Below are 288,358 nucleotides of genomic sequence, written 5' to 3' on the forward strand. Positions count from 1 at the left end.
AAGTCTTATTAAAAAGCCTATTTACTTTATCACTTTGGACAGATTGATGTAATCAACAAAACCGTCAAAGAGGTCAGATACCTGTATAAAGGTGATTTATTTTATTATAGAAATAAAAAAAGGCCCATTTCTTGCAAGGGACCTCCCACACTGTCTAAAACCTCAAAATGAAGCATATTGACTGTGTCTTTTTAGAGTAAAATGCATCCAAAGTCACCAAAATGAACTGATATTGTGATTTTTCTCAAATTCACATACCTCTAGAAAGGTGAATTCAAATAAGTAGAAAAAATGAAGGCCCATTTCTTGCAAGGGACCTCCCAAACTATCTATGAATATGAAGCACATTTACTGTGTCATTTTAGAGTAAAATGCATCCAAATTAAATTAAATGCTCAAAGAAATCTGTATTTTCTCAACTTCAGAGATATAAAGGTGAATTCAAATTAGTAGAAAAACTGAAGGCCCATTTCTTGCAAGGGACCTCCCACACTCAATGTGAAGCATATTTACTGTGTCATTTTGGGGTAAAATGCATACAAAGTCACAAAAACGCACAAATACATTGTCAGAACTCAGAAGAGAACTCAGAGACCTATAGAAAGATTAATTAATAAGGCAGGAAGAGACCTTATAATAAAAAAAGGGCTTAAATATTGTTCTGTTTCGCACCCACACCTATTATATCATTTCTGAAGACATTGATGATAAAATGATGAGAGAATTTAATTTTTGGGTGAACTATACCTTGAATCATAATAATAGACTCCCCAAAAGCCTTGTTGCTTTTACATTAACTTACCTTGTAGTTATATAAAACTACAGCAAAATCATTTATGAAAAGAAAATAAATGGGATGGAGCTCCAATATATGTGGAACCTCACCGTTAATATTAATAATTGTATAATATATTTATCTTCTTTTTCTATCCCTTTGTCATTGCAATATATATAATTATATTAATTCAAAATAGTTTTGGAAATACTGTTCATTTAGTTTATGAATTTATTTATGACATTTGAAATATTTATCTTTAATTTCCTTTTAATTATTATAGAAATCGCAAGAATAATTTATTGAACTTAAAACGTTTCGTATATGTTTGACATTTGTTTTATATGACACATGTTTTATTTAATTATTGACATATACTTTATCTACAATTTCCAAGCTTCAAACAAATTCGAACATGTAAACACCGAAGAGCACATAACTATATGTGTATAGTTAAGGTATGTGATATTATTTATCATATTACAAATAAAGAACTTTAAACATTGACTAATAAAATAGTAGCGTTCCCCGGTCTTGACCATAGTAGGATCCGTAAGTTCACTCGTACAGTCTCTTCCTTAGAGACTGCGCATGCGCAGTGCTGAGCATCAATCTCGCACGGGTATTCATGACGCTGTGGCTGCTGCTGGCATTTTCTTCAGGTAGGTGGGCGGGGGCGAGTACTGCATCTTCATCAATATAATGTTATTGATATTTGACGCTGAATGTGTGTTGCGGGGTCATGAAGAGTTGGGATAGACTATCGTTTAAAATGTTTTCTCTTCTCTCCGTTAATTAAACTACGAATGTTTTCAGACATTGTACATCCGCCTGCAATTTCAACCATGTAAAACCAGTGTAAACATGATCATGTGTTTTGGACCAACCTATGATGGACTGACTACTGTTTATCCAGAGTTAACAGCCCATTTATTGTTTATACATTTAAGGGAATGATATGTACTGCAGGATAAAATTCTGATTCCCTTGTTAGCATTACATCATAACTGCGTTTTTGTTATCCTGGGAAATGCACTGTTTATTGCATGTAAATATTATATGTAATGTGAAATAGGATCAGAACTACAGTTTATTTTTTTCAGAAGAGTACAGCAATAGGATATTGATGAAATGAATCTCGTTAAAATAAATCAGAGAAGAATGTTATGTAATTAACTCCTGCAACAGATTGCAGCATTATATGAATAGTATGTAAGCTTTTAGGTATGTGTTCAGTGCACAAAGCAGCTCAAGAGTGTCAGATTAGAGTTTTGTGGTTATTGCTTGACCTATGCAAAAGCAAAAACCCTCCCAGGAATTTAGGAATATGGACCAGTCAGGGGCGGACTGGCATAGGGAGAAACGGGACTTTTCCCTGTGGGCCGGCCAAGAAATGGGGCCGAATGGGCAGCGATAAGCTGAAACGGTCCGCCGTGTTATGCCGAAGGGGGACGCAATATTCCGATATGCCTCCACTCCCCCCATAACAACTTTTGGGCTGGTTTCTATGTAAATCCAGGGCCGAGTTCTCTTCACAGTGTACCCCTGGGACCAGCCAATAATTATATAATTATATATATATATATATTGCGTAAATGTATTTGAGCATAGTGCTTGTTGTGAAGAAAATGCCCTCATCAAGGGATATACATGTATATTGCCCTTTAACAACTTCTCTGATTCTATCAAAATGATATGATTCTTTTAAAAAAGGTTCCTTTTCAAACCATTTCAAATGTTCCCCAGGTTTCTCCCTGGCAAAATGGCTGTGGAAAAGCGCTTGGCATATTCTATTGTGCAGTTCCTCAGAGATCAGACAAACTGTGGCTCGCTGAATTCAGGTGAACAGGAGAGCCTGGAAGGTAGGTCAGGCTCATGTTTCAAACATTTAAAGCTACAGGCCTTTTTGCCGCTGAACACACTGTTTAGATTCTGATCACTGTTAAATCAAAAGGACTGTCTTAATCTCACCATATTTGTGAAATTATTATTTGTGATAGGCTGATAAATCAGTTGAGACCATCGGCATAGTTCATTTAGAAAGTTGATGGACATCCCATTTGATCCCATTACATTGTATTATATACGCAGGGTTGGGGAGAAACAAAATACATGTAACAGGATTACGTATTTAAAATACAAAATATAAGTAACTGTATTCCACTACAGTTACAATTTAAATAATTGGTAATTAGAATACAGTTACATTCAAAAAGTATGTTGATTACTGAAGAGATTTCTTTGCATTTTATTGTCATTTGTTTCATTTAATATTTAGTCCTTTCAGATGGAAAACATTTATACATATAAATGATGTGATCCAAACTGCATTTGAACAGCGGTGAAACACTTTCTTATGATGTGTTACAAAATATTATGTATTAATATATTCCAAAGAGGTAACATTTTATAATAACTACATGGTATAAATATTTGTAATAATTAGTTGATAGTTAATTGATTATTTATAAATGGTTGTTCCTACATTATTAATACATTAATAAACTACATATAATAGTATGTTATTTGTTTCTATTCACTTTAGCAAATGATTTATTATTGTTTATTAAGTTCATATATTGGCAGTAAACAACTTTAAACATACTTAACTGATATATTTTATTTGATGCAAACCTGTGGTAAAGAAGTGGTTATGAGAACATTAAGAAAGCATTAATTCATAGTTAATAAAGATATTAAATATAGATAGAGTACAAGTGCGAGAGTTTCGCCCTTACGGGCCAGTACTGCATTGTCACTAAATCTTCCGTTGATCTGTAAATGTGTCGTATATGTGTCCTAGTTTGATTATTAAACCACAGCAGCCTGCGATTTTATTTAATAAATATCCAGTTCTCTGGTGTTGCATGCTTCAAAGTGATGCGTGAAGGTGTTGACCTGAAACTAACACAAAAATCCTTCAAAATGAAAGTTAGGTTTAAATGGATGCGCAAAATTGAAGAAATTATGACAAAAAAAATATATTACTACTGCATAATAAATTGTAATATTGTATATATATATATATATATCTCTATCAATATATTCATATTATTATTATAAATATTGTTGTTATTACTATTATATCAAGAATAATTTTATTTTAGCAAATTTCACAAGCAAGTGTGCTGTTGTACTGAATGTATTGTACGTTTTTAATTTATACAGTGAATCTCTGAGTGTGCTCACGTTATTTGACAAAAACTGTTTTAGATTCAGCTGTGAAGATGTTATTGAAAACAAAGCAGAATTAGAAAAACTAGTCATATTTTTATGCCTTGCAAACTTAAACATTAGCATTTTCTAGAAATAGAAGTTGTTGCTGTATTGAATATCTAATTGTGATCATTGAAACTTGTGGTGACCAACTGGTCAAAGGGCTGATTTGGCTAAAAAGGTTTTATTTGAGAGACAAATGTGTCTTCCTGAAGTGGGCTCCTCCCGGCCTGAATCCTGAAAGCAGAATTCTTTGTTGATCAGCATTCAAATCTTAGGATGTTTTTGTCATACTGCACGAACGCTCGACCATGCCCCCCGCTGCCACAGCACTGAATTGGAAAAATATCATTTAAAGACAATAATATAACGTTACTTGCTCTTTCCTATTTCATTTTTGTTTGCCATTTCATCAGTGTCATGTGACCATGGTGACGTGCTGGCTGTTTCCTGAGCACGTGCACAGACTGTAGTGGGATTGTTGGACTTTCCTTCTGGAATCGGATTAAATTTAAATAAATATTTATAGTAGGTCCACTGGTGAAGCTGAATTACAGTATATTGAATTGGCAATAATGAGATTAATTAGAGGATATCTTTTAATAAACTGTGGATTTTCCTCACTATTATTCCTGTACTTTTGTATTGTGTCTGTTTTTTTGTTTGTTTGTTTTTTGTTAAGCTTTAGTGTCTGTTTTGAGCCTTTTGATTTAGATGCTGTGGAGATTACAGAGTAATGAATCATTAATAAATGTTTAATTAGGCATATACAGTTCTCACTTTAGATTAGGTCACGCAACATGCTTAGTTAGGAATTAGTCAATGCTTTATTATGACCTATATATTATGTAATAATTCTTTTAATAGTAAGTGGTACTAAAACAGTGACAAATACATTAATTACATTTAAATGTAAATCCAATTAATTACATATATAATTTCTTTATTTACTATGAATTCATGCCTTCTTCATGTTAAAAAACATTATCAAACTGCCTATAAATGAACTTATTAAACAATAAGAAATCTAAAGTGAATTTAAACAAATAACAAACTATTTTTATGTAGCTTATTAATGATCAATTGACTATAATCTAATGCTTTACAAATACTTTATACCGTGTAGTTATAATAAAGTGTTACCTGTTGCAGCCTAATGCTAAAACAAATTACATTATTTTATATTCACATCAACCTACACTCCATACTCTCATGATGACAAAGCAAAAAAAAACAGATTTTTGATAACTGCAAATTTATTAAAAAGAAAAAAGAAATATCACATTCAAGTATTCAGACCCTTTGCTATGACACTTGAATTTAGCTCAGGTGCATCCCATTTCTCTGGATCATCTTTGAGATATTTCTACATTTTGATTGGAGTCCACCTGTAGCAAATTCAATTGATTGGACATGATTTGGAGAGGCACACATCTGTCTATATAATGTCTCTATATAAGGTCAAATTAACTGCCTGCAGAGATCAGAGACAGGATTGTGTCGAGGCACAGATCTGGGAAAGGCTACATCAAATTTTGGCTGCATTGAATGTTCCTAAGAGCACTGTGGCCTTCATAATTCTTCAGATTAACACTTTTTTATCGATTCTTGTAAAGAATACAAAATAAAAAAATATAAATGAACAGAATCAACTATTATACATTTTTACTCCCATTAATTCCTGTAAAGTGATTAATGGGCAAGGAGGAGGTGAGAACTGACTTGGCAATATAAAGAATAGTTTTAATAATAAACTGAAGGACAAAACACACAAACATACACACAGAGCAGCTCCATGTCATTCTCTCTCTCTCGAACCGTCGTCACCGACCTCCTTTATCCCTCGCACACCCCTTCAGGCTGATTGGGGACCAGGCGTGCGTTGTTCCAGACTAGCCCCGCCCTCCTCCACTCTACACTCCTCATGGCGTTGCCTTGTGCCCCGTTTTCTCAACCTGGGAGGAGGCTGGAGGGTAAAAGCAACAATAAACAAAACAGGCGAAGGACAAATGCCAACACGGAGCGACAGAGAGAGGGAAAAAAACTTACTCACCGGTTCTCTGACGCACCGCCACGTGGTCCTCGATCACTCCTCCACCCTCTAAGGCGGACGGCAGACGCTCCTATGACCCCGCGTCGGACAGAACGCCCCTCCGCGTTCTGGTAACTCCTGGCGACACTCCTCCGCCCCTGGCAGCGGCCCTACCGCTCCAGGAAGTCTCGACCCCTCCACGTTTCTGGGGGACGGCAGGGCACTCCTCTGCCCCTGGCAGTGGCTCCATCGTTCCAGGCAGTCGGGGAGTCTAGTCCCCACTCGCCTCGTGGATGGCGGCTGTTCCCCGCATCTTGGCGGTCGGGCTACTCCGTCCCCCGGATGGCAGTGACGCTCCCCTGGGTGGACGGCAGTGTCGAGGACTCCGCGACGGGCATCCCTCCTCCCTCCCGGGTTTCGGCACCAGTGTAAAGCGGTTAATGGGCAAGGAGGAAGCGAGAACCAGCTTGGCAATATAAATGATAGTTTTAATAATAAACTGAATGAAAAACACACAAACATAAACACAGAGCAGCTCCATGTAATTCTCTCTCTCTCTCTCGAACCGTCATCACCGGCCGCCTTTATCCCTCACGCACCCCCATCAGACTGATTGAGGACCGGGTGTGCGTTGTTCCAGCCCGGCCCCACCCTCCTCCACTCTACAATTAACTTAAGCTGCATTAGCCGTGGAATCAGCTAACAAGCACATTCGGAAAGGAGATTTGCAAACTTTCACAAAATCTAAAGTGTGATACTTACATCTTCAGGATATAAAGCTGGAACACGAACAGCTGGTACTGATCCATGCTTGAGAATAAAAAAAATATAAAATCCTGATATATAGTGACACTCATTTACAAAGCAGTCTGGTTTTAAATATTTGCACAAACATACACAACTTTTTGGGGCACATTTCCTTCAAAAATAAAACTTGTCCACTGCGTCTTCAGTGGCTCTGATGCCGGTAGTACATGAAGACTCTTACAGTATGTTCACTTTTACAGCCAACAACAGAACACTTATGACGCTTACGAAGATGAGACATTATTCTTCTCACTGTATCTACTCCAGCACGGAAAAAAATGGCGGCTATGAGTAGATCACTCAGGGGATGATCTATGATAATAGGGTGGAGCCCGTCACCAGTCGTGGGCGAGGCCTGCTCTTATGTGACATCACTTTAGAGCAGAAATTAAAACCATTCATTTTGACACATTGTTTTTGATTAATAGAAATATAAGAAAGAGGAGTGGGTGGACTTTAACATTAACATTGTAGGGTGGTTGTGTACAAACACCATGTAAAAGTGAATTTTGCATAATAGGTCCCCTTTAAAATGATTTGCCTGGCGATCAGGACGCTGGTTAAGACCCAGCTCTTTATGTGTCTATTTTCAGTGTCGATGACCACTCCATCGCCCAAGATACAGAGTCTGGGGCAAAATGATACCAAGTACCTAATACATCGCACACTAGACTCTGAAACTTTAACCAAAACTCCTGGATTTCAACCCCCTCCCCCAAAAGATGGGTTATGTCTCTGTCCTCTGTCTGGCATCGCCAGCAGGTGGGTGGGAGACCAAACCTATACAATTTAGAGAGTAATCAAACCAGTGTGATTACTCTAGGCTGGGCTCTGAGGCGTATGATCAAACCGGTTTGATCTGCATTCCTGCTGCTGTTTACCAGCAAAAGAGGGACTGAAGCAGTTGTCATGATGAACCAGCTGCTCAAATAGGCTTGTCAACATCACAATATCTTTATTTTTATGGTACAAACTTTCAAACAATCACTAAATAAAAGTTTAAAGCCATTACTGTCAGAGCACACTGTTTTGATGAAGCGATGTAGCCATGTTTTCTGACATTAATGAATATACAAACTACTCAGTCCACTCGAGCCTTCTCCCAATCATCCCAATCTCATTCTAACCACTTCAGGTGCTGGGAAAGTGGAAGGGCTGGGCTTCAAGAACCTTCTTTGCTTCTAATACGAATTCTGAATCCCATGTTGCATTTCATAACCGGCAACCGCAACTTATCTATCATAAGCAGTCATTATAATCATCTAAACACCACATTATATGATTGATAATATATAATCTGTCCTTCAGTGCATCTGCTGTGAAGTGTAAGGTAAGTTTTTTTTTTGTTTTTTTATTACAGCACGCATTAAAGAACTCACGCTGGGCCTCCATTCCAAGCGTCATGTCTGGAGGAAACCAGGCATCCCAACGGTGAACATGATGGTGGTAGAATCATGCTGTGGGGGTGTTTTTTAAGGGAAAGGACTGGTCAGGGTTGAATGAAAGCTGAACACAGAAAAATACAGAGATATCCTTAATGAAAACCTGTCCCAGAGCACCCGGGACCTTAAACTGGGCCAAAGGTCCACTTTCCAACAGGACAATGACCATAAGCACACAGCCAAGACAACACAAGTGTGGCTTAGGGACAACTCTGTGAATGTCTTTGAGTGACCCAGCCAGAGCCTGGGCTTGAACCCAATTGAACATCTCTGGGGAATCTTGAAAATAGCTGTCCACTGAAGGTTCCCATCCAACCTGACAGAGCTTGAGAGGATCTGCAGAGAAGAATTGCAGATAATCCCTAAATCCAGGTGTGCAAATCTAGGTTCATGCCCATAAAAAACTTCAGGCTGTAATCACTGCCAAAGGTGCTTCAACTAAGTACTGAGTTAGGGGTCTGAATACTTATGTCAAGGTGATATTTCATTTTTTGTATTTTTAATAAATTTGCAAAGATATCAAAAATATTTTTTTTGCTTTCTCACTATGGGTAATGGAGTGTAGATTGATGTGAAAAAACAATAAAGCATGTTAACATAAATCTGCAACATAAAAAATGTGAAAAAATGAAGGGGTCTGAATACTTTCTGAATGCACTGTTCATATTTCTTTCATTTTCATTTAAAGAAAACTTATGTTTTTAGTTTGCAATACATCAGCTGGACTGAAATTCTCTCACACTGATCACAGGCCACATGGTCCATACTTACTGTTGAGCCCTGTTTGCTCACATTCATACACATTTGTAAAAAATAAAAAATGTGTATCTCATTCTGCTATTTACAGTTGCAATACAGTGTCTGGAGACCACATACAAGATCCGCTCGAGTGACTTCGATCTTGACAGCACCCAGCCACTGAGAGAGATATTCCTCAATTCCCTTCTCAAAGTACAATATTACATTTACATTTTCTGATATTATTATAACAATAACCATTGATATTATTCATTATGGATTAAAGCTGATTGTGTGTAATTTCTACAACACTATCGTCACCAAACTAAATTGCAAAAATAATCATTGTTTTCAAACTGATGTCCCACACAGTATTAGGTAAATTACTCAAAAAGTAATCCACTAGCCAGTAATCCATTATTTTTATAAAATTGTAATCAGGTTATTTTACTGATAACTTAATCGAAAAGTAATCTAATTATGAATTACTTAAGTAAATTAAGTAATCAGGTAGATCACACTTATATTAGGTGGCCTTAACTACTATGCACTAACATTAAATACATACAAGACTACATGTTGTTCTGCAAAATTCACAGATTTGCTGCTACACATTTGCTGATTGAGGTACGGGTAGGTTTAGGAGTAAGGTTAGGGTTAGGATTTGGGGTTAGAGTTATATTTTGGGGTTAGAATTGGGTTAGGGTTAAAGTTAGCAGTGTAACTACAAATGTAATTCAGTGCAAGTATTTTAAATGTAATTACAACGCAACAACATGTATGTACATAATAAGTACATTGTATCAATTGGTTAAGTGCACAGTAGTTAAGGCCACCTAATATAAAGTGTGTCCAGTAAGTTACTTTTTAACACATTACATAAAAGTTAGTTTTTTTGCCCAATGAATTCAAAATTATTGTATATTTCCTTCTAGTGTATTTTTGCATGTAAGTCATCCACTCAGCACCACGTGTTTCTTCCTTACAATTAATTATTAGGGGGTATACACACTTTAGCTGTCACTGAAACACAAAGAGAAAATATGGCTGTCAATGAATACACATTTTAAATACAATTAATTACATGGTATGCCGATGAATTAATCGAATATATCGCATATATAAATAGTTGCTGACAAATCCCCTCAAATCACAATAATTCAATAATGATTGCATATACTGTAGTTCCCTTTCTGTCATTCACTCGACGTTGTGTCGATTGTAGTGACACAAGGGGTCTCTTCTGAGAGCCTTGCATACCTCTGAACTTGAGAAAAGGCCAATCTCATGTTGGCAGACAGAATTTGCATGCCCCGCCCCCGTACATACGGGTATAAAGGGGAGGGGGCGGGCGAATGTCAGACAGATTTTTTTGCACAACCAAGTTGTGGATTGAACGTCCTTTTCAGGACACGTCTTTTTCAAGATACCCTTCCGCCTCTGTGTAGTTCCTGGATGTGGTCGAGTTCTCTCCACTTCTGACGGTCATAAAAAGCTGCCTCGTGTGCCTGAGCTGTAATTACATTTAAAACAGGCAGTGTTTTATGATTGGTTCATGTTCTCAGTGCTAGAGCATAGCCAAGGCAACATTGCGGTCGCAGCTTTCTTTTCTCACGAGAAAAAGTCACTTCAGCCGCCCACCGTGTCGTTCCTTCTTCCTATGGGATTGAGGACGACCCGACTGGCGTTGAAGGTGATTCGGGGTTGACGACGGGCTTGGTTTCGCCGGGTAAAACCCCACGAACCACCCGCATCCCGACATGCTTGCTTGTTTCCGTCCGAGCTCGGCCAGCCGGCATTCTCCTTCGAGCCCCCGGAATTGGATGACGATTTCCTCGCTTCATAGGAGAGCGTCACAGCGGCGTCTGATGCTGATGACTCGTCAGGGCTGCCACCTTCGGGTCTGCTCTCCCAGTCTGAGCCTGATGCACGGATGTCTGCTATGCTTTCTCGGGTCCGCCGCGAGTGCGAAGTGGACTGGAAACCTCCGTCCTCCCTCACGGCTACTTGATCGGTTCCTCGGGCCAGGGCGCCGCTCGTAGCCAAGCCGTCGTGTTGGCTGGCCAGGACCATCCGACTCGGCTACGCAATTCCCTGCTACTCAGAGATGCGATAGAGCCTGTAACTCCAGCCAAGATGGAGAAGGATCTCTACAGCCCTTACTTCATCGTACCCATGGTGGGTTGCGACCAATCTTGGACCTGCAAGTTCTCAACTGGACTTTACACAAACTCCCGTTCCACTCACGCAGAAACAAATTATAATCTGCATTTGCATTAGATTGGTTTGGAGCGGTAGACCTGAAGGACACGTACTTCACGTCTCCAATCTGCCTCGGTGCCGACCCTCGCTACGGCTCGTGTCCAACGGCCAGGCGTATCAGTACAAGGTCCTCCTCATCGGCCCGTCCCTGTCCCCTCACGTCTTCACCAAGGTCGCAGAGGCAGCCCTTGCCCCGCTTTGTGAAGTGGGCATCCACATACTCGATTACCTCCACAACTGGCTCATCCTAGCACACTCTCTAGAGTTACGATGCGCCCACAGGGACCAGGTGCTCGCGCACCTCAGCCGCTTGGGGCTTCAGGTAAACAAGCGAGCATGCGCAGTCAGTGCTCAGGTGCCTCACTCACTTCAAGCCAGGTACAGTGGTTCCTCTCAAACAGTTCCAGAGGCTCCTGGGATATATGGCATCCTCGCCCGCTATATTATAAGTAATATCAATAAACAAGTTCAAGTTTCCACATGATATCAAAGCTTGTTAAACAAACGCCTGCAGAAACAGTTGTATAAAACATGATAAATTAAACTCTCTTTTGATGATCATACACATGTAGCACAAATACAAGCCCTGCAGCATTGTTTATCAGAGACTTCTCTGGTAACAGTCCAACCCATGCTAAGCTAAAGGGAGTGTTGCAGTTTTGTTTCCTTAAATGCCATTTTCCGAATATCGGACGGAAGTTTTTGGAGCGTCTCACACTGGTTGCATCGAGTCATAAACATACTGTTTTTAGGTTGCTGTGTCAAGTTAAACATAGTTTGAAATTCTGAAAAACACGTCTTGAGATCCCCACTTTTGGATTTGCAGTCCAAACAGCTGTGAAAGCATGAAGATGTTCTTATCTTGTGCTGTCTGCTCCTGGTGAGTGTGGTTTGTTCTCTGTATGAGCTGCACATTGCCTATACTGCTTGGGTTTTGCTTACTGCTCCCTGGTGAAAACAGGTGGTACTTCGAGCTTAAATTGCTCCGGTGGAACGTTACGGGGAAATTATTCATTACCTACATTTTTTTTATGTTTTATATAATTAATCACACTGAATTAGCACGTTAAATTGACAGCCCTAAAAATTAATTATTCATGTTTTAAATTCTAAATAATACCATTTTAGAAATGTGTAGCCCATGTAATGTACTTAAAAGTAACTTAAAGAATATTCCTGGTACAATACATGTTAAGCTAAATCAACAGCATTTGTGGCATATTGTTCATTATCACTAAACAAAATTTTGTTCTTTAAAAATAACAAAAATGGCAAAAGAGGCACTTACAATGGAAGTGAATGGGGCCAAGTTTCAAAAGAATAGCCACAAGGCAAATAATATGCATGTTAACATGGTTTCAGTGTGATACAATTGCTAACTAACCTTTTCTTTGTAAAGGCATAGCCAATATATAACTTTGTTGTCATGATGATTGTAAATACATACGTTTTAGCAGAATAATTAATGTAAGTGCTTTTATGACATTATAAACTTCACATTTCTAAATCCTCCAAAAATTGGTTCCATTCACTTCCATTGTTAGAGCCTCAATGTAACTTCGATTTTTGCTGCTTCTTTTTTATTTTTTGGTGATCAACAGTATGCAACAGATGCTGTTGATTGAGCTTAACTTGTGTTGAATATTCCTTGGAACATTTTAAATGTAATGCATTACACTACTTTTTTATTTAAAAGTAATTAGAAAACATTAATGAATTTCTTTGCAATTAAATTACACCCAAAACTGGTCCCGAACACTCCCCCATCTGCCATTAGTTGGTTAAACAGATAGTCCCACCCCAAACTCACAGTATTTGTTGAGCCAATGTTGCTGTATCGGGATTCTCAAACAAACAAAGCAATGTTTTCATAGAACTACAATGGCACAGTGTTACACTTTTTGGTCAGATGATTTGGCTGGGATTACAAACAATTACATGCTTCAGCTTTAACAAGATTTCAAGTAGGTATACTGTATCTCCAGGCCGGAGATCTTCAAATGGGGTGGGGTTACTCCAAAAGGTATTGCACCAGCTCCAAAAGGGGGCGTCACTTCCACGCACGGTTAAGGTTAGGGAAAGGGTTAGATACGGGGCTCCGTATCTTTGCTGGCAGTTTGGAGCTCCCACCCCTTTTTGGAGCTCTGTCTGCAGCTATATCCCTCTCCAAGATTTTGCAACAGAGACACTGTACAAATGTTTCTTGTCTCATTGTTATTCACAGAATGATATCGTTCTGTTATCTGAATCGTCTCCATCCCCAGAGGACATTGAAAGAGCTGAACAGCTTAAAAATGAAGGCATGTCAAACTGTACTATTATATTTAGATTTGTTCATCTGCTGGAATTATTATACAGGATTCATTATGTATAACTAAATGTCATGTCATAAATTGTGACAATGCAAATTAAAAGAGGCTAAATAATTGATGCATCTATTAAGAATTCTCTATAAAATTTTCCCTGAGTGCTGAAAGGTTTTTGATTCTTTATCAGGGAATAACCACATGAAAGAGGAAAATTATAGCAGTGCTGTGGACTGTTATACAAAAGCCATTGAGTTGGATCAAATAAATGCTGTTTATTACTGTAACAGGTAATGGTTAAAGTTTCACACATTTAGACTGTGTTATACAGACATATGTTTTGTTTTTTTGTGTGTTGACAGCTGTGTGTGTTCTCTCAGGGCTGCAGCACACAGTAAACTTGGAAACTACACTAAGGCCACAGTCGATTGTGAACGAGCGATTGTGATTGACACCTCATACAGTAAAGCTTATGGCAGAATGGGGTGAGTTCATGTAATTATTATGGTTTAACTGTCCTTTGCTGGCTTAAGCTTAAAGGAATATTTTGGGTTCAAGTTAAGCTCAATCAAAAGCATTTGTGGCATAATGGTGATTACCACAAAAATTAATTTTGACTCATTCCTCCTTTTCTTTAAAATGCACAAAAATCGAGGTTCCAGTGAGGCACTTACAATAGAAGTGAATGGGGCCAAAAATGTTTTAACTTAAAAATATTCACTTTTTCAAAAGTATGACCACAAGAGATAAAGGATATGTGTGTAAACATGATTTTAGTGTGATAAAATCACTTACAAACCTTTTCTGTGAAGAGTTCAATCTAATTTTACAACTTTGTTACCATGACGATGTAATGTCAACAAACCCTAAAACCTTAAAACAACTGTAAAAATAATTATTTAAACCAATTTACAGCTCTGAGTTTTAACAGAAGAATTAATGTAAGTGCTTTTATAACATTATAAACTTCAAATTTCTGTGTTTAAACACTCGAAAAATTGTCTCCGTAATTGTCTCATTGGATCCTGAATTTTTTAGTCCAAATAACATTTTGTGGTAATCAATATTATGCCACAAAGGCTTTCGATTGAGCTTAACTTGTATTGAACCCGGAATAGTCATTTAAGGGAATGTCCTGTGTTCAATTCAATCTTTATGGACAGCATATGCTGTCAATTTCAACAGAACATTATGTTGACTTTTCTCTCAGTAAAAACAGATACAGTGCATCCGGAAAGTATTCACAGCACTTCAGTATTCCCACAATTTGTTATGTTACGGCCTTATTCTAAAATGTATTAAATTCATTATTTTACTCAAAATTCTACAAACAATACCCCATAATGACAACGTGAACGAAGTTTGTTTGAAGTCTTTGCAAATTTATAAAAAATAAAAAATGAAATAAATCACATGTACATAAGTATTCACAGCCTTTGCCATGACACTCAAAATTGAGCTCAGGTGCATCCTGTTTCCACTGATCATCCTTGAGATGATTGCTACAACTTGATTGGAGTCCACCTGTGGTAAATTCAGTTGATTGGACATGATTTGGAAAGGCACACACCTGTCTATATAATGTCCCACAGTTAACAGTGCATGTCAGAGCACAAACCAACCATGAAGACCAAGAAATGGTCTGTAGACCTCCGAGACAGGATTGTATCGAGGCACAGATCTAGGGAAGGGTACAGAAACATTTCTGCAGCATTGAAGGTCCCAATGAGCACAGAGGCCTCCATCATCCATGAATTGAAGAAGTTTGGAACCACAAGGACTCTTATTAGAGCTGGCGCTCGGCCAAACTGAGCAATCGGGGGAGAAGGGCCTTAATCAGGGAGGTGACCAAGAACCCAATGGTCACTCTGACAGAGCTCCAACGTTTCTCTGTGGAGAGAGGAGAACCTTCCAGAAGAACAAACATCTCTGCATCACTCCACCAATCAGGCCTGTATGGCCAGTCGGAAGCCACTCCTCAGTAAAAGGTACATGACAGCCCACCAAGAGTTTGCCAAAAGGCACCTGAAGGACTCTCAGACCATGAGAAACAAAATCCTCTGGTCTGATGAAACAAAGATTGAACTCTTTAGCCTGAATTATCTTATCACCTCTTATCACCTGACCAATACCATCCCTACAGTGAAGCATGGTGGTGGGATGTTTTTCAGCGACAGGAACTGGGAGACGAGTCAGGATCGAGGGAAAGATGAATGCAGCAATGTACAGAGACATCCTTGATGAAAACCTGCTCCAGAGCACTCTGGACCTCAGACTGGGGTGAAGGTTCATCTTCCAATAGGACAATGACCCTAAGCACACAGCCAAGATAACAAAGGAGTGGTTATGGGACAACTCTGTGAATGTCCTCGAGTGGCCCAGCCAGAGCCCAGACTTGAACTCTATTGAAGATCTCCGGAGAGATCTGAAAATGGCTGTGCACCGACACTCCCCATCCAACCTGATAGATCTTGAGAGGTCCTGCAAAGCAGAATGGGAGAAACTGTCCAAAAATAGGTGTGCCAAGCTTGTAGCATCATACACAAAAAGACTTGAGGCTGTAATTGGTGCAAAAGGTGCTTCAACAAAGTATTGAGCAAAGGCTGTGAATACTTGTGTACATGTGATTTTCATTTTTTTTTTTTTCATTTTTTTTTTTAATAAATTTGCAAAGATTTCAAACAAACTTCTTTCATTTTGTCTACTTAAAATCAGTGCACTCTTGGCCCCGCCTGCTGGTGCTTCAGTTCCTAGACTGAGAGTGAAGGACTAGTGTGTATATATAGTTAGGCCTACTGGGGCCGGAAAGCAAGATCCCATTAGCCTCGAACGCCGAACTCTTTTTTTTTTTTTTTTTTTAACCCTTTGCCTAGATTTTGCAGACATGTACTCTTGACATTTTCACCCTTGGATGCTTTTTAAATAGTACTGAATGTGTTCCCATCTATGTTGGGCACTTATTATTTAGTCCATCCAAAAAATTTTTATAACATTTTAGTTTTATAATTAAATAAATTAATAAGGTGGCACAATTCTATTTTTGTCTGCAAAACTAATTTCAAACATTTAAGCATATGCCTTCAGACAAAAAGATTTTTAAGATCACGAGAAACATTTCGGTCAAGTGTTTCAAAATGGTAATGTATAGCAAAATTATTGTGAAAGAGTGTTTCTTTAAAAAAAATAAAAACTGTTATTGCAGTGATCATATATAGGCCAATATGTTTTTTGTTTGTTTATTTTAAAAGATTCTCACTTTTACAAGTAGGCCATATACTGCTGCAGAATGTACCACAGAAAGTGTCACAAAAGCTAGTTTACTAAATTATACAACAGATTTTCTTGTATATATAATGCTGGAATACAATAAGCTTGTTTTTGTTAACATTAGTTAATGCATTAAGTATCATGAACTAACAATGAACTATATTTTTACAGCATTTATCGATCTTGGTAAATGTTAATTTGTACATACCAATATATTCAAATATAATAAAATACATTAAAAGTTGGATTATGAACTAGCATGAAAAATTTTTAAAAATAGTATATTTATATATAAACATGAATAATAAATGTTGTTAAAACATACAGTATTGTTCAATGTTAGTTCATGATATTTGATGCATTAACTATTTTATGAATATTGTTTAACTATTCAAATGAAACCGTATTGTAAAGTGTTACCAGGATGCTTGTTTGTTAATTAATCTAGTTTATTCTAAATGGACTAACATTTATTATATATGTCTATTAATTTATAAAATTGCATTACTTTATCTTTGTGATTGTAGATTGGCTCTAACGTCTATGAGCAAGTATCCAGAGGCAATATCTTATTTTCAAAAAGCACTGGTGTTAGATCCTGAAAATGACACCTACAAATCAAACCTAAAGATTGCAGAGCAAAGACAAAAAGAAGCATCCAGCCCTGTAAGTAGATGAAATCAGGAATCACAGATTATATATTTGAAATTTCAATTTTATACATACTTTAAAGAAATGTAGTCCAAGTTAGTTCAATATGTATCTAAAAAATATATATTTATTTTTTAGTCATAGAAGAAATATTTCATGTTTATTTCAAGATCTAAATTAGATTCTGAATCCCAGATTTTCAGACTATAAATTCTCACTGTACAGTGTATTGAAATGCCAGTATAGTTATTAAATACAAGCAATAGCCAATAATATGAATTAGTAGTGAAGTCATTTTTCCAAACATTTGTGTCTACTTGTGTTCTGACAGACGGCCGCAGGACTGGGGTTTGACATGGCCAGTCTCATTAATAACCCTGCTTTCATTAGCATGGTAAGATCAAGTGGATGGTTTCACATTGCTCTGTTATAGTATTTATGAAATTGCATATCAATTGACCCTCCGACCCCTTCCATCCATCTGTAATGCTGCTAAGCCAGTGTTAAAGGGGCAGTCAGTTAAATTACGCTCAGACAGAGAGCCTGAGGGTGAGAGTATAGTTTTATAGCACACCACTGCATTCTAGATATAGGTAGAAAAATTGGGACACATTCATAAAAGAAACACACGACTTTAAAAGAGGACTCTGTATTAAATGGAAGGCAGGGTATGAACGCTTTGGTATTGGTTTAGTTCTTGTTACACATTCAGTACAAGAAGATCTCAGTTATAGTCACTTATTATATTACTTAAAGACCCCTTAAAATGGTTTAACAACACAATTTTCTTTCATGTGTAGATGCATTTCCTATTCAAACAGGAAGTGGGCTAGAGACATATCAAGCCAGTAGGCTTGAAGTTTTAACTTTGGTCTTTTCATCCATTCAAACACTTTCTTTTTGCCTCTTTTGCACTACAGGCCGCCAGCGTGATGCAAAACCAGCAAGTTCAACAACTGTAAGTTTATTTAGATTTGCTTTCCATGCATGTTTGAGGTATTCCTTATGAGTTATAAATAGTTTTAGTAAATTTACATTTATTTCAACACATTTTAAGTGTTTATGTAATCTTTAAATTAGGGCTGTAAATCGGTTAAAATGTTTTAATTGAAAGGACATGAGATGCAGATTGATCAGTCAAATTAATCACATACATATTCATGTTTGCTGGGAAAGACGCCCAAATAAAGAATTCAATATATAATAATACAAATATTAAATATATTGGCTAATACAACCGGAGACAGGTCAGGACTGCAGGTTGGCCAATCCAGCACCCGCACTCTCTGCTTACACAGTCATGCACTTGATATCTGGGCAGTATGTGGGTTGAAGTTGTCCTGCTGGAAAATGCAGGGACGTCCCTGGAAAAGATTGTGCTGGATGGCAGTATATGTTGCTCCAAAATGTGTACGTATCTGTCTGCATTAATGGTGCCCTCACAGGTGTGCAAGCTACCCATGCCATGGGCACTGGCACACTCCTGGCCCATGCAGACACTGGCTTTTGGACCTGATGCTAATAACAGCTTGAATGGTCCTTTTCCTCTTTGGCCTGGAGAACTAGACGGCTGTTGTTGACATATTGAAATGTGGACTCTTCAGGCCAAATAACACAGTTCCACTGTTCTACTTTCCATCTAAGATGAGACAGAGACCAGAGAATTCGGCAGCGCTTCTGGACAGTGTTGATGTAGGGCTTCTGCTTTGCTTAGTAAAGTCTTAACTTGTAACTGCAGCGGTGAATGGTGTTGACTAACAAAGGTTTAGTGAGTAATCCTAAACCCATGTTCATGATATCCATTACAGATGAATGACGTTTTTAAGACAGTGACGTCTGAGGGATCGGAGATCACGCGCATTCAGGAATGGTTTTCGTCTTGCCCTTTACGCATCGAGATTTGACCAGATTCCTTGAATCTTTTAACGATATTGTGAACGGTAGCGTGTGAAATGGCCAAAATCCTTCCAATTTGTCTTTGGGGAAGATTATTTGCTGAGGCATCTGTTGGCAAATTGACAAGTCTTGAATGATCCTTGCTCTTGAAAGACTAGGCTGTTTTTTAAAGGCTCCTTATATACTGACACAATTGCCTGTTGAACATCCCCTGTTTCACATCGCCTTATTATTTCAACTCGTCCAATTGTTATTAGTCTTAAATTGCCCTTGTCTCAACTTTTTTGGAGTTGCAATCATCTGATTTAAACTTACTGTACATTTTCAAGGTAAAACATCATATTATGTGTAGTTGTGGTGCTTTCAATATAGCAAAGGGTGAATCTAATTTACAATTCACACATTTTTGTTTTAATTAGCATTTTTTATACTGTCCCAACTTTTTCGGAATTGGGGTTGTATAATATTATAAATATATATTTTTTATAAATATATTTAGATTTTAGACTGATAATACTAAGACATTATATTATTGTTTGTTTTAATCCCATATCATTGAACATAAGAACATAAGACAGTGTTCTACAGCAATCCATTTTACATTTGGGCCGGTCAATCTCTTCGAGGTAGACCAGACTGTTCTCTCAGGGGTTTTTGTGTCTATTTTTGTGTACACGTGTCAGACGGACGCTTGAAGCTGACTTGAATCTTCTCACTGTGGTTGTGTCATGTTAATTGCAGTTTGAAACTTCTAAAAATGCATCTGGAGACGGCTGCATTCAGAGTTGTGCTGTTTTGTAAGCGCAGTTTGTTGGCTGTACAGCTGAAGCTGCGCTGACTGCCCTCTTCTGACTGAATCGACATATGGCATAATTGTTTACACATTATGTTTTTCTTTATAATTAATGTGTTAAATCGACAGCCTTAATTTAAATGTATTCTAATATAAACAGTACTGTATAACTTGGCTTTGGTCGAACTATAGCTGTGTCCCAAACAACACACTATGCACTTAGAATATACAAAGTGTTGCATCGTCTCAAATGGAACACTTAAAGTTTTTTTTACTACACAGAAGTATTTGCGGTTTAACCGCTGACAGAAGTGACCTTTCAAGCGCATGTGGAGTGTTGCAGCTAGCTTTAGCGCATTAGCAAACCTCAGTTAAACGCGTGTATCTTAAACTACATATTCACACAGCTTGGGGTGACGGTAAAGTATTCAACTCACATTAGTAAGATGCTTTATCCACTGAAATTTCACTAGCTGCTACGTTATTTATAAGTTACTTACAACCGTTTTGTCAGACCAGCAGCGCAGCCAGGTAACTCCGCCCCTTCCACTATGTACGGCAAGCTGAGTCCACATGAAGTGTCCAGTGTTCCACACTGTTGACTGTTGAAAAAGTACATCATTCGGGTATTGAAGTACACTTCTTTTGCTGCATTTTCAGTGTTAACATACTACACTACTTACACTACAAAATGGCGTAGAATAGTGCAGAAGTGTGCGGTTTGGGGTGCACCTAGTTTTCAAAAAAATACGCCATCATGAAATGTTTGTGAATAAATAAAAAATCTGAGCCCTATTCTTTGTTAAACCAGTATGTCAGGCATGATGTCCAACGCAGCTGGTGTTGGAGGATTATCTGACATATCCAGTCTCATTGAAGCGTGAGTGTCTTCTATTTATAATTGAATCACATCTTTTATATACTTCAGCACTTTAGTATTAATTATTCAGGTTCAGCACAAGTTAAGCTCTATAAACAGAATCTGTTTGTCAACTCCCTCAGTTTGTAAACAGAAACAAAATGTGCATTTACAGTAATGTACGTACAATATAAGTCTACGGGTGCTGCACTGGGATAAACGCTCAAATACATCGACAGTTTAGAACTTACAAGAAAGTTTATGGCTGCATTTATGTAAACATGTTTGTTTGTATTTAAGACATCATATTTTATAATATTTTAACCCTTAAAGTTAAGATCAATCAACAGGATTTGTGGCATAATGTTGATTATCACAAAAAATAATTTGACTTTCCCCTCGTCTACTACAAAAAACACGTCACAGTGATGCACTTACAAAGGGACTAAAATACACATACTGTAGTTTCAAATGTATGGCCACAAGATGTAAACATTATACATACTAATATGATTTTAGTGTGATAAAATGACTTCCTAACCTTATCTGTGTAAAGTTATATCCAATACCAGAATTACAGGGTTTCGTTGTCATGACAACACATTTGTAATACTGAATATAACTTAATAGCACACTAAAACCATGTTAATATGCCTGATATTTTTTTACGTCTTGTGGATATATTTTTTGAATAGTGTTTTAATGTCAATGAGCTGGCCCCATTCACTTCCATGGAAGTGTATCAACCACGATTTTGGCTTTTTTATTTTATTTATAAAGATTGGACAAGTCAAAAATTCACAAATGCTGTCACTTGAGCTTAACTTACATCGAACACGAAATATTCCTTTAAAATTGTATGTAACGTACGGACAGCTACATGTCTATAAAATGTTTTGGCATGGTATGTAACCTTTAGGGCACACTGACATGCTATATAAAGCAGAATGTGTGATATTTGTCTCTTTCTCAGCGGGCAGCAGTTTGCTCAGCAGATCCAGCAGCAGAACCCAGAGCTGATCGAGCAGCTGAGGAATCACATCCGGAGCCGCTCCTTCAGCGGCAGTGCAGAGGAACACTCCTGATCCATGCAGGTCTGACACTAACACACGCATCCTGATTCAAATTAGAAATGGGAATTTAACAATTGCATTTTGAGTCAATCGTTTGTAAATCACACTACACTGGTCATGCTGTAGGTTCATGTTGGATACAATCAGTGAAGACAATGCAATCGAACTATGTTTTGCGGCACTCAGCATTTCTTTAATGACATGTCTGACTATAAGCTCACAGCTTAGCTGAAACAATTTATTTTGACATGGTGCTGTAGGTTCAGTAACAGCGGAGCACCAATTATTGTACTAGTGTTTCATTGGCGTCGGCAGGAGAATGCACCCTTAAAGGGATAGCTCACCCAAAAATAAAATTCTCTGATAATTTACTCAACCTCATGCCACCTGAAATGTGTATGACTTTAAGATCTGTAGAAAAAGATCCAGACTCAGCATGTCCTTAGAAGCTGGAGATAGGATGGATTAATTTTATGCTGACTGTCTGTGCTTTTTGGACCTACAAATATCAAATCCCCTCCCATTCTAAGGACCTGCTGAGCCTGGATCTTTTTCTACAAATCTTCAAAAGTCTTCTGCAGTAGAAAGAAAGTCATACACATCTCAGATGGCATTAGGGTGAGTAAACTATCAGAGATATTTCGTTTTTAAAAATGAAATGGAGCCCCCAGGGGAAAGAAGATAACCACTAACCTGTGCCCACGATTTTGTGATCTGTACTCGGTTTATAAACTGTAGTCACAGATTTGTAAACTGTGCCCAAAATTTTTGAAACCATTCTTATTTATTGCTCCTAATTTGGAATGCCCAATTCCCAATGTGCTCCAAGTCCTCGTGGTGGTGTAGCGACTCGCCTCAATCCAGGTGGCGGAGATCAAATCTCAACTACCTCCGCGTCTGAGACCGTCAATCCGCGCATCTTATCACGTGGCTCGTTGAGCGCATTACCACGGAGACATAGCATTGAAGGAGGCTTCACGCCATCCACCGCAGCATCTATGCACAAGTCACCACGTGCCCCGCCGAGAGCGAACCACATTATAGTGACCACGAGGAGGTTACCCTCCCTAGCAACCGGGCCATTTTGGTTGCTTAGAAGACCTGACTGGAGTCACTCAGCACGCCCTGAGATTCGAACTCACGAAATCCAGGGGTGTTAGCCAGCGTCTTTACCACTGAGCGAGGTAAATTGCCCCTACCTGCAATTTCTTAATCCGTCCGCACATATTCAGAAAACCTTATCCGCATTTCGCAATTGTATAAACGGACCCACAATTTTGCGTTCCGTACACACAGGTTCATAAAAACATACTGCAATTTCGCAATCTGTACCCCCAGAATCACGAAACGCTACCGCAGTTTGTGCACGTGCTTCGACACATTGAGTCAGGGTGCTTATGTGGGCAGCAAGAGTTTGAATCCAGCTTGCAACATTTCACCCACCTTCTCCCATTATTACCTGTCCTCTTGCAACTGTCCATTGACACATAAGTGCTTCGTTTAGCTTGACTAAATAAAGATAAAGGATAATCCTTATATAATAAAACTATTAATCTCTCTTTGCAGGTGTATATAGGGTTAAGAAGCAAGGGATGGCAGGCAGAAGGGAAGAGTTGTGAGTGTAATCATTACATTCTTCAATTCAGCAGCACCAGACATGGTCAACGTGGCACTTTATATAGATGCATCAGGGAAGAAAAGGAAAAACACATTAACAATCGATGTTAAGACCTGACTGAGGTTTCTTTGTGTTTGTCTGTTGTTTTATGAATGTAGCTGGCAATGACACACCAGAGTTGTGTTTATTTTAAATACTAAATGACCAGACATAATGTTGTGCCTATTAATCTTAGATGTGGGGGAATGGTCATTAATATCAAAGAAAATGTAACAGGATAGTTCACCCATGAAGAACATTTCAGTCAACACTTACTGTTCATCTTGTTCTAACTTTTCCTTGCATGGAACAAAAAAGAACAACAACACGAGAGTGAGTAAATGATGACAGAAATTTCATTTTTAGGTTAACTATACTTTTAACACATTATCTACACATTACATATACTGTTCGTTTTAGGAACAAGAGACATCAATGTGTGATAAATAACCACTATATTTGCTGCGTCACCAGTCCTGTTTAAGTTGTTTATTCATCATTAATGACTATGAAATAATGTTGCTGTAATAGCATATTCATAATCTCAGCATTTGCATTTTATTTTGCATGCTCATAATCTGATATTTGCAGTCAGATGTGTGATTTAATCTTATGAGAATATGCTTGTAAAACATGTCAATAAAGGTGTCTTGAAAGTATTCGTGAACAGATATCAGTGTGCTTTATTATCTATTAAAATATTTTTTTTTAATTATCATTATTATTGATCAGTTATGCATCTCAGAACTTTGATATATCCTACTAACCCCAATACTGTGCAGCAAACCTTTTTTTTATCACAATACAGAATGCTTTTGAGTTTTTATTTAACTGTTTTATTCACATTGACAGACACTTAAAATCATGATTAAGGGCTTTAAAAATGACATTTTAAAACAGCCACCTTAAAGGATTAGAACAAAAGGGCAGACAGACATGAGATGTGGTTCCACAGAGTTTTTAGCTTTCTGGACTTGTGTAAGGACACACCACACAGACCTGTGCAATGTCGTCATATTCATATGTTCTTTTCAGGAAGACATCTGTGAGTCTCAATCCTGATATGCTCTGAAGGAAACAACAGACAAGACAAATATGTTATAATGCATATTCCCATTTCTAGAAACAACTTAATTATACTACATAAACATTTCAGTCCTTGAAATGTCTCTTATAATGTGTCACCAGCACGTTTTGATGCATGACTTATTCAGTGATATTTAAGTGGGGAAAAACTAATTAAGCAAATTTTGGAATATAATTCTAATTTTGGTCATATTTAGGTGAAAATTTTAATTTGTGAATTTTTTGAATTCCCTATTATAATTCAATTCAACAGTTATACTTGAGAAATTGTAAATTTTGAAAATCAATATAATTTGAGTTGTTAATATTTAATTAAATTTTTTTATTGTATTTAAATTTGAATATAATAGGAATTTTGGTCATATTTAAAAGAAAAAAATAATTCAGTTAAGTTTTGAATTTTCAAAATTAAAATTCAATTAATAAACTACGAAACATTTAAGAGAAATTGTTTTTGTGAATATTCAAAATTAAATTAATTCAATTCAACAATTACATTTGAATTAACAATAAAACAAAAATCAATTTATCAAATATAATGAGAAATTTGTTCATTTATGAGGGAGAAAATCGAATTCCATTTAATTAAAAAAAATTTATTCAAATATAATTCAAATTTTGAAAATATTAAAGTGAAAACAAAATTTAGTGAATTTTCCAAATTTGATGAATTAAATTCATCAATTACATTTCAATTTAACGTGAAAAAATTATTGAATTTTTAAGTGATTATTCTAATTTAGTGATTATTTTTTCATTTAAATAAAAAATCTAATTTAGTTCCTTTTTGAATTTTCAAAATTCAAATATAATTCGCATTTTGGAGATATTTAATTAATACAAATTATTTCAGTTAATTTTTGAATATAAAATATATTTTTTATTCTGAACATCAAATTTTTATGAATATGTAGGTCAAACAAAAAAATATTTAGTGACTTTTTGACATTTCAATATAATTTGGTTATATTCGAATTACAAATAAAAAAAAACATATGTGGAAAATCTAATTTAGTGAATTTTCCATATTCTAATACAATTAATATAATTCAATTCAAATTTGAAATTTTGATAATACATTTTTGAAAAAAATTCTTATTGAGCCTCTTAAGCACAGTTTGGGGTGGCTAAATCTGAAATAGATTACAACACAATTTAACTCAATCAGGGTCAGTGTGCAGTCCATCTGAGGTGGAGACTAGTCAATATACCAAAGAATGAGCCCCAGTGACTTTATATTATTCATCATATGTTGACAGTATTGTTTAAAGTGTGTCCTACCTGTAAACCCTGAACGGATGACAAGAGTTTGAGAGGTATGGAGAGAGAGGCACTGGGGCTGAGTTTACCCAGCTGTCTGCCTGAAACCCCACACCAGTGTATGGAGCGAGTGTTACACATCTCCAGTAGCAGATCCATAATCCTCTCACTGACAACAAAAACACCAGCAGTTCAAGCACTAGAGAATGAATCTATGATCTGAAAGCTTCACAGTGCTGCTCTTACCTGCAGTTTGTGATTTTACAGGTGATGTCAAAGGGTTCCTCTAGATTGACAGTGTCTGGGATGAGCTCCAGAGAAAGCCTGACATCGCCGTAACCAGGAGCCTAGAACAAAGCAGGTTAATGTAGTGTAGTATTAACAGTAGGAAGAAAAAGTATGTGAATCCTTTGGAATCATCAGATTTTCTGCATTAATTGGTCATAAAATGTGATCTCATCTATATCAAAGTCACAAGTATAGACAAATGTAATGTGCTTAAGCTAACAACACACAAACAGTTATAATCATTCATGTCTTCATTCAGATCAGACAAAGATGGCACAGCTCACGAACACCAGTCATCCCATTCACATTTATTAAATAGTCCAAAGAAGGTTTCAGGGGAGGTGAAGAACTTTACAAATTACGTGGAAGTTTTGCAGGTGCAGATTTCATGTGGGATTGCTGATGAGTATGGTTAGCATTAGTGAAATGAATTAGGACTTTTATTTTCCGCTGTCCACTTGATAGGTTTTGTTGCTTTTATCTATTCTAAACGTCAACGTACCATTCTCTGTAGTTGACTGGTCTGTAGTCGTCCCCTCTCCCCAAGGTTGGTTTTCCACACAATGTCTAGTTTGCCAATTACTGTCACCCCCTTTATGACGCCAGCCTTCTCAGCAAACTCTGGCTTTGGCTTCAGGCAGTACAAATACTGCCTTGTGTCTAAGGGCTGTAGATAAGACATCTTCCCAAACGTAGACTCGCTGAAGAAACAAGAAAAGCTATTAGTTGCACACCAGTTTAGTGATGCAGACAAGTGTGTTGCTGTACAACTTAACTCTGAATTACGCAAAACTATAACAAAAGTCAGAAACAACAATAATGCAACTATTAAAGCACTTAAGCTCTATGGAATTTAAGTGGCATGCTGTCAGTTACAACAGAATATCAGTTTATGCAAACAAATACATTAACACTAAGTAAGGCACTTACAATGGAAGTGAATGGAGCCAGTCCATAAACATTAAAATACTCACGGTTTCAACAGTATAACCACAAGACCTAAACATCATACATGTTAACGTGATTATAGTGTGATCATCTCAGGGATTCACAGACGTTTAGCAGGTTCCTGCGTTTATCTGCGCTACGTGGTCATGACAACAAAGTTGTAATACTGGATATAGCTTTGCACATATTAGATTAGTAAACTGATATTATCACACAGAAATCACAAGATTACGTCTTGTGGCTCTACTTTCGAAGCTCTACTTTTTTTGTTTATCTGGTATAATGCCTCACCCAACAGACTTCAATAGTAAGTGCAATACTGTAATAAATTATTTTCTGTGGTAAACTGCATGTGACAGATCCTTTAATTCCCCATAATCACAAATACACTCACTGAGCAGTTTATTAGCAACACCTGTACACCGACTTATTCATGCGATTATCTAATCAGCCAATCGTGTGCAGCAGTGTAATGTATAAAATCATGCAGATATGGGTCAGGAGCTTCAGATCATTTTCACATCAACCATTAGAATGAGGAAATTTGTGATCTCAGTGATTTCGACAGTGGCATGTTTGTTGATCCCAGACAGGCTGGTTTGAGTATTTCTGTAACGCACAACAAATCTCTAGAATTTACTCAGAATGGTGCATCCAGTGAGCGGCAGTTCTGTGGACGGAAAGCCTTGTTGATGAGAGGTCAACGGAGAACGGCCAGACTGGTTCGAGCTGACAGAAAGGCTATGGTAACTCAGATAACCCCTCTGTATAATTGTAGTGAACAGAATAGCATCTCAGAATGAACAAGATGTTGAACCTTGAGGCGGATGGGCTACAACAGCAGAAGACCACATCAGCACTTTATTAAGACCACTGTGTTCCTAATAAAGTGCACAGTGAGTGTATATGCACAGAATGAGTTCAACAGTGCATGTAGATTTCACCTATCATCTGCAGAGGTCACATTGTTGAGCTCAGTGACGTTGTACATCATAGAAGGTTCCAGAGACACTTTTTCCATGAACATTGGTGACGTGGTGATGTTCTGGATCTGTGCTTCTAAAAACACCTCATCTGTCTATAGGGTTAAAGGTTAAAACCATCAAACTGGCCAGAGATCCAATCAAAATAATTTATTCAGACTCTGTAAAATTCCTCACAGTTTCATTATCTTATACACATTATCCTGTCACTTTAGTGACACTTTATATGAAGGGCTATGCATGTGTTTAAATGAATTACATTTACAACTACAGATAAACTCACAATGAGGTCACATCTATCTGAACTGTGATTCCATTACAAATTAAGAACAATAATGTTTAGTCTTTAAATGTGGCTCCTCAAATCAAGTTCTTTAGAAAGTTTTATTGTAATGTATTGATTTTTTTGCTGAGCGCCAAATCAGGACGCAGTTTGCCCAGTTGATCTGAGAGCAGTTGATTAGTGTTACTTTGAGTTTGTATTAAAAGTGAAAGTTAGTTCATGCCTGCAGTTCAACAGCACCTTTTGACAGAAGTCTAGTTATTTTTACAGCAGAAAGCATCCCATGCCAAGCCTGATTAATTCAATAGTCAATAAAATAACATTTTGCAATGGATTGATTTAAATATAGACTTGAGATACAACATGTAACTCTATACAGGAATTTAAAATCTTTAAAGAATGTTCTGAGTTCAATACAAGTTAAGCTTAATCGACAGCATTTGTTGCATAATGTTGATTACCACAAAATTAATTTCAACTCGTCCCTCATTTATATATATATATATATATATAAAAAATGCAACAATTGTTGTTACTATAAGGCACTTACAATGAAAGTGAATGGGGCCAGTCCATAAATATTAAAATATACATTGTTTCAAAATTACTGACACAGGACTTAAACATTATACATATTAACATGCTTTTAATGTGATATAATCATTTACTAACCTTGTCTGTGTAAAGTTATATCCAAAACCAGGATATCAGGGTTTCAATGTCATGACAACAATGTTGTAAAATCAGATATAACTACACAGATAAGCTATTGAAGCAATTTTATCACACTAAAATCATGTTAATATGTATAATGTTTACACTGTGTGGTTCAACTCTCAAAATTAGGGACATTTGTGGACTGGCCCCATTCACTTCCATTGTAAGTGCCTCACTGTAACCGTGATTACAGTGGAAAGGATAAATCGAAATAATTTTCTGTGGTAATCCACATTATTCCACAAATACTGTCGATTGAGTTTAACTTGTAATAAACCCGGAACATTCTTTTAAACATATCAAACTATTATTATTTTAACGACTACCTGTATGACAACATGCTGGCATCTGAAATAACATTTTTGGCATTTATAGATGAAATGGATTTAAATCAATTTAAGAAAGCACCCATTGGGATAATAGATCGATAAAAATAAGCATCAATCTCTCCCAGTCAAAAAACATTAGGAACTATCAGTATTTTTCAGACAAAGTGTGTAATTAATTTAGTAGTAAACCCATTAGTTTGCACTGGTACGGTGAGTCGGCAAGAAAGGAAAGGCATTGAGAGAAAACAAGTGAGGGAAAACAGAAAAAAAGCATTTCCTTCAGCTAACTTTCAGTTTCTAATGTCAGAAATCAAATAATGTAATCATTAGTCTTAAGTCACCATTCACTTTCATTGTATAGTGTTATGACCTCAGTGCCTTCTTCAGCCTGGGAGTGACCAATGTCAGTATTGAGGGAGGTGACTGGGAAAAAAGAAAAGTGAAATTCTGCAACGAAAGCGAATGGTGACTGAGGCTATCATCTCGATTTGTGGAAGAAAGTCGTCCGAGTTTGGATGACATGCGAGTGAGTAAATGATGATAGAATTTTCACTATTGAGTGAAATTCTTGGGGAAAACTCTCAGAGCCCTAAAATGATACTTTTCCTTCACTGCAGGTATATTTTTGTAGGTACCACTATGCATTCAATAAATATCAGAATACTTTATCAATGTTTTCCCCTTACTTGTTTCAGAGGCGCAAAAGAGTAAAAGGAACAAGGTTATGCTGGAAAAAAAGAAGTTGCAATGAGAGGAAAACAATTACCACTGAACTGAGGTCACTCTAATGAAGGAATAAAACACAAAAATAAACATTAGAGAAGTGAATGTTACATGCACCAGAAAATGACAATGTCAGTTCTCACCATCAGGCAGCGTAAATGTGAACAAAACTGCTAAGTATGAATCAAACACAGAAACTAAATTACAAAATGATATCAAATGAAACAAATGAATATGTATAAAATGAGAACTCTAAAGTGTAGCCTCACTATAAATGATTTCAAAAGCTGAGAGGCAATGCATAAGGGCAGGTTAAATAAGATTATGGAACAAAAGAACAGACAACAGGCGAGTACTTTTCAATATTGTCTTTACACTGTTTTAATACAGCAGGATCCAAAAGTTTGAGACCACTAGTCAGGGTTCCCACTCCTTCTGAAAATTGTAACCCTTGTGCAATGTTCGGTCATTTTTGGCCAAAATAAAAAATAAAAATGTCTTTAATGAAAATGGTAGTTTTTTCACCCAAAAAATTAAGATAACTTTAGGCGGAGTGACAAAAAGTAACACGGTTGTTCGCGGCCAAATTTGACTGACAATAGGGAATGAATAGGGGAGACTATAACACGGAGCAATTTTTTTTTAAACGTAGGGGACGAGATTATAACACATCCACAATGCAGAACACATGTGTACAACATACATCAACACACATGTGTGTGGGGGGAACAATGCAGAATGCACAAACACACACAAATTCATCTGGTTACAACCAGAAATCAATAAGTAGATCTCTGCAGCCATCTACTGGTTATTCTTGTGATGACATGATTTTTAAATAATGCAATGGTTCTTATTTATACCACACAACAGCAATCTGCACCAATACATGATACAGTGTCATATTTTCTTTGTTTCAACATATATTACTTTAGTAATATTAACATAAATGTGGAATTTACAAATGAATTATATAATTGATCAATTTAAAGGTACATAAGGTCTAAATAGCATAAAATCCCCCCACAAATTCACAAGTGTTTTTATTTAATAAAATTTGTGTTATTACATTTCTTTCATAAAAATATAACATGTTCATTGTTTTAAGTAGATTTTGGCCACAAACAATACATGTGTGAATCTAAAACGAACAGTACACAAGGGTTAAATAATTTATTTTATAATTTTATAGAGAGCGAACTCTCAAAAAATCTAGGCAATGCAATATTTCACAGCTCAACATAACTAGAAAAAAAACGCATTAATAAACAAAGTAATATATTAATAACACTTTACAAAAATATTGTATTTGTAACTACACTAGTTAACATGAACTAACATTTAAAAAGACTTTTAAAGCTCTTATTAATCTTGGTTCATGTTATTCCAACATACACTAATACATTTTTAACATTAAAAGGTATATGTTAACTTTAGTTAATGCATTACGAACTGACATGAACTAACAATAAATATTTATATTTTCATAAACTAACATGAACCAAGATTAATAAAAGTTGTTAATAACCATTTTTCATTGTTATTTCGTCATTCCTACAGTAATGCATTGACTAATATTAATAAAATAGAACCTTATTGTATAGTGTTACCGAATTATGTTCACTATTAAAATTTCCATGACTTTTCCAGGCGAAAATAACAGTTTTAAAATTCCCTGATAAATCCAGGTTTTCCATGCCAGGGAAGTGAAAATGTAATAAGTTTTATTTATTTATTATTTTTCTTTTTTTATAAATACTTTTTTTTTTTCATTACAATTTTCAATATGGTCTCACAGTTTTGAACCCCATTGTATGCATTTTCTCTTAATATCATAAATAAACATATTTAAAAGCTCTAAGTGTTCAATGTAAACTTACCTCAGCATTGTAGAATTTGGTTTTTACGTCAAGAGGCTTGAGAACCTGGTTTAAAATAGAGTTAAAACTAAAGTTTGAGCTCCAGTTTGATTCCCCCTCCACAGAATCCATGTTAAACTCAAGTTACAACAAAAAAATAAACCAGATTTTTTCTTCAGTACATTACTACTGCTACTGGATCTGTCAAACAGCATGAGATCTCATGCTGGAGCTCAAATATAAAGCTTAAGTGTGAATTAAAAGTCTCAACTCTCTGCAAAATGGTTGTGTGAGTAATGGCACAGAGTTGACATCCAATCACAGAGCAGAATGAATCAGATGAAAAGGAAATGAGCTCACCTGAAACTTAAAAAATTTCCTAAAGTACAGTTTCTCTCCAGACTGAGTGGTGTAGCTGACTGCACAGACCAAGCTGCAATCAGAGGATACACAAAAATGGTGAGCAGAACAGTGTTTTGATATGTTCATTTATTTGATGTTTTTTAAAAACTCAGGTGAAAGTGTGTGAATATAATATTGCACAGACAAGGTTAGTAAGTGAAATCTAATCTAACTAAAGGCACTGAAGGCATTGAGTGTTTTGTCCATGACAAGCTCTCCTACATGTGTGTTCCGATTTCCTTGACTTCATGATGGATCACATCATCAATGCAACACTCTGGATTGAGTTCTGAAACTGCAGAGTTTGAAGCAGATAAATTTAACCTCTGGGAGCTCGTTTGCAGATCCGCCTGTCCAGAGACACAATCATTGGATACTGGTGAGACAAAGAAAAAAACTTGCAAGCTGCCACAACTACTGCAGATAGCTTTGTGCGAGCCGTTACCTTTACGAGAATGTCTTTGACCACTTGAATGCTGTCGTTGTGCACACTAATGTAACTGGAGAAGGTCTCGCCAAGGAAAATATTTCTGTACAGGAATAAAGAGAATGCGTGTGTCGGATCACTGGAGCGCTCAGAGATTCAAACAGGCCTCTCATTAATAAATCCAAAAGACACTTTCCACAAACAGGGTACAAAATAGTTCTTGAACCTCTTATAATAAAAACTTCTTTTTTTTTTTTTTTACCTTCTTACCTGTATCTGCATTTTCACTAGTGGAATTTCACAATGGTCTGTCATTCACTCGTGTTCAAAACGCAATTACAGATATCTTTCACATATCAGCAATGCACTTTTTACTGGTAGAAATTTGATTTTCTTTTTTATCAATAACTACATTGTTACTAGTGCGATGTCCATTCTTGATATCAACAATTTAATTACATATAATAAAAATGCTAATTTTCAATATCAGTATTTGGGTTCTCACTAGTGACGATGCTAATTTTCAATATCAGTATTTGGGTTCTCACTAGTGACGATGCTAATTTCAGATATCTTTAATGTGATTGTAACTAGTAAGAAAGCTTATAAAAATACCAGATATCTAAAATACAAATCTTACATGTTAAAATTAATTTACAGATATCAAAAGTTAGCATTTTCACTAGTTGCAATAAATAACATTATATCAAGAATGGGCATTTTAACTAGTAACAATGCAATTATTTATAGATGTCCTGATACTGATCTCAAAATTGTGTCTCATGTACTCATGCTCTTAAAAATGCTCCGATACCAAAAAACGATACGCTATCATGTACAAATTTCATTCCGTAAACATTCAGCATAAATTAAAATCACGTTATGTCCTGGTGTGATTATTAAACTGCAAAGGCTGCAATTTAATTAGATAAACATATTGTTTGCATGTGCTGCACACTTCAAACTAAATAGATCTTGTTTTAACAATGTACGAATGCAAATGTGAAGCTCTAAAACACCATCATGAGCATTGCACGCTCTGTTTGTATCAGATGACAGTGAGCAGCACGCTACTTCACTACACAGCACACAATACATACAGACTACATATGTAAGTGAGGAGCTGACGTCAAAAACACACACAAATGGAAAGAGCTTGACTCCAAAAATGAAAGCTCAATTTACATGGAAAAAATTATGACAGAAATACAGTATCTCACAAAAGTGAGTACACCCCTCACATTTTTGTAAATATTTGATTATATCTTTTCATGTGACAACACTGACGAAATGACACTTTGCTACAATGTAAAGTAGTGAGAGTACAGCTTGTATAACAGTGTAAATTTGCTGTCCCCTCAAAATAACTCTACACACAGCCATTAATGTCTAAACCGCTGCCAACAAAAGCGAGTACACCCCTAAGTGAAAATGTCCAAATTGGGCCCAAAGTGTCAATATTTTGTGTGGCCACCATTATTTTCCAGCACTGCTTTAACCCTCTTGGGCATGGAGTTCACCAGAGCTTCACAGGTTGCCACTGGAGTCCTCTTCCACTCCTCCATGACGACATCACGGAGCTGGTGGATGTTAGAGACCTTGTGCTCCTCCACCTTCCGTTTGAGGATGCCCCACAGATGCTCAATAGGGTTTAGGTCTGGAGACATGCTTGGCCAGTCCATCACCTTCACCCTCAGCTTCTTTAGCAAGGCAGTGGTCGTCTTGGAGGTGTGTTGGTATTCATGGTTCCCTCAATGAACTGTAGCTTCCCAGTGCAGGCAGCACTCATGCAGCCCCAGACCATGACACTGCTGCACAACATGTAGAGCAACACCATGCTTGACTGTAGGCAAGACACACTTGTCTTTGTAATCCTCACCTGGCAATCTTTTTATAGCCTAGGCCATCTTTATGTAGAGCAACAATTCTTTTTTTCAGATCCTCAGAAAGTTCTTTGCCATGAGGTGCCATGTTGAACTTCCAGTGACCAGTATGAGGGAGTGTGAGAGCGATGACACCAAATTTAACGCACCTGCTCCCCATTCACACTTGAGATCTTGTAACACAAACGAGTCACATGACACCAGGGAGGAAAAATGGCTAATTGGGCCCAATTTGGAACTTTTCACTTAGGGCTGTACACACTTTTGTTGCCAGCGGTTTAGACATTAATGGCTGTGTGTTGAGTTATATTGAGGGGACAGCAAATGTACACTGTTATACAAGCTGTACACTCACTACATTACATTGTAGCAGAGTGTCATTTCTTCAGTGTTGTCACATGAAAATATATAATCAAATATTTACAAAAATGTGAGGGGTGTACTCACTTTTGTGAGATACTGTATATCACCTCTTTATATAGTTATGTAAAATTCACTTTTATAATACTACTACTCATAATAATATTAACAAATCAATAATAATAATTGTATATTTAAGCAATATCTCACATCTCTGATGCCCTGTTGTGCAGCATTTTTTTTGAAAACATAACTCCAACGTTGTATTTTGGATTGTTCTGTGAAGTTCTGAATAGAAGTACTTAATTTTATTAAAATAATACAATATTATGATGAAAATTAAAATGTTCTATTTTTCATTTGATTACAGTTTTAATGAGTTAATTTATTTAGACACCATTTTGTTGATAAAATTTTAATAAAGTTTTGATATGAAATTCACAAAACAAAAACACAAAAAAAAAGGTATCAGCAAGTACATAAAAGGTACTTGTTCTCAAAATAAATGGTATTGGGACATCCTCCTTATTATTGATAACAAAAATGATAATTTTTAGAAGTGCATTACTGATATGTTAAATTAAAATTTCAAATAGTAAAAAATGAATTTGAGATAATAATAATAATGTTAAATTATATTATTAACATTTTACTAGTAAGAACTATTCATTCAAAAATTACTAATTAAATTATATTAGTAAAATTGCATTAGTAAGAAGCAAATGTGCAGATTTAAAAAATAAATGTGCATTTTTACTAGTTGTTATACAATGTTTGATATAAAGAATGGATTTTGTACTAGTAACATTGTAATTATTAATACATATTTAATTATATTATGTTCAATTATATTATTAACATTTTACTAGTAAGAACTAGTAACTAGTCACATTCTGAACAGAAGTAACAGACAACTGTGAAATTCTTCTCGTGAAAATGCAGTTACGGATATAAATTATGTTTTCCACAAGTTAAAATGTTGAGTATTTCTGTGAGTAATGATGTCATTTTAGATGTCAATAACTAACATTTTAACTAGTCCAAATCTAATTACTGATATAAAAAATAGCACCATTGCTGATACCAATAATTCATATCCTGCATGTGATTAAATGTCAAAAGGGTTTGTGATACAGTAAGTTTGATTTAAATACGTTACCCAAAATTCTGTGGTAGGGTGAGCATTTCCCCAAGGATTAGTGTTTCTGCCCCCTTCACAGTAGACGGATCGTCTTTCATGAGTCGTATAAACGAATCACCTGTGGACATGTCATATGCTGAGCAGTAAAACCACTTGACTGACAGCCAGTTTTACATTTAGAGCGCCATTAGACATCTAAATCAATAGATCAGTTTCTTCCTGTCTCATTTATGCATAGTCAAATTTCTTTTGAAGTCTACAGATTTGGGCCACTGGCAACAAGACTTTCATAATTTGCCAACATGTATAAATTATTTCATAGTGTAACAGCTCTGTATAACATAACATAGAATTGCATTTCAATGCATTCCAATGGCATTTGATATAATGATAATCCATTCTATAACCAAACAAACATTTTTATGAGTTGTGATTCTTCTGAATATTCAATGAATGAAAATGAAGGTGCAATATAAGATAGTGTCTAACCTATTCTATTCATTTCATATTCTGCTCATTCATGCTGATTTATAATAGAAATTATTTTAGCCCCTCATATAAATAGAAGTGCTACTCAGAACTGTCATAATGACATGTGGCGCTGTGGAGATCACATTTCAGAGTCAATGGCTCTTTGCAAAAACAAACATTGAAATTGCTGATGTATCTTAAGTCTACACCGATCAGTCAAAACATTAAAACCACCAGCCTAATAGTGTGTCGGTCACCCTCGTGCCACCAAAACTGCATCAACCTATTCTTCACCACAATTGTACAGAGCTGTTGTCTGAGTTACCGTAGACTTTGTTAGTTCAAACCAGTCTGGCCATTCTCTGTTGACCTCTATCATCAACAAGGCCTATCTGTCCACAGAGCTGCTGCTCACTGGATGTTTTTTGTTTTTGGAGTAAATTCTAGAGACTGTTGTCTGTGAAATTGCACCAACAATCATCCATGTGATTATCTAATCAGCCAATTGTGTGGCAGCAAAATCACACAGATATGGGTCAGGAGCTTCAGTTAATGTTCACATCAACCATCAGAATGGGGAAAATTTTTGATTTCAGTGATTTGGAGCGTGGCATGGCTGTTGGTGATTTTTTTCCCCTAAAATCTCAAATTCTGTATTGTGTTTAATAGAATTCTCTGATGGAAATTACATTTGTTAACATTTTTGGAATAAAACGGTCAACTTCTTTGTTTTGCTAAGACTAATTTCATAGCTGATATGTAATGAATCCTAAATACACACAAATAAATTATATATTTATATTTTTGGTGCAATTTGGCAAAATTACAGATTAATTGGAGATAAAACTTTGGTGCTCACTAGTGATATTTACCTTGATTTTCTTTTCTTTTTTATCTTCTTCAAACATAATTTCTCTATTAGCAAATAATTTCACTATTAGCATTTAGTGAAAATGCTAATCATCATTTGTGTCATATTTGTTTGGTGTGGTTTGACAGAAAATATTTCTTTATTTATTTCATTCTTTGTTTATATTATCATAGTTTTAAACATTGTGGGCAGCCTCCCATGCCAGAGTCAGCGTCGCCCCTGGCAACCATAATCACTCACACCTGGAAGAGGTAGGAGTGATGTGATTGGAAACAGCTGAAGCCGATCACCCTCATCAACGGAGTGCTATATAAACCATGTCCAGACTCTATAATTTCTCTTTCTCTCTGGTCACAGAAACAGACCAGCTACCACAGTGCTTGGGACTTCCTGCCTCACCAAGACAGAGACTGTGCACCTGATCGACGGACTACAGGAACTCACTCTCATGCCAAACACATGCCTCACCGAAACTTTGATTCTCAACCCACTACAACATGTAATAATTTGTATTTATAGAATGGATATTTTAATATTAAGTCATGGTCAGGGACAAAGCGAAAACAATACAATATTATATAATGGTACCAAAAATTAATGAAGGCCTGGTAAAATATTTCAGCTCTGTAGGTCCCATAAAATGCAAGTAAATGTTGGCCAAAACTTTGAAGCTCCAACAATCACATTAAGGCAGCATAAAATATTCCATATGAATCCTATGTCTTCTGAAGCGACTTTCAGAATGTGAAAGTTTGTGAAAGAGAAGATTTACAGTAAAAAAGGACACAAATATTGATCTGTTTCTCACCCACATCTATCATATTGCTTCAGAAGACATGGATTAAACCACTGTAGTCCTTTGAAGGAACTTCAAAGTTCTGGTCACCATTCACTTGCATTGGACCTACAGAGCTTAAATATTCTTCTAAAAATCTTTGTTTGTATTCTGCTGATGAAAGAAATTCATGCACATCTGGGATGGCATGAGGGTGAGTAAATTATGAGAACATTTTCATTTTTAGGTTAACTATCCCTTTAATAAGACATTCATATAACAAGAGAAAAAGTTGAAATCAGTTTGTGTTAATAAAAATCAACTACTGGGGCATGAAATTGCACAAAGTTGTAATTGATCTGATACGGGTCACCCACCACAGTGGCTGGTACAAAAGGCAAAATTACCATCCTGAGTAGAAACGCAGTGCAATTTTTTAAATGTTCATATTCTTCATAGTTCAAAAGCTTCCTAATTGGTTATAAAAATTTTGTTAATCAAAACACAACATGAACAAGAGATAAATAGCATAAAACAGTGGTGGATGTTTGGAGTAGATGTTCTTGAACAGCATGTTCAGTGTCATTCAATTCTACCTGGAAGATCTTGGTCCTCACACGTTACCGGCATGTTCGTGAAAAGTGTAGGTTTGGTCAGTCTCATCACTGGAGAGAAAAAACATACAGTAACACACCATTGATAATAGAGTTATTTCAGTATTAAATCAAATAGGCATGATGTAGGGCTACCTATATATTTAGCAGTTTAGTTACTTTTTAATATTTTTAAAACCACTTTCTCAAATTTTTCAAAATTCTTTGCCTTCACTAATTCATTTTAAATGGTCCTGCAGAGTGACAATTCTTTTTTTTTAAGTATATATATATATTCTGTGTAGTCTCTCAATTACCATGGGGTCCTAAAATATACATGCAAAATCTTTTTACCAGAAAAAGCTAAATGTAACCTGGAGTTAAGTGTATTGCTCAAGGACACAATGTTGGTGGCTGTGGGGATCGAACCAGCGACCTTCTGTAGAGGTCGACCGATTAATCGGCCGACCATTTAATCGGCCGATTTTTTACTTTTTTTTACATAATCGGCATCGGCCAATATCCAAGTATATCAAGCCGATTATTAGGCAGGCGCATCTGTGGGCAGCCTAGTGTTGTTGTGGAACACGTGTTCGACGCACGCTGCCCCTAGAGTCATTTTCCAGTAGAGTGAGCAGACCTCAAGGAAGGAGCTAAGTTCTTTGGAGAAAACAGTAAGGATTAAATTTGTATAACTTCTTTATATTTAATTAAAAACTTTTGATATGTTACTGCCAACTTCAAGAAAAAACGCGACAAACGCGATAGTTGACATGACGTTCGGCTACTTTGGATATTGATAGCGTAGTTGAAGTTGCATTATCACAGCAGAAGGGTTGCTATCATGTCACAATAAGCAAGCAAGAATTTTGCAATTACAGACAGTGAATCTGAGACTTTTATTTGTTCTGTTTGTGTGTCTTATATTTGAGAGGGTTGTCACTCAATGCAGAGAAATAAGTAATAAAAATATACCAACGCAGTATAGGCTATTGAAGGACTGGCTTTGGTAAGCTCGGACGTTATCGGTTCTGCTGTCGGTACTGGAGAAATTAAGAAAATACATGTATTATTGCTATAAAGAGAAAGTTATTTTCTCTCGCCAGCCATTTCTATCTATAATAATATGAAACCATTTGTCTGTGATGCAATTTAACTATTCGCAGTCAGAGAGAGAGAGATCTCGCTCACGCGGTGACACAGCGAGCACAAAACGAGCCCTGCTTAATGAGTGACAGAACTAAACATTCAGACATAGCCTGGTTTAGATCTGTGATTATTAGTCTGATTTTATTTTAGAATTCGCCTTCCAAAGATTATAAAAAGAATATTTATACATAAGCCGCATTCTGTCTAGCACAACTTCCTTCCCTTCACATCGATGCACTGACATTTCTCCCTAAAACTCAAACTTAACGTCAGAATCAGCACGATCGGTGATTGTTGTAAAATGCTACTGTTGCTAAATTGCGGGACGCGTTTAATAATAAAAAGAGCGCAAGAGACACCGTTCCCAAGGCGGCGCGCGCTCCGAAACACACCGCAAAGAGACAAGAAAACTATAGGCTATTTTGGGTTTCATGTGCGCGTCTAAACGATCAAATATACACAAAAATATGTCAAAACGACCGGCTTGGAGATTCACTTAAACACAGTTTATGTCTTAAATGGACGTAGTTATGGAAATAGTTGGGAGAAAATATGCTGCATCAGGAGCCTATTAGACTCGGTCTTAAAGGGAAGCATCCTAATAAACATGCTGACGATTGAGCCATTACTGCGAATCAAACAACAAAAGGCAAAGAGAAAATCACTTACAGCTCTTGAATGAATAACTTCTGCATTAATAACCATTAATCTATCTATGATAAACTATGCAGTGTTATTTTACAATTGATTACTTGATTATTAGATTTCTTTTTAGACCACACCTGAACAGTAATGTTAGTAGACCTTACTGAAATTAAATCACTGTGCCTATATAACGTTTATATTTGTGTAATATATATATACAGGTGAAACTCGAAAAATTAGAATATCGTGCAAAAGTTCATTAATTTCAGTAATTCAACTTAAAAGGTGAAACTAATATATTATATAGACTCATTACAAGCAAAGTAAGATATTTCAAGCCTTTATGTGATATAATTTTTATGATTATGGCTTACATCTTATGAAAACCCCAAATTCAGAATCTCAGAAAATTAGAATATTGTGAAAAGGTTCAGTATTGTAGGCTCAAAGTGTCACACTCTAATCAGCTAATTAATCCAAAACACCTGCAAAGGGTTCCTGAGCCTTTAAATGGTCTCTCAGTCTGGTTCAGTTGAATTCACAATCATGGGGAAGACTGCTGACCTGACAGTTGTGCAGAAAACCATCATTGACACCCTCCACAAGGAGAGAAAGCCTCAAAAGGTAATTGCAAAAGAAGTTGGATGTTCTCAAAGTGCTGTATCAAAGCACATTAATAGAAAGTTAAGTGGAAGGGAAAAGTGTGGAAGAAAAAGGTGCACAAGCAGCAGGGATGACCGTAGCCTGGAGAGGATTGTCAGGAAAAGGCCATTCAAATGTGTGGGGAGCTTCACAAGGAGTGGACTGAGGCTGGAGTTACTGCATCAAGAGCCACCACACACAGACGGGTCCTGGACATGGGCTTCAAATGTCAAACGTCTTACCTGGGCTAAAGAAAATAAGAACTGGTCTGTTGCTCAGTGGTCCAAAGTCCTCTTTTCTGATGAGAGCAAATTTTGCATCTCATTTGGAAACCAAGGTCCCAGAGTCTGGAGGAAGAATGGAGAGGCACACAATCCAAGATGCTTGAAGTCCAGTGTGAAGTTTCCACAGTCTGTGTTGGTTTGGGGAGCCATGTCATCGGCTGGTGTTGGTCCACTGTGCTTTATTAAGTCCAGAGTCAACGCAGCCGTCTACCGGGACATTCTTCAGCACCCAAGCTTTATGGAGATGCTGACTTCATTTTCCAGCAGGACTTGGCACCTGCCCACACTGCCAAAAGTACCAAAACCTGGTTCAATGACCATGGTACTACTGTGCTTGATTGGCCAGCAAACTCGCCTGACCTGAACCCCATAGAGAATCTATGGGGCATTGCCAAGAGAAAGATGAGAGACATGAGACCAAACAATGCAGAAGAGCTGAAGGCCGCTATTGAAGCATCTTGGTCTTCCATAACACCTCAGCAGTGCCACAGGCTGATAGCATCCATGCCACGCCGCATTGAGGCAGTAATTAATGCAAAAGTGGCCCAAACCAAGTACTGAGTACATATGCATGATTATACTTTTCTGAGGGCCGACATTTCTGTATTTAAAATCCTTTTTTTTGATTGATTTCATGTAATATTCTAATTTTCTGAGATTCTGAATTTGGGGTTTTCATAAGCTGTAAGCCATAATCATCAAAATTATATCAAATAAAAGCTTGAAATATCTTACTTTGATTGTAATGAGTCTATATAATATATTAGTTTCACCTTTTAAGTTGAATTACTGAAATTAATGAACTTTTGCACGATACTCTAATTTTTCGAGTTTCACCTGTGTATATATATATATATATAACAAAAAGAACCGTTAAGAATACCGTTAAAGTACCGGATCGATAAACAGTATCGGTAAGATTGTAATACCATTAAAACCTTAACGATACCCATCCCTAGTTATGCCTGTGCTTCTCTTGGATGCTCTGAATATTGGATTACGTGTCTGGATTGCCCATTAATTAAAGCTGCATTTGGATCTCAACCTTCGTGTCTCAGAGCAGTTCGTAACACCTGCTTTGTTTATTTAATATATTTGTTATACATTATTTATAAAATATGTTTTTACATTATACATTTTTAATTTAAGTGTACAAGTGCAGATTGGTCAAGTGTTCAATAAATGTATTTGTTGAGAAATTTTGTCCATCTTAAGTAATTATTTGTGTTACATTTTATCTTTCAAATAAAAGGTTCAAATAAGAGGTTAAAAACAAGCACATATCGGCCAAAATATATCGGCAGCAATAATCGGCCATCAGCCAGCCCGGATTTCAAAAGATCGGCATCGGCCTGAAAAAAACAATATCGGTCGACCTCTAACCTTCTGATTAACAGTCATGCGCTTTAGACCACTACGCCACCATCACTCGCATGTCACACCACATGACATCAACTTTTCATATACAGTCCCAATAGAAAATCAACATATCCCTTTGGAAGTCACTTTTTTTGTCTTTTGAAATCAAAACACATAAAAAAAAATGTATATATCACCTTAATTTACAAATGTTGCCTTACAACATTCAAGTAACGTGGAAAAAAGGCAACCGTTCCAAAAATGCAGAATTTGATTAATAGAGTTCAACACCCTGGATTCAATACTTTGCAGAGCTACCTTTTGCTTTAATGACAGCCATCAGTCTGTTTAGCTATGTCTCTGCTAGCTTTGCGCACCTAGATTGAGGAATATTTGCCAATTTTTCTTGGCAGATTTGTGAGCCCAGATAGACTGCTCACTTTAAGTCCATCCACAGGTTTTATTTTGGATTTAGCCACAGATGTTCCTCAAGAATTTGGGTGTACATAGCAGCATCCATTTTGCCTTCATCCATCCTGACCCATTTGCCATTTGAAGAGAAACACCCCCACAACATAATGTTGCCACTACCATACTTCACAGTAGGTATGGTACTTATGTTCTGGGTGGTGTGCTGTATTTGGTTTCCTCCAAATATAGCGCTTGGAGTTCAGTCCAAAAAGTTTTCACAAAGTGCAAACGAGTATTAGTGTGGCACTTTTTCAGAAGAGGCTTCTTTCTTGCCAGCCTGCCATACAGGCCAACTTAGTGTAGAGCATGGGGGATTGTTGTCACATGCACAGACCAATCTATCTAAACCATAAGGTCTTGTAAATCCTTCAAAGTTGCCTTTGGCCTCTCGATATCTTCCCTGATCAATATCCACCTGGCACGGTCATCCAGTTTATAATGAGGGCCAGATCTAGGCAAGGTTTTGGTGGTGCCATGCATTTTCACTTCTTAATAATCTGAACGTTACTCAGAGGAACGCTTAAAGTTGAACTCTTTTTGTACTCTTCTCCTAACCAGTGCCTTTCCAATTTTATCCTGGAGCCCTTTTGAAAGCACCTTTCTAACCATGGTAAATTCTTGAATTCATTACCATGCACTATTAGTAATGGAATCCTCATGGAACAGCCATTTTTTTAAATAAAGTAATCATGATTAATCTCATGATTTCAGAATGAAATGGTAATTATGGCTCAGCGGTTAAGGCTCTGGGTTACTGACCAGAAGGTCAGGGGTTCAAGCCCGAGCACCGCCAAGATGCCACTGTTGGGCCCTTGACCCTATCTGCTCCAGGGGCGCATATCATGGCTGAGCCTGCACTTTGACCCCAGCTTAGCTGGGATATGTGAAGGAAAAAAAATAATTTCCCTGTATATATGCAAAAAGAAAACAATATGTATAAGTGACCATAATGAAGGCTTCTATTCTAAGTGTCATTGTCAACATTTTTAAAAACTTTTTTTTTCTCTGAAATTTTTCGCAGACGCTCAAACACCCACAGACCCCAGTCTGAAAACCCATGCACTTATGTACTGCATATAGCCTACTGACTCCAAGTGAAGCCAAGTGAACTGAAATAAACAAGAAAATGTATGGAGGACAAACTCTGCAATAATAAATAAACATACAAATACATAAATAAATAAACCAACAAATTTGTGCATGAATAAATACATAATCACATTTGTGAGGAGATATACAAATCATTAAATAAATGCACCCATTAATGCCAAAATACTACAATATTAAACATAAATAAATAATTGGGGAAACGCAAAATTGAAAGTTGATTTTTAATTCTAAATTCTATTTTTTTTTTATAATTTGTTTATTTCTGTATGTAGTTTTATACACATTTTTCCTTTGCACAACATGCTCATTAATGTATTTGTTTGTATATTTCCTTGCACATTTAATTATTTAACTATTTATTTATTTATGAGAAAACACGTGGATCATGTACATATTTGTGCTTTTTTTTTCAGGTTTTGTCCTACATAAATCAACATCCCTGTAAGTTTTTGAAACAAGATTTGTAAATTTCTATCCAAAACAACATCTCATTCTGGAATGGACAACAAATAATTATGGAAGGAATCATATATGAGATTTGAATATGTGAAATATTAAAAATTTATTACTTTGTTTATTATTATTATTTTACATATGTGTATTTATATTTATTAATATATTTTTATTTCTAATACTTACATATTTATTTAATATAATATATATTAATAATATTATTCTATTTACTTATTATCTTATTTCTTTTTTTCAACAGAATACAGTGAAATGGGCAAATATGCAGAAATGTATAGAGAAAAGAGTGACAGTTCTGAACAGTCCCCTTAGAAACATAAAAGATGGTTATCTATAAACTTTCTGCCCGATTACAATGTTTCAAATAAAATGCAGTTACATGTCAACAGAGATATTTTGACTCAGGATTTCTGATTGTAAGTGAATTTCTAGCAGCATTAGAGCTTTTTTGAACCACAGAAGAGGATGACTATATATGTTTATTACAGCAATGATGCCTAAACATGCGGTATAGATTTACAGACACAGTCGTTGAGTTTTGTTGGACATAAACATTCAAATCTTAGCAGAAATGATTAGCAGCCTAGTAGTGATGGTACTCCGCTGCAGTGGACATTTTAGCAATGTTTTATGCAAAGTTTTAAATGAGTGTACATACACATGTTTTTTCGAACATTTAGCGTGTATTTCAGTACTAGAGTAAAGAGCTTAAACAGCGCAGTACCTTTTAACGCGAGCAGATGCTCTTGTTTTGCCTGATTCACATCCATCTTGTCTGCTGCACTGGCTTGACCTTTCAGCGGCATACCAGCTGATTACGGCAAGTAGACAGAGACAAACCGCGTTTCCAATTACAGCGGCTCGGGAAAGAAAATAAGATGATTGTTAGTTTCAGTATCTGTGTGAAGAATTCGTAGAACGGTATTGCATTTTCCCTGTATGTAGGCTAAATGTTTTTTTGTTTGTTTTTTTTTTTTTGTTTTTTGGTTTCATCTAAAGTCTGATCCTTACTGTTGCGTCCTAACCAAGTATGGAGGAAAAAACCTGCAAAATAATACAAAATAATAAATAAATACACAAATACTTACATAAATAAATGACATATTTGTACATAGAAAATACATGCAAATGTGCGAGGAAATATATAAATAAATAAATACATAAATAAGCATGTTGCAGGAAGGAAAAATACAAACAAAACTACATACAGAAATAAATGAACGATAAAAAAATTCAATTAAAAGTCAACGTTTAATTTTGCATTTCCTTTAACATTTTTGCATTTCCCCAATCATTTATTTGTTGTTTTATATTGTATTATTTTTCCATTAATGCGTGGATTTATTTATTTCATTATATATTTGTATATTTCGTCGCACATTTTATTATTTACACATTTATTATTTAAATTTGTAAATGTATGTGTGTGTATATTTGTATATTTTTATATACATTTATATGTGGATTTATTTATTTACACGGTTAGCCAAAAGTTTGAATAATGTACAGATTTTGCTGTTTCGGAAGGAAATTGGTACTTTAATTCACCAAAGTGGAGTTCAACTGATCACAAAATATAGTCAGGACATTACTGATGTAAAAAACAGCACCATCACTGTTTAAAAAAAAGGCTCTCTTTTTTTCCCTCCCCTTTTTCTTCCCAATTTGGAATGCCCAAATCCCAATGCACTCTTAAGTCCTCATGGTGGCATAGTGGCTCACCTCAATCCAGGTGGCGGAGGACAAATCTCAGCTGCCTCCGCGTCTGAGACCATCAATCTGCACATCTTATCATGTGGCTTGTTGAGCACGTTACCGCGGAGACATAGTGCGTGTGGAGGCTTCACGCCATCCACCGTGGCATCCACGCATTACTCACCACACGCCCCACCGAGAGCGAGAACCAAATTTTAGCGACCACATGGAGGTTACCCCATGTGACTCTACCCTCCCTAACTACTGGGCCAATTTAGTTGTTTAGGAGACCTGGCTGGAGTCACTTAGCATGCCCTGGATTCTAACTCGCGACTCCAGCAGTGGTAGTCAGTGAATTTACTCGCTGAACTACCCAGGTCCCGAAAAAATATTTTTTTATCAAATCTAGACAGGCCCCATTTCCAGCAGCCATCATTCTAACACCGTATCCTTGAGTAATCATGCTAAATTGCTAATTTGGTACTAGAAAATCACTTGCCATTATATCACACACAGCTAAAAGATATTTGGTTCATTAAATTAAGCTTAACATTGTCTTTTGTGCTTGTTTTTGTGTTGCCACAGTATGCAATAGACATGCATTTCTAGAGAAAGTTGTTTCTTTTTTTGTGTGTCATTTTTTTTTTTTTTTACTAATATTGACCTTAAGATATACCAAAGTAAATCATTGTTTTGAGGAATGAAGGCTATACAGTGCTTGAAATTGCCCCAACCACTGAAGATTTCATACAAAGGTGTACACTACAGTCTTTAAAGGCAAAGGACAACTGGCACTAACAAGGATAGAAAGAGATGTGGAAGGCCAGATGTACAACTAAACAAGAGGATAAGTATCAGTTTCATGTAGGCTACAACAGAAAGAGAAGACTCAGAGGCACAGGCCTTATGGGAAGAACTGCAAAGGAAAAGCCACTTTTGAAACTAAAAGAAAAGGTTAGAGTGGGCAAAGAAACAGACATTGGACAACAGATAATTGGAAAAGAGTGTTATGGATCTTAACCTCATTGAACTTTTGTGGGATCAGCTAGACTGTGAGGTACATGAGAAGTGCCCAAAAAGACAGTCACAGATGGCAAGTGCTACAGGAAGTGTGGGGTGAAATGTCACCTGAGTATCTGGACAAAATGACAGCTAGAATGACAAGGATCTACAAAGCTGTCATTGCTGCATGTATTGTTACTTTTAGGATTTATTAAAGTAATTCATTTATTTTCACTGTCTATGTGTTTTTCTCCGCTAAAATGCACACTGGGCGATAAGATTAACCCACCTCCAATCCTGTAGGCGGCAGTATGTAGTAACAGTTTGTTACGTTAAAATAAAGCGACACACCATCAAAGAACAAATAGAAACTTTCATGAGAAAATGGCGTCCGACGTGAGTCGTGATAGCTCTGAAAATAAACGCAAACTAGAGGAGGATGAAGACGGAGAGGAATGGGTCGGTCCTCTGCCCAGTGAGGCCACTCAAACAAAGAAAAAGAAAGGTATGTAAAACTGATTTATTTGACAAAACACGACTAGAACTACGGATCTGTCTCGAAACTTAGTGAGCTGCCTACATGCCTTAAAACCACAAACGATTAAAAGACGTCCCATTTAACCCATACACTGCTGTTTTGTAGATGTACAGTGAACGATAATCAGCCATTTCTGCAACGGAATAAAATAGGCTATATTGTGCTTTATTACACTACTTGATGTGTTTAATGATCGTGTGTATTCTTTGCAGTTCTTGAGTATGAACGAGTGTATCTGGCCAATTTACCCTCTGCCTCCATGTATGAAAGAAGTTACATGCACAGAGATGTTATTACACACATCGTTTGTTCCAAGTAAGTTTCTCCATCTTGCCACATCCGAATCTCTGGCCAGACTAATATATCATCTGTGTTACATCCGGTATAAATCAACACTTTGGCAAACTGATTTGCGTCCAGATGTATTGACTAGATCTGTTAAAATCCCAGAACAGATTTTATCATCACAGCAAGTCAAGATGGCCATGTGAAGTTCTGGAAGAAGAAGGAGGATGAGGGGATAGAGTTTGTCAAGCATTTCCGCAGCCACTTGGGTAAGTTTATTTTGGAGTCTTGTAACTATGATTACATGGTAATAATTAGTGGTGTTTGCTGAGGCAAGCATCACTGTTACTCTTAAACCCCCTAACCCTAAGTTATAAACTTAAACGCTCTGGCAACCACCCACAACGTATGGGCGTTGTGTAAGCACCATTCACATTTTGTACAGAAAATGCACAAATCTAGTTTTAAGAGTTAAAAGTGGGTAAGTCCGAGTCATACCAAACTTAGTGCGAATCAATCGGCCTATGACCATTTTGAAAAAGTAGGATGTTCAAAACAAAAAAACAAAGTGGGATGCAACTAGATAAGTTTGTTCCAAACCAGAATCTAAAAGTAGATTAAGATATTGTTTATACTTCTGTAGTTATAGGCACTCAAACTTTGGAAAAACAACACAAAAAGTGATGTTGTTTTTTCCCTCCAATTTTTGGACTTGCGCCATTGCCGTATAATGGAACGAGGGATGCTGTAGTCAACCTCTACAAAATAATGGATTACTCCGTAAATGTAACAATTTTATTTTTTATCCACTTTTCTCCCTATTTGGAAAGCCCAATTCCCACTATTTAGTAGGTCCTCGTGGTGGTGCGGTTACTATAAATCCGGGTGGCGGAGGACAAGTCTCAGTTGCCTCTGCTTCTGAGATGTCAATCCGCACATCTTATCACGTGGCTCCTTGTGCATGACACCGCATAGACTCTAAGCACGTGGAGGCTCATGCTACTCTCCGCCATCCACACACAACTTACCACACCCCATTGAGAGCGAGAACCCCTAATCGTGACCATGAGGAGGTTACCCCATGTGACTATATCCTCCCTAGCAACCGGGCCAATTTGGTTGCTTAGGAGACCTGGCTGGAGTCATTCAGCACACCCTGGATTCGAACTCGTGACTCCAGGGGTGGTAGTTAGCATCTGAACTCGCTGATCTACCCAGGCCACTGAACAATTAAATTTAATGTTGTTTCTTTCATCTTCATTTATATCTGTCTGTCTTCAGAAAAAGTATTAAAAACAACCATTTTAGCTGGGGAAGTTTCTGAAACTTGCATTGCACAGAGCAATGCCTGACTTGCCTTCATGTGAATATAATACTAAAGAACTGCATGTGTCATCTTATTAAATATCACATGCTAAAAACATCTTGATAAATATTTGACGTCTTTGTTTGATCTATGGGGCCAAACCTCTGTATTGTTCCTGGTGGATAGTCTATGAATTCATTTGTAACCAATTTGCACTCACATTTTCTGAAAATGAAGTAACCTTATCTATTGCTGTCAAGGTGTGTGCGGATCCTGGGGAAACAGGAGAACATTCGTGTTGTGCAGTATTTATTAGTAATATCTGTCTGTGTTTGTTCTCTCTGGCCTGTAGGTGTGGTGGAGTGTATTTCCGTGAGTGCGGAGGGTGCGCTTCTCTGCTCTGTGGGTGACGATCAGGCTATGAAAGTTTTTGATGTCGTTAACTTTGACATGATCAACATGCTCAAACTTGGGTAAAATCTTGCTATTCTTTGCCTGCGAAGAATCACTGTCTAGTTTTACATGTTTGTCCTGGTTCAAATTTTGCTCTTTGTGTAAATAACTTTCCAGCTTCTACCCGGGCCAGTGCGAATGGATCTATAATCCAGGAGATGCGATCTCCACAGTCGCCTGTTCCGAGAAATCAACAGGGAAGATTTTCGTTTACGATGGGCGTGGAAGTAATCAGCCCCTGCACAAGTTTGACAAGATGCACAATGCGCCATTGTCCCAGATCCGTCTGAACCCAAAGTTTCGTGTCATCGTGTCTGCCGATAAAGCAGGTATGCTGGAATACTGGACGGGGCTCCCCAGTGAATTCAGATTTCCCCGGCAGGTAGAGTGGGAGTATAAGACAGACACAGACTTGTATGAGTTTGCCAAATGCAAAACATATCCCACCAGCCTGGCATTCTCACAAGATGGCAAGAAAATGGCCACCATCGCCGTTGACCGCAAAGTGAGGATTTTTCGTTTCCTGACTGGGAAGTTGATGAGGGTGTTTGACGAATCGTTAACGGTGAGTTAGTTTTTGATATTACATTTTTGGTCATCACTGTGGCCTAATATTGACAAGTTTTATGTCAAGGGTTTGTTGACCGAATCATCCCAAAAAATTCAATTCTGTCATTTACTCTCCCCCATGTCATTCCAAACTGTAGGATTTTCTTCCATGGAACACAAAATAAATTTTGAAGAATATCCAGGACACTCTTTTACATGTAATTAAAGTGAATGAGTACTGGGGCTGTCAAGCCCCAAAGTGACACAAATAAATGTTCATAAAACCGAAGCACTAGATTTTGACCAAAATTTAAGTCGTTATTCATTGATAATCCTTCCCTCTGCAGAAGCTCTGAAATTGACTTAGTTCACCAGAATGAAAGTTCACCCATAGTTCACCCTCTAGAAGGGATAGTTCACCAAAAATGAAAATTCTCATCATTTACTCACTCTCATGCCATCCCAGATGTTTGACTTTCTTTCTTCTGCTGAACTCAAACAAAGAATGTTAGAAGTATATTTCAGGTCTGTAGGTCCATACAATGCAAGTGAATGGTGACCAAAACTTTAGCGCTCCAAAAAGGCAGCATAAAAGTAATCCATACAACTCCAGTGGTTAAATCTATATCTTCAGAAGCGAAACATGTGGGTGAGAAACAGAACAATATTTAAGTCCTTTTTTACTATAAATTCATGTCCTGCCAAGTAGGTGGCAATATGCACAAATAATGCAAATTGCCCAAAACAAAAGAAGAATGTGAAAGTAAAAGTGGAGATTTGTAGTTTAAAAAAAAAAACAAAAAAAATCCATTTTGATCTGTTTCGCACCCACACCTATATCACTTCTGAATATATAACCACTTTGATTCTGCCTTTATATGTTTTTTGGAACTTCAAATATCTGGCCAATATTCATTTGCATTGGACCTACAGAGCTGAAATATTCTTCTAAATATCTTAATTTGTGTTCAGTAGAAGAACGAAAGTCATACACATCTAGGATGGCATGAGGGTGAGTAAATGATGAGAATTACAATTTTTTGGTGAACTGTACCTTTAAAGCTTAATGAAGAATTTCTTACAATACTTCTGAACTAGTAAACTGCAATATTTTCTGAATTGTTTGTCTTTTGTGCTTTGACAGATGTTCACGGAGCTCCAGCAGATGAGGCAGCAGTTGCCCGATATGGAATTTGGTCGCAGAATGGCGGTGGAGAGAGAGCTGGAGAAGGTAGATGGCATCCGACTGACCAACATTATCTTCGATGAGACGGGACACTTTGTGCTGTACGGCACCATGCTGGGCATCAAAGTTATAAACGTGGAGACTAACAGGTAGAGTTTACCACAGCTGGGCTAGTACTGTATTGTGCAACCAAGATATGGTACAGAACATTTTTTTCATTGAATATCCTGTTTCACTCAAATGCGTCACATTTACCATTAATTGCTGTTCAGGTCATTTTTGACTGAACACACACAAAAATTTCATTCGATGAGTTGTGAAAGTTTGATCCATTATAGAAAATTGATGATTTGACTGTGGCACCATGGTCAGGTTTGATGGCATATTGGGGCATCATTGCAAAATCTGACACTTCAACACAAATGTTATAAAAATGCTATAATTTGACAAATAATTGTTTTTATGATGTGTGTATTTAATATATATAATGCATAACTTGTGATAATATCTAGAAATGAGCAAATGTATGGAGCACTGAGGCCATCTACTGGTTATAATTGTTATTTCATTCCAGCAGAGTGTAAACTAATTCTTAAATTAATTTAATCTGAAGTTAACATAAAATATGCTTATTTTATATGAAAAATGAAGTTAGTGGTAAAAAAGGTCAGAAAATACAATAAAATCGCCACCCAAAAGTGCATAACTTTAGTGTTTTTACTTTAATAGTTAGAATTATTACATTTCTTAAAAAAATATTAGTAAAACTGTAACCCTAATGAACAGTTATTAAGGGTTGAGGAAGTGAAATGTGTTGCAAATGCCATTTCATGTTGACTTAAAATCTCAGTTAGGTTGAAATTGTACAAATGTTGAAAATGAAAGCACCATAGGCTAACATTGAAATATATAGTAAGTCTAATAGCACAATAACAGCATTGGACCAGTTTTGCTGAGGAATTCAGAAAGTGTTCTACACATTAATCTGTTTAACCTTATCTATTGCTGTCAAGGTGTGTGCGGATCCTGGGGAAACAGGAGAACATTCGTGTTGTGCAGCTGAGCTTGTTTCAGGGTGTAGCAAAGGCCATGCAGGCAGCACCAACCATTGAGATGAAAGCCTCCGACAACCCCGCACTGCAGAGCTCCGAACCAGACCCCACCATCTTCTGCACCGCCTTCAAGAAGAACCGCTTTTACATGGTGTGAGGGCACTCAATCTCAGCAATTCATTTGAAAGGAATAGGAACAAAAATACTGTCATAATTAGACATTAGACACATTAGACTGTTGAATACAAGAGATGATTTGAAGAACAATTATCAGTTAATAACAACTTATGTCACTATGTTTCTCACCGAATGCTATCATAAGGCTTCAGAAGACTTGGCAAACAGCACACAAGTCGTATGGACCACAGTCCATTCATTTCTGTAATCTAATACTAGAGGCTTTAATACTGTATTGTTAAATGCTCCCACAGTTTACAAAGAGAGAGCCAGAGGACACTAAGAGTGCCGACTCTGACCGTGACGTCTTTAACGAGAAACCATCTAAAGAGGAAGTGATGGCAGCTACACAAGCAGAAGGGCCGAAGAGAGTGTCAGACAGTGCTATCATTCATACCACTATGGGCGACATCCACATCAAACTCTTTCCTGTGGAGTATGTGCTTTTGTCACATTCGATTAGCAGTTTGGCCTGAAAGGGCAAGAAGATTCCTTTAGTATTTCACCAGTTTTACAATTGTTTTCTTCTGCTCAGATGCCCCAAAACAGTGGAGAACTTCTGCGTTCACAGCAGGAACGGCTACTACAATGGCCACCTATTCCATCGTATCATCAAGGTTTGAACTTCTATAGAAGATCTGGAGAATCTATTTAAAGGGATAGTTCAACCATCATCGTTTACTCACCCTAATGTCTCTGTCATATTTAGGGCTTCATGATCCAGACCGGTGACCCGACGGGCACAGGGATGGGAGGGGAAAGCATCTGGGGTGGGGAGTTTGAGGACGAGTTCCATGCCACCCTTAGGCACGATAGACCCTACACACTCAGTATGGCCAATGCAGGCCCAGGAACCAACGGATCACAGTTCTTCATCACTGTCGTCCCAACTGTAATCCAGCTATAATATTTTTCATAAGATGTATTTGTTTTATAGCTTTAAAGAACAGGTCACCAAAAATGAAAATTCTGTAATTTATTCAACCTTGTGCTGTTCCAAATGTCGCCCCATATAGCTTTATTTATTTTGTGGAACACCAAATTTCTTGAACAATGTTGATTCTGCTATTTTCCATAGAATGAAAATTAATGGGGATGTACACTGTCCATATATAACAAAAAGCTAAATATTTATTTTGAATCTACAGTGCAAAATCTACAGCGCGATAAGTGTAGTCCAATTCCTGGACGAATGACTCTTATTAGCCAGTTCTATTTAATCTACGGCACAAAACTTACAGCATGACCAGTGTAGACCGATTCCTGAATGAATGATTCATTTGAGCTGGTTCTTTTGAATCTACAGAATGAAACATGCAGCATGACCAGTGTAGTCCGATTCCTGAATGATTCATTTGAACTGGTTCTTTTGAATCTACAGAATGAAAAATAAAGAGTGACCAGTGTAGTCCGATTCCTGAACGAATGACTCTTATTAGCCGGTTCTTTTGAATCTACAGCACAAAACATACAGCACAACCAGTATAGTCCGATTCCTGAACGAATGACTCTTATTAGCCAGTTCTTTAGAATCTACAGCACAAAACATACAGCACAACCAGTGTAGCCTGATTCCTGAACGAATCACTCTTATTAGCCAGTTCTTTAGAATCTACAGCGCAAAACATACAGCACAACCAGTGTAGCCTGATTCCTGAACGAATGACTCTTATTAGCCAGTTCTTTAGAATCTACAGCATGCCATGAAACGATACAGGCACTGAATCCAGTAATAGAGCCTGCGATTCCTGAACGAATAACTCTTATTAGCCAGTTCTTTAGAATCTACAGCACAAAACATACAGCACAACCAGTGTAGCCTGATTCCTGAACGAATCACTCTTATGAGCCAGTTCTTTTGAATCTACAGTGCAGAACATACAGCGTGACCAGTGTAGTCCGATTCATAATTGAATGACCCTTTGAGCCATGAAAATGAAAACCTTAGTGAACTGTAATGTCCAACTTGAAATGAGTAATTGCTGGATGATATGACGATGTGTGGTTAAAGACACATTGAGTTTTGCTGCAATAAGTGGTATTTTATGTAGAATATTTTCATTAAGTCTGTTAAAATCTGAAAGTTCTTTTTTTCTGAGGGCAGTAAACCAAATCTTTCTTCCTCAAAAGTTTTAAAAGAATCTTTAATGGCAGCGGAAATTTTGTACTTCAGGTGTGTAAAACAAGATGTTCAAAATAATGTGAAAATCATCTTTGTCTTATTTCCTCTACAAATAGCCCTGGCTGGACAACAAGCACACTGTCTTTGGGAGGACCACGAAAGGGATGGAGGTGGTCCAGAGGATCTCCAATGTTAAAGTCAACCCCAAAACCGACAAGTCATATGAAGATATCAGCATCATAAACATCACCGTCAAATAGATGTGGTCACAGCTCTACTCTCCCGACTGTGTAAAATAAAGTGTCTTTTTTTTAATCGTGTTTTTGTTGCACTTCATCATTCCAAACACAATGTGCAGTGTTTTTCAGCTTTGTTTTTAATAGCGTAACATTATGAATGGTTATACAAAAAGCTGTCATCAAATCAACACGAAACAAATGTTTGGATGAACTGATTTGAGGTTTCCAAAAGCCACATTAACGAAAACTTTCACAATTTGAAATGCATCACACATGCTTTTCCTAAGTACAGTTAGTCAACATTACATAGCAATGAGGAACAATGTTTCAAACAAAGGATTGTTTCTAAAAACAAACTTATGACTAACAATGGAGCTTTTAAATATGGCCACATCTGAAGTATATATAACCTAAATGCATATGATATAACAATTTTTTATTTTGTTATAGGAGGTTAAGGAATACTTAATCCAAAGCTCAAGGTTGTTTAGAGGACATTTGGCATTCTTGGCCAGATATTAAGTGGACAGATAAACTAAAGTTTACACACGTCTCACACAAAGGAAGATGAAGCAGAGGCCAAATAAAATCCTCCATTTAAATATACATAATCAGTAACCTTTTTCTTTTTTTTGCAACAAACATCCATCTCTCCACACATGGTGAAAATACACTTACATCCATGCACCAGCCTTAAGATCAAGTATATTTAAATAAATATTTACAAAGATTTCACTAAAGCTATAAAACGAAACAGCTGGGGACATCAAGGATAAGGGTGTGTTACTGGTTGAATCTTACAACAACACACATCCAGATCATATTGCACCCTAAAATAAAGAGAAGGGAAAAAATGAAATTGTACAAAATTAAGTATTTTAGGGCCATTGAGAATTTTTGCATTGTGACATTTTTTCATTACAATTAAACACAATTTTACCACAAAATAATGCATCCCAACATTTTACTAGCATGTTTGTTGTAATTGTCATAAATCATAAATAATTCTCATTACTGTAAACAATACAATATTACAGTAAAGAGAATCTAATTTAATTCGGTATTTAAATTGACACTCACCGGCCACTTTAATAAGTAGATGTACGGGTGTATCTAATAATGTGATTAATCAACCAATTGTGTGGCAGCAGTGAGTGTATAAAATCATGCTGATACGGGTCAGGAGCTTCAACTGTTCACATCAACCATCAGAATGAGGAAAAAAATATGATCGAAATGATTTGGACCATGGCATGTTTGTTGGTGCCAGATGGGCTGGTTTGAGTATTTCTGTAATTGCTGATCTCCTGAGATTTCCACATGCAACAGTCTCTAGAGTTTACTCTGAATTATGCCAAAAATCATCCAGTGAGCGGCAGTTCTGCAGATGGAAATGCCTTGTTGATGAGAGAGGTCAGCAGAGAATGGCCAGACTGGTTCAAACTGACAGTTTATTCTACAGTAACTCAGATAACAGCTCTGTACAATTGTAGTGAGAGGAATATCATCTCAGATTGCACATGTTGAACCTTGAGGCGGATGGGCTACAACAGCAGAAGAACATGTTGGGTTCCACTTCTGTCAGTCAAGAACAGAAAACGGAGGCTGGAGAGGGGCTACCATCTGTGTACCTCAGCAAAAATCCAGATTTGTCATAGCAGCCGATGTTTTTCCAATCGTCTTCTGTCCAGATTTTTGGGGAGCCTGTGCCCACTGCAGCCTCAGTTTCCTGTAAGCTGACAGTAGTGGTAACCGGAGAGGTCTTCTGATGCTGTAGCCCATCCGCCTCAATGTTCGACATGTTGCATGTTCAGAAATGCTTTTCTACATAGAATGGTCACCTTCCTGTCAGCTTGGACCAGTCTGGCCATTCTCCTCTGACCTCTATCATCAACAAGAACTGCTGCTCGCTGGATGTTTTAGTTTTTCGCACAATTATCTTTAAACTCTAGAGATTGTTGTGTGTGAAAATCCCAGGAGATGAGCAGTTACAGAAATACTCAAACCAGCCGTCTGGCACCAACAATCATGCCACGCTCAATCACTGACATCACATTTTTTCCCTATTCTGATGGTTGACGTGAACATTACCTGAAGCTCCTGACCCATATCTGCATGATTTTATGCACTGCTGCCACATGATTGGCTGATTAGATAATCACATGAATAAGTAGGTATACAGATGTATCTAATAAAGTGGATGGTGAGTGTATATTAAAAGGCAGCACAAAAAAATACTACAATGATGTATGCACGCTTTACAATTTAATGCATTTATCAAACGGTAACGAGAATTGAATTTTTCGAAATTACAGTTATGAGAATATGAGGGTAAAATGTGCTTTGTCATGAAAATAATGGCATAAAGAACATACAATTTCTCATTTCTTTTTTTGGGGTGGGGAGGGGGATTCTGACCCAGACAGTTTCTTGAGAAGTTTCACAGTTTCACCCTATTACTTTAACGCAGGTAACGTTTTGAACGATGGCAATGGTTTTGATCACACGACCTTTCACACTAGCTATTCGGATCCGTCAACAGGCACTTCACATCGAAACAGTGAATGTGGTAATGGATGTTTAGTTTTGTCCTTATCTAAGGGGCTTTGCCCATGGTTAAAACATTTACATGTAACATTATTGTAGATTTCTTGAGTGTCTGTACAAAAATGTCCAAGGGGTCTGGTCTGTTTTGCTTAAGCTTTCAGTTCATTTTCAACACCTTCCTCTAATGTATACTATGGCAGAAAATAACAAAATGAATGAACTGACTTTGAAAATAATAATAGCATGGACCAAATGTTTGATGCGAAGGACAATAAGTTTACTTAGTTTACTCATGTAAGGAATATTCTGGATTAAAGTTTGCTCTACATCATATGTGATATACTGTCAATTAATACAGGAAATAATTCGTCCCTCAGTTTGTAAAGAAAAATAATTGACAACAATACACTTAAAATGGAAGTCACAGTATCAACAGTTGACCTCCACAGCAAGTGCATTCCTGTTAACATGTTTTTTGTTCATGTTTTGACGAATTACTGTTGTCACAAATGCAGCTGTCAATAAAACTTAATCCAGAATGTTCCCTTAAAGGACTCCTATATTTCTAAGCACACACAGCAGTAAGTCTACTAATGTATGATGGTATGACATGAAAATGTGGGTTTAACATAAACAGAATGGGTGCGCAAATGGTATTACAGGCTCGAGTTTAAAGCCATTAAGAAGTCTGTTGAGTGTGGGTAAGTGTTCCTTAGGCCACATCCAAAACCCCTGCAGCCACCAGCTGGCGTGAAAGCCAGTCCAGGCCCTCGTGCAAACCCATGCCGCTACGGGCATCACAGCCTTGGATGTGCCAGCTGCGACCACAGCACAGTTTGTGTAAGCTCAGGACCTCCGTCATCTCCTCCACAGACACGGCGCCGGGGACATCCTACAGAGAAATTAATCAGATTTGAACACACTAAGGATAGCTAAGGCAAATGTCAAGATTATCAGTGGATAAAGACTTACATTTTGTTCTGTTTGACACACAAAACTGTAACTTGAAATATTATTCACAAGTCATATGCACAACACATTGTTTGGGTGATCTGTTCCTTTAAGAAAATATTTTACAGGCAGAAATCTCTTCCTCTCACCTGTTTGTTGGCAAAGATGAGCAGTAGAGCATCTCTGAGCTCTTTCTCGGTCAGCAGCTTGGCTAGCTCACTGTGAGACTCCATCAGTCTGTCTCTGTAACAGCTGTCAATCACAAACACCACCGCTAGGAGAGAGGACAAAAGAGCATAATCATGTCATTATGTCAATAAACATGATTGATAGACCGTAATTTTGTCAACATTTACAAGTACACTAGCATATACAATAGATGACCTCAAAACTAACAGAAAAGGAATGTCACAAAGCTCCAATACTGCTTTCATGGGTTCTTTAAATGTATTTATATTCGGGCTGCCAATCAATTCAACTTAATCAAATTAATCACGACATGCTGATTAACTGAGCAAACTAATCGCATGTAATCAATATTTGCTGAAATGGGCACCCAAATAAATATAAGTCAACATATAATAATCAAAATGGGCCAAACAAAATAAATAAATAAATAAATAAATAAATAAATAAATATAAATAATATATATATATATATATATATATATATATATATATAAAAATCTAATATAATAAAATTAATTTATCAATGATGTAATAATATCAAATAATACAAAGGCATTACATTTTTGTGGCAGAAGAGTAAATCATTGATTAGACAATACAAAAGGTGTCTTTAGAAATAAATATATTGTGTGTTGTTAATTTAATTTAAAATAATAAAGCTAACATTGGCCACAGCGACCAGTTTTGCATTCGAGTTAATCAGTATGTCCGAGGTAGACATGTTGTTACACAGGCGTAAGATGAACACTTTTGGTGTGTCTCACTGTGCTTGCCCTCATGTTTTATTGGTTTTCAGCGTCTCTTGCATTTTTATGAAACTGTCTCAAGGTAAATGTAATAAACATTTTTTTTAAAACAAGCACAGAGACCACTGCACTCTACTCCGCCCAGCTGTCTTTGATCAGCTGTTGGTTTGTTGACTGTAAAGCTGCGTGTTGCCAATAAACCTGGAACAACGCTTACCGCCCCCTGCTGACTTAGAATCAAAAAAGCATGGTGGTAGCACTTCAAGCTTGAATTGACTGATTAAATGCATTATTTGTAATATAATTAAATTGCACAGAATTAACGCATTAAATCGACAGCTTTTATTTATTGAAACCAGGAACAAGAAATACACAGAAACTAATACGTTTAAAAAAAACATCCCATCTTTAACACAACTAGTGATAGTCTGACATCAGTCAAGTCAAAAAATCTGTAGATATTTAGCCATTCAGCAAATATCAGCACAAGATGATGCCTACAGAAGTAATTTTTCTGCCTTATTTCAGTTTCAAACTCCACCGACAACCTTATCAATGGATAAAGCAACAAATCAACAGCGGCTCAATGGAGCAAAATGCAGGGGTCTCAAAGTGCATTTTTTGAAGTTTCAACCTGCATTTAAAATATGCAGCGTTCATGGCGTGAGACGTTAAAAAACAGTGAAACGAAATGGAACCACAGTGAGATGCACCAAAAGTATATGCTGCACATAGACTGACATAAATAACCCTGATAGATGCAAAAACAAGTAAAAAAAAAATCCCAAGTCTACCTTGGACAGATTGACAAACTCAATTAAAATGAATGTTGTTTTAAATTAAGCAATTTTGTTTATTTGCCACCAATAATTTGTACTCTACATCAATATGTTTTATATAAAACACTTCCCTCTAAATTTAGTTATATCTCTTTTCCAGGCAGTCAACCACCAAACACAACTGGCTCTTATTTTCAAACCCTTCGTTGGCATGTTACCTTGTGTGTTGAGATAATAGTGTTTCCAAAGGGGCCGGAGTTTATGCTTGCCACCCACATCCCATATGGTGAACTTCAGATTTTTGTATTCAACAGTTTCTACATTAAAACCTAAAAAAAAAGAAAGTCTTTAAATACTTAAAGGTATATTTTATATATAAAAAAGTTATTGTATTTGTGTACAATTATTGCAGTTATATGAAGATACCTATGGTCGGTATGGGCTGCATGAACTCATCTTGCTTCAGTTTGAAGAGAATAGTAGTTTTACCAGCTCCATCTAAACCCAAAGTCACAACCCGGATCTCCATCTTTGGACCAATGTGCACACGATTGTCCTGGGAGCACCAAACATATCGTTATAGGTACACAATTATTTTGCTAATTGCTTAACTTTTAAACAGACTGTAATAGTATTCTTTAATAAATGCAAGTGATCTAAAGTACCTTAGTGAAAGTAACAGGGATGCCAGCATCCAGCTGAATGTGATCAGCTAACTCTGTAAACTGCTGCTGTTGTTTCTGCAGCGTCTCTAGTAGTCGGTTTATCTCCTGTTTCGCCAAAACCACCCTGCAATCATCCTAATGGAAAAAACCCAACAGACCAAACTACAATTTCCACATCACCTGGACTCAGCATAGTCCTCTAAGGACTGAAGTGAATCAGTCTGTACCTGTTGCAGTGTCTTCTCACAGTGCAGACAGGCAGTGGACACCTGTGACAGCAGGATGGTCATGTCCTCCTGCTGCTGTCGAAACCAGATCAGCCTCTCTCGGACGTGTGCGTCCACCACGCTCAACGCCATCTCCTCCTGACGACACAGGGTCTCGTGCAGATCAGCAAAGTAGGCACGCACACAAGACCGTGCACTCTCTGCTGTGCCTGGAACCTGAGTGCAAACCATAGAGAAGTTGGTCAATCACTTGGTGGTACCTTCACATTCAGATACCAATGCATTTGATAGTTCCTAAGGCCTGTTTCACACATGTGCAAGAGGCGCTGCAGCAGCACTATACAGAAAAAATTGGTGACTATTTTTAAAATGAGCCCACACACACACAACACAATCGGAGGTATAGATCACTAGATAATCCACACGAATTATGTGCTGTGTGCAGATTAGTGCACACAGCACATAATCTGCTATCTGGCTAAAAACACGTTAGCTTTCGTGGATCAGATGACTTCGTCGGAAATTATGGAGTAGGTTGTCAAACATCATGGAACACTAAACCAATCATATTACGATTCGAACTGCTGAAACCAGAGGTGGAAGTCATCCAAATATGGGCAAAGATGATTGTTGAATGAGATCTCTTTACTCATGCCTGCCTGCTTTGGAGAGAGCGAGCCTACCTTTAGTCATTGTTGTGTTTTGCATGTGTAATTAGTAATGTTTTATTGGTTTGGAGAGGCTTTTGGACATTATGATAAATAATAATATATAAATAACTTTGGTTTGCTTTGTCGTATCAACACAAAATTCGACTCATTTACAGGCAACATGATGGAACAAAACAAAAACAGTTAAAAGAGCTACCTTATTTAAACCCGGAGATGTATACCATTAAAACAGAATTTCTTTTTTTTTTTTTCCTTCAAGAGTTTCTTTAGGCGAGTCTCAGCAGAATTTATAAAACAAATTAGGTATTCAATTTCAAAATGACACCAAACAACTGTTACTGTAACTGTTACACCAAACAACTGTTACTGTACAACTGTTTTTTTTTAGTTATAAGCCTTTAATTTTTGGCCATACATGGTGCTTACAAGTGTGGTGCGAAACTGGGGTAACAGAAATAATTTGTGCTTGTACATGTTCGGTGTGGGCCATGCCCATGCTGTCCTCCACGATTTGCTCCCCTCCTTCAATCTGCTGCACAATGCCCACCAGCTTCCTGGAGTACTCTGACACCTCCTCTGTGAATGTACGGATGCAGTGTGCCATGTCCAAGATGGAGGCTCGGATCTGGTTGGCTTCACCCTCGAGTACAGCATGCTGTTAAAAAAAATTGGTTTTCCAACTGATGAAAAAATAAGGGATTGGACTGGGCAAAAATGTACATTTTCTAAATAATCAAACTTTTCATTTGAACAATCCAGTATAACCAGTTAGAATACAAATGCGCTAATTTTCCCTACCTTGTGCCCTTGATGCTTTCCATATTCCTTGCACACACAACACATTAGCGGCCCGGGCTGGCAGCCGTCCTCCAGGCAGACAAACTCAATGGCATGCACCTGGTGCTGTGGGCACAGCATCTTCTCATGGGGCTTGTCAGCCAGGGGCACGCGCCGATGCTTGGCCAGCGTACGGGTTGAGTGGGTGAGCTGGGAGCATTCGGCACACAGGTGTGTGGCACACACTGTGCAGTACACAGAGGCAGTGTGGGTCTCATCTTCATCACAGCGGATTATGCACTAATGGAAATAAAGTGGAAAGAAAGCTTAAACCTAAAATCAACATAAAATCAGTAGTTACTTAACACTGCAGAATATGTGGTTTCAGGGATGCATTTTACAACAGTTCAGATTTTATAGTCTGTACAGTCTGTTTTTTTAATTGAAAATGCACAACTCTAACCTCTCCCATCTCACGAAGCACATCCTCTGACATGACTGACTGATTGCTGGCCCCATTCTGTAGCCGTTCAAGCAATTCCAGCAGGGCAAAGTTCTTTTTCAGGCCCCAAACACCCGAATCCCCTGCAGAGCAGAATACAAGAAAATGTGAGACAGAGACACACTTGCGCAGTGTGATCTGTTCCAATTAGCTCCAAATATTCTGATCAATTTTTAGAATCACACAGAACAGAATGAAACACATTGAATAAATGGATTAAATAAAATCAAACGTAAAAAAAAAACATTTGATTTTCATTAATCACATACATTACTCCAACAGTCCTGACAGAAATAACAGAAGGGATACTGTAGAATATGGAACTGGTAGGGCCAGTAGTCCAGATTTGTACTTGGTCTGCCCCACTACAAAAGTTATTTATTTTAGCAATGTATTTTTATCGGTGCCAGAAAAATATTGTTCATATTAATAATTATTATATTTCTTAAAAAAAAAAAACAGACCCTGAATTTGCGTTCTTCTTATTCGACAGGTAAGCTTGTATAACTACAAAGCATGTGAAATATAGTGCCATAAGGATTGAGCGGTGTCATTTTAGCTAACTTGATCTTGCCTGCTAATGCTGACGAATATATAACTTTCAAATAATTCAACAATCTTCTCTTTATACTAAATGTCAGGTATACAGAATCAATTTATGACATACAAAACATACAATAGTGCAGCGCAACAGTAAACTGTTTGGTATAGTTCGGTAGTATGCAGCTGTATGTTTGTATCAGTATGCTATGTTAGCTGATATGTAGTTTTAGTTTAATCTCAAAGTAGTAAAACAATCATAACTGTGTAAAACTGTGTTTAAGTATGCTACCTCATCGGTCAGCATGATGCCGATGGATCACGTTCAGTCTCTTTGTACGATACGTCATTGTTTTGGCCGATGCTCGCTCGCGTCCCTATGGATTGGGTGCACGAGCAACAGGTAGCTGGCTGCAGTTCACTTAACGGCCACATGTGTCATTAATAACAAGGCTTTCTGAATCTTAGATACTACACCTTTAAATATTGATCTGTTTCTCACCCACACTCACATCACTTCTGAAGACATGGATTTAACAAAGAGTCTAGATTACTTTTATGATGCCTTAATGTGCTTTTTGAAACCTTCAAAGTTCTGGCCACCAATCACTTGCACTGTATGGACCTACAGAACTTAAAAATTCTTCAAAAAATCTTTGTGTTAAGCAGAAGAAAATAAATCATACACATCTGCGATGGCAAGAGGGTGAGTAAATTATGGGAATTAATTTTTATTTTAATACAATTTACATTTAAATACTTATTTTAGGTGGAACAACTGCATGCTATATATACAGTATCTCACAAAAGTGAGTACAATCCTCACATTTTTGTAAATATTTGATTATATCTTTTCATGTGACAACACTGAAGAAATGACACTTTGCTACAACGTAATGTAGTGAGTGTACAGCTTGTATAACAGTGTAAATGTTCTGTCCCCTCAAAATAACTCAACACACAGCCATTAATGTCTAAACCGCTGGCAACAAAAGTGAGTACATTTTCCCTCCCCGGTGTCATGTGACTCGTTAGTGTTACAAGGTCTCAGGTGTGAATGGGGAGCAGGTGTGTTAAATTTGGTGTCATCGCTCTCACACTCCCTCAAACAGGTCACTGGAAGTTCAACATGGCACCTCACGGCAAAGAACTTTCTGAGGATCTAAAAAAAAAAAGAATTGTTGCTCTACATAAAGATGGCCTAGGCTATAAGAAGATTGCCAAGACCCTGACACTGAGCTGCAGAATGGTGGCCAAGACCATACCGGGGTTTAACAGGACAGGTTCCACTCAGAGCAGGCCTCGCCATGGTCGACCAAAGAAGTTGAGTGCACATGCTCAGCGTCATATCCAGAGGTTGTCTTTGGAAAATAGACGTATGAGTGCTGCCAGCATTGCTGCAGATGTTGAAGGGGTGGGGGGGAGGGTCAGCCTGTCGGTGCTCAGACCATACACCGCATCAAATTAGGGTTGCAATGGTATGAGATTTTCAAGGTATGAAAATATCACAGTATCACACAATTGCTATTATCAGTGAAAACAGAAGGGTTATTTTATTTATTTATTTATTTTTGAGCAAACACTTTATTATAATTGAAACTTGAAACCATTTATTTTATTGAAGTATGTGTCAAAAAGTCTCCCTTTTGAAAATAAAATTAGAAAAATAAGAAAGCTAACAGAATTATAAACATGATAAAAAATATAATGTAACTATAACATGTTATACAAAAGCATGTTAGTTTACATGTTAAATGAACTACTAAATGAAAAATAACATCAGCTGTGTGAGCTTTTAAAGTAAAGTCCTATGATTATTAACAGTTAACATATACTGTAGGTGCGCGACAGAATCAGACTGCTCCTGGCTGTACCTTTAACTCCGTGCTTATCAACTACGGCATTGTTCTTTCCCTGCTGTCCGCGACCCAGTCCGAATAGACCAGATGAGAAACACTGCTTTAACCCACACACAAAATCATGTCAGACCCCCTCGCCTCGCTTCTCTCAGACATTTTCTCCACTGCGCGTGCATGTCGCAAGTTGACGAGTCTGCCAGGCAGACAAGGAATAAAGGAGATGCGCACGTGAGATTCTCCGTCCGGTTGCATTTTTTTCTAAATACTGTAGATAAGCAAATGTACATGGTATGATAACCGTCAATTTTCAAACCGTGGTATACCGTGAAACCGGTATACCGCTGCAACCCTACATCAAATTGGTCATCCCAGAAAGAAGCCTCTTCTAAAGATGATGCACAAGAAAGCCCACAAACAGTTTGCTGAAGACAAGCAGACTAAGGACATAGATTACTGGAACCATGTCCTGTGGTCTGATGAGACCAAAATAAACGTATTTGGTTCAGATGGTGTCAAGCGTGTGTGGCGGAAACCAGGTGAAGAGTACAAAAGACAAGTGTGTCTTGCCTACAGTCAAGCATGGTGGTGGGAGTGTCATGGTCTGGGGCTGCATGAGTGCTGCCGGCACTGGGGAGCTACAGTTCATTGAAGGAACCATGAATGCCAACACACCTCCAAGACGACCACTGCCTTGCTAAAGAAGCTGAGGGTGAAGGTGATGGACTGGCCAAGCATGTCTCCAGACCTAAACCCTATTGAGCATCTGTGGGGCATCCTCAAACGGAAGGTGGAGGAGCACAAGGTCTCTAACATCCACCAGCTCCGTGATGTCATCATGGAGGAGTGGAAGAGGACTCCAGTGGCAACCTGTGAAGCTCTGGTGAACTCCATGCCCAAGAGGGTTAAAGCAGTGCTAGAAAATAATGGTGGCCACACAAAATATTGACACTTTGGGCACAATTTGGACATTTTCACTTGGGGTGTACTCACTTTTGTTGCCAGCAGTTTAGACATTAATGGCTGTGTGTAGAGTTATTTTGAGGGGACAGCAAATTTACACTGTTATACAAGCTGTACACTCACTACTTTACATTGCAGCAAAGTGTCATTTCTTCAGTGTTATCACATGAAAAGATATAATCAAATATTTACAAAAATGTGAGGGGTGTACTCACTTTTGTGAGATACTGTATATTTATTTTAAATTAGATATATATTTAAAATTAAAAGGAGGTATTGCCCCAAGTGAAGGAGTTCAAGTACCTCGGGGTCTTGTTCACGAGTGAGGGGACAATGGAGCGGGAGGTTGGCCGGAGAATCAGGGCAGCGGGGCGTATTGCACTCGCTCTATCGCGACTGTTAGTCACGAAAGAGAGCTGAGCCGAAAGGCAAAGCTCTCGATCTACCGGTCAATTTTTGTTCCTACCCTCACCTATGGTCATGAAGGCTGGGTCATGACCGAAAGAACTAGGTCGCGACTACAAGCGGCCGAAATGGGCTTCCTCAGAAGGGTGGTGGGCTTCTCCCTTAGAGATAGGGTGAGGAGCTCAGTCATCCGTGAGGAGCTCGGAGTAGAGCCGCTGCTCCTTTGCGTCGAAAGGAGTCAGTTGAGGTGGTTTGAGATGCCCCCTGGCCGCCTCCCTAGGGAGGTGTTTCAGGCATGTCCAGCTGGGAGGAGGCCTCGGGGAAGACCCAGGATTAGGTGGAGCGATTACATCTCCAAACTGGCCTGGGAACGCCTCGGGGTCCCCCAGCCAGAGCTGGTTAATGTGGCTCGGGATAGGGATGTTTGGGTGTCCCTGCTGGAGCAGCTGCCCCCACGACCCGACTTCGGATAAGCGGTTGAAGATGGATGGATGGATGGATATATTTTTTTTATGTAAGCTACACTTCAAAAACAAGTCGAGAACTGTTTCAGGATGACTTTATAATTGTTTTATCAGTAAATGAAGACAGTGCCTGTCCACTTCACATTGGCCCTCTTAGCAGCATGAACACCTCTATTATTAAAATTTTGAATACATTTAAAATGCACAGAAGTGAGCAACATACTTGTGATTCATTGCAATGCTCAACCTTTGCAAAAGCACATGTTAAATAGAACATTTTGTTGCAACATTTGTAAACCTACGTATGTGGACTGCTACAATTGACACTTCACAATTAATTAATTGTAATCTTGATTATTTATTCGATTAATTGTGCTGCCCTAATACACAGTAAATCAAAGAAACAATAGGTTTAAAAGGGTAAAGTAGAAGAGGATAGCTTTGTTCATTGTATCTGGAAATGTACACATATTAAAACCTACTGGGTACAGATCTGTAGCAGAATAAAGTAAAAGCATTCAGAGAAAGAAATAGTTTAATTTTGTATTTATGCCGCTTGAAAAAGCATATTTCTTAGATGGATCTCTGATAAAGCAGCTCTGGCCTGTCCTCTGTCAACTGGCTCAAAACTTTAAAACACTGAAGCCAGGCCAGCATGCCATCCTTATTGTTAAGCCATGACATTCATAGCAATAATTGATTATTGCAATAATAAAGAATAGAATGCCAGTGTTACACTCACCCAGCTCAGTGACCTGTCTGTCGAAGGGGCAGCGCACCGCCCTGCCATGAAGAGGCAGACGAGTCAAGCAGTCATGGCACACTGTATGTCCGCACAGCAACAGACGTGGTACCTTATCGCCTTGTAGTGAAAACACATCTTCACACACGCCACACTCCAGCACCTTAAAAATAACACACGTACATGTGAGGAAATTCCACTGTACACACACACACACACACACACACACACACACACACACACACACACACTTGTGGCCAAACCTATTCAAACCTATCCAACAACAAACTCAAGCATCTTCATTTTGCCAGACACTACTGGAACTTCAAATGGGACCGGGTTCTATGTTCAGAAGAAACAAAAGTTGAGCTTTTTGGCAGCAAACTGAGATGGGTGTAGCGCACACAGAGAGGTAGCCATATGGAAAAGTTTGTCATGTCCACATCAAACAATTTGATGCATGAAACAAACTGTTTTTATGACATTTAAAGCATTAAAAAGGATTCCAGGCATGTTGTATAAACATGTGCCTTTGCAGTAGGATGTCTGCAGTACACACCGTGGATCAGCTCACAACAAGTGGAGTGGTGGTGGCGTAGTGGGCCAAAGCACTAAACTGTTAAGCAGAAGGTTGTATGTTCGTTCCCAAAGCCGCCACCACCTTTGTGTCCTTGAGCAAGGCACTTAACTCCAGGTTGCTCCGGGGGGACTGCCCCTGTAATTCGCTTTGGATAAAAGCGTCTGCCAAATGCATAAATGTAAATAAGCTTGCACTGAGAAGAATTAAATGAAAAATATTCATTTATTCATCAGAATTATCCTTAAACATTTTAGAATAGCATTTACCACTGAATTTTATCCTGACTTTTGAAAAACCTCTTATGGTGTCTCTGGCATTGCCGACGGGCATGGCCCATGATGACATATATGATGCCGGTTCAAGTGTTGGTTTTTGCTGCTTTAGGTAAGACAGTGGTTACTCTTCATTACTCATATTGACTGCCATGTTGATGGAAAAACAAATCATGCATATTCATGTTATTGATTCTTTATTACAAATATGACACAAGGACCTACTTTCTAAATATCTGTTTGTTTACCATGTTGTTTTGACATGAGTGTTGTACAGTAGCTAGCATGACCTGTAATGTCTCTTGTATGCAATGCATAGCTTATTTGTATGGAATGCAAAGCATAGCAGAAGAGAAAGTGGCTGTGAGAAAAAAAGAATGCAAAAGTAACACTTTATTTTCCATTTTTAAAAAAATTAACCTGAGTAACGCAATATTCAAACAAGTTACTTTTAAAAGTAAGGTTACCCAACACTGCATGGCATCATGGACTTTATCAAATACCAACAGATAAAAAAAAAAAAATCAAAATCTGATTGCCTCTGCCAGAAAGCTTAGAAATGGGTCCCGGCTGGATCTTCAGCATGACAATGACCAAAACAAACATCAAAATCACTGACCACAAAAACATCCCAGTCCCCTGACCTGAACCACATAGAAAATCTGTGTGGTGAACTGAAGAGCATCCACCAGTGAGAACCACAGAATTTGAAGGATCTGGTTAGATTCAGTATGGAGGAAGGGTCTCTGATCACTTGTATCATTTAATATTTGTTTTTCAATAAAACTAGTGTTGTTTTTGCAATTGTTTGATTTCCATTAGAGGATACATTTTTGTAAATATATTGAATGAAAGACCAAAATGATAAACAATATGGATTTTGAATAAAAAAATAAATAAATTCACAGCCTTCTTTACTCATATTTACCAAGAGTGCCAATATTTTTGGGGCACAACTGTGTGTGTGTGTGTGTGTATATATATATATATAAGGCAAAAGTTGTGGCATGCATACAGCCGTGGCCAAAAGTATTGGCAGTGTCATAAATGTTGTGTTCTGCAAATTTTGCTGCTTATATTTTTCACATGTTTCTATGGTATTCTGGAAAACAATGATAAGCATTTCATGAGTTTTAAAGGCTTTTATTGGCAAAAACATTCAATGTATTCAAAGAGTCAATATTTACAGTGTTGACCCTTGTTCTTCATAACCTCTGCAACTCACTCTGGCATGCTGGATATCAGCTTCTGGGCCAAATCCTGACTCATGGCGATCCATTCTTGCCTTACTAGTGCTCGGAGTTGATCACAATTTGTGGGCTTCTGCTTGTCCACTCGCCTTTTTAGGACTGACCACAGATTCTCTATGGGATTAAGATCCGGGGAGTTCCCTGGCAACGGATCCAAAATTTCAATGTAATGATCTCTGAGCCACTTCATTATCACACCTGCCTTGTGACATTGTGCTCCATCATGCTGAAAAAAACATGGATCACCACCAAATTGCTCCTGGGTCATTGGGAGAAGTTGCTCTTGCAGGACGTTTTGATACTATTCTTTATTCATGGCAGTGATTTTGGGCAGAATTGTGAGAGAGCCCACTCCCTTGGATGAAAAGCAACCCCACACATGGATGGTCTCAGGATGCTTCACTGTTGGCATGACACAGGACACAGGTAGTGTTAACCTTTTCTTCTCCAGACTATCGATTTTCCAGATGTCCCAAACAGTCAGAAGGGGGCTACATCAGAGAAAATAACTTTGCTCCAGTCTTCTGCTGTCCAATCCTTGTACTTCCTGCAGAATTTCAGTCTGTCCTTGATGTTTTTCTTGGAGAGAAGTGGCTTCTTTGCTGCCCTTCTTGACACCAGGCCAATGTCCAAAAGTCTTCACCTCACTGTGTGTGCAGGTGCACTCACACCAACCTGCTGCCAATATTCAGCAAGCTCTGCACTGGTGGTGACACGATTCCGTAGCTAACTCCTCAGGAAGAGAAGGTCCTGGTGCTTGCTGGACACTCTGGGACGTCCTGAAGCCTTCTTCACTGCAGTTTAACCTCTCTCCTTGAAGTTCTTGATGATCCAGTAAATGGTTATTTTAGGTGCAATATTCTTTGCAGCAATTTCCTTGCATGTGAGGCCATTTTGATGCAAAGCGATGATGGCTGCACGTCTTTCTTTAGAGGTAACCATTGCTAACAAGAACACAATGATTGGATGATTCCCTCCTTGTATAGCAATCAGTCTGCTCTTATAATCCAATCACAATGATAGAGTGATTCACCTGACTAGTACTCATTCACACTTTCACAGGTGCTTCTGATATGATTAGTGAAATTATGTTAGCTGCTCATTTTGTGCCAGGGCCAAAAAACAGAGAAAATTGGTTTTTGTGATTAAGTAAATTTTTTTGGCCAATGAAGCTTTTTGCAATTGTTAAAATGCCCCTGATCACTCTGCACAATAATCTAGAAGCAATGTGAATCAACACCAAAACAACTGAAATGTCACTGCCAGTACTTTTGCCACAGCTGTACAGTGGCCATTAAACAATTTATATATTATTGTTTTAGTATTTAAAACCTAGCAAACACCTGATTTCTCTTTTTGTGAAATCACCTTGAAAAATATGTTTGTGCTATCTTTCTTTAAAATAAAGTCCACTTAGTGCTTTGATATATTGTTATCTATTGCGAAGACATTCATACATTTTTAAGTGTGGTTTAAGTGCCCAAATACTTATTGTAGCCAGTAGTGTCAACTACAAAAAGTGTAGCTACAATACAAATATTTTCATGAATAAATATTTTAAATAACCAATACTGAAATTAATACTTAGAGGCACTATCCTGCTGTTACACGTAGTGGATGTAGCTTGCATGAGGCTACTTCAATAAATGTAACACTTCCTTGTGGTTAAACGTTGTTATGCTTCTACATTGTGCGCATATTTTCAGAATAATTAATATTAAAAAGATCCCAAGTTAATCAGATCAGGCTATCAATTCATATCTGGATTTATATGACTACCTGTACTAAATGGGTCTCAAAACCTAGTGCGCTGCCCACCTAGACAGCATTTTTGTGTATGCAGATTTGGAGCACTGTATGATGCCCAAAATTGCTGCCTTTGAGGTCCAAAAATGATGTCTAGGTAGGCCGCTCAATAGGTTTACACCCACACACATTAAAAGGGTGATTCTCACAAAACTTATTCGTTTCCTAATTTATTAAAAAATCAAAAGAAACGAATAGTGTATTTTGCATATAATTGTATATACATTGTGACATTTTCATGAGAGTTATGCACACAACGCAATGCGAAAAATATATGGTCACTATATCACATTTTCGCTGATTTTCATTTAGAATGATTGCGTTGCTGGAAAGAGAATCATCACTGAAAAACACGGGAATAGTAAAAGTAAAGCGTCCGGGTGTATTGCGATTATGAGAACTGGGTGCTAAAATGACAAATACTGTCACAATGCGGAAAAAAACAGCATTGTTCCTAAATATAGGCTTTATCTTCTTTATGCAAAATACAATTTCATAAGCTTTTTACTGATTTGGTGTTAAAGATGACCGGGACATTTGACAGGTTTCGTGAGAATCAACCAATAGTACATTCATAGCTATAAAACAAAAACCGCACTCCATTCCAGAACAATATATTGTTTAATAATCCCAAACCACTTTTATAAGAGTGTGTAACGGTGTGTTGAATATAAAACGCAATGTTAGTTTTGAATGCTGCTATCATTAGCGTGCTAACGCCCTGCAGCTGCAGACTGAACACCACCAAGTCAAAAACAACAACAAAACATGCGCTCATGATTTTTATAAGTCAACCGTCAAATATAGAGGTTATTCATGTCATACAATTCATACCTTCACCGAATTGCCGGTGGTGCCGCGACCATGTCTGACACACGGCTCCATCGATGCTGTGGTCGACTGTTTATTAACAACGACAGCAGCGGCCATCCTCGGACTAAACCATCTGATGACAATTCAACGTCCACAAGGCATGGTGCTTTTGGCCACGTTCAAGTTCTCATTAAAAAAAAATAAAAAACTGTCGCAAAATGTCACACACATAACTTTCTGTTAATATGTATTTGTTTAATGTATGTTGCACCCTTTTCGTCAGCCATACTGCACGTCTCATTACTCCACCCCATCCTTACAATGGATGAGTCCGTCAAGTGTTTCCGGCTGTGTCTCATTTTAAAGGCTGCGTCCTGCGGAGGTCGCGTTTGTCGGCCGCATACGTCATCGAAGCTGTCTTGTTTCAGAAAAGCGAGTAGGACACCTCGAATGCGACCTTCTTTCACGGAAATACAGAGGATGCATGTTGTGTATCCTGCGTGGGCATTCACAACCCACAATTCTTTGATTCAACTGAAATGTCAACAAAAAAAACAAAAAAAAATGCCAAGTTGCCCTTAAATATGATGTTCAAACGCAAGTAATGTTAATTCCCAAGTTGACATACCTCAGTCTAATTATATTTATATATAATTAAAATAAAGTATTATAGACTAAAAGTATACCTGTAAAGAAAGTGTAGCTGTCTTGGCAACCATGATAAGTTCTGCTTCTGTTTGTCCTACAAAGGTCGTCAAGTTTAAATGAGGCTTGTTTAAAGGAGGATGCTCAGTTTACTGCAGCCTTCAAAGGACGTATCTTATCTAGCACACAGCTTTCGAAGCGAGACACAGTCTCCGTTGATTTTGTTTCAGTTCAGAATGGCATACTACCCATAATACTCTTGCTACTTCTGCCATATGTGTCAATGGCAGAAATTGTATGAGTAGTATGGTAGAAAGCAAATCCAAACTCAGCCAGGGTTTCCACAAGGAACATACATTTATGGACCAGGGTAGGGTTGCACCAAGGTCACTGTAAGGTCTCAGTTAATTTGGTTGCACCACCTCTTCTTTTTTGTGATTAACAATTTTTTTTTATTGATTCGTATATCAATTAAAGAAAAGAAAAACACATATAAACAGAATCCATATTTAACCCCCACTATTATTATTATATCACACATAAAACTCTGAACCTTCAACCAAAATTCTTGGATCTTAACACACCACCAAAAAACATGGGTTGTGTCTCCATCTTCTTATTGGCATTGCCAGCAGGTGGGTGTGTCTTTAAAGGGTAACTAAACACCTGCTCAGAGTCTGACTCCACCCACTAGAAATATTTGAAAATGCTGGAAAAGTGGGCAGACCCCGGCGGGGATAGAGGGAACGAACCACACTCCCTCCTCCAATACCAAGTTTAAATCTTTTTCCCATAATCTTTTGATATAAGTTAAAGCTTTGTCCCCCAGACTCTGAATTAGCAGGGAGTAATACACTGATGCCTCATGACCTTTTCTAAAAGCAGTATTCACCACTCCCAGAGTGTCTGCCACTTTTAGGGGGTGTATCCTACTCCCAAAAATAGTACAGAGCAGGTGGCGCAGCTGTAAATACCTTAAAAACTGAGATCTGGGAATCCCAAAATGTTGAACAAAATTTTCAAAGGATCTTAACACTCCACTCTCATATAGGTCATCGAGCATATTAACCTCCCTCACAATCCACTCTGACCAGCAGAAACAAGATTTATTAATCCATAATTCTGGGCTCCGGCCAAAGCTTCGGATTTAGACCAATTGACTCTGTCTCTCAAAAATTTAGAAAATGAATTAATAATTCTGTGGAGCCAAAGGACAGATCTAGTAGGGTTGGAGACGAATAATAAAATATCATCTGCGTAATGCAAAAGCTTGTCCGCCACACCTCCCGCCACCACCCCTGGAAAATCATCCTCCTTTCTTATCGGGGCTGCTAATGGTTCCAGGGCAAGACAGAACAGTAATTATCTAATCAACCAATCACATGGCAGTTGCTTCAATGCATTTAGGGGTGTGGTCCTGGTCAAGACAATCTCCTGAACTCCAAACTGAATGTCAGAATGGGAAAGAAAGGTGATTTAAGCAATTTTGAGCGTGGCATGGTTGTTGGTGCCAGACGGGCCGGTCTGAGTATTTCACAATCTGCTCAGTTACTGGGATTTTCACGCACAACTCTAGGGTTTACAAAGAATGGTGTGAAAAGGGAAAAACATCCAGTATGCGGCAGTCCTGTGGGCGAAAATGCCTTGTTGATGCTAGAGGTCAGAGGAGAATGGGCCGACTGATTCAAGCTGATAGAAGAGCAACTTTGCCTGAAATAACCACTCGTTACAACTGAGGTATGCAGCAAAGCATTTGTGAAGCCACAACACGCACAACCTTGAGGCGGATGGGCTACAACAGCAGAAGACCCCACCGGGTACCACTCATCTCCACTACAAATAGGAAAACGAGGCTACAATTTGCAAGAGCTCACCAAAATTGGACAGTTGAAGACTGGAAAAATGTTGCCTGGTCTGATGAGTCTCGATTTCTGTTGAGACATTCAGATGGTAGAGTCAAAATTTGGCATAAACAGAATGAGAACATGGATCTATCATGCCTTGTTACCACTGTGCAGGCTGGTGGTGGTGGTGTAATGGTGTGGGGGATGTTTTCTTGACACACTTTAGGACCCTTAGTGCCAATTGGGCATCGTTTAAACGCCACGGCCTACCTGAGCATTGTTTCTGACCATGTCCATCCCTTTATGGCCACTATGTACCCATCCTCTGATGGCTACTTCCAGCAGGATAATGCACCATGTCACAAAGCTTGAATCATTTCAAATTGGTTTCTTGAACATGACAATGAGTTCACTGTACTAAAATGGCCCCCACAGTCACCAGATCTCAACCCAATAGAGCATCTTTGGGATGTGGTGGAACGGGAGCTTCGTGCCCTGGATGTGCATCCCACAAATCTCCATCAACTGCAAGATGCTATCCTATCAATATGGGCCAACATTTCTAAAGAATGCTTTCAGCACCTTGTTGAATCAATGCCACGTAGAATTAAGGCAGTTCTGAAGGCGAAAGGGGGTCAAACACAGTATTAGTATGGTGTTCCTAATAATCCTTTAGGTGAGTGTATATGTATAAGAGATGTCATAACTTTACTTAATCGGTTAGCCAGAATTTTTGACAATATTTTTACATCTAGCAGAATCAGGAAAATTGGACGGTAAATCTTACACCTGCTTGGATCTTTGTCCTTTTTAAGAATCAGACTGATTCGGGCTTGTGTCATGGTTGGAGGAAGTTTTTAATTTTTAATCACTTCATATAAACATCTAACAAAAATGGAGCCAGTTGGCAAGGCCTTAATTACCTCACCAAGCTCCTCAAAGGTTATCTCAGTTTAGGGAGTTCTAATGGTTCCACAAAGTTTCTAATATCTTTCTGTAAAGCACCATATAAGGCAGCAGGAGAGGCCCACACTAAACACTTTGTCTACATCCACAGACCAGAGGGGCTCAGCAGCTACAGTGTTGAAGGCTCAGACAAATTATTGACCGATATTTGTTCATCACTGGTGCACAGTAGCACAAAATGTAGGTACCATGACATCAAGAATCAGTGGCATCCATATGAGAATTATAGTGACATCTATCCCAACTGACGAATCAATCCAAATTCAAGTGTAGAAGCCGCAGCCTCCTTGAAAGATATGATGACTAATTTCAATGCTCAATTTGCTGAGGAGTACAATGCAAAGCCTGCAGATTTATTCTCATCCTGGAAGGACATCACTAACGCCTAGGCAGAGGAAAGCCTAAAGTAAACATAAATTAACTAGTGCTTAACTAGTGCCCCTCTGTGCTCTGTTTAAGGTACTCTGGTCCATGCCTGTAAAAAACATTTTCTGCCTGACCCCTTAAAATTTGCATAAATGTAAAAAATGTCCTTATTAATGTATGAAATAGGGAACAGTCAATGGCTGTACATTGATAGGAGGGCCAATGATAAAAACCTTTTTCCATTTGAATAAAACAATGATGATCTCTTAAAACTGAAGTGTGTTATTAAGATTGATTAGTCAGGCTGAAGGCCATTAAGTTTTAATAGCACCAAAGTGTTAAACTTTTAGGTGAAATTAACCTAAATCTGGCTTACTTATAGTTGACTCTGTACTGTATAATACACACATCAGTTTTAAGGATGTCTGATGTAGCAATGCTATTTAGCTTGCACTTTCAATTGCCATGAAAAAGAGTTACGTGAAATTATGAAAATAGATTCCATTATTAAAATGTTGTTAAATATATTTGAGAAAATATGTGTATTTGCCTGTTGTTTATGTTTAAACCAATGTGATTCTGTTATGATTATCTAAATCTCTGATTTTATTTAGTAAAGGTATTGTGCTGTTTGAATAATCTATGTTTGTGATTTCAACTGTAAAATAATAATAAAATGGAGTGCAATTTTCAGGTAAACTTAAGTTTAAGCTTTGGTTCTGTTGAAATGCTGCATCCGAGCCGCTTTGCCATTGTCATGACTCTCAGCATGAATCTCGTGGGTTGTTTTCCGGCTCTGTTACCAATAATCAACTCTAGAAGGACCAATCACAATTCAATATGCAAATAGACGTTTGAGAAAGAATATTAATTAGAATGCATATGCAGTGTAATTTAAGTCAATGGGAGAATTTCAAACTTCAATCTTATATTTACTTTTATTAAACAAACAAAAGTACAAATTCAATACAAAGAGTAAAAGTAGAATTATCCTAACTTCTTGAGTATTAAGTTAACATAGCATACTTAAGGCTGGAATTATCTACAAAACTATTAAAGTATAAATGTCTGTATGTTGAATGGTTTAGGTATCATTTAAAAAAATTGGGTTCAATATAAGTTAAAATCAGTCGACAGAATTTGTGGCATAATGTTGATTACCACAAAACTCATTTAGATTTGTCCATCCGTTTCCTTGAAAAAAGCAAAAATTGAGGATATAGTGATGTACTTACAATGAAAGTGAATGGGGCCATTTTTTGGAGGGTTTAAAGGCAGAAATGTGAAGCTTAGGGTATTTGAATGTTTACAGATTGCCCCATTCACTTCTATTATAAGTGTTTCACTGTAACAATAAATGCTGTCGATTGAGCTTAACTTCTATTGAACATGAAATATTCCTTTAATTGCCGAAAATTGCGGAGAAGAATAAAATAGAATGTTTGAAGGGTATCTGGTCATTCCTGCAGCACAAATAGTGTAATCAATATAAAATTATCGGATTGGAGATGATCAGTTTGGACATTGCCTTTTAAAATTGGGGAGACCGGGGTGCTAGTTGTCACACAGGGAAGTTGTCACAAAGGCTATATCTCAGTAACTATAAGGTTTTGGGCTCCTCTTCCAATTACACAAATGCTTGTTTCCCCTAGCAGTGATTTTGTATGTTGGTTTTAAACTCCTAAGACAGAATTTTTTTAAAGTAATAGTTCAGCCAGAAATTACAATTCTCTCATAATTTACTCACCCTTATGCCATCCCAGATGTGTATGACTGTCTTTCTTCAGAACACAAATTAATTTTGAAGGATATCTCAGCTCTTTTGGTCCATACAATTCAAGTGAATGGGTGCAAACATTGTGAAGCTCCAAATATCACATAGTTTCGCATAAAAGTAATCCGCAAGACTCCAGTGGTGAAATCCATATCTTCAGAAGCGATATGATAGGTGTGGGTGAGAAACAGATCAATATTTAAGTCCTGTTTTCACTATAAATTCTCCTCCCTGTTCAGTCCATTTCCACTTTCACATTCTTCTTGTTTTTCAGTGATTCATATTTTTCAAGCATACACCCCCTACTGGACAGAGAGAAGAGTTTCTAGCAAAAATGGACTTAAATATTCATCTGTTTCTCACCCAAAATTATATCACTTCTGAAGACATGGATTTAACCACTTAGGTCGTATGAATTACTTTTATGCATCCTTTATTGGAGTGCTTTTTGGAGTGTCAAAATTTTGGCACCCATTCACTTGCATTATATGGACCTACAGAGCTGAGATATTTGTATAAAAAAATCTTTGTTTGAGTTCTGCAGAACAAAGAAAGTCATACACATCTGCAATGGCATGAGGGTGAGTAATTAATGTGAGAATTTTAATTTTGGTGTGAAATATTCCTTTAAATTTGAATCATTTTTGTGAATTCTATCTAAAACTAAAATGTAAATCTACATTTTTGCTGTCTTTGCTATAGCTGTTAAAAAAGTGACACCAACACAGGCAAGAGTCAAATATTATAAAAGCAGACTTTTATAATATTTGAAAACCGAAAGGTGTTCTCAGGACAAGGCAATATTTCAAAATGGCTCCTTTTGTGTTCTGCAGTAGAAATTCACAAGTTTTGGTACAACATGAGGATGCGTAAATTATGACAGAACGTTCACTTTTGGATGATCTAATGGTTAATGGAAACAAAAGTAAAAATGAAGCCTATTTATTTCTATAACTCTATAATTGTTTTCTATGACTGCTGATTTCTCAAATTACCATTCTAATTTGTCAAATTATAATTGAGACTTGTACAATTGTAAATAGCTTATAACTAATAAAAAAAAAGAAAAGAAAAGGATCTGTAACTATCTATCTACTATTTTATCATGGATAGTCAAACGAAAGCATTAAATGTTAAAATAGCTTGCCATATTTCTCCACTGGTAAATATCCCTGATTATTGTAGCACGCAGGTCATGTACTTTCAGGTGATCGTGCACTATCTGACCTCCAGGTGTAATTGTCCTTGGAGTCAGAATATTTTAACCCTCTTAAAAGGGCATTTCTATTTGGTATTCATGGTAATTACCGGAAGGGTTAGATGTGTAACCTTTTTTATGATGATAATGATACCATTTCTTCTTCCCTGAAGTAAGAACAATAAAATTATGCATTTCTTTTGGGATTTTATGCTATATTATATTATTTACATGTAAATGTCTAAATGTAATCATTAATTTGCATATACAAATAAGCAAATGTTTGGAAAAAAAAAATTGAAATCTGAAGGAAATATGAGAATGTGATATAAACTGGAGGCAGATTGTTGTCATCTGGTGAACAAAATAGAAATAACATGACTTAAACATGAAACAGCCAGTAGATGACTATAGCCACCTACTGTGTAGTCTACTATGTAGAAGCGGCAGTGGACGTAGTGGCCCTCGCGTAAAGCCCTCCTCGTGTGAAGACCTACTTGGGTAAAGACCAGCGAGTCTACCTGTGCGAGTCCACCGAGCAAGAACACAGACAAGGCACTACTCACCAAGGCACTTAAGTATTTTTCTATTCTATCTCTTTTATTATTTTACTTATACATACATGCATACATAATAACATGTCTAGTTCACTAATAACACATGCCTTCAAGCACATCCCTGTTATCTGTTGTAGACCGTTCACAAGATACAGATGCAAGACAAAACGCAACCCACACAACCTACGGCCGCTTTGCACTTCAACACCTGCTCCACTCTCGTTCTCAGTGGGACTCTGGAACTGCCAGTCTGCTGTGAACAAAGCTGCCTTCATCCCAGCTTTCGCCACACAGTCCACCCTCAGCATCCTGGCACTGACAGAGACATCTGACAAGTCCTGAGGATACAGCAACACCTGCTGCTCTCTCCAACAACTTCTCCTTCTCCCACACCCCTCGACATACTGGTAGGGGTGGGGGAACAGGTTTGCTCATTCATAATAACTGGACTTTTTCACCACAGGCTTCACTATGTAACAATACATCTTTTGAAGTCCATGCCATTACTACAATGCAACCCACAAAATTACATGTTGTTGTCATCTATCGCCCCCCCAGGTCAGCTGACAAGCTTTCTTGAGGTGCTGGATGTCCTGCTGTCCTCCTTGCCAGAGGATGGCAGTCCACTTGTGGTTCTTGGCGATTTCAACATGCACCAAGACAAGCCCCAGGCCATTGAACTGAATACTCTTCTGGCCTCATTTGACTTGGAAAGACTACACACCACAGCAACTCACAGGTCGGGCAACCAGCTGGACCTCATTTTTACACGTAACTGTACCACCTCAAATATTCTTGTTACACCTTTACATGTCTCTGATCACTACTTTGTTCAATTCAACATGATTCTCCCATCCATTGTAAAACCGACTCCACCTTTGGTTTCCTTTCGCCGTAACCTCCGTTCTCTCCCACCCTCTCGCCTTTCCACTGATGTCTCTGCCTCTCTTCCCACAATAAATGAATTTTCCATGCTTGATGTAAACACTGCCACAGACACACTTAGCTCTACATTAATCTAGACAACATCTGTCCTCTCTCCTCTAGACCAGCACATACTACACCACCCAGCCCCTGGCTGTCTGACGTCCTTCGTGAACATCGGACTGATCTCAGGGCAGCTGAGAGGAGATGGTGGAAATCTAAAGATCCAGCTGATCTAGGTAAATATCAGCTTCTGCTTGCAACTTTTTCAGATAACGTTAAAGCTGCAAAAACTTCATATTACCAGACCAAGATCAACAGCACCACAGACACGCGTAGCTTGTTTAGAACATTCAACACACTTCTCTGCCCTCTCCCTCCACCACCTGACACATCACTGACAGCAGATATATTCATTTTTTACTAATAAGGTTACAGCCATCAGCAATATATTCACTGCAGCACACCCTGTCAAACACCCTCCTCCTGTATGCAACTCTTCTTTCTCTATGTTCTCTCCTTTAACTGACACTGAGGTCTCTAAACTCCTCCTCTCCAACCACCCCACAACCTGTTCCCTTGACCCCATTCCATCACACTTTCTCCAGGCCATCTCTCCGTCCATCCTATCAGCACTTACACACATAATTAACACATCACTTCTTGCAGGCACTTTTCCCACTACATTTTAGCAGGCTTGAGTAACCCTGCTGCTGAAAAAACCTGCACTTAACCCCACGCAGATAGAACACTACAGACCAGTCTCTCTCATCCCATTCATGGCAAAAACACTTGAAAGGGCAGTTTTCAATCAGATCTGATCTCTCACAGAACAAGCTGCTGGATGACAATCAGTCAGACTTAAAAAGTGGACACTCCACTGAGACTGCCCTGCTGTCTGTCACGGAGTCGCTGAGACAGGTGAAAGCTGAATCCAGATCATCCGTTCTGATTCTGCTGGACCTTTCTGCAGCCTTTGACACAGTCAACCATCAGATCCTACTCTCCACCCTCTCTAAACTGGGCATCACTGGAACTGTGCTTGAATGGTTCAACTCCTATCTCTCAGAAAGGTCCTTTGAGGTAGCCTGGAGAGGGGAGGTACAGCCACATCAGTTACTTACTGGGGTACCTCAGGGATCAGTGCTTGGGCCACTTCTCTTCTCCATATACACAACATCACTGGGACCCATCATCCAGTCACATGGTTTCTCTTACCACTGCTACGCTGATGACACGCAACTCTACTTGTCTTTCCAGCCCAACGACACCACAGTGACCGCTCGACTCGCTGCCTGTCTGGCAGACATCTCAGCCTGGATGAAGGAACACCACCTTCAACTCAACCCAGCCAAGACCGAACTCCTTGTCTTTCCAGCCAACCCTGCTGTTGAACACAACATCACAGTGCAGCTGGGTCCAACTACCGTTTCGCCTTCCAAAATGGTCAGAAATCTAGGGGTAACCATTGATGATGAGCTAAATTTCACAGACCACATCTCAAAGACTGAAAGATCATGTAGATTTACACTCTACAAAATCAGGAAGATAAGACCCTTCCTCTCTGGACATGCCACACAACTGCTCGTTCAGTCCCTTGTCATAACTAGACTGGACTACTGTAACGCTCTCATTGCAGGCCTTCCTGCATGTGCTATTAGACCTCTGCAAATGATCCAGAATGCAGCAGCACGTCTGGTCTTTAATGAACCTAAGAGAGCACATGTTACACCACTCTTTGTCTCTCTCCACTGGCTGCCGGTTCATGCACGTACTAAATTCAAGGCCCTGATGCTGGCATACAAAACAGTCACTGGGTCTGCTCTTTCATACCTGAAAACATTTATGCAGAGCTACGTTCCCACCAGAAGCCTGCGGTCGGCTAAGGAATGTCGCCTTGTCATACCAAAACAACTGTGAATCCTCAATCTGTGAAGCTAACTCACTCTCTATCTTCAAAAAACGGCTAAAACACATCTTTTCCAAAAGCACTTAACCGGTCACAAAAAAATATATATTTATAAATCATCTTGTTGCACTTAAATCTGTTTTGTATACTATTCTGACGATAGTGAAACTTTGTAATATGGCACTTTTCGTACCACTGTCTCCTCAAGATGATTCACTTATGTTTCCTCTTTTGTAAGTCGCTTTGGATAAAAGTGTCTGCCAAATGAATAAATGTAAATGTAAATGTAAATGTAAATGTAGTCTGATGGCTTGTTATAACCTAATTTTATATTGTATCACAAGAAATGCATTTGGATATATATTTAGACATTATCAAACTATTGTTAAAGTTTAGCATTTTAAAATTGATTTGAAGTGTCAGTTTTTGCAGTTAATGTAATTTTGTTTTCAATCAAATCTGACCATGATGTTACAAAGAGAAGACACAGAATAATCATTTTTTTTTTCCCAATGATTTATTTAAAACATAAACATTTCATAACTCAAAGTAAATGCATAATTATGTAATGAAAATGTACAAAAAAAACAAATGAACTGTAAAATTCTGAAAATTCAATTAGAGAATAAAACAAAATGTGCAATTTCAAACTTTCTATAGTAACTATTTATTTAGCAAATGTGTATGTGTGTGTGAGACTGCTGTCATCAGCTGGAAAACAACAGATGACTTGTAATGCCAACAATTAAAAAACATGGTTTTAGAGCTCCACTTATTGATGCCCTGGTTCTGTGTGTGTGTTCTGCATTGGGAGTTATCGTCTCACCCCTTCATTTCGGAGTGTGTGTGTTCAGATTTTTTTTTGGACAAATGTAAAAAACAATACATAAGCTCTGTGTTATAGTCTCACCAGTTCATTCTTGTGTTTGTGTAAGTGTGTGTGTATGTTTTGCACTGAGGATGTTCTAGAGTCTCACCCTGTCATTTCTATCATTTTTTTTTTTTGTCTTTCCCATTCATCTTCAATGGTTGGGAATTGTTGACCACAAATACGAAAGATGTAAAAAAATAAATAAAATGTTATGACCATTTAGACATCGAATCAAGCCCATTTTTATTTATTTATTTTTGCATGCTCAGATGGCAAATGGAGGAAAAGTCACCGAGTATTGAACTGCTCAGATAAAGGAACCCATTTTTGTTAATTTAGAAAGTTTATTTTGGCCAAAAATGACAAAATAGCATAGGAGGGTTAATGGAATAGCAAGCTTTTTATGATGTTGACAGGCTTAATATCAAATATTTCACCATGTTTTAATTTTCATATTGTTCAATATAAGGTTGAGGTTCACTATACTGAAGGTCTTGTGTGTTTTGCAAGCACAATAAATGAAAATAAAGGTCTTCCATTGATGCTTCAGAAGATTTTAATTCTGAATGACACAAGGTACTTTAATCATGTGGATAGACATGGTGTAGAGCTTTAAGACTTTATATATGACTAAGAATTTATAGATATTACAGTTTAATTTTCTGTTATTGCATGATTTTCTGTACAGAAGCTTTGAAAAGATGTGTGTTGTGAAAAGCGCTACACAAATAAAAATGACTAGATTTTACATGGTATATTAAATAATTAAAACAAACTCAAATACCATATAAGGAGTAGTGAGGGGAAAAAGATAGGAAAATACGAATTAGATACATAAGAACATTGTAGCATTAGTCACACCAACAAAACTCATCCACCTCACAACTGAGCATGATAAACATTTATACATTAGTCATGGGGTTTACTTGAAGAACAAACACCCATCACAATTTTCAGAAAGGTACAAAGGTGTACTAATGTTTTCATTTACATTTATACAACATAACATTGGCTATGTAAAAAAGTTATGAACACTTGTAGAGTTTATCTTCATCTTCTTGGCATTCAGAGGAAGAAAAGTTGTGGATTAAAATAGTATGCCTTTTACCAACATAAATGATGCAAACCTTCAAAATAAATATAAACAACTAAAATGGATAAATCTGATTAAGTGTTTGGATGGCACATGCGAAGAACCCTGCACTGGTTACTGTTATTTTCACTACATCTCATCATACTGTATATATCTATCTATAGGAAATGAATACTTGAAGAATACACAACAAGAGCCATTCAATCAATTTTGCATTTATAAAACACATACTGAGGGCATGTATTTGTGAAGATGTGTAATGACAATAATCAAAGTGACCATTCCCAAAAAAAGCTATTGAAAGACAATAATGCAATATGAATTGGTACAGTTTGGCAGAGCTTTTCAAATTGCCAGCATTCATGCAGCTTAACAAATGCACCGGTCTTTATTATTACTATTATGAATATATTTACATACAAAATGCCCCGAGTATAGAGGTGGAGATAAAGGCATACCAACTGGCACCAACTGTTTTCCATCAAGGTCTTGAGAAAACAACCCAGTGATGTTTCAGTACAGGCACACACTAAACTGTCCTTTTAATAGTGAGATATACAAAACGTGCCGAGGGCATGAGATCACAAACCGTAACCTGTAGAGCTGAGAATTGCATGGTTTTACAACAATGTAATGGTCTGGTTTTGTGACAGTTAAAACTTGCTTTCAGCAACCAGTAAAACGTTCTGTGATGTTTTGGTTGTAAGATATGGTTGTTATAAAGTAGCCTTCTGATCTTCCTGACAAAGCTGACTAACATACATTTGATTCAAATTCTCAGATGAGGTTGGGACAGTTTCCAAGACACACACCAGTCAATAGAGTTTGCATTATTTACCCTTGGTTATACAGACTGATGAAGGAACTGACCTGTGATCAAAAGGCACTAAACGAAGTTAAATCTGAAAAATGGCTCCTGAAATAAGCATGCTGCTTGTGTCCTCTTGGTTTCTCACCATTTAATAATTCTTGAAATCTGTATCTTAACTGCAACTGATTCAAATTCACATTGTATTTTGATTGCGGTATAGAGTTTGACTATGTATTAACCATCTGCACCAACTTAACCCACAGAAAACCTTTCGTTATTTTGCTTTTAAAACTACATTCACTTGAAGTATTTGGGCCATTTGTCACACTTAAACATGAGTGTGTTTGCAGTAGATACAATCACAAACCAAGTGGCATATACATACATTTTCACATAACACATCTAGAACTTTACTTTTTCTATTGTTTTATACACTCACCGGCCACTTTATTAGAAACACACGTACACCTACTTATTCATGCGATTATCTAATCAGCCAATCATGTGGCAGCAGTGTAATAATGTATAACAGTGTATAATATCATGCTGATACGGGTCAGGAGCATCAGTAAATGTTCACATCAACCATCAGAATGGGTAAAAATGTGATCTCAGTGATTTGGACCATGGCATGATTGTTGGTGCCAGATGGGCTGGTTTGAGTATTTCTGTAACTGCTGATCATTCAGGGATTTTCATGCACAACAGTCTGTAGAGCGAATGGTGCAAAAAACCAAAAACATTGAGCTGACAGAAAGGCTACAGTAACTCAGATAACCGCTCTGTACAATTGTAGTGAGCAGAATAGCATCTCAGAATGCACAACATGTCGAATCTGGAGGCGGATGGAACAACAGCAACAGCAGAAGAACATGTTGGGTTCCACTTCTGTCAGTCAAGAACAGAAAACGGAGGCTGGAGAGGGGCTACCATCTGTGTACCTCAGCAAAAATTCAGATTTGTCATAGCAGCCGATGTTTTTCAATCTGTCCAGATTTCTGGTGAGCCTGTGCCCACTGCAGCCTCAGTTTCCTGTAAGCTGACAGTAGTGGTAACCGGAGAGGTCTTCTGATGCTGTATCCCATCCGCCTCAATGTTCGACATGTTGCATGTTCAGAAATGCTTTTCTACATAGAACTGTTTATTTGGGTTACTGTCACCTTCCTGTCAGCTTGGACCAGTCTGGCCATTCTCCTCTGACCTCTATCATTAACAAGCCATTTCGCCCACAGAACTGCCGCTCGCTGGATGTTTTTCCGCACCATTCTCTTCACACTCCTTGAATGTTGTGTGTGAAAATCTCAGCAAACCAGCCCTTCCGGCACCAACAATCATGCCACGGCCGAAATCCCTGAGATTTCATTTTTTCCCCCATTCTGATGGTTGATGTGAACATTAACTGAAACTCCTGACCCGTATCAGCATAGTATGCACTGCTGCCACACGATTGGCTGATTAGATAATCACATGAATATGTAGATGTACAGGTGTATCAAATAAAGTGGTCAGTGAGTGTGTGTGAATACTGTCTTTACGTCCAAATTTTTATGGAATCTTTGGCTTTTAATTAAATATTTAGCACTTGGTTTGATATTTTGTTATATAATAAAAAATACTTTAATTGAGCATGGGTTAAGTGTTGAGTGTTAAGACCTCATTATGCAACATATGGGGATCTCACAAAAACATGCCCAGGTCACATTTCACCCCAAAATAAAAATATTCATAAAAAAATTTGATATGACATTATTAATGAAATTTAAGCACATTTTCCCCAAATCCCATTACTGTAATGCATTTAGATGTATTACTTTTTTGTCTTTAATGTTATTGTCATTTTTGTCTGTATTATAGTAAAAAAAAAAAAATCGGATTATTTAAATAAGCATCCACATAAAGGCAGTACAACAAATGTACATACGAGGGAATTTATTTTCAGAAATAGTTTGTATTTCCTCTCAATAGTTTTGCATTCCCTCATAATAACTTTGTTTTGTTTTTACCTCAGTATTTGTAGTAAAACCACAAAATGTACCATGGTTTTACTACACTAACCATATTTTAATCATGATTTTCATTGTACAACTCTAGTAAACTTAAATTAGAAAAATTAGAAAACTATTGTAATAAAAATCCTCACCTTTCTGTTGTTTTACTGTAGTAAACTTTTTTTGGCAGAATGATTATTTAATAAAAATCATTTTGGGCGATTATGATTTATTATAATTTTGTTTTTACAATAGTTTTTGTTTCTCTGTATTATTACTATGGTTTTACTATAAATATCATGGTTCAAATATGGTTACTCTATTAAAACAATTGTTAATTTTCATAAGAGTATGATAAAAGGTACTTTTTAAGTAAAACTATTTCAGAAAACAAAATTTTCTCCCTGTCCTCAAATGGTTTCCACAATAATGAGATTTTTTTTTTTTTTGCATCACCAAAAATATGCTTAATTTAGGAAAATGTCACCATGAAAAAAGAATATTGCAAAATATGTTGGTTTTTTTCTGAGTCTGGGGTGTAACATGAACTTGTCAAGTTTTTGTCAAGTGCTTTAGCATTACGCATAGGTCAAATAGTTTACAGTAAAAGTAGACAGATATATCGGTTGATTTTTTAATCTATCGGTTATCTGCAAAAATTATCTGAAATGCTGATATTTTTTTCAGCATTTCAAAATAAGAGTCCCTGGTGTGTTTTGGGCTTGTTTATACTTAAGTCCCGTCGGTTACTGGCCTTTCCCATCACCTTACCAGTAGTTATTGGTATCAGCCAAATCCACTATCAGTTGACCTCTAGTTTACAGTTAATCCAACTCTGGGTAAGGGAAAGAAACATTTGGATCAATCAACTAAGATCTGAAACAGCTTATAATATACTTCAAATTATAATTGTCTTAAAGGGCTAGTTCACCCAAAAATAAACATTCACTCACCCTTATGTTGTTCCAAACCCATAAGACTTCACTTTATTCTGTGAACATCTCTTTAAATGCATCTTTTGTTTCTCCAAACAATGAAAGTAAATGGTGACAAGGGAAAAGAAAGTCAGTTAAGTCATAAAGGCTTGGGTGAGTGAATGACAGATTTTTATTTTCAGGCGAAATATCTCTTTAAATGGGAACAAATAACAGAGTTCAGTGAGTGAACCCCAAAAAAGCCAAACAAATCTAAAAAATAGACAATTTCCAAAATTACCAGGGTTCTTCTTATTTTATCTGAGAGAATCATAGATAGTGAAGATGAAAGTGTTGAGTGTATTCTAAACACAAGCCTTCAAAATGCTAACTTGATGATTACAAAGCTTATTTAGATTAATTTGTTTTTACATCGGTAAAGCAGTTATTTCAGTAAGATTCAAACGGATCTTCTCTCCTTTAGGTAATTTGACTCTTAAGCTTTTAAACCCAGAACACCTGAACAGAGATCAACAGTTTCAAGCTCTGTCTAAATCTTGTGCTGCCTTCTCTACCTGTTATATCCAAACTTAACCTTGCCTTACTTTTGCATGCTTGGAAACAAACCAAACAGTGCCGTTATGATGAACCATGTCTCCCGAAAGAGAACTCGATACAAGCACTAAAAAAGAGCTTTTGTAGTAGCCAAAAATATTCAACAAGCAAATAAATACAATGAAGCTACAGTATAGGCTACTTACTGTGATACAAGTCATGATTTCACAGCTAATGACATGTGCAGGGAAGTTTGTTTAGTATCTTAATATATTCTGAGGTTTTTAGCAGTAAGAATATTTTTTTATGAGGACAGACTACGACAACATGAAAATCCAGTTTTAAAAGACAAACAAATGCCATGATTATGCATTTTAAAAGTGGAAAACAAAAATAAATCTACCTTAAAATTGTTCAGATTGTTAGTTCTAAAAATAAAACCCCTTCTAGGAAAGCAAACAGTGCAAGCCCACTCACAGGAGCTGCAGTACAGCAGTCCTCCCTTTTGAATATCACATGTCCGCAGCTTGAAAGATGCCCAACAGAATTCAGAGGCCAATGGGAAGCTCTGGTTTGTCGCTCTGTATTGGATAGCCCCATGTATCCATATGAGGGGCCGGTAAAAGTGACCCCAGTGGCCCTCAAATTCAGCAAAAGGGCTTTGGCCCTGGACCGTTCCCTGCTAGGACTCTCAGTCACAGCTTTGCCAGGTTCGGCTCTAGCAGTTGATGGGGCAGTCAGTCTTGGATTTGCCAGCGAAACTGACGATTCTCCTGAGGCAGCGGCCAAACTCCTCTAAAATGAGGCGCTCTGCCATGGCCTGAGGCTGGTTGGCAAGCTCCGCCTGCTCAGCCTGCTCCAGCAAACAGTCACATGTCGCCTCGACCACTTCCTTAGTTACGAATGTGTACGGCAACCTGGCAAGACATATTTAAAGATCATATAAGAACTTGACTGAATACACAGATATCATTTTCTAAAGCTAAAATGCTATCAAGTGCAGGGATAAAACACTTTGTGACCAATGGATTTCCATGACTTCTCCACAACCTTTCCAGCTGTTTGTGATTACTGGATGTGGATTTTTAAAAATCACTCAAATGTATGATTCATTTGTGGAAAAGAACATTGCACTTTCAAATTTTACTTTACTATGACTTGCAAACAAGTTTTACTCTACACAAGACTAGGGGTGCACAATCATCTCATCTAGATAGTGGAAATATTCATATAAATAGATACAATACAATTTATGCAAATGTAATGTTTTTGATTTCTCATTCAAATCACCATACAGAATTTAATGTAGTCACAGTTCTGGTAGGGTTGGGTGTCACTAGATGATATCACTTGTTTTTCATATTGTTCGATATAGATATTTATCACAATATACATTTCATTCCATTAATGGGGCAGAACTGCATTCCACATATTTGTTATACCTCAAGAATGAATTGCACATAACTTGTTTGTTTACAAGTAAACTGCAGAAGGTTAGCTACCTTTAAAGTATATTCAGTTTAGAATTGAATCCTATATAAGATGCGTGTGACCTCTTTTTGAAGAAATTTAGCCAAATTCATCTTCAGCTGCATTGAAAGACTTTTTCGCTCCACACTCCATAAACTGGATTGCCAACTCCATAAACTTTTCCATAAGCACCATAAACTGGATTGCCAACTGACAATAAACGTCACAAGAAGAAACACTTTCTTGCCTGTGAAGTCCAGATTCCAAACCTTTAAATAACAACTACTTTGTTTCAAGTGTGTAGTTCTTAATTAGCTGGCAGCTCCAGTTTAAAGAATTAAAAGGCAAAAAGTAAAATGATTGATTATCGGTACTGGCCGCACGCAATAAGCAGTGAATTATTGGTTATTGGTACTGGCTACAAAGAGCTGTGAATTATCGGCTATCGTATCGCTACAATGAGCTGTAAACTATCAGTTATCTGTATCGCCCAAAAAGAGCTGTTAATTATCAGTTATCTGTACTGGCCACAATGAGCTGTGATTTATCGGTTATCATACCGGCCACAATGAGCAGGGAATTATCGGTTATCATACCGGCCACAATGAGCAGGGAATTATCGGTTATCATACCGGCCACAATGAGCAGGGAATTATCGGTTATTATACCGGCCACAATGAGCAGGGAATTATCGGTTATTATACCGGCCACAATGAGCAGGGAATTATCGTTTATTGGCCATAATGAGCTGTGAATTATCGGTTATCTGTACTGGCCACAATGAGCAGGGAATTATCGGTTATCATACCGGCCACAATGAGCAGGGAATTATCGGTTATTATACCGGCCACAATGAGCAGGGAATTATCGTTTATTGGCCACAATGAGCTGTGAATTATCGGTTATTGTATCGGCTACAATGAGCTGTGATTTATCGGTTATCATACCGGCCACAATGAGCAGGGAATTATCGGTTATCATACCGGCCACAATGAGCAGGGAATTATCGGTTATTATACCGGCCACAATGAGCAGGGAATTATCGTTTATTGGCCATAATGAGCTGTGATTTATCGGTTATGATACCGGCCACAATGAGCAGGGAATTATTGGTTATCATACCGGCCACAATGAGCAGGGAATTATCGGTTATCATACCGGCCACAATGAGCAGGGAATTATCGGTTATCATACCGGCCACAATGAGCAGGGAATTATCGTTTATTGGCCACAATGAGCTGTGAATTATTGGTTATTGTATCGGCCACAATAAGCTGTGAATTATCGGTTATCATACCACCCACAATGAGCAGGGAATTATCGTTTACTGGCCACAATGAGGTGTGAACTATCGGTCATCATACCGACCACAATGAGCAGGGAATTATCGGTTATCATACTGACCACAATGAGCAGGGAATAATCAGTTATTGGCCACAATAAGCTGTGAATTATCGGTTATCATACCACCCACAATGAGCAGGGAATTATCGTTTATTGGCCACAATAAGCTGTGAATTATCGGTTATCATACCTACCACAATGAGCAGGGAATTATCGGTTATCATATCGACCACAATGAGCAGGGAAGTATCGGTTATTGTATCGGCCACAATGAGCTGTGAATTATCGGTTATCATACCGACCACAATGAGCAGGGAATTATCGGTTATTGTATCGGCCACAATGAGCTGTGAATTATCGGTTATCATACCGGCCACAATGAGCAGGGAATTATCATTATTGGCCACAATGAGCTGTGAATTATCGGTTATTGGCCATAATGAGCTGTGAATTATTGGTTATTGTATCGGCCACAATGAGCTGTGAATTATCGGTTATTGTATCGGCCACCAAGAGCAGGGAATTTTTGTATCGGCCACGATGAGCTGTGAATTATCGGTATCGACCACAATGAGCTGTGGATCAGTGTTTCCTACAGGATTCAGCTCTTGCAGTGGGGGTAAATGCTCTGCCAACCACCTCCCCCACCCCAATGTTTTATATAATGATTATAATATATATTATATTAATTTGTATTTTTTTATTATATTTACATATATTAGTAACATTACAATTATTTAATAACAAAACATTTATTGCAGAAGTTCATCTATAGTTAGCTACATGCTGTCATATGAACTCTAATTCAGTGAAGGATTCATCAGAATGTGCACTTTGTAATGGGGCCCACTTTTACCTCATTACTTTTTGGAACCCAGTCAACTTGGAGGGAGGGTATAGTTACGCAGTTAGTATTTTTAAATACTAAAACATCTGATATTTTACAGCAATCTGACCTAAATATCACTTTTCTCAATGCTTACCTCCATTTTAATTCAGATAGAATGATGTTTTGAAGTATACAGTCTATATTATGGCCCTTTTCTTCAGTCACTCGTTTACCACAGGGTATATACAGCAATCCTTAAGTTAAATTTACTACTTTTTAATACCTTTTTTACTACCTTCAGAATTTTTTAAAAAACCATCACGACACTGAATTGCAAGTGTTAATCAGCGACCTTTCTATTATTTACACAGATTTTGACATATATAACATACAAAAAAGAATAGATTTAGAGACTGATGTTGACAACATATTGCACATATTTATTTCACTTAGTAAATAAAAATAAAACAAACTACATAAAATGTGCAATGGAGAGAATGGATAGTTCCAGCACACTGGCTGGCATTCACTGCAAGTTGATGCATTACAAACTGGCATCTTCTATGAACTGTTGCTGATTCACAAACTGGCATCCACTACATGAACTGGTGAACTATTGTTTGCACTTGTGCTATAGCCCTAATATGAACTTGTGGGCATAAAATCCTATGGAAAGTGCCTTAATTCCATGGCCTTTTCCTCAATAGTTTTGTCCATTTTGACCAGTTCCTCTTTTTTCTCCTTGTGTCTCCTTCTAAGTGTGTTTGATTTGGTGATTAGCTGGGCCATTTTTGACCCAGCTTTCCCTCTGCCTCCTCGGCCAATTTGTTGGCATCATTTTCAAGGATGGCACAGACTTCGATCCAGGACTCTGCGTTGCTGCTTGAGCTCCTGTAGTTAGATCCTCTCGCGGCCTTCCTTTTCTGTTTTTGAGTATCACTCTCCCTCTTTTTACGCTCTTGCTCCAGGTAGAGCCTGTACTGGGACCTTGCTGAGGCCACAGAAGCCAGCAGTTCCTTGGTTAAAGGCACCTTGAGGACACCACCACAGCTACTGACATTGTCACAGATTAACCTCAGTGCCTCCAAGGATTCACCTAGAAGGTTACAGGTTTCCACCTCCTTGTTAATGGAGGAGCCCCTCTCCACGGTGGCTTGTCCATGTGACAGAAGTAAAACGCTCTGGCAGAATCTCAACAGGATCTCAGATAGATCTCAACATTCACAAAGGTTGGTTAAGGAGAAGCATTACTGCATACACATTTGATTTCAATTAATAATTGGTAATTCAGCAATTAAATTATTTAGTGTTTTTTTTCCAACAACAAAACCTGAGCCAAATATTAAATTTCTTTATTACATGGCTTGGTAGAATTCCAATGTAGAATGCGGTCTGTTATTTCTTGATAACAGACGCTGCTTAGTATAACAGAGCGTTGCCATGAAAAACAGAGTGTTGCCATGGACGCAGTTCAGAGACGGAACGGACTATTTTCTTTAGCGGAAGCAAAACAATCGTTTTTAAATCAATATTTTGCGTCAAATTATTGATTTATTTGGTAGGTAGCCATGTAATAAGCGGGATAATGTATAGCGAGGCGGTCATTATAGCGAATACCACCCCTTCAGGCTGATTAAGATCCCTCCGCTTCGGGCTCCTAGTCATCCTGTCGGGTGGTAGCATTCGTTATAACAACCTCGCTATACATTATCCCTTACATAACTGTGATAAGTTGTTGAATTTAACAAAATACTAAAAACATAATTTTCTTGTACCTTGAGCTATACCCCACAGGTCAATAAATGCAGGTGGGCCTACATGTTTCATTCAAGTAACTGCAGGACTTTGGCCAATTTTATTATTTTGTGTAACCAACAGTAAATTAGCCAACATCATCCTATAATATACAAAATCTTTGTGAATAAATAACTCTTCAAATGAGTGATCACAGGATAGAGCGTAAGTAGGGCTATATAAAAAATAACTTACCTTTATGTGATGCAACAAATCTTCGGCCCTTCCATGTCCCAAAAACTGAGATCCAAAGTATCTGGATTGGACACGGTCATCCTCCCAGTATCGAACATGGATGTCAAGCTGTTTTTTCTTTGACGCCTGATTGAGGCTCTCATCAAACATCAACACGAATGGCCCAGCCTTGTAGATGCCATCAACAAGCTGTTTTTTGAAGAACGATGCTAATCCAAATCTGATGATGTACCCGGGTTTTGTCTTTACCACACGTGAATGACTTCGCGATGTCAGAGTCGGGAAACATTTCTTTAAACAGCTCCGAAATTCCTTCATTGGAGTTCAATGAGTGGTGTTTAACTGCAGTGTTCAGACACCACAGAGCCTCCGCGCGCAGTGTTGGTGTGGCGCCCATGGCCACCCGGAGGTCAGACGTTGCTAGAGCCGTAGCGTTGGCCAGTAGGCCAACAGTGGCACTAATTTGCGGCGGCGGTGGTGGTGCAGCCGCACAGACAGCTGAGATTGGTAGAATTAACTGCTCTCTCCGAGAACGCATTCCATTTTTATGTTTAGTGGATTGCATATGCGACCGAAGTGCGTTAGCTCCCATCCAGTTGACATTGATGTTTTTTTTTTACACACCGAACAATAAGCCTGCCTGTTATTCCCTACTACAGGCCTGAGCCAGTCCTTAAACGCTGGGTCGTTCACCCAGCTACCAGAAAACTTGCATTTGCCCATGAAGACGACGATGGTTGTCCAGTCGTTGAAGATATGCCTTGAAGCAAGTCTTAAATAAAACGTAAGCCAGCCACTTCTGTTGAGCGCGCAGTGTTCTGAGATGATGCCGAACGACCACTGAATATGACGTCAGCGTCAAACATAAATTGAGACGGAGACGAAAGATCTTTGATTATGTGCGGAGATATGCTAAAGCCCATATTTAAACGAAATAACGCGAACGTAGATATAATTTCAATCAGAATTAGGACACCTGATAGTCTGAAAAAAATAATACCTAATTTGGAAAAAATAATCCTCTGAGACCACATTTAACACTTTTAATGGCCTTAAATTTGACACTTTTGATTTATCACTTTTTAAAACCCCGCGGACACCCTGTTACCAGCAAGATGTAATGCAGTCATGTGTTGAGTTATATTTATGTTGTTGTTCTTGGAATATACCTTTATTAAATACTTTAACATAGTTAGAGGGCAGCTCCCCCAAAAATTACATTTCTGTCATTATTCACCCTCAAGTCTGTATGAATTTGCCTCTTTCGTGGAACACTAAAGTAGATATTAGGCAGTGTGTCTCAGTCACCATTCACTGTACCTGCATCTTATATGCTATAAAAGAGAATAGTAACTGAAACTAACATTCTCCCTAACATCCCCTGTTAAGTTCCATGGAAGAAAGAACATCATACAGGTTTGCAACAGCACAAAGGTGAGTAAGTGATTACAGAAATGTTATTTTTTAGTGAATTATTACTTTAAGAGTACAAGTCAATACTCAACAGGTTTATTAAAAATAAAAATTACCAAAAGAAATCCTGATATTATATAATATGTATATTAAAGAGAGATTGATGATAATATTAAAATTGTATGTATATTATTAATATTATAGTATTAACATTACTATCATTATTGTTTATGTATATTACATATTTATTAAAACTGCTCTAGAGAAAAGAGAGATGTAGCCTATTAGCCGTTTAAGTGTTTCTTTCACACTGCAGCTGAGCAGTTCTACACAAGGCAAATACATTTTTGTTGTTGCTATTTCTGCCTTTCTTGGTGCTGTATTTTTAAGATGGACACTACAGTATGGAAGGAGGCAAAATTAGATTGCTCCAACGTTGCACACTTGCTGTTAACAAAAACTTGGTGTCATAGGGTTGTTTAAAATTTCTATAGAAACTTGTATTGAACAATTAAAGTGAATTTGGAGCACTGTACATGTAATACGGTCAGTACACGTTACCAAACCGACACAACGCAACACGTCTGTTATTTTGTGCATGACATGAAATTTGTGGAGTGAGCACAGAACCGCTTCATGAGCATTGCGTGCAGACTGTTTGATTAAATCACATTACAGCCCTTTGTAGTTTAATATTCACATAAGGTCATATCTTGATTTCCACTTTATTTCGATAGATCGTTCAGCCCTACAAAATTCAATACATAGACGTGTTGTTTCTGCATTATTTCATCACATTCAATTCAGACTGCAAGTTCACAACTTCAGTTTTTTCTTTTGCTGTTGCACTGGATATTCAGTAGTGGTGAAGCGCCGTGGCTCAATAATGGTACAGGAAACACTGCTGTAAATGATCGGTTCTCGGCCACAATGAGCTGTGAATTATCGGTTATCACATCAGGCCAAAAAATTCCATATCAGTACATCACTATACAAGACCAATTTTTAGCAAATATAATATTTTAGAACAACACATATCTAGAATAATTTGAATTAACTACAGAAATATCCATGACTTATATTTTAGAACAACACATATCTAGAATAATTTGAATTAACTACAGAAATATCCATGACTTATATTTTAGAACAACACATATCTAGAATAATTTGAATTAACTACAGAAATATCCATGACTTTTTCTACAATTTTTTGTAGTTCTTTATATATAGTTCTAATTAAAAAAATTATTTATGATTTATAAAAAAAAACTATTCACGCTGACTGTTTGTCATGTTCCAAATAAAGAGAAAGTTATTTAAGAGAAAGTCGTTTTCATGTATAAAGCATTCAATTCACTGACTGGCTTATCCAAAAATAGGCATTACAATATGTTTTTTAATATATTAACCCATTTTAACCGATTCCAATGATAGGTTAAATATAAACATAACAGGAAATACAGAATCAAATTAACTTAAACCCTTCCCTCCAAACAATCTCCCCCCACACACCTCAGTGGTCTGATATTAAATGAATAATGACACATAAATAAACTCATGTGTGAAATAAAATCAACAGAATTTTTTTTTGAAGTGCTAGTTGCCCACCCCTGGTCTCTACAATAGCCTGGTCCATAGATTTGGCTCCTAAGTACAGGTCCTTCTCAAAAAATTAGCATATTGTGATAAAGTTCATTATTTTCCATAATGTAATGATAAAAATTAAACTTTCATATATTTTAGATTCATTGCACACCAACTGAAATATTTCAGGTCTTTTATTGTTTTAATACTGATGATTTTGGCATACAGCTCATGAAAACCCAAAATTCCTATCTCAAAAAATTAGCATATCATGAAAAGGGTCTCTAAACGAGCTATTAACCTAATCATCTGAATCAACTAATTAACTCTAAACACCTGCAAAAGATTCCTGAGGCTTTTAAAAACTCCCAGCCTGTTTCATTACTCAAAACCGCAATCATGGGTAAGACTGCCGACCTGACTGCTGTCCAGAAGGCCATCATTGACACCCTCAAGCAAGAGGGCAAGACACAGAAAGAAATTTCTGAACAAATAGGCTGTTCCCAGAGTGCTGTATCAAGGCACCTCAGTGGGAAGTCTGTGGGAAGGAAAAAGTGTGGCAAAAACGCTGCACAACGAGAAGAGGTGACCGGACCCTGAGGAAGATTGTGGGGAAGGACCGATTCCAGACCTTGGGGACCTGCGGAAGCAGTGGACTGAGTCTGGAGTAGAAACATCCAGAGCCACCGTGCACAGGCGTGTGCAGGAAATGGGCTACAGGTGCCGCATTCACCAGGTCAAGCCACTTTTGAACCAGTGGCTACAGAGAAGCAGCACTGGACTGTTGCTCAGTGGTCCAAAGTACTTTTTTCGGATGAAAGCAAATTTTGCATGTCATTCGAAATCAAGGTGCCAGAGCCTGGAGGAAGACTGGGGAGAAGGAAATGCCAAAATGCCTGAAGTCCAGTGTCAAGTACCCACAGTCAGTGATGGTCTGGGGTGCCATGTCAGCTGCTGGTGTTGGTCCACTGTGTTTTATCAAGGGCAGGGTCAATGCAGTTAGCTATCAGGAGATTTTGGAGCACTTCATGCTTCCATCTGCTGAAAAGCTTTATGGAGATGAAGATTTCATTTTTCAGCACGACCTGGCACCTGCTCACAGTGCCAAAACCACTGGTAAATGGTTTACTGACCATGGTATTACTGTGCTCAATTGGCCTGCCAACTCTCCTGACCTGAACCCCATAGAGAATCTGTGGGATATTGTGAAGAGAAAGTTGAGAGACGCAAGACCCAACACTCTGGATGAAGCATCCTGGGCCTCCATAACACCTCAGCAGTGCCACAGGCTGATTGCCTCCATGCCACGCCGCATTGAAGCAGTCATTTCTGCAAAAGGATTCCCGACCAAGTATTGAGTGCATAACTGAACATAATTTGAAGGTTGATTTTTTTTTTTTTGTATTAAAAACACTTCTTTTATTGGTCGGATGAAATATGCTAATTTTTTGAGATAGGAATTTTGGGTTTTCATGAGCTGTATGCCAAAATCATCAGTATTAAAACAATAAAAGACCTGAAATATTTCAGTTGGTGTGCAATGAATCTAAAATATATGAAAGTTTAATTTTTATCATTACATTATGGAAAATAATGACCTTTATCACAATATGCTAATTTTTTGAGAAGGACCTGTATGAGCAATATGGCTGTCAATGTAAAATTCAAAATGTGAATATTTGTTGGATTTAAAAAAAAAAAAAAAAAAACACCTTCGAATGCTAGAACTGTGCATTGAAATTGTATATTTGTGCCAAGAACTGACGATGACTTCAGATCGAGCGCATTCTTCTGCAAAAAATTGTCTAGAGACAGCACGACAATACAGTTTACAAGCAGGAGTCTCAATATGCTTTTTCAAGTTCTTTTTAATTAGACACAACATCTAAAAAACAGCACCCCTGCACAAGACGCTGAATAAACTAAAACAAAGTGAAAAAAAGAAATTCGTCTAGCGCATTCAACAAACCGTCTGTTTGAACTAGGGATGCACCGATCAGATACCTGGATCGGTATCAGCTCCGATACTGACGTTTTTAGACAGATCGGGTATCGGTCCGATGAGCCCGATCCAAATGCAATACTGTGTGTTAGTCATGTTCGTTACTGCCAAGATCAAGAATAAAATTCTATTCTATTCTATTGATGACTTTTAATCAGGAATTACTGTTATATTATCCAGTATACTAGTTAATAATGAAGTGTGTCTTAATAAGCGATACATTTACATGTATAGTTTGAGTGTAGTTTGAGGTTTGTGTTTCTTTACATATTAAAGAGCACACTCAATTAGTTCCACACAATAATGTAAAGCTATTCTAAACTGATTATGCAAAAAACAACACTGGTCTCAGATCGGGATCGGCCGATAATGAGATTTCCAATATCAGAATCGGAAGAGAAAAAGTGGTATCGGTGCATCCCTGGTTTGAACAGGCTCTGGCCTCGGCTCATAGTTTGAGCCACTTCAGTTAGTTAAGCTGAATACCACTGCTATCTGGGAATATTGCTACCACACATAAAACTGTAATGAAATATTTTTTTATTATGAAAGCTTGAGTCTGGGGTATTATACAGTGGCATCAGTGCAATATTGAAGCGTTTTCCACCCTCATTTTATTTTTGACTTAACATTTGAGAATATGGACTGACTAAAACGTATTTATATATTTTATGCACATTAGCTGAAAATGAAATGCTCTTTTTTTAACATCCAGGACTGTTCTTTGCAATATAGCACGGTGCTGTGTGGTTTATGTAGTCAATGCTCTCCCTTGTGGACTAAGGAAACGACGTCAGTTTAAAAATCAGCTGACTTTAAAACTCAAATTGAATTTAAATATTGAAACTATTTAAGGTAAAAATGTGAATTTAATCTGCCCAATTGGCAGACTTAATGAGCAATAGTTTAAAGAATTCATGATAAAGTTCAGGTAAGTCTTACTTTCCGCTGGTGATGGCTGGTGTGGTTCTCGTGAGCAGATCTGAGATCTGTGAGGATAGTTTGGTTTTGGCTGCGGTTTGCTGTTGGACGCGCACCTCCGCGGCATCAGCCAGGTGCATCAATGTCTTCCTCTCAGGACTCTCCTCAAAGTTCTTGCAGCCCATACATTTGCAGATTGACGAACACATGATCTTTGCCTAATGTGAACAGACAATAGACTGGATAGTTCATCCAAAAATAAAATTCTGTTATCATTTACTCACCCACGTGTTGTTCCGAACCCATTTGACTTCCTTTCTTCTATTGAACACAAAAGATGTCAGGCAGAATGTTAGCCTTAGTCACCATTCACTTTCATTGCAATTTATTTTTGAAATGAAAGTTGATGTTGACTGAGGCTAACAATCTGCTTAACATATCCTCCTGTGTTTATGCTTACCTCATAACATTCACAGTAGTTCTTCAGACAGCCAGATTTTTTACAGTTGCAGCCTTTGCTGTGTCGCCTGTCTGACTCGCCTTCTTTGCCTTTGCCGATCTTAGGCTTGAAAGCGACTGGATTTCTGTCTAAACATGCCTGAAAGAAAATGCATTACTTTGCAGTTAATAAGAGGCTGACAAACACAATATCAAACATACAGTGCAACCAAACAGCTGGACCGACTCACAAACAAATAACTATAATGAGCTGGTTCTTTCAATGAATCAGTCATAAAGAGACACAAACTCTCAGGTTGTTTAGTTGAATTACTAATTTATGAGTACTTAACCCTCTGTTCTCCACATTATTCAATTATTATTATAACAGACAGGTTGTTCATCTAATAACTATAGGCCTTGGCCTAATCGAGTAGTCAGTCTTAAGGAAACCCTATTTAATTAGGCCAGTTTAGGATCATGTCCACCAAAACCTGTTTCATAGCAATATAAATGTTAAATGACTTTTAATTACACCAACTGTCTAACTAAAATCTTCATAAACTGACTAGTTGACTATCCTGTCCCGTCCCATAGGAAGAAGGACAAAAAGTAACGACACTCTCCAAGATTAAGACAACGGAGCTCTATGGAAAAAAATGTAACTTGTTACCTTGATGGCCTTGAGTCTCTCGCTCTCGTGATCAAGGTTGTTGAAGCAATTAACACAGTTGCAGTTACTACAGAACTCCCCATTAGCAAAGCAATCACAGTACCTGTGGAGAACAGAAATTATTTAAAAACACAACACTTTAAACTTTGTCAATTACTGGCGGCAAGAAAGAAACTATAATAACTAGTTAATTGCATTAGGGATTGGTATTCTCAAGTCATTTTCTAGTCGAGTACTCTAACCCACATAAAACGAGTAATTGATTGATACTTTTAAATGTATTTGTGCCAAGAACTGATGATGACTTCAGATTGTAAATGTAAAAATAAAATATGACGTGCACATGTGAAATTTCAATTGTGTTTCATTCACAAAAGTAACTCGTTTTGACGACTTCAACAAACTTTGAATTTCTTTTGACAAAATGAAATGAAAAATATGCATTCATTTAATTCTCATTACATGCATTACAACTGATAATGCATTAATGTCTCCGTTGTAACTGCGTGATTTGGTGAGAAATTCGAGGGAAAGTACAGTATAATTCATCATTGCCGACAGGAGGCAAATAAGCAAAATAAAATACATATGCAATTTTCAAGCAGTATTTTTAATACTCCATTAGTTGGTCCTGAATGATTACTCGATTATTACCAAGATTTACTGAGTAAGGCTCCCAAATAAAGGTTTTGTTTTATTTCCATTTAATTTAACATAAACCTATAATTGACCTACTTTCCTCTATTTTTAAATGTTGGTCTGTGTACTCATGCATCAGACGGTCACTTTTGGAGTGTCTCATTTTGGTTGCGTCCCGTCTCATGAGTTTTTTTCAGCATTGTGTTTTTAGGACGATTAGTCAAGTTAAACGTAGTTTGAAACCTTTTAATACTAATCTCGAGATCCCTGTATTCTGTTGTGCTCGGTTCAGCTGTCATTGAGCGCAAATTAAGTTTGTGGGAGCAAACTTTGATGAGGTGCATTGCCTGGACAGCTGAAGCGCTGACTGGTATTTGTTTTTAATGATAAACATTTAGCAGATTTTGCAAGGGGGGTGCAAACTTCGACAATCGTTTTAACGTTAATTTAGTGTGATTAATTAAATAAAATAAAAAATGGCGTTTTAAAAAACTATTTACGCAATTAATCATTCCTGTCTCGTACATAAATGCCATAATAAAAAGTATGTATTTTTCTACCATGGGAGCAATTCAAGCTCGAAGTACATGTGTTTTACAAGCCATGTCAGTAGAAGAGTGTCAGCGTGTCTCATCAACCCTCACAAGGGTTCCGAGGCGGTCACCACAGAAAACAGAAAACAGAATACAGCAATCACGAGATGTCCCTCAAAGACCATATCCTTGATGCTCATCTTGATAAATTCAAGGTGAACATGGGAGTGTACACGGATGAGTAAGGCGAGCACTTCCATCAAGATATAGTGGACTATGAACAGCGCTACCAAGGACAGTATAACGAGAACATGATGGGAGACCACATTTGGGGGCTGATTCGTGAAAGTGATTTACAGTATAATCGTAAATCTTGAAAAACTACTCGCTTCCAAATCTTTTGTAGCCATTTTTGTATTACTTTACTATAAATACATGTTCATTTGAATTCATATGTTGTTGTTTTTCCAGACTTTATGTGAACGAAAAGACACAAATTCGGTGGTTTTCTCTTTGGAAATAGGTACATTTCTAAATATCCATGTCCTGGCCACAACAGCAAGGTTTGTGGGGAATAATAGTCATTTTCTACACATTTCAGGCATAAGCAATTAGGAAATAACACTTACTACCCAGGAAAATTCTAATAATTTGTTACACACTGTAATGAATTCACTTAAAAATGCACACTAACATAGCGGATATGAAGGCCGAACATACCAACGCTTGTCCGATGAGAATTAAAAACTGTCCATATGGGTGAATTTGACAGGAGGGGAACTGAACTGCAGGCAGATAAATTAGAGGTTGTCGTAATATCGCACTACGCTGGGATCTGGAAACTTTGTAACTGCTGAAACCAGTCACATCTTTAATGTGGGCTGTTTAAAAATTTTAGAGAATGGAAACAAAAGCTGTGATGTACATACAATTTCAGACACTGTGACCGTGTGCAGTTACAAGGTTTTCTCTGCCTTGAAGTTGCTTCAGCCGTTGCCAAACTGTAATAAAACACAAGTAAAATGAAACCAGTGGGCTAATGAATGGGTTCCATCATAAAGTGTAGAGTGGATTAGTAATAACTGAACAAATGATGTTTGTTGTGTTTGTTAAACGTACCCATTGAGGGAAAGCCGGGCTTGTGTCTGGATAGGTGTAGCTGTTGAGAAGGTGGAACTGCTGGTCAAAGTCACAAATGTAGGCTGGGAGATCTATGGCAAAAAGAAAGGTGAGACACTCACAAAACCAACCAAACATACACATCCCGTTCCATGACAAACTGACATAAAAAGGGCTCAGCAATTAAGATTTATTCAGCTGACTCAGATTTTTCAAAACCTTATATTCATTGTGTCTATAAGGAGTAAAAAAACCTAAACCATGGACCAAACCAACCAGCTCAGAGGTGAATCATAACATTACAAACTTAAAAGCAAATAAGTATTTGAAAATCAGATGAGAAGAAGAAAGTTTCAAGACTGTGTACTTAACATCTATAATGAGACAATGAACTACAATCCAATGAAGGATTGCAAATGAAGTAATCAAATTTCAAATGATGGAAACTATTGCTTTGAAGTGGTTGATTAATATTATAGAAACAATCCATTTGAACTATATTGCTAAATATTCAGATATACACAAATCTACAAGTAATTTGAGAGTGTGGAGAGTCTGACTCGATTGTGTAATTCACATGGATTGTGACCCTTTAGGATTATAGGTAATGTATTTCCTCACCAGGAATTCTGATATTAAGAATTAATGAAGACTGATGGCTTCAGCAGAAGTATTTACCATTAATTAAAAACCTCGGAGCGCACGGTATGTCTGTCTTTAAAGGTTTATAAGATATCATAAATCATCTATTGAAAAAATCTATGGGGGTTTTCCCTTCCAGAAACAGACTGCTGACCTCTATAGCTCTATCAACTGGCCAAAAGCTCTCACACACTAGTACGTGCCATCCTTATTGTCGAGTAATGGTAGACATACGGACCTGTGTAACGTATGGGGCAGGCAACACAGCGTATCCCATGTTTCCGGAGCCATGTGCTTGGGTAAGCACAGTGCCCGGGGGCAGGTTGGTGAGGTTGGGCTGGATCTGTGGCAGGTGTGTGGCTGGCATAATGAGACGCTGGGGAGTCTGAGTGGTGGTGACCACCTGGGCTGCTGAAGTTAAGGGCTTGGGTATAACCTGTTCAGAAAACCAATTGTAATAAAAAAATTATTGAAACAGAGATGTCTCAATGTACACAATTAAAACTTATTACGTCATTATTTTTAAAGACATCCTCACTATGCAACAAATTTCACAAGTGCCTAAAACTTTTGCACAGTACTGTGTGTGTGTGTGTGTGTGTGTGTGTATATATATATATATATATATATATATATATATATATATATATATATACACACACACACACACACACACATATACAGCGAGTTCGAAGAGATAAGTGGGGAACAAGTTCAACCTGTGCACCACACCGGTCTCGTGTTCTAGTGAGGAGCAGAGGGAGGTGGTGGAGGGGAGAGAGAGAAGCACGGATCTCTGTGTGTGTGTGTCTGTGTTGTAATGCTGAAAAGAAATATGTATTGGTACTGCTGAAAAGCTAGAGTTCGAGTGTTTGATGTACACTGAAAAGTGCTGCATTAAAGTGTCTAACATGGATTGTTCACCTGGCTCCAACTCCTCAGAAAAGGCAGAGGTCTGCCACAAAATATATATATATATATATAAATAATTTAATTTAATAATAATTTACAATGTTTAGCTTTTTAAATAAATGAGCGGGTTCAATAGAATATTTAAGCTGGCTTGACAAAGTCAACATACTGATATTGTACAGACTTTTTTTAGGGTTTTTCCTAAATTCAAAAAAACTAAATTTCTCACTGTAACTACTAGAGCTTTAAGCTACATCCACTTGGTGCAGACATTCAGACTGTTCAAATTTAGCATTCTGTCTTTTCTAACTAATCAAACTTTGTTTTCTTGTATCTGACCTTCAAAAAGGCCAAATATACCATAGACATATATTGATGAATCCGTCTGTCTATCTATCTGACCTTTTCTGTTGGACCTATGAAGCTTTAAAATTCAACTTTCATACAAGGCTGTCAAATTTTGTCTTGACTAACTTGTAGTTTTTGCAGTGGTATTTTCACTGGTGTTGGTATTGACTCCTGAATTGTTGGCATCTTGACAGCCCAAATCCTGATAAATTGGAACATGCTGTCATTGTATAATTGTATGTGTACAGAACTGGACTACAGCAGTGCAGAGGTTTCACCGTTTACCTGTTTGACAGTCTGTGCCGGGATGATAGGTACAGACATCCGTACTGCAGTGTTTATCATCACAGGCTTAGCTTTGAAAACACAACAGATACTACACAGGTTATCGGATTTACACATCAGTAATAATTCATATTAAGGCTAACCATTCAAAGGTATCAATGCAGTCTATACGCAAAGAAAGTAAATGTAACATCTGCAGTACGGTGTTTGTGTCATTTTTGTTAATAAATGGAGAATAAGAGGGAATGTTTAGGACAGATGAAACATACGGTCAATAAATATACCTTTACAATAATATATTGTTTGTCTATATTCAAGCAATTTCAGTTATTTTATAAATGTTTATTATTGAAAATGACCATATTCTGAATCAATTACAGGTGGCTCACTTAAAAGATGCAAAAACACAGTTTAAAAAACAAATCATCATCTATGCAACAGTGGAATAGATTAAATGTGCATGTTTGAGTGTCATTTGGGGGGGATATCCTAAGATTGAAATCCTAGTTCTGTAAATGCTGATCTTCTGGGATTTCCACACACAACAGTCTCTAGAATTTATCAGAATGGTGCCAAAAACAAAAAACATCCAGAGAGCGGTTGATGAGAGAGGTTAACAGAGAATGGCCAGACTGGTTCAAACTGACAAAGTCTACAGTAACTCAGATTGGGACCCACGGTCTACAATTGTGGTGAGAAGAATATAATCTCAGAATGCTATTTCTGAGACGCAGGTTGGAACCGTTTTGGTTGCATGAGGGGGACCTAAACAATATTAGGCAGGTGCTTTTAATGTTGTGGCTGATTGCTGTATATATTACTATCTATATAAATATTTGCAGAAGTCGAAAAAGCGATGTTGAAAATATGATATTACCTCCTGTTCATTCGTCACACAGTTCTGTGCAGTATATGTTGAATTCTGGACATTTTGGCAAATGTAGTGTATCATCCAGATATGCCATACAGAAAACTGTAATACTTGGCACACTATGACCCATTTCTACCAGTTATTAAGATGTGTTTTGAGTGATCCGATCACATGTGGTCAGCCCTAAATACAGGTCTAAACGGGGTCTAAAACGTTTTTTCGGGAACACAAAAACCACATATTCATGTGGTCAAAAACGCATGTGACCAGATCGCATTTGAGGTTTAAATGCGAATCCGTCCTGTATCCGACAGCAATGAAGTGCCACCCCTCACCTGCGCAAAAACAAAAGTTTAAACTTTGCAGGTTACGAGCGGCTTTAAAAGGAAATAACCATCCGATCTGAATTTTTTTTTAAAGACAATCACGAGAACTTCACAGATGTTCTTCAGTGTGTCTGATATCAACAGAAACACAGAACAAATGAGAAGCACGAACACCTTAAACTCCTTCAATACAGGTAATCCACTAAAATAATGGATAATTCTGTTTTACCTGTTGCGTTTGAGCTTGAATTAAATTTCAACCACATCTGGGAGAAACAGGGTCTATGCAATTGCATCCCTTCAGCCCTTATAAATCCCAAAAGATTGGCCATGTTAGTGAACTGTAGGCTCTACCTGGTTGGATGGAAGGGTTGGTGTTGGTGCCGGCACCTGTCTGCACATGGCTGCTGCCAGTGGTGGCTGTTACCAGACGCACATAATGGAAGCGGCTGCCTGGCACCTGGATCTGCTGTACATTAGGTGGTGTGGAGAGGGGGATGATGGTCTTAAACTGAGAGGTACTCACCCCTCCCACCGTAACTGTCTGCATTGGCTTTACAGCCTGGAGATTGAAAAGACAGCAGAAAAATATGTATTGGAACCCATAAACATTAATTTTTTTTTGGGTAACGGTGCTTTAAGGCAGTGAGCGTTCTCTTCACCTGTGCAGTAGACTGGCTGGATCCTGCTTTGGCTGGAGAGGTGGCAGCAGACTGTTGAACGAGGATCTGCTGGCCCAGAGCCACATTGAGTGGCAGAGTCACAGACTTCTGTGGAGAGTTTGGAGACTGACTGGCCACTGAAACAACTGTCAACTACACACACAGAATATGAGGAAGAGGCAGAGTATGACAATCAATTGAATCAACCCTTCTCTCAAATTTAATCCAACCTTGCTGGGAGACTTGAGAGGTGAGATGGCGACTTTGCTGTTGCCAGACGCGTTCTGTGCCACAGTGCTGACCGTCTCACCAATGGTAATGGTGCGTGGAGGAGTTCCCGGAGTACTCTGGGTAACAACGCGTCCTGAAGAAAGAAGGAAAGCTTTAAGACTCACCACAAGAACAGGACAAAAACATGTTAATTGGCATAAACAATCAGAATCAATTGTTTGTTCATGTTAGTATACAGAGGGCAGATTACCGGTTATGACAGGAGACACTGAAGCTGGATTGGTGAGTCCTTTATTGTTCAGGGCCTGTGTGATGATGAGCTTTGTGATCATTGGTCCAGCTGTAGACACTGGAGGCTTCTTAGTGATCTGTGAAGAGAAAAATGACACTGGCCTGTTTATTTATAATTTCAGCGGTCTGTGAATTCTGTGATTGTTAAAACCTGCATAAAACCAATTTCTTACGAACCCGGTCTAAACCCACATGCTTATTGGAATTCAGCACTGACTAACATCAGCAGTTCAAATCTGACTGGCTGGTGCCACGCAACTTCCAGGGGTAAGGCCACTCTCGAAAAAAGTTGTTTACAATATCCTGCTATCTTGTACACGGAATGCTTTAGAGGAAGACCTAATCACTAGCTAGTGTTTGACAGGTTAGTGATAAGTCTTTGAAAAATATTCAGAGATTTGTTTGAGGTGCTTGATAAACTAGATATCCATAATAGATAGATTTCCAGAACTTTGAGTAATGTCTATAAAATAATTAGTATTACTTTTGGTTAGATAAAGTCTTATCAAAGTCTAAACATTTATTTCTAAGTAGCACTGAAAGTGAAGAGACCCTATTGTTCTTCTAATGATTATTAGGGCCCAAGCACTGAAAGAGCAGAGGCATGATTGGGGGGCTCTGTAGCACATCCCTTCTGAGCTACCATAACCAATTTTTGTACACATATAGATCTCATCAAGCCGGACAACTTTCATGCTGACAGTTATAAACTCCGCTCAACAGGAAGTCAGCCATTTTGGATTGTTTGAAAAAGATCTTTGCTAAATTGCCAATTTGGTACTAGAAAAATCACTTGCCATTATATCAAACATAGTTGAATGCTATTTGGTTTGTTAAATTAAGCTTAACATTGTCTGTGTGTTTGTTTTTGAGTTGCCACAGTATAAAATAGACTGGCATGTCTTAAGGTCAATATTAGGTCAAAAATGGCAACAAAAAAAGAAAAAAACTGTTTTCACTTTAAACTTGTAAGTCAATCATTGTTTTGAGGAATGAAGGCTATACAATTCCCCAAAAAACTGAAGATTTCATACAAAGGTGTACACAAAAGTCTTCAAAGACAAAGGACAACTGGCTCTAACAAGGACAGAAAGAGATGTGGAAGGCCCGGATGTATGACTAAACAAGAGGATAAGTGATCAAAGTCTCTAGTTTGAGAAACAGACACCTCACATGTCGTCAACTTCATTGAATTCTACCTGGTCAACACCAGTTTCATGTACAACAGTAAAGCAAAGTCTATGGGAAGAACTGCAAGGAAAAGCCACTTTTGAAACAAAATCAAAAAGAAAAGGTTCGAGTGGGCAAAGAAACGCAGACATTGGACAACAGTTAATTGGAAAAGAGTGTTATGGATCTTAACCCCATTGAGAATTTGTGGGATCAGCTAGACTGTAAGGTGCATGAGAAGTGCCCGACAAGACAGCCACATCTATGGCAAGTGCTACAGGAAGTGTGGGGTGAAATGTCACCTGAGAATCTGGACAAACTGACCGCTAGAATGCCAAGAATCTGCAAAGCTGTCATTGCTGCACATGGAGGATTATTTGATGAGAACTCTTTGAAGCAGTATAACAAATTCTGAACTTTTTATTTCAAATTGTAATAGTAATTTTTCATGTTATTAATGTCCTGACTATACATTGTGATCAGTTAAATGCCACTTAGGTGAATACAAGTACCAATTTCTTTCCATTAGAGCAAAATCTGTACATTATTCCAAACTTTTGGCTGCCAGAGTAAAAAAGTACATTAATGCTCAAATATATGAACTCTAATTGTATGTGTTCATATATGGCCATATACCAGATTTCAATATCAGACAATGTAATAATGGCAACAGGCCTAATTATTGAATCCTCATTTGTGTTTTTAGTTAACAAATTTATTGTACGTCTATTTTAACATTAGATAAATTTTCTTGTATTCACTGAGGAATACAATTTTAATACAAAAATAATTAAGGGTCTTCTAATACCCACAGTTTTCACAGGGGATGCACTGAACATGATTTTTCATGGCCTATTCCGATAGCCAACTTTTTTTTTTACAAGCAAATGGGCCGATTCCAATACCGATTATTTTCTTTAAGCAACAGACAAGAAAGAGTTAATAAAAAATATGTTTATTTTAAAAATTATGTGAAATTAGAGGCAACAACTGTTTATTAAGCACTGGTGGTGAATCAGGAAATTTGAGGGCGATACGATCTCCTGTTTTTTTTAACATTAAGTTCGGCCGATACCAATTTAAAAAAAATTTGTTATATGCTGCAGAATATGTTTATGCCCCACACAGTAAAATTACAGAAACACTTTACAAAAATTGTACATTTGTAAATATTATTTAACAATATTACTTTAACATGAACTAATGATCGTAATGTTAGTTACAACATACACTATTACATTTTTAAAATAAAAATGTATATTAGTAACAATGCACTATGAACTAACAATGAACAACTGTATTTTGTTTAGCTAACATTGATTAATAAATGCTGTAAAAATATATTGTTCATTGTTTGTTCATGATACCTAATGCATTAAGTAAATTTAAAGTAATGAAACTAAAGTTTTACCAACATTACATTAATTGTGAATTGCAGTTATTAATAGTTCTGTTGTCAATATCAAAAAGGTCATTGTGACATACTGGCAACCAGTAAAAAATAAATAAATAGATCCATTACAAGTTCTAAAACTGCTCCAGTGAGAAATCATTAATATCTATGATTTGTTTACTGTCTTTGGCATCTTGTTGTAACACATCACAAATTAAGCAAATGTGTGAAGACGTGGTGTCGTTATTGAAGGTTAAACAGTTATCTCTGTTATTAATGGTTTTGTAACCAAAATTAATCTGATTTAAATTGGGATCCTCACAGAATAGTGCTGAGATCACATGAGAGCACATGTTTGATTGACACAGAGCGCTCATGTTGAAGGAAGTAACGTTAAATGCACTCATGATCGCTCAAACAGTCTCTGTCATTCCACACAACATCTGATTATCGCGACTCCATGTCATGTTTTGCATGTTTATTTGTTGTTCAATTCGTTTTTAGACTCGTTAGCAGCCTCTTTATCCTCTTCCTGCTCACTGTGCAACAAGCCAGAATTACTACCCTAACAACTCTAGAAAATGGGCAGCTTAATATTCATACATGTGTAATTCTTACACATTAAAAAAAAAAAACAGCATATTCATCTGAATTACAGCATGTCTGAAAGTTTACATTCGTGAGTGCTTAGAATTGCCAACAACTAACCCTCCAGAGGCCACACTGTCATGCATCAAGGCCTGTGCAAGTGCTCATTCAGTGTGTGTGATTTCCTGCATGCTGCAAAAAAAAGATCAGCCCTAAATCTAGGCACGATTGGCCGATCGTGGATTTAAGACAAATATCGTCCGATTCCAATCGGTGCACCCTTGGTTTTCACCTAAGTGTATGATATTTTTGTGCATATTATTTTTTTTGGTATATTATTATTCAGTAATTACGCAATAAAATATTTACATGTAATTGCATTTACAATGTAATTAACACAATTAAAGAGGTATATAATGATTATATGTGAGTTTTCATTGCAAAACAACCCCAAAAACTGCAGCAAATTGCACCACAAATTCAGTCATTTTGAAATCCCAGCTATACAAATGACATACCCATTTCCTAACTTCACCATAATGTGATGACCAAACTTTCATCGATGTAATGTAACTCAATATGTCGTGACAACCGGAAACGTTACATTCTTGGATTCGGTGCCACAGCGTAACTTTGGAATGGTATCAGTCCATCATAATGAGGTTGTGGCAATGTCACGTATTAATAATTGTTTGTTGGTAACTTTTTTTTGTAATTGTTTTTTGGCAATTTTTGCTTTTAATAATTATTCTGTGGGCGGACATGCAGTAATCTGATTTATGTCCTCATTTGCCCAACATTAATTTAGAGGCTATTTAAACATGTGTGTATGAATAACAAATGCAGACTCAAAGTTAATGCACTTCATTTATTTTGACAGTGAACAGAAGGAAATTCAACAATAAAAGAAATTGAAACCTACTGCTGCAGAATTGCAATGAAATTACAAGCCCAAATGAATTCTGTGCTCAAATTAAAATCTATTTAAGACTATCTTTACACTTAATGCCTTGAATTACATTTGTTATTTTAATTTAAAGCCATTGTAAGGATAAATAAAAATGGTAAATTACTTTTATAGTAACATAATTATAATTTTTAGATCTACATAATTTTCAATAAATAAATAATTATATTAAATAATTTTTCTTGGGGGCTAATCACATGGAACTGGCAGCAGGAACTGTGGCACTTAAAACAGACTTTGAAATATTCCGCTTACATTTAACCAAATCGCTTCAAAATTGTTTAGTGCTGATGAAAAGGTTTGAAGGGATGCTTGATAACTTTAATAGTGTTGTCAAGTTGTAGTCAAACTGGAATGGTGGCATATATACACATTATATGATTAGGGTCAAAGTTTAAAATCAACGCTGATTTGTTGCTGGGCACATCATGCATTGTTTTCTGAAAGCCACCAAGTGGAAATGGACCCATGGTGCTTGGGCCCATCATCGCTGCTTGCAGCTATATAAAACATTTTTTTTTAAGTTTCGGGGCATTTGGGGCACTTAACATGCTCAAAAACTCATACAATTTTGTACAAGCATCAGAGCCATTGGCCATTTGAACATATATAGATCTCATCAAGCTGGACAACTTTCGTGCTGACAGTCATAAGCTCCGCCCAACAGGAATTCAGTCATTTTGAATTGTTTGAAAAATGCATGCTCTGGAATTTGAAATCCTCCTCCTAAGGGATTCATGTTACAGGTACCAAATGTGGGCAACATCTTGCCAAGACACTGTCGATGCTAAATTGCGAACCAATTTTTTAATATCTTGAACAGTGTTGCAATGGCAACGTAATAAATTAACGTTAAAAAAACAAAAAAAAAAGGAAACAGGAAGTTTCCAATCTCTTCTGCATGCATCGTGTGATTTAAATCAAAACTGAGCTGTATGTTTGGCCTTGCGGGCTGATCACATTGATGTGGCTAGTGTGGGTCACGGTTGTAGCACCACCAACTGGCGGAAGGAAGTGTGGCACTTTTAATGGACTTTAAAATATCCTTCTTACATTTACCTGAATTGCTTACATTTTTTTAATAATGTCAAGACAAAGCAGATTTAAAATTCGAAAGGGATTCTTGATATCTTAAAGTGTTGCCATGGAAATGTATTAAATGTAATTTTTCCTTTTATGTATATTCACATGTTTTTGAGGTACTCGGCATGCTTGAATTTCTTGAACAATATTACACACACACACACGTCTGTGAAGAAGTTAATACACGGGCGTGGCTGGGGAGATCTGTAGCACCACCTTTTGACAAAAGTGGTGGGGTCAGTATCTTCTACAGTCACCAACCTTGCTACATGTATTGTTCTCATCAAGCAAGACAACTTTCAAAATTACAGTCATTAGCCCCGCCTAACAGGAAGTCGGCCATTTTGGACTGAATGTAAATTTTGAATGCTCCTAGGGGATTCATGTGATTGTCATAAATTTTAGACAACATTATACAAAGACATTGAAGACGCTAAACTGTAAACAGATTTTTGATATATTGAACAGTGTTGCCATGGCGAGGCATTAAAGGAATGGCCAAAAAAAAAAAAAAAAAAGGGAAACAGGAAGTGTCTCATATCTTCTACGTGCAATTTAGATCAAAATTGAGATGTATGTTTGGTAATGAGGGTTGATCACATTGATGCAGCTATTATGGGTCACGGCCAAAGCTCCACTAACTGGCAGCAGGAAGTATTGCACTTTTAATGGATTTTGAAATAGCCCTCTTGTGTTTACATGAATTGCTTCAAATTTCTTTAGAATTAAGTCAATATACCGCTGATGCAAATTTGTGAAGGGATATTTTATATATTAAATACTGTTGCCATAAAAAGCCAGACTACAGTTTGCAAGTGCACATGGGGACAAAGATCTTACTTTTTGGATTAATGTCCTCTGGTCGGATGAAACAAATCTAACTGTTTGGCCTTAATGACCATCGTTATGTTTGAAGGAAAAGGGTAAGGCTTACAAGCCAAAGATCACCATCCAAACCGTGAATCATGGGAGTGGCAGCATCATGTTGTGGGGGTGCTTTGCAGCAGGAGGGACTGGTGCACTTCACAAAATAGATGGCATCATGAGGAAGGAAAATTATGTGGCTATATTGAAGCAACATCTCAAGACATCAGCCAGGAAGTTAAACCTAGCTTGCAGATGGGCCTTCCAAATGGACAATAACCCCAAGTATACCTACAAAGTTGTGGCAAAATGGCTTAAGGACAACAAAGTCAAGGTATTGGAGTGGCCATCACAAAGCCCTGACCTCATTCCGATAGAAATATTATGGACAGAACTGAAAGAGCATGTGCGAAAATTCCAGCAACTTATTGTGGAAGGCTACCCAAAACGTTTGACCCAAGTTAAACAATTTAAAGGCAATGTTACCAAATACTAACAAAATGTATGTAAAATTCTGACACACTAGGAATATGATGAAAGTAATAAAAGCTGAAATAAATAATTCTCTCTGCTATTATTCTGACATTTCTCATTCTTAAAATAAAGATGGGATCCTAACTGACCAAAGATAGGTAATGTTTTCTAACAATTAACATTGCAGGAGCCCTGCATTCATCACGAGACACAAGCACAGAGGCAGACACACGCATTCAAGCACTGGAAAGCTGCCGGCTATAATCAAACAGCTCACGGGTAGCGAATTTAGTCAGATCAGGGAATTTACATTATTTTTACAGTTGACAGTATCACTCCTAGCTAATCATGGCTGCACCCTGCAGTCTATAAAGCACTGTGCTGGACAAACGTCTTTGGCTGTTGCATTTTAGTTATTCAGCGTCACATGAAGGAGAGCTGTGTTTTGTAGATGCCATTTCAAGTCTAAAAGATCAGCATTTAAATATGCATCTTGAAGTGAATTTCTCATTTAAATCAGCCATTTTAGTTTTTATGACTATATGGGTCATGTTCATAGCACCACCACCTGGCAAAAATAAGTGTGAATCTTACGTGTCCAACATGCATTGTATTCCTAAGTGGAAATGGACTAGTTGTGCTTGGGCCTTCATCGCTGCTTGCAGCTATTTTTCTTTTGACGTAGCAAAAAATTATGGTTGATTTAAAACTAGGTGGTATACAAAACAGAACCACCAAACTATCGGTATTATAAGGTGTTGTTGTAAATAATCGGATATTGGTATCAGCAAACAAATTTTGTATCAGTGCATCCCCAGTGTGAACCCTGAAATGAACAGAGGTTGGTTGCCTTGCAAGTGAGTCTATCTGACTACACTAGAGATTCCATAACACACAACACAGAGTGGCCTGTTGTTTCATCCCAGCAATGTTTCAATTGTATTATAAGGATGCTTAATAAACACCCACCTGAACAGTCTTGAGCTGCTGGGCCTGCAGTGGTGTGGAGGTGCCCAGCAGCTGACTGGCCGAGCTCACAGCCTGTACTCCTATCATAGGCTTCCCTACAGTGGTCACCATTTTGATCTGCGTGGGCTGGGCCTTGCCATCTCCTGTGCCCTGGGTGGTGGCGGGCTTGTTCCAAGAGTGGGGCAGGGAAAACATAATGGGCTGCCCTGTTTTACTGACCCCAGCAACCAGGAGTTTCTGGCCCTTGCCATCCACAGCAGGGGAGTTGGCCACTTTGTTGATGATGAGTTGGTGGTTGGCTGGGACAGTAACGCTGGAGATTTTGGGGAGGCTCTGGGTCACCGCAGGGCTGGTGTGTTTTGCGAGGGTGGTTGTTGTAGCACTGGTGGTGGTGGTGCCAGTAATGAGGCCGGAGGGAGCAAGGAGTTGGGCTCCAGAGCTGGTGCTGTTCTGAGCATCAGTGGATTTCGGGGTTAAATGCATATCTGATGTGGTGGTTGTACTGAGGCTGACGATTTCAGGCACCTCTGTTTCCATAGGAACCTGAGCCAGCTCTGGTTCAGATTGGGGAGTTGGAGCAAGATGCTCACCAGGGAGTTCCTCTTCCATAGCGATGGCCTCTGTATCCATGATCTCATCAGGGAGGCTGTTGAGCTCAGGTGATACCACATCCATCTTGCATGAAGTTACTGAAAACACATTGAAACAGAAGAACACAAATGTCAGAAATAGGCCTGTTGCTATTAATAATCATCATGTAATTGCGGTTATTAGACCTAATTGCGATTATTGTGCACTCCAAATTCCAATCTCCAATCACATTTTACTGTCCAAATAAGGAAATTTTAAGTGAATACATAAATTCAATGAGCATTTTTGTTTGTGTTTCTCATATTCAGATGTTATTGCATTATGTGAGCACTCAGAGCGTCTCACTTAGCTGCACCACAGACTACACTCAAGGACAGGGTATACTCTGTTTTTCAGCATTCTGGACCGCGTTGGATTTCAAAGTATACTCTTTTGATTACAAGGAAATATAAATATGTTTGGCGCTACAACTGCGTTGACACTCTTTTAGTAGTCAACGGCTGCCGCATGAGCCAACGATGCACATAGATGAGGGCTGTGTGCGTGTCGAGGAAATCTGGGCCTAGCGCGGACTGTGGTGATGATGGAATTTGCATCACGCTTATTGTGTGCAGAGCGATCAGCCACCCAGACAACAAAGGTATACTTTGGACTTTTCAAAGTATACTATTTTGACAGCTAGCAAATACGTTCGAGCTTGACACATGTGTACTAGGACTGCTTTGTGATACTCTTTTGCTACTGACAATGCACATGGAGGAGGGATGTCCATGTGTTGAGAAGATCTGGGCCACACGTGGACAGTCCGCACAGACTGTGCTGATGACAAAATCTGTGTCATGCACAATGTGCAGAATGATCACCAACGCAGTCAACCGAAGTGTACTTTGGGCATTTCAAAGTATACTATTTTGACAGCGAGCAAATACGATCGCGTTCGACGCATGCACACTTCAACTGCTTTGTGAGACTCTTTTAGTACAGTGAATGGCTGCCTCATGTGCCGACAATGCACACAGATGAGGGCTATGTGCGTATCAAGGAAATCTGGGCTACGCTCCGACTGTGCTGATGACGAAATTAGCATCACGCTTATTGTGCGTGGAGCGATCACCAGAGTAGACAACCAACGTATTCTTTGGGCTTTTCAAAGTATACTATTCTGTCTGCATTCGACACATGCGCACAACAACTGCTTTGTGAAACACTTTTAGTACAGTCAACAGCTGGCGCAAGCACTAACGATGCACACAGACGAGGACTGTCTGTACGTCCAGAAAATCTGGGCTAAACACAGACAGACTGCACAGAATGTGCTGATGATGAAATCTGCATCATACATATTGTGAGCGGAGTGATCAGCAACGCAGACAACCGAAGTATACTTTGGCCTTCAGAGCATCTCCTGAAGAGTACTGGAAGCGCAGTGATGTAACACCAAACTGATTAAAAAAAATATAAAAGCCTGGTATACTTCTTTTTTCCACATTCCAGGTCAACCGCATTGCCTTTCAAAGTACACTATTTTGATGGCAAGAAAATACAAAAAATTTGCATCATGCATACTGTGCATGGAGCAATCAGTAACGCAGACAAACAAAGTATACTTTGGCCTTCTGAGCATCTCTTGAAAAGCTTGTAGAGCTGTGATACACGCACCGTCTGTGGAAACGTGCCGAATGGGCTGCAACAAGCTCAAATGGAACGCCACGTTATGCAGAACGGACCACAAAACGGCACTGCAATATGCAGAAAAGGACAGCGAACACCCCCTCCCCAAGATTTGGGCCAGTTTCTATGTAAAATCCCAGGCCAATTTCTCTTCCCAGTCCAGCCCTTAAGTAAGGATGTTAATAGTGAACGCAAAGTGCTCTGGTTTCACTTAAATGTAACTATTGGGTAATGGCAAATGTTCGTGGTCATTGCAGGCTTGTACACACAGTGTTAACACACTTTTGTGACACACAAAAGTCTTTCAGTCTTCTTTCATGAGAAATAAGGGCTCTTGGGTTTAGTCGGAGAGCCTTAAAATAGCATGTGAAAGTGAATAACAATAATAATTTTAGAACAAAAATATTTAACTATTGCATAAAGTAATAGCTATTCAGCTTGGCTGAGTTCTAAAAACAACAGTATAAATGTAAATTGGACCAACACTAATGTTGACCAAAAAGAATATATTTTAAGTGCTTAAGTTAAAATATTAATTTTCATGACAATACATAAGAGCTAAATGTAACATTTACCATTCCCTTTCCGTTAACAATTCTGATCTTCAACTAAACATCTTTTGTGTGCCACAGAATACATACATCCAGGATTGGAACAACAGATAAGAGTGAGTAAACTATTCATATACAGATGTTAAGACACAAAAACCAAACTGAACAAAAATACAAGCACATGAGAATGGCAGCTAGTGAAACAGGGAAAGACAAGATTGATTGACCCAATTTGCATGAAACAAAATCAATTTTACAGCTTCACTGCTGTCTTTTCAAAGTAATGTGAAATAAAAACGTCATACAAGACTAAGCAGCATTTATTATTCTTATTATTACGAGAATAATATTAGAAGATGACGCCTAATTTATAGAAATGCCCATGTTAAAAGCATTGCATTATAAATGCCCTTATTTGTGGACAAATATCCAGCTGGAACACAACATGAGCGCAATACTGACTGCAGCAGTCAGGATTGAACCTACAGACCCATTAAGCACAGCTGCGACCATATTTTATGTCAAAACTGTTCCGCTACAGTGGACTGGCGGGCCATTAGAACTCCTAAAACAACTTAACACTCGGCTTGCGACGCAACCAAGGAGCGTTTTAGTGGCGACGCGTCATGCTTAGCTGCTATGAGGCTAACTAGCGCAGGAGCTAACCAGCTGATAATACACAGATATAGATTTAAACAAATGCGGTCATGTCTAACATTGGCTTTACAAATCTGATCATCAGCCATATACTGCTAGTACTCTTCGTACGGTATTTCGCAGAAAATGACACCATCACTCAAAATACACTTTTGTATTTGCCCATATTCCCCAAATACGACACAGGAAAGGCTGACTGAAACTGATCAAACCCATTAAGGTATTTTTGCACGTCTATGCAAATATTACAGTCTTGTCCTTTACCTCAACAGTTAATTCTGTGAAAAGCTAACAGGACAGTCCGTCAGTTTCCACATAAAACTGAGTTTGTTGATCCTCGACGTGCTCTCTTTCCTGTACATTCTGTTGCCATGGAAATATCTTTATAAGTCACTTTAAGCGACATTCAAGTAAATAAAAAATATGATGTTAGCTTATTTAAGTTGTGCCCTGTTAAAGTGACTTAACGCGCTGCGTGTGTATTTCAGGCCGCGCTTGGATTTCGAAAGATCCGCCATTTTCAACTCGTCATCAGTTCAAACATGAGAATCAGAAGCGTCCGAAAACACAACAGACGTCCAAGCTCAAAATTATTGTTTTGATATTTCAAACTGTTAGTCCTAAATTGTGAGGGCTGGGTATAGTAACCTATTAGGATGGAAACAAGGAACAGTGTTCTACTTGACCTACAAGACCCCTTCCAGAATAATTTTGACACACATTCATTGTTTCCATTCAATTAAATTACACAATTCGCAACCATATGTATGAAATATATCGGTGTGTGTGTATATTAATTATAAATAGTTGGTTCAAACACCAACTTGTCGTTCAAAAATAAATAATTTATTTGGATAATAGAGGATTAAGATACTTACTTTAAGTTAATTACTCGAATCAATGCATGATAATGGCTGCATAATCCAAAAATAATAGCGACGGGAGGGGTCTTTCACATCGAAACAGTTCTATTTAAACATTATTCTATTTAAACTTGCGCTAGATTTATGTTTTTAACCGTTTTTCTGAGTCTCGCGCTGAATAACGCGTCTCGAGACACATCTGCGTTCTGTACTTACGTTGCGCTGCGTTTAGCTTTTATATAGCGCAAGAACGCGTTCGGTCTCAACCCCAAAGCGTTCCACGTCATTATATGCACATTGCAAAGTATACAAATAAAAAAAAATTACACGTTGATCATGTTGACTTAGTCGAGCCTGCATGCACCTACTATTAGTATTAAACGGCAATGTGTAATATAATGAAAATGATGATCGACAGATATAGTGAGGTCAAAAAGTCTGGGATTAAAAATAGAATGCAATTTAGAATTAAACTAGGTTTTTAAAGTTTTTTGTAATTCTGTCAAATTACATTGTAGTCCTTTGTGAATTTTCATATTTCTTTGCATCCAAATTTCAAAATGTAAGCATTTTCACTGGTGGTCTCAGACTTTTGGGGGGCAGCAAGTTGCTGTCATGTACTGTCAAGTCAGTCCTGGTCCCTGGTGCTTGCTAATATGAAAGTACTGCAACAACACATCAACCCTGGAGTAACCGTCAGATCTGAATGGGTTAAGTTACAACACAACATCGTTCATTTGTGATCGCAATTGGGAATCTTAACTCCTCTTAAAGGAAAACAGAAGGCTGACCGATACACACTGTTAGCAGCTTGGCTAACTAGCTGAGATCATATTGCGGCTCGCTGAATACCCACCCGAGCTCAAAACACTCTTCTTACTCTCTGTCGAGATGTGTATCAAAACGCTGTTCTCAAATCCTCAAAGTTTTCGACTCGTTCACGCACTGCTCAGTCCAACTCGATGCTGCACCGTTCCGATCATCCGCTCTCAGACGAAGACGATTGTTTAAAATACCGCGCCGAGCGCCATTTCACCTCTAACATCCCATAATAAAGCCACGCCTTCATAGGAAACAACAAATTACGTCACTGCAGAACTTCCGCGCACGTCTCCTCTACTACAACGTGATTATTACCTCAGTTATTATTACATCAAAATATTTAGTAGTGAATGAGGAGTAATATCCCTTAAAATAATACAAATATTTAACCCAACAAAGCACTTTCTTGGAAGGTTTAAAAAAATATTAAAATTGTAATTGTTCGTTTTGTTTGTTGCAATCTTAAACTGTGGCTGTAGATTCTAGAATTATTGTTGACTAATTGTTTAGCAGTTTTAATTTGTGTTGTGAATTTTTTTTATGATAAGAGTATTGAAAATCTGGCATATTTCATTAATCTTATCATTATATTGGTTAAGTTTCACATACATTCTGTAGATGTAATTTCACCAATTAGAAGCCTCTTTTTCTGTTGCTCTTAAAAAATTGGAATTAGATAGAAACGATCTTGATCAGTACTAATAAGAAAGCTATTAAAACTGTGGATTGCACTTCTTTTAAAAAGGTCATGACATGAGGAATTACATTTTCCTTGATAATTTTCATTTAAGAGGTCATCATACAATAAAAACATACTGAACGTTTCAGAAATCAAAACGTCCTCCTCACTGTAAAAAGACCATTTGTTGAAACCTTTTGTTTTTGAGCAATGATATTGAACAATATCATGCATAAACAACATGGCAACAGTCGGACATCATTGCAATATAACAATGAGATCAGGTGCAAAAGTGCAAAAATAAAATAATAAATAACAAATAAATAAAACCTAAAAGCTAGGGGTTGTTTTTCAAATCATATTCTTCTATTATATCAAAATGTTTTTTGCATTTTTATTTTTCATCATTATAAGGACATTTGTATAAGAAAGAAACCATATTGTGAAATACAGAAAACCTGGGTTTCACTTTCAAATATTTAGATTTGTGTATATCAAATTTCCCAAGAATAAGGATCTTCTTAACCAGAAAATCATCTTTGTTGCTGTTCATAACAAGTCAATAGACAATGTGCTTATGAGAGAAGACTCCAAGAAAAGGAACATGAATATCAAGCCATAAAGCTTCTACATACATACAATGGAAAATAAATGATCAGTAGTTTCAATATTATCACAAAATACACAATTACTAGATTCAGTTCCAAATCTTTGTTGTACAAATTCACTGGAAGGAAAAACATAATTTAACATTTTGAAATGGATTTCCTTAGCTTTGGGAGTTAATGGTAATTTTAAATAATTTGTTCGTAAACTGTAAATTGTTTCTTTTGAGGAAAACTGTGAAATCAAGTTTCTATAAACTACAGTAGGGAATAAAATATCATCAAACATATTTCTGATAGTTTTGTTTGGAAATGTAGTGTCTTTGAAATCACAGCCTCCAATTAAAAGTGATGGGAGACACAGGGTGGTGGGATTAGAATTGGAAAGGAATCCTTTGATTAGACATATAATAGAGTTGGGGATATCTTTGATTATAGAATTTAATGTGTTCAGATATTACAGGTTATATCTTATTTAAGACAGAAATTCTCATATGATATAAAACATCCTCTGCTACTGACTAAATGAAGCACCAACCAGATACCTTTCTCCACCTAGTCCTTATTATACAGTGATTTGTTTCTTATTGTGATATATCTATTATTCCATATTGGGGTCTTGTGTGGCGTGACATTCTGATTGTATAAAAGCTTCTAGTACAACAAGACTTGCTGGTGAATCTGGGATATGATATGGATACGTTGGGAGTGAAATCACATAAGTAAAAATTCTATCCAACCCAATTTTAAAAAATATTCTCAAGGAATATGAAACCAAAGGTTGTTGTTATTTAGAAAAGATTTGAACCAGTTCATTTTCGGGGTACAATTTATTAAATCAAAGTGAATTATTGTAGACCTCCATTAGTCAACTTTTCTATTTTAATGTAATGAACTTTCTTTCTCCAGATATAATCAAAATTAACCTGATTCATTTTTTTAATCACTTTATTTGGAATTGCCAATGAGTATGCAGGATAGATGCACCTTGATAAACTATCTATTTTAGTTGAAAATATTCTTCTCAATAAACTAATATCCCTCAATAACCATGAGTTATGTTTAGTTTGGCATTTATCAACTACTTTCCACAGGTTCATATTTTCATGTTCAATTGAGTCTTTGGAAATATATATTCCTAAATTTTTCATTGTGGATTTTATAGGGATGTTATAGTCCTCGGTTAACTGACACTGATGAACTGACACTTGTTCAGATTTAATTTTAAGCCAGAGGCTTATTTTGGGAATTTATGACAGCTGCTTCATAAAAATGGTAGTATCATCAGCTAAATGGCTGATGATTACTGGTTGCCAAAAAGCCTCTAATAGACCTATGTTTGAATTTTTAACAAAGAATGCACAAATAATAATAAAAAAATAAAAATAGAAAGCAGCTCTTTAGTCATTATAAAGAGAAATGGTGATAAGGGGAAACCCTGTTTAACTCCACGTTTGATAGAGAATTGGGGTGATGTACCTCCTGGTAAGAAAATTTAACTATTTACATTTTCATAAAGAGATTATAATGCTTTTAAATTTCTCTCCAAAACCAAATAAACTTTAACAATGGAAAATAAATGGGTGTTCAATTGAATCAAATGCCTTAAAGAAATCGAGAAATAAAATAAAACCATCATCGCCTATAACATGTCTATAATCTAAAATATCAAGCACTAAATGCATATTATTGTGGATGGATCTTCCTTTTATAAAACCAGATTGAGAGACGCTAATAATGTTTTGTAGGTATTTTTCAGTCTGCTAGCATAGATAATAGTTAAAATGTAGTAATCAGTTTTTAATAAGGTAATGGGTCTAAAGTTATCCAATATTTTGGGGTCCTTATCCAGTTTAGGGATTAAAGTTATTACACCTTGTTTCATAGTATGGGGAATGTCATATTATCTGTTGCTTCTTTTAACATAACAGAGAAATAATCTTTTAATAAGACCCAGAAATGTTTCTAGAAATTGGCAGTAAGGCCATTGCTATCTGGATATTTAACGATAAGTTGTATACAGCTTTATCCAGCCCATCAGAGGTAATATCAGCATCACATAACAACACACACTCATCATCCATCATCTAAGGAATTAGATCTTTAATTTGGCTGAAGAAGGATTCAGCATCATCCGAGGAAAAGGCTGAGGAATATAATTGTTTATAGAGAAAGACAGCTTCCTCAAGTCTCTCTTGGCTTCGTTTTTCTAGATGACAAAAAAGAGGTGCTTCTTTCCCCTTCCTCAATCCAATTTGCCCTGGATATTATGAAGGCTCCTTCAGCTTTTCGAAGATAGATATAATACTGTGTAGATAGCAGAGTTTGTAGCTTCTGTTTATCATTATCAGTGAGTGATGTCCTGTTATATTAGTTGTTTCTATCTTTAATGATGTTAATTTCTGTTAATGTGTTGTTTCTACTGAGTGATTTTCCAAAATGAATAGAGAATTCTCTCATTTTAAATGTAAGGAATTTCCATTTAGCAATATAGGATGTTAGAGAATTGTAATGTTCTGTAACGATGTTGCTGTCACTGGCAATGACAAAGACGATGGTTAAAAGAACCTAAGTGCAAATTTATTCCAACGTGTATCCAAAAACTCTAACTACAAACATGAAGCAAACATTAACATGAACTTGGCTTGACATAGACTTAGCTTGACATAAACTTGAAACTCACAAACAAAGTTATATTCAACAATACCTGACAATGGAAAACATGAGGGTACATGAACATGGGAGAACAAATGACAAGGATAAACAATAAACACAAAGAACTCTAAACAAGATAAGAAGACAATCAACCTATCACATGACAAGGGAACCACATTAAATGAAACAGGAACTAGAATTTCTAAATAAAAGACATGAAAAACATGAACCAACAAAATACATAACATATCCCCCCACACTATGGGGAGGCTCTCGACACCCCAACACATGAACAAAACTCATTAAACATGGTATAAACCCAAAGTTCTGTAGGGAGCTGGGGGTGGGTGGGGGTGGGGGGTCTTGAAGCATGACTAGGTGAGACATGGCATGGGGCTTGGGTTGGCAGAGTCAATGGAAAGAGGGGCCATGAGAGGCTCGATGGGCGGAGCTGTGGAAAGCAAGGCAATACCAGGGAATACTCTCGGTGCCCGGAGAGCAGCCGACAGCTCAAAGGATCATGGTGGAGCGGAGAACCGAGGTAGCTCCCAAGGCTCGGAGGACAGAGGTGGAGCAGGTGGGACTGAGCTGTAGGAAAGGATGTCCCCTGTGGAGCTGCAGGCTCGGATTGACGAAGTGTAGTTGTGGGATTGGAGAGCTCAGGCGAGGGACCCCGGAGAAGCTGATTGGCTGAAGGACCACATTGGAGCCGAAGGGATATAGAACCAAGGTGAAGTCCATGGCTCAGAGGGTCTAGGCAAATTCGTAGGTTCGGAAGTTTGATCCTGAAGAAGCATCATTAGGGTGTGTACAAGGGCGGGAACCATCTCTAGGTCCAATAGCTCAGATGTAGCTATGACATGGCTTGGAACAGGCTCAGGCATGGCTGTGACGTGGCATGGAGTAGGCTCAGGCGTGGTTGTGACGTGGCATGGAGCAGCCTCAGGCATAGCTGTGATGTGGCATGGAGCAGGCTGAGGATCTGGGGCAAAAGATGGCTCTAGCTCTGCGGCCATGTCGTGGAAGTCTGGCTGGGCGGCCATTTCTTTTAAACTAGATTATTAAATCCATAAACATTTATCAGAAAAATATATTGTTCATCAAAGTTCAAAACACAAATATGACCGCTATTGCCTTTATTTCATCCTCAGGTTTTGAGTGCATTTTTTGTAACAAAATAAAATTGGCTTTTTCGCCCTTACAAAACAATAATATTGATTTTCTCTTAATGTTGTCTCTTAAGCCCCTAGCGTTAAGTGAAATACAAGAAAAAATATTATTGATAACAAAAAACAAACGTAACTGCAAGAGAATGCTAATGAGGCTACATCTACATTAATCCAGATACATTTGAGAATGGCTGTGGCAGGGCGGAGGGCGGGGACGGGTCATGATCATACACACCGGGTCCCTTATCAGGCAAATGAAGCCTCCGAGAGGGATAAAGGCCGATGACAGACGGTGGTGCGACGAGAGAGAGATAGTTTACGGACATGTCTGTCATGTGTGTGTTTGTTCAAGTTTATCATTAAAAATATTATTTATATTATCAAGCAGGTTCTCGCCTCCTCCTTCCCATTGATCCCTTTACAATGGCATTTTCGTTTCAAAACGCTCTCCGTCTACACTAGCATTTTCAAGTGTTTTCTTAATGTTGCTCGTCCAACATATAAAAACGCTTAAATCATGTCACTGCGCATACGGAAAATCCCAGTTGCAAGTACGGTCTGAAACTCAATTGTCCTCGTGTTCCATCACCGGACACCAATTCCGAGTAAACTTCCCTTCGCCTTTGAAGGAACGCAATGTGATGGTTGTACAAAGTAACATTTATTTTTAACAATGCTATCAAAGTGAGAATCAAGTACAACAGCGCCGCTATAACACGCCCGCTATCTTGATTGTTTTGGTTGGCTAGATCAAATGAATGCATCATATGACAGAAAATACATCATCATTTTCAGATATATAAATTTTCACAGTCCACACTACAATGTGAAAACTGCGTTTTCAATTGTATCCACTTTGGAGTGCATTTTCAAAAAGCTCAGTTTTTGTGGAGAAAAACGCTGTGTCAGCGTGGACAGAAGGCCAAAACGGAGAGAAAAAGATGCGTTTTCAAACGAAAACGTATTAGTGTGGACAAGGCCTGAGTCCAACTGAAAAGGCAACAAATATAGAAAGGAAGCCTGAAAAAAGGCAAAGTCCATTCATTATACAATAATTGCATATACAGTATGCCATGCATTCTGTCTAAACAAAACAAACCAAAGACCTTTTCAATACTTAACCCAACAGGCCCTCGTCAGTATACCTTACTCCTAAGTGATTCCCCAGCACCGCCTCTGTAGAACGCACATTTTCCGACTGCTCTCGCTTGTTGCATCTTTGGCCACAAAGCTGCCTGCATCTCCTTATCACCCTTACAGAGATCTTCGAGGAAGCCGATTCCAAGTTCTTTGCAGATGATGAGATCCTTGGTCATCCGCCACAACGCATCTCTGTGTATTCTCTGAGTGAATTGAATGATGACATGTCTTGTTTTGTTTTCTTTGCATCTGCCCATGTGGTGAACCGAATCCAGAATGTGGTTTATGTTTGGGGACCATGATTGGCAGATTTTCATCAGCAAATCAGCAACCATCTCACGTATATCTTTACCTTCCTTTTCTTTTAATCCACGAATCCTAAGATTCCAGCGGCACTTGTACCGTTCTAGTTCAAGACTAGTCCTTTAGCTCTGCATTGTCTTTCTTCAAAGCCAATATTTCTCGATCAGTAGTTTGTAACTGGGATTTGCAGTCTTTCATTTCTGCCATGTTGAACTAGACAGTCTTAGCTATGCTAGCTAGCATGAAGGTGTTTTTCTGTATCTGGGTGCCATATGAATCCACTTTGTCAGTTAGATGCTTTATAGCATCCAATATGGCATTCATACCTTCTTTACCCTCTGACCCATTGTCTTTTCTTTTAGTTGTTGGAGGATTCTTCATTGGTGAGAAGGGATATTTTCTTTTAGACTTTTCGGTGGAAACTTCCATCCTTACAGCATAGTCATGGCAATCAAATACCTCGTTGCAGCAGGTTACAGCAGAACTCTTTTCGACATCATGGTGCACTTTTTTTCAGTTATTTACTGCTTAAATATTAGAGGGCATATAGTCAATCAAATGGGCCAAATAATGGCAAATGGATAGCGAAACACAAATAAAAACTGAGACAAGCCAACAGAGGTCAGAACACGAGGTGCACCTGATCCACCATCTTGCCGGAACCCCATTTGTTGAAACCATTGACTGTAAAAAATATGGACGAAACCCCTTCGCTCTTTTCCATTGGTGAGAACTGAAGCCGCCAGTGTCCCGATATGGCGCTGACATCTTGGGACTTGAGTCTGCGTAGTTGCGATTTCGGGACCAGACCTGCGCAGTAGTGAGCAGGAAGTAAAGCCGCGAAATCAAGGCCCCACCCTCACTCTTGCTGAATCAATCGCAAGCACACGCCCCTGCACTTTTGACTTGTGACTTATGACGGTGTGAAATTATTAATTATAGAAATTTAGATATTAAATTTAAAGCTCCAATCTCCTCAGTCCTCCGAAGATCCTGAAAAAAAGTCAGTTGGTGCTTCAGTGACTACTTCGCTCAGAGAACCTGTCAATCACAGCTGTCAATCATGATGTCACAGCACCGTTTTTATAGCATTAAATAACTAAAAACAAACTTATTTTGAAATCAAACACTTGAAATTACATCAACGTGATAGAAACTACAGTAAATGACAGAAACTATCTTTGGAAAAAAGATATGTGAAGTGTAATTTAATAGTTTAGTTGGTCTCACGTCCCGTTGAATAACATTGGGAGGCGGGGTTTATGACCTATACTAGGACCAGTCACCGGGGGGCAATCGAGACGTTTGGCTTCACTTTTGAGGGCTTGTGCAGCACACTTGGTTGAAACCAAGCTGCCAAAATGACTCATTGTCTACTTCCTCCACATTGTGATGTCATAATGTCATAGAGTCAGGAGCCAATCATAACAGTGGGTTTACTGTCAAGTCTTACAGGAGAATCAGCACCAAAACTGCTTACAGAGGGTTAGAATGAGTGTGGAAAATTATCATGTTTTACAAATATATGACAGTTTTTTTTTTTGTTGTTGTTGTTTTTTTACTTATATTATATTATTATTATTAATTAGAGTTATATTATAAGTGAACCTCAAGGAAAATATTACAATAATAAAAAAGGCATGTCATGTCACTCATTTATTTTCTCCTGATTTCTGTGTAATAATAAGGTCACTTGCTTAAATGACTGGCGTCCTGTTGCTCTGACCCCCATCATCAGCAAATGCTTTGAGAGGTTAATCAGAGATCACATCTGCTCTGTTCTGCCCCCCTCTTTGGACCCATTGCAGTTTGCTTACCGCAACAACCGCTCCACTGATGATGCCATTGCATCTACACTACACACTGCTCTCTCCCATCTGGAAAAAAGGAACACATATGTGAGAATGCTGTTTGTAGACTACAGCTCAGCATTCAACACCATAGTGCCCTCCAAGCTTGATGTGAAACTCCGGGCTCTGGGCTTAAACAGCTCACTGTGCAGCTGGATCCTGGATTTCCTGTCAGGCAGACGTCAGGTTGTTAGAATGGGCAGCAACACCTCCTCATCACTGACCCTCAACACTGGAGCCCTGCAGGGCTGTGTTCTCAGCCCACTCCTGTATTCACTGTACACACATGACTGTGTGGCAACCCATAGCTCCAATGCCATCATTAAGTTTGCTGACGATACGACGGTGGTAGGTCTGATCACTGACAATGATGAAAGAGCCTACAGAGAGGAGGTGCACACTCTGACACACTGGTGTCAGGAGCACAACCTCTCCCTCAACGTCAGTAAAACCAAGGAGCTTGTGGTGGATTTCAGGAGGAAAGACGGAGAACACAGCCCCATCACCATCTATGGAGCACCAGTAGAGAGAGTCAGCAGTTTCAAGTTCCTCGGTGTCCACATCACTGAAGAACTCACATGGTCCGTCCACACTGAGGCCGTTGTGAAGAAGGCTCACCAGCACCTCTTCTTCCTGAGACGGCTGAGGAAGTTTGGAATGAACCACCACATCCTCACACGGTTCTACACCAGTATTGTAGAGAGCATCCTGACTGGCTGCATCACCGCCTGGTACGGCAATAGCACTGCCCACAACTGCAAAGCCCTGCAAAGGGTGGTGAGAACTGCCAGAAACATCATCGGAGGTGAGCTTCCCTCCCTCCAGGACATATACACCAGGTGGTGTGTGAAAAAAGCTCGGAGGATCATCAGAGACTCCAGCCACCCGAGTCATGGGCTGCTCTCACTGCTACCATCAGGCAGGCGGTATCGCAGCATCAGGACCTGCACCAGCCGACTACATGACAGCTTCTTTCCCCAAGCAGTCAGACTGTTGAACACTTGATCTATCACGATCAATAATTAGCACTGCACTTTATTCATCTTATATCTCACACTGGACTGTCAACATATTCTCCTCAATATACTACTTCATATATATATATTTCATATACTCCTTACTTATTGTATTGTATATTGTGTGTATTGTTTACTGTACATTGTATATAATTATTGTGTTGTGTAAGTATGTGTACATTTGATTTGTAAATTGTTTTGTGTAAGTATGATGTCTCATCACTGTCATGACTGCTATGTTGCTCGGAACTGCACACAAGAATTTCACCTATTGTTGCACTTGTGTACATGGTAGTGTGACAATAAAGTGATTTGATTTGGATTTATGTGTGTTTTGTGTGTTTTTTTATTCTCTTTATTTTTGAGTTACTAAACTAAAAAGTTTAATGGTTTCAGGAATTGTCAGTCTTGTAAGCATATTGTTTGATTGCTCTATAAATGACCATTCAATTTATGCACAAAACCCTATTATCTACTTCTATAAAAATGTGTTCTTTGAGGTCTTCTCTCTCTCTCTCTCTCTCTCTCTCTCTCTCTCTCTCTCTCTCTCTCTCTCTCTCTCTCCTCCTTGCCTATCTTAAGAACCTCGTTACAGCCTTATTTCAATAGGAAAAGTTAAAAATAAAATGTGCTCATATACATGCTGATTATCCAAAATGTACTGTATGTAGGCTAATTTAAAAAAATTATAATAAGTTATGATAGTTATTAAAATCTATCTTTAAGACTGAAAAATAAGGTTTTGTCTCCATATACTTAAAAATGTTAAAAATTCCAAACACAATACAGTTTCTAGAAAATGTAATATATCGATTGGTTGTCAACTTGACAAAAGTAAAGATGCTGTGGTCGAAATTAAATTAAATTGTTCATATTTTACTTGAGCAACAGATACATGATTAAACATTTTACATTTTATTAGTTTCCTTTGCCTTAGAATCCACTGAAAAGCTTTGTTCATTTTGGCTTTCGTTATTCTGAAAAGAAAAGCACAAAGAAGCGGGTTGTGATTGAGTGGCGCCCACTGTCTGTCACAGTTGGTTAATGTTGACTGTGTGCAGAGGAAAATGGCGACCGGCGTGAGGCAGGAGCTAGCACAGCTTATGAACTCAAGTGGATCTCATAAAGATCTAGCGGGGAAGTATGTTTATTCAAGTCTCTTAGTAATATTGTCTGTTAATATGTGTATATTGCATTGAAGTATTCTTGTTTTGGTTTTCCAGAAGGAAAGATATGCAGCAGCAAAGGATGACAAGAGGCTAATAGTAGCTAGCTTGAGGTTGTGCATTGAACAGATGAAATCAACCTGTCAACATGCAAAGATTAATAACTGTCGATCTCTCAAATAAGCTAATGTTTCGAGTGTGTTTGACATTACAGGTTTCATAAAGTGATCAGCAGTATTAGCTTTTAGCCTTTACCCCTTACAATAATTTACCATGGTAACCATAGTTTCAACCCAAATACATTACGTAGTTTCTACGGTTATATCTTCTAAAACCATGAAGTTTTTTTACATTTTTTTTATTGCAGAATGTCCAAGCTGCTACTTTCCATATAATGGAAGTGAATGGTGCTCACAGCTGTCAAGCAAGATTTTCAGTGAATAACAAAGTTTTCAGTATGTTCCTCACTCAAAGCTATTGTATGAAGACTTGGAATATAGCGGACAAGTTTACTGTCATTTTTGGAGCTTGACAGCCCCTTCCACTTTCATTTGAAGTTAGAGAGCAGCCTGGACATTCTGTTAAACTTCTTTGGTGTTTTTACAAAAGAAAGGAAGCCATACAGGTTTGGAACAACATTAGGGAGAAGTGAATGGTGGTGTTTTGTTGTGAAATTAACATCTGTTATTCATTTTGTCATGAAAACTTTGCACTGTTCTTACAGATATCGTCAAATATTAGAAAAGGCTCTTCAGTTTATCGAGGCAGAACAACTTGAGGCCCTGAAAGCATTTGTTGAAGCCAGTAAGTACACTAATATTAAAGTACACTAATCTGACACTAATCTACTTTTTCAAGGCCTTGAATCCAGAAGTATTTTCTCCCATTTTTTTAAATGATTTACAAAACAAGCTGATGAACTAAGCTATGAAAGAAAACTAACTAGTCCTGAGGTGAATAACATAATTATTAAATTTATAAAAAATTAAAAGAAATCCATATGAAAGTAGGAAGTAATGACCACTATGTACTTAATGTTTTCATGAGGCCATTAACTACAATCCAATACAATATAATGGAATCAGAAATGATGGAAGGTTATTGCAAAATATTCAGATCTATACAAATAAATCAATTGTTTAAGAGTGTACGGAGACCAGCATTGTGAATTAACATAATTCACAATGCTTCTTAGGAGTGGGCGGTTACTGCAGAGGTCTTTTGCTGCAATTTCTGTTTCTGTTGGAACAGCGATTTCTCTGATTGGTGGAGTTCTCTTCAGGATTATGGGTAGTGTAGTTTTTCATTAGGAATTCAGCTTGTTTTTAAAAACACGTAGAAAACGTGTTGAATTGTTGCGTCTAAAGAAGCATATCATCGAAAAACAACCTCAGAACTCATTGTAGGTTTTACGTTTATAAGTTATTACTAAAAATTTAGAAATAATGGTATTTTTACTTCGGGAAGCCTACTGTTGCGCTTTATATAGATTAAATAGAATCGGCTCAGTATAACATTGTACGCTTTACTCTATGGTTTTACAATGTCTATGCTAATAATCATCCTTTTTTTGCTTACTTGCACAGTGGTCAATGAGAATGTGAGCCTAGTGATTTCCAGACAGCTGTTGACAGACTTTTGCACACACCTTCTGAACCTACCAGATGGCACAGCAAAAGCTGTTTGCCACTTCACCCTGGAGAAGATTCAGCCCAGAGTTATCTCATTTGAAGAACAGGTAGATGTTCATCCAAGCAGACATATATGAAACAAAGTGAGCTATATCTTAATGGCAGTGAATAAAAAATGATAAAGCCAGTATTTACAGAAGACATTTACATGCCGAGATATGCATCATGTCACAATGTTACAACACCTAATGAATATTCATGAGCCAAGCTCTTCTCACACGCTTGCAGGTGGCGTCAATCAGACAGCATCTAGCCACAATCTATGAGAAAGAGGAGGACTGGCGGAATGCCGCCCAAGTGCTTGTGGGTATCCCTCTGGAGACGGGTCAAAAGTAAGCAGAATTTTCTTGAAGCAAATTGAAACCACTGCTGATGCTGTTTCAGTCTCAATGATTTTACTTTATTATTATTATATATAGACAGTACAACGTGGATTATAAGTTGGACACCTACCTGAAAATTGCCCGTCTGTATTTGGAGGATGATGACCCCATTCAAGCGGAGGCCTACATCAATCGCGCCTCTTTACTGCAGAATGAATCCACCAATGAACAGTTGCAGATTCACTACAAGGTGCGCCATGAATTAAATGTTTGTCTCTGTTTTATCATTTGGAATGTTTGGCTGCTTAACCCTTTTACACATATCAAAAGAGAACCCGTTCCATCTGTTTGACCCGAAACATCAAATGTTTGGTCAACACCCCCACAAGTTTTTTTAAAGAAATGTAAATACATTACATTGATATATTTCTTGTGGATTTTGTCATTTTTAACTTATTTACCTCTCAGTTAATGTTCATATAAAATAAGCACAGTTTCTGTAATCTTCAGTTTAATAAATTAATTTCAGTAAATTGAAAGATTGTCAAAACATCAAAATATGTCATGCATTGGGGGTCTCTGGTGACATCTGTTGGAATAAAAATAACAATTACATGAAATGAAATGACAGCTAATGCCAGTAGATGGCTTCAGTGTTCCATGCGTTGGATGATCTCTATAAGCCAATGTTGTAACAAACTTAATTTCTACATATTATCACAAGTTATGCATTGTTGGATATATATTTAGACATTATACAATCAATTAATTTTTTTATGTTGTAGCAAAAAAAAATTTCTTCAGACTACTTGTGATGAAGGGTGTGATTTTGCAATAATGCCACAATATGCTTTCAGTCAACCTGACCATGGTGTGCAGCTCCCACACCTAAGCATAAACATTCTCACGGTGAGGTCAGACTAAGACTTTGAGCTGACCTTGAAGTGTGTCTTTGTCTGTGTATTTTACATTGTGGCTGATTGATTTTTATTTGGCAAATAAAAAAGAAACTGATCTGTGTTATAGTCTCACCCATTCATTTCCTGAGGTGGGTCAAATTTGACCCCAACAGTACGAATGGGGGACTGTTTTATAAAACCTTTGAGACTCATTGAATCTAGTCCAAATTATTTATGTTTGTTCAGATGGCATGTTCAGGAAAAGTCACCAAGCCTTGTACCACTCAGATTAAGGAAACCATGTTTATTAAAAAACAAAAATGACCCGAACATTTATTAACAGTTAAACCAACATATCCCGCAGGTCTGCTACGCCAGAGTTCTAGACTATCGGAGGAAATTCATTGAAGCAGCTCAGCGCTACAACGAGCTTTCTTACAAATCCATTGTCCATGAGACTGAACGGCTGGAGGCACTGAAGCATGCTCTTCATTGCACTATACTGGCCTCTGCAGGTACCATTTGATTATTACACCACAAATGTGAGGCTGTTGTACTGTACACTGGTTCTTAAAGGAATAGTTCACCCAAAAATTATATTTCTGTCATTATTTACTCCACGTATGCCGTCTCAAAGTCGTATGACTTTAATTATTAACTGACACCACCTAGGCTTTTTGAAAATGTTAACCAATAGTTAAGTAGTTATTACATTGTTAAGACTGCTTAGTTGTTAAAGCTAATGCAGTCTTTTTAAAATCGTTCTAATTGTTGATACACTAATTTAATATGGGTTGACATTAGTGTAATGTAACAAAGGTTTCCTCAAAGAAATGTTGCATTACGGAATTAAAATGGGTTGCGAATGCTGTTTCATGTTGACTTAAACCAGCTTCAGCCTAATCCAAAGCAACAGTTGAAGTCAGAATTTTACATACACCTTAGCCAAATACTCTTAAACATTTAATTGTAGAAAACATTCCCTGTTATAGGTCAGTTAGGATCACTACTTTATTTTAAGAATGTGAAATGTCTTAATAATAGTAGAGAGAATGATTTATTTCAGCTTCACATTCCCAGTGGGTCAGAAGTTTACATACACGTTGTTCGTTTTTGGTAGCATTACCTTGAAATTGTTTAACTTGGTCAAATGTTTTGGGTTGCCTTCCACAATAATTTGCTGGAATTTTGGCCCATTCCTCCAGGCAGAATTGGTGTAACTGAGTCCGGTTTGTAGGCCTCCTTGCTCGCACTTGCTTTTCCAGTTCTGCCCACAAATTTTCGGATTGTGGTCAGGGCTTTGTGATGGCCACTCCAATACCTTGACTTTGTTGTCCTTTAGCCATTAATGCCACAACTTTGGAGGTATGCTTGGTGTCATTGTCCATTTGGCCCATTTGCAACCAAGCTTTAAATTCCTGGGTGATGTCTTGAGATGTTGCTTCAATATAGTCCCATCATTTTCCTTCCTCACAATGCCATCTATTTTGTGAAGTGCTCCAGTCCCTCCAGCAGCAAAGTACCTCCACAACATGATGCTGCCACCCCCATGCTTCACGGTTGGGATGGTGTTCTTCGGCTTGCAAGCCTCACCCTTTTTCCTTCAAACAGAATGATGGTCATTATGGCCAAACAGTTCAGTTTTTGTTTTATTAGACCAGAGGACATTTCTCCAAAAAGTAAGATCTTTGTCCCCATGTGTACTTGCAAACTGTAGTCTGGATTTATTATGGCTGTTTTGGAGCAGTGGCTTCTTCGTGTGGAGCAGCCTTTCAGGATATGTAGATATAGGACTCGATTTGCTGTGGATATAGATACTTGTCTACCTGTTTCCTCCAGCATCTTCACAAGGTTCTTTTCTGTTTTTCTGAGGTCTTGGCTGATTTATTTAGATTTTCCCATTTTGTCAAGCAAAGAGGCCCTGAGTTTGAAGATAGGCTTTAAAACATATCCACTATCAGATGCTAATTGTTTAAAGGCTTGACATCATTTTCTTGAATTTTCCAAGCTGCTTAAAGGCACAGTTAACTAAATGTAAACTTCTGACCCACTGGAGTTGTGATTTAGTTGATTAAAAGTGAAACAATCTGTCTGTAAACAATTGTTGTTTAAATTACTTGTGTCAGGCTCAAAGTAGATGTCCTAAATGACTTGCCAAAACTATAGTTTGCCGATATTAAGTCTGTTGAGTGGTTAAAAAATTAGTTTTAATGACTTCAACCTAAGTGTATTTAAACTTCTGACTTCACCTGCATATTCATATATGATCGCATTATCTGACTTCATCCTGTAATTCATCTTGATGAACAGGTCAGCAGCGCTCTCGTATGTTGGCTACACTGTTTAAGGATGAGCGCTGTCAGCAGCTGGCTGCATATGGCATCCTGGAGAAGATGTACCTGGATCGCATCATAAGAGGAAACCAGCTGCAGGAGTTTGCTGCAATGCTAATGCCACACCAGAAAGCCACAACAGCAGATGGTATTCACATATTACAGGGAATGGAATAATTATTACGTTAGTAGGGCAGGCCAGGGCAACTGTATCGGTACAATTTCCTTCAAAGCCCACAGACAACTGCACAGCTACCTGCCATCTTTAGGTTTGGTATAAGAAACACATGTACTGTATATAATGAGAAAGACTAGATCGTAATACTAAATTGAATTTAAGAAGTATTACAGTCGCCCCGTTACAGTGTACAACCTGTACAAACAGTGGTTGGGGGCAATTGTAACACTTGAATCCTAATCCGAATCCAAAATATTTTTTGGTCACGCATTATACACACAGTTTTTTGCATATATACAATGAAATGTTTTAGTTTTCACATATCCCATCTAAGCTGGGGTCAGAGTGCTGGGTCAGCCATGATACTGCGCCCCTGGAGCAGATAGGGTTAAGGGCCTTGCTCAAGGGCCCAACAGTGGCATCTTGGTGGTGCTGGGGCTTGAACCCCCAACCTTCTGGTTATATTTATATGTATATAATTATATGTTTAGTTCTCTAAGTGAGACCTACATTCAAATAATTTAAAACGTTTAAATTCTTTTTTATGGAAATGTGTTAATTTGCTGATGAGTCAAATAGTTTAATTTGATATTGTGATAAAATTATCTTATATGGTAGCTACCAGCATCATTGAATCTGTCATTCATATTAACCCTATAAGCTCTGATGGGCCCCTGCCGACGGGCCTGCGAGGAAAGAAATTGTCAATATATTAATAACAACAGTCTTGACCAACAAAAAATAGGTATCATTTGAAAGCTTAGAAGCTCTACTTTCCAATACATGAAGGCATTATTACCAAAACTGAACAAGTGCTTTGAAATTTGCTGACAAATAAAGAAGTGCTCCTTTTTGATCATTTATAAAAATATTTGCACTGTACATATTTTTGCAATCAGTAAAAACATCAGACTCCTCAAATAGCCATGTGTCATATATTGTTGGAAAGCTCTCGAATAGTAGAATACAACCAGCCTATTTTTATTCACAGAATAATAATATATTATTTCAAAAATATTGCGTATATTGCAATAAAGTGTATGTCTTTGGCAATTATGTTGGTGTTGCTTATATGCCATATTTTTGCTTATAACTTCATGAACAATTATGGAACATAAAATCTATACACAATATAAAATTACTTCGAGGAGCTGATTATCTTTCAAAAGAGCCCACACACAAGGTAATTGGATGCATAGATCATTAGATAATCCACATGAAGCACAAAGTGACATATGGCCACCAGAAGATGGCGCCATGTAGATGACATAAACTCTATGATGTGGACTCATCAGTGAGCACTCTCATTACTAAAATCATGTCTCCATGCTATGTAAACCTTTAGTCATTGTTGTGTTTGCATGTGTAATTACTTCTTATGTACAGTTATTATGTTTTATTTGTTTGGAGAGGCTTTTGGACACATTGAGACTTTTGTTTTTATTGCTTCGTCGTATCAACACATTTTTTTTCTCAGATACAGTTTATATGATTGGAAGCAAAAATTAAAAGCAGTTTCTCAGAGCCACCTTATTTACACCCAGATATATATAATAAAGAAATAAAAAATACATTTTTTCCAATGTTTCTTACGCTGCGTGTCTTAGAATGCATCATAATCTGTATCATTAAAAAAACGAATACGTTTTCTTTACAATGAATCAAACACTTGACCCTCGTTGTTAATTTGTCACGTTATAAGCCTTGATCTTTAAAAACCCCTTCAGAGCTTAAAGGGTTAACTCTTAATCAACAACCTACAGATACAATAAATATAATTTTATATTCAAAGACATAAAACTTTAAAACGCAGAAGAAAAATAATGCACTTCAAAAATTGAGAAAATAAATTAATCTCAAAATGCATTTTTTAGAGGGCTGGCAATCAATATTTTATATTTATATGTATATTAATGACATGATATGCCGATTAATTAATCACAATGAATTGCATTATTATATATTTGCCAAGATAATTAAACTTATAATAATTTATATAATTATAAATATACAATTCAGATAATTACATCATTGTAGTAGACGAGTAAAGCCGTTGATGCATCTCATTATGGTTGCATCACTTTTTGTAGTTTTTCAGCATCTCTAGCCATAAACAACTTATTTTTGGGATGCTGTTTGAAGTTAAATACAGTTTGTACTTGTGACTTTAAAAAACACGTCTTGAGACCCCTAAATTCTGTAATGCTCTACCCTGTTTACTTTGAACAGCTGTCACTTTGTTGCCTGCACTCAAAGTGCAAAAAATGAAAAAGTCGTTGAATTTGAGAACGTTTTACAAGCAGTTTAATGTCTTTCATTCAGATTAAGTTAGTTTCACAGAGCCAACATAATTTAGTTGGATTAGGTCAAATCAATATACTACAGAAGTTTTAACTCAACTTCATTAGGTTCATCAAAATCAATGTACTAAGGTTTTATTCAATTACTTTTCTTATGTTGGCCAAACTTAATTTATTTTAGTCATTAGTAAATGCCAGGTGAGCAATTTTACAAATTTAAATGGATAGAACACAATAAAATCAAGTTGTGACAAAATGTTCTAGAATTGTGTTGCTTTAGTTCATTTTAATTAAGTAAACTGAACAAGCTGGAAAAATCCTTTTTTGATGTGTTCAGCTGGAGCGGTGTTGACTGTCCCCTGTTGACAGCGACTACTAGAAAGTGGCCTACTTCAAGCTTGAATTGCTCCATTTAATAGGACATTTTTTATTTATAGAATTCCTTATTATGTGAGGGGTGTAATTAATTGTGTATATATATATATATATATATATATATATTTATAATTTAAAAAACACCTTAAAGGTGCTGTAAGTGATTTTTTTCATGAAAAGTTATGCAAAAAAATGTCCCACTCCCTGACAGATATTAATGAAATAAGTGTTGTGAGGTATCTCACTGATCTCTGTGACAGCTCAAGACTCTGTAAACAGCCAACAAAAATGTGTCTGTGGGCCGCGGTCTCTGCCTGTCAATTGTTTTTTGTGTTCTCATAATGTTGTAGTTGCAGTGAATTATTGTGGCTTAATGCCAATTTTATATCTTGTTGTTCATAACAGTTGTCAGTTGAGGGCGCTATTTTGCTGCTGTTGTTTATGACAACTGTTTCTGCTGACTAATGGCTCAGTTTGTGGAAATTATAGAATGGCCAAAATTGCTTACAGCACCTTTAAATCGACATCAGTATTTTTTGTTAAAAAAAATATTATTTTTTTTCTCACATTTGAACATCCAGAATATGTGTCATCGCATATTTGTGACAGAAGAAATTTAGTGTATTGCAATTGCCTCCTGTCTCCCCTACTTTAGTAGTAAGAGTGATTTTTAACTAAATAAATTCTGGTAAAGTCAATAACCAGTACTTGCATAATCTTTTCAGGTTCAAGCATCCTAGACCGAGCAGTTATTGAGCACAACCTGCTGTCTGCTAGCAAACTGTACAATAACATCACTTTTGAAGAGTTGGGAGCACTTTTGGAGATCCCCCCTGCAAAGGTACTGCTGTGTTGTCTTTGAATTTGTGATCTTGATTTACCCTTTTTTTCAGTGTTTGCTTGGCAAATTTTTTTTAAAGGTGTTTTATAATTAAGGTTAGGGATTTGAACTAACTGCTAACTGTTTAAAACATCAGTGTGTAAGTTGTCCTGCACCATTTTTGTTACGGACATGATACGTCAAATCATGTGGCTTGAGGAGAGTACAGGAATGATATATGAATGATATACTTGATTAAATTGTATCCGTTAAAGCAAGCAAAAGATAAGGAAGCTTTGATTTTGTTCTTTGCTTCTCATGTTGCTACATATATCCATGTCTCTTTACAGGCAGAAAAGATCGCCTCACAAATGATTACAGAGGGTCGCATGAATGGGTTCATTGACCAGATAGACGGCATTGTCCATTTTGAAAGTAAGTTTGGTTTTTGAATGACTATATAGACTTTGTAACTATATAACCATTTTAAGAGGCTTACAAAGTAGGACATATCTTATTTCCATCAGCGCGAGAGCCACTGCCCACATGGGACAAGCAGATTCAATCGCTGTGCTTCCAAGTGAACAACCTGCTGGAAAAGATCACTCAGGCAGCACCAGAATGGACAGCACAAGCTATCGAGGCCCAGATGACCCAATAAATACCCCTGATACCTTCTGTCTACACACTTTACTCCAAAACCTTGCCCTTTCCCTTGGTCAAAATTAGGGGCACTATAAAACTGCTACTGATTTCAGCATTGATTCAGTTTAACCTGGCACATTTATGCTAATGTCACTATTAATGGGAAATTTCACCCAAAAATGAAATTTCTGTCATAATTTACTCACACTCATGCCATCCCAGATGTGTATGACTTATATTCTTCTGCAGAACACAAACTAAGATTTTTAGAAGAATATCTCAGCTCTGTAGGTCCAAACAATGCAAGTGAATGGTTATCAGAAACTTGAAGTTCCAAAAAGCACATTAAGGAATAATAAAAGTAATTAATACGACTCCAGTGGTTTAATCCATGTCTTCAGAAGTGATATGATAAGTGTGGATGAGACAGATCAATATTTAAGTCTGTTTTTACCATAAATTCTCCTTCCTGCCCAGTAGGTGGCAATATGCACAAAGAATGTGAATTGTCAAAAACAAAAGAAGAATGTGTAAGTGAAGGTTTATAGTAAGGTTTGTACTGATCTGTTTCTCACCCACACCACATCTGCTTCTGAAGACATGGATTAAACCACTGGAGTCATATGGATTACTTTTATGATTCCTTAATGTGCTTTTTGGAACTTTACGTTTCTGATAACCATTCACTTCATTGTATGGACCTACAGAGCTGAGATATTCTTCTAAAGATCTTTGTGTTCAGCAGAAGAAAGTCATACACATCTGAGATGGCATTAGGTTGAGTATTTTCATTTTTAGGTGAACTATCCCTTTAAGGTTGACCGTCTGCGTTGTGAGGTTAATATTTTCAGAGACTTAATCTGCAAGCATCTCATGCTTAATAAACTTTGCGAAAATCTATGTGTCTTGGTTTCTGTTGTTTTTTTCACTGTTAAAAGAATAGTCATTATTTAGTCACTCTCATGTTCGTCCAAACCCATGTGACTTACTTTCTTATGCAAAAATTGAGATGTTTAATACACTGATATAAAATAATGGTGTTTTATTTCATGTTTGCTTTTGGCTGAAGTAAAAGAGGTCTGAGTTTGAAGAGGACTCATGAGTAAAATCCTACAGAGTTATCTTTCTATTGGCAGTAGACCATAGGCAAAACATCATTTTGGTAATAAGGAATCAACTTACTAAGTTGTTTTTATTTTATTATTTGTTTATAATATCGCTGTTCAAATCGCAACGTTTTTCAAAATAATTGCAATTTCTTGTCTAAATGGTGCAGTCCTAGTGCATGATTACCTTGTCTTCAGTAAACAGAGTAAAAATAACCATTTAATCATATTTATGTAGCAAAACACATGTATTAAGAAAAGAACATCAACATAATGGTAAAGCTGTCTCCATTTTATGTACAATCATGAAATAAAACTGACTGGTAACAATCTATAAAAAAAAAAACCCTGCTTGACTTGCATACATGAAAAAGTTAGACTACCACATAAAGACTCAAGTGAACAGTGATACTGCCCCTTGAATCCGTGTTTACTCCGGGTCAAGTCTTGGTAACACAGGCAGTATAAGGTTACCAAAGGAGGAATCCTGAGTAATGAAGAAGCCCGATGAGTGTGCGTGTGCATGCTGAAACCAAAACAGAGAAATACTCATGACAGATAACAGGTAAACAATGAGACTCCCAACAGGATGCTAGTGTTACCTGTAAAGCAGCTTTCTGCTGTGCTGCAATATGCTGCTGTTCTGCCTGATCCCTGAACTCTTTATTTACTGCTGGTCTGGAAAGTGGAATGCTAAGACAAAAGGAATGAACATTTTGATTATATTGCATTTGTGACGACTTCAATGCATTCATTTTGAAGTATGCTAAAGGAAAAGCTCTTGTTAATTATTGCCAGCTGAAAAGAGAAGATTTATTTAGAAAATACATATAAACAGTACCTAGCTCCTGGGTTATTCATAGACTGACTCTGAATGAGGCGTCTCTTTTCCTTATCCAACTCAGCTAGTATAGCAACCCTGTTTTTGTTTTGAAGTCCTATAAAGGCAAAAATCATATTTACAGGTATACATAATAGTTGGTGTTTTCTGTTACAATAGCAACCACTGTTAAATCGGCAACGTGCAAGAACAAACTTAAAACTATATTATTACACAATGAATGATTAAAACACAAATCCTATTGAAGGATTTTGTTTGAAAAACTGAGGATATATAACAGTATTCACCTGGTCCGGGCGGATTTGAGGCCATTTTCACATGCGATCTCCTAATCTGAATATTAATGAAGATTGTAATTACTTAAAAACAGTAATTAACTTGAAAACGCCGCATCAGAGAAATAGCTTTCTTGTCTTCTTCAGCAAGAACTTCAAGTGTTTCTAGAGTTTACAGCGCCATCTTGAGGATTGGAGCTACACGGAATCATTTTCTTTGTCAATCTCAAATTAACACTTTATGGATGTTTTTAACGCACTTTTTGAAGAGTTACTATATATTAATATAAGAGGATCCAAAACAGAATATATTCGAATAACTTTTTTTCCTTGCACAAGGGTTTACCTATTCAGGTGCATTCAAATATCAGGTCGATTTGTGTCTTTTTGGAGACGTTTAAATTTAAATTTATATTCTAACATAGTAATGAAAATCGGCCACGGCAAAAAAAAAAAATATATATATATTTATTTAAAAAAAAATGTACGGCAATATTTATAACATAAAAAACAAAAATGCATCCAATAATCACAAACGGCTGTGATTGGCCTTCCCTTAAAAGCGTAAAGAAAAGTAACAAGTACCACATGACAACGCCGTTAGCGCTCAGAAAATGAAAATAACAACAATTGCAAGAAAATCTGTAAAAATAATATGAATAAAAATTATAAAAAATAATTAAATAAATATAATATGTATTAAAATCAAAAACATATATCTAATTACAAAACAAATACAAAAATCCTTAAAAATGATAATATTTCAAGGTTTTTCAACAATCTATAGTATTTTTTCATTTGGTGCTCCGTACACCCTCCAATGTTTTAAGATACTGACAAAGCTCAAACTTTTTGGCAGGTTGAGTATATGTCGGAACTACAGAACCGTTCAGCCGTGACGAACCCAGAATTCTAATTCGCCATGGGTTCCCTCTGGAACCCTATGACTTTTTTTAATGAGGTTTTTGAATTAATGTGCAGAATAAAGTCTGTTGACGAAACGTCGACGTTTTGTTCTATATCATAAATCACAACACTGTCGTACCTCAAACATGAATTTTGAAGCTGTATTGAATTAAATACTTCAACGCAAGGCGGCTTCAAAATTCACGGTTGAGGTACGACAGTGAGTAATTTATGATGTAGAACAAAACGTCGACGTTTCGTCAAGTAATGTTTACCACAGATCTTATTTTACACATAAGTTCAAAATACCCATTAGGCAAATCCAGAAGGAACCCATGGCGAATTAGAATTCTGGGTTCGTCCGGGTTTGTGGACTAAAACATGAATAGCTCTATGACATGGGCAAATCCCTCTTTGATTTATAGATGGCCAAAATAGATTTTATGGGTTGATAGAGTTGCACATATCAAACTGTATTTAGAAACCGGCGCAGTAAATTGTTGCACTGTCATATATTTACCACTAGATGTAGCTGCAAACTAACCTACAATCTCAGCGCGCACAAAATGAAACTGAGCTAAATAAAAGCAACACCAGCTCTGGTCTTCCAAATGCTGGACTAGGTCTATTTGGGAAAATTTACAGGAAAAACACAATTTTGAAAAGACATTTTGAGGACCTATTTGAAGATATTGTGTGAATTTAGATGCAGTCTTCATCAAGCTCTCTTAAGCAGCCTGTATTCGATATTAAGACATGAACATGCACAAACTCTGCTCTGTTGTTGATTTATTGCCTTAAGCTATACTATACTATACTATACTATACTATACTATACTATACTATACTATACTATACTATAACTATAACTATAATATAATACACCATACCATACCATACTATAGTATAATATACTATACTATACTATACTATACTATACTATACTATACTATACTATACTATACTATAATATAATATAATATTTAAGCAATATCACACAAGCAAGAGTGTGATGTGGCCCTATATCAGCTCTGCTATGATTCAGTGTTATTAAAAGATATTGTGTGAATTTTGATGCAGTCTTCATCAAGCTCTCTTATGAACATGCACAAACTCTGCTCTGTTGTTGATTTATTACCTTAAGCTAACCATACTATACTATACTCTAATATACGATACTATGTTATACTATAATATAATATAATATAATATAGTATAATATAATATAATATACCATAGTATAAAATAATATAATATAGTACAATATACCACAGTTAGTTCCAGTCCTCGAATCTGATTGGACGAGAGACATTCCATAAGCACTGATGGTGTGACACCATCAGCTCTCGGACGCTTCACTGTGTATGTATCACTCCGCTTGTGTTCATATTGTTCTAAAATAAAGTGTAGGAGTAGTGCATATGTGTTAAGAGTTACTGTCTTTATTTTTGAAATTACATATGTTAGTCAGCAGGTGGAGGCAAAAGATCATTTTTGTGTGTAATATGAGCCAGTTGGTGACGCAAAGTGAATTTGTTAGTCATTGTTTGAGAACAGTGCTCCGGGATCACTCGTATTACTACTACATTACCAAAGCTAGAAAATAGCTTTAAACGGCTTTAAACGGACAACTTCAGGATTAAGGCTCATGCTGAGAGACACAACAGACTGATTTATTACAGAACTCAAGTACTTACCTTTTATCAGAGTTTCCACATTGGATATATACTGTATAAAATGGAGGAGGACATCGCTGTTTCTATAGTGAATGACTCTTGCGCACTGCTACAGCGAAATAGAGAGGATTACCCTGCTATTTTCCACTGAAAAAGCTGACAGCATCTCTGATTGGGTGTGGCAACAGGTGATCGCACATACTCTCTCTCTCTCTCTCTCTCTCACACACACACACACACACACACACACGTTGTGTTTCCATGTTTTATGGGGACTTTCCATAGACATAATGGTTTTTATACTGTACAAACTTTATATTCTATCCCCTAAACCTAACCCTACCCCTAAACCTAACCCTCACAGAAAACTTTCTGCATTTTTACATTTGCAAAAAACATAATTTAGTATGATTTATAAGCTGTTTTCCTCATGGGGACTGACAAAATGTCCCCACAAGGTCAAAAATTTCGGGTTTTACTATCCTTATGGGGACATTTGGTCCCCACAAAGTGATAAATACACGCTCACACACACACACACACACACACACACACACACACACACACACACACACACACACACACACACACACACACACACACACACACAGACACACACACATCCAGCCATCTATCCTTGTTTATCCAATGACTTGTTCAAAACAGCACAAGCTGTGATACTATTTCTATAGTGACATATTTTTATTACTAACGGAGGTTTGGACGCATCATTTGTTTTGAACCAGCAATGGCAGATTCTGGTCCGTCGCATAAGAAAGTAGCTCCATGCACAAATGCGTTTTTATGACCGTACTCGGATTTCCTAATTTTTTAAAATGTACTTGTTCATTGAACTGTTTTATATAAGCAATATCACACTTTATTACACGTTCAAACCAAATGATGCGTCCATCATTCGTAAGTAATTAAAAAATTGGAAATATCATGACTTGTGCTGTTTCTAACAAGTTATTGGATAAACAAGAATGGATGATTGTGTGTGTGAGAGAGAGAGAGAGAGAGAGACGGAGCGTGTGTGATCACCTGTTGCCACACTCAAGCAGAGATGCGGTCAGCTTTCTGAAGATCAGTTTTCTCAGTGGAAAAGTAGCTGTTCAAGAGGGGGTATTTCTCCCTATTTTGCAGTAGTCGGCGCACAAGAGTCTTTCACTATAGAAACGGCAATGTTTTCCGCCATTTTAAACAGTGTGTCCACTCCAATGTGGTAGGTCCGATAAGAGGTAAGTGCCTTCAGTTTGTGTAATTAATCAGTCTGTTGTGTCTTTCAGCTGTGATGAGCCGTAATGCTGAAGTTGTTTGTTTAAAGCCTTTTAAAGCTATTTCCTAGCTTAAGTAGTATAGTAGTAATACAAGCGATCGTGGAGTGCTGTATGTAAACACTGGCTGATGCGGATTCACTTCACATCACCTTAATGGCTCATATTACAAATAAAAATGATCTTTTGCCACCACCTGCTGGCTAACATATACAATGTAAAAAAAATTAAAAAAAAAGACAAACAGTAGCTCTTAACACATCTGCACTGCTCTTACACTTTAGTTTAGAACAGCATGAACATGAACACATGCGGAGTGATACACACAGCGAGGCGTCGGAGTGCTGATGGTGTCAGACCATCAGTGCTCATGGAACGTCTCTCATCCAATCAGATTCGAGGACTGGAACTAACTGTTGTATATAATATAATATATAATATAGCAACTATAGCTTATACCAAATTAGGCCATTTATTAGCATTTACATGCAAAACACCATAGACCATCATACCGAATTAATTTTGTATTGATTTTACAGACATAACCCTAAATATAAATTGTCGGACCCACTTTATAGGGCATTTAAAAACATTATTACATTTTATGATGTATTACAGGTAATTAAAAAAAAAGTTAGGATTGAAATCATATTTGAATGAACTGCTGATATTATGTCTGTGAATGACTTACGTAATGCTTCTTATCATTACGCTGCGTTTTACGATCCTCCCCTACTCTCGCGCTACTGCCAGTGTTTGAGTGCGAGTGCTGGTTCAGATCGGTCCTTAGTATTAAAGAGCTCTGCTGTGCACACACACCGCATCAATGTGCATTGCTATTACTGTTCATCTCTGGTGAATCAAAGGGGACAGCAATGATCACGAGACCAACAAATAAACCGGCACACAAGCTGGAAACTTAAACATGAATTGAGTGACAGAGCCGCACATACTTATTCAACAACTTTTTTTTCCTTCATATTTTGGAGATGAGTGCAAGGAGTTATTATAATTTTTTTTCTATATTTTTTATTGGGGTGAGTTCGTGAAGAGCTTTTTTCCTGTATCAAGGACACAACTACATCTGTTGGCATGAGATTGAGAGAATGGCTTGAAGCGAAAGGAGAGATTTGCTGAAGAATGCATTGAAGGGGACTCAAATGCAGATTTCTACCGTCTCTATTTATTCCACTCTAAGATGAAGACGGTAACTATATGATTTCTTACAGTCTTTCAGACAGGAAAGAATAGTCTGGACGTGCCTTGTGGAGTTCGCACAGAAAATACCAGCGCGTGACACCACAACAGAGTCTTTAATGGTAACCCATCGTAACAGCTTTATCTCAGATAAATACTTTTTGGCTCATTTATCATTTATCTTCTCATTGGTCTTGTCTTCACTTTTACAAGCCTCCTGGTTTTACTTTAGAGCCCAGTATAATAGATTTGGGCCAGTGGCCAACTGTCTGGGTCAGACACGTTTTAGACAACTCGAGTCGCTGTCTGGAGTCTCTGGAAGAAGCGACTTCATTAAACTTCTTGCCGCTTCAACTTCTGCTGCTATAATAAGAACTAAAGGCAAACCGAGGTAATAGATAGGATCTGTTGTAACAAGAGGACTCGTCTGACAACTATCCAGAGAATAATAATACCGGCGTTTGATTAAATACTCATCATCCGGTGAGTTACAGACTTCATTATATGTTTTGACTATTGCTTCAGCGATCAATGTATGAACTACTATTTAGTTATGCTTGATAGACAGACAGACCGACAGACCGACAGACAGATGGATAGATAGACATCTATCTATCTATCTATCTATCTATCTATCTATCTATCTATCTATCTATCTATCTATCTATCTATCTATCTATCTATCTATCTATCTAAGGTCTTTGTTAGGTCTTAAATTATAAAACAATAGACATAAGTGGTTCATTAATGACTAATAATTCATTTACAAATGCATTATAAATGATTTATATGTGGTTATAACAATTTTCATAAAAGGGGTGAATTTCATGCAATGTCATTCAATACCTGGCATTTTTAGCCATTTTAGCTCACATGTTATAAATGCTTAATAACACTTATTCAACATTAGTAACCTATGATGATCAGAGAAATGTACCTTTACGTAAAGGGGACACATAAGAAGCATTTATTAAGGTGTTGACAACATTAGAAACGTATGTTCCTAAAAGTTCAGTGTGGTTTAATTTTCATCATGCTTTATGATACATGCTGTGAATGAGCATGAATTCCTGAAAAGCGTTTTTGCAGTGCCTCGACTAGATAAGTCGAGGCACTTTTGACATCAACATGACAAGTGACAACACAAGCGAGTCAAGATATTACATTAATGAGTATAAACACAAAGCGGACTGTTGCAAAATGACTTAAGCCCTCCTTTAATTTCACTATAGTCTATTTTTGCTGCTTTGTGTCACTAATGACTTTTTTAATCAACATGAGTATGAATGAGTGTATTTAGTAAGCATTTATAACATAAATTAAAATGATCACTATTTGGCAGGTATTGCATAAAAGTCACCCTTTTTTCATGTTGTTATACCTGCATATCAATGACTTATAATGCATTTCTAAATGACTTAAAGCCCCTTTATAATGCATTTCTAAATGACTTATAGCCCCTTTGTAATACATTTGTAAATTATTATAAAAGCTTTATAATATATTTGTAAATTACTTATAACCCCTTTATTAAGCCTTAACAAAGGGAACATTAATATAAAGTGTTATCACAATAGTTATACTGTTCGCAATGAGGAAAAAAGTATTCTGACATTTTCTGGTCTTCAACCGTTAGTGGAACTTTCATAGTGAATGCAATAAAACTTCACCTCTGGTTACTCTGTCAGGACACATGTGTGAACTTGATGGAAACTGACTTTATACATAAAATAAAAGTGACTGTCACCGGTTGGTTAAATGTCATTGCAAAAAATGGCACAGAAAAGTGAAGTTAGTTTTGAGTAAAGGAATAAACTAATGCAATTATATTAATATATTTTTAACTTACAGTATGTGACTTAAGTGTCCAAATAGTTTTTGGGTTCACTGAACACTTATATAATGCAATTTACAGTTTACACAACTATAGAATTATATGTTGACCCCATTCACACATTTACGAGCAAGGTCGTTGAAACTGCAGTCTGATCAGCTGTCACGTTATGCACAACAGGTTTTTGCTGCATGGTTTGCACACCTTGAGTCGGAAACAAGCAAAGCACCTAATACTCAAGTACAGGTGTGAAAATGATAACCTGAAGTTACTGCATCCCTCTCAACACTTATGAGCTCAGCGTTATATGTGTGTGTGTGTGATCAGACCTGTTCAGGTCCAGATGTTACAGTTACAGAAATGCAGTCAGCTTCTGCTGTTTGATCAGACAAAACATGCTCAGTATTTGCAATTGTGTGTGTGGAGTCAAAATAGAATTTTAAGTGCATTTTGTAAAATCAAAAAACACTTTATTTGTAGATATTCACAGGTGAAGTGCATACATACATTTTTGTAAGTTTGGATAGTCACTGAAATGTACAATATCAATGTTTTGGCAGCATCTAAAAGAAAATCCCTTTTATGTATGCACAAATTCAGAAGCAAATCTTTGTGACTGGCTGAACTGAAATGGCCAGAACCTGTGGGAGGTAACTGAGTTAATTCAAATACAATCTCAAAGTTGGACTCTTTATTATCAGTAAATGATGGATAAACGTTGTTTTGAAAAAAGACCTTTAAATACTAAATGTTCTTATAAAAAGACCTTTAAATACTAATATATATATATATATATATATATATATATATATATATATATATATATATATATATATATATATATATATATATATATATATATATATATATATATTAGTATTTAAAGGTCTTGAGAATGAAACCATTATAATACTGGGAAGGCTGTCGTGTTTACTCAGATAAACTGAGCTATTCAAGTTTGAAGTGCCATCTTCATGTTTTCACGATTCTCAGTCAGCAGGGGGCAGTGAGCACAGCTGCAGCTGTATATGCAGCGCACTGCTGTACAGACAAGGAACTGCCAAATGCTAAAAACGGCTATATGCAATTCAATGACATTGGGACACACCAAAATCTGTACAGATGAAATGCCAGAATGCATCCTATGAGAACATCTCTTTAGTCTACCTTAGACAGTTTGAGTCAATATGACAAATAGACTGTACGCCAGTGATATGCTTCAGTGTTCAGTGATATGGAAGTAAAAAACAAACAAACAATATATTACTTCTAAAGTCAGTTTTTGTAGTGTCTCATCAATGCTTTACTTATCTGCCATGTCTTTTAATTATTTGAATAATTATATATTAGAATCATTTTGATCATCTATTGGATTATCTTTATTTTGGGGCCTTTTTCAGTAAATGTTGAAATACATGCAATTTATTCAATTAATTAATGAGCATGTAATGTAATTATCTGGATTAAAAATGTGAATAGATTGACAGTCTTAAATATTATAGAAATGCATAAACTGCCATAAACTGTAAACAAATTTATTGAATCTGATATAATATAAAAGCGATATAAGCAACCAACAAATTACATGAGGTCAATATTCTATGATCTTAAATTGATCAATGTTTGTTTCTAAAGTTGTAAATGCGTAAGGTTGTATATTTCAGATGCTGCCTATATGTTGGTGTTGTATCAGTGTCTGTCCGAAAGTAACACACTTTGCGTTCATTAATTGTTTAATACCAATGTATATTATCACATTGAGATCATGTAGTTATGTCCTTATTCATTTCCAGGCAAACAAATGGATCATTCTGGACAAGCTCCCAATATAGATTTGCTTCTTTGGAATAACATGAAGAGTGTTCTTTTGGATTCGTGCACTGCTCATGGCTAGTCGAGGTGCAGACTCGAGTCCTATACAGAGACTTCACCTTTAAGAAGACATTTCTACTCCGGATTAAGTGTGGACTGAAATTGGAACATATTGAGGATGTTTGTAGCGGATGTGTTACGGTGCAATGCTGGATTGATCATATTGCTTTAATCCACTTGTTGTCTCCCCCAACCCCCTACCCCCCACCCCATGTCAGATCTTCCCTAAATTATGGAAATTTTTTGGAAGACGCTGACTTGGATACTGAGCCTGGTCTTGGCCGCTGCTGAATCTCAGATCTTTTCATACAACTCTCAAGGTAGGTTTAATAATGTCTTGTTGAAGACAAAATGAAATAAAATGCACATGTCTGTTTGCTTTGAGGCCATATATATGTTAGTGTACACCTAAAATTTGACAAAATTATCTTTTAGCAGATTTATTTGCCTTTAAAATGTACAGTACTTCTCTTTTTGGGAAAATGGACCAAAATATTGATCTCATCTTGAACTTAGCGTATCCAACTTTTTGTCCAATCAGATGCTGTCTAGAATGAGAATGCCCCTCCCCTTAAAGGCTAATAGCCTCAAGCTGCGACACAAAAATTAATCTGCATTCCCACCATCAGGCCAATTGCCCCACAGCATTGCCTTTAAACCTGCCCTTAATACGCAACCCTGGTACCAGCGTCACACACCCAGCCCATTTCACAAGCAAGAAGGAAGCTCAAGCTGAGGTATAAGACTCTCGAGACTAGCTAGCTTTCGAAATGAACCATGGTGGAGACTGGACCTCCTCCTATGACATTAACACTGCCTCAATCCTCATTTGGGCTTGTTTGGTACAAGGGTGTCAAAGGCGCGATGAAGCGCCGGAAGTGACATTGGGAACGCACCTGGCTCTGGCACGAAGTAGCATGCCCTCATTTGGCCTAATAGTAGAAATGTGGCAATTGTAAAGCTCAGTACTGTATGTCAACAACTCTCATTTGCATCTAACTGAGATCTCAAAGGGGCAAATTCAATAAACAGTTGTGCCACTCTTACGCACATTGCACAAAAACCTGCGTCTTATTCACTTACCACCTTCAACAGTTCTTAAACGATGCAAGCACTAAATGCGCTAACCCTGCACCAAAGTATTTAAATTAAGCAATTGTCATTCTTTTCAGTGTTTTCTATGTAAATCATACTTATTGTTTGTGCCTTATTCCCAAAAGTCAGCACAGTTAACATTGCAGACTAAACATAGTCTGCTACATCTTACACATCCTAACAATCAGAAACACTATGCAAAACGAGTAATTGCACAATACAAATTGCACTTTTTTGGCAATGATTTCGCAGTTGCACCCACTTTTTCAGCAGTCTTGGTTCCGGAAGTATTTTTCCCATTCATTTCTTCCACAGTGATCTCATAAAATCCTTGATAAAAGAGTTTGCCCTGAACCAAATCAACCAGCTCCGAGGTGAACCACAACATTACAAACTATTATTTGATGCAAAAAAGTATGTGAAAACTGGAACAAAGACAAAGGTATAAGACTGTGTACTTAAAGTATTTAATGAGGGAATTACCTACAATCCCATGAGAAATTGTGAATGATGTAATCAAATAAAAAATGTGGGAAAAAAATTATTTTTTTCAAATATTTGCATCCTACGACTGCATGGTTGTTGCAGAGCTTGTTTGACGTGCTTTGTTGTCCACGATTCTGATTGGTGGATTTCTCTTCAGAGTCATGGGTAGTGTTGTTCTTCACCAGGAATTAAGATATTAAACACGATTTCTAAGTTGAAATAACTTGGACTGATGGATTCAACAGAAGCATATACCATCGATTAACAACTTTGGAGCTCATGGTAGGTCTGTCTTTAAAGGTGTGAAAATGAATGGGAATTCTACCTCTGGAACCTGACTGTTATGCTTTATTAGGTGCTAAAACAACACAGTGCGTCAAAATAAAAACACTATCAGTAGGCACATTCATTCCTAGTGAATTTCCTACTGTGTCTCCTGAGCTGTGAACCTCTGAGCAAGATAATTCTCTGGGAACAGAGCTGAAATTGCTTGTTGATTTTTGTTTCCCATGATAACCTACTCCTTTGTTTTGCTTACTGATATCTGATCTGTTTTGTTTCCCAAAAACAAAAGCGCAATTCCTGTCCATGCTGGAGCACTACCAGCTAACAGTACCGGTGCAGGTGAACGAGAAGGGCCAGTTCATGAGTGACACTGTGAAGCATCATAGACCCGGTCGGCGGCGACGTGGACTGGACCACACTGAGCCGGACCACACAGAGACCAGGCTTTTCTACAAACTATCAGCCTATGGGAAGCACTTTCACCTGAATCTAACGCTGAACCCCAACCTGGTTTCAAAACATTTCACTGTAGAGTACTGGGGCAAAGATGGACTGGACAGGCAACATTCTGTGGTGGATAACTGCCACTATGTTGGATACCTACTGGATCAATATAGCACTACAAAAGTGGCATTGAGCAACTGCAAAGGCTTGGTGAGTACAAAAGACTTGGCAGATCTGCATGTTTTGGGTGTTTGAAAGGTAAGTGGGATTTCCATGAATAGTGTACCAAACAGGGCCTTAAACTCTTAAAAAAATCCTTGGTTGCACTTCTCTATTCGTTAACATTAGTAAATTAATTAGGTGTAAGTAATGCATTAGGTATCAAGAACTATATACATATATATAATATAGCATATATATTGTATATATATATAAGTTTGGAATAATGTACAGATTTTGCTCTTATGGAAAGAAATTGGAACTTTTAGTCACCAAAGTGGCATTCAACTGATCACAATTTCAGAACATTAATAATGTGAAAAATTACTATTACAATTTGAAAAAGAAAATGTTCAGAACTACTTCAAAGAGTTCTCATAAAAAAAAAATCCTCCATGTGCAGCAATGACAGCTTTGCAGATCCTTGGCATTCTAGCTGTCAGTTTGTCCAGATACTCAGGTGACATTTCACCCCACACTTCCTGTAGCACTTGCCATAGATGTGGCTGTCTTGTCAGGAACTTCTCACGCACCTTACAGTCTAGTTGATCCCATGGTTTAGATCCATAACACCATAGGCTATAAGTGTTTTTTGCCCACTCTAACCTTTTCTTTTAATTTTCTGTTTCAAAAGTAGCTTTTTCTTTGCAATTCTTCCCATAAGTCCTGCAACCCTGAGTCTTCTCTTTACTGTTGTACATGAAACTGGTGTTGAGCGGGTAGAATTCAATGAAGCTGTCAGCTGAGGACACGTGAGGCATCTGTTTCTCAAACTAGTGTCTCTGATGTACTTATCCTCTTGTTTAGTTGAACATCTGGCCTTCCACATCTCTTTCTGTCCTTGTTAGAGCCAGTTGTCCTTTGTCTTTGAAGACTGTAGTGACACCTTTGTATGAAATCTTCAGTTTTTTGGCAATTTCAAGCATTGTATAGCCTTCATTCCTCAAAACAATGATAGAATGATGAGTTTCTAGAAAGCTGTTTCTTTCTCGCATTTTTTTACCTTATATTGACCTTAAGACATGCCAGTCTATTGTGTATTGTGGCAACTCAAAAACAACACAAAGACAATGTTAAGCTTCATTTAATGAACCATATAGCTTTCAGCTATGTTTGATATAATGCCAAGTGATTTTCTAGTTCCAAATGAGCAATTTAGCAAGGATAAGATGTTGGAGTGTTAGCTGCTGGAAATGGGGCCTGTCTAGATTTGTTAAAAAATACTTTTTTCAAATAGTGATGGTGCTGTTTTTTACATCAGTAATATCCTGACTATATTTTGTGATCAGTTGAACTCCACTTTGGTGAATTAAAGTACCAATTTCCTTCCGAAACAGCAAAATCTGTACATTAATCCAAAATCAAATATTATATAAGCTTTTTATTATAATATTTTTTTAGTTTTTTTCTCAATAGTTTAAAATCTGTAAACTTTAAAAAAAATTCTGATTTTGTTATTTTTTAGACATAAACACCAAAATAAAACAAGATGTATTAAATAAAAAAATATGTACCGGTAATCAATTGGCAGAATGGGTAAAAGGGTTGCGATTACGCTTGAATAGATGCTTTTTCCACACATTGATAATCAGATGATGTTCCAGATGGTTATCGATATATATCAGGATTGTTTCAGATATAAATTGGGCTGCTCATAACGGAATAGTGTTTGTCTTTTCAAACAAAATTCTCAATACAACTTTTGAAAAATTTGAGTGGCAGGGTAAATTAAAGGTGGTCACACACCGGACATGTCTGGCAGATGACATGGCGCATTCTAAAATTCATAACAATCATTTTCCACAAAGGTACGTACATACCACCAATGCTCAGTGTCAAAATTCTGCAGTGCAACGGCGCTCAACTCACATAATTTTCCATGAAATTCGACCCAAATCATTATCAAAAAAGATTATTTACACTAGCCGTCACTGGATGATATTTTGTTTATATGAATCTTTCATATAGTTTATACAATGTAGTTTCAGTTACAAGTATATCTTTTGGTTGTTTGACAGCTTGAATGAAAAATCTATTCTAGTCTACATACAGAGAAATTGCATAATAATTCTAATCGTTCAGGTTAAACCAGTTTCATACACTAACCTGCAAACTCATCAACCTCATTTTGTTTATTCTTGAAGAAGTACAAAAACTTTCATAAATTCGGTCTGCCTTTTACTGCGCCACATCAGACAGTCCTCTGTGTGTGATACCGTTGCTTTTCCTGCAACCCAGCTTCAGTCAATTTTATATCACTCTTGTGGTCTCCCAACGCTATTATGCCAGAGACTGTTAAACAGAGGCCAATTGAGTGAATTGGAAAGCTAACAATCCCTAACCCAATTCAGTAACAGGGTTGGGAATTACTGCTTTAGGCTTATATTGACGGAGAGACCCGCACCATTCCTGCTGAAAACAAGCAGCTGACAAATGTCCGAAACCCCTCTAAAACCAGCAAATCATACCAGCCTGACCAACTTGGCAAGGCCGGGAGACCATCAAACCACATTTAGCTGGTTTAAGTTGGGTTTGTTGACTAGAATATCGTAGAGACTTGGGGGAGACTTGAGGCCGGCAAGAACCCATCCAGAAAACCCTAGAAACCACACTGCACACACAAAGAACTGCTCACATATTCTTCTAGTTAATGTAACATCTTCTATTGTAGCACATTGTCCTTCTTATTGTCTTGCTCAGCAGTTTTTCTTTAGAGCGTTTGGCCAGCGTCCAGAATGAGTCAGTGTGTCTACATCACATTAATAAAGCTTAGGAAGTTTCAAGAAATGTACGCCAGTAGGATATCAACAAGCTGTGTATTACTAACATGAGAGCGAGAGCTTAAAGCAGCTTGACTGTTTTGCTTCCAGAGTTCTTATCAGTGTCCCGGTCTTTGTGTACATAGCTAGTTCTGCTCTGTGTTCAAGTGACTGCTGAGTGACAGCAAAATATTAGCTGAGCTGACTTTCTGCATCGGGCCTAGATCCCTTTTGCACCTGCACACCCATGCAGTGTTGCCAGCTGATTCCTATCTCACATTGAGCATTTCATCCATAGAGGACTTTGGTGTCACATTAATAAAACGCACCATACGAGACATGCTGTGTGTTGTGGCTTCCTGTGATTAGATATGATTATAGCAATGCTAGATCAGGATTGACCGGTGATGGGAATAGATGCTGCTAACTTAACTACATTTATTGAACCCACTTTATATTAGGTCCCCCGGAATCTACACCCCTGCCTACCTCTAAACCTACAAGCACCACATCCTTGCAAATGCATACCTTGCAAGTTTAGCAGAACACATAGTTACTCAATAAATACATTGTATCAACTTCTTAGTTTTTTTTATAAAGCACATAGTAGTTAAAGACACTTAATTTAAAGTGGGACCATTTTTCAGCACTGTAACAGTAGCGAACAGTTTTGTCAGGTAACCTAAAAATCATTAAATCTTTAAATATTATTAAACTTCACTAACTTGACCTGAATATAGCAGATTACACCAACAAAAAATTATTCACAAATTGTTTTGATTCCCTACACGGACGCCTGCTCTGAATTTTATGTGTTTGTAGAGCGATATACAAAATAATATTATAATATTACAATAATTATACAAACTAATAGAATATTTAGTTAAATGCTACTGTGCATCACTGTTTAGCTTAGTTTTATTGACGGTGTGTCTTGTTGGTATTTAGTGCAAATAAATCTGTAAAAATACTATAAATGCTGTCACTCTAATTGAGATACTTTTATAAATATAAAGAACTAACGGTCCTACTAAATGCTAGGTGTCTTTAACTACTATGTACTTAAGCATTTGATACAGTATATTGTACTTATTATGTACATAAGTGTTGTTGCATTGTGTTTACATTTAAAGTACCTGCATTTAATTACATTTGTAGTTACACTGTTAACCTTATCTCTAACTCTAAACCTAACCCTTATCCAACCCTTATCCTTAACCTCTAACCCTTCTCCAACCCTAACCCTAAACCATAACCCAAACATTACCCTAAACCTACCAGTACCTCAACCTCAGTAACCTACCAGTACCTCAACCTCAGTAACCTACCAATATCTCAACCTCAGTAACCTACCAATATCTCAACCTCAGTAACCTAACAGTACCTCAACCTCAGTAACCCACCAGTACCTCAACCTCAGTAACCTACCAATATCTCAACCTCAGTAACCTAACAGTACCTCAACCTCAGTAACCTACCAGTACCTCAACCTCAGTAACCTACCAGTACCTCAACCTCAGTAACCTACCAGTACCTCAACCTCAGTAACCTACCAGTACCTCAACCTCAGTAACCTACCAGTACCTCAACCTCAGTAACCTACCAATATCTCAACCTCAGTAACCTACCAATATCTCAACCTCAGTAACCTAACAGTACCTCAACCTCAGTAACCTACCAGTACCTCAACCTCAATAACCTAACAGTACCTCAACCTCAGTAACCTACCAGTACCTCAACCTCAGTAACCCACCAGTACCTCAACCTCAGTAACCTAACAGTACCTCAACCTCAGTAACCTACCAGTACCTCAACCTCAGTAACCCACCAGTACCTCAACCTCAGTAACCTAACAGTACCTCAACCTCAGTAACCCACCAGTACCTCAACCTCAGTAACCTAACAGTACCTCAACCTCAGTAACCTACACAGTACCTCAACCTCAGTAACCTAACAGTACCTCAACCTCAGTAACCTAACAGTACCTCAACCTCAGTAACCTACCAATATCTCAACCTCAGTAACCTAACAGTACCTCAACCTCAGTAACCCACCAGTACCTCAACCTCAGTAACCCACCAGTACCTCAACCTCAGTAACCTACCAGTACCTCAACCTCAGTAACCTAACAGTACCTCAGTAGCAGCATATGTGAATCCTGTGAGGAGTTACACAATAATTACTTTGTATTGTATTGTATGTATATTAATGTTAGTAAATAGTAGTTATAAACACAGAATATAAAATGGGAACAAACTAACTAAATAACAATATATCATGAAGCATTTTGAAAGGCATAATCAAATTAAAAGCAATGGAAAATATAAAACTATATATTTAAATTTGTTAATTGTAAGTATTAAAATGCATTTTCATTTTATTGCAAAATAAAACAGGCCCTATTGCGTCATTTACAATGTGCCATAAGAGTGGGTTGGTGCGATTCTCTGATTGGTCTGGTTTGGTGGTATTTCTTCACAAGGATTTCTGCTATTTAAAACTATTTAAAAAAGAAAAAGAAAGCACATACCCTTGGAGCTCTCAGTAGGTTTGTCTGTAATGGTTTATACATTAGCTTTAAAGATTAATTTACCTATGGAGAACATGAATGGTATTTTTACATCCGGAACTTGACTATTGCACTCTATTGACTTTGCACAAAGTAGAATGATTGTGCATAAAGGTTCCTTGGCTATCAAACCTCTGCCTTGCAGCTAGATAGCAGTTGTGCATGTTGTGTCTTTAACTCTCTCGACGAGAGAGTTAGGGTGGAAAATTCCCGACGGAGCCTGCCCTGTGCAATTACCTTTGACTGGTGTGCTGATGTGGGAGGACAGGGCTTGATATTGGATTGCACCCTGGTATCAGCAGCACACTTGCATAAATCTATGAGAATGTAGAGTGGCTCTGCTGGTCCTGAGGCATTTCCTGCAGCCACTTTGTCTACTCTTGCACAAAACCTTCGCTTTTTACCACTGTATATTTTCAGGTGTTTACTTTTTTACTTTGTTGTGCAGTGAAAGACAAAGCTGTAGAGTGCAGATTTTTACCTGAGATCCTCAAGAGTTGGTTAACAGAATGATAGGGTCTACACATCTTTACGTGTGAAATTTATTTCTATGTTAAAGCACTTACTTTTTTCCTGAATAAAGTCTTAACCATATAATTTCCTTAATCACTGATGTGGATATAAATGTGGTCAGCTTTAAAAATCGGATAGATGAGCTTGTAAAATCACGTGAAATCATCACTTCAGATCAGGAATTTAACGCCACGCTCAGGTTTAGGCTATAAATTAATTAATGTGAATCATGTGAATCGTGTGATACATTAACATACTGTAGACATACTGTAATATACTGTAGACGTGTGTATGTGCTCAAACGCACCGGTGGAATCCCGAGGTCTGATGTAGAGGGAAACATCAATATTGTAATGCAATGCATTGCACGGTGCATGCTGATTTTGTGTCTTCAGCAGCTTTCTCAATTTAAACATCTTTCTGGTGTACGTATAAATGAGCTATTTTAATTAGATAATCATTTGATATCCAGATATCCAAGTTATTACTCCACCCCCTGCATAATGCCATCAAAGACAGCTCCATATTGTTGAACCAGCGTGGTTCAAATGATGCATGTTTGACATAGTTTCTATGGTTTCGGGAAACAGTCATGACTTGCTAGTTTACTTCTCCAACGATGCATACATTGAGTTAAGTGAGTTAAGTCGTTGTACAGGAAATGCACATATTGAGCATGTTTACATGCACAATGTTACACCGTTTATGCTTAATAAGCCAACAACGAAGGCATGTTATGGCTCTAAGGGTTTCCCTTTACTGTGGTAAGGTCATAAATGGTATTGCAATAAAGGATCGGAGCACATCGATTTTTCTTGCATTTTTTGATTTTTAGAATAAGCTGATTCTTGGTTGTTAAGAGTGTATTAATGTGTATGTAAACATACTCAACCAGTGGTGTGAGTTTGAGGCCAGGCTGTCTGTTTGACGACTAAGGGTAGGCTGAGGGAGTGTTTGGGAACGCTGTATGAAAACGACCACCATTTTAGCAATTTTGATAAAGGACAGCATGTCAAGTCATAAAACGATGAAAATCATACAGGTTTTGAACATCATGAGGGTGAGTAAATGATGACGAATTCGATAATGGAAACAAAGGCATTCGTTTGTAGCCAATGAGAGATTCCAAGCATCCAGCCTAACATTATCAAGTCTGCAGTATAAGCGTTTTCTCATTTCTCAGAACAGGAAAATAGACAGTTGCAATGATTCTGGAGAAAAATTCAGTATTATTATTGTTGCAGCGAAAAAAAATACCAGCTGGCTATATGTTATAAATTTAGATTGCACAGATCTCTGCTTTGCCTCATTTTATTGAAACCAAAAATGGAAAAACAGTCCTTTGAATGCCTCAGCAGTTTTCATTGTGTATTACACAGCATACGGATTATATCAAGTGTGCTTTTGTTTTTCATGTGCAGCTATTTCTTTGTAAAGATTTAATTGGTCTCATTGTGGAGTTTTACAGACTAGGAGAACAAGCCAGAGTAACCCCCCTTATAAACACATTTCTGAGGCACTTTTTAAATTTATTATAAATTGGGAGGCTTTCAGGGGCACAGGCCTGTATGCTTTGGTACTTGTCCCAGTAATTACAGTTTTGTTTTTAGTGTAATTGGTGGTTTTGGAGTGATTTATCTTATTGATTTGTATTGTGGCATGTTTTTGCATTTGCTTGTCATGCTGAAAGATATGAATTACATGTGATTCAACATGACTCAGAAAAAGTGTGTTCTAGTATGTATTTTACAGCATAAACATAAAGAGACTATTTTGTTTGTAATAATAAGCATGTAATGCGACCATTAAAATGCATACATTTACAAATTGTCATTGACGTTGCAGATGGAATATTTCAAACACTGACTAAAAAGGGGTCCAAAAGTCTAAGGCCACATTGAAAATGTTGGATTTATTTTTTACATTTATACCTGAAAATATATAGAAATTTTAAGAGAGGAATTTTTAGAAAAAATATTTTAAAATATTTCGAGGTCACTAATCAAATGCAAGCAAATTTGTGACATTGTGATAGTTCACCCAAAAATTAAAATGCTCTCATCATTTACCCCTCATGCCATCCCAGATGTGTTTGACTTTGGTTGAATCCATGTCTTCAGATGTGAAATGATAGGTGTGGGTGAGAAACAGATCAATATTTAAGTCCTTTATTGCTATCAACCTCCACTTTCAATTTCTTCTTTTGTTTTTGGTGATTCGTATTCTTTGTGCATATTGCCACCTACAGGGCATGGAGGAGAATTTATAGTAAAAAATGACTTCAATATTTTTTTCTCACCCACATCTATCATATCGCTTTGAAGATATAGATTTAACCACTGGAATCGTATGATTACTTTTATGCTGCCTTTATGTGATTTCTGGCCACCATTCATGTCTTCGTTTGTGTTCTGCAGAACAAAGTCATGCACATCAGGGATGGCATGAGAGTGAGTAAATGATGAGAGAACTTTCAATTTCTGGTGAACTATCCCTTTAAGCACACAAGATGCTCTTTGGAACATTCTCAAATCATGCTGAATAACATAATCATCAGGATTTGCACAAACTTACGGAATGTATGCTGTCGTTAAAGCAAAAGGGGACATACCAAATACGAAGACATTCTGAAATGCATATACATTTTTCAATTAAACTTTTTACTTAAATTGTTATGCTGATAATATAATTTGTCAGTTAAAAAATTGCATTAAATTAGAATAGAATGCAAAATAAAAGCATTTTCTGTACTTATTTTCCTAGTGTGCTTTTGTGTAACCTGTGTTTTTCTTTTTTCTTATCAAGAATGGTGTCATTACCACAGAAGAAGAACAATATTTAATTGAGCCATTACACAATATAACCAGAAATTTCAGTGATGTCGACCACGAAGAAGGACAGCCACATGTTATTTATAAAAAGTCTTCCATTCCTTCTCCGCAAGAGCACAGCGAGGAGTTCAGCTGTGGTGTTTCAGGTTGGTAAACCAACATTGGGCCACACTGTGACATAAACAGCTATAGATAGCAGTTTAGGAAATGATGGTCAGGGGTTCAGGTTTGGCTGCATGTCCCTGCAAACAGTCTCTGTTTTTACCGTCAGTGGAGATCTACGCTAGAATACAGCTAATCCCTTTCTTTACAATCTATCATTTTAAAGGTGTTGTGTGCAATATTATTTAATGTTCAAATCATTTGAATGTGAGTCCTTTCTGTTTTCTCCAGACCTCACGATAAACAGGACACCCCTCTACCAAACCATTCCTGCTGCAGACTCATTTTACCCAGCCCCAGGTGGTGACAGCTCGATAGGTGCCCAACGACAGCGACGTTCTGTCAGCTCAGAACGCTTTGTGGAGACCTTGGTGGTGGCCGACAAAATGATGGTTGGCTACCATGGTCGCAAAGACATCGAGCACTACATCCTGTCCGTAATGAATATTGTAAGTTTGGTCCTGCTTTTCTCATGTAGAATGTGTGTCTTGTGTGTTGTTGGTTTCCTTTCTAAGGGTACATGAGGATAACTTAGACAGCATTTGACTGACTTTGTGTCTTTTCTTCTTTTCTGGAGGTCAGGTTGCCAAACTTTACCGTGATGCCAGTCTAGGAAACGTTGTGAACATTATTGTAACCAGACTGATTATTTTGACTGAAGATCAGGTGAGTGTTGTAACAAAATGGCATTATTTGCACAGTATTTCAGTGCAAAAACTTTTTTCATATTCATTACTCACTTTCAATACAGCTAAACCACGTCCTAAATACAATGAAATAGCGCTGCACTTCAAGTATTCAAATTAGTGATGGGCATTTTCAAGTGATTTTGTAGTCGAGCACTCGATTATCGATAACTTATAAATTAAAATGTAAGTTCAAAATAATAGACACATACTTGAAATGTATATATTTTATCACAAACCAAGAACAGCTTCACAATAAGCTAACATCAAAAAACAATGCTTTTTGAGAAAAAAATTAAATTAACAATATGCATTCATTAAAATTAGAAAAAATATACGATTTAAAGATAACAGTGAAAAAATTTGCGCTTAAACGTTTACATAAAAATCAATACGGACGGCATTAAGGTTATGTACATATAAACTCTGAGTCTACATAAAAAGGCTATCACATTTTTATCATGTTCATGTTCAGAAATTTGACACACATAATGGTCTGATAGGCTTCAGAGTTTCTTGTACCGCTTCGCATTTTATTTCTACCATAAAAGCTGATCCTCGTCCGTTGGTTTGCATGACTCCAACAAGAACCGAATATCAATTCTTTAGAATTCAGTAAGAATCAAAATATTAAAAGTATTGCCACACTTTACTTTCGATAGTACAGATGCCATTATCTTCTTCGCTCATCCAACACCATGACGACACACATCCACATAGCCCCAGTGGATTCAGCTCTAGCTGAAAGTTTGGTGAGAGATTCTAGGGAAAAGTTCAGTATAATTCAGCACTGCCTTGGGATGCAAATGCACGAAGAAAAGTCTATTTGCTATGTTAGAGTAGTGTTTTTAATAGCCGACTAGCCTGGTGCAGAACGAGTACTTATTCGATTACTCCTGCCCATCTCTAATCAAATGAAGTCATTAGTATACTTTTCAGTGCAAATATGCCTCCTTTTTATGTAAAATAGGCTCATTATTAATTTGCTTATTCACAAAACTGCGCTATTACTGCCTGCAGAAAGCAGATGGTTAATGGAATATTGTGTAAATGAGACTTTTGTGTACATTTAGTGGTGTACTATTTGTATTACACCCTGTCTACATTGTGGTCACGTTGTGCCACAATGGATTAAGGCTGGCTACACTGGACAGGCGTTGAAGTGTGTTATTGTTGACTCTGCATATTAAGCAGCAATGGAATTTTAATATCGAAAAAGTATACACATCTGATTTATTACCAAAATAACACAGCAATGATATGCACTTCTCTGTATAATGAATCAACTGATAAGTTACATTGGTGTTATATGTTACAGCCCAACCTGGAGATAAACCACCATGCAGACAAATCTCTGGACAGCTTCTGTAAATGGCAGAAATCCATTCTTTCTCATCAGGGAGATGGAAACAGTATCCCAGAGAATGGGATAGCCCATCATGACAACGCTGTTCTAATCACAAGGTTGGGAGAACATTTTGGGTATAAGAGGGGATAACCATGGTTGTCGTGATTTCATTAAGTAGAATACATGTACTTGTGTTAGGTCCAAGGCTAGAGGCTTGAACAAAGTTCTTATTAACCTATCTGTTCCCTCTGATTTCAGAAGTAGTTAATGGTTGTGATTAGAGATAGAGTTTGGACTACGGAATGTTTGTTTGACATTAATGTTGTTCCAGGATAAACAGGAACATTTACTACTTGGCAAAATCATGGTCACCAACACTTAAAGGAATAGTTAGCACAAAAATTAAAACTATGTGAAAATGTACTTGCCCATTTACAGATGCATGCCTGTTCTCGCTAGAACGTATGCTGTTTTTAGCGCAAAACAATGCAAGTTCTCGTGTAAACACGTGAGTCACTGTGATCAAGCCTCTCTTGTAGCACTCATGAACGCTCAACAAACACCAAACAAACAAATGTTCTCTGAAAAATGACTTAAGTTTTGGTTGTTTTTCACCCAATATGCCTTCTGAAGACTTGGAATATGACACAATAGACTACTTTAATGACACTTTTGGGTCCTTTTGTTAAATCAATCACTATTAACTGACATTATATTGAAAAGACGTACCAGAATATTAATTACAATTGTAAGACAAAAGCTGTGCTGGTTTGGAATGTCTAAATGACTGAATAAATAATGACAGAATTTCAATTTTTGGATGAACTATTCCTTTAACCTGCTGAAAAACAGTAGTATTTCCTGTTCTCCTAGCCTGGCCATGCTGGTTATGGGATCAGCTGGAAAACCAGACAACCAGCTAAACACCAACTTGACCAGGGCAGCGTTTTCCAAAAGCATCATAAGCCTAAGTATATCTTAGAAACCATTGGCGCCAATGGTCTCTACAATCAATTTAAGATTGCAATGCTTATGGGAAATGTGGCCTAGGTTGGTAGACCAGCTTAAATCAGCTAAGACCAGCAAACTATTTTAGGCAGGTTTATGCTGTTTTTTCAGCAGGGTTTAAAATCACGAGATTTTGTAAAAAATTAAACACTTAATCAATCCTGAACGTAAGATCAGGTAAGTATAATATATGTTTACCTCTCCGTAACCTGATCATTGATGAAAACATAAATAAATAGCTTAAACCAGTCTTTCCTGATTGGTTGGTCTTAGCTGGTCACCAAATCTAGTTAGGCTGGTCAGTTGGCTGGTTTTAGAAGGGTTTTGGGCACTTTTTTGCTGGTCATTCATGGAGACCAGTGAGACCAGCTTGGCCAGGGAGGTACACTTGCTAAAACCAGCCAACTAGTTTAGGCTGGTTTTAGTATTTTTTTTAGCAGTTGTCTGATCATTGTCCACACTATTCACTTTCAGGTATAAAAACTACTGAGAATGAACAAATAATGAACTAAATCAGGCATAGCCGTCATAATGGGTGGCAACCGTGTTGTTTTGGGCCACTGTCATCACCTGGAATTGGCTTTACATTTGTTTAAATGTTTTGAAGACATAACCCTAGCAACTAAAACTAAAACGTCCAATATCTTTTGTTTTGGAGATGCTTGTCATTATTTTGATTGACGTGGACTTTCTTTTGTCGACCTGAGCTTTGTGTTGTCAGTTTTCTTCAGTTTACTTTTCCTTTGAGTCAGTGTATTTTTGTTCTGAAATCCTTGCCTCAATTCATTCTATTTATCCTGGAGGGAAAAAAAACACTCACAGTAGTTTGTTTCAGTGATTAGTTCTTGTGCGATCAATCTACTAACCAGCGGACGGCTCTGTGATTTTAAATGTTCCGCCAACTTCCACAATTTAGTTCAAATTAGTGGAGAAAGGCTTGTTTTAGTGCTAGCTGACATTTTGGCATACAAATCTGACAGTTTGTACTGAAAATATATATTGGGTGGGTCATTTACAACTTAGACCATATGGGTTATTAATGTCATTGTTAATTGGTGTTCTGTGATGCATGGCTGTGTGGTTTGGACAAGTGTTAGCTTTGACGCTGTCAGTGGATACCACAGACGTCACTTCTTTCGCTTAAGCACATGGATATTTCTATTTATACATGTATAATTTGTTTAACTTTGTGATTTTACCAAACAAATGTAGAGGCCAAAGAGCTTTTCGAAGTGGCTGACGCAGAAGGTTTCTTTTTAAGTGTATTTCTTTGAAACAGACAGACATCTTCCAAGGTAAGCAGAGCGGTAAACAACTAGCCATTGTGCTGCTAATATCTGATAGATTGGTTTTGAGCCTGGCAAACAAACAGCACTAGTTCTCTGCTGAAAATGGATTTAAATGAGTCTTATTCTAAATTAAGAGGGCATTTAACCCCATCTCAATAAAATTAAGTCAGAGTCTAAGGGGGAATTTACTATGAAATTAAATTGCGCTCGCTGACAGCATTGTTTATTTGCACATGCTGTCTGCATTGTTTTAGAAAATGCCTCTTGTCTCTTTAAAATGCCAAAAGCGCTGGATATATTCCTGGCTATAACACTCTTTTTCATCATTTGATGAATTACTACTGCCACGATCATAGAAAATGTACATAAATGGCTGGTAATAGTGCAACATTAATTGTGCCATGCAAATAGCACTGACTTTTGCGAATAGAGTAAATTAGCCTAATTTGGAGAATAAGCCTAATTGGCAGCACAAGGAGGCATGTTTATACTGAAAAGAATGATAAGGACTAAATTTAAATATGTGTGCCACAGTGCTATACCAATGCAGATATAGCCTGCTTAAACTGGATTTCGGGGTATTAGCGAGTAAGATGCAGGTTTTTGTGCTGAAATACCTTTTTCGTGAATTTGCGTTTCTAACTCTTGCATTGTCCAATCCTGAAACTACTTGAGGAATAGTCTTTTCTTCTGTACTCCCTGCAGTGCTGCAATTTAATTAATATTTATGCTAGTTGTTCTTAGTATGAAGGCATTTATGGGTGGTGAGTTTATATATGACTAATGATAGCCTGGAGGAGAGCTGAACAACTCACACAGAAGTTTCCTCGTCTATTACATCTATTGTCAGTAGCACTTGAGTTAATTGTGATTGTTTGTTTATGTGGTGAAAAGCAGAATCACAACTTAATATTGTTCTTTGAATGCTCAAAGATGATAGCTTAAAATGTTTACTAAAATTGCTATAGTTGTAGTATTTTATAAAATTAATAAAGATTGTGAGCGTTGCTTTAGTTTATGTTTAATATAATTTTTATTGTTGTAATTGCTTACAAAGTTTACAAAAATTTTGATAGTTGCAGCAGTTTATAAAATGTATTAAAACTGTGATCATTGTTATAGTTTGTTAAGTTTAATAAAATGTTTTATTAAAACATTTTATTAAAACATTTTATTAGTTGTATTTGTTAACAAGTTTACTAAAATTATGATAGTTGTGGTAGTTTATAAAGTTCACTAAAATTGTGATCGTTGCTGTAATTTATGAAGTGAAGTAAAATTGTCATAGTTGCAATTTTACTAAAATTGTGATAGTTGTGGTAGTTTACAAAGTTTACTAAAATTGTGATTGTTGCTATAGTTTATATAATTTACTGAAATTGTAATCATCCCTTTAGTTTAAGTTTACAATTTTGTTTATAATTTTTATAGTTTATGAATTTTACTAAAATTGTGAACATTGCTGTAGTTTATGAAGTTTAATAATTTGTGATAGTTGCAATAGTTTACAAAAAGGTTGATTGTTGCAATATAGCATTTACTAAAATTGTGATCATTTCTATAGATTATGAAGTTTACTAAAAGTGTTATAGTTGAAATAGTTAACACAATTTACTCAAATTGTGTTTATTGCTGTAGTTTATAAAGTATACAAAAAATTTGATTGTTGCTATAGTTTATAAAGTTTACTAAAATGTTGATAATTGTAATAGTTTATGAAGTTTTCTAAAATTGTGATTGTTGCTACAGTTTTCAAAGTATACTAAAATTGTGATAGTTGCAGTAGTTTTTAAAATGTATTAAAATGGTATTTATCGTTTAGTTTATAAAGATTGTGAAAATTTTGATAACTGTAATAGTTTATGAAGTTTACTAAAATTGTAATCATCACTTTAGTTCATAAAGTTTACGAAAAGTTTTATAATTTTGATTTTGAGTTTTTGAAGTTTACTAAAATTGTGATCGTCAATGTAGTTTCTGAAGTTTAATAAAATTGTGGTTGTTGCAATAGTTTTAAAAGTTTATGAACATATTTATAATTTTAATAGTTTGTTTATCAAAATTGTGATCATTGCTATAGTTTATGAAGTTTACAAAAATTGTGGTAGTTGCAATAGTTATAAAATGTACTAAAATTTTGATAATTGTAATAGTTTATAAAGTTACTAAAATAGTGATAGTTGCAGTAGTTTATAAAATGTATTAAAATGGTATTCATCATTTAGTTTATAAAGATTGCAGAAATTTTGATAATTGTAATAGATTATGAAGTTTACTAAAATTGTGATAGTTGCAATAGTTTATAAAATGTACTAAAATTGTGCTCATTGATTTAGTTTATAAAGTTACTAAAATTGTGATAATTGTAATAATTTATGAAATGCATTTTTAGTAAATAATAATAATTTCAGTTCAATAACAGTTTCTTATGGTCAGTTTTCCTGCCTCTTTGAGGTCGTAATCATTCAGACAGAAGCTATCGAGTGAAGGTGTTTGCTGTATAGATCAATTCACATAATCTGACACGTAAAGAAGTGATGTTAATGCTGCCACAGCACCTTGATGATCGGTCCGTCCTGACCCCTTCTGCAAAGTTTTCCTGTCCTAGTCCAAAGCAAGGCAGAGGATGCAATATTGCTTGTTTGGAACATTGTGAGAGCTGAGGGAAATTAAAGTAACTAAATCAAAATAAATAGATGTCTAAATGGGGCCACTACTAAAGTTCATGAGACAGTACCTAATGCCCGAAATTGAATTTTCAGTGTCCTTGGTTTTCTAATACATTAAAAGCCCAGATATGATTGGATTGCTCATTGCCATTAAGAAAAAATTATGCATCTTCAAGGCAGAGACCTTGTCCATCATTCCTTGTATATGCCGTTCCTTTTTTATTATTATTGGATTATCTCTACAATATATACATTACTTAGACAGCTTAAAAGATGCGATTATGTCTGACTCAAGCAAATGCTTTTTTCTTGCAAAATAGCTGGTCAGTTATGCACACATATTTTGATTTCCATCTAATATAATGTTTTTAAATATTAATGTAATGTGATGTTTTGATTAAACACATTGATTTGGAAATCCTATTTCAGTCATTTTATGTAGTTTATCATTAGTGACTTTTACTCTTTTAATGATATTTCAAATTGTTCTGCTTGTTGAGGAGAAATGTGCTGTTACTTGTCTAAGTGATTAGACTTGAGATAAAACAAGTGAAAAAATCCCATGAGCTTACACTGCGGGAGGGACACGAGCCATATCTAGAGACCAGAATATCATAGAGACATGAGGGTGGGCTCTTATGAATTGGGCAAATAAGCAACTACCTAGAACACCCAAACAACCACATAGCAATGTGCTAACAACCAATAAGAATACCTTAGCAACCGCAATGCCATAGAAACCACCCGCAATGCCATAGCATCATGACATCAAGTGTTGCACATACAAGCACCACTTACATTTTCTTGAAAAAATTTTTAAATCTTCTTTATATGGGTGTGATCTCAAAGGTTTTATTTTTTTACATTTGTGTAAATGTAATAAGCAGTATCTTATTTAAATCTGTGCAAAAGTAAAACAAAGAAACTATTGTTTTGATTATTTATTTGTCTTTTAGTCACAATATACCACTGTGATTTTCCAGATTTAAAGATTTTCTGGCTGTTTCGACCTTCTCTGCTGCCACAGTAAACAGAACACATGGATATCTTCAGATTGACACAAAAATAGAAGGCAGATAGGAACTTTCCAACTAGCAGTCTGTCTGAATACGTGCATAACGTCTACTCCACTCCCCCGAGCCCCTGACACAGAACACAAAGCTTTTAAGATAGTTTAATATGATTCAGATCAGGCTCTGTGTGTTTGCACTGCAACGAGAACAATGTCTAAAAAGCTTGGCTGCCTGCAGTTATTCAGACTCAGCAACCCAAACTGCCAGTGATATTTTTCAGGAGGTGTTAAACACCCCATCTGGGGAATAAGAAAATATCTGACATTCTTTCATATGAGCCTACCGTTGACAATGACCGCCAACTGATGACAAGTCCCATTGGGGGAAAAAAGAGTTTGTATTACAGAAAAACCCCAAACAAAAATAGAAGTAAGCCACCCAAACATCTGCAAGTTACAGTGAATGCTGTCGATAAAATGAGGGGTAACTTTTTTGTGTAACGATTGTGCTACAGGCATGAATGATACCCTCTAATAGTCGACAACACAGGTTTTCACATTTTTACCTGGCGGACACTAAAAAAGCGAGGGACCGAAGCCATATTTAGGGACCAGGATATCATAGCATCATATGGTTGGGCACTTTTGAATTGGACCAGAAAGCAATTACCTAGCAACCAACCAAAACTCCCTATCAACCACACAGCCATGCGCAAGCCACCACTCTAGGTCCCTACTGTAGCAACTGTAAAGCAACTCCTCAGCATCTACCAGTGAGTTTTGCATGGGCATGCACGTTTACATTTTCTTCACAAATTAAATTAACCTTGTGTATATGTTGTATCTCCATTTCTGTGTTATATATCCTTTAGTTCAGGGGGGTCTCAAACACATCTCTCACACAGCCTGTGCGAGAGTTTCATACCACCTCTCAAGTGTTTATTCTTATATCTGGCCAGCAAATAAATGTTCACTTTCTGCATTTAAAGGACTTTAATGTGGACATGTCTATGCAGATGAAGAGATCATACCTGAAAGTCTAACTCATATTTACTTTTTCATAGGTATGACATCTGCACATATAAGAACAAACCCTGTGGGACCCTTGGTAAGTAAACAAAAGTTTCATCCTTAGACCAAATGTTCACTACAACAAATTATATTTGATGAATTTATGGCAATTGATTTATCAGTATTTTGTCTTGTTTTCCATTAAAATATCTAAGTATCCTTAGGCAAGCAAATTAAAAATGAAAACAGGTTACATACCCATCATGAGATCAATGTTGTTGGCCGCATAAATATGCAAAAAAGAACATTATCCCAAGGTTTGCAGTGCGAAAACCTTGAAACCTGACAACTCAGGATGAATTACTAACCCAGGGGTACGAACAATGTGAACAATGATTACTTTTACCCAGGGTTTAAAATTGCCCTGGGTTTACAATTTCAAGTGTGAAACACCCAAAATATTCCCGTGAGATAATTGGGAAAGACTTTGTTGCATTCTCTTTATAGAGCTGTTTGGTGCTTTGGCTCACATTGAGCTCAAACATGGCTTAAAGCCTGCTTGTCCCTACAGACACCTCTGTCTCTTGTTTCATTTCCAAACATTCTCACTTCTGTCTGCTAAGAGCTGGAGGTGTTTACCCCTCCCCTGGGAAAGCCAACAAGAAAAAGTCTGAAGAAAAGAAGATTACAATATATAACAGTGATTATAAGAAAAGAAGAAAAATTAGGTTAAAGGAATTTGGGATAACACAAGTTTTTTCTTTCCCCCAAAATGGACTGCAGGGAGTGTCAAAGCCTCATCTTATCTGAGCCAGCCCCCCTCCAGGGCTCAACCGTATATCTTAGAAGTAATATTGTGACTCCAGGGGTGGTTTGACAGATTGACCGCATTCGTCACATTCCCCGGGTCCTTTTAATTGCCCTGGCATCTGCTCTGCTTCCTTGCTGACCCCCTCCTCTTTCTCCACCTCCATCTCCACTTCAACACCCCCACTAACCCAGAGGCATCATCCTGATCTTGGGTCAACGTGTTGCCCTCCAGGGGTCACTGGGTAATCGTAGAGAGGGGATAATACCAACGCGACCCTTGGCTTAGGAAAACAAGCCCAACCAACAAGCTTTCAAGCCAGAAAGGGCCCAGAAAGGCCCAATCCTTTCTCGCTTTCCTTTTCTACACTTCTTGCCTCCAGTCGGTGTCTTATTAGTCTTTGATTTGCATGTCCGCTCTTGCCCTCAGAACAAGGAAGATAAAGAGACCAGAAGTGCTTATGTTGGCGTGATGGCTGCCGAACAGCTCACCACCTAATCGTTACAAACCTTTTTTTTTTTTGGTATTCCATACTCCCTTGTTCGTGTGCAAGATTATCTTGCCCACAGGGATGTTATGTTTAGACCCTTTTCAAGATTTTATTGAGTTACTTTTAAATTTAAAGGATTAGTACACCAAACAAAATAAATTTTGCTGTCATTTAAGCACCCTTATCTTGTTCCAAGCCCATATGACCTATATGCTCTTTTTCATGAAATTACAATAAATGGAAATGGGAGCTTCCAAGATTTCAAAAAGGTAACTTATGATGCCTTATAATAAGGTTCCTTATGATTTGTATGGTGAACTGACCAAAAACTGTATCTTTTATCACTAAGAATCTTGACATTCACCCAGTTCTATGTTTTATGTTTATGAGAATTCATCAGAGAACGTCTTATGAATAATTGGAACAGATCTTTTTTAATGAATCGGTCAAACTGGTTCTGAAGGATTTGTTCATGAATCTGACTGATCTGTTCAGTGATCCAGTTGCAGTGGTTCTCAAGTTAAGAGCTCACTTTAGGGGAAGATTATAAGAGTGCTTATCAAACAAAGCTCTCATTTGACCTCAGAAGGTGAACTATTCCTTTGAATTAAAGGACCAAGGACTCCTTGATCCTTTACATCAGTTTGTTAAAAAAACCCTACCCACCACATATTTGATCCAACCTTATTCAGCTTGGGCATGCAAAGGCCAGAACAAGCTTCAGATCTTGGATGGTCCTGCGAACATCTAGCTTAAGGGTTTTGTGTTGTGCCCCCATCACTCACCAACAGATGTAATCTGGTGAGAATTGCTTCTCTCTCCCAGGGTTGACAGAGGGGAAAACAAAGAACTCAGAGACACCTGGATTTTGGAAAAGCTTTTTTTGCCCCGCTTCATAACTTCCAGAAGAACCCCCCTCCCCTTCACAGAAGCAGCTGGCTTTGAGCTTACCTTCAGTCAGAATGTGAAGACATAATTTTAGCTCCATCTCCATCTTTATATCTTCATTCTTCCCAGATCCATGCATACTGTGGGGAATCTTACGAAAGAAATGTCAGAGTTTATTTAAAAATCAAACAATAGTTTTCATAAGATTAAAATGCCCCCTGTTCTACCACATTGAGGTGGATTGCTACAAAAGGGACATTCACAGCAGAGTATATTTAATGTTTCAACTCTGTTTATTTATGGCAAGGAACATTACGGCACAACAGAACATTTTTTTAAAAATCCCTGAAGTGTGGTGACAAAACACTGTCAATATTACATTTTAGCTCACTCTTGAATATGTTGTTCTTGTTCTAAAACCCGAAAAATTCTCAACTGAAAGTTCCTTTGGAACAAAGTAGACGTGATAAGACTAAAGATACAGTGGGGCTCATGCTAGTAAGACTTGTATGATCATTTACAGTAGTTGTTACATTTCTAATAATATACTGTATATAATAAAGCAATATCATACTTGCAATGGTTCTGTGATATTGCTTATACACAACAAACAAGTAATATTAAATAACTTATTTTTCAAATAGTTCCAAAAACGATTTTCTAAATATCTAAAACTAAACTCAGTTTGTATTAGTGGTGTTTCTTTTGTCCACGAATCAGTGTTTTTCCACGATTCTCTTATGTGAATGGATTGGTCTTGTTCAGTTCAATTTTTTGGTGGTGGACAACTAAAATAAATGACTGATTAAAGAATCGTTCAGTCATTGATTTAACGAATCACTCGCTTTCAGAATAAAAAAGACGCTCATTTGTCGCCACCTACTGGAGTAAATATGCAATCTCCAAAAATGGTTACTGAACAAATCAGTGAATGAAATCAAAATAAATGATGAATCATTTGTGAAGCGGAGTGATACAAATGGCCCAGTGCTATCCACAGTCTCCCTGACTAACCACTGGGCGATGTAATGATGATTACAATTGCTGCTGGACTGTTTTCTAGTACCGGTCTAAATACGTAACTACCAATACGAACATTCCAGACAGAGAGCAACAATCATTTTAAGTGTCAGTTAAAGTAGAAATGAGTTGAGGCTCAACTTGTGCAGTTGTTGACTGTCATAACAACTTGAAGTTGTTAATGATATCAACGTTACTGACCACGGCTCATAGCTTCACATTATCCACCTTTGACAAATGAGGCACTGTCAACTATTTAAAGTATTCACACTTTGGTGCCAAGTTTTACAAATGTAATATGCTACATCACATTATCCGCTAAGAACATTCACTGATGCAAATAAAAATACTAGAGACCTGAAAATGAAAACAGGCATCCATTATGAATTGTGGAAGACTTCCATGCTCAGGAAAAAAGTGGATTGGACTGTATATGACCACTTTTAAAATGCCACTTCAGATTCGAGGACCGGAAATCGAGGAACTGAAGCTTGGCACATTTCATGTTTATGAGGCCATGTCCACACTAATACGTTTTCATTTGATTATTTTCACCATGTTGACGTTTCTCATCTACACAAGAACACCATTTTCTTCCATGATTTTTAAAGCATATAAAAAACGCTCCCCATTACTGGATACTTTGTAAAGCGATGACATAAGGAGTTTTTAAATGGAAACGGATTAATGTTGATGTGGCCTAAGGGTACCAGAAGTCTGTGATTTTTGTGTACACGTGCTTTCAGTTGGTTCTAAGTTTTATCCTAAACTGTAAAGTGTGAAGTTATTTATGAATCATAATTTCGGCATGAAAATGTTCCCACACAGGTTTTTACGCACAAATATGTACATACACACATTTAGCAAATGAGACATAATGACTTTTTTATGATTTCTGGCTCCTTTTAGCAGCTTTGAAAGCATGAATAATGAAAACATCTATATATTTAGGGGTGCAAAGTGAAGTGTTTTCTTGAATTCCGAGCTCTGGCTTACATTACTAGGTGGTCCCTTGTTACCAGAGGTAGAATTTATAAATCTGAACCCCCTGTCTAGACATTTTCCAGCTACAACATCAGTTGTTTTTTTATTTAATCGTCTAGCCGGCAATGCTGACGTCCCCCTAGTGATTTAAAGAAAACTATTGCATAAACTTTTCGCCAGCTTTAAGCTCAGTGGTGTAGAGATTAATGTGAAGAATCTCACGTTAAAGTAGTGACTCAGTGTAGCACTACTACACCTTGACCTGACCTTGTGTGTGTATGTGTGTGGCCAGGTTTGGCGTCTGTAGCTGGAATGTGTGAGCCGGAGAGAAGCTGTAGTATTAATGAAGATATAGGCCTGGGCTCAGCCTTTACTATTGCACATGAGATCGGACATAAGTAAGTACACACTCTTTCCTTTTCTTTACTTTTCTCATTTGAGTTATTTCTTTTTATTTTGACACACACTGTTTGTCCATGGACATAAATGTCAGTGTCAATTTATTTAATAAAGCATGGTTAAAAACAGCAGACTGTTGACCAATGTGCAGAACAATAATCAAATTCAATAATTAAATTAAAAGATAAGACAGAAAAGGAGATACAGCAGGATAAATGTAAATAACATAAACAAATGACACCTCAAAGCATGCGGCTTGTTTAGGAGTGGGGTGCCATTACTTTTCGAAAGGATCTGACTTACCATTTTCACCTAGCAGACAATTAAAAATGTACGATGTACCAAAGCTCTATCTAGGGACCAGAATATTACTGAGTTTTGATGTGGGCTCTTTTTGGGTCAGTAAGCAACCCATTAGCAATAACCCAGAACAGATCGCCCTAGCAACCACCCATATCACTAGTGGTTAGGTTTAGGCTAAAGTGTGAGGTTAGGGAGGTAGGTTTTACTCATTAAAACCTCTAATATTCACCTTAAAAACCATCTGATTATGTCATCATTTCACACGCTTTTGGCGCTCCCTGCTGGAAATTTCACTAGGAAACTGCAGCCAAACGTGTAATGAAGCATGTCATTTTGGCAGAAATGTTGCCATTGTCACGTAAATTTCATGAGATCAGGCTGCATATCACACAAGCAACCTCGTAGCAACATACTAAAAAACACTGTAGCAACCGCATAGTAATTACCCTGGCAACGTATTAAGTCTTTATAGTCAAAAATAACATTTTGTATTAATGCCACAGTGAATGATGTGAAGACGTTTGGACAATGCATATGAAAGGGCTTGTCATTTTCTTTAAAATAGCCAATAGGCTTTAGTAACACCACAGCCATGAACCATGAATTGATACTTGCATGTTGGTTGAAGGTGTTCTTTTAGGGAAGGGACAATATCAATCTACAGAGCATTTTATTGCCAGAACATTTGTGTAGTGCAAGGTGAATATGTCATGAATCATTTTGTCTGTTTTTACAAGAAGAGATAAACAGTGAATTGTAAAATCACATATCTGTATATATCTGTCAGTTTTTTTGGAGTACACTAACAAATAAACACCCTCAAAGCTAACAGATATGGACTTAAGGCCACCAAACTTCAATTTTAATTTCATGGGTTTAATGCGATGGTCAGAGCTATACTAAAGTAATTGTGGTTGAAAAATTGCACATTATTCTACAAATAATGCCTGCACATCTCATGGGCTCATTGTGTCTGGATTTGTTTAAGAGTGGTCACTAATTCCTTCAATCATGTATTATATACAGTGAGGAAAATAAGTATTTGAACACCCTGCTATTTTGCAAGTTCTCCCACTTAGAAATCATGGAGGGGTCTGAAATTGTCATCGTAGGTGCATGTCCACTGTGAGAGACATAATCTAAAAAAAAAAATCCAGAAATCACAATGTATGATTTTTTAACTATTTATTTGTATGATACAGCTGCAAATAAGTATTTGAACACCTGAGAAAATCAATGTTAATATTTGGTACAGTAGCCTTTGTTTGCAATTACAGAGGTCAAACGTTTGCACACACTGCAGGAGGGATTTTGGCCCACTCCTCCACACAGATCTTCTCTAGATCAGTCAGGTTTCTGGGCTGTCAGCTGAGAAACACGGAGTTTGAGCTCCCTCCAAAGATTCTCTATTGGGTTTAGGTCTGGAGACTGGCTAGGCCATGCCAGAACCTTGATAAGCTTCTTACAGAGCCACTCCTTGGTTATCCTGGCTGTGTGCTTCGGGTCATTGTCATGTTGGAAGACCCAGCCTCGACCCATCTTCAATGCTCTAACTGAGGGAAGGAGGTTGTTCCCCAAAATCTCGCAATACATGGCCCCGGTCATCCTCTCCTTAATGCAGTGCAGTCGCCCTGTCCCATGTGCAGAAAAACACCCCCAAATCATGATGCTACCACCCCCATGCTTCACAGTAGGGATGGTGTTCTTGGGATGGTATTCTTCTTCCTCCAAACACGGTTAGTGGAATTATGACCAAAAAGTTCTATTTTGGTCTCATCTGACCACATGACTTTCTCCCATGACTCCTCTGGATCATCCAAATGGTCATTGGCAAACTTAAGCCGGGCCTTGACATGTGCTGGTTTAAGCAGGGGAACCTTCCGTGCCATGCATGATTTCAAACCATGACGTCTTAGTGTATTACCAACAGTAACCTTGGAAACAGTGGTCCCAGCTCTTTTCAGGTCATTGACCAGCTCCTTCCGTGTAGTTCCGGGCTGATTTCTCACCTTTCTTAGGATCATTGAGACCCCACGAGGTGAGATCTTGCATGGAGCCCCAGTCCGAGGGAGATTGACAGTCATGTTTAGCTTCTTCCATTTTCTAATGATTGCTCCAACAGTGGACCTTTTTTCACCAAGCTGCTTTGCAATTTCCCCGTAGCCCTTTCCAGCCTTGTGGAGGTGTACAATTTTATCTCTAGTGTCTTTGGATAGCTCTTTGGTCTTGGCCATGTTAGTAGTTGGATTCTTACTGATTGTATGGGGTGGACAGGTGTCTTTATGCAGCTAAACAGGTGCATCTAATTTAGGATAATAAATGGAGTGGAGGTGGACATTTTAAAGGCAGACTAACAGGTCATTGAGGGTCAGAATTCAAGCTGATAGACAGGTGTTCAAATACTTATTTGCAGCTGTATCATACAAATAAATAGTTAAAAAATCATATATTGTGATTTCTGGATTTTTTTTTTTAGATTATGTCTCTCACAGTGGACATGCACCTACGATGACAATTTCAGACCCCTCCATGATTTCTAAGTGGGAGAACTTGCAAAATAGCAGGGTGTTCAAATACTTATTTTCCTCACTGTATATTCACTGAGCTTTGATATGTGAACAAGCGTGAACACAATTCTTTATGCAAATCACACTCTGTACAAATGAACCCAATCCTGAACGCTTAGCAAAATAACAGTGATCTATTGGTCTATGTAGCTGTTGGGCTAAGTTCTGCGATATGGCAATTTCCTCTATTACTGTATGTGTTGTGTCTGCATCTGTTGTGGGACAGTTGTAAAAATAGCCCTGACTTCTTGCAGGGAAGTAAAGAAAAAAAGAAGCACTGCACTGATTTATATTGAGAGTAGAGTGAAATGTCATAAACGTGGGCCTTACAAAAACAAAGAGGAATTGTGTGAAGTGGTGGTGGGGGGTGGGGGGTATGTTATATACATTAGAGCTTCATTTCTGTGTTCGGATAGACCCCGGCAAAGAAAATCTTCGAGGTCCCGGTGTAAGGTGATCTGATTTTTTCATCCATTTTACAGATAGATATGTATGGGAACAAAAATGACACGGCTCAAATGATGTATTTGTGGAGTTACCGGCGAGGAATGCGACTGAATGCTTCAGCAGACTTGTACGCCAATGAGCAGATGAAAGAAGGTGAAAAGCAGGGCAGGTTCATTAAGAAATAACTCTTTGATTGAGGTCTGTTCAAACATATAATTATTGATTGACAGGCAGGAATCAGGGTGGTGATTAGAACTTTCTCGTTCCTCCAGACAACTCCTGGCCTTTGACCCATGTGTCCCCTTCACACAGCTGTTACTGAGCCAGAAAAAGCCTCTCTTTACAGCCTAGCTGAAGGAGACTTCCTCTGCTCCTCCTGGTCCTTCTGAGCTGCCCCAGCTTGTTGCTTGTGTGTGGGGTAGGGCTGGGCGATATAGCTAAACAAATTATTTAGCAATATTTTTAGCCTTTTTAAAGATATATATATATATACAGTATATCTTTCTATTTTTATGTATGCAATTTTATTGGTGAAAAGAACTATTATTCAACCAAACAGCCAGTGATGCCAATTAGGTTGAAAATGTTTAAAGTAAAAAGACTGTCAAAATTAGGGCTGTCAATCTACATTTTTTTAAATGAATTAATTTCATGAAGTGATAGTTTTGCTTCTTTAAATCACAGATGCTAATAGAACCTCTTACACCTCTCATATCCTCAATTCGCAAGACAAGAAAGGATCACGAAACTAGTTTCATGACACACACTTTAGGAAACTTAAAGGTCAGTCATTGTTTACTCACCCCTGTGTTTTTATAACCCTATATGACTTTCTTTCTTTTTCTTGACATAAAGGGAGAAATTGTGAAACAATGTTGTGCTCAGTGATGTCAAATAATGCCAGTTTATGGTGACTACCACTTTAAGCTTCATAAAGCAAAAGTATAATTCAGAAGTCTAAAAAATGTTTGTACACGACTCAAGCCTTGTTCTGAAGGAATATGTTATGGTGGTTGGTGAGAATCAAACAGAAATCTAATGTATTATTAAATGAAACTCTTGACCAACCATTGCTGTCCTGTGCACATTCATGAGAGTGCACGAGAGCAGCAGTTTGCGCAGCCTCACTAGTGAGACGAGGCAAAAAACTGCTTTTTGTTTCTCGTCAACCGGACCACCAGTGATATTAACAACTGAAAACGTAACATAGCTGCATATAAACCAGAAAACAGAACTTACAAAACATGTCTGAAGAGTTTTTAGTAGAAGAATAGATGAATCTCCTATGCCCAGCCTTATTTTTTTTTTAACCGGAGTACTCAATCAAACAGAGAGAGATAAAAGAGGCTGAAGACCCCAGTCACACCATGTGGTAACTAGATGGCACTTCACATGACATGTGATAAAGGTATCTTTTCAATGTTAATCCATTTTTTACATAAGCAGCCGGGAAGAGTGACATTACATTCTGTCGATCGCTTGGTTTCTGTTTGTGGCTTGTGCCGTGCAGCCCCGTCTGCTATGAACCGGTCCAAAATCTTTCTTATAACATTGTATTGAAGCCAGCATCTCACTTGCTGATAAAAAAACAACTTGATTTTGGCCAAGAATACACCTACCAACTGTTTTCGCTGAGGTCTTACTCTCTTCAGGTGAAGGTCTGTCACAAATACACACCTTTTCAGAATTGAAAAGACATGGAAGATATTTCCGCTCCATCCGCTTTTCTCTCTGGTTCTTCAATTCACTTTCAGTAAGCAAAACCTCAAAAACATATCGGTCTCCTGTACTCTCTCTCTGACTGTAGCATTTGGGTGTGTATGTGTGGCTGCCTTCGGCCGCTTCCATCTCTTTGTTTGATTTCCAAGTACTCCGGTTCAAACAAATAAGGCTGGGCATAGAAATGCATGTTCTCGTCGACTTCGAACTCCAGACATGTTTTGTAAGTTCTGTTCTCTGGTTTGTTTGCAGTTGTATTTTGTTTACTGTTGTTAATATCGCGTATGGTCCGGTTGAAGCTAAACAAAGCAGATTATCGCTTGAACACCCCATCTTGTGGGTGCAGCATAATTGTTGTTTTCGTGCACTCTCATGAACGCACACAGGACACCAATGGTCGGTCAAGAGTTTCACTTAAGAATACTTTCAATTTTGGTTTGTTTCTCACCAAACCTTATCGTATTCCTTCAGAACAAGGCATAATCATTTATTGGACTACTGAATTATACTTTTGCGTCCTTTTGAAGCTTAAAGAAGTGGTCACACCTTAAACTGCAATCACTGAGCACAACATTATTCACAATTTCTCCCTTTATGTCAAGAAAAAGAAAGAAAGTCATATGGTGTTATAACAACACAAGGGTGAGTAAACAATGACTGAATTTTCATTTTTGGGTGAACTATCTCTTTAATGGCCTTGTTAAGCGCAAAAAGTTCTCCAACCTTAGAGTGGGCGATCTCCCTTAAATTGACGTGATTCGTCAAAGCTTATAATCTGCCTTTTTTCTGACAGTTTTGGCATGAACCACGATGGCATCGGGAACTCCTGCGGGACCAAAGGTCATGAGACAGCCAAGCTGATGGCAGCCCATATCACGGCAAATACCAACCCCTTCTCCTGGTCAGCCTGCAGCAAGGACTACATCACCAGCTTTCTGGAGTAAGTGAAAAGAAGATTTAAAGTGTCACAGTTTTATATGTATTGAAACGTTTCACAATCCAAAAGAAAAAAATTCAAGAACGCTTTATGGACTTCAGGTCAGGGTAGACGCCATTGTTGAGGGATATCAGACTAAAACTTCCTGGCAGTTAATGACTCTCTTAAAAGCTTAAAAAAGGACCCAAAAGTATCATAAAAACAGCCAAGGCAACAGCATTTTCCAAGTCTTCTGAATGGATACAATAGGTTTTGGTGAGAAACAACCTGAAAGACTTCCCATGCACATTCATGAGTGCATGAGGGAAGCTCCCGAGAACTGGCATTTTTTTGCGCCAAAAAAATGCAAGTACTCATTCTTGTACAAACCTGTTAATGTTCTTGATTTTAAAGAGTCAGTTCAAGACTAGATGGAACCATGGACGTGGTAATGTACAAGGCAGCCATAGGCTAGTGTTTGAATTGTTAGTCTCACGTTAGATGAAAGTAAAGAATAGTGGTTACCATGGCTGTCAAAACGTTTTCCCTGTGAATAACCTCAGGGAAGAATATTAACATCAGAGTCATCGCTGGCATCTCAAGCTTTATCATCGTGTGCCAACTTCCACACAAACACAAAGAAATTGCTTTGGTATGCACTCCCTGTTGTATAATCACACCGTATCATCTGAGACCATTTCAGATTGAGGTTGAATTCTAGCCTTCCTTTTTTGGATTTGCTTAGCACAGAGCAATTCATCAATAATGGCCCTTCTCTGAAATCTCAGGTTGATGTAATCTTTGGCAGTAAAACAGCTCTGCAATGAAAATGCTACACTGTTATTACCACAACATCCCCCATCTAGCAGATTGTGGATGTGTAGCTGGATCTTTCCTTGCCAGTAACCAATTTAGGCTGCTGAGTCGACCTCATTTCAGTGTACTTGCTTGTGCACATAGAAGCTTCCATTGAAGAGAGAGGTTATAGAAAATTGGTTAATAAACAGTTTAGCCTGCTATTTGCAGGAGTCTTTATTAGTTGCCGAGTTATCAGACAGGTCAATTAGTCGGCTGGTACTTGGCCGTTTTGAGATTAGCGGAAATTTATTTTTTAAAATGTTTTTTTAATGTAAACATGCACTAGATGCTAAATGCACAAAGTCTCTTGAAGGCAAGTCAGTTCACTCAGTGGCAATTTTCGTTACACCTCTGGGCAGCCTGTGGGATGCTATTTTCTATGGATACTATAGACAGGTTCGAAACAAGCATGTACCCCCCATTTGTTATACCATGATCAATTGGAAAATGGGAAAATTCTTTATGTTGAAACCTCCCCAATGTTCAAGCCAATTCTATACTTACTGTAACGGAATCTTCCGTTGAAGCTCAGTGAGGTGCAGAACAACACCCAGCAGGGACCAGGGCGACCCTGCTCCCGACATGCAGGCAAAGACGATGTATCCTCAATGGAAACACAGCTGACACACAGCAAGTTGGAAGGCAACCACACACCTGACACGCGGGCTACCAACAGATACACGAGACAGCACCAAATAGGCAGTTAGAGTGATGTTAGTACTTCACACCAGACAGCTCTCTATAATGTAAATACATCACATTATACATTTAAAATTCAATCAAACAATCCAAGCCAAGGACTTGACACATGAGGTGATTACATTTAGGCATGAACAAACAAGGGGCAAGTGCCGCTCGCAGCTGAAAGTTGACATGATCAGCGTTCCCATGGAAACAATTTCAAACTAAGATTTTCTTTGCGATTTTCTATTCAACTCTTTGCTTTTGTGCTGAAAAATTGTAAATAATTACTCTCTAAATCCATTTTATTGCTTGGAGATCTGCTCTCTTTAATGAGTTTACCCAAGGAAGTTTTGTTGACATGTTAAATAAACATGTCTGTTTTTAAAGTGACCATTTTTGTCTTTCTCTAAAGGAATAAACAGTCTGTGTTTGTGTATTAGAAAACGAGGGGACATTTTCAAACTTGTCTTTCTCCCCGGTGAGTGGATTATTCCAACAAACATCATGGGAAAAATAGAAAATTGAATGGGTGAAACCAAATACAGCATTGGTTCCCCCCGGGCAAGAGCTCATGTGTTGCTTTCCTTTCCAATGTTTTTAGGTTAGTTTTAATTAGATTAGACGTCCAATATTGTGGTGGGAAGCAAGAGATCACTGTTTCAGCAAATACTTCCTGTAGCATGCTCAAAAGAAACCAGATCCATAAATTGCTATTTTTTTTATATTTAGATATGTTTTTGAACACAGTTTTCAAATGAAAATCATTAACCAATGCTCTCCTGGAATCTTAAAATTTTTGCTAAATATATATTTTTTTGTCATAGAATGAGCATATACAGAATATATACTGTATAGTGGCCCCACAAATTATTTGTAAATTTAAGAAAAACTGAAGGAATTTATTTCAGTTTGGCTAACATTTTTCAGTCAAATTATTTCACATAAAGATGTCTGTTAGGTTTTAAATGATAAAACGATCAATGCACTTTGTATTGTGACACTTATTGGTTGTCAAAGTTAGTAGATCAAATATGATTTACTACACATGTGGTTATTCTGCAATGACAATATATGTGCCTGAGAAGCAGTCTCCCATCACAGGATTGTATGCATTCCATGGGCATATTTACTGTTTTATTTACCTTTCTCAGACATGATTTATTTATTTGGGGTTTGCTGATTTTAAACTTCCTGTTTTTAGCGAGCAGTCTCACCAGATTGAAAGCACGCACCTAATGTGGAAGCTTAGTTATTTTAGAAAATCTTCACTGCTGTATTGTACAAATGTTTTATCCGTACTATTTATTGTTTTAATTTGTGTTATATGTTTTGAACTCTCATATTACCTCTTGTTCTTATTTTTTCAATGTAATTATATAAAAGAATAGGGAGGGGAGGGTTAATTTCATGAGAACAATAATGGTACATACATTCCAATCAATAGAGGTGAGAAAATTTTTGTATATATAAGCTGACCATCACTAGAGGCACTAGACTAGTGGACGGAAAGTGTTTGTAGCACATGTCAAACAAGGTTGATAGTGCTGCTTGAGCACAAGGAAACTCTGGCCTCCATTGTTTAGGGAGAGGAGTGGGTGCTTTTTTTTTAATACCTCATCAGTCCTAGTTTTTAGACTGTTTTTAAATGGCCATGGTTTTATTTAGCAGAAAATTTGGCTTGGGAATTTAACGTGTTAATTTGTGCAATTAATAGTTTTGTTTAACACATAAAAAAAAAATAAAAAATACCTGTGGCAAAAATAGCTATATATAAAGTTTCAGGAGGTACACTCTGGACTGGACTGCACAGCACATATTTATAATTTATAACAACGCATCATTTTTTGTACAGATTTACTGTACAGAGAATAGAGACTTCACCCGCAAGGTGTGAACATTGAGGCATGGGAGAGATATGGGCAAGCTGCCGTATGTCTTTGCATTGTCCGAAAATACTCATTCACTTTCATCTGAACCAGTGTAAAAAGTGAGAGAGACCCAGCGTGTGCAAAATAGAGACTGAACAACAACCAATTAAAATAATATTTTTGAGGTTTTAAACTTCAGAAAATTTGACTTCAGTATTCAATATGTTTTATATCTTTATGTATAGTGTCAAATAATGCATTGGCAATGCAAACTTCAGATTCTCTTGCCAATAAAATTTTATATGAATTGAATCTGCACATTTGATCATATTATTAAAAAAGTCCACTGGAAAACAGCAGCAGATTTTGCCAAAATTTGAATTACAGCATGTCCACTGATTTTATGGCATGCACTGTATATATTTATTCTTGTATCAAAGATTTATACCTGTTAAAATGTGTCTAATAAAAAAAAAGAAATATTTTACATATTTAAATAATTAAAATAAATTATGACAAACCAATTTCTTGGAAGTGCTTTGGTACAAAGTAAATATATTTATGAATTCATGTTTTTATGATTCGCTGTAATGTATCATGTACAGTGATTAATTGCGATTAATCGCAAATAATCACACAAAACCTTTTAATCGATTCACAGTGGTGGCTCTTAAGTGTCCCTCCGCCATCACTATAATGAGAGACAGGTGTTAAAGATCATTGTGAACCAGGTGACGAGCCTTACCACTCTCTCTCTCTCCCGCAGACCGACACCTGACCATGCCACAAACATTTATTGTATATATATTTCTTTAATATGGTTAACACATTTACCAAATTTCACATTAGATTCTGACATTTTATTCAGCTCCCTGTGAATTCTGAAAACTGGTTAGAAAAGGTCTAAACCTTTACAATGTGTCCAGGGTCAATTACACCGACACACACGCACCACAAACACACAATAGTGATTCCATGTCAATGATCAAGAGATGGAGAAAGAACCTCTCAACTGTATATTTTTGTACATAACAAACCCAGATGGGACCTGTGAAAATCTGCATTCACATGACTTCACAGACGCATCAGCATTTTACCAGCACCGTGTTGCTCTTCCATCTCACCAGACTATTCGTATAAAGTATAATTTACGTGCCAGCGCTCAGAGCAAATCAAGACTTACATAGCAGCACTTTTCATGTGGATTTTTAAAACGGTGCGAATCTAAATGCGTCTTCACGATTGCTGTAGCAAAGTGGACTGTCACGAGTAATACTGTGGAGGATGAGAGTTTTTTTGAAAGAAATTTACTGTACATTGCAATGAATACTCCTATGGGGACTAGTTCTTTCAATTAATAAACCTCCCACGTATACTTTGGGAAACGTTTAATGCTTCTTCAATTGGTGCTATTTTAGTGCATTTCTGTCGTTAAACTGTGGAATAATTTGTTTGGAAAATATTAATAAAACATTATTGTTACATATTTTGTTGCCAAGGGACTAAATGCATTTTGACAGGAAAAGAAGTATATAGTATATATAGTCAAATTTAAGTATTTTTAAAATCTGCGAATAATCGAAAATAACTGAAAAATCACGTGATTTATTGTGATTAAAGATGTTAATGCAACAACAAGACTAATATATATTTTAAGTGGGTTTAGATGGGCAAGGAGGAGACGAGAACCGGCTTAACAATATAAATAATATTTAAGGCAGGGCAGCTGCCCGTAATTCTCTCTCTCTGTCCCACTGCAGTCTCCAGTCGGACTTTATCCCTCTCTGAGGGATCACGACCCGGCCCCACCCTGTGCCCTGTCGCATTCCTCCCTCGTTCTCTCAGGCCCCTGGCATGACGTACACCCCCTTTCTCTGGGGAGACACCCCATCTGCAGGTCATCCCCATCTACCTGGATGAGGGAGGGAACAAGGGGAGGGAAACAAAAAAAAATTGGCACCTAAACGGCAATCGTGCCAAATTAACAAAAACATTTTCAAAAAGAGAGGGAAAGACCAACATGGAGCGGCAGTGGGAGAGAGAGGAGAGAAAGAGAGAGAGAGAGAGAGAGAAAAAAAAAACACTTACTCGCCGGTTCTCCGATATGCTGTAGCTTGGTCCTCGGCCACTCCTCCGACATCCAAGGATGACAGCCGCGCCTTCCCGGACGTATCAGAGACAGTCTTCCGGCCCCTGGCAGACGGAATGCCACGCCGCGTTCTCTGGAAACAGAAGGGGTCTCCCCCGAACCTGGCAGTGGTGGTCCCGCTCCAGGTGGTCGGCCAGGAGCCCCTCCCCGCTCACGGTCGGTGGTCTTATACCCCGGCATGTTTCAGCGGCTGGTAGGGGTCTCCTCCGCCGTTGGCAGGTGGTCGGTTAGGAGCCCCTTCTCCCTTCGCTGTCAGCGGCCGGGCTCCTCCATCCTCCGGCTGGATGGCTGAAGCTGCTCCGTTGGGGTGGATGATAGTGGCGAGGACTCTAGTACGGCGCATCCCTCCTCCTTCCCGGATTTCGGCACCAGTGTAAGGGGTTTAGATGGGCAAGTAGGAGGCGAGAACCGGCTTAACAATATAAATAATATTTAATTAAATAAAAAGACGCACAAAACCACATACAGGGCAGCTGCCCGTAATTCTCTTTCTCTGTCCCACAGCCTGGCTCCGCCCTCCGCCCTTTCACATATATATATATATATGTCGGAAGTGCGCACTATGAATACAACAGAGGAACAAACATCACGTGAGAGTTAGGTCGTTTCAAACAGCAATACAGCGCTGGGCAGAACCAATGATTTAAATGATATATCAGTTTGCTTCAGAAGAAAATAATTGATCGACTGGAGTCTTGTGGATTACTTTTATGCTGCCTAAATATGCCTTTAGGATCATCAAAAAGCCAGCAGCCTGATGGTACCTATTTACTTACATTGTATAGACAAAAATAGCTGAAATAAGCATATAATATCTTCACTTCGGTTCTGCCGAATAAGGAAAGTCATACACATCTGGGACGGTAAAACGAACTAACCCTTTCATTTATTTATTTATTAATCATAAAAACATTTGATTAAACATACCAAAATTATTTTCAGCTGAGATAATTTAGCATTGTCTCTGGTAAATACAAATTCTATTTTGGTTCTGATTTTATTGGAACATTTAGCATGCAATGATGACGTTATTATGTGATTTCATAAAAGAACTGCTGAATCAGTATTTTGAACTGTTTCAAAGGTCCAGCGGTATGAAATGTTAGCGTTTATGTTGTTAGCGAGTCCACTATTCCCTCTGAGAGAGAAGCGTATTCCTCACTCATGTCACTGGAAAAGCAAGCAGGATAATAATTGGTTGTTTTATTCTGGCGGACAGCAACAGCGTGAGGCAGACATGTGTCTTAGACGTTTGGGCTTGCCAGCGCTGGCTCACCAGGAGGGGGGAAAAGCATCCGTTACAGAGATGCTGAGAATAAAATAAGATCAACTCAGAACCCAGAATAAACATAGTCCAACGAAACATGTACTGCCTGTTTCTTGGCCTCTTTTTTGGATTTATTTTTCTACTTTGTTCACGGCAGACAAAGTAGTGGCCCTTTTTTTCAGAGGGTTTCTTGGAAGTGTTCATATTTATATATGACTAAACAGACTAAACACAACTCTTGACTGGACGTGTGACCTCCGGTACCTTCCGTTTTTTTTTTTTACTTGTTCAGTCCCTTTTGTTATTTTATTGGCTCTTCAAAGGATTCCATAGGAGCACCACAGTACCATATAAGTCCAAATCTCAGTGCTTCATGGCCACTGTTTGTCATGTTTCCTGCTTTCTAATTCCTATTAAAGGGATAGTTCACCCAAAAATGACAATTCTGTCATCATTTACTCACCCTCATATCTTTTCTAACCCGTATAGCCTTCTTTACTCGGTGGAGCACAAAAGATGATTTGAAGATAGTACTGGTCTTCTGAAGTCAAACGGCAGCTTTGTGCGATGAACAGGCCAAAATGTAACTCATTATTCAGTGATAATCTATTCAAGTGAAAACCCTGATCAGTCTGATTCTCGAACACATAATTTGGACCCAACCTGGTCTCAGAATAATTTTATTAAACCTGCTTATCGCAGCGGTTTCCTGGTAAAATGAACACTAGAGGTGCTACAACAACAAGTTTTATTAACTTTTTCACAAATCACGAGTAAAATGGCAGATTATCAGTTTATAAACACTTACTTTTCACGCTAAATTATGACATCTAAACACTTTCACAAGCGCATGACTTGTAAGGCAATTAATTTTAACATTTACATGACATAACCAACTACATTTGTCAGTTTGTTTGAGTATGATCAAATGAGTGGTTGCTGAACTGATATGCTAATGCAGTGAACTTGCTAATGCAATGCAAAGAACCGGGGTATGAGTCCTGAAAAGCATGCGAGTCGTGTGGTGGAAGTGTCATTGAAGCACCACAAAATGATGTGTTTGCTGCAGCCTATGGGTTTTTCATGTCACATTTGCTTTTTATGACACTATCGGTGAAGTTTAGGTTTAGGGTAGGTTCATTTTTATCTTAAGAAAACTATTTGGGAGAAACTGTAACTTTCTTTTAGCGCCACACAGTTGCCATTTCATCTCAGAACTGCCGCGATACATGTTATGAACCACGCAATAAAATTTTTATTTGTTTTGTGACCTGTATCAATTGATTCATTGAAAAGATCCGTTTCAAATGAATAATCTGTTCACAAAACAGTCATTGATACTTCTCTCATAAACTCGCATAAACTAGAATGGCGAATATCAAGATTTTCAGTGAAAAATGACTTATATTTTAGGATGTTTTCTCACACAAATACTGTATATGACATATTTCTTCAGAAGACGTAAAATATAGTATATGCTTTTTTATATGAATGTTTTACAGCGTGTATATTGTAATAAATTGTAGATGATTGTAAGAGTGCAAATTGTATTTCCCTTATCTGTTTGTGCAAGGAACCAGGAGTACAGACATTTCAAAATAAGAGTCCCCCTGTATTTTTGACTTGTTTATTATTAAAAGTCCTGCGTTACGCACCAATTATTATTATTTATTTTTTTTAGCCCCTTTTATCCCCAATTTGGAATGCCCAATTCCCACTACTTAGTAGGTCCTCGTGGTGGCGCGGTTACTCATCTCAATCTGGGTGGCGGAGGACAAGTCTCAGTCACCTCCGCTTCTGAGACAGTCAATCTACGTATCTTATCACGTGGCTTGTTATGCATGACACCGCGGAGACTCATAGCCTGTGGAGGCTCATGCTAATCTCCACTATCCACGCACAGCTTACCACGCGCCCCATTGAGAGCGAGAACCCCTAATCGTGACAACGAGGAGGTTACCCCATGTGACTCTACCCTCCCTAGCAACCGGGCCAATTTGGTTTCTTAGGAGACCTGGCTGGAGTCACTCAGCATGCCCTGGATTCGAACTCACGACTCGAGGGGTACGCATCGATTCATAATTTTTTTCTTTTCTTGTTATTATTGAAAATTTGGTTTCTTGTTGCCTCTGTGACTGTACCCATCAAAGTAAGAATATTTTTAACACATTCAATATATACATTTTAAAAACTATCAGCAGATTATTCAGTTATTGCCTTTCTTCCAACACATTATTCTATCGGCAAAATCCAATATCGGTTGAACTCTAATTGGTAAGTGTTGATATATTGGTACATAAAACAATTTTAATATGATCTGGTATGGACATACCATACTGTAAAGGTCTTCAATGGAAAGGAGGAGGCGAGAACCGGCTTGACGATATAAATAATAGTTTAATGGTAAACTTAAAAGACAACATAAACACACACATGACGGACAGATCCGCTAACGATCTCTCTCTCCCGCACGGCCCTCTGCAGTCAGCCTTTAAACCTCACGAAGGCATAATTAGCCTAATACGGGACCGGTTGTGTAGGATCACGACCCGGCCCCGCCCTCCGCCCTGCCACACATACAAATTTAATTTGTCTTCAATTATATTTTCAAATCTGTGCAGCATCGCTGTGAAAGCTCCTGTTTCCATTCAATGTAATTGCATGAAAATAGAGACCAGTACAGTCATCATAATTTCTCATTTGAAGTTCAGCGGAAGAAAGAAAGTCATACGTGGAAATAATGACATAATTTTCATTTTTGGGTGAACTATTTCTTTAACACTGAGGAAAAGAAATTGTGCCTTCATTTTTCTTTCATGTGAGCATTTTGTCATGAGGCGGTTTTACTCCTGTGAAACTATGAACATAAGGACAGCATTGAAAGCACAGTTGCGAAGCCAATCCCATTGAAGGTTTGTTTTTTTGACAGCTCAGGTCGGGGAACGTGTCTGGACAATGAGCCTCTGAAACGAGACTTCCTGTACCCCACGGTGGCTCCAGGGCAGGTGTACGATGCAGATGAGCAGTGTCGTTTCCAGTATGGCGCCTCCTCCCGGCAGTGCAAGTATGGGGTAAGACGGCTGCAGCACACTGTCAAGCTCTGGGAATGCTTATGGTGACATTTGGTGGCTTGTGTTTTTTTGCAGTTTCTGGAAAGGAAATTATGCTTTATGCACTGTATGTGAACCATAAAGCAATTTTTTTTTCAATGTTAAGACTTTATCCTATCCAAGTTTACTGTGCAGACAACTACAGTAGAAGCCATTTGTAGGTTGATATACCAAAAAGTAAGTTATAAACATTACATTTTAATCATAAAACGTGGAAAAACAAACAAACGATGAACTAAAAAATGTACTAACACCATGTCGTAACCCCCACAACGTGATAAATTGACAAGCAGTTAATCTCTTTCATGTTACCAATAAATCCTGAGATTCTGTTACTTCATACAGCAAGTGTGGACAGAAGAATTACTTCTGGAAACTGGTTAGGACAAAGTGTAATACAGTACACATCAAGTGCGATCAAATATATGCTACGCACTTGCTCTACCTGTAAGTTTAGGATTTGGTGTGTATGTACTTAAGTCTGAGGGCAGATTTAAATAACATTGGACGATTAAGAAGGTGGTTAGGACTTGGAGAGCAGGACTGCTGCTTAAAGAACTCAGAGGAGACATGATGCCAGAGGTCAAGCAGTTATTTTTTACAACTGATCCAGAGGAGACTAGCCAAAGGACATGATGTGATCTGCAGGCAACAGAAGAAATCTCTGATATATAGAGAAAAATACGTACCTGAGTGTGCTGGTGTCTCATTTGAACTTGTAAAGAAAATATTGTGTTTACATTTTTATAACATTTGCCCTGATTGGGAGGAACTTTTGGAAGCTATGAGAAACATGGATGATAGCAATCAACTGAGACTATTTTCACTTCTCTTTGAGGGTGCCATGTTGACATTCCCTTGTAGTAGGTCACATGGTATTGTTGAAATTAAAGATCATTGTTTAATCTGCACCTGAGATGAGCTCCGTCCACAAATGTTATTATCGTTAACGAAAACTAAATGAAACAATTTTCGTTAATTGAAATGAAAGTAAAAGCTATCATTGGAAAAGCTGAAACTTGTAGTAGGTCACATGATGTTGCTGAAATGAAAGGTTATTTCTTTATTAGCACCTCAGAGGAGCTTTGTCAATGACTGTTATTATTGTTAACGAAAACTAAAAGTTACTGAAAACATTTACGTTAACTAAAATAAAAAGTAACATTGTTAGAGCTGAAAATTGTAGTAGGTCACATGACGTTGTCAAAATGAAAAGTCGTTGTTTTATCAGCACCTGAGATGAGCTTCATCCACAATTGTTATTATCGTTAAAGAAAACGAAATCTAAATGAAAACATTTTCGTTAACTGAAATAGGTCACATGACGTTGTTTAATGGTGTAGTATCTAAGATTCAGAAAGCCTTGTTATTAATGACACCTGTGGCCGTTAAGTGAACTGCAGCCAGCTACCTGTTGCTCGTGCTCTTGCTCGTGCACACAATCCATAGGGACGTGAGCGATCATCGAACAAAACAAAGAGGCTGAACGTGATTCGCCGGCATCATGGTAACAGATGAGGTAGCATAATTAAAATGACACAGTTATGATTGTTTTACTACAAACTTTGATACTGCATATTATATTCGACTCTGCAGTGCTGGAACAGGGCTAAAACAATGTGTGGATATCGGTCTGACTATGCAATACTGTAGTTCGAAGTAATCACTTTTCTATGCATGATACATTGACTGCATTTATACGATAGCCTGTGTCGTTGTTAGCTAGCTAGCCAGCTTTATCGATAGCTATTAGCTAAATTTGGTGGATGATGACAGTAGCTGTTTATAAAACAGACTGTACATTATAAATATGTTGACACAATTCAGTATTGATGTGATTCCATCACAACTGTAATTTTGATATATCGATGCGCTATTGTTTTATAATAATAGATTGTATATATTTTCTGTATAACCAAGTTACGTTACACTAATGAATGGAGCTTTTTGCATTATCTTGAACATTGTCTAGCATTCATTTCATGTATTATTGTAGTTTAAGTCGCTGAGTAATTACAGATTAACATTGACATTAACCTGACTTTTAGTATAAAGAGAAAATCGTTTAAATATTTTGAAAGTTATGACGCAAGGTGGCTTGCAATTCGTCAGCGTTAGCAGACAAGATCAAGTTAGCTAAAATGACACCGCTCAATCCTTATAGCACTATATTTCACATGCTTTGCAGTTATGCAAGCTTACTCGTCCAGTAAGAAGAATGCCAATTCAGGGTCTGTTTTGATCCCCAAAACCGAACGAAGGTCCCTTCATGAATCCAATACCCTGCTGAGGTTCACTCCAGTTTTCGCTCGACCACGATCACGTTCCTGCTTAGCAGACGGGATTCTTTAGATACATTTTTTTTTTTTTTTTGCTGGATTCCATCTCTAAGATAATGTTACCTAATGTTGCAGACTGTCTGTTGTCGCTGTTGAATAGCGGAAGAGAAGCTATTACTGAGGCAAGGCTCTCGGGAGCGTGCATAAACGTCACATACTTTGGATTTTCCTGGCAAAAGCGACCCGCTCCCTTCGCATGAAAATCAGTCCACAGGCTGTAATTGGCAACCTAGGAAGTCCGGGAGGGGATTATTTTTAAACTTGCGTTACAAGCCGAATATTACATGAGAAATGTTACATATTGCACCTTGCATATACACCCTAAATGTTATTGTTTTATTAGCACCTGAATTTTGACACTAAATCAAAATACATTTTCATGACTTCAAATTAAAATTTAAAAAGAAAAAAGACAACAAATTAATTTCATGTTTTAGTTTTTGAAACTTTTGGATTCTGCCTTCATTAAAAGTAAAAATGACACTAAATAAAGATAACACTAGATGGCCCTGAGAACTTTAAAGGGACCATTCACTCATAATTTACTCATCCTCAGTCCTGGTCACAATTCTATTTCATTGTATGAAACACTGAAATTGAGAGGACAAATTGAAAATAAAATACAAATAAAAACGAAATTAAAAACTATAAATAACCCTGGACTTGGCCCACATATCTTTCAACAAAAGCCCCTACTTGGGGTTTGTTTCTTTGTCTGCCAATTCCTCCAAATTTTGGAAATCATAATGATTTTCCCCAAAGAATAACAAACTTAAGAAAATAAACTGACACTGACAAAAAAATCTAAATAAAAAAACAACAGGCAGCGCTTGAATGAAGCCAGAAAAAATGTATGAACAATAAGGGATGGCGCTCTGCTTAGTACAAATATGTGGCTTTGCTTCCTGCACCAGAAAAGAATTCAAGTACTCAAGATTACAGAGTTCTTTTGTTTCATTGAGAGATATATCTGACACAGAATGAACGCATGCCAAATAGAGAACCCTGTAATTTCTCTCTTAAGCTCATAACTGTGGAATACATCAGCATGGGAAATGGTAATGTGGAGAAGCCTTGCATTCCCTTGGCTCACATTTAATACAGCGTGTAGCGTTTGTGGATTCTGACTATCCTGCTAACCATCTGTTTAATACATGCCCTTTGGAGAATTTTAACCACACCAATGGACCAAACGTTTGCATTTGGTTTGGAAAAACTGTTACAGAGAAATAAACACACACCCAGGGGGTGGACGAAAAATTAGAGACCTAAAAATATATTAATATCAAAGACCTAATAAGGAGTCGGGCCACCTTTTGCCACGATCACAGCTTGAATACCTCTTGGAATGCTGTCATACAAGTCCTAAACTGTGTGGAGTTGGATTTTACCACTTTTTTCATGAAAGAAAAAAAACTTGAGCCTGGGGGTCTTTAGGGATGAAGGGGGTGGACATCTGTTTCTAGATCTATTTCCAGAACTTCCCATAAAGGTTCAGTGATGTTTAGATCTAGCGACTGGGAAGAATGTGGAAGGTTTTAGACTTTATCCCGATATTTATGAAACCATTTATATGGAAACACCATATCAAATAGCATTTTAGCGCTTTGTCAACTGTATGTTTTAAAACAAATTATTTAACTTTTTCGACACTAATTTCATTGATGAGATTAACATCGAGCAGAAACGAGGCACATCTAGTAGGGAAAAATGGGCATATATATTTTGTCATTTGTATTTGACATTTAGTGGTGTATTTGAAGGCAAGCATCATTATTATTTCATTAGATGATATTAAACTTTAAAGTCATTGCACAGTGTACAAGTTCAAACCTAAAGAAATACAGTTATAATTGCTCTTACTTAGGGTTAGGGATTTGAAGCCTTAACCTTAAGTGTTCATGATTTGTTGAGAAGAGGTGTGCTATTACTCCTAAACATTTACATTTATATTTATGCATTTGACAGACTCTTACAGTATATCCAAAGCAAATTACAGTGCACTTATTACAGGGACAATCCCCACAGAGCAACCTGGAGTTAAGTGCCTTGCTCAAGGACACAATGGTGGTGGCTGTGGGGATTGAACCAGCAACCTTCTGATTACCAGTTATGTGCTTTAGCCAACTACGCCACCACTACTCTCTAAACGATTTATTGTATTGAAGGAGGGACATGAGTCAAATCTAGAGACTATTATATAGCAAATCTTTAAATATTACTGAAAATACATCTAAAAAGTCCCACTAACTTTTGTCTCAGCCTCAGATAAACTCAAAGATCTGAAGTTTCTGATTTATGTGCTTTAAAATGTGACTTATAAACACTATTTTTTTGTGCCTTCTGTAGTTCAGCGTACATTGTATACAATTGACAGTTTTATAGCCTGTTACTGATCTGTTGGGTGTTTTAAGTTAGTTTCGAAGGGAGCAGGCTGTAAATAGGCAAAATAGGTGCTTATGAGAATTCGTTTTTTTACGTTTGTGAGGTTCATGGCATTGTGTCTTAATTAAAAGAGTTTTGCAAAATACGCAAATGTCCTGGATTGCGACATAAAGTTTGTAAATTCCTCAAGGCATCTATATATATATATATATATATATATATATTACTCTTTTTTCAGAGTTATACACAGTGTTGTGAATACTGTGAGTAACCTGAGTCAACACAAAATACAGTTTTAAAATATATATATATATATGTGTGTGAAAAACTGCCCCCTTACACTTAATAACTGGTTGAGCCACCTTTAGCAGCAACAACTGCAACCAAATGCTTCCGATAACTGGAGATCTGTCTTTCACAACGCTGTGGTGGAATTTTGGCCCACTCTTCTATGCAGAACTGTATTAGTTCAGCCACATTGGATGATTTTCAAGCATGAACTGCCCGTTTAAGGTCCTGCCGCAGCATCTCAATCGGGTTCAAGTCAGGACTTTGACTAGGCCCCTCCAAAACTTTAATTTAGCTTCTTTTGAGCCATTCAGAGGTTGACTTACTCCTATGCTTTGGATCACTGTCATGCTGCTTAATCCAGTTGCGCTTGAGCTTCAAATCACGGTCTGATGACCGCACGTTCTACTTTAGGATTTTCTGGTAGAGAGCAGAATTCATGTCAAGTCACCCTGAAGCAGCAAAGCATCCACACACATCACACTACCACCACCATGCTTGACTGTAGGAATGATGATCTTTTTGTGGAATTCTGTGTTTGATTTAATGGGACCCCTGTCTTCCAAACAGTTCCACTTTCGACTCATCAATCCACAGAACACTCTCCCAAAACCTTTGAGGATCATCAAGGTGTGTTTTCGTAACAAGCTCAGACGAGTTTTAATGATCTTCTGGGTTAGCATTGGTTTTCGCCTCGTTACTTTTCCATGGTGCCATTATTGTTGAGTTTTTCTGATGGTGGAGTCATGATCAGTGATCTTTATTGATGCGAGAGAGACCTACAGTTCCTTGGATGTTGTCCATGGCTTTTTTGTAACTTCCTGGATGTCGTCGCTGTGCTCTTGGAGGAATTTTGGAAGGTTGGCCACTTCTGGGACGGTTCACTACTGTGCCAAGTTTTCTCCATTTGGAGATAATGGCTCTCACTGTAGTTCGTTGGAGTCCCAGAGCCTGTGAAATAGCTTTGTAACCCTTCCCAGACTGGTGTATTTCAATCACCTTTTTCCTCATCTTTTCTGGAATTTCTTTTGACCTTGGCATAGTGTGCTACTGGGTGAGACCTTTTATCCAACTTCATGCTGCTGAAAAACTTCTATGTAGGTGTTGATTTGATTTAACCGGGCTGGCAGTAATCGGGCCTGGGTTTGTCTAGTCCAGCTGAACCCCATTATGAATGCAGTTTCATAGATTTGGGGATTTAGTAACTAAGGGCAAATACTTTTTCACACAGGTCCAGTTGTATTGGATAACTTTTTTGCTTCAATAAATAACATTATCATTTAAAAACTGTATTTTGTGTTTACTCAGACTGCCTTTGTTTTTTAGATTTTGTATGAGACAATTTAGTATGAGATATACACTAAAACAGAAGAAATCAGGATAGAGGCAAATACTTTTCCACGCACTGACTAATATTTATTTGGTACTTGGACTTGCATTTCCATCCACAGAACTGCCGCTCACTGGATTTATTTTAGTTTTTGGCACCATTCTGATAAATTCTAGATACTGTTGTGTGTGAAAAGGAGATCAGCAGTTCTCAAACCAGGCCATCTGGCACCAACAATCATCCATTCGATTATCTAATCAGCCAATCGTGTGGCAGCAGTGCAGTGCATAAAATCATGCAGATAAGGGTCAGGATCTCTCTCTTTCTCTGTATATATATATATATATATATATATATATATATATATATATATATATACTGTAATTTACTTAAAGGTGCACTCAGTAATTTTGTAAAATGTGTAATCTTGGACTTACACGAACAGGACATTACTGAGATTAAGTGAGTAGTATTCAGCTGGTCATGTGATTCTACCATGGCAGCCCCCATGTGTGGACCCTCTCCATGTGAATTATAAAGTTACTGATCTGACTGGATTACTCAGTTCATGTGATTGGTCATGATTTTATGCATACGTTTCAAAATTCCTTTTAATTTATTTTGGAGTAAAACTTTTTTAATTAGGAAAAAATTACTGAGTGCACTTTTAATATTAAAATATATTTGTATTTTAGTATCAACTTCATACACAAGCACAGGTTCTTTTTACAGTATTACAAGTTGATAAAAGAATTCTGGGCTTTACTGAAAACATTCAGAGCTTAAGCCCCTATTGCCCACCCCTAGCGCCGCCTATGGTGTTAAGTAGGTAACCGCCTAGCAACCACCCAAATCACTCTAGCAACCACTCTAAACACCTAACCAAACTTATAGCAATGCCCAGCCAGCCTAGGGTTGTCAACTTGGCCCCATGAAATTCCAGCACACCTGATCAATGACTGAAAAATGTACTGCAGGCCATCGTTCAATAAATAAAACATATTATTTATGATTGTTTAATCTTTGTTTGATATGGAATTATAAAGTTAAAACTGTGTTTTACATTTAAACCAAAGGAAATCCAATAAATGTTCAGAAACCTTTACACAGTTCTTTTTTTTTAGATATACAGTACGTATTTCAAGATTTACACATTTCGATTTAATAAAAGATTTCCATCAAATTGAATTGAGCCATTTTCAACACAAATTAAAGCATTATAGTTAGTAGACTAAAGTTTAAAGGATTGTTCACACAAAAGTTACAAATATAGATGTCAGTCATCTGAACAAACCAGTTCAGACAGATGGCTTGGAAAATCCTGGATGGGTGGCAACCCTAAGGCAAGCACCAAAATGTCCTAGCATGGTAGGGACGAGTTTGGCATGGGCAACCACTCAAATTGTCTTCTCCTCCAGTTTCAAAGTTAAACTTCTTCCCAAAGAGCCCAGAGCTTTAACACTCGTCATACTGGATTTTGTGATGAAGCACTCTCCTAAGTGAAGGAGGCAGCGGTTACTTTACTATGACTTTGAAAAGCAGGCCGATTTAAGAGAACAAATAAATGGAGCAGTGGCCAGTCATTGGAGTCCTAACTGATCTACAAGCCTTGAAGATCTGGAGAGCACTTCTCTAAAGCAGAGGCAATTACCAATGTCCTTTCGCCTCTGATCTAAGACCATTTTCTCTTAAAATCGACAAGTTCCTTCCCTTCCAAACAGAAAAGGCTGACACTTAATCAGAGTAAAAATAGGCCCTGTCCAAATGTGGACCAAATTTCTTGAGGTCTTTGCTTGCGCTCGTCTGTGAAGTCAACAGAACTATAGTATATTTGTCATTTTAGGTTTCAGGATTTCCAAAGCTGTTATGTGCCCTTTTGTCAAGCCCGCACTCGTGCTGACTTCACAGTGGACTTCACAGCTATTACCCCACAGTCCATGTGGCAAAGAGGAGGACCATTAGGGTGCCGTTTGGGACAGAGCCAAAAAATCCTTTCAACATACAAAATCAAACCACAAAACCACACTTTTCTTTATATAGCAACAAATCTGAAGAATGTCTCCACATGCTAGGATAAGCATACTTAAGTTATTTGTCCAGACTCTTGGCCTATAGAGCACTCCACAAATCTTTTAAGCTGCATTAATAGATGAAGAGAGTCATAAAGGGAAAGTTCACCCACAAATACAATTTCTGTCATCATTTATAGAATAAAAATTTTTGGGTGAATTAGCTATTTTATTTACAACTCAAACCAGAGGTGGCTCTGAAAACCATTTGATGGCAGTAATTACTTAAGTCTTAGTAGAGTAAGCCAATTTTTATCGCTACCCTGCACTCTCAGTTTGAAATCGTCAATGCATGGGCCTTGTTGGTCAACCTTACCCCTCTGACCTTCTCAGCATGGGCATCTTGAATGGGCCAGCAGGAAACCTTATTAAAACCAGCCACAGACATGCAGTGTTTGCAACCTGAGAATGGCAGTTTGCCGCTTTATTTAATCTGGATGGGCTGGGCAGTGGAGTCTTTTTACTGACCTTGGGTCAGTGGCGGTGCTCCATATCATAACTCTTTTTCATAGGGGCACTTCTGTGTCCTGTAAATCCTGTGAAGTTTAGGCTTTAAAGGGAACCTAGTGCACTTTATTGGGGAATCTAAGGCAAGGTTCTGCAAAGATATGCCTGTAATGTACAGAAAGCATTATTTTTTTTCTATGTACAATCTTTAGACCTCAAAACCTTGCAAAGTGATTCTGTCTTACTATGTAAAAGCAGTGCTTAGATAAATTCTTTTTCACAAACAACATAGTATGCTCTATTTTCCTGGCTATGCTAGTCACAGCGCTACATGCAACTAGCATGCACTGCGTCTTATCCAATTTAAGACTAATTTAAGTTAATTCTAAGCGCAATTTTTGTGAGAGTACAAATCTTTAGCACACTTTTTGTGAGAACGCTAATTCTAAGTGTAATTTTCTTGAGAGCGCTAATGCTAAGCACAATTTCCATGAGAGCGCTAATTCTAAGCGCTAAGCACAATTTTCGTGTGCACTAATTCTAAGCACAATTTTCACGAGAGCGCTAATTGTCAGTGCAATTTCTGTGAGAGCACTAATTCTAAGTGTAACTTTCGTGAGTGCCAATTCTAAGTGCAATTTTTGTGAGAGTGAGAATTTTCAAAGCCGTTTTTGTGAGAGCACTAATTCTAAGTGCAATTTTCGCGAGAATGCTAATTCTAAGACCAATTTTCGTGAGTGCTAATTCTATAAGCAATTATCATGAGAGTGCTAATTGTCAGAGCAATTTCTGTTAGAGCATTAATTTGAGCCCAATTTTCGTGAGTGCTAATTCTAAGGGCAATTTTCGCAAGAACGCTAATTCTAAGACCAATTTTCGTGAGTGCTAATTCTAAGCGCAATTTTCGTGAGAGTGCTAATTCTAAGCGCAATTTCTGTGAGAGTGCTAATTCTAAGTGCAGTTTTTGTGAGAGTGCTAATTCTAAGTGCAGTTTTTGTGAGAGTGCTAATTCTAAGCACAATATTCGTGAGAGCGCTAATTCTATGCGCAATTTCCATGAGCGCTGATTATAAGTGCAATTTTCACGAAAGCGCTAATTCTAAGTGCAATTTTCACGCTAGCACAAAGTGCAAGTGGCCATGGGTGACAGTGTTTGCGCTATCTGTGACCGCAATTTTCTTGTGCACTAATTCTAAGTGCAATTTCTGTGAGAGCGCTAATTCTAAGCGTAATTTCTGTGAGAGCGCTAATTCTAAGCGTAATTTCTGTGAGAGCGCTAATTCTAAGAACAATTTTCATGAGAGCGTTAATTCTAAGCGCAATTTCTGTAAGAGTACTAATTCTAAAAACTATTTCTGTGAGAGCGCTAATTCTAAGCGTAATATTCGTGAGAGCGCTAATTCAATGCGCAATTTCCATGAGCGCTGATTATAAGTGCAATTTTCAAGAGAGCGCTAATTCTAAGTGCAATTTCCGTGCTAGCATAAAGTGCAAGTGGCCATGGGTGACAGTGTTTGCGCTATCTGCGACCGTATGCGTGCAAACTGTGGGTTTATTATTTTTTTTTAATGAAGAGGTGCAAAACGCAATTTGCTATTTTTTGGAGAAATAGGTCATTGCGCAGAGACGTATGAGAACCACGTCTATTCTCAGCACAAAGTTGAAAGTCAGTTCCCACATTTGAAGTTTGTGGATTCCACAAGCAGATGATATCAAAGAGCTATCAATCACTTTTAACACTAGCCATGTTTTGTGTGTCAGTAGATGAATATGAATATTTATACTTACCATCTTTATAATTTAGTGCAGCCTACATTCAATTAGTCCTGATGAGCACCACATCTTCAATGCGTATATAAGGAACGTTTCACTGTCATATAGATATGCCTGACATTCAACAAGGTCGTAATATTTATATTCTTCAAATGCATTCCAAACAGCCCATTTAGACTACCAAATTCTAATGAAGGGCCTTCATTTATATCAACATTGCTTGACAGGGAATTGAATATATAAAAGAAAGCAGACGGCGCAATAAACGGACAAGAATCTTAGTATTGAATCGCACTTGATCAAACACATTCACGCTTCGTGCGTGCTATTTTGCCAACCCACTAACATCAAAAACTTCATGGCCATGCCCACTGACTTTGCACATATGACGTATTGCATAGTGCTGTGTTATAGACGTAGCGGTCTTAAAATAAGGCCCAGTGTGCTAGCTACTTGTAGGATGGTTCTAGCATATTGAGCTAAGTGAGACTAAATGAAAAAACTAGTTCCCATAGGTTGCGTATTCATTGCAATGCACATTAAATCTCTGGAAACCCTTATCCTCAACAATATTAATCGGTCGGCAGGCTGTGGCTATCCACTTTGCAACCGCAATCGTGAAGCCACATTCACATAATTTGCACCAGGGCTTCAACGCACCACTCAACGCCAGTGTCAAGAGAAGATTTGATCTCCGTGTGAAAAGCGCTGCAGAGAATGCACTGCCCACCTAATGATACTTCGACCAAATTGTCCGGATATAATGGCTGATGCTTCAAAATGTCAGCTGCAATGGGGTAAATGTTGAGTGACATGAAACAACACGTGACGGAAGGAAAATGCCGTTGCTTCACTTCAGCGAGTCATGTGAATGCGGCTTTAGTTTGCTGTGCATCTGATAGTCAGCAGATAGTCCACGGGAGAACTCAGGGAGGGAGAGCCTGCCGCAGCGGACCTTCATCAGTGCCGTGTATCGTGTTTGGATTTAAGGTGATCGTAAAGACTAGATGTGCTTCTTTGGTCATTTAATTCTGCCTTATAAAGGCTGAAAAGTACTTTATTTTTGTCCCATCTGAAAAAAAATTGTTAATGGACACATCGACAAAAGAATCCAACCTACTCCAACCAGTGTTGAGAACTCACTCAACACTCGACAATTTTAATATAAAACATGTATTAGTAAATGTTCAAATTAACACTAACCAAGATTAATAAATGCTGTAAAAACATTGTTCATGCTTACTTAAAGGAATAGTTCTACTAAACTTCTGTCATCGTTTACTCAGCCTCATGTTACTCCAAACCCCTTCCATGGAACACAAAAGTTGATGTTAAGGAGAATATTAAGGACTGACGGCCTCAGTCACCACTCACTCTCATTGTATATATAAAATAACATTCTGCCTAACATCTCCTTTTGTATTCCACATAAGAAAGGAAGTCATATGGTTTTGAAACAACATGAGGGTGATTAAAGGAATAATACCAAAAATGAAAATTGTCTCATTATTCACTTACCCTAATGCCATCCCAGATGTGTATGACTTTCTTTCTTCAGCAGAACACAAATGAAGGTTTTAAGAGGAAGATAGAGCTCTGTCAGGTCCTTATAATAGAAATACTGGTGCCAGCACTTTGACGGTCCAAAAGTCACATTTAGGCAGCATAAAAGTAGTCCACGTGACTCCGGTCGATCAGTGAATGTCTTCTGAGGCAAATCGATAGGTTTATTTCAGAAACAAGTCGATAATTAAAATGTTTAAATCATCGCTTCCATCCAGGGCTCTGATGCTGTTTGAAATGGCCGAACTCTAGCGTGACGTTCGGTCTTCTGTTGTAAATAAGCGCCGCTTCCGAATTCTTGCGTGAACTCCCGAAGCGCTAACATCACGCTTCGCGTCAGCTGCTGGCAGGAAGTGCTTTTTAAAGGCTAATGAAGTTTTAATTATCGATTGATTTTTTACACAAACATATGGATTCGCTTCAGAAGACATTCATTGATCGACTGGAGTCGTGTGAATTACTTTATTGCCGCCTAAATATGACTTTTGGACCTTCAAAGTGCTGGAACCCGTGTACTTCCATTACAAGGACCGGACAGAGCTCTATCTTCTAAAAATCTTCATTTGTGATCTACTGTAGAAAGACAGTCATACACATCTGGGATGACATCAGAGTAAGTGAATAATGAGCGAATTTTCATTTTTGGGTGAACTATCCCTTTAAATAATGACAGACTTTTCAATTTTGCATGTCTATTACTCTGCAATCTTTTGGGAATTGATGTAGGCCTATTCTGATCAACTTGCTTTTGCCTTCTTTCCTAGGAAGTGTGTAGAGAGCTCTGGTGCCTTAGCAAAAGTAATCGCTGTGTCACCAACAGTATCCCAGCCGCAGAAGGAACCCTGTGTCAAACCAGCAGCATTGAAAAAGGGGTAAGACTATGTTCTTGAAATATCATGAAATTCCCATTTATGCTAGTTTGGTGCTATTTGAGCTGGTGGACCAGCATAGCAATGAGCGACAGGAAGGTTATGGAATGCCAGGTAGGCAACACAGACAGTGGGAAAATGGCTTTGGTCAGTTTAGGTAAGAGAATGGCACTGTGTGTGGCGCTTGGCCCATCTGTGGCCATCCTGGCTTGCTCTTATTGTAGATATAAGAATAAGAAAGCCTATTCCCAGTGTTCACTCATGCACGCAGCGTTTGGGTCATCAGTTCAAATTTCTGCTGGCCTAGGTTACACGGACAGTTTTAACAAAAACTACACCGGCCATTGTCCCCGCTCGTACGATAGCTCAAGAGGAAGAATGGGAGAGGACCATGAGCTGTCGGCCTTTGTTACCGTTCGCTCACTGGATCTATTTACTGCCAAGCTCATGTGTGTTGTCTTGGACAACCAGCGAGTCCCAGGTTGAGCCGCTGTTTTTTTTTCAGCGGGTGGCATACTTATATCTGCCCCTGCCTGGGTCAGCATCAAAGAAATATGAATGTCAGCCATTTCTCACCAAGCGTCCAGTGGACTGGAGGCCCTGCCAGCATGAGAGAGATTAGTCACATTTCACATTAGTCCTTGATTTATTAAAAAAAACAAAAAAAAACAACTCATCAAACTTTTTCAGCAAATTCAAAAAACAAATATTCTGCCTCTGAAACATATTTTTTTCTGCTAATATAATACCAATAAAATAGTATTAATATAATAGTTCCCCTAACACTTAAAATCCTGCAATTATTTAGTTAACCTCGTGTTGTTCCAAACCCGTATGGTTATTCTTGCCATATAATCACAGTTTACAGTGACCAGGGGCTAGCAAGCTACAAAAAACATAATAAAAGCACATAAAATAGTGAAAAAAACGTAATTTTATCATTATTCACTGAAAATCTTGCCTTCCTTGTTGTTCCTTGTTAAGTAGCTTCAATGTGGTGTTTGTTAGTAGCATTATATAGCTAACTCCTTTTTCCAAAAAAGAGATAGTCGCTTGACTGTATCTTAAATAAAATCACCCCCATGAAATCAAAATAGTAGTTAGGTTTGATGTCATCTATATGCTGGTGTACTCCTTAAAGTTGACAAAATGAATGTAACGCAGTTCGATGGAAAGGAGGAGGAGGCGAGAACCAGCTTGATAATATAAATAATAGTTAATGAGAAACGGTTCTCTGATACACCGGCGCATGGTCCTCGATCACTCCTCCACCCTCTCAGGCGGATGACAGCCGCTCCTCCCCGGGCAGACTGGAGTCAGACCCACGATCCCCGGTGGAAAGAACGCCCCTCCGCGTTCACGGCGACTCCTGGGGACACTCCTCCGCCCCTAACAGCGGCCCTACCGCTCCAGACGGTCGGGGAGTCACTTCCCTCCTCCCCTCACGGACGGTGGTTTTCTGTCGACCCCTCCACGTTTCTGGGGGATGGCAGGGCACTCCTCCGTCCCTGGCAGCGGCTCCATCGCTCCATGCGGTCAGGGTGTCCAGTCCCCACTTGCCTTGCAGACGGCGGCCGTTCACCCCGTCCGGTCGGTCGGCTACTCCCTCCCCCGGTGGATGGCAGCGGCTCTCCCCCCGGGTGGACAGCAGTGTCGAGGATTTGCCACCAGTGTAACGCGGTTCAATGGAAAGAAGGAGGCGAGAACCGGCTTGTCCATATAAATAATACTTTAATGAGTAACTTAAACAAAAGACAAACACTCACACATGACGGACATGTCCGTAAACTATCTCTCTCTCCCGCACCATCCTCCACAGTCGGCCTTTATCCCTCTCGGAGGTTTAATTAGGCTGATAAGGGACCGGGTGTGTAGAATCACGACCCGGCCCCGCCCTCCACCCTGCCACAATGAACTATTAGCAGAAAAACATTCTGTTGAGACCAACACAAAATAGGTATAGCTTTAAAGCTTAGAAGCTGTATTTACAATGCATGTAAGCATTTTGACCAAAACTGAACAAGCGCTTTGAAATTTGCCTTGTGTCCTGTTTTGATAATTTATTAATAATTTTGCACAGTATACACAATATTATTGGAATATGTCATTGGAAAGCTCTCAAAGAGTAGAATACAACCAGCATATTTGTTAACCAGCCTAGATATAGCAAGTAATGTTCTCTTTCTCTGACAATGCTGTTTAAAGAGATTAAAGCCTGATTTCAGACACCGCTAACTGAGGACAGCCTTTATCCTTGCCATGTTCTTCCTGTCTGTGGGCAAGATAGAGAGAGAGAGAGAGAGAGAGACAGAGAGAGGGAGAGTGAGAAAGAGACAGTATTTAACCTACTGACACAGTTGTTCAATGATGACAAACAGTTTCCAGTGTCTCCAATCCCTGTCCTCAAATCCCCTGGGTTAAATCATGAGGTTGTGTGGTGAAAAGGAAGATTCCACGTGGTCATGGACATTACAAAGCCTTGAGTCTGTTTTGTCCTGGTGTGGATTTAGGTTAGGGACAACAGGTAAATGCAGTGTTTACACAAAACAAGCTTTAGCCAGGGGATGTCTTGCAAACGAGAGATGGAATATATTTTGGAGAGCATGCCAATTACAAAGTGTGCAGCAATTATAATTGTATTAATAATACAAGGAATGTTCTTTCCTGTACAGTTGTTGATTAGTGATTTCAGAAGCAATGTAATCTCATGAAAACTGTCAAGAACATGCCATATCCACCCTCCCCATATATATCATATATATACGGAGGGCCATATAGAAAAATAATTATATACAGTTAAAATATTGAGCTATAAATCTGAATGTATATTTATAAACATCCTGAACATATATAGTTATAAATCTGAATATACACTTGTAAATCTAAATATAGACATACATCGGAATATATAGTTGTAAATTTAAATATATAGTTCTAAATCTGAATATATATTTATAAATCCTGAATATATAGTCATAAATCAGAATAAATAGTTGTAAATCTGAATATAGTCATAAATCAGAATATATTGTTGCAAATTTGAATAGTTGTAAATTTTAATAGCTGTGAATTTTAATATATAGTTTAAAATCTGAATATATTTTTATAAATCCTGAAAATATAGTCATAAATTGGAATATATAGTTGCAAATCAGAATATTTTATTGTAAATCTGAATATAGTCATACATCAGAATAGTAAAAAATTTGAATAGTTGTTAATTTGAATATACAGTTATAAATCTGAATATATATATATATTTATGAATTCTAAATATATAGTCATAAATCAGAAGATATAGTCATAAATCAGAATATATAATCATAAATCAGAATATATAGTCGTAAATCAGAATATATAGTCATAAATTTGAATATGTAATCATAAATCAGAATATATTGTTGCAAATTTGAATAGTTGTAAATTTTAATAGCTGTGAATTTTAATATATAGTTTAAAATCTGAATATATTTTTATAAATCCTGAAAATATAGTCATAAATTGGAATATATAGTTGCAAATCAGAATATTTTATTGTAAATCTGAATATAGTCATACATCAGAATAGTAAAAAATTTGAATAGTTGTTAATTTGAATATACAGTTATAAATCTGAATATATATATATATTTATGAATTCTAAATATATAGTCATAAATCAGAAGATATAGTCATAAATCAGAATATATAGTCATAAATCAGAATATATAGTCGTAAATCAGAATATATAGTCATAAATTTGAATATGTAATCGTAAATCAGAATATATAGTTGTAAATAAGAATATATAGTCATAAATCTGAATATATAGTCATAAATCATATATTGTTGTAAATCAGAATATATAGTTGTAAATCAGAATATATAGTCATAAATCTGAATATATAGTCATAAATCAGAATATATTGTTGTAAATCAGACTATATAGTGTAAATCAGAATATATAGTCATGAATCAGTATATATAGTCATAAATCAGAATATATAGTTATAAATCAGAATATATAGTCATAAATCAGAATATATAGTTGTAATTCAAAATATATAGTTGTAAATCAGAATATATATTCATAAATCAGAATATATATTCATAAATCAGAATATATTGTTGTAAATCAGAATATATAATCATAAATCAGAATATATAGTCTTAAATCAGAATATATAGTTGTAAATCAGAATATATAGTCATAAATCAGAATATATAGTTGTAAATCTGAATATATAGTCATAAATCAGAATATATAGTTGTAAATCAGAATATATAGTCATAAATCAGAATATATAGTTGTAAATCAGAATATATAGTTGTAAATCAGGATATATAGTCATAAATCAGGATATATAGTTGTAAATCAGAATATATAGTCATAAATCAGAATATATAGTTGTAAATCAGAATATATAGTCATAAATCAGAATATATAGTTGTAAATCAGAATATATAGTCATAAATCAGAATATATAGTCATAAATCAGAATATATAGTTGTAAATCAGAATATATAGTCATAAATCAGAATATATAGTTGTAAATCTGAATACAGTCATACATCGGAATATATAGTTGCAAATTTGAATATATAATCATAAATCAGAATATATAGTCATAAATCAGAATATATAGTTGTAAATCAGAATATATAGTCATAAATCAGAATATATAGTTGTAAATCAGAATATATAGTCATAAATCAGAATATATAGTTGTAAATCAGAATATATAGTCATAAATCAGAATATATTGTTGTAAATCAGAATATATAGTCATAAATCAGAATATATAGTCATAAATCAGAATATATAGTTGTAAATCAGAATATATAGTCATAAATCAGAATATATAGTTGTAAATCAGAATATATAGTCATAAATCAGAATATATAGTCATAAATCAGAATATATAGTTGTAAATCAGAATATATTCTTGTAAATCTGAATATAGACATAAATCTGAATATGTATTTATGGCAAGTTATAAATCAGAATATATAGTTTAGCATCTGAATATATAATTGTAAATCTAAATAGTCCTAAATATATACTTCTATATAAATATAAATATATATAAATATAACATCCTGAATATGTAGTTCTAAAATAAACATGAAATAAACATATTATATACTGTATAAACACTACCGGTCAAAACTTTTGAAACACTTGACTGAAATGTTTCTCATGATCTTAAAAATCTTTTGATCTGAAGGTATATGCTTAAATGTTTGAAATTAGTTTTGTAGACAAAAATATAATTGTGCCAACATAATTTATTTCATTATAAAATGTATTTATTTAGATTAATTTTGGATTATGTTTAGTCACCACATAATTCCCATAGTTCCATTTATGTTATTCCATAGTTTTGATTACTTTAATATTATTCTAAAATGTGAAAGAAAAAAAGATTATAAAAAAGAATGTGTTTCAAAACTTAGTATATAATCTTTTTTCAGTTGCCTACTGTTATGCATTAAATAAATAAAATACCTAAAATTAAAAATGCTTAATTTGCTTGTTGCTTCATGTTGGGGTGAAATTCCTTAGTGAAATTTACCCATTAATACATACCATTAAACATGCTAGTACTTTTTCCTGATTTTCTGTATAATTTCTCCATATATGTCAATTAGTGGTGTTATCAGGGTGAGTGTGTGGCATTTGGGACCTGGCCACAAAGCGTTGACGGAAGCTGGGGACCTTGGACCTCCTGGGGCGAGTGCAGTCGGACCTGTGGTGGTGGCGTCTCCTCATCCATGCGACACTGTGACAGCCCAGCGTAAGTAGGCAAAGTAAGCCAGAACAAAGCTGAACAAGTCCCTTTTTAGTCCAACTAAACACTGCTTACACTAGTCTCATTTCTGTCTCACCTCTTAAGCCATGACGTGCATATAGGTGCACAACTCAAGGCTAGCAAGATTAAAGGACATTGGTTAGGACATACCATAAGTGTTCTGTCACAAAGAAACAAAAATATGAAATTCTGTCATTATGTATTCATCTGCATGTAGTTCCAAACCCATATGGTGTTATGTGGCGGGAGTGTGGCCGGTATAATATGTAACACCGGTGTAAGAAGATTGGCTCTTAAAACCTGGCTACCTGAAGATAGGAAAACCAAACGCTTGAAGCCAAGCTGCCCTGGAAAGTATTCATTAACACCGGCCCCTGAGAATGCCTTCCAACCAGTCGCTCACCCCAAGCTTGACAGCTTGGGGGAGGCAGGGAAAGAGTGCCAGAGTCACCTAAGCTTTGGCAAGCCTCATTACCTGCCCTCTCAGGTCAAAATAACCTGCAAAGAAACTGCCAAACAACAAGAGCAGCTTAGCGTTCACTGAGAGACAAGAAAGACCTGAAAACATTCATCAAGTGTTTATAAGGCCAGGAGAAAAAGTGCGTGCTGCCCTGCTGGTCATAACAACCTGATCAGGTGGGAAATATCTTGAGCTCCCTGTCAAACAAACACAACTGGAAATTGCTTTTCATATTGGCTTGTGCAGCTGAGGAGTTTTGAGGTGTCCATTTATGGAACTAAAGTCAACTTTGATAGAATGTGTGGAGACTCCAGGGCCCCGTTATTAATTATGTGAATTATTAGTCGCTTTCACACATACAGCCTTTTTTCAGAAGATTAACTGCAATTTTCCGTTTAGAGGTCATGAGTGAAAACGACCCACTGGTAAATCAACTCTTGCAATTTCCCTTAATCAGACGTTGTGACATTAAATATGTGACATATGTAACATTCAGTTTTGATGCTATGTATGAACATGACCGTAAGATTGTAAGTTTGAGCATGTATGAGTTGAGGAATCGCTGATGTAAGAAATCTGCTTCAGGCCAATTCCAAAGTTCTGACAGAGATGACCCAGTTACTCTGGAGTATAAAAATGTCATCAATTTGGATTCCATGTCGTTAGAGGACATCAAACATGTTTTATATTTTAGAGGCGATAATAGAGAAAATCTCATAGTGTGTAATGCTCCGCAACTCCAACCTGAAGTCATGTGGGATGCAGCCATGGAGTCATGGTTACTACAATATTACTATAGTAAAACCATGGTCAGTTTTCATAAGGGTTAATCAACTATGGTGACAGAATTAAATGTAATGCAAATCTATATTTAATATACACTATTAAAACTAAAAAACACACTATTTTATATAACTGATTTGGAAAATAGCAATAAACCGCAGCAATTAACTAAATATTTTGCTTAAGAAAGATGGCAATGTCCCTTTAAGGCTGTGCAGGGGCTCATGTGAATCAGTGAATCATTTATGTAAAATGGTTCATTTACTATATATGAACGACTCGCTAAAATGAATCGTAGTTTCCAATGCTAAATACAAGATAATGGTTTATTTTAACCGATTCATTTACATGAACTGTCCTAAATAACCGATTCACTTAAATTATTTGATTTTCCCAGCGCAACATTTGAGAGAGAGAGAGAGAGAGAGGATGGTTTAATGAACAACAATTTGCAATTTTACCTGCCTGATAATTTCTGCATGCTAGCTCACTATTATCACAAACGGTTATGCTTAATTAACCGTGAGAGTCAGAATCTGTGATCACAGTTAAAATACAATTAACTGTGCAGCCCTATTCCAGTTTAATAAATATTGACTATTTTATCCAGTATTTGTGTGTATTATATATTTTTATGCTAATTAGAGTATCATAAATTTAGCTTAGCAACATGCTAATGTCAAACGAAAAACAATTGAGAGTTGAGTCTTCCATACTACAGTAAGCAGGGATGGATTACCGACCACGCCAATGGGGCCAGTGCCCAGGAGCCCTTGACTACCAGGTGCCCTTGACTGCCTGGGGGACCCCTGGGCTTTAAGGTTCTGTGATCCAGTTTGGCGATCCCCTCACTTGAAAACCCATCAACAATGATAACGAACACCCCCCAGACCGTTCAACAACTTTTGGGCGTGGAAACGATGAAACAACAAAGCAGGAAGCTGAACAAATGAATTACACAAACACAAAACACAACCCCCCAACCAAGCAGATCTGTCGCAAAAACTTGTGTGCATCTGATGTTCCGCAGAGCCATGGGCACAGAGTATATGCTAGTTGAATGCTAGGTGTGCTTTGGCCACTGGCCAAATGGCATAATGCTAATGGCATAATGCTAATGTGTGCCTTGGCCTGATAGACTTAAACACTAGTGACCTGACTCATAATGTGTCCCTAGACCTGGAAAGCCCAGAGCTTATTTAACTATTGACTTCGATTGGCAGTGTGAGGATTTATTTAAACTAATGACCTAAGATAGCAATGTGTGCCAGTGCCAGATTTGGCCAAGGCTTAACTTGTTAAAGACGTGCTTCTATTTTTCATGGCCTAAAGCAGACCTTACCATGCAAGCTGATATAAAAATAGCTCCAGTAACCACCTGAGCATTTTCAGAGAAAAACTCTCACAACGTGCTGTAGGGATCTGGCTTATCTGCAAAACTGAGAAATTTAAATGTTAGGCAATGAAGTTTTTTTCACCATGTGATACTATTGGCTGAACATGTCATGTGAGCAAGCTGATTGGCTAACAAATACCAAGTTCAAAGAACCTATGAGCTTGCTCCACATAAAGTTACATGCCTGAATTTCAGTCATATTTGTCTCTGCACTTTATACTAAAGCATTTTTTAGACATCTGTGACCATACATAGGACAATTGGCTATAGAAGATGGATGGATTTTTAAGACCCCATGAAATCAAAATGACAAAATGTTTTGTGGCTTTTAGTCCATGTACTCTATGTTAGCTTTGTTGCCAACTATATTCTATTGTACTCCTAAACATTGATAAAAGTATTTCTCTTCTGTGAAAATGTCACAAAAAAATAAAATAAAAATTGGTGACTCGTGTTGCATTGCACAGATATCTGTCCAACCAAATATGCAAATGTCCCTCCCCCAATATCACCTGCAAGTAGCAAATTATGTTTAATGGCTGTGATGTAAAATAAAGCCTATTGACTATTAAAAAAAGGACAAACCCTTCAATATATATACATCTCTGACTTCCTGTTTTAATAGGGAATACTTCAACACAAGAAATTAAACCGATTGTCAAGCCATTTCATTGTGTCTTTAACATCTCTAAAATGTCACATATCACCTTAAAACTGGTCTAAAATCAGTACAAAAGAGCAACATCAAGCCAGACCTGAAAGATGGCTTTATTTGTGTAATCTCATGACCCGAGCTGATCTTTCGGCAATAAACTTCTGCAGACAGCCTGGAAGTGTGTGGTTGCGTGTGAGTGCTGTGAGTGAGACGCATGTTGATATTAAGCGTACTGGACCGTTTGCCCTCCTCTGCTAAAGCAAATGCAGTGCAGATGCGGTGTGCTGTTGACTGGAATGGTGTGTGGATGGATTTTTCTCTCAGCATAAAATTATGGTACCTCATGAATCTTTCTTATTCAAACTCTTTCAGGCCGACAGGCGGAGGGAAGTACTGTCTCGGAGAGAGGAAACGCTACAGATCATGCAACACTGATGTGAGTTACCACTCTTTTTTTTCTCTTTGTTTGTTGAGAGAAATGTTTACGGTATAGTTTACCCAAAAATGAAAATTCTGTCATAATTTATTCACCCTCATGCCGTTCTAAACAACTTTCTTTATATGTAGAACACAAAAGGAGATGTTTTAATGCATATCGCGGTCCATCTTTTCAATACAATGGCAGTGGATTGTGACTCACTTTCAAGCTAAAAAAGGGCCCAAAAGTATCAGAATAAATTAGTCCATGTAATTCGTGCATCATATTCCAAGTATTCTAAAGGCGTACGATAGGTTTTGGTGTGAACCAACCTGAAGTTAAGAAGAAAAGCTTATTCACTGTGGCATGTGTGAGAACTTGCATTGGTTTGTTGCTAAACTATTTAAGTTCTCATAGCGCTCATGAACACGCAACAGACAACAAGGTTTTCGCTGAAAACTAACTTAAATTTCGTGTTGTGTCTCACCAAAACCTACTGTATGCCTTCAGAAGATTTGGAATATGGAGCAAAAGTTGCATGAACTACTTTCATGTTACTTTTTTATCCTTTTTCAAGCTTTAAATTGAGTCAATACTGCTCACGTATTAAAAAGACATATCAGGATATTTATTTAAAAATGTATTTTGTGTTCCGCATAAGAAAGAAAATCATATGGGTTTTAAATGACATGAGGGTGAGTAAATTATAACAGAATTTTAGATGATCTATTCCTTAAAAACAAATGTTAAAATGAGTTTCACACACTGAATATTTACTTCTTCAATAAACTTCAATATGAACTTCTAAATGTCCCGCCTCAACTTTGTCAAAACAGGGCAGACATCTGCACCTATCAAGGGATTTCATGGGTTTTTTGAATAAACATAAATAAACCTGATTTTATCAACATAAAACTGCAGCAATCCATTTTACTTCCATAATGTAACTTATATTTAAGCTAAATATATTCACGGATATAAAAAAATTAAAGTAAATAGGGACTTTATGTTATCCATTAGGAATTGATTGGCTCATTAAAAGTGGATGTAATATACCAGAATAGAGACAGGCGGTTGCAGGGAGGGGTTTAAAAACTAGAAGGAGTCAGTGATGTCAGCCGTAAAAGTATTGTTTTAGAGATGGAGCAATTTACAAAGAATGTGCACCAATGAATCGTGGATGACTACCTGGTATGTGTATAAAGAAGGTAAAGAAGGTCAATTTTGATTTCATGTTGACTTTAACATCTTTTTTCAGTCTTTCAGAAACACTCAGTCTTTGCCATACAATAATAATAAAAAACAATAAAAAAACAAATGCTTTTCCTTTAAAAATGTGAATAAAGATCACATTTGCCTTCACCATTTTTTCCAATGTGGCCTTTTTCTAAGGTGAAAATAGAGCTATTTAGATGATGCTGAGCCTATTCCACCTCAAATCTTAAAAATAACACTTCAGTGCAAGCAACGAAAGTTTTCTTTGGAAAACAAACAGCATTCCCAAGCACTATTGCATCTTTCTAAAGGTGCGTCGTCCAACACAAACGTGTTGTGGATATGGGCTATTGAAGACATCCAATCAGATTCAAGAAGCTTTAGTTAGCAGCACATAGCTGGATCGGAGCTTATAAAACAACAACCTCAGCGCACATGTAATGTAATTAGTTCTTTGGCCTTCTGGAATCCAAATGAAGCTTTTCAAGGAGACAACTAAGGGGTGAAGACCACTCTCTGGCACATTTATGTGGGACATTCCAATGTCTGAATTTATTATGGCTTTGGCTTTGAATTTATTAAATCATTGAGGATATGGCCCCCCTGTGGCCCTGGTTCCTGCCACGGCCATTGTTTAGTACCAAGCAAAGGTCTGCGATCATTTGTTCTACTTCTCAAAACAATGAGCTAATCCGCATCCCTTAGCTTAATGCTGACTCCAATAGCGGCTTTCTGTGATCCGACAATTTCCATGGTGACATGGGTTAACATTAATGCCTCAATGGAAAGTCAACTAGTCAAGTTTAATGGATTTAGGGCACAAAAAAGTGGAATTAAAGGAATAGTTCTCCAAAATGTTTTAATTCTGACATAATTTACTAAGAAATCGGTTTCAGATTTTAGGCCAAATTATTAAATATTTAATGTTATATGCAAAAAAAAAAAACAAAAAAGAAGTTTCTAATTTTGACGCAGTGACGCTGGACATGGTGTTAATGAATTATATTTAGTTCCGCTTCAATATTTTGAAACATTGGAAAGATACAGCCTTACTTCCTGTTTGCCATTCTCTTCGTTAAATTAGTTGAAGCATTATACGTGTGGTATATCAATAATCTGCAACAAATTTTTGCCAGGCAAGGTCTCAAATTTATTTGAAACCAAATTTGGACATGACCCAATGAACCCTCCCAGACAAGTTCGAACAAAACACAACGAACAAAAGACAAAATTCAAAATGGCAGAAAATCAAGACCACATGGGCTACAACAGAAAGGTTTTCTGTCCTATAAGTCAGTGACCCAACAGACAGCGTTTGTGTATGAAGTACCTCCAGAAATTGGTTTTGGACAGGCTACGGAGACAGCATAATGTCACTAGAACCCCAGCAACTGATTACCACCATCTAGTGTCCACTAAAGGTAACACTTCTGCTTCATTCAGTCCAACGGAACCACGTAGGTCAAATAATCTAGAACAAAATCAAGAGAGTTTTTGCGATTACCAAGCGTATACTTAATAAATACAATACTACTTTCTCGATAGAAATGGAATCAATAGTTGGGAAAAAGTTATAAAAACATACATTTATACACAAATTGGTTATCAACTGCTTCTTCGGCCACCATTTTTTTTTCTTCAGCTCAACCATTCTGGAACCATGCACACAGGATTGTGGGATTTCATAAGCAGTGAAGGATACATCCATGCTGCCTTCAAATATTGATGATGAAGGTATCTCGGTTTAAAAGTCATAAGCAGGAAATGCCAATTTGAACTGTTGGCATTGCTAGATGGTTTGACAAAGAGACCCCCAATTTGCAACCAGAAATGCTGAGACCCTGCACAATCAGTGTGCCAAATGTCTCAAGTCTGGGATGTCTCACTGGGCACTGTTGGTTCAATTATCACAAAGTACAAGTTACTTTAAACAACTCAGATGTTGAATAGATGAGATTGTTCCTCAAAACTAACAAGGAGATGTATGAGAGAAGCCACAGAGAGGACAATGATAACTTTATTGGAGCTGCAGAGTTCTCCAACTGAGAACAAGGTAAAGGGCCATGCACAAACTGGCCAGTGTGGGATTGTGGTACAAAAATAGCCATTACTCCAAATGAACCTTGTGAAAGTATGTAGAGTTTGGCAGAAAGTGTTATATTGACCCAGTAAAAAAAATCTTGTGGTCAAAGAAGACCAGCAAAGCATTTTAGCCAATATTAAACATGATATGTCAGGCGCAAACATATCGCTGCCCACACTTCAAAAAATAACTTACATCCAGCATAGCAGTGGTAGCATCATGCTGTGTGCTTTGCATCAGCAGGAATTGGGAAAACTGTTAAAATAGAAGGTGGAAGAATGGTGCAAAATACTTGGAAATCCAACAAGAGATCCTCAAGAGAGTTTTTTTTCCATCTAGCAGACAATGAGCCATAACATAATGTCAAATACATTTTAGAGGAGATCAAGAACAAAGTACTGACAGGTCTTTAGTGCTCCAATCAAAGCTCATCTCCATCCAAATGAGAATTGTGCAATTTTGGTATCTCGACAACTGTAGTGTTGAGTATTTGGGGTTAATCATTGTACTGCTTCATCAGTTCATCTGACGGCAATTAATTGATTGTCTGATTGCAGCCTTGTCCAGTGGGATCACGTGACTTCAGGGAGAAGCAGTGCGCTGATTTTGACAACATGCCATTCCGTGGGAAGTACTACAACTGGAAGCCATACACTGGAGGTACTTTCCCAGCGCTAGACATGCAGAGCGTTGGGCTACAGAGGGAGCCGCTCTCTCCCACAGCCTTACCAAAGTCTGTACTCTAGTCACAGTATACATACTGGCTTGCTCTGTGTACCCTGCTAACACCAACACTGTGAAAGAGTCTTTGATGGTCTGAAAATTCTAGAGATTCCACAGCACTATGTATTGGAAAAGTTGTGTGTGTGTGTTTGACTATGTACAGTATGTACACATCTCTCAGAGAGGTTGCAGTTGCAAATTACAAAGTGTGAGAGTGTAAGCCATCAAACCGACTACAACTACACCCTGCTGAAAAGACCAGCGTGAATTTCAATGATGGTCCAAGATGGCACATTGTGCAGAAGCTCAACTGATAAATTGCTGCTCTTGCAATGCAAAGGACTGGGGTACGAGTCCTCAAGTCGACACGTGAGCCAAAAGTGTCATAGAAGCACCAAAAAATGGTGTTGTTGCTTCAGCAATTGCATTTTTATCTCACATTTGCTTTTTATGACTCGATCGGTTAGGTTTAAGGTTTAGGGTAGGGATCAATGTTGTAGTTGAGACTTGCTCACTCCAGCCCAGAAGAGGCAGCATCTGAGATAATTCTCTTAATAAATGTAAAGTTTAAATATATTGTTAAAATTTAAACAACTATTGATTCTAGGGACATATATATGCATATTGTTGGTTAAACAACAACAGTCGAGAATAAAAATGAAATAAATAACCTTGGTTAAGTGACAACATCTCAGTGTTTACTATAAACTCAAATGAAAGGTGCAAGGTGTCTACATGGCTTTGCAATGCAATACAAATTACAAGCTTCAGTTTGCTATTCTATTCATTGTAAGTCAAAAATACATTTCTGCAGTACAAAATACAGTGTAACTAAAATGGACCTAAAAACAAACAATAATGTATTAAATATGACATACTATTTACACAGAAAGTGAGTTTAAAGCTTTACTTTCAATCTATTTACAATTTACTGAGTTGTACTACCAAACCATTATTTATTATTTAAAAAAAATTTAGTATGTGTAGCATTAATTTAATGGTTAAAGCATTTCTAAAAAATATAGAGGCCGTTCAGACCGAACACATTATTGTGCTAAAAAAGCAAGACACAGAGCAACGAAAACAGCAGAAAGCAGTTTTTAACAGTTAAAGTCATGATATGCCTTTTTTATTATTTTATTATGTTCCTTGAGGTTCACTTATAATAAAAGTGATGTTTTACACACAAAAAAAATCATATATTTGCAAAAAATTATAATTTTCCACACTCAATCTGACCCTCTGTCAGAAACACTCTGTTTTGGTGCTGCTTTTCCTATAAGACTTGACAGTAAACGCCCACTGTAATGATTGGCTCTCTGCTTTTGACTGACCTGCTCTCTCTCTTTGCTCATCTCATTACTCACCGCTGCCGAGCGGGCTAAAGTGATTAAAGGTTATGTAGGAGAATTTTGCTCCTGCGTGAGACAACGGAAACACAGCGATTCGCGGCACAACGGTCAAAAATGCCCATCTAGCACACTTACATAAAAAAAGAACTGAAAAACAGCATGGATGGATGCAAAAACTCATTTGGTGTGAACAGCCCCTTATTCACATGACACTGCATCAGTTGAAGTTTCTCAAAGTTACCTCTCAAAAATGATTGTAGATAAATATCCACTTCATCAATCGATCGGTTTGATCTCCGTCTTCTTAAATATCCCGATACTGTTTAACTGAGTGAGATTCGCTGCAAATGAATCAGTGAGATTTCAGTCTGAACAAATTGGACTGAGTAGCTGATATTGACAGTGATAGAAATGTTTGTCAGATAAGTCGAAGTGCTCATGGTATATTTTTAAAAGGACTCGACTGGTCTTGGGGTGAAGTCCGAGTCCACACTTGTTTGAGTCGGAGTCCAAATGCTCCAGAGTCCATGACAAGACCAAGAACAAAATAATATGGTTTTGAGTCTGGTCTCGAGTACTACAACACTGGTAGGGATGTCAGTTTTGTTGATTTAAAACTAACCTCACCTGTTTGGGTGAAAATGTAACTCGCATTTAGCGCCACTCGCTGGATAATTCACCTCGAAACTGCTGCAATATGCATTAAGAAACACATAGCATCATTTTGCAAAAATGTCATTTACACACAGTCATTTAATTTTCATGAGATCTTGCTGGGTATTACAGAAGCATCCTAAAGGCCTGGGGGATACTTAGTTTTTCTGTGTTCTAGATCGGATCGCGCCTGGCCGAATGCGTTTCCTTTCGAAATATACTTTTCTGAATACGAACGCATTCATTGCATGCCCACTTCTACTGCTTTGTCATACTCTTTAGTACCGTCAACAGCTAGAGCATGTGCCGTCGATGCACACAGACGAGGACTGTGCACGTGTCAAGAAAATCTAGACTGCGCTGATGACGAACTTTGCGTCACACATACCGTGCACAACGTGGACAACTGAAGCATACTTTGGCCTTAACTCGCTAAAAATTCTCAAGTGTCCTAACATAAGGATAATCCCAGTTCCATCCTAACATAGTTTTTTTCCCTATTCTACCAGCAGCTGTTTCATAGAATTGAAAGAAACATTAAGTTGGAGATTCTCTGTCTTCGCTCATTCATGAGAGTAGGTGAATACTTGCCGAAAAGAACGTGTTTGGCATTTTCCACAGTTTAGCAAAACCTTTATTTCATCAGCTTTGTTTTTTCAGTTTAATTCCCTATATTTCCTAGAAACAATTAGTTTGGAGTTGCTTGTGTAATACAAACTTGTATACGCCAAATATTAATTTAAGACTTAAGATCCAAAACACAATGACCTGATGAATAACTGATGACCTTTATTTTGGGGTGACCCCTATTTTTGACCTCTTTGTGCTTTCTATGGTTCTTTCTGTAACACGTTTTAGACTGCTTTAAAAAAATGCAGCCGAAAAGCCCACAGGAAGGGTATATTTCTTGTTTACAATGAAATGGCCTGAACCCATTAAACAAAAAAACTAAAAACTGCAAAAGATTGAGAGCCATTTCCAAAACATTCTGAAAGGAAGTTCACAGTCGACTCAATCATCTCCTTATCTTGCTTCCCTGTAATAACCATTATAATTACCAATTGTTTGGCTCTGAAAACTAATTTCGAAGGGGTGAACATCACTTGTAAAGACTGTGATAACCTTTGCCGATGGCTGCATGATTTTTGTTGGCAGTCCTGTTAATCTCTCCCTATGTCTGTGTAATAATGATGTCAGGCAGAACGTTCAGATTCCACTATGAGTAATGCCTCTCTTGCGCTCGAGAGCTTTGACTGGATTCATAATATCAACAAAGGCATAAAAGAAAACCTTGGGCCTCGTCTGAGAGCCCTGGCTCAAGACAGTTGCAAGAAAAGCAGTCTGTAAGGCACTTATCAATGCCCTGGTAAGGCGAGCGATGGATTCTATTCTGTATAGATGTTGGGTTTAACACATGATATAAATCGTGGGGCGTGAAGGAGTCTTGAGGACACTGGGACTCATCTATAACCTGATAAAAAGCCCCAGTGGTTTTGATGAGACAGTGACATCAGTTAGTTGATGATAAACTTGGCCTTTTTCTCAGGTGGAGTGAAGCCCTGCGCTCTGAACTGTCTCGCCGAGGGTTACAATTTCTACACCGAACGTTCTCCTGCTGTGATCGACGGCACGCGCTGCCAGGCGGACTCTCTCGACATATGCATCAACGGAGAGTGCAAAGTAAGTCTCCAGCCCAAATCTCACTTACTTTAAGATGATGTAATTTCTGCATCACTAGTAAAAAAAAAATCAACATTGTTTTCAAATTGCTATCTCGAATACTCCCTCCAGTCTTTCATTGGTTGAACAAATGGATAGTCCTACCCCAATGTCATGCCATCATTGAAAACAGCATTAAAAAAAATTATTTGGACAAGTTTCCTATTGTCATATCATTTAGTTGTGATACCATACAGCCCCTTATCAGATACTGTCTTGCAAATCATTGTTATTTAAAAGGATAGTTTACCCCAAAATTTAAATTCAGTCATTATTTACTCATGTTGTTCCAAAACCATACGCTGCTATTTATTTCTCCGGAACACAATAGGATAAATCAATGGCAGTTCATAGCGACCACGACTTTCGAGCTCTAAAATGACACACACACAAACAAAAATAATGGTACATTACTTTTGTGTACTACACACGTCAGTGACATTCATTACTGGGGCTGTTGATTTAGCGCGTTATTCAGTGTGATTTTTTATATAAAAAATAACATGTTAAAAAAATGTATGCAATTAATCATGGTTCCGGACAGTAATAAGGACTATTCCTACCATTGGAGCAATTTAACCTTGAAGTACCACCTGTTTTCTCCAGGGGGCAGTAAGCGAAACTCTAGTTGTACAGGCAACACACAGCTTATAGAGAGAACACCACACTTACCGCCCTGCGTTCCAAACGGAATAAATCAGCCTCTGAAAGGGCACCTCGAAGGGAGAACAGTATGATAGCTTTGAACAGAATCTGCAATAAAAATGACTTAAAACGGTATGTTTATGGCACGACACAACCAAAGTGAGATGCTATAAAAGCCTCCGTCTTACGCAGGTATACATTGTCGCTTAGTCAAGCCCTCATAATAAATCTCAGACTGATTGACGAATTAAATTGCAAAATGAATTGCTGTGAAATAATGGTACATGTTCAATAATATACATTATATTGAATTCTAAAGCCAATTTTAAATATCTGAATTATATATTAATATATTTTGTATTTAAAAATAACTATATATAATTATTTAACCATTGTTGAATTATATTTATTTGAGGGGATTTCTCAGCAAATATTTATATATGCGATTAATTGTGATTAATTCGATGAATATTTAATTTGATACCTTTTTTTTGAAGCCATTGACAGCCCTATTTAGTGCATTAACATGCACTTTAAACGTCACATTTTAGTAGGATTAAAACAATTAATATTTTTAAGATATCATGTAAATGCTTACGTTGTAAAATGTTTGTGAAGTCTGACTTATATACCTAGATAATGGGACTCTGCTTCGTCCAGCATGTATACATGTTAATTGGACTATTGGCTTTGCCGTTTTGTATGTGCTCAGAAAGAGGTGACGCATGACATGTATATAACGTTTGCTCAGCTGACGTCCTTATTTCATATAGTCAGTTACACATTGTTTCATGTATTCTTGAACGGACCGATGAAGCTAGAAGCTCGACTATGCAAGAAAAACCAAACGCTGTAGCTTGATGATAACTGGACATACATAAACATATTTAGCGATTTTATGGTGTTTTTGTCCTTTATTGAGCATGAAAGCCATAGTCAATACACAGTCATAGTATGACAAGAGCAGAATAACAATTCTTCAAAAAATTCTACTTTCGTGTTCATCAGAAAAATTAACAGAAGTTTGGAACAATTTGAAATGACATGAGGGTAAGTAAATAATATAATTTAAATTTTTCTGTGAATTATTTCTTTAACTTGTGGGTTCTTACCTTGTACACTTAAGCCTCACATTTCTCACCATCTTTCACCAACTGAAAAAGTCAAAAGAGAACGGTCAGAAACCACTTTTATTCTATAGTGTTATAGTGTTGTCCATCAGACAGTCCTTAAAATACACTTTAAAAAAATTTAATTTTTCCGGTAAATGTATCTAAACATCCTGAAAACAAGAAATTTACTTGAGAAGCAGAATGACATAATATATTAAGTCTTGTAAACAAAATTTAGGAGTGTTTATGCATAAACAATGCATGTACAGGGCATGTTCTCTTTTATTTTATGGAAAAAAATAAGTTTTGCGTCACTTATCCCTTAAATGCTTTTTGGTGATATTTTGTATTGAATGCCAATATCTCAGCAGTTTTACCATGTGTAGATTTCCCCTGCATTGAAACCGTCTGACTCTGTGTCTTTGAAGCATGTTGGCTGTGATAACATCCTGGGATCGGATGCAAAGGAGGACAGATGCCGGGTGTGCGGAGGTGACGGGAGCACTTGTGAGGTCACAGAGGGCATGTTCAATGACTCACTGCCTAGAGGAGGTCAGGAGATCATTCATTATACTATCATCATTGGATAATAGAATAAGATGAAACATTGAAGATAAAAGAACAATTAAAGGGGTAGTACACCCAAAAATGAAAATTCTCTCATCATTTACTCAACCTCATGCCATCCCAGATGTGTATGAATTTCTTTTTCTGCAGAACACAAACAAAGATTTGTAGAAGGATGTTTCAGCTCTGTAGGTCCATACAATGCAAGTGAATGGTGACCAGAACTTTGAAGGTCCAAAAAGCACATAAAGTCAGCCTAAAAGTAATCCACATAATTCCAGTGGTTAAATCCATACCTTCAGAAGTGATATAAGTGTGGGTGAGAAACAGATAATAATTCAAGTCTTTTTTATTATTAATTCTCCTCCCTGTCCAGTAGGTGGCGAAATTAAAATGGAGATAAGTGCCTTACTGTAACCAAATGTTTTTCTTTTTTCTTTTTAATCAACATCGGATGAGTCAGAATTATTTTGTGTGGTAATCAGTTTACACCACAAATGCTGTTGACTTAACCTAACTTTTATTGAACACAAAACATTACTTTAATTGATAAACACTCTACAGATTGTTTGCAACCAGAAGTGGTTGACAGTTGACACTCAAAGGAATAGTTTACCGAACATCATCTTGTTCCAAACCGGTATGATTTTGTTTCTTCCATGGAATTTCCAAGAAATGTTGAAGAATATCCTGGCCACTCTTTTCCATATAATCAAATGAACGGGGACTGGGGGTGTCAAGCTCCAAAATAAAAATAAAGCACCATAAAAGGACCATAAATTAGTTTATACAACTTTACATCAATCAAATATGGCGCCATTCACGTCATTTACTGTATGCATGGGACATGTGAGAACCAATGGTGTTTGGCAGCAAATGGCGTTTTATTGAAAGAATTGCATAATTTATTGTAGTCCATACAACTTTTTGTTGTCCATTTAAGAACTTCAGTGAATGGGAAGATAATCAATGAATAACAACTTTAATTTAATCCTGTTCTTCACACAAAGCTATTGTATGACTTCAGAAGACATGGAATATAGCACACAAGTAATATGGGCTACTTTTATGATACTTTTATGGTGTTGTTTTGGAGATTGACATCTCCAGTCTCCATTCACTTTCATTATATGAAAAAGAGCATCCAGTACATTCTTAAATCTTTCTTATTTTCAATTTCAAATAAAGTCATACAGGTTTGGAATAACATGAGGATGAGTAAATGATGATGCAATTTGTGAACTAACTCTTTAGGTAGCTTTTTTATGGATAAAAAGCACTCAGCTCTCCTTTTAGAATCCCATTTCAGCGAAGCACGCCTGCCAAGCGCGACAAGTTTTAATCAGTTTCCACCAGAGAAATCCCTCTTAAAGAAAGCACAGCACGAGTGTGCGGAGGAACGCATTGTCTTTTTGGCAATAGCTACTGTCAGGAGGCCAAAGGGGTGCTTTGGCCAAGCTCGACATTTTTCATAGAAATGCTGTTTTTTTTTTTATCTGACAACCAATGATAAAATGAATGTTTTTGGGTCAAGAAACAAGTTGTCAAAATAGAAGCGATAACGCAATATACAGATTTTAATTACATCATGCAGTGTGAGAGAATCAATAAAACTTCTATTGTTGCACGCTTCGGAGGGCTGTATCCAAAAGTATTCTCTGTAGTAAGGGACTGTTTTCTCCTTTTAAGGTATAGCTAGTAAATCATGTGTAACTTCGAGGGGAGAGAGGGGTTCTGCGTGAATTCTTGTCTTGTAATGAATTTGCTGTTGCTAAGTTAGTCAGGTTTTCTTTGAGCATGCTATTGAAATATAATTGGGTGCCTCTTGTTCATTTAGTTTACAAGAAACATTATAAACAATGCAAATTGGCCATAAATCTTTACAGGAATTGTAAGTTCTATGAACCATTGGAAAATTCTGGTTTTGCTTTATTATGTACCATAAATCGATGTGCATGTCAACACATGTTTTGGGCAATTCAGCCTCACTTTCACACTTTGCAGGTTACATGGAGGTCATCCAGATCCCGAAGGGATCCGTTCATATTGAAATCAGGGAAATGATTGTGTCAAAGAACTACATCGGTGAGTCTTTTATTTATCATGTTTAAAGGGCTTTTAAGATTTATCATGTTTAAAGTGTGTATTTTCTGTGCCACAAACCACATCAAGAGGAATAATGACTGTTTTTAGACATGTTTCCTACAGTTGGGAGGACAAAACAGATTGTCTGCCTCTAAAACAATTGAGCTTTCTGGCTGGCGTCACCTAGGCTATGTGAGCTATCGATTAATAATTAATAGTTCACCGAAAATGAAAGTTCTGACATAGTTTTCTCACTCTTATGCGTATGACTAATCTGTATGACTTTCAGTCTTAAATGAAACACAAAAGGAGATCTTTTAAAGACATCTTTTTCCATCTTTTCAATATAATGCCATTTGATAAGACTCACTTTAAAAAAGGTCTATGATTTATTTTTCAAGTTTTCTGAAGGCATCTGATAAGTTTGTAGGTTTGCAGCTAAACAAGCTCTGAACTTAAAGCTAACTGCAGACTTGCTGTTTTCAGCAGTTCTCAGCGTGAACTTGCTTTGTTTTTAGCATTAAACCGCACAGGTTCTCGCATGAACTTGCTTTGTTTTTAGCACTAACCCGTGCAGGACTTGCTTTGTTTTTAGCATTAAACCGCACAGGTTCTCGCGTGAACTTGCTTTGTTTTTAGCACTAACCCGTGCAGGACTTGCTTTGTTTTTAGCATTAAATCGCACAGGTTCTCGCGTGAACTTGCTTTGTTTTTAGCACTAACCCGTGCTGGACTTGCTTTGTTTTTAGCACTAAACCGTGCAGGTTCTCGCGTGAACTTGCTTTGTTTTTAGCACTAACCCGTGCTGGACTTGCTTTGTTTTTAGCATTAAATCGCACAGGTTCTCGCGTGAACTTGCTTTGTTTTTAGCACTAACCCGTGCTGGACTTGCTTTGTTTTTAGCATTAAACCGCACAGGTTCTCGCGTGAACTTGCTTTGTTTTTAGCACTAACCCGTGCAGGACTTGCTTTGTTTTTAGCACTAAACCGCACAGGTTCTCGCTTGAACTTGCTTTGTTTTTAGCACTAAACCGTGCAGGTTTTCGCGTGAACTTGCTTTGTTTTTAGCACTAAACCGTGCAGGTTCTCGTGTGAACTTGCTTTGTTTTTAGCACTAAACCGCACAGGTTCTCGCTTGAACTTGCTTTGTTTTTAGCACTAAACCGCACAGGTTCTCGTGTGAACTTGCTTTGTTTTTAGCACTAAACCGTGCAGGTCCTCGTGTGAACTTGCTTTGTTTTTAGCACTAAACCGTGCAGGTTCTCGCGTGAACTTGCTTTGTTTTTAAAAACTCTTTTACTGTCATAACCTCCATTGTGTTGATGTAGTAACACTAGGGGTCTCTCTTGAGAGCCTCAGTTACCTCTTATGTTTGAGAAAAGGCCAATGAGAATTGGCGAACAGAATTTGCATGCCCCTTTCCTGGACATACAGGTATAAAAGGAGGGAAGTGTGCTTCTATTCAGACAGGTTTTGAGCTGATAGTAAGGTCCCGGCCCTTTCAGCGGCTTAGTACAGTGTTGTGGCAAGAGGGACACAATGTCTCATTCCCTCCATCAGGGAACGGAGGTTACAGTAACGAGACGTTCCCCTTCTGTCACTCACTCAACGTTGTGTCAATGTAGTGACACTAGGGGTCCCTATTTAAAAACGGCACAACACTGAACGTGTTACGTGGACTACTGATGCAGGTGCAAGCAAGCTGTTGCATGCGAAAATAGCAGGTGCATCAGACCTGTAACCTTCCCCAATGCCCCAAGAGACATCATATAGTCCCCCACATCCCTGAGGGAGGGAAGCGACGTAAGCCGCACCAGCCGCAGCCTTTTCTCTCTATGTTTTCTCTCCATAGAGTGTTAGATGCGGCTGGGGCCATCTAACGCTATAACACGCATCGGGGAAGGCATCCAATCCTATTCTTTCAGGAGGAAAAGACCCCACGGACCCCTACGCTGGGGCTGAGATCTGGGCCCGGGCTGGCCTGGGGTTTCACGACAAGATGTGTTGAATGGCCTCCATCGGTTTCTTCACCGTCGAGAGCTGCTGGCAAAGCCTTCTACGGTGTCGCAGAATAGGCCGATCTGGGAGATGGGGGCATTGAGAAAGCGAGCCTTGTCGCTGTCCCGCATCTTGACCAGATTTATCCTGGACCACGAGGGTGGCCATCGCCTGTCCGAGTGCATACGCTGTGACCTTCGTGGCCTGGAGGGCGAGGTTGGTCTCCGAGCGCAGTTCCTTCAGCACATCAGGACAAGGACTACCCAAGTGCAGATCTCTTAGTGTTTTGGCCTGGTGGACTTGCAGGAGGGCCGTAGCGTGCAGGGTGGAACTGCCTGTCCAGCAGGACTGTAGGCCTTGGTCGCCAGAGACAACGTCAACCTACGGGCCTTGGAGGGCAGTGACGGTCGATCCTGCGAGGAGGCAGTGTTTTACAGTTACAGGTTCACCGCAACTGCCTTATCCAGCTGGGGGACTTGGACCACCCTGCCGTCAAGGGTAGTGAGAGAGGACGAGCGAGGGAGTTGGTTTCGGGGCACTGGAAGGTGCCCTCCATGACTTTGTCAGCTCATCATGCACCTCCGGGAATAAAGGAATCAGGGCAGCGCCCCAAACCCAGGAACCAATCGGCGGCCCTGGTAAGCAGATAGCTCGGCGTCGGCCTCAGACTGGACCAGCACAGCTCTAGCTCAGTCGAGTCTTCAGCGTCGGAGTCCGCCAAGACGCTCTCCAATGCAGTGGCAAAACTCTCATCCAGCTCGGGGGCTTTGAGAGAGACATCAGACTTGGACGTAAGGCGACCCGGTCTCATCTCGGAAACGGACGGGGCAAATGAGCATGTTGGGGAACAGTGGTCCGCAGGGATTTACCCGATGAAACCACGCACGTTAGATTCCCAAAATCACCCCCAGCGCCAGTCGCGCTGGCCCTATATCCGTGGGTAGAAGGCACGACGCGTGGGGGGGGGTGGCAGCTAGAGAAGCTTTCCCTTGGAAGGAGAGCTGCAAGAGACTCGTCTTTTAAAAGACGTTCAACGTGAATGTGTTTACTCTTTTAGAGAAATATATACTCCCTTTAGAGGGCTGTCGAAGCGCTCTGGGACGTAGTCTACACTGGCGGGCAGAAGAAGGGAAAAGCCTCTGAAATGCGCCATATTTCCAACAGCGTATGCTCTTTAGAGGTGAGTGGAACAGCAGTGGGTTTTACTCATCTTGCTGAATCACAACCGCTCAGCTCCGAAGATAAAATCGGTCTGAACAGACGCACGCTTCCCTCATTTTATACCCGTATGTCCTGGGGAGGGGCATGCAAATTCTGTCCGCCAATTCTCATTGGCCTTTTCTGAAAGATAAGAGTTAACCGAGGATCTCAAGAGAGACCCCTAGTCGACACAATGTAGAGTGAGTGACAGAAGGGGAACCTCAAACTCAGGACCTTAGAGGACACAAATATCCATGTCAAAAACTGCCATAAAAAAAAAATATATTTTAATATCATTTTCCACTTTCACTTTTTTTATTTTACTTTTTTTTAACCAACATCAGTCCTGATCATAACTACCAAATATTCATGAATTTTCCGGATCATAACCCTTTAAATGTCAGTTTGTTTACATAATTCCATTGTTGTTTTACACATACAAAACAGACACACAATTTTAGTGGCATCGTTTATTCAATTATCCAGCTCTATAATACAGCAAAGAGAAAATAGGAAATAAGGATGTATTTGCTCCATAGGCTAAACATGAGAGAAATGGTGCCATCTGGTAGACAATAGTAAACATTTTCATTTTGAAGCTAGGGCTCTGAAGTGAAAGCATAATATCTGGGATATGAGTGTAACTATATTACCACCACCATTGTGTCCTTGAGCAAGGCACTTAACTCCAGGTTGCTCCGGGGGGATTGTCCCTGTAATAAGTGCACTGTAAGTCGCTTTGGATAAAAGCGTCTGCCAAATGCATAAATGTAAAATGTAAATGTAAATATTATGTACACAGTGTATTATAGATGTATTTTAGGAATTGAGGTTGAAATGTCGAAATTCCCCCCAAAATACACACCTTTGGCAAATTTTATGCCGATGGCATTAACGCAGCTAAAATTATCAAAAAAAGGTCACACAAGGGTTAAGCTTTAAAGTGAGTCACTATTAACTGTCATTCTACTGAAATCGGCAAACAAGACATCTTTAAAATTCCTCCTTTTGTGTTCCGGAGAAAAAAGACAGCCATATGGGTTTGAAATGACATAAGGGTGAGTAACTTATGACAGAATTGTCATTTTTGGGTGAACTATACCTTAAGCTTTGTTGAATTTGGATGAAAAATTGAACCATGGAGGGGTTTGTGAACAACAACAGGACTTTTTGTGGGTGTAAATCTGGATCACTTTGACAGCCATCTTTTCTCTTATACCACATATATATTAATAGTTGTAAGACCAGGCTTTTGTCTTTTCCCAACCACAAACCAGCCATGCAACTAATTAAAACAATCAAACAAGCGGGTCCAATTAAGTTGTTTTGAGCACAAACATAAATATAGCTTGTGTGTCTGACAGCTTGAGTTTTATTGTCCATCATGTTTATGTAGCGGGTTTTCTTGCCATTCTACAGGAAGATAAATCGTCAGATGTTCTGCCACAGAGGTGGCTGACGTTAGCTCCAAAGCGGAATGTGTGAAGAATATTACAAAAGCACATGGTCCTGTTTAAAGTGAGAATCTCTTGAAACAGCCTTAAGATCCTTAAAGGGATAGTTTCCCTTTGAATTACTCACCCTCATGTCGTTTTCAATCTGGTTTGACTTTGTTTCTTCTGTGGAACACAATGGACTTGAAGTAAAACTACATGTGATACATACAGTATAAGTATAAACATCATTATATTTTCTTAGATTTATGCTTCAAACAAGAAAAAAAAGATTTTCTAATGGGGTAAAAAGATGAAGCTTATTTTAAAGATGTTAAGACATTTTCACTGGAAAACAGTAAAAACATAATACTAAATAATACTGAAAATATGTTTTTGCAAGGTAAAAACTGCATAGAGTCTGAGTGCAAGTAGAAAATGTTCATGACATTAGGAAGCCTGAGAATGATGCTCGTCATGTTGATGTATGACAGCGATGACATCACTCTCTCTGCTTGGCAGCGCCACGCTCGTGTCGGGTTGTTAACTGGTGTTGTCTCTTACATCACAGCTTTGAAATCAGAGGGAGATGACTATTACATCAACGGAGCCTGGACTATTGACTGGCCTCGCAAATTTGACATAGCAGGAACAGCGTTTCACTACAAGAGGCCCACGGATGAGCCTGAGTCGCTAGAGGCTCTTGGAGCCACGACAGAAATTTTGTTAGTTATGGTGAGTAGATCATTTATTGTAGATTCTTAACAAATTTGTAACATTAATTGAAAGGACGTAATGCAATGTTATGTGTGACAATGTTTGTTTTAATTGGCTGTCTCATTAAGATGTGACTAAAATGAAAAAAATTCCATTATGACTTGTAAAAATATGAAAAAGTGAAAATTGTTTTTCATTATGACTAGTGCTTTAAAAATATTTTATATTGTTTGAAAGTATATAATGCAGTGTTTATATGTTTAATTCGCTTTCTCACTAACGTTTTAAAAAAGGCAAAAAAAAAAACATTTGTAATGGCTAGTGTTTTAAAAATACGTAACATTGCTTTATAGAACATAACAATTTTCTCTGTGACAATGTTTGTTTAATTCATTTTCTCACTAAAGTTTAATGAAAAGTGAAAATTTTTCTGTTATGGCTGGTGTTTCAAAAATTCGTAACATTTTGTTGTACTTAACACAATGTTTTGTCTGATAATGTTTGTTTAATTAGCTTTCTCACTAAAGTTTTAGGAAAAGCAAAAACTTTTTTCATAATGGCTAGTGTTTTAAAAATACATAACATCGCTTCAAAGTACATAACATAATGTTTTGTGTGACAATGTTTGTTTAATTACTAAATTTTTACAAAAAAGCAAAATGAATGTAATTCATGTTTTAAATATATTCTACATTTTATAATATTATATTAAAATATGTGTAAGCTAAGAAACGTAATTAAAATAATTAACTTAACTGAAAGTCAGTAACTGTAATCTGATTACAAGAGCTTGAAATGTAATGCATACACTACTTTTTGTACAGTAATTAATGACTTTGTAATTAGACTACACCCAACACTGGTGACAATGTTTGTTTAATTAGCTGTCTCACAAAATGTGTATGTAAAAAAACATAAGAACAAAAAAAGGTTTTAACTGGAATGCGGTAGTAATTCCAAAAGGCGAGCTTGTGTTTTGAATGCGCTGTTTAAAATAGTTTGGCTTCATCTAAATAAAGTCCACATCTGTGTACAAACCTCACATGAACTCAAACTAGTGGCTTCAGATTTAAACGTTATATATCTTTGCACTGAAAACCTCTCTCTGGCCAAATGAGAATACTCATATGCACATGTTTCAGCATGCATGTGTGTAAGTTCATTCTGAAAAGCCCCACTCTTGGTCTCAGCAACCACAATGGCTTTTGCCTGGACAGAAGTTCTGGAAATACCAGGCCTGGTCACAGCACCCCTGGAATACATACAAACAGCCCGTGCACCGCAAGCCATTCCATTGTGGCCCACACTGGTTAACATGGCTGTCCAATTTATTCCAATTTAACACACACACAAAATTCCTGCTCTCTGACTAAGGAATAAAGTAGAATAAATATGTGCCCATTCAGATGGAACTGAGTTAAATAAAAAAGTTAATCCAAAAACTCTACAATTCATTTAAAACTACAATTCATTTAAATGTACCATTTAATGCCATTTTTCATTGACCAACTTAAAATGGCCTAAAATATCAACACCCCACTGTGGACGTTACAGGTGCTACTACAGGAACAGAATCTGGGCATCCACTACAAGTTCAATGTGCCCATCCAGCGCACTGGAAGTGGAGACAATGAAGTGGGCTTCTCCTGGCACCATCTGCCCTGGTCTGAGTGCTCGGCTACATGTGCGGGAGGTGAACTGATGCACCATTAACAAAACTTCCACCTTATTACATGGCTTTGAGTACTGTGATTGGTCAATCGTGGCATGGTGCAGTCAAATATTTTTATATAATGACTGATAAAATGTCCAACATAGCTATGCTAGTTTAATGCCGCTCACATAATAAAATCATTTACATGTATGCATTTGGAAGACAGATGCCACAGATTCATAATGAACCAAAACTATTACTAATAACATAAAAGATCTCTAACATTGTGTTTTGCGCCATTACTTCGGCAAAGCATCTCTCACTGCCAGTCAGTCATTGAAAGTAATCAAGAGCACGTTATTTTATAATTTGCAAGTGATCTAGTAACAGCTGCTCCCTGTTTGATTGACAGGCGGCGTATGTGCGTATGCTGAACATGCATGTGTGTTCTGAATATGTTCGCATTCATACGCAACTGAACAGTCAAATACATTTCAAAAATCTGCCAAAATACCCGTCTTGGTGAGGTATTCATGTAAACACAGATAGTGATGTCTAAAGTGAACGTAAACAGTTGAGAAAAAAGTGGACTTGTAAGTCTAATTGTAAGCTAATAGACCTGCTGCTGTCTAGTGTGTCATTATAATAATCAAACAACCAGAAAAAGAAAACGAGAAAATGCTCACTGCTCTTGACTGGGTAAATTTAGTAGCTTTAAAAATTATTGATGTATTATAATCATACAGTGAAGACCAGTAGTAGTTTTAGGTTGCATTTCATTCTGAATGTTTACTTGAATACTTGATAGACTACTGCTGCTAAAAACTTTCAAAGCTGTTAAAAAAAGCACAGATTTTTCTTAATTTACATTTTATTCCAATTATTTTTAATTCTAAATCTAATTCTATTTATTGCTGTTTTATTGTTATTTTATTACTGACTGTTTAATAGTTTTGAATAATTACTTAAGAACTTGAATCTATTCTTCCATAATTCACACATTAATTAGTGTTATTATTTGTTGTAGTTTTGATGCTGTTATTGAGAATCGTCAAATTTCACTACAGACTCCTGGAATGTTGGTTTCCCCATCTGTCGTTCACTTCGACATTGTGTCGAAGAAGTGATACTAGGGCTCTCTCTTGAGAGCCTTGTGCATCTCTGAACTTGAGAAAAGGCCATTGAGAAATTGGCAGACAGAATTTGTGGGTATAAAGGGAGGGAAATGAGTCTGTCCATTCAGATTTTTCGGAGCAGAGTGGTTGTGTTCACTTCATCTCTACAGAGCGTATGCTGTTGGATCTACGGCGCATATCAGCGGCTTTCTCCTTCTTTGCACAACAGTGCAGCTTTGCCCCTGGGCCCTTCGACAGCATTCTAAAAGAGATTATTTTCTCTAAAAGAGCAATACACAGCTGGCGTTGAATGTCCTTTTCAGAATGCGTCTTTTTAAAGATGTCTTTCCGCCCCTGTGTAGTTCCTGGATGCAGTCTAATTTCTCTCCACTTCTGACGGTCGTAAGAGCTGCCTTGCGTGCCTGGGCTGCGATCACACGCAGGCAGCATTTTATGAATGGTTCATGTTCTCAGTGCGAGAACATAGCCTGGCAACGTTGTGGTTGCAGCTTTCTTTCTTCATGAGAGAAAGCTACTTCAGCCGCCCCCTGCACCGCTCCTCCTTCCTATGGGATTGGGGCCGGATTGAAGGCGATTTGGGGCCTTAACCTTCAGTTAAAGGTATTTTCTTTGCCGCACCCCCTTCGGGCTGTGGTTCCAACATTTTCAATTCAGAGCAATTTCCTCTCTCCCTGGGTCACCTGGCCCACAAATGCTGTCCTCACGGCAACCTGGTGCCACATTTCAGCAGTCCCGGTACCCCGGAAGCGGACCCCCCGCCTCCGGACCCACGATGGCTGCCCAGCAGCAGGTCGGTTCTGATGAGTCCAGAGGACGCCTACGCGGAACCGCTAAGGGAAATGGGCATCCGTATTCTCAACTACCTCAATGACTGGCTCATCCTTGCCCACTCCCGAGGGTTACTATGCGCCCGCAGGGACCAGGTGCCCAGGCACCTCAGCCACCTAGGGCTTCAGGTCAACTGGGAAAAGAGCAAGCTCGTCGCTGGAGTTGATGCATGAGACCGCTTCAGCACTGGCTCCAGACTCGAGTCCCAAGATGGGCATGGTGCCACGGCACACACCGTGTGTTCATCACCCCTGCCTGCTGCCAGACTTTCAACCCCTGGACAGACCTTTGTTTTCTGCAGACAGGAGTCCCCTTACAGCAGGTGTCCCGACGCGTTCTGGTCACCACAGACACCTCCAAACAGGGTTGGGGCGACGTGCAACGGGCACACAGCCGATGACTCATGGAAAGGGCCCCCGCTGCGTTGGTACATCAACTGCCTAGAGTTGCTGGCTGTATTTATTGCCCTACCGCGGCTCCTCCCAATAATTCGGGGCAAGCACGTCTTGATCTGTTCAGACAGCACCGCAACAGTAGCGTACATAAATCGCCAAGGCGGCGTGTGCTCCCGTCATATGTCACAACTCACCTGTCATCTCCTCCTTTGGAGCCAGATTGCTGTGCACCACTCACCTCCCAGGCAACCTCAACAAAGTAATTCTGGTGGCCCCCTACTGGCCCACTCAAACTTGGTTCTTGGTTCTCGTGCTCCTCGCGACAGCCCCTCCCTGGCGAATTCACCCAAGGAAAGACCTTCTTTTTCAGTGACTGGGCACCCTCTGGAACCTCCACGTCTGGGCCCTGGACGGGATGCGAAAGAGGCTTAACACCTGCCATCTTAGACATGATCAACCAAGCCAGAGCTCCCTCTACCAGGCAACTTTACGCCTTGAAGTGGCACTTGTTCACAAATTGGTGTTCTTCCCAGTCTGAAGACCTGCAGAGATGCGCAGTTCGGTCAGTGCTGTCATCCCTGCAAGAGAGGTTGGAGGGGAGGCTGTCCCCCTCCACCTTGATGGCGTATGTAGATGCTATCATGGCCCACCACAATGCAGTGGACGGCAAGTCCTTGGGTAAGCACGACTTAATTATCAGGTTCCTTAGAGGTGCCCGGAGGTTGAATTCTCCCCAGCCAAGCCTGTTCCCCTCCTGGGATCTTTCAGTGATCATCTCGGGTCTCCAGAGACCCCCCTTCAAGCCTCTTGACTCAGTTTAGCTCGAGGCCCTCTCCTTGAAGACAGCCCTCCTGATCGCGCTCGCCTCCATCAAGAGGGTTGGGGACCTGCAAGCGTTCTCTGTCAGTGACACCTGCCAGGATTTATAAGACCGTGACCGGGCTACGTGACCAATGTTCCTACGACCCACTTCAGGAACCAAGTAGTGAACCTGCAAGCGAAGCTGCCCCGGGAGGAGGCAGACCCAGCCTTTTTGTCACTGTGTCCGGTGCGTGCTTTGCGTACTTATGCACACAGAGCTTTAAATGTTCTGAGCAGCTCTTTGTCTGCTTTGGTGGATAGCGAAAAGGGAACGCTGTCTCCAAACAGAGGCTTTCCCACTGAGTCGTTGATGCCATAGCTTTGACCCATCACACCCAGGCCATGCCCGCCCCTTAAGGGTTCGAGCACACTCTACGAGAAGTGTAGCATCCTCGTGGGCACTGGCCAATGGCACCTCCATAGCAGACATTTGCAGAGCAACAGGCTGGGCAACACACAATACCTTTACGAGATATTATAATCTCAGGGCTGAGTCGGTCTCGTCCTGTGTTTTCTCAGGTCCGAGCCAGTAGAACTTGGTAACGTGGAACAACTGACCGAGTGTACCGCTTGCACCTAGCGCCTTTCCCCTCCACTGAGGCATTCACGTGTGCTCTTATTTCAGGAGATCCCACTAACTCGGCTCCCTGGATGACTCCTCCCTTGCCTTCTGGTCCGGAAATTCAGCGGAAGAATTCCCCGACGAGACCCACTATGGGTACTGAAACTACTCTGTACTGGAATGGGTGCTCCACAGGACGGGCCCCTGTGTGGATTAATCCCCCGGTGTGTATTTTCTACAGTACTGTCCCCTTACACCCCGGTCGCCGTGTTGTAGCAACTCCTCCCTCTTAGCAGGTAGGATCTACCACCGCGCCATTTTCCACATGTGGCCTGAAAACCCATGTGATGTATTTAGTCACTTTACCTCACCTAGCCTGGGCAGGTGTGGTCTCCACGGGGTCTTTTCCCACTGAAAGAATAGGAGTTGGAAAAGAACGCCTTCCCCGATGCATGTGATAGCGTTAAGATGGCCTATGCGAGAAACATGGAGAGAGAAAAGGCGCAACTGGCGCGGCTTGCTCCCATGCTTGGTACGTCACCTTGTTCCCCCATTCAGGGTGCCTGGAACCAGAAGGTTGAGTTGATTGCATATGTACACTATTAGGTTGGGTATCGTCCATAATTTGAGAAAAATATACAGCTTAAATTTCCTTTTTTTCTCTCTGGACAAGTAACTTTTTTTACCCGGACAAGTGAATGACCAATTTACATTGTCTGTAGGTCAAGCACATGACAAAGCTTAATGCAGCAACAGATTATGACTTACAAAGGCCCCGGGGCCAATTATCTCCAAGGGCCCCCCTCCAAATGTTATTGATGGAGGGGGTGTTTTGTTTTCATTGTTGATGGGTTTCGAGAGGGGGGATTGCCAAACTGGATCACACAACCTTAAAGCACAGGGCCCCCCCAGGCAGTCAAGGGCCCCTGGGCACTGGCCCCATTGGCCTGGTTGTTAATCCATCCCTGCTTAATGCTCTAGTCGATTTTGTGTTTTGACCATTTGTGAACTGCGTTAAACTTTCGTTTATGCTTTGTGGGTGTGACTTTTTTTGCCATGTCTTCAGCATTCATATCTATACAACCAAGAGCACAAAAATGTTTACAAGAGCACACAGTTCTTCATAATGTAGATCTAACCTCTTAATTTTGCTTCAAAAGTGCACCAGATTGATGCATTTCACTTTAAAATGTACAAAATGATCTTACGAGGAGCATGACACCGGACCTCCCTAGAGCGTCTGAGGTCAACCCACCACAGTCTCACAAAATCCTGTGGGGAAATACTGTCCTTAATATGGATCAGTCTGCCAAAAATGTGAAAAATATGTGGACACTCTAGACAAAAATGTTAAGCTTGACTATATAGACCATATATTTCCTCAATTCATTGTGGTTGTGCTGCTAATGTACATGTTGTGTGGTGAGCAGAAAGAGCTGTGTCTTATTTCAACATGTGAATGTCGTAACCACATGTAAATGTGGGTCCTTGCCTCAAATATGACCAGACTGTTCAGCATGCCCGAAATAAATGGCTTTTTACAACAGTAAATAGTTTTCCTCTGTACTTTTTTTTTAAGCATGGACATTGAAAACATTCAAAATACTTCATATTTTGCCCAAAAAAATGCAAACATCGCAGGCCAGTCCATGGAGGGGGTTGCGCTGCGAATTCAACCTCATTTATTGCTCAATTTATTTGAAATCCTTTTAGTTTATAAGGAAATTCCCCAGGATAACACATGTAATTTGTGAAATGTTTTGTTTTTAATAAAAATCTGGCTGAGGCAAGCCACACAGGGTGTTTTAACATCAAGGCTTTTTTTTTATGTTACCAAACAGCCATACAAGTATTCTTTAGAAATGATTCTCAATTTACACTGCTTAATCTTGTGTCTGAAATGGCGTCTTATTATTTTGATCTTTATGTACAACATTGATAACAGCCTTACATCATAAACTGATGTCATTACGTTATACTTGCCCTCTAGTTTATTAAAAACAACATGATCCTTGGTCATCATACTCCCATTTGAGTTTTACGTTAGGATAGGGGAGAGTGAGGCATGATGTGTCAGTGGGTAAGCTAAAAGTTGCCACCTTAATCTAGTAAAATATTCATACATTTTTGTCATGTCACAATATGAAGAGCCCATAATATATATTTGCCTGTAATTGAGAGACTCGAAGTGACAATAAAAGTACTAAATAAAACAATGTATTCCTATATTATACGTCTTCTAAACTCATACAATACTATTGTGCAAGGAATAGACTGAAAGTGAAGTCATTATTCTCTGAAAATCATCCTTGTAGTGAGCTGTTAACAACTTTGACTGGATCATTAAGCTTGATTGATGAATGAATCATTAATTGAACGTTCCGGGTTTATTACAAGATAAGCTCAATCGACAGCATGTGTGGCATAATGTTGATTACCACCAAAAATAATTTTGACTTGTCCATTGTTTATAAATAAAAATAAATAAATAAATCAGTTACAGTAAGGCAATTACAATGGAGGTGAATATTTCAGAAATTAAGCCACAATATGTAAACATTATACGTGTTAAGATTTTAGTGTGATAAAAAAATCAATTAATAACCTTTGTGTGAAGTTATATAAAATTTTACTAATTTGTTGCATGACGACGTAAACCATGTAATCTGGTAAACGTTGTAATGCTGGTAAATCTTGGATTTTATCACATTTACAAAAATCTTGTTAACGTGTACAGTATAATGTTTACATCTTTTGAATCTACTTTTGAAACCGTGTGTATTTTAGCTTTTAATTCCATCGTAAGTTCCTTACTATAACTGCGTTTCACCTTTTTTAACCCTTTAAGCTCCTTTCTTTTATTTTCTGAGTTAAAATTATATATCTCAGGGTGTAAATAAGATGGGTCCGGAAAACTGGTTTTATTTTAGTCCTAATCATGTCACCTGTAACTGAGTAAAAGTTTGTGTTTATACAACAAAGCAATCAAAAGTTATAACATTACAAAAATAATTAATCCTAGTGTGCAAAATTGTCTATCCATACAAATAAAACACAATACTTGTACATAAGATCTAATTACACAACAATGACTAAAGGTTTGCTCTCTCTCCAAAGGATGTTGACATGAGGAATGAGATCTCATTCCGTTCCATTCTGTGTCATTTCAGCCATCATTGAGTCTGTGTCATTTACTTGGCAAGTCACATCTCCAAGTGGCCAAATATATTTAGAGTGAACGATCTTCTCTGCTCATATTTGGATGACTTCCACCACTTGTTGCAGAGATCTGAATCCTAATAGGATTGGTTTAGCATTCCATGATGCTGGACAACGTACTACATCATTTCCGATGAAGTCATCTGATCCATGAAAGCTAACGTGTTTTTAGCCAGGTAGCACATTATGTGCTTTGTGTGGATTATCTACTGATCTATGGATCCGGTTATGTTGTGTGTGGGCTCGTTTTAACACAAATCCCCTCCTCTAAGCAATGGTATGTGATATTTTATGTTCAGTCTATTTTCCATGAATAATATAATTGAAAATGAGGCATATAAGCAACAACTGTTTACATGTAGCATGTATGTCAAAAAGACACTTAGCTATTACTCACTATATTTTTGTCTGTAAGTTAAACAAATAGGCTGTTTGTATTCTACTCTTTGAGAGCTTTACAACAACATATAAAAATGTAACACTTCTGATTTGTCTGAGCAAATCAAAAATTTCAAAGCACTTGTTCAGTTTTGGTCATAATTTCTACATGAATTTTAATGTACAGCTTCTAAGCTATAAAATTATCCCTGTTTTGTGTTGGTCAAGACTTTTGTTATTAATATTTGTATAATTATATTTTTCTCGGCGGACCCCGCTGGTGGACTAGTCAAAGATTGAAGGGATATACTTTATGGCACAATGTTTTGGTAATAAACATTATGCCACAAGTGTTCGATTGAGCTTAACTTGTATTGAACCCCAAACTTTCCTTTAGGACCAGTTTTGTTAAAAGGGGTCGACCATTTCGTTGAAAAGATCAGACTCAAATAACAATTTGTTCATCGCTACTTCTTTCATAAACTCCCAGGAATGTGCCAAGATGAGCTAGGGCAGATTAAATTTGTCTCTCTGTTCCTAACACAAAACTGTTGAATGGATTAAGGGGACTTGGAATGTAGCATACAATTGGTATGAACCACTTTCATGGTGTTTTTTTTTCTTCGCGTTTTGGAGCTTGACAACCCTAGTCCCCATTCACTTTCATTATATTGTAAAGATTGTCTAGGATATTCTTCAAGAATTAACCTTAATACAACATTTTGAAGTGAACTATTGCTTTAAGTATGAAGTGGCACAACTTACCCCACTTTCCCCCTACCCAGCCAAGAATGCCATATAGGCTGCTATGATAGCCTCCTCGCAAGGTGGCCTTGCACGCAGGCCAAGCTTGGCATAAATCGGGCTTAACTGGAGGCTAATGCCTTTCCTAATGGGCCCCATACAGCACAGTGCAGTACCGTGCCATTACTGTGGGAACACTCACTTTTCACACTCAAGAGCCAAAGAAAAGATTGACTTCTCTGTAAAAGTCATGCACTAAGACACTCACTTAAACCGAGGCATTTACACACCTAGATATAATACTGAGGGAGAAATAATATGGCCTCCTTCCACATCAAGTGCTCTGTCAGCAAGTGCACCTCTAGAAAAAAAACTGAGAACTAGTTTTACCACAGGGACAGATGCCGACCACACAGCGTTTTGCACACAAGCTGCTCAAGTGTCAAAAACTATCTCTGAGCTGAAAGTGTAAGGCAGATAAAAGTGATGTTTTATTGTCTTTTTGCAGGCTTGCAGAAGCAGGAGGTGGTTTGTAAAAGGCTGGATGATAATTCGGTGGTCCAAAACAGCTACTGCGACCCGGACAGTAAACCACCTGAGAATCAACGACCCTGCAACACAGAGCCATGTCCTCCTGAGTGAGTACAAAAAAGTAGAGACTTACTGGACAACATCAAGATGCAATTTACAGCGGGGACATGTCTCCCACATTGTGTGATAAACAGATCAATCTCTAACCAAATCATTGATGCATTATCTACTTATCAAATTGTATATTGCTGCCTGCTCATAAAAGTTAAAAGGGCCTCAACCAGTAATATTTAATTTGTCTTCATAGTACCCCGGCCATAAAGCCTTCTTTGAAGACAATTTTAAAACTAATCAACATGATTTATTTCTACATATGTTACCCATTTTCATTTTGACTTTGGTGCCAAAATCCTAAAGGCGTCCAAAAGAAGTATGAGCGATCACCTGCGTTTTATTGTATTGGCTAGAGGAGTTTAGAAGCCTCAAGGGACAATATCCATAAACGAGTAGTGTGCGCTTGTGTGCAGAGGCCAGACGCACTTAGCGCTCATTTTCAATGGGCGAGCAGGGGAGTAGAGTTCAGTTGTGTCTGCAAATTTTAAATTGGATGGAGGAATTAAATGTTTCTGGCCTATGGGCTCCAGCATCTCGCCAGTGCAGGGTGAAGTCAAGTGAACCCAAACCACAAGCTGGGCATCAGTAATAACATAATTTCAAATCTATTCGGAGCTCCAGCTGATGTTAGAGGAATGCGCTCTCTAGCCCAAAAGGGTGGTAATGGTCATTTGAGAACGCCCTTTTGTTTTCAGGGAAGTAATTGCTCGCTTAATGATCTTGCAGATAATGACAGATTTTTTTTTCATCAATAATTCATGCTCCGCTTTCATTTTATTTGACTTGTTTCATCATGAGACACATCACCCATTGCTTTATCAGAACATCACAGAGAGAATGCAAACAAACCGCAAGCTGTGAAGTCCTACTAATGATAGAAAATGTCTGCATTCCACAACGCTGCAAACATTTGGGAAGAATTATTTGGCCAAATTAGGAAAAATGTAAATATGCAATTTGCATTTCCCCCAAAACGTTTTAGGACACTTTTGCAAAACTTGATATTGATATCTAAGGGCAGTTATTTCAGTGATATCTTTAAGGGAGTAAGAGATTTTTTGCATACCTCTCCATGAAAAAATTGCTTACAACACCTTTAACTCTCTATATATAACTATAACAATAATGACACAAAATTGTTTTATAGGTGGTTTATTGGTGGCTGGTCAGAATGTGGAAAAACTTGTGATGGAGGCATCCGTACACGCACCGTTTTGTGTATACGGAAAATCGGACCAGCTGAGGAGGAGACTTTGGAGGACAACCACTGTCTGACCCATCGACCAATAGAACAAGAGTCTTGTAATAACCAGTCCTGCCCACCTCAGTGGGTCACTCTGGATTGGTCTGAGGTGATGTCATGCATTCTGCATATACAGTGGGCTCAAAGTCTGATACACTTTAAAAATCTGGGATTTAAAGTCGTTTTGACAAAATTAAAAAGAATGATTTAAGATTCTCCACTCTTTCTTTGTCACCAATCACATTTATGCAAATTTGTGAAATTAACCATGTTAACCACTTTGTACAAAAACATTCTTGGTTCCATTGAAGCACACAAGATGCTCTTAGGAACAGTCATGAAACATCAGGTTTTGCCCAAATGTGGAGTCCATCCCATCTCAAGTGCATGCTGTTGTTATAGCAAAATGGTCACTAAAAAAACCGGTCACTAAAAAAAAAAAATAAAACATTTCTTGTTGCACTTAAATCTGTTTTGTATACTATTCTGATGATAGTGAAACTTTGTAATATGGCACTTTTTGTACCACTGTCTCCCTAAGATGATTCGCTGATGTTTTTTCCTCTTTTGTAAGTCGCTTTGGATAAAAGCGTCTGCCAAATGAATAAATGTAAATGTAATGTAAAATGGCAACATACTATACCCCCTTTTTTGACTTGACACCTACATTTTTATGATGATTATATAAATTGTAATGAAAATAAAATGTATTAAAATATAAAAATGCAGAATAGAAGCATTTTCACTTGTGGTCTCAGACCTTTGAACCCAGCTGTATGTCTTTATTTTTATAGAATGCCTGACAATTCTCATCCAAAGTTATTAATGTTTTTTTTTCTGTTTGTGTTGGGTTTGTATACAGTGTACGCCAAAGTGTGGCCCTGGCTTCAAACACCGCATCGTTCTGTGTAAAAGTAGCGACCTGACCAAAACCTTTCCACCTGTCCTTTGTTCTGACCACAACAAACCTCCTGTCCGAATTCGCTGCAGCCTCGGTCGCTGTCCACCCCCACGCTGGATCCCTGGAGAATGGGGACAGGTAACATAAGTTTACACCTCACCTATACAGCTCTGTTCATCCAGACAAAACTTTCTGTATCAGATAACTAGTTTTAGTCTTGATCTTGTAGTCTTGGTTTTACCTGCTTAAAAAATTAAAGCAGCCTTAGCTGGTCTCCCAACCTGGTCAAGCTGGTCTTCAACTGATAAAGCAGAACTCTGAGCCGCACTAGCTTGAAAGTGCCCAAAACCCATTTAAAACTAGCTAACACCAACACTTGGGGATTATTTAAGCTGGTTTAAGATGTTTTTAGCAGGGTCAAGACCTCTCAAAACCACATAAACATGGCCTTGGTCTAGGTCTGATTATTTATTGTCTTGGTCTGGATTTGGGGCTTGACATTTTACTTGACAGTTTATTTTCAGCATACTAAAGTTGGTTATTTCCTGGTTCTGGGATCTAGAGAGGTCTTGCTCTGGATCTGAGCCTCAAAAGGTCTAGTCTTGGTCTGGATCTCGAGGGGTCTAGTCTTGATCTTGCTCTCTGCCTGAAAGAGTCTAGTCTTGGTCTGGCTCTGGGCCTAAAAAGGTCTAGTCTTGATATGGATGTGGGCTTTTAAGGGTCTATTCTTTGTATGGGTCTTGGCCTTGAAGAGCTTGCTCTGGATTTGGGGAAAGAAGGGTCTATTCTTGGTATGGATCTGGGATTTAAAGGGTCTAGTCCTGGTCTGGCTCTCAGCCTTGAAGAGTCATGTCATGAGCTGGCTTCTCAGCCTTGAAAAGTCTAGTCTTGGACTTGTTTCTCAGCCTTGAAGTGTAGTCTTGGATTGGCTCTGGGGCTAAAAGGGACTAGTCTTGGTCTGGAACTGGGACTTGAAGGGTTCAGTTTTGGTCTGGCTCTGGGCCTAGAAGGGTCTAGTTTTGGTCAGGATATGGGGCTTGAATGGTCTAGTCTTGGTTTGGCTTTAGGCTTTGAATGGTCTATTCTTGGTCTGGATCTTGGCCTGGCTTTTGGGGCTAGAAGGGTCTAGTCTTTGTATGTAAATGGGTTTTAAAGGGTCTAGTCCTAGTCTGGCTCTCGGCCTTGAAGTGTCTTGTCATGGTCTGGCTTCTCAGCTTTGAAGAGTCTAGTCTTAGTCTGGCTCTGTGCCTAAAATGGTCTAGTCTTGGTTTAGGATATGGGGCTTAAACGGTCTAGTCTTGGTCTGGCTTTAGGCTTCAAAGTGTCTCATGTTGGTCTGGCTCTGGGCCTTGAAGGGTTTAGTCTTGGTCTGGATCTGAGCCTCAAAGTGTCTTAGTTTAGCTCTGGACCTTGATTTGGTCAATCTTGGTCTGGATCTTTTATGGATCTGGGCTTTTAAGGGTATATTCTTGGTCTGGGTCTTGGTCTTGAACAGTTTAGTCTTGGTCTGGCTCTGAGCTTTGATGGGTCCAGTCTTGGTTTGGATCTGGGGTTTAAAGGGTTTAGTCTTGGTCTAGGGGAATGTGGTATTGGTTCTTTAAAATACACACATCATCTTTAGCTTTTAAAGAAGTATTACAAGTACATTACATTTGAGAACTAATAAGGAAATATTTTTGGATTTTTGGACCAGGAATCGCTGGCCAATTCATCTGCAAATAAAGAGACAGACAGAGTAAAGACTGTTTTAATGCAGAATGAGAAAGACCATATGTTTGGTTGACGTCAGAAGAATTTACACTCTGATGATAAACTAGGGCCTCTGGAAAGACAGTGACGTGTGTGTTCATGAGTGACAGTGAGTATAACAGACCAAGAGTGTGTAAAGTGGTAGTAATATCATCCAGGTTGTTTAAAGTTTATCTCTGCACTAGACAAGGTTTTTTGTCAATGCCAAGAACTTGTTTTGAAAAAGAGACAAAAGATAGTACTCTTATGTCGATCCAGTGATTTTTCTCCTTAAAGGAATCATTCATCTAAACAAAAAAACTCACCCTCATGTCATTTCAAACCCGTATGAATTTTTCTTCCGTGGAACACAAAAAGAGAAATTGTAATGAATTTTCTGGTCCATCTTTTCAATACAATGGCAGTTTATAGTGGTTCACTCTCAAGCTTAAAAAAGATGGCAAAGAATAAAAAAGTAGCCCATGTGACTTATGTATCATATTTCAAGTCTTCTGAAGCCGTACGATAGGTTTTGGTGTTTTTTTTTTTGTTTCAGCTTTTCGTTTTAGGATTAAATATTCCTTTAAACTAAAGATACGCTTAGAACTTTTGCACTCAACGTAAGTGCAGTGTAAGCAGCAGAGTAACTGGTGGCTAAACGTAAATCTTTTTAAAAATGTTATATTAAAAATACGTAGAAAATTTGCCTGCCTCTTTACTGTCAAATAACTGTGCTCGATTTTTAATGTAGTAGTCTACATGAAGTAAACATGAAACGGCGTTCGCAACCCCATTGTACATCTATAATGTGGCATATTTTGAGTGCAACAATATTCAACAAAATGTGAGAAAAAGGCTTCATTTTATCCATTGGGAATTGATTGGATCATGAAAAGTGATCTTTATATGTCAGGTGGTTGGAGGGGAGGGTTTGAAAAACAAGAGGACTTGGATACTTCATCCGAAAAGGAGAGTGATTTTAGAGGCGGGGCAAATAGAAAATTCTGATTTATAAGATAGACAATTTTTGGTGTGGGGTTGGATCACCATTTGATATCCAATGTAAAATCTGGCTTCTCAAGCAAAACCATTTGAGGTCCAGACTTAACCTACTTCCTAAATGATGCAACAACTGCTACGAGTTTCTCCACTTTCAAACAATTCTTGCTCTAATCTGGGACTTTCTTAATGGAGAGACTATTGACGGGAGCTGTGGACCAAAAGGTCGTTGGTTCAAATCGCACTTAAGGCACTTGCTGACATATCCCATCTGTCAGACACTCCTGCTATAATAAAGTTTAATTTAGAGGGGATGAAATAGGAAGGCTGCTGAAAACTCATTTGAAATGTCCTAATTCTGAGCTCCATGAGAGGTCCTTCACTGTGGGTCTTATATGCATTTATGACTAAATCCACACCAGATCTTTGCCAAACACACACTCACGCTTCTTTAACTCAGGCGTGGAATCTCAGCATTTCTGTGGCATGCATACTACCCACTGTAGGAGAGTGACTAATGAGATAAATTTGTGTATTGTATTAGGTAACTAAGCAACTCTTGAGTTTTCCATTGAATCAGTGTGATACATCATGGTAGAAGACTACTGGAATACATCTCTCACTTTCACCTCAGACAGTTGCAAATTGTTTCCCTACGCAACATCATCCCTGTAATATACAACAGCTGACAGTATTCACAGATTTAATTAAACTTTTACAATGACATTCCACAGGTAGCTCTCAGTTTTTGTTCACGGAGTTTGTGCCAGAATTCACAAGTGCCATTGCCCGTCTGATGCATATTGCAAACAAATACCGCCCTGATTGGCTTTACGTAATTTCCAGGAGCCAGGGTGTACAGGTTTCTTTCACTACAATGAGTGCTTCCTATGAAGAATTGGTCGCTGAATTTACCAACATTGTGGCAGCATTGCAATGCATAAAATCATTCAGATATGGGTCAGGAGCTTCAGTTAATGTTCACATCAACCATCAGAATGGGGAAAAAAATGTGATCTCAGTGATTTCAACCATGGCATGATTCTTGATGCCAGAGGGGTGCCAGACTCTGCGAGTCTCAAGTGACAAAATGTTCAAGCTGTAGATTTACAAGATCTTCAATACCTGTGCTTTTTCCCTACCTGTGAGGTGATGCCGCATTTCTCGCCTGGTGTGTGACCCCATTTACCATGTCTCTTTTGATAAAACTATATGCTAAACAGCTTCTTGGTTCACTCCATGAATGGCATATTTTTTAATCCTGTAATCCCTGTATTAATAACTGAATTGGCTCAGCAAAGCTGTTGCAAAACCTTTATCAAACAAATCTACACTTGTTGATTCTTCTGTTTACTCAACAGCATTCTATAGTCCAGAACATATACTGTACATACAGCTGCCATATTGAAGCAAATACTGTGCAGAGTTGCTTGGATCCAACAATTCAAATTGAGATTTGGATTAAAGGCAATTCTAAAGACTTGCTGTGTTTGTGTGTGTGTCTATCTGCAGTGCTCTGCACAGTGTGGACTGGGACAACAGATGCGGACAGTTCAGTGTCTGTCGTATACCGGACAGCCCTCCAGCGAGTGCCCTGATTCACTGCGACCCAATACCATGCAGCAGTGTGAAAGCAAGTGTGACGCTACACCCATCTCAGGTGGTGACGGTAAGTCAATCATTCTTACACTAAATAGCATCGATGACTGTTTTGTATGAGCTCCATCTGTCTTTGATCACACTGTTGAGATTTACATAGTTTGTGGCCTCTGTGTTCAATTTTAAATTAACAACGGATTATATTGTTCTGTTCTTCCCTGTAATGAACTACCTCTTTTTTTAACCAAGGATGGACACTATTTAGGCAATTCTGGATATAGTTAAGTTCCACGACCCTTGCTGAGACTTGCAAGATGTATCTGTATTCAGCTTTTTATCAGGGAAGCACTGATCACGTTTACATGCACTTAAGAAAATTGTTTATTCCAGGGTTTCTGCAGAAAGCGGCATTCTGAAACGTCATGTAAATGAAAACACTGATTTCCTTATGGCGTTTATAGGATTAAGAGTAAGTTGTTTACCACACCTGGGTTTCTCCTGGAGAATGCAGCTTAATGTAGTCATCTAAACCCATAAGCAGTATTCTAACAGGTTTTTTTAGAAGTGCGCATGCATGTGAATAGACTAAAGAACAAACATCATAGGATGTAGACAAACAACAAGTCAACACACAGAAAGAATTCAACATTTCTGTGATTACAGTGGGAAAAGCACATACACTATAAACTATACCCATTTATACAGACCACTGTAAAATATCGACTGTCCGTCACATTCGTGTATTCAAGTACACTGGGGGAATCCCAGAGTTTCATGTAAGAGAAAAAGACACTATTGCTGCACAATTCTGCTGCAGTTTGCGATTAGAAAGATACGAAAAAACAGCAACAACTCTCAACAATCTGGAAATAAAGCAAAGCAACGGAGAATAAAATAGTGAAGTCTTCATCGGATGCCATGTTTTTTATTTACACAAGCATCGTGGGGAACTTACGTTGCTGTGGAGGGGGTGGATACAGACCGAGCCGCATGAATTCAGGAGTATGCCGTTTGTATCCCAATATCCCAAAATGTGCATGGGAACACAACTATAGAAAGTAGGCATTTTTGTGTTGAAAAGAATGATAATACAATAATAAAGCACAGCACTATTTTAGCACCTTGTTAAACTAGATTGCAGATGGTTAGTGAATAAGATGCAGATTTTTATGCTAAAATACCACAGGTAAAAGAGGTGCAACTGTTTAGTGAATTCACCCTTCAGGGTTTGGCCATGGAACAAAGGAAATCCATTGGCTATCCAGTGCTGCCGGCTTCAAGGTGTGGAGATTCTAAACTGATAGCAGCTCCACCAAAGGCTTCCAAACCTGTTCTCTGAGGACACGGAAGCATTGAGCCTGATCTTTGTAGCTTAATCTGACACCAGTTCAAAAGAAGCCCTGAGGAAACAGATACACCTTAAAAGAAATCTTTTTCCATCAAATTACCAAGCAACCACAGTCTAGCTCCCGCACTCCCCCTGACTGAAAGAATGATTTGAAAGTGATAGAAATGAACCGTTTTTGCAATGAATACAGTCCCACCTCACATGTTTCCTTACAATGTACAAGGCAGTCGATAAGAGATAATCCTATCTCTTTCATGTTAATCTGAATGTACACTACCATTCAAAAGTTTAGGGTCACTAACATTTTAGAATAATAGTGAAGTCATAAAAACTACGGAATAACAGAATTTTCTCAACCAACTTCTTGAAGGTATCACCCTGGGTTGCTTTTAAAACAGTATTGGAGTTCACATCTATATTAGTGGCTGCTTTTCTTAATTATTTGGTCCAAGTCATCCATTTCAAAACAACTTTTTTTTTTTAAATAAATTGTTGGCACGATTATATTTTTGTCTACAAAACTAATTTCAAATACGCCGTCATATCAAAAGGTTTTTAAGATCATGAGAAACATTTCAGGCAAGTGACCCCAAACATTTGAATGGTAGTGTATGTCATAACAAGCAAAGATGAAACATACTGAGGAACAAACAGAAGAGGATGCAAGGTAACAGAAGAGAATAGATCTGTACCATTACAAATGGGACAGGATTGTGATTTATGGGGCCAGTAATTATCGTCTAAGCTAGGAAGATGACAAGTACTGAGTCTTCACAAAGTGCTCCATTCCACCATTGTGTGACAAATTGTGCAGCTCACCCATGCACTGATTACCTCCTAGATTCACACGCGTCTGAAATATGACACATTCTAAGAACCAAAATGGTTGTCCTCACTGGAAATATGAACATGGTTTTCATTAAAAATGCAGATGAATGTGAAGTGACTTGTGTAAAACTCTTCAAGGCAGTCAGTCAAAGAATGCATCTTCTCCTTGGTTCCAAGTCACGCTGCTTAGATGTGTCAGTGTTTATGCCATTGAAGTGCTCATCGGAGACTTGAGAGAGAGAATCTGAGCCAGCAGTCGCAGATCGAGCAGTCTCTGGGTTGTGTATCAGAGTTCTGCGTCATTGTTTCGTAGGGAATGGCCTATCATTTAAAGGAATAGTTCAATCAAAAATAACATTTATGTCATTGTTTACTCACCCTCATGTTGTTTTAACCTGTCATTTGCAGAACACAAATGGAGAACGTCACAGTTCTTTTTATTACAATGGCAATGGATATTAATTCTGCTTTCAAGGTTTCAAAATGACGAAGTATACAGTAGGTCTCTGTAGAACAACGAAAGATGTTTTTTTAAACCAGGATGGGCATTTCTCAACTATCCAATGAAAGTAGGGAATCTCAATGTAGTAGGCAAATCGTGTAAGCAGTTGAAAAACACCCATCCCGGTTTAAAAACGCCTGCTTTTGTTCTGCAGAGACACAAATCTCAAAAGGATGGAAAAATATTATAAACGTTATCTGTGCATAAGTCTTTTGAAGGTATTCGATGAGAAACAACCTAAAATGGTCATATTTAATTGAAAATCTTGACGTCTGTTGCACATATATTAGAGAAGCTCATTCACACGTCACGTTTCCATCCAAATTATGAATTAATTTTATGCAAAACAACTGGAATATCATAAAAAAATCGTATGATATAAATTTGCGAGCGTTTGCATCCCATGCTTTTAAGAAAACAAAAACTTGTTGATAAATTGGCACAAAATGGAAGTTGTAGCCACTGTGGCTCTTGGTCAGTGTAATAAAATACTCGTGATTTAGCGAACAGACAAAATGCTCTCACGAATCTGGTGTTTGCTTGCGATCGGCGGCAGAAGCCTTATATCTGGGAATGAAAGTGTGTTCTGACAGTTCTGAGGTAATTGTAGCCAATAATTTTTTCCCCGATATTTCAGAGTGACCAGAGCAACATTGGAGATGCTAAAGATATTTTCGGAACAAAATATATATGCAGCAATTAACAGGGTCCAACCAGTTTGAAAAAGTGAAGAAAATGGCCATATTTTATATAATTGATTGGAACAGATTTGTCAGGGTCAAAGTAATTTCATTACTAACTACTCTAGTTACTTTGTAGGTACAGTAGTCTGTCTGCCATGTTGAGTTCATCCGGCATTTTAAGTTTTCAGAAAAAACACTTTTTCTAACTCCTTCCATACTGTTGGTCTGGTTCACCCAAAATGTTTCATGTATCATCTAGAGACATCTAGAATATATAAGTCAATTATTGTTTTGGCCATGGCCTAATTCACTTATCAACTTGTATCTGTTACAAATCTGGGGCTGTCTGTTTTATGTGAGAAAAATGTTCTTAGGATGGCTTTGAGTATTTTGGATGATTCAGCACATATTTTAAATTCAGAGTTTGAACTCGTCCCTTCAGGAAGGCGATATAGAGTACCTAAATGTAGGAATGTAAGAACCTCTAGATTTTTCATTTCTAAGGCAGTGATGGTTGTGAACACATCCATGAAGCATGAAGAGGCAGATGTGTTAAATTTAGATGGCGGACTGTATTGTAAATGTGCACATATGCTTCACACATTTACATATGTATAGATGGGTAGACTTGTATTTATCTTCCTTTGGCTATGTGTTTAATGTCATGTGTTAGTTCTATGTTACTTACTGTATATTTATGTCTTGTGATTGTTGGTAAATGTTGTGTAATGCTGCACAAATTGCCCTAAAAAGGGACAATAAATATTACTGCTACAATCTTCTGAAATATTTGTTGAATTAAAATTCTTTTGATAACATTTTGGCTTGAGGGTCTCTAGTTGATACCTGCAAAATTGCAGGTGGATCGGACCTGAAAAAATGGTCCGAAACGAGTTTTAAAATAATGGTTTTCGTAAAACTCAAAATGGCATATATTTATGTTATCGATTTTAATCAAGCCCATATGTGATATTAGCAACAACGTAAAAGTGCATGTTATAGCGGCACCTATGGTAGGATGGGTGTGTGTCTGTGTGCGTGCATATCTGAGTAGTGGGGTAGGAGGATTTGGGATCATCCTGCCAAATTTGGTGTCTATAGGACTTATGGTTTTTGCTGCTCAGACACTTTTAGGGCAAAAAAATAATATTAAAAGTAATAATACTACTAATAATAAGAAGAATTAGAAAAAAATCAGTACAAATACAGTAGGGTTCCAGCACTTTCGGTTTATTATGTATTCACACGACTTATTACAGAAAATTCACATTACTTTTTTATTCCGACATAAATTCTATATGAATTTATTCGGTAAATGTATTTCCATCATAGTTTATGTGCATGTCTTACTGAATAATAAATGTATCCACCTGTTTCCCCTTTGTGGTTCCCCAGCTTTGACCACTTTATTCAGTTCTTCACCTATCCTTTCTCATTCCCCTCTTTTCTCCCTCCCCCTAGAGTGCAAAGACGTAAACAAGGTGGCATATTGCCCATTGGTGCTGAAGTTCAAGTTCTGCAACCGCGCGTACTTCAGGCAGATGTGCTGCAAGACGTGCCAAGGACACTGAACCTGAGGAGTGAAGCAGTGACAGATGCCGAAAAAAAGGAAGGAGAGAGAGAACCGGGCAGAGAGAAAAGCAAAACCAACATTGTTGGAGTCAGCGCTGGGCACTCTCTCTTTCTCTTGCTCTTTCCACTCATACACATACATCAAAATACAACTGCTTTTGTACCCCTGTGGAACCCTAACCACTACTCAGCACTGCGCTGACACCTTTGTTTTATTTTCACTTCTGTGAAGTGGGAATGTATAAAATAATCATTATTGTTGTTATTTTTATAATAATAATAACAATTGCTATCGGTTATTATTATTATTATCATTGTCTTTCTGTTGTTATAATCCAAAGTGCTGGACACATCAATCGCAGAGGTAGCAAGGCAGAGGTTTACTTCAAGGCACCCAATTTACAGAGAATCTGGTTGGTTTTTCCCTGGGTCTCACGTACACACTCCTCCCACAGACCTGTTGGCAACACTGCATTAGGGGGCGTTCACACCGACAGTGACTTGGAGCAAAAAAGCAACCAGAAGTCATTGGTTTTCAATGTGTGTCAGTGATTTGAGGCAACTGAGACACAACAAAGTTGGTAGAAAGCCAAAGTTGAGCACAGCTAATTTGGCAACGACTACCAATAGGATGTAGACAGTTGTGATCTGCTGCTTCATTCCTGTCCTCAGCTGACATCCTTCATATATTCCATAACTGATTGTGTCATGTATAAATGGACTGAGGAAGAATTTATGTTGACTACGCAAAAACCCATTGCAGCTCAATTATAACTGTGCATGTAAATGTAGTGTGAACGCCCCTTTAGTGTGTAAATATTGGCACATATTTTTTACCCAAATTATTATTTTCTTTCCACACAATCGAGGAAATAACAAGTATGAAATGTATACACTTACAATTTCAAACAGTATACAGGTCCAACAAAAAAAGCATGTGAACTCTTTGGAATTAGCTGGTTTTCTGCATTAATTGCTCATAAAATGTGATCTCATTTTCATAGTATAGACAGAGCACAATGTGCTTACCCCAACAACACATACAAAATTATAATCATTCTTGTCTTTATTGAATACACCTCATTAAACATTCACAGTGCTGTGGAAAAAGTAAGTGAACCCTTGGATTTAATAACTGGTCAATCCTCCTTTGGCAGCAATAACCTCAACCAAGCGTTTCCGGTAGCTGCAGATTAGACCTGCACAATGTTCAGGATTCAAGGAATTTTGGACCATTCTCACTTACAGAACTACTTAAGCTCAGCCATAATCTTAGGATATCTGGTGTGAAAGGCTCTCTTGAGGTCATTCCACTGCATATCTATTGGGTTAAGGTCTTGGATCTGACTGGGCCACTGCAAAAGTTGGATTTTCTTTTTTTTTTTTTTAAGCCATTCTGCAGTGAGTTTACTTCGATGATTAGGTTTAGTGTCCTACTTCATCACCCAACTCCTACTGATCTTCAATAGCCACACAGTAACCCCGACATTATCTTGTAGGATATCTTGGGAAAAAAACCTTGAAAATGTATTTATCACTCGATAATGATAAGCGGTCCAGACACAAAGTAGCCCCAAATCATGATGCTCCCTCCATCTTACTTCACCGATGGGATGAGGTTTCCTTGTTGGTATGTGGTGCGAGTTCTTCCCAAACAATTCAATCTTAGTTTCATCATTCCACAAAACATTTTCCCAGTAGTGTTGTGGTGTGTCAAGGTGGTCTTTGGCAAACTTCAGGCACGCAGCAATGTTTTTGTTGGAAAGCAGTGGCTTCCTTAGTGTTGTCCTGCCACGGACACTATGCCTGTGTAATGTTTTCCGTGTAGTAGACTCGTGAAAAAAGATGTTAACCAGTTCCAATGATTGCTTCAAGTTTTTAGCTGTCACTCTAGGGTTCTTTTTTTTTTTTTTTTTTACCTCATTGAGCATTCTGCAGTGTGCTTTTTGAATCATCTTGCCTGGATGGCCACTTCTAGGGAGAGTAGCCACAGTACTAAATCATCTCCATTTATAGACAATTTGTCTAACTTTGGAAAGATGAATATATAAGCTCTTCAAAATAACTTTGTTACCCTTTCCAGCTTTATGCAAAGCAACAATACTTGATCATAGGCCTTCTGAGATCTCTTTTTTTCTGAGGCATGGTCCACATTAGCAGATGCTTCTTGTGAATAGCAAATTCAAAATGTTTGAGTGCTTTTTACAAGTCAAAGTAGCTCTAACACACACCTCCAATCTTGTTCCATTAATTGGATGCCAGGTTTGCCAAATCCAGACTCTAGCTTTTTTTGTTGTCTTTAGCCTAGGGGTTCACTTACATTTTCCATAGAACTGTGAATGTTTAATGGGGTTTGTGTGTTGTTAGCTTTAGGACATTGTTATTTGTCTATACTTGTAACTTTAATGAGATGAGATCACATGTTATGAACAATTCATGCAGAAAACCAGCTAATTCCAAGGGGTTCACATACTTTTTCTTGCTACTGTAGATGTTAGCACGAGAGTTGTTTCTCTTGGTAAGTGGAAGGATATATGAGATGTGCATGCAGTTTTATTGCAAACAAAAACTTGGAATTTCCATGTGGGTCTTTGACATTTAAACTGATTCATTTGGCTCATGCTTTTCGGTGCATTCAAGGTTTACATTTTATTGTGAGTTCCCTGGAATTTAACCTATGGCCTTAGTGTTGGTAGCACTTTGCTCCATCAGTTGAGCTACATTGACTTCTGAACCTGACAGCCCTAGCTGCCACTCTTTTGATAATTATTTTCCAATGAAATACGGGCAGAAGAAAAACAGGGTAGTAAGAATGATCTTTGTGGTGCTAAAATCTCAATTGGAGCTTGAGTGTCCAGATGTTCAGTTGTAGCCACCTGTTTTACTAAGCTGAATCACATGGCCACAGGCCAAATAATTCCTCTGTTGTCTGACATTAGAACAAGGCTGGAAAATCAGATCAGCTGACGCCTCCAATAGGGATGTCTCAAGTATTGTGTCTCTAGAATTATTGTGGACACCAGAGACAGGCATTAATTGCGACTCTGACATGATTCTGCTATTAATTGTGCACTTCTGTCATCTGTATGTCTGTTCCGGGGCCCGGCGTGTTCCAGACGCAATAATTTTAATGTAAAATGCATGCTGCAGCCACGCTCCACCACATTATCAGCAATATATGCAGACAATTCATCTCAAGGTCTGCAATGCTGATCCATTAGTAAAGTTAAGTGAAGGGCCAGTGCCTGGTAAACTGCCAGACCCCACGGATCCAGTCTGTCATTGACTACCTCCAGAAAACCCCCTCTTCCTCCTTCCCTGAGATCACACTGCTTCCAGCCCACATTCTTAAAGAGATAAGACCTCAAACCCTCCAAACTCAATGGTGCTTGTCTTCCTGCAGTGAAGGACTGTTTCTTCCACTGCCTTCCTTCCTCTCAGCTTTTGAGCGGCCAGCTCATCTGGCTTTTTGGTGCTACGAGACCTTGATGCACTCTGGGTTTTAGGCCTAAGTAACTGACTGAAAATCAAGGACAGTTTAGGTACAGTATGTTCCAAAATCTAGCGAGCCGCCTACCTAGACAGAATTTCCAAGACCTCATAGGCCACGTCCACACTTATCTGTTTAAGTTTGAAACTTCAATTTTCAGTTTTCCAACATCATCATTTTCCAAATAATGCAGTGGAGGAAAACTCAAAATTCATATTAGTTTGGATGCTCCCGCTCTCAACTCAAAGATTGTTCCAAATGGTCGATTCTGGCCAAATTTGAACCCTCAGAGCCCCAGCATTGCAGAATTGCAACGTTTATTTAAAGCAATCGTTAAATTAGTTACTGGTATTGGTAATAATTGGTATTAAAGGAATAGTTCACCCAAAATGTATAATTCTCTACGTAATCATTTACTCATCCTCATGCCTTCTCAAACTCATAAGACTTTCTTTCTTGTGCGGAACACAAACAAAGATATTTTGAAGGATGCATGATGTGTTTTGTCCATAAAATGTCATACAAGTCAATGGGTTCCAAAAATGTCAAGCTCCAAATAGGAATTAAATGCAGCATAAAAGTAATCCATACAACTCAAATGCTTTAATCCATGTCTTCTGAAGCGACACTTACATTTTTGTCTGTTTCTCACACAAATGATAAGTCTTTATTCACTATAAATCTTGACATCCTTCCTAATTGGAGCACAGTGCTGGCTTCAAAACGGGGATTCTTTGAAAAACCGTAGTACATAAAAAACAAAAGTAAACAAACAACTCATATTTAAAATAGCCCAACTGTGCATGGTTTGTGTACAGCTTTCTATGCATGTCTGAGCAAGTGTAAAAAGGAAGCACCAAGGAGACTGCGGATGTCAAGATTTATAGTGAATAAGGATTGAACTTTTAGCCTGTTTCTCACCCAAAACCTACTGTATCACTTCAGAAGACATGGATTAAACCGCTCAAGTCGTATGGGTTATTGCTGGAGAGTTTTGGACCCCATTGACTTACACTGAAGAGACAAAAATTCATCATATCTCATTCAAAATATCTTTGTGTTCCACTGAAGAAACTAATATGAGTTTGGGATGGCATGAGGGTGCGAGAATAATGTTTGTGTGAACCATCTCTTAAATAATCTATTAAATCACAACAAACTGTTAAAAAAATAAAACATACTGTAACAACAGTAGTGGACACTGTGAACTTACATATCATAGCATGCTTAGATTACATACAATTCATGCAAAGAAAAGTATGCTCAAGGGCTTTCAAGGGGGGGAAAAACCCCATCATCAATATCAATGCTTGGGTCTCTGAATGTTTAGGCAGCATTGAGATTCAGAAATATCCTTCAGCAATGTTGATTGTAAATATGCCAATAATAAAGTTCAATCAAAAAGTTCAAAAATGTACTATTTTAATCAATATTTGTGTTACAGTATTGTATCGTTAGCTTAGCAACATGCTAACATCAGTTGCTGGGTCGCCCATGAAAGCGCTATTTGCTGCATATGTGAAACGGTCCAAATCAGTCACTCAAGAGATTCCATTTCGCTCACTAAGTTTTGGAACAGAGTCTTCCTTTCTTCCACTGGTTTAAGTTGGCTCTTTTGTAAACATTCCACCAATTATCTTTCACCATGACTGGGTGACTTTGGTGCTGTCTTAACAAAGGGAACTTCAAATTATAGGGCATTGGGTGTCAATATTACATGTCATTTCAGTTATGGGACACAACAAACAGAGGAATTTAGGAGACACATGTTACCATTTTTAATCATATACAACCATTCTACTTTTGCTGCTGCTACTTTTTTGTAGCCACAAACATGACATTAATCAATGATGTATTGTTATGAAATGTTTAAACTGAGATTATTCAACAGTGAACAGCAGAACTGTAGGCCCAACGTGCTGAGCATCCTGAAATGGTGCTTTGTAAAATCCTAAGGCTTGATGTACAAGTTTACTGGCTTTGGGACATGGAGGCAAGAGACTCTCAATAGACTCAATGGAACTGGTACTCATCGCTGTGAACTTGTGTCTTTGAATGTCACATCGTTTAACCTGTACCTATAGAAGAGAGTTTTGCATTTTTGTGAATAGTTGCTTATATTTTATGTTCAGTATTAATGTTGGTACACTGTTACAATTTTCTTTTTTTTTCATTTGTAAATTATATGCTAATTTATTGCCATGTGTCACTTGTCTTATGTACGTTTCACTGCATGCAAACTGAAATCTAGTCTAGTTAAAATGATGCAGTGAAAGAACACCCTTCACGGTCTTGTTTTAGTTTCTGTAAAAATGTGAGTTTGAATGTGTCTTGCTATTAGAGCGCTCTTTAAACTATGTCAGAACGCTTTTGTGTGAGCGTGCGTTTGAGTGTGCGTATGTCGGTATGGTATTACTGCACTGTTCTCGAGCGCCAGTGCTCACGAAAAATAACAATCATTTTAAATAGTGTTAAATGGTAAGGAAAAAAGATATTCCCATAATAACTTTAAAATTCTGAGTCCTTTTGTCTTGTACCATTGCTGAATCCTACGATATTCAATGGATCCTGAATAAAACGACTTTAAAAGATTTGCATTTGCTTACGACGTTCTTTTATGCTTTCCCATAAATGTTACTGCCTTGGAATAAGAGGTTAAGTCATTAAGGGACATTTTTTATCTAAATATTAGTATTCTGACTTTTCAGTGGAACATAAAGTGCAGAATGTTCAGAGTGCCCTTTTTTGTAATGGAGATTAGGACAGTTGAGCTCCAAAATTGTACCCTAAAAGTGGTCCATACGACTCACGCACTATATTCGAAGTCTTCAACTTTCGCCTCCACCATACTGTATATCTCAAATTTTCAATAGAGTGCAACAGTCTGGTTCCAGAAGTTAAAATCTCATTCATTTTCTCCATAGGCGAATTGATTTTTATAGGGATAGTTCACACAAAAATTATAATTCTCATCATTTACTCACCCCCATGCCATCCCAGATGTGTATGACTTTCTTCTGCAGAACACAAGATTTTAAAAGGATTTCTCAGCTCTGTAGGTACTCTGAATGCAAGTGAATCACTTTGTATAAAAGCATCTGCTAAATGACTAAATGGTAAATGTAAGTGAATGGTGACCAGCTACAAAGACAACATAAAAGTAGTCCATATCTTTAGAAGTAATATGATAGGTGTGAGTGAGAAACAGATCGATATTTAAGTCCTTTTTTTTACTATAATTCTCCACTTTCGCATTCTGGAAGATTGTAAAAAAGGACTGAAATATTTATGTTTCTCACCCAAAGTGATCGCATCGCTTCAGAAGGCATACTGTATATTAAACCACTAGAGTCGTATGGATTACTTTTATGCTGCCTTTATCGTATGTGATTTTTGGAGCTTGAAAGTTCTGGTTACCATTCACTTGCATTGAAAGGACTTACAGAGCTGAAATATTCTTATAAAAATCTTCATTTGTGTTCTGCAGAAGACATAAAATCATACACATCTGGGATGGCATGAAGGTGAATGATGAAGTAAATGAGAGATTTTTCATTTTTGTGTGAACTTTGCTTTTAATGATAGCTTAATGATTAATTTTAAAGACAGACCTACTGTGAGCTCGCAGGTTGTTAATCAATGGTATATGCTTCTGTTAAAGCCAACAGTCTTTTTATTTCAACTTCAAAAGAAAACTTTTTAAACAAAAATCATATTTATTAGTGGAAGTTCTGGTGAAGAACTACACTATCCAAAAAAAAAATCACCAATCAGAGAGTCACAGCGAACAAAGCGCACCAAAAGAGCTCTGCAGCGACTGCCAACTTGCATAACACACTGTGAATAACCTCAGTCTTTCTTCTTACACTGCTCATATATTTGTTTATATCTGACTATTTTTCCATAAACTTATATATCTACACAAATAAAAATGTTTCCATCATTTTATTTTGATTACTTCATTGACTATGCTGCATGGGATTGTAGTTAATAGCCACATGAAAGCATACTTTTTTGTTTTGTGATGTTGTGATTCACATCTGAGCTGGTTGCTTTGGTTTAGTACTCTGTGCTTCCTGCTTTGCTACTGTTCGGACGTGTCTACTTACTGCTCTGTGCTTCGCACCCTTTCTTTTGCATTTTAATCTCTAATTTTCATATCAGTAGTTCAGCACAGTGCTCAAAACAACCTAATTTGGCACCTACTCTACAACCAGAGACTTTTGCGACTGAAAGGGGGTTTTCTGTGAAAGCGGTCTCCCAGCCTCCTTCTACCGGCAGTTTACATTTCTGAAAAGGGACAATACAGCTGCATTCACACAGACAGACAAGAAAGAAAATGCCTCCTTTCGGCTCAAACTCCACTTGCGGCTCGAACTGCCATAGACTTCTACAAAACAGAACTACTTGCAGTACTACCTCCCTTGACGGAATACACAGGAAAGTATCAAGTGGACTCCCTCAACCTACAGCCGGTGAGTCCTGTGAATCAAACGTTCCTCGACTGTCTATACTGAGCTTAGAAAACCCAGCAGAACATGTGGCAAAAGTGACTGGTGAAAGTGAGAGCAAAAACCAATGGTATAAACAGGGAGCTTGACCCAAAGGTACTCGACATATTACACAGTCACAAGCACTGCATATTGCAGCATTGGTTTCTTCCACTCCAGTTATGACTCGACAAACCAACACTGGTATTCTTCCATCATCGATACGTCTTGAAAATAAATTTGAACCATTAATGAATGTGGAGGAAGAAACACCAAAAGTGATCAGGCATAGATCACAATAGCCAGCAGCTAACATTGCAGCTGGCAGGCGCTCAAGGTCGAGCAGGCAGCGGCATTCAGCTGAGACCACAACCAAGCCCAGCACTCTGATAGTGGGGGACTCCATTATCAGAAACATTGGTAGCAGGGCTACTACCACTTGCTGCCTTCCTCGAGCAAAGTTTCTGAGGATCAGTCCTTCATCAGTGGACCGCTCCCAGCACAATGAACAAGTGTTTTCTTGGTTGCTCAGTCTAAACATTTGGCTGCACAAAACCTGCAACATGAGAGGACTGAACCTTGATAACTTGAATCTTTTCTGGAGTCAAAGAGAACTGTTTAAATCAGATGGACTCAAGGTGCTAAAGGACAATATCAACTTTTTCCCTCTCCTTCATACATCTGCAATGTGCACAAATCCACTCAACCTGGATGGCACACAATCACCACCGCAGTGTCAGGAGGATGACCACTGTCACAAACGCTTTCGAGAGCACCTCCGCGGTCGGCCACCGGAGATCCGACTCACCTGAGTTCTAATTACCCACATACCGGGCTTTATCAATCCACAGCTGATCCCCATTTCATCTCCCTCTATTTAAGCTACGGCACGAGTCACACACTCAGGGCTGAAGTCTTGTTTGTTCGGCTACACTACTGAGCGTTCTACTACCATTCCTGTTTGCTTACCTGCCTACCGACCTTGCTTTCCCTGTTGTCTACGATTGATTACTGCCTGCCTACCTGAACCTTGCCTGTCTCTTCGTGATTGCCCTTGCTGCCTGCCCTGACATCCTGCTTCCCTCACAACGCTCCTGCTCTGCCTACGTTTGCCCTGATTCCCCATTGCCTGACCATTGCCTGCATATATCTGTGAGTTTCAATAAAACACTGCTTATGGATCCCAGCCTACCTGAGTCTTTGTTACAGAAGACTTCGCCAAACATCGATCCAGCGGTGATATCACATATGGCTGAAGAGCTCACCACCCAAACGAATCAGCTATCTGCACAACACCATCAACTCGGCCGTCTGACGACCGCCGTGGATGAAATTATGCAGGCTGTACAAGCTCTCAGCCAGCCAGCACCGGCGCTCACCGCGCCTCCAGCCAGCCCAGCGGCCGACGCCGTTCCTCACTACCAACCGATCACCGGCCCTCGCCTCGCACATCCCGAGAAGTTTGACGGTACGCCCTCGACGTGCAAAGGCTTCTTCATGCAGTGCACGGTCTTCCTCTCTCAACAACCGGCACTTTACCCTACCAATGAGAGTAAGATCCTCTTTGTATGTTCTGTGCTCACGGGCCGAGCTCTCGATTGGGCTACCGCGATCTGGACCAACCAGGGTTTCGCCCAGTCAACCTACGAATCCTTCATGGGCAGCCTGACCACAGTCTTTGATCACCCCGAGAGTGGCAAGAGCCCAGGCGAACAGCTGATAGCCCTGCGTCAAGGTAATCACACGGCAGCGGACTACGCGGTTTCCTTCCGCACTCTCGCTACGCAGACCGGCTGGCCGGAAAGCCCCCTCAAGCTCCACTTTCGACAAGGGCTGAGTGCCGAGCTTCAGTCTGAACTGGCCTGCCGCGACGAAGGTATGTCTCTTGATCAATTCATCACTCTCGTCATACGCCTTGACAACCTCATCCGCTCCAGGCGGTCAACACGGTGGTTCGCGCCGGCAGCTCCGACTTGCTCATTCCACGAGGAACCCGAACCTATGCAGGTCGGTCGGACCCATCTCTCTCACGAAGAGAAGGAACGCCGCCTCTCGCACAACCTCTGCCTCTACTGCGGTCAAGCAGGGCATCTACGCACCAACTGCCCGCGACGCCCCCCACAGTCCGAGAGTCCATCCAGAGAGACCAGCCCTCCGCCCTCGAGGTTGACCCCGGCGCCGACCAGGTCCTCGCTTCAGGAGCCGCTCATAGGAGGGGGGTTCTGTCACAAACGCTTTTGAGAGCACCTCCGCGGTCGGCCACCGGAGATCCGACTCACCTGAGTTCTAATTACCCACATACCAGGCTTTATCAATCCACAGCTGATCCCCATTTCATCTCCCTCTATTTAAGCTACGTGCAGTCACACACTCAGGGCGAAGTCTTGTTTGTTCCGGCTACACTACTGAGCATTCTACTACCATTCCTGTTTGCTTATCTGCCTACCGACCTTGCTTTCCCTGTTGTCTACGATTGATTACTGCCTGCCTACCTGAACCTTGCCTGTCTCTTCGTGATTGCCCTTGCTGCCTGCCCTGACATCCTGCTTCCCTCACAACGCTCCTGCTCTGCCTACGTTTGCCCTGATTCCCCATTGCCTGACCATTGCCTGCATATATCTGTGAGTTTCAATAAAACACTGCTTATGGATCCCAGCCTACCTGAGTCTTTGTTACAACCACAGGATCGCACTTCAGCACCTGTACGGACATTTATTCGACAAATCCCTCAATAACACAGCAATGACACAACATCCACTGCTCAGGGACACAATCCAGGCTGAGCCCCACACATAGAGCATACTTTAGTCAGACTGTGATGACTTAGAACTGCTCCAACATACAAGACCCAAGGGTTGATTTCCTGGAAAAAAGCCAAGGGATCCAAGATAACATACATTAGCCTCCAGAAACAAGTGTCGCAAGTGAGCCAAAGTCTCGGTCAACACATACCTTCTTCCTCTCATCAACATCCCCACTCCTGAGCTTCTCTGAGAAAATGGAGGAATTAGTGTATGCTGGAAGAAAGCTCTCCTTCTCCATTGCTGCGAGCCCCCAGATACCAACCAAAAAACGGTGGGACCCTCTACCACCAAAGACTGCAGGCCCAGATCACCCTCCCTCTGAGAGAGCTCTTCGGCCACTGCCACAACGCAAGGGTACACATCGTCGTCCTCCTGCTCTCGGTGAATAACAAACAACTGAAAACAGCTCTCAGTGATATGTGTCGGGTCCCCGCTACGGTAACAGCAACACCACAAATGTTTACAGAACATGCAGTAATTACTAGGTCTCCACAACATTCTCTTAGACAGATTGGAAAACTGGGTAGGGCTCTCTGGTACGGTCCTAGTTCAGGTCTTATTTATAAGGGAGGGGTTACTATGTGAACATAGGCAACTATGAATCTGAGTGGATATCCATGACGTGTGGAGTCCTTCAAGGATCAATACTTGCACCGCTCCTGTTCAACCAGTACAGTATATGCTCCCACTAGGCCAAATTATGAAAAATAAACAAATTGCATACCATAGCTATGCAGACGACACCCAAATCTATCTAGCCAGTGCACTGATTAACAGTTGGATGTGCCAAAACTTCCTTTAGTTAAACAAAGACAAGACAGAGCTCATTGTATTTAGCCACAAAGGTGAATACTTAGGACCATGTGATATTTCAGTTTTTCTTTTTTAATAAATGTGCAAAAATGTCAACAATTCTGTGTTTTTCTGTCAATATGGGGTGCTGTGTGTACAATAATGAGGAAAAAAATGAACTGAAATGATTTTAGCAAATGGCTGCAATATAACAAAGAGTGAAAAATTTAAGGGGGTCTGAATACTTTCCGTACCCACTGTACCTTGATCTCCAAGGGTCTAAAAAATTAAGAAATCTTGGTGTCATTTTGGAGTCAGAACTTTAGTTTCAGTAGTCACATCAAACTGGGAAGGACTGGGAAGAGAAATCTGTCCGGGATTTTACATTGTCTGTTCCTCACACAAAGCTATCGTATGGCTTTAGAAGAGGTTTAACATAACATAAATTGTATAGACTACTTTTAGTGTATTTTTATGGTTTTTTGGAATTCAACAGCCCCAGTCACCATTATGGGGAAAAAAATAAATAAATCATATTATTCAATATTTCTTCTTTTGTGTTATGGGTAAGAAGGTCAAATGGACATGAGGACAACATGAGCATGAGTACATGATGCCAGATCTTTCATTTTTGGCTGAATTAAGTTTGTAAGTATTTGGTGAATTTTACAGTAGGGATGGGTGAACCGATACTGAAGTATTGATACTTCTGATACTGATGTTGTATGGAGAATAGGCTAACAATCCTCATATAAAAAATATAGATTTTTCTTAACTAGTGATTTTATTATTTAGTTAACTTGAAAATTAAGGTGTATCATAAGCTTTGAAGTGAAAATAAAAAAAAAACATTATGTTAGAAAATATTTGCATAGCACATTAGGTGGTGTGACGTTTGTTAAGTGTATTTAAATTAAAAGTTCAAACATTGATAATGTTCTGTAATTGTTGTAAATAAATGATAAACAAAACAAAAGCCTAATAATTTTCCGTTTAGACCAATAAATGTAAAAAAAAAGAAAAAAAAGAAAAGGATTTTAAAAACAATATTTTAAAACACCCATTTTACGCCACGAATTCACAAAAAGATTGTTTTATATAGGTTTTGTAGTGGCATCAGTGATATTGGCCTTATTATACAAGTTAAACCAGCTGATCATTCTGGCTACTTTTATGATTCTTGTATGATGATTCTCCACTTACTGTTAACATGATTTTATTTTATTTTTTTAAATAATGACCGAATTGACAAATTTATGATTTTTTTTTTTTTTTTTTTTAACTATTCCTTTAACGGTTTAAGAGAACGTAGGCAGTCTACAGTCGTCCATTGAAGTATGCTAATGCTAATGCAGGCTACTCAAAGTACAGACACCGACAGTCCTGTTTTGTCTAACAGCAACTACTTCAGGATACCTAAAAGATTGCATGAGCAACTGTCTCACTTATTCCTTGGAAGAGATAAAGTGAGTGAAAGACAGAAAGAGACAAGGTTAAGTATGTCTTAGCAGCTGTCAGCTACAATTTGAATGTTTACATGTTGGCTCGCAGCACAGCCACAACAAAGACATAGCAAGACAGCAGAGGCACTTGCCAAGAATCAATTCCATTCTTTATCTCTTTGTGAACTAAACGGATAGACTTAGAAGTCAAAAGAAATAACTATATACAGAAACTTTATTGCAGTGTCGCTCTACACATGCAAGGACACAAGAAAATGGTTATGCTAGCCATTTGTTGCAGCTGTGTGAATGTCAACAAACTCCTTTCTATGGCAAGATGTTGTGAACCGCATTTAGTTCTGCGCTCTGCAAGAGCCAAGCAATCTCGTTGTTAGTAAAAGGGGAATGTGCATAAGGCATTGGTGATCATTGACATGCTGATGGCAAGACTGCACTTGTGTTTTGCACTTACCCAAAACAGATGTTTATCTTTTTTAAGGTTCTTGGAGGAACAAAGGGTTTGTTTACACGGGAGTATGTGGCTGAGCACTGACCTCAGGGGGTAGGCATGGTTTAATGCTGTCCCTATGTGGTCAAAATGAAAACTGGACAGTGATGTGGTCTTCTTTACTAATGAACACTGATGACCATCCATATCACAATTATAAAACTTTCACATTGGGATTACAATTGATTAGGGAGAATAAACAAGATTTTGAGACATAATTTCAGTTCTCCCATGACAATAGCTCCATTCTGAAAAATAGTGAGCAGCCTACGTAGACAGCGTTTAAAGGCATGGAGGACGAGTCAAAAGAAATGTAGCTTTTGGTTAATTCCAAACCTTAAAGTATCGATAAAAACAAGTTGATCTTACTAAAAGCAGACTATTTTAGCCAATAGTTTTTAATATGTATTTTTGTTAGCAATATTATACAAGCACGTGTAGTGCTGTTGTACTGAATATCAGCACAGCTGCGATACGAAACATCAAGACTCTTGGCAAACATGCCGCAAATTCGCTACTCATCGTTTTCACATGCAAATGATGTTAACTCTTCATTGTCGCCAGTTGTTTGCTACAGGTGAAAAGATGCAAACTTTCTCATCGCAAGCTCAATTGAGCACATAATGAGAGGGACATTTGTGGCAAGTTTGTCAGAACTCTAGATATATATTTTTTAAGGGCACAAACACACTGCAGGTAAATACAGTTTGCATTACTTTTTAGTCTTAAATCCAGTTCTGTACACACACTTTGGTAATTAATGGGAGAGAAAACCACATTCTACAACCAAATTAACTACCAGATATTCCAGACTGATCTCACAGTGAATTCAGCAACAGTAGGTTGAATGTTCTCTTGCTGAAATCGGTCTGTGCTTACCAATATTTGAATTGCTGCCCTCCATACACCATATGCCCACCTCATTTTCTAAGGGTTTTGCGTATACTCACCTAACATGCATAATGATACATATGGCTGCCAGAACAACAAGTGGGCTTCTTCCCTGTAACTTTTCAATGACTGATAAATTCACAGTATGCCCACCTCTTCAGTCACCAATACGCAACTGGCCCTAACACCAATGCTAACCATTAGTGGAGAAAACAATTTAATCTTAGAGTGAAAATGCAACTTCTGAATCATGCTCAACATTGACTAAGTGAATGTGATTACTTCCTGGTTTGCATGGGACCAAAACCAGTGTCTTGGAGGTTGCTTTCAACACACTGTCAGTAGCGCAACAGGAAAAGGTGAACACATTGAATTGATGCAAAAATGTCTGATGGGGGATGGTGCTTGTCAGTGACTTGCGGTTGAAATTATTTATAGCAACATGTCAGTTTCCTATGTGATAAAGCTGAAAAATGCAGGTAGTGACAACTGCATTTGCAAAAATATGGTGAGAAATGTAGTTATTTTTGCTCCACCAATGAAAAAAGAAGCCAAAGCAGGAGTAAACGTTGCATAGGGGTGTAAAGTAATATTTAAGGCAGGGGGTTTAATTTACTTGAGTGCAATTTAAACGGAATACTTGTACTTTTACTTAATTACATTTCCAATTAAAAAGTTTTTACTTTTTACTCCTTACAATTTTATTCAAACTTGAAAAGTACTCATTAAATTTTTGCCACCTTTTCACTGCATCTGACAAACAACAGATGACAGACAGACGTGATTTTATCTTCCTCTATGTTTCAAGGGTACTCTGACATTGCAATTCTTGAGTGCCTTCTCCCATGCAACGAACACTGTGTGACTGGCAACAGTTTTGCTAAATAGTCAAGACAGTTTTATTTATATAGCACTTTTCACAACACACGTTTCAAAGCAGCTTTACAGAAGATCACGCATTAACAGAAAATTAATCTGTAATATCTATAAAGTCTTTGATTAAATTGAATTGTAAATTGTGTATAAAAATACACTTAATAATTAAATAATAATTGTATTTAGCACCCCAGTGAACAAGCTGATGGTAACTGTGCCATAAGATTTAGGTTAATGGAGAAAAATAACCTTGGGAGAAACCAGGCACACTGTGGGGGCCAGCTCCCCTCTGAATAAACAGCATGAATATAATGCCAATATTAGTTATTTGTGTGCAGTGCAAGTCATGGTTAAAAGTTTTTTTTAACTAAGTGCGTGTTAAGGTCCAGTGTTTAAACAAAGATTTTGTATGAACTGTAAGATTAATGACTCATCCTGGATTAACTGCAGAAGTTCACATATATGCATTGTCCTTTATTAGTTGGCTGATGAAGGCTTTTGTTTGCAATTAATTGATAGCCTATTGTGGCAGCGGGGGCGTGGTCAAGCGCCCGTTCGGGAGAGGAAAGCGGTAAGGGCGCTTACACCTGAGCTAAATTATGCCTAACACCTGTCTCTAATTCCAGTGAGCACGAGGAGAGCGGCATAAAAGCAGACACCGAGCCTCCAGTCGGGAGGAGATGACAAGCCAACTCAGTGCGCTTGATCACTATTGTGTAGTGTAAAAAGAGAATTAAAAGCTTACCTGTTGCTTCCCTGTCCTCCTTCTTGTGGGAAGCGTTACACTGGTGCCGAAACCCGGGAATTGTTCATCCCAGTATGGAGATGGGTCACCCCGTAGAGTCCTCCCAGCTGACGGAGATCCTCCAGTCCCTCGCGGCACTACACCAGAGCCACCAACAAACCCTGCTTGAGCTCCGGCAGGACCAGGATCGCCGGTTTGTTGAGATCATGCGGGCTCAGGCAGAGGACCGGCACGCCATCCGAGCCTCCTCAGCCAGGAGGCGCGCCGGCCACAGCCGCGACCCCGGACACCCGCTCCACGCTGCCCCGCCCACGTTACAGAAGATGGGGGTAGCAGACGATCCTGAGGCCTTTCTGGATTTGTTTGAGCGAATGGCAGAAATCTGGGGCTGGCCGCATGAACAATGGGCAGCCCGCCTAGTTCCTCTCCTGTCCGGGGAAGCTCAACTCGCGGCTCAACAACTGCCGGCAACTAACCTCCTGGCCTATTCAGACCTAAAAAGAGCCATTTTGCAACGGGTCGGTCGGAGCCCGGAAGAGAATCGTCAGCTCTTCCGGGGCATGAAGTTGGAAAAGTCCGGTCGGCCGTTCGCATTTGCCCAACGGCTCCGGGACCCCTGTCGGAGGTGGCTGCTCGCGGGGGACCGCGACGTCGAGGGTGTTATCGATCAGGTGGTACTGGAGCAATTTAGTCAGCGGCTGCCCTGGAAAACGGCGGAGTGGGTCCAGTGCCACCGCCCGGCGTCGCTGGAGGAAGCTGTTCGTCTCGCAGAGGACCATCTGGCGGCGATCCCGAGGGCGGACGAGCCCTCTTCTTCGTCTCTCTCTCTCTCCCCTTCCCTTGTGTCTGCCACTGCCCTCGCCCCCTCCCCTTTGGTCTCTTCTTCTGTTCTCTCCCCAGGGCCCGTTCCTGCCCCGCGCAGGCGTGGAGGGTTCCAGAGACCAGCTTCCCGGCCTTGGGAGAATGTACCCTCCCACTCCCCGTCTTTCAGCCGCTCTCCTCCTCAGGTGGGGACGCCCGCCAGCACAAGTGCGGCCGCAACGCCTGGGCCGGCCTGTTGGAGGTGCGGAGACCCGGACCACTTCCGGGATCAGTGTCCGCTGATGGAGGTGGGGACGGTGGTGCGGGTCTCCGACGTCCCGCAGGCTGCCCCTATCGGGCTGGAGCATACCGGATTCGGTAAGGATCAGGGGGTATTTACCAAGCTTTGCTGGATACCGGCTGCAATCAGACCACCATCCACCAACGCTTGGTTCAACCCGGGGCTTTGGGTTTAGCTAAACTGGTGAGGGTGAGGTGTGTGCATGGGGATGTTCACAAGTATCCCATGGTGACTTTGGTGATTAAATTCAGGGAAAAAAAACATAGTGTGGAGGCAGTGGTTAGTCCCCGCCTCACCCATCCGCTAATCTTGGGTACCGATTGGCCGAATTTTAAAGATATTTTAGAGGGTATTTGTGCGGATGGGTCCTGCATAAAGAGGTGTGCGGTGTGCGATGCTTTGGCAGGGAGGCGGAGCCGGGGCCGTCCTCGGCTGCTCGGGATGACGAGGAAAGGGGCGAGGTGGCCGCCCCTCCTCTCAGGGAATTCCCTGAGGGGACTTCCCTCTAGAGCAGTCGCGGGACGAAACCCTTAAGCATGCTCTTGACCAAGTGAGAGTAATTGATGGTCAACAGCTCCGGCCGGGCATCGCCATTTCATACCCATATTTTGCCATGATTAGAGATCGGTTATATAGAGTGACGCAGGACGCTCAAACAAAGGAGGAAGTAACACAATTATTGGTTCCACGGAGCCGCCGGAAATGGTTTTCCAGGCGGCTCACTATAATCCTATGGCCGGTCACCTAGGGGAACGGAAAACACTTCTCCGTCTAATAGCCCGTTTTTATTGGCCGGGCATTGGCGGTGACGTCCGCAGGTGGTGTGCGGCGTGCCGTGAATGTCAGCTGGTAAACCCACCGGCCACCCCAAAAGCGCCATTGCGCCCTCTACCATTAATCGAGGTCCCCTTCGAAAGAATTGGGATGGACCTCGTCGGGCCATTAGAACGGTCAGCACGCGGACATCGCTTCGTGTTAGTCCTAGTGGATTACGCGACGCGATATCCGGAAGCAGTGCCTCTGAGCAACATCTCCGCACGTAGTGTTGCGGGGGCACTCTTCAAGATAATCTCCGGGTGGGGATTCCGAAAGAAATCCTCACCGATCAAGGCACGACTTTTATGTCACGAACACTTCGCGAACTTTACGAGCTCTTGGGCATTAAATCGATTCGCACTAGCGTTTACCATCCGCAGACTGATGGCCTAGTGGAACGATTTAATAAAACGCTCAAGAACATGATTCGTAAATTCGTACACGATGAAGCTAGAAATTGGGATAAGTGGCTAGACCCCCTGTTGTTTGCAGTACGAGAGGTCCCACAAGCCTCCACAGGGTTCTCCCCGTTTGAGCTGCTGTACGGGCGACGCCCCCGTGGTGTCCTTGACGTCATCCGCGAAGCGTGGGAGGAGGGACCTTCTAATAGCAAAAATGAAATTCAGTTCGTTCTCGATCTTAGAGCAAAACTCCACACACTGGGGCGATTAACACAGGAGAATTTGCTCCAAGCTCAAGAACGCCAACGCCGGCTGTATGACAGGGGTGCTCGGCTACGGGAATTTGCACCGGGAGATAAGGTACTCGTATTACTCCCAACATCGAGCTCTAAATTACTCGCCAAGTGGCAAGGACCCTTTGAGGTCACACGACGAGTAGGGGATCTCGATTATGAAGTTAAACGTACCGATAGAGGGGCGCACGTCAAATTTATCACCTCAACCTCCTGAAATTATGGAGGGAGGAGGCGGCCTCTGTGACGTTGGCCACGGTAGTTCCGAGAGGGCGGAGCTCGGACCGGAGGTAAACAAAGACTACAATCTTAACACTCCGGTTACTTGTGGAGACCAACTCTCACCGCGGCAACTCACAGAGGTTTCCGAATTACAAAAGGAATTTGCGGATGTGTTTTCCCTCTACCGGGCCGTACAAACATCATACACCACCACATCGAGACCGAGCCGGGCGCGGTGGTGCGTTGCCGCCCCTATCGCTTACCCGAACATAAAAAGAAAATAGTACGGGAGGAATTAGATGCGATGCTTGATATGGGCGTAATAGAGGAATCCCACAGTGATTGGTCCAGCCCGGTTGTTCTTGTTCCCAAGAGTGATGGGTCTGTTCGATTCTGTGTGGATTACAGAAAAGTCAACGCGGTGTCTAAATTTGACGCGTACCCAATGCCCTGTGTTGATGAACTGCTCGATCGGTTAGGTACTGCTCGATTTTATTCGACCTTGGATTTAACAAAGGGTTATTGGCAGATCCCCTTGACACCAATGTCCCGTGAGAAAACAGCCTTCACAACGCCGTTTGGATTACACCAATTTGTGACGCTTCCTTTCGGTTTGTTTGGGGCGCCGGCCACGTTTCAGCGACTCATGGATCGGATCCTCAGACCTCACACCGCGTACGCCGCTGCCTATTTAGATGATATTATCATTTATAGCAATGATTGGCAGCGGCACATGCAACATCTGAGGGCCGTCCTGAGATCGCTGCGGCGGGCGGGGCTCACGGCAAACCCTAAGAAATGCGCGATTGGGCGTGTGGAGGTACGGTATCTGGGGTTCCACTTGGGTCATGGCCAGGTGCGTCCCCAAATTGATAAGACCGCGGCGATTGCGACTTGCCCTAGACCTAAGACCAAAAAGGGGGTGAGGCAGTTCCTGGGGCTGGCTGGCTATTATAGAAGGTTTGTGCCTAATTATTCGGACGTCACCAGCCCGCTGACTGACCTCACTAAAAAGGGGCTCCAGATCCGGTTCAATGGTCGGAGCAGTGTCAACAGGCGTTTATGCAGATTAAAGCCGCACTTTGTGGGGGCCGCTTCTTCATGCACCTGATTTCTCTCTCCCTTTTATTTTGCAGACGGACGCTTCAGACAGAGGGCTGGGGGCCGTACTCGCAGGTGGCGGAGGGGAGGAGCGCCCAGTGCTGTACATTAGCCGGAAGCTCTCTTTGAGGGAAACTAAGTACAGCACCGTGGAGAAGGAGTGTTTGGCCATCAAGTGGGCGGTCCTCACCCTCCGGTATTACCTGCTGGGGCGGGCCTTCACCCTCTGCTCGGATCACGCCCCACTCCAGTGGCTCCACCGCATGAAAGATGCTAACGCCCGGATCACCCGTTGGTACCTGGCTCTCCAGCCCTTTAAATTCAAGGTGGTCCACAGACCGGGGTGCAGATGGCTGTCGCCGACTTTCTCTCCAGAAATGGGGGAGTGGTGGGCAGGCCGGATGGTGCCCGGCCTGAGTCGGGCGGTGGGGGTATGTGGCAGCGGGGCGTGGTCAAGCGCCCGTCCGGGAGAGGAAGCGGTAAGGCGCTTACACCTGAGCTAAATTATGCCTAACACCTGTCTCTAATTCCAGTGAGCACGAGGAGAGCGGCATAAAAGCAGACACCGAGCCTCCAGTCGGGAGGAGATGACAAGCCAACTCAGTGCGCTTGATCACTATTGTGTAGTGTAAAAAGAGAATTAAAAGCTTACCTGTTGCTGAACACCTGTTCCCTGTCCTCCTCCTTGTGGGAAGCGTTACACCTATGTATTCCTTTTCAAGAGTGTAGTCGATCATTAGAATAAGGTAATGCAAGCAGAGATCAATGAGGTGCATCACAGTTCAACTGGCAGGTCATTCCGGTGAGGTTCGGTTGTGTCCATCCTAAGGCCAAGTTTCAGGAAGGGCCATATGAAGTATCCGATGCCTTACAGTTTGAAGTTGGCATCAGTTCATCATCTGTCCATCTTAAAAGACTGAAGTGATGTCTGGCTAGCACCGGCTGTAGTTTGTCTTCATTATTCAGCTACACGTAACAGTGGAGTCCGATACCAAGCAGGAACGGAGCTGGATCTGGCTGGCTCGGGTAACCTCGGGATATGAATCCCGGGGTTGAGACATGGAAACAAATAGAATAATACTAGCATATATGCCATTCAATTTATTGCAGAGTTATAGATTATGAGAAATATGTCTTAGAAATGTTTCTGGTTCCTAGCTAAAGCAGCCTAATTGTGAGTTAATGGATGAATTAGGTGTATGTCTTTAGTCTAGATTTAAATTGAATGAGTGTGTCTATGTCCTGAACAGTGTTGGGGAGACTCTTCCATAGCTTAGGAGCCAAACAGGAAAAGGATCTACCTCCTATTGTGGATTCTGATATTGTAGGAAATATTAATTGGCCAGAATTTTGAGATCATAATGAACGTGAAGGAATATAGTGTGGTAGAAGTTCACTTAAGTACTGTGGAGCTAGACCATTCAAATTATTGTATTTAGTTAACAGAACTTTAAAATTAATACAGAATTTTAAAGGTAGCCAATGTAACAATGATGAATGGGGCTAATATGATCATATTTATTGGATCTAGTCAGCAATCTGGCAGCTACATTTTGAACTACTTCAAGTTTATTTATTGAACTTGCAGTACATCCTCCTAATAATGCATTGCAATAATCTAGTCTTGAGGTCATGAACGCATGAATTAACAGAGAGCATGTGTCGTAACTATTTCTGAGGTGGAAGAATGCTGTTCTACAAACATTTAAAATTTGATTTTCAAAGGACAGATGGTAAATATAACAAGTTCTTCGCTGTAGATGATGACGTAACAGTACATCCAGAGGACTATGCGAGACAATTCTGGAAGATTATTAATGAAGCTATCTTTAGTGGTTGAAAGAATAGTTCTACCTGAATGATATCGTGGAGTAGATTGAGTGACATATGCTGATCACAGCAAACAAGAGATGAGGTAATGATCTTATATGTCAAGAATTTCTATTGTATCAACATCAACTCTATATGAAAGAATAAAATCTAGCGTATGATTATGATAAGTTGGTCCTGTCACATTTTGTCTGATTCCAAGAGAGTTGAGAATGTCAATAAATGCTAATCCCAATGTGTCATTTTCATTATCTATGTGAATGTTGAAGTCACCAACAATTAAAGCTCTATCTACAGTAACTACAAGATCTGAAAATAAGCATATTCCCCAAGGAAATCTGAGTATGGCCCAGGTGATCTATATAATGTAGCAAAGGCAAAAGATGACAGAGATTTCTTTTTATATATGGCAGTGTCGCATTAAGCATTATTAGTTCAAAAGACTTAAATTTTTATCCTGACCTCTGAGTAACACCAAAAACTTAACTGTAAATTGTAGCAACATCTTCAAAAGATGCTCATGTTAATAACAATAACATGGGGGAGTATATTATTTTAAACTAATATATTCATCCGGTTTAAGCCAGGTTTCAGTCAAACAAAGCACATCCAAACTATGATCTGTAATAATTTCATTTACAATTAGTGCTTTGGTTGAAAGAGATCTAATGTTTAGGAGCCCTACCTTTATATGATGTTTAATTATGTATTTATTTATATTTTCAAGTTTGAATTTTTCTAAATGATTTAGTTAGGGGTTTGTGTTTGGTAGTTTAGGGAACAGATACAGTCTCTCTCTGTTGTTGTTTATGTGACCTGTTTGACGTTTCAAGGCAGCTAGCAGATGTTCAGATTAGCCAGTTTGTCTGCTTCCTGGCCTGTGCCCCAGTTAGTCAAATACTATCACTATTAAGAATATGAGCCAAATTTCTCGAGGAGAGCGACTGCAGGTTGGGTCTAACCCAAAAACTCTCCCAATTGTATATAAATCCTATGCTATTCTCCAGACACCACGCAGACATCCAATTGTTCAGTGACAATAATCTACAATAAACCTCACAATGACAAGCAATAAGGGGGCCAGAGCATATTACAGTGTCTGACATCGTTTTTGAAAGTTCAAACACCTCTTTAACATTATCTATAAATATATTTGACTGGTGAAGCCGGACATCGTTAGAGTGGTGTTGCTTTGCTGAGCGAGTATGCTGGCAAGACCCAAACACCCTGCTGCAGGAGCTCTACTGCCAAAACCAAAGTATGTGTGTTCCTCGCTGTACTACCCGCATCCGAAACAGTATCTTCCGGCTTCTCTTTCTCACTGACCTCCACTAGCATTCGGATGAGTGTCTCTAACTACTTCAACTTCCCCATCAGCCTGACTAATTCCTTACATTCATCATATGTAAATCCTTCACTGCTGACAGAATAAGCTATAGTAAACATGTGGTATGCAATGCAGGAAGAAATAATATGAGCAGATGCCATGACTTACCGCAATTGTTGTTTGTTGTTGTTGTTATGGTTGTTCTTGAGTGGCTAGGGTTTGAGATCGATGGAGTTCTTGATCAGCAGAGGTTTTAGATTGATGATTTAGACAAGCCACATAAAACACAGTGGAGAAATCAAATCCACGCAGTCGAGACGTGAGATTTAGACAAGCGGAGAAAAAAAGAAAAATAAAGAGAGAGAGAGAAAACGGGTGTGCGCTATAAAATACATGTGTTTGTAGCAGTAGAATGCAAAAAAAAACTGAAGCACGTGGTAAAATGGCAAAGGATAAAAGGATGAATGTATAAGAGGAATAAGCAATGCTAAACAGGCTAGCAAGCTACAAACACAGACTCGTGCAGCATGCTGGCAGCAACTGGAATTATGTGGTTCATAACACGTCTCAAGGTAGTTCTGAAGTTAAATGTCGCTAAAAGCGAGTCAAATGTTCTCCCAATAAATTAGTCTTTTAAGGTTAATGCTCTATCGAGATCTAAATCATCAAAAACGTCCTACTCTAAACCTAACCGATAAGGTCATAAAAAGCAAATGCGATATGAAAAACACAATTTCTGAAGTAAACATGTCATTTTGCCTTGTCGACTCGCGTGCTCTTCAGAACTCGTACCTCGGTCCTTTATTACATATGCAAAACTCAGTTGAGCTACCGTGTAATTTGATCACATTTAAACAAGCTTGTAAATGTAGTTCATGTAATGCAAACATTAAAATGAGTTATGCACAATAGTAAAAGTGTTTATATGTCATATGATAGCATTGTGTGAGGAATTGATAATATGTAATTTTACTTGTGATTTGAGTGAAAGGGGATAATGCAATTGTTGTTTTAGAGCCTGTAGTGTTCATTCCACCAGGAAATTGCCGTGTTACGTACAACAGGCCACATTAAAATAATTTTACAAAAATGTAATTATTGTAACATGATTCTATGACCAGATTGCGAATGCCACTGGGTGAGAAATAAAAAGAGACAGCAAAAAGGTGACTTAAACCAATCACATTTTTAACTCGCTCACACAATCTCCTCTCTTGATTTCATTCTAGCTAGGAAAAAAGTTACTTTTTACTATATTTAATACTTGTACACATTAATGTAAATATATTTTTTTTAACTTTCACTCAAGTATGTTTTTGGCTAGATACTTGGACTTCTAATGGAGTCAAATGTTCACTCCATACATTCACTTACGTATAATTTCTGAGTACTTTTTACAGGCCTGTCAAAAAGCAGCATATGAACATGGACAAGTGGAGTGATACAAACAGTATAACGTTACAATGCGGTCACACTAGATTTCGAGCTCTATTCACTTCCATTCATAAATAGAGCAAACACTTCTAGCCTCTCCTGAAGAGTACATTACTTTGTTATCATTAAAACCTGTTGCTGCAATAAAGCTGATATGTTTTGCTTTTGCATAGGTGTATGTATACCAATAGAGAAATCAAAATGAAGAGGGGAAAAAAAGCAGATTTATTATCCTTCTTCAGTAAAAGAGTAGCATGAAGCTAGTGGACTCTTGAAGGACAGGAGAATGGCAGGCAAGGTAAACCACCTATCACACATACACTTTACTTCATTTTACTACTCTGTAAGCGTACTGACTAATTTGTAACTAATGTGTACAAGGTTCTTCATAATATTTTAATATAACTCATTAAAGGTGAACTCAGTACTTTTTTCCTCATCAAACAATTATACTCCTTAAGAAATGAATTGTGATTTTGAAATACAGGTATAAATCATGTACAGTAACATGAGATGAAGACACCAGTCATAGCAGTAACCTTATAAAAGCAGTTTTATACAGAGAGGGTCCCCTCAATGGGGCGGCCATGTTAGGATTACATGATTAGCCGAATACTACTCCCTTAAGCACTGTAACCACCCAGTTATTGGACACTTTCACTTTAAGATTCAATTAAGCTTGCCTGATTGTGAATAGCACATTTCTACAATGGCATTAGTAACCGAAAACGATTGCATTTGAATGATGCTGTATCCAGCCCCCTAGGAATCAGTGTAAGTCTAAGACGGCATGAACTAAAACTTACTGAGAGCACATTTAAAACCCTTTTAGTAAAGTTAAAGTAAGGTGTATTAACATGCGTCTTGATTTCTCAAACTGATTGAAGAACCTGGATCAAAAGTTAGACATACAACTGGAAAAAATAGTGCAACTCCGTATTATCAATGAACACATTTGTTGCCTCTTTTTTGCTATTTTTGCAATTAAAATGAATGGTGACGGAGGCTAACATTCTGCACCATCTCCATAAGTTAAAAGGGTTAGGAACTATATGAGGAGAGTAAATGATAACAGAATTTTAATTTCTGAGAACCTTTCCTTTCATTAAACACAAGCAGAATTTACTATATATGAATAAGCATTTTTTTTTCCACTGCAGGAACTTTTCATAGTTCCAGGAACTATTTCAGGTTTACATTAGGCAATTTCCCACTGCAGGTACTAAAGCCTGATTTAGGTACTTTTCCCTGGGATTAGTACTTTTTGTCATATTCACCCACAAGGATCTAAAGTTCCTCTGAACTGTTTTCGGGGGATTTTGGTACCTTTGGTACTTTGAGGGCATATAGGGACTGTGGGAGGTGCTGCAGCCTGTGACTGGTCAAAAACCTATGATGCACAAAGCAAGATCACAAAGCAACTGGATCCTGGACTTCCTGACTGGGAGACCTCAGTCAGACCGAATCGGGAACAGTATCTCCACCACCACACGGAGCACTGGGGCCCCCCAGGGCTGTGTGCTCAGTCCACTGCTGCTCACTCTGCTGACGCACGACTGTGCAGCAATGCACAGCTCGATCCACATCATCAAGTTCGCCGATGACATGACCGTGGTGGGTCTCATCAGCAAGAACGACGAGTCAGCATACAAAGAGGAGGTGCAGCGGCTAACAGACTCTGAATGTGGACAAAACAAAAGAGATGGTTGTTGACTTCAGGAGAGCACAGAGTGAACACTCTCTGCTGAACATCAACGGCTCCTCTGGAGATCGTCAAGAGCACCAAATTCCTTGGTGTTCACCTGGCGGAGAACCCCACCTGGTCCCTCAACACCAGCTCTATTACCAAGAAAGCCCAGCAGCGTCTCTACTTTCTTCGAAGGCTGAGGAAAGCACATCTCCCACCCCCCATCCTCACTACATTCTATAGAGGGACTATTAAGAGCATCCTGAGCAGCTGCATCACTGCCTGGTTTGGGACTTGCACCGTTTCAGAACGCAAAGCCCTGCAGAGGATAGTGAGAACAGCTGAGAAGATCATTGGGGTCTCCCTTCCCTCCATCAAAGACATTTAAACCAAACGCTGCATCCGCAAAGCAACCAGCATTGTGGATGACCCCACACACCCCTCATACAAACTCTTCACCCTCCTGCCGTCTTTTCAAGAGGTACCGAAGCATTCAGGCCCTCACGGCCAGACTGTGTAACAGCTTCTTCCCCCAAGCCATCAGACTTCTCAATACTCAGAGACTGAACTGACACACACACACACACACACACACACACACGCAATTCAACATTTGCACATGTAATTTCATAGTATGTTATGTTTACATTGTGCATTTTTAGAAAGTGTCATCTTTTTGCACTACTCAGATTAGAAATGTGTCTATTGTCCCGTTCATTTTTAGTAATTATTGTACTGTCCTGTACATCTTGTACACGTTTGCACGTACACTTTATGTAGGAATGTGTTGGTCTTATTTAGTCTGTGTAGCCTCATGTGGTTCTGTGTTTGTCCTATGTTGTTTATGTAGCACCATGGACCTGGAGGAACGTTGTCACATTTCGCTGTGTACTGTACTAACTGTATATGGTTGAACGACAATAAAAACCACTTGACACTTGACTTGAAAAGAAAGGAGAGTCCACAGCCGCCTTCAGTAAACAACTAGCCACTAGCATGCTACTCTGAGGATTTTACAATTCCCTTAACAGAAATAAAATAAAACCAACAAAGTATCCAAAGAGGATCACCACGTGCATATAACGGCACAAGAAAAAATGTCGATAGATGTCTTCACTACGAGGGTATTTCTGTATGTCAGAATGCAAAAGAGGAAAAGTCTCCATGGTTGTTCCATTCCTCGTAATAGTACTCATCTAGAAAGTTACTAAAGGAAAAGTACTGGGACTGATATCAGTGAACTTGCAGCAAACATTTGACAACAGTGGACAATTTGCCACAAGTTTGCTGCAAAGCTCATTTGAATGTGAATATGATCAGTGGCAAATTAGCACCAAGTTTGCATTAGAATTTGCCATGACAATTTCACAATTCTAGGCAATTTTGTAGTAAAAGTAGTGTGAGTAGTACGTTACCACTGAAAATGTTACAAAGACTACTTTGAATACCCGGATGATGTACTTCTTCAACAGAAATAATCGTGAACTCAGCGCTCGCGGCTTACTGTACGTAGTGGGAGGTGCAGGGTTACCTGTCCCAATGCTGGTCTGACAAAAATTTATGGTGAATATGGCAACTACCGAAACTTCTATTAAGACAGCACTTTACAAATGTGAGTTGAACGCTTTACCATCAACCCACGCTGTGTGAATATGCTCATTATTTGAGATATGAGTGTAAGACTATGGTTGGCTAACATGCTAAAAGCTAGCAGCAACACATCACGTGTGTTTGAAACGTCACTTCTGACAGATGAAAAACTGTGAATGCTTCGATTTAGTAAAAAACCCTATGTGTTCTGTTTAGGACGATACAATGCTTTAAACATATACTGCACTAGATGGCTGAGTGCATAGTGTCATTTGGGACACAGCTACATATATATTCCATGTTCTTCAAATGAGTGGATACCTTTGTGGAACGTTTCAAATCAGTCACTTATAAAGTTCCATCACATGTTCATACATTAACAACAATATGAGTTAATGCACCTATAAACATGCCTTCATTTGAATTCTAATGCACTCCATCTAAATGTATTAAATGCAAGAAAAATGAATATGAAAGTATGAATGCCCTCTTAGAAGGCAGCAATGACAGCAAGGCAGCTCACTTGGTTTTGAAACAGAACTTTAGAATACTTCAAGGTTGTGCTCCATTCAGAACTGAATATAGAGTACCTAAATAACCAAAATAATAAAATGAACATCAACTCAACTCAACCTTTATTTATAGAGCACATTTATAACCACAGGAATAGACCCAAAGTGCTTTACATCAGTCACAACATAATATGCATACCCTTATATAAATACCGGAGCCTAAAATCTATATCCATAATTAAAACTTATTCAAAGCAAATGCGTATAAATGTGTATTTAAAGCAGATTTAAAAAGGCAGAGCGTCGGAGCTGTGCTGATATGAAGCGGAGGCTTGTTCCAGAGTTTGGGGCTTACAATAGCAAATGCACAATCGCCCTTCAATTTGTGGCAGCAACGAGTAACTTTCAGCAGAAGTTGGTCAGCTGACCCAAGTGCTCTAGTAGGACAATAAAGGACCAGAAGGTCACAGAGATATTGAGGTGCAAGTTATCATACACACAACATATTTCTCCAAATTCTTAGGACATTTGTTCTGATCCAATTTTTTGAACCAATAAATGTCTTTGAATTTCTATGAATTGCAATTGAAGAGATTCAAATTCCAATTTAACATTCTGTGAGACGTGGCCAATAAAATTGATATTCCAACTGTGAATGGAAAGGGAGCCATTTCTTAAATTCTGAATTTTGTCCAAGCCCGGAAATCACAAATCTGTGTCTTTAGATTTGTGAAACTACAGCTCGACTTTAATTTTCCATTTATAAAGGCACAAGTGCTTTTCAAGGACAGAAGACTTCACTGAGGTGGCAACTCATTAGCAGATCAGGGGTGGTTTTGATAAAAGGTGTGAAAGGGATGAGAACCAGAACGTACCAACTCAACAAGGATTCTTACCTTTAAATAGACTGATAATTATAGGGACTGATGATAGACATAAAATGCTCTTGTCTGATTTTACCCCAACCTGAAAGAGTTGGGGTAAAAGACTGGTCAGAATTCCACCAACACTTCAGAAGGGACTCTCCAGACAACACTGGAACTTCTTTAAATTCTGCAGTCATAAGCAGCCACATGCATATGTAAGCACTAAAAGGGACACATGGGCCCAGGAACATACATGTCTGGGACCCTTTCAGAGAATTCATGAAGTACTCCAAAGAATTCCAGCTGGACTTGAGCCACTGTTTTCCTGATAAATCACACAGGGCTGGTTTTGATCTGTGGCACTGAAAAGCTTCCCTAGTCTGCTTCAGAAAACAGATTCAGGGGCTGCAAGAACACAGGCTAAAGTTTTATGATCTATGAGGATTCAGTTGTTAAAGGAATACAGTTGTTCACCCAAAAATGAAAATTCTTTCATTATTTACTCACTCTACAGACTTTCTTTCTGAGCACTTTTTCATACAATTACAAAGAATGGGGAAAGAACTGGTCCATATGTCTTGTTTGAGATATTCCAAGTCTTGCCGTAAGAAACAGATTCAGATGCACTGACAAGGTTTGGGAGTAACAGAATACCTTTAACGGTGTTATGTAATTAAAATACAAAATATGACTGACTATATTACATTACAGTTGCAAATTAAATGGTTGGAAATCATAATAGAGATACATTCAAAAAGTATTGGTATTACTGAAGAGATTACTTTGCATTTTACTGTCATTTGTTTCTTTTGATATTTAGTCCTTTCAGCTGGAAAACATGTATACATATAAATGATGCGATCTGAGGACCGCTTGAACAGTGGTGAAACACTTGCTTGTGTTTTGAATTGTTACATTTATACACTTTCACATTGTTATGAGTAAAATGGTAGATATAACATCACGATTTTATAACAAATTCCATCAAGAAATTCCACATCACATCATTTTTTTCTCTTTAGTATGACCTTTGATATTAGGCAAAGATGTATTGCTAAAATCCTAAAATTAGAATATTTGTATTGTTTTCCTATAAAGATATCGAAAAATCCCCAAAACATGAAAATACATTTAATCGAGAAGCAACACTGCAAAGATACAGTGACAAGAAAAAGTATGTAAAACCTTTGGAATTACCTGCATTTATATATAAATTTGTCTTCAAATCTGGTTTGATCTTCATCTAAGTTACAATAATGAATACAATCTGTTTTAACTAATAACACAAATGATGTTGTTCTTGTAAATATTTAATACATGTAAGTTGGAAAAGTGTGTGAACCCTGAAGCTAATGACGTCAACAAAAGATAAATAGAGCCAGGAGTTGTTAAACCTGGCATCCAATTAATGAAATGAGATGTGGGTTAGAATTTTTGGACTTATAAAAAACACTACATTTTGAGTTTGCTATTCACAAGAAGAATCTGCCGCCGTGAACCATGCCTCACAAAACAAAAGTGATCTCAGAAGACTTATAATCAAACATTTTTGCAAAGGCATAATGCTGGAAGGGGTTACACAATTATCTTGAAGAGCTTAGAAATTCATCTGTCCACAGTTAGACAAACTGTCTATAAATGGAGATGATTTAGTACTGTGGCCCTCTCCCTAGAAGGCGCCGTCCAGCTAAGATGACTTAAAGGGCACACCGAAGAGTGCTCAATGATGTAAAAAGAACCCTAGAGTGACAGATAAAGACACGAAGGAATCATTGAAACTGGTTAACATCTCTGTTCATGAGTCTACTATACGGAAAACATTAAAGAGACATGGTGTTAATGGCAGGACACCATGAAGCAAGCTGCTGCTTTCCAACAAAAACATTGCTGCCTGCCTGAAATTTGCCAAAGACCACATTGACACTACAACGCTACTGGGAAAATGTTTTGTGGACTGATGAAACTAAGGTTAAATTGTTTGGGAAGAATACGTCGCACTACATCTGATATAAAAAGAGCACAACATACCAACATGAAAACATCATCCCAACGGTGAAGTACGATGGAGGGAACATAAACTCGGGATCTGGACAATAGGAAGCTGTTGTGTGGCAGAAGCAAGTCATTGTCATGTATAAGACGGAAACGACGTCCAGCGACGTCATTGGCTGTTGTGAAAGTCGTACAAATTCATATGAGCGCAGTCGTACAATATCATATGGATTAGCCAAATTTACAAAAGTAGCACGAATCCCTTATGATTTTGCTGTGAGAGTGTGTTGGTTCACACAGACATCTTAATATATGGCTGAGCTCATGAAATTCTGTCAGGAAGAATTGTCAAAATTCCTTCTGAACGTTATGCAGGTCTAATCCGCAGCTACCGGAAATGCTTGGTTGAGGTTATTGCTGCCAATAGGAGGACTGACCAGTTATTAAATCCAAGGGTTCACTAACATTTTCCACAGCACTGTGAATGTTTAATGGGATGTGTTCAATAAAGACATGGAGGATTATAACTGTTTGTGTTGTTAGCTTAAGCACATTGTGTTTGTCTGTACTTTGATGAAAATGAGATCACATTTATGACCAATTAATGCAGAAAACCAGCTAATTCCAAATGGGTTCAAAAACTTTTTCCTACCACTGTGTGTTTTGTTTTTCCAGAGAAGTACATTTCATCTTACTGTACTTGCTGATCACTTCTTATTCATTTTCTTAGTCAAAACAAGTGAAAAAATCTTCCAGTGCTGAAGAAGTAATCCAATGTATTTAGATTAATGTTACTGATCTAATGGAATTAGTTAAAAATGTATTCTGTAACTTTTAACAGTAACACTCCAAACCCTGTTCACACAAGTTGTTTGCTTATTTAGCATAATCGGTGTGAGATTTAGCATGTTAACAAGTTAAGTGAGTTGAATTTGTGAATCGGATCACTGTGATTGAAAGATTCAGTTCAAAAGAACGATTCATTCACACATTGGACACCAC

General features: G+C 38.3%; 8 protein-coding genes across 12 annotated transcripts; 4 read left to right on the forward strand and 4 right to left on the reverse strand.

Moving 5' to 3' along the window:
* The first annotated feature begins 1,382 nt into the window (after positions 1–1,382).
* On the forward strand, positions 1,383–24,390 carry LOC127636271 (small glutamine-rich tetratricopeptide repeat-containing protein beta-like). The gene is made up of 12 exons (XM_052116723.1): positions 1,383–1,437; positions 2,522–2,637; positions 9,120–9,223; positions 13,497–13,572; positions 13,769–13,868; positions 13,959–14,063; positions 17,373–17,511; positions 17,828–17,890; positions 18,417–18,454; positions 20,997–21,065; positions 22,018–22,138; positions 23,684–24,390. The coding sequence occupies exons 2-11, from the start codon at positions 2,538–2,540 to the stop codon at positions 22,127–22,129; spliced, it is 906 nt and encodes a 301-aa protein (XP_051972683.1). The 5' UTR covers positions 1,383–1,437; positions 2,522–2,537; the 3' UTR covers positions 22,130–22,138; positions 23,684–24,390.
* Positions 24,391–24,581: 191 nt separating this feature from the next.
* On the reverse strand, positions 24,582–46,117 carry LOC127636269 (trafficking protein particle complex subunit 13). 2 transcript variants are annotated; one of them, XM_052116719.1, is made up of 13 exons: positions 46,029–46,117; positions 39,177–39,245; positions 36,482–36,581; positions 33,098–33,182; positions 32,875–33,002; positions 32,611–32,683; positions 32,272–32,316; positions 30,435–30,452; positions 28,301–28,434; positions 26,911–27,109; positions 26,367–26,467; positions 26,142–26,289; positions 24,582–24,842 (listed from the first exon to the last, which is right to left on the reverse strand). In XM_052116719.1, the coding sequence occupies exons 1-13, from the start codon at positions 46,108–46,110 to the stop codon at positions 24,735–24,737; spliced, it is 1,290 nt and encodes a 429-aa protein (XP_051972679.1). In that variant the 5' UTR covers positions 46,111–46,117; the 3' UTR covers positions 24,582–24,734. The 2 variants fall into 2 exon arrangements, with proteins under 2 accessions (XP_051972679.1, XP_051972680.1); XM_052116720.1 differs by lacking the exon at positions 30,435–30,452.
* Positions 46,118–48,374: 2,257 nt separating this feature from the next.
* On the forward strand, positions 48,375–88,089 carry ppwd1 (peptidylprolyl isomerase domain and WD repeat containing 1). Its single transcript, XM_052116757.1, has 12 exons — positions 48,375–48,506; positions 48,752–48,854; positions 48,990–49,093; positions 50,483–50,603; positions 50,701–51,148; positions 52,277–52,467; positions 53,332–53,521; positions 53,802–53,983; positions 54,083–54,164; positions 54,257–54,439; positions 55,786–57,668; positions 87,675–88,089. The coding sequence occupies exons 1-11, from the start codon at positions 48,386–48,388 to the stop codon at positions 55,927–55,929; spliced, it is 1,869 nt and encodes a 622-aa protein (XP_051972717.1). The 5' UTR covers positions 48,375–48,385; the 3' UTR covers positions 55,930–57,668; positions 87,675–88,089.
* trim23 (tripartite motif containing 23) lies at positions 59,157–73,908 on the reverse strand. Of its 2 annotated transcripts, XM_052116758.1 has the most exons (11): positions 73,675–73,908; positions 68,933–69,095; positions 63,924–64,045; positions 63,482–63,760; positions 63,156–63,338; positions 62,013–62,228; positions 61,786–61,920; positions 61,547–61,676; positions 61,339–61,449; positions 59,556–59,680; positions 59,157–59,347 (listed from the first exon to the last, which is right to left on the reverse strand). In XM_052116758.1, exons 1-11 carry the CDS (start codon positions 73,768–73,770, stop codon positions 59,168–59,170), a joined length of 1,740 nt encoding a protein of 579 aa, XP_051972718.1. In that variant the 5' UTR covers positions 73,771–73,908; the 3' UTR covers positions 59,157–59,167. The 2 variants fall into 2 exon arrangements, with proteins under 2 accessions (XP_051972718.1, XP_051972719.1); XM_052116759.1 differs by lacking the exons at positions 63,924–64,045; positions 68,933–69,095; positions 73,675–73,908 and having other exon boundaries at positions 63,482–63,565; positions 63,634–63,744.
* Positions 88,090–88,100: 11 nt separating the features above from the next.
* On the reverse strand, positions 88,101–122,464 carry lin54 (lin-54 DREAM MuvB core complex component). 3 transcript variants are annotated; one of them, XM_052116755.1, is made up of 14 exons: positions 122,291–122,464; positions 117,102–117,790; positions 109,553–109,670; positions 109,302–109,435; positions 109,072–109,179; positions 108,764–108,971; positions 107,213–107,283; positions 105,906–106,103; positions 105,026–105,117; positions 104,836–104,907; positions 102,735–102,837; positions 102,084–102,221; positions 101,645–101,841; positions 88,101–90,985 (listed from the first exon to the last, which is right to left on the reverse strand). In XM_052116755.1, exons 2-14 carry the CDS (start codon positions 117,774–117,776, stop codon positions 90,787–90,789), a joined length of 2,313 nt encoding a protein of 770 aa, XP_051972715.1. In that variant the 5' UTR covers positions 117,777–117,790; positions 122,291–122,464; the 3' UTR covers positions 88,101–90,786. The 3 variants fall into 3 exon arrangements, with proteins under 3 accessions (XP_051972715.1, XP_051972713.1, XP_051972714.1); XM_052116753.1 differs by having other exon boundaries at positions 109,072–109,224; XM_052116754.1 differs by lacking the exon at positions 122,291–122,464 and adding an exon at positions 120,836–120,963 and having other exon boundaries at positions 109,072–109,224.
* A 10,262-nt stretch (positions 122,465–132,726) lies between these two features.
* cops4 (COP9 constitutive photomorphogenic homolog subunit 4 (Arabidopsis)) lies at positions 132,727–143,303 on the forward strand. The gene is made up of 10 exons (XM_052116760.1): positions 132,727–132,814; positions 133,564–133,643; positions 134,426–134,577; positions 134,759–134,862; positions 134,950–135,103; positions 136,117–136,267; positions 138,063–138,233; positions 141,664–141,779; positions 142,109–142,193; positions 142,286–143,303. Exons 1-10 carry the CDS (start codon positions 132,741–132,743, stop codon positions 142,417–142,419), a joined length of 1,221 nt encoding a protein of 406 aa, XP_051972720.1. The 5' UTR covers positions 132,727–132,740; the 3' UTR covers positions 142,420–143,303.
* A 120-nt stretch (positions 143,304–143,423) lies between these two features.
* On the reverse strand, positions 143,424–144,779 carry inip (ints3 and nabp interacting protein). Its single transcript, XM_052116762.1, has 4 exons — positions 144,638–144,779; positions 144,351–144,447; positions 144,112–144,202; positions 143,424–144,035 (listed from the first exon to the last, which is right to left on the reverse strand). The coding sequence occupies exons 1-4, from the start codon at positions 144,660–144,662 to the stop codon at positions 143,940–143,942; spliced, it is 309 nt and encodes a 102-aa protein (XP_051972722.1). The 5' UTR covers positions 144,663–144,779; the 3' UTR covers positions 143,424–143,939.
* An 8,834-nt stretch (positions 144,780–153,613) lies between these two features.
* On the forward strand, positions 153,614–262,370 carry adamts6 (ADAM metallopeptidase with thrombospondin type 1 motif, 6). Its single transcript, XM_052116752.1, has 24 exons — positions 153,614–153,707; positions 155,543–155,907; positions 164,563–164,734; positions 164,982–165,199; positions 165,333–165,416; positions 166,755–166,900; positions 173,827–173,870; positions 178,256–178,361; positions 184,192–184,338; positions 194,070–194,211; positions 207,209–207,316; positions 212,945–213,090; positions 216,772–216,835; positions 220,673–220,775; positions 224,391–224,524; positions 226,749–226,872; positions 228,892–228,972; positions 234,175–234,338; positions 235,875–236,013; positions 244,606–244,735; positions 245,890–246,094; positions 246,848–247,024; positions 251,126–251,282; positions 256,035–262,370. The coding sequence occupies exons 1-24, from the start codon at positions 153,620–153,622 to the stop codon at positions 256,142–256,144; spliced, it is 3,354 nt and encodes a 1,117-aa protein (XP_051972712.1). The 5' UTR covers positions 153,614–153,619; the 3' UTR covers positions 256,145–262,370.
* Positions 262,371–288,358: the final 25,988 nt, after the last annotated feature.

Source organism: Xyrauchen texanus, chromosome 44 (genome assembly GCF_025860055.1).
Source record: "Xyrauchen texanus isolate HMW12.3.18 chromosome 44, RBS_HiC_50CHRs, whole genome shotgun sequence".
Taxonomy (NCBI): Eukaryota; Metazoa; Chordata; class Actinopteri; order Cypriniformes; family Catostomidae; genus Xyrauchen; species Xyrauchen texanus.

Coding starts and splice junctions, on each gene's coding strand:
- LOC127636271 (XM_052116723.1), top strand. CDS start 2,538: ATGGCTGTGGAAAAGCGCTTGGCATATTCTATTGTGCAGTTCCTCAGA. Junction 13,869..13,958: donor GCTGTTTATTACTGTAACAG/GTAATGGTTAAA, acceptor GTGTTCTCTCAG/GGCTGCAGCACACAGTAAAC. Junction 21,066..22,017: donor ATATCCAGTCTCATTGAAGC/GTGAGTGTCTTC, acceptor TCTCTTTCTCAG/CGGGCAGCAGTTTGCTCAGC.
- LOC127636269 (XM_052116719.1), bottom strand. CDS start 46,110: ATGCCGCTGAAAGGTCAAGCCAGTGCAGCAGACAAGATGGATGTGAAT. Junction 32,317..32,610: donor GGAAATTTTTTAAGTTTCAG/GTGAGCTCATTT, acceptor ATTTTAAACCAG/GTTCTCAAGCCTCTTGACGT. Junction 26,290..26,366: donor TGTAAAATCACAAACTGCAG/GTAAGAGCAGCA, acceptor TTTTGTTGTCAG/TGAGAGGATTATGGATCTGC.
- ppwd1 (XM_052116757.1), top strand. CDS start 48,386: ATGGCGTCCGACGTGAGTCGTGATAGCTCTGAAAATAAACGCAAACTA. Junction 49,094..50,482: donor GCATTTCCGCAGCCACTTGG/GTAAGTTTATTT, acceptor TCTGGCCTGTAG/GTGTGGTGGAGTGTATTTCC. Junction 53,522..53,801: donor AGAAGAACCGCTTTTACATG/GTGTGAGGGCAC, acceptor ATGCTCCCACAG/TTTACAAAGAGAGAGCCAGA.
- trim23 (XM_052116758.1), bottom strand. CDS start 73,770: ATGGCCGCTGCTGTCGTTGTTAATAAACAGTCGACCACAGCATCGATG. Junction 64,046..68,932: donor CAGACAGGTCACTGAGCTGG/GTGAGTGTAACA, acceptor TCTGCTCTGCAG/GGGATTCGGGTGTTTGGGGC. Junction 59,348..59,555: donor TCATCTTTGCCAACAAACAG/GTGAGAGGAAGA, acceptor ATTTCTCTGTAG/GATGTCCCCGGCGCCGTGTC.
- lin54 (XM_052116753.1), bottom strand. CDS start 117,776: ATGGATGTGGTATCACCTGAGCTCAACAGCCTCCCTGATGAGATCATG. Junction 109,436..109,552: donor AGTGTCTCCTGTCATAACCG/GTAATCTGCCCT, acceptor TTCTTTCTTCAG/GACGCGTTGTTACCCAGAGT. Junction 102,838..104,835: donor CGGTCACAGTGTCTGAAATT/GTATGTACATCA, acceptor TGTTCTCCACAG/GTACTGTGATTGCTTTGCTA.
- cops4 (XM_052116760.1), top strand. CDS start 132,741: ATGGCGACCGGCGTGAGGCAGGAGCTAGCACAGCTTATGAACTCAAGT. Junction 134,578..134,758: donor TTATCTCATTTGAAGAACAG/GTAGATGTTCAT, acceptor ACACGCTTGCAG/GTGGCGTCAATCAGACAGCA. Junction 134,863..134,949: donor CCTCTGGAGACGGGTCAAAA/GTAAGCAGAATT, acceptor TATTATATATAG/ACAGTACAACGTGGATTATA.
- inip (XM_052116762.1), bottom strand. CDS start 144,662: ATGGCCTCAAATCCGCCCGGACCAG. Junction 144,203..144,350: donor ATGAATAACCCAGGAGCTAG/GTACTGTTTATA, acceptor CTTTTGTCTTAG/CATTCCACTTTCCAGACCAG. Junction 144,036..144,111: donor AGCAGAAAGCTGCTTTACAG/GTAACACTAGCA, acceptor TTTTGGTTTCAG/CATGCACACGCACACTCATC.
- adamts6 (XM_052116752.1), top strand. CDS start 153,620: ATGGAAATTTTTTGGAAGACGCTGACTTGGATACTGAGCCTGGTCTTG. Junction 244,736..245,889: donor ACAGAGCCATGTCCTCCTGA/GTGAGTACAAAA, acceptor ATTGTTTTATAG/GTGGTTTATTGGTGGCTGGT. Junction 247,025..251,125: donor TCCCTGGAGAATGGGGACAG/GTAACATAAGTT, acceptor GTCTATCTGCAG/TGCTCTGCACAGTGTGGACT.